Consider the following 288,358-nt stretch of genomic DNA (forward strand, 5'->3'; position numbering starts at 1 on the left):
ACAATCATGAATTTCCTTTGGGAACAAATCTTCTGGTTTTGATAGTTCCTGCTATTGGAAAGTTTTTGTTGATATTTGACCTATTTTTTTTTTCCTGCCTTACTCTTATCCCGCTTATCCTACTTATCCTGTTTAGATGAGGCCACATCATTTTCCCCAAGTGCTTATGCTTTTCATATATGTTATGACTCATTCAAATCATCGAGTCTGGCTCTCCACGTGCATTACTTTAGTATTTTTTATGAACCTTATTCTCTCTACTAGAATAAATCTTGTAATGAGCTACAATGTACCATATTTGTAGAGAAAGGGGCTGTCTTTGTGTCTTTGTTATTAAATGTAATATGTCAAATTTCACTTTTTAAAAAAAGTTGTTTTTTTTCCCCTTTCACACGTCTGTCAACGTTTAGCACACAAATTTCTGGGGCGTTTGTTTATTAGATACCAACTATCAATAGGGTTTCTTTTCAGATAGTATTTAACCAAATAAATATGTCGATGTATTTGTCAGTATTCCTATTTAATATCTTTTGTTGTTCTTAATTTTCTCATTTGTTAGTTGGAAATAATTCCTATCTTGTATGGTTATTGCGTACATAAAAAACAATACATGCTATACTTAGCATTATACTGTACACAAAGTAGGTGCTTAATTATTAGCTTCTCCCACTATCATTTCCATTTTTACTTCCCACTGGTGCCTTTTTCTGTCTTAAATAGTGCATGTGCTACCTAGTTCTTCCCTCAGGCATATTGTTGTTTGATGCTACAGCTCTTTCATTAGCATCTTCCCCCGGTCACGTCATTATTTCCTTTTGTCTATAGACTCTCAGCCCTCGTTTTTCAACCAAGTGCTGTTTCTCTGATCCTAACAGATTTAAACTCATTTTGTCAGTAAAATCTCGGGAGACCATATCATGTCCTTTACTAAAATTCCAGTATAACATCTGCTGAGTCTTACAATTCTAGCCAAAAAGAAGCTATTAATTTTGTATGATTTGATATGTTTTTTTTGTAAACTCTGGTTATACACAGCTAATAACTGGTGTCTAATAGGTGTTTGATTTACCATCATATAATCCATTTTTTTCTAGAACATAGATGTTATTTTAAAATAACATGATTTTTCTAATTATAAAAATAGTGCCATCTCACTAACCAAATTTCATGTGTACAAAATCTAGCAAAGTATAAAGAAAAAAGAAAAAAATGGCTGCAGTCATCTCACAGAGAGATCACTCTCTTGACATTTTGGTGGATTTTGTTCACATGTGTTTTATCAAAATTGAATAAATGAAACTATGTGCATATTCCTTTTCTTATAAAGCAATACAGTAAATTGTAATGAGTATTATTTTGTGTTTTCATTTTTCTATTTTTCCTTAACTTTGCACAATTAATTTTTTTCATAGAAGTTAACAAATTCTAACCTACTAAATGCAGCATAACTTTAAATCATAATTCAATGGCTAATGTAAGCACATATTGTAGCTCTGTGGACTTCAAAAGAATCACGGCATCATTATAGATTTTAAACAAATGTGATTTGGGGTTTTTTATTCTCTAAAATTTCTGCTTTTCATTAGGGCTGTCTTTGAAACACATCATTACATCCTAATGATTCTCAATTTCTCCATTGCCTCCCTCTTGTTATAAATCACCAAATATTAATAAAGAATAGCAAATTCAAAATTAGATAACAGAAGGGATGATTTTGTTTTCACTGTCTTTGCATGAACTACCTTGCACTGATTTTCTTTACCTCTAATACAAAGAGCCTCTTAATCTTGCAGCAACAACCCATCCATATCTCGGTTTCACTTTAACCTTCACCTCCTTTCCTTATCCCCATGCCCCCAATGCTTCGTTAATAAATTTTTATTATGCTGAAATGATTGTTCATCATTGGTAGAAATTTTTCTTAATATTTTCATACTTTCAGTAAATTCCATTTGGGCCGACTGAATACAGATGCTCTTTTTTATGACTCATCAAATCGGCCTATGAATAAATCTGAAACATTCTTGAAAAGCTGTATTTTAGCTCTGGAATGAATGCTCAGCAAGCTCATAAATGGGTACTTCTTATCTGCTGGCAATGCATACATTATTGCAAGACTTAGTATGCCTATTTGCAGGGAAAAGTCTGCTCTGTTGTAGTCCAGATGCCCATGTAAACACTCCATTGTTGTATATTTGAGTACTTCACTGCTGCAGCCCTTCCTGTCATGCATTGTTCCCTCTACACTCCTTGGTGTTCTCATCCCAGCTGAGAGGATCTTACCAGGCTGTGAGATTCATGAGCACAGCGACTGGATTTTGTTCTTTTCTGTACCCCCATCATCTGACCCAATGCCTGGCACCTAATCGACACTGGAGATGAACAGTCGGGTATAGTAAAATGTATTCCGTACCAATCTCCTTCATTCCTTACAAATCATTTCAAAGGACTACCCTAAACATCATTACACAAAGGTTAACAATACAGGGACAACTGGGTGGCTCAGTTGGTTAAGTGCCCAACTCCTGATTTCAGCTCAGCGTGGACCCTGCTTGGGATGCTCTCTCTCTGTCTCTCTCTGCCCCTCCTCTGCTCTCACTCTCTCTCTCTTTCCTCTCAAAATAATTGTTTTGTTTTGTTTTGTTTTTAAAAAGGTCAACATGCGGCGCCTGAGTGGCTTAGTCGGTTAAGGCTCTGACTTCGGCTCAGGTCACGATCTCACAGTTTGTGAGTTTGAGCTCTGCATCGGGCTCTGTGCGGACAGCTCAGAATCTGGAGCCCACTTCCAGTTCTGTGTCTCTCCCTCTCTCTGCCCCTCCCCTGCTCACATTCTCTCTCTCTCTGTCTCTCTCAAAAATAAATAAACATTAAAACTTTTTTTTAAAGAGGTCAAAACACAGTATTGCAATTAAACCAGTGAGCTTGAGAGGTAGTCTGCCTAGATTAGAACCCCAGCTCCAAGATTTAATTGCTTTGTGAACTTGGACAGGTAACTGAACTGCCTCAAATTTTCATCTACAAAATGAGAATGCTCCTAATACCTAAATGACAGGATTGTGATTAATTGCACATTTTTGAAGACAGTGCTTTGCATGTACTACATGCTAAATGAATATTAATATCAATTATTAGTATGGAAGGTCTGTAATGTAGCACAAGGGAGCCCTCATTTATAATGTAAATAAATATAGTCTAAATGTGCTGGAAACAAACAAACAAAAAAGAACACAAGCATCTCAAGATGCTTGTGTATATTCTGTGTATATAAGTTTAAAGTTTTGATATGAGAGGAAATGTTGAAGGAGTTCTTTTCTTGATAAGAAAGCACAGAGACATCACACTTATTAAATCTTTATCCCATCAGCACATGTTTGATTAAATCATTTTCCTGGATTCTTCTTTCACTATATCTCAAGTCTTTGTTCAGACTCCCCAACAAAAGTGTAGACTCCTTGGGTGCCTAGTCTGGGTTGTCAACTTCTGGGTGACACACAAGTGGTTGGGTTAACCAATAAAAAGTGAATAGACTTAGATTACTCTTATAACTATGTTGGATTGTTTCCATACATCAGTCCCATATTAATTTAAAAAATAAAAAGTAGATTGAAATATTGACTTTATCATCAAGGTAGTACCAGTATTTTCTTTCAACTTCAAATGAATTCACTGGCCATCCTCCTCCACAAGAAATGCACCAAGATTCCCAAATATAAAGACCCTTTGGTTTCGATTCCCTCTTTCTTGCCCTGGAAGGTAAAGAAACCAACAATAACTATTATATTTTCTAAGTGTTCAGAAACAGGAGCTACAGAATGGATGGTCTACTCTATAAACACAGAAATTTATGTTCAGGTGTCTCCTGGGGCTCTGTGATATCTGAGACCCATGAGTACCCTCCTTGAATGAATGTGCTTGGCTCAATAAATAGCTGTGGAAGAAACAAACAATTTTCCTAGTTTAAGGAAGCCATTGTCTCCTGCAATGTTATTGTTCCTATAAAAGGAGGCACTAAGACAATATTTTTTAGACAAATGTTTGATTTGGTGCCTCTGGGTAAGATATGTTGTCATTAAAACCTTGGTGAACCAGCAGTTCTGTCTTCATTGAGAATATCAAGAGAAAAAGCAGCAGAGGAGGTGAGTTTGGATATAATAAATACAATTTTTTAAAATAAATGTTATTTATTTTTGAGAGAGAGAGAGCACAAGTGGGGTAGGAGCAAAGGGAGAGAGAGAGAGAGAGAGAGAGAGAGAGAGAGAGAGAGAGAGAGAGAGAGAATCCCAAGCAGGCTCCACACTGTCAGCGCAGACCCCAATGTTCAAATCTACCAACCGTGAGATCATGACCTGAACCAAAGTCAGACACTTAACTGACTGAGCCACCCTGGTGCTCCTATAACAAATACAATTTAAACTGCAAGGTTTGAAGCAGCTTTCTAAGGTAGCTCTCCTCTGGGGAAATTTAGCGGGCTCAGCCTAGGGCTGAGGGAAGAGTACATGGTTCCAAATGATTTTCCTTTGATTCCATGAAGATTTTTGGTTGTTTGGGATAATAATTTGCTCCCCATCTCCTTTTTCCCCATTAATTTGTCTCTTGTCAAATAACCCTGTCTTTTTTTCATAGCTGGAATTTAGGAGGCATTGGTGTCTTTTGGGTTAAACTATTTTGTGGTCACTGCCCTGCTACCCAGCCTAAAGGCAGCCTACAGTCCTCTCTGATGTATAAATCTCCTTTGCAAATCTGTAAATTATTTGGCCACTTTCTGCTTATGGTGGATTCCCTCTGACTTGTAAACCTATGCTCTCCTCAGCACTCATTCATTAAATGGATCTATTTTTCTGCTCAGAAATCAGATTAATATTTCTCTTTTGTGAAAAGTAGTCACCCAGATTGAAAGGGCCACTGATTGTTAAGCAACGAAGTGGCTGCCAAAGGAAGGTATGGCCTCTGCTCCAGAGAAACTCCTCAAGTCCCAGAACCACACCTGGGGTGACTTACACAGAGCCCTGTCACAAGGCATAGCTGGGCTGGAGCCTTCCTGAGCAGCACTGTCCAAAGTCAGGTCTCAGAGATCACTCTGGAGATGAGGAAGCCCAGGGCCAGAAAAAGCCTATGAGTGCTAAGGCAGGACTTCATTTGTAATTCCACAAAGCTTTGCACTAGACAGCCCAAGAAAACTGGCTAAGACTGTCTCTAAACTGAATGAAACAAATTTACTCCATTGGATAATGGTGCTGAAACCCCATGCTTTCCTTATTCTACTCTGTCCCTGCCTCCTCCCTGGGGGGCCCCAGTGTGGATTGCTGGCTTTCAGTTAGGACACATTTTAAAAAATCTGAATTCTGATCTTTATAAGTTCTGCCTAAATGTATACACATGTTTTTGTTTTTTACTTTGCTAGCTCTAACATTTACATAGTGTACTTTTTGAAGAAGCAAAATAATTTCATCCATTCACTTTTGTTTCTCAATTTTCAGAAAGTATGCACTTCTTCCCTTCCCACTCCCTGTAAGTTTGGATTATGTTAACAGGTCATTCCAGAGGAAAGCACTCAGGCAGATGTTTTCTTCAGGGGCAGACTGTGTAGGAGGAAATCTCTTTTGATTCTTTTCTTTGTTTCTCTCTCTTACCCATGTCTGCTTCTTTCATTCTCCCCTCTATTTCTTCTTATCACTTTTTCTTCATAGCATGTAGGAAATGAGGATTTGGTAGTCATCCTTTAATGTAGTCAATATAAAGCCTAAACAAGATAACCCAGACCCTACAGAGGAGACAAAAGTGAGCTGGCTGCAACAGGAAGAAATTGAATTCACAACATAAACACTGGATGAACCCTGATTCTGCAGAAACTGGCCCTCTTTAGCCATTGGTGGTTAAGTCTTGCTTCCTGGAAGATGACCACTGTAAAGTGGATAAAAACACGCCTGTGAAAAAGGGATAATCAAATTATTTTTTGAGCCCAATCCTATTACTTTAATCTTTTTTTAAAGCTACTCATTATCATTAAGCCAGAAAACATTTTACCATCATTCACATTTTACCCAACTTTTTCTTTCTAAGAGGCCACACAGCAATAATTAAGAACATCCCAGTGTCAGATAGGACAGTAAAAGAGTCAGGAATCCCTTCTGCAGAACTGGGAAAACTGCATTTGATTTCCATAAGGACCCTCTCTTCCTCTTTATTCTTCATTTTGGTTTTGGGAAGCATTCCCCATGAAACTGCTTTTGCAGCTCTACAAGAAAAGTACAAGAATTAAATGCAGTTGGGTACTTCTTTTTCTTCTTCTTTCTCTTCTCCCCCTCTTCCTTACTACTTCTCCTCCTCCTCCTCCTCCTCCTCCTCCTCCTCCTCCTCCTTCTTCTTCTTCTTCTTCTTCTTCCTCTTCTCCTCCTCCTCCTTCTTCCTATTATTATTATTGTATTAAGTTCAATTCTTAGGAAACAGGACTTGATTATCAGAGCATTTTTCCAAAGGCCCTGATTTTGATGAGTGAATAATAAAGATTGCAAGCATCTTGTCTTCCTGTTTTTCATATAAATTGTTCCGTTGTAGCTGTTTATTAAGACTATGCAGAAATTATGAGCCCTTCTTACTTTCTCTAAAAGTAATTCAATTGTAGTGTAAGGCTTGTAAATGTTAGAACAATTAGTACATATTTCTTCCATATTTGCTTATATGTGTAAAAAATGTCCCTATAAACATTTAAGAGATTAACTTTGCCTCTCCTGTTGAGTTTAAGTCCTCTGAAATTAAAGATGAGCTATTTATTCTGATGGAATTAGGCATAAAATTAGTAAGCCTTTTCCTTTTATCACTCACAATTGTCTTTTTTTCTCTCTTAAATTTATGAGGTCTTTATATCCGCTCTGTTTTCTTTCCTTTTCCCTTAATGTTCCTCTTCCAACAGTGTTCGCTTTTTAGCAGTCCCTAAAGTACTTCTGTTGTCATCATTTAACATTTGATTGGCAATAATATTTTACAAAATGGTTTACAATTGCCTTTTACAAGTTATTCTCATGCCTTCAATAACTCTTAGGTTTTTATTTGTAGTCCAGCATAGAGTTGTGCCATTATTTGTAAGCACATAGACATTCCTCTTGACCCAACCTCTTCCAGCAGGTTTAGAAATCTTTCACTGGAAACCATGTTCATTTTTAAGCTGCACAGGTTTTGAATACATTAATTGTAGGAGCCTTAAAACTTTCTTGTGGTTTTTTGTTCTGATATAGGAAATGCCATTTTAGATCAAAAGGAAACTTTTATTTTGTCTCTTCAGACTCTCTGAAATATACAAGAATATGGAGTAATTTGATGCACACAGTATTGAACCTGGAAAATCCTCAAATAGCAGATGAGATAAAAAGTACAGTAGCCCTAAGAAATGTGAGTTATTGGAATACATATTTAAAACTTCCGACCTATTCCTGTATGGGTTTTAAAATAGGATATTTTAAAAAAGATTCTTTGTGTCTCTACAGTTACCAGAAATCCTGATATGTATCACCACTCAGTTGAGGAATTTACTATGAATGTTGATTTATTGATGCACGTTATTTTAAGAGTATATACATGCTTCTTCCCTTCCTGTTCCCAGATAGTCCCCACAAAGTGAGGCTTTGAAGCTATTTTCCCAAATATCAAAACTCTCTCAAGTTGTGTAAGATTTAGTCACTGACTACAGCTTCAGACAGTCTTTACGTGGTCGTTGTAAGAAACCACAACTAGCGCCCATACAGGCTTCTACATTAGTATGATAGGAGCCCATTTAGAGAAACTTGGAGGGGGATCGGTGCTTTGCCTTTTGGAATATCTTTATGCCCTAACATCTGAGGAGATGACATGCTTCCTCTCACAGCCTAAGTCTATAAATAAGTAAAACTGAGCTAAAGCCAACAGCTTTTTTCTCCTTGGTAATAGTTTTGACTTTTGGGGTATCTTGGACTTATTTTTCACTGCTTGACTGTGCTTTGCTTTGCAGTCAGTTAAATTTGTTTCTCAGAGGCAATTATTCCCAAACTTTTTCATATCAAGTCACATATAAAATGATTGTATTTGTTCAGCACACCAGACTAAACCGAAGAGGATTTTGGAGGTTTCGACACAGGGCTTCATGAAAACAAAATTATTATATTTTCTTTATATGGATATGTTAAGAAAAGCAAAACACAAACGTTAGGGAGGATTTTACATATTGAATTTGTATGCAACTTCCAAGTAAAATCATTTTAAATTCTGAAGTGAGAAAATGGGCCTTGCTTCAGTGTACACAACATTTTCTTATGTAGTATTATGACTTAACTGGCTGCACATTTATCCTAATCAAGATTTCTTCATTGATGAACTTGTCACATTCTTTTTTTAGTGTCTTAAAAATTTTTTTTTAATGTTTATTTATTTTTGAGAGAGAGAGAGACATATGGCGAGTGGGGGAAGGGCAGAGAGAGGGAGACACAGAATACACGGCAGCTCCAGGTTCTGAGCTGTCAGCACAGAGCACAGAGCCCAATGCGGGGCATGAACCCATGAGCTTGTCCATTCTTGATAGAAATCATCTATGAGAAAATTTGGTCACATGAGTAGTAAGTAATAAATAGTAAAAACGTATTTATCGTTTTTCCTCCATTTGGCCGATTCTTTCTTTTCCCTCAAACAGAATTCAAATAATTCAAACTCTTTAAATCAAACATCTATAGTACATTTGTGGTTAAGATCTAACTCTTTCTTTTCATTCACTAAAAAATATATTTGAATTTCTCGTTATACAACAACAAATTTCAATCCAAATGGTAGATTTTTTTTAAATCAGGTATTTCAAAATACTGAATAAGATTTTCCTCGACAATACAGATACTAGTTTTTTTTAAATATCCACATTTTTGTATTGATCACACATCCCCAACAAATTATTTTAATCTTAATTTTCTAAAGTTGAAAACTTTGTTTTGTCAATACATATTAATATATTTTCCCATAATTTTTGCAAATTTCATTAAGTAAGCCATTTTGAAGCCAAAAGCTATACTTCAACAAATCTGCAAAGTGAAAAACATCCTTTTTTGACCCAATTTTTCTTTTAGTTTGTAAACTGTTGACAAGGCTGTTCCTTTGGACAGCCAATGCAATTAAGTATGAAACAGGAGGAAATGATCTTCTTATGGTAATTTTTGCAAAAACATGAAAATAGATGGGACTATGGAAGTGTGGATTTTTTTTAGATTACCATTTTGATAATATGTGTAATTCAGATCTATAAACTGACATTTATATCTGAAAGCATCTTTTTGAGTAAAACAAGGTATCACTAAATCTCTACATGTTCAGAAGGAATCTTGATGTAAAACCTTCCTACAGTGCTACCACAGCATATTATTTCTAATGACAATTGCAACTCTAGAGTAAATACGGTTCTTCCAAGTATTTTTCTTCAGGGCCCAACAGGTGTTATTACTACAAGTATTATTCAGCAATTAGAAATTTTTGATTTATAACCTTGTGGGTTAATGTTACCTCTAAGTCATCTGACATGCTATCAATGAGTCTAGAAATATTATTATTCAAATATAGACCGTAAGTATTAAGTAGTGTTTGGTTTCATTGGCTCCATTGTCCCATTTGGTAATTTTTCTATGTAAATAAGATATTTAGACTGAGAAAGAGAAAATTTGCCAGTGTGTATGAATCTATATATAAAATAATAATTTTATTGTTGATTTAGTAACTTAAACTTTTACTTGGCCTACTGGGTTTGTCTTATGTATTTGATGGTTGTGATTTGATATGAAAATCAATATAGCTGTAAAAAGTAAATCTATTTAAATATAAAATTCTTGACTATAGGCCTTTATGATTCATTTTGATTTCACAAAACACAGTTTTAGATTTTCTACGTTTTTAGGAAATCTTTTTAAATATCACAGGAAAATTAAATAAATTTCAAGTAGTGAAACATTAATTTCCATTTAATTCAGTAATTAAAATTCTAAAAATTAAAAAATACAAGTATCACTTACTCTAATACAGGACAAAATATTTTTGAAAGTTTGATTTTCAGAAGCTACAAATTCTAGAGTCCCCTCAATAAGTTGATTTGACAGAACTACATTTAACAATTACTTTTTAAAGAAACAAACATGTTTTTAATTTCTAAAAGAAGAAAATAAATTATTGTGAAATCCTTTTAAAAATACATTCTAAGCCAATTGTTAACACCAAAAGCTAATAAAAAATTCAAGAAAAAGAACTGAGAAAATTAGCAAAATCACTTTATTCCTTCCTTGGCCTTCTCAGTTACCTCTGAGCTATAGAGAATTTATTGGTTCTATTTTTCATAAGTAGAAAATTCCAAAAACTTTTTTAAGAGCCATTATAGTATTAAAATAGTTGAAAATTATTTCTTATGTAATTGAGATCATTGATTTTCTCCTTATTTGTCTCTTTTGACCTCTCATCCTTCTCCATTCTTCCCATCACTATCACCCAGGGTCAAGCATCTAAAGGCTCCAATGTTGTTTCTGAACACCATCTTATTTATGGTTGCCCATTTGGTGTTACAGCTGATCACAGGGTAACACTACCCAGAAGGTCCAGTGGCCTCTCATTGTCCATATGATCAGTTCCACTTAGCCTGGACCCTCTATAGTGTGGGTCCAATTTACCTTTCTAGTCTGATTTCTTGTTGTTCCTCCACATCTGCACTTCACGTAGATGAGCTCAGTGGCTTTTGTTAGAATCCTTGTAGGAAAGGTGTAACCAACAGCAAGTGATACAGGGAGCAAGTTCTAAAGATAATAACATCAGGAAAACTTGGGCCAATTTCAGTGTTCCTAATATGTCCTTACCAGCCAGCCTTCAAACATTTGGAATACTTTGTCCCCATAGCAATCTCTGGAAGGATGTATTAACAGTTAATTTCGAATAACTTCTTCCGGGAAGCCCTACCTAATCAACCAGCCAGTTACTATACTTCTTTCTTTGATTGTGAGAACATTGTGTTTTGGCATTTATTGATTTCTGCCTGTGTTACACCTATTTTGGTATCTTTGGTTTCTCTCCAACTATGTATCTTTTTTTGCTCTGCCAAAGCAGAGCCCTTAATGTATTGCTTTTTGTGTGTCGCGTAGTCCCTGAAACAAAGCTTTTTTCATAGTAGGAGCCTTACTACATACTTATTAAATCAAATCAAATTTGCTTGTAAAACCTATTCAAACTTTGATGTATTTTATTAAAATAACCCAACACATTTTGGACAATTTATCTATTAAGAAAATGGTATTTAAAGCAACTGGGGCTTCTTAACAACCATAAGAGGGTAAAGTGTACTTCATTTTTTGGAGAAAATATCTGGTATTCCATAAGTTTAATAACAATAATGATAACATTTATAGAAAAGGCAGAAACTCTTTCATTCTCAAAATTAAAGTGGGAATATGTTTAATGACAATTAATATGTCTACTACAAAATTTTTGCAAATTTCAGAGAGATCATAGTTTGCATGCAAACCAATTTTACATCTATCAAGTTTGAGAAAATGTTTGTGAAGTTGTTGGTCATCAAAAGTATATTTGGAATCACAATCAAAATTCTCAACAATTTTCTATGAATAAGGTGAAATATGTACTCTAGATTTTATCAGGAATTAATAATCATTTTATTCTTGATATTTAATACTGATTTTGAATATGTATAAAAAAATGGTTGCAAATAACATATTTGACTCGCACAACTATATCTGATTAGTTGCTTATTCCAAGGGACAGGAAAGCCAAATAGATGGAGGAAGTTTGTATTGTTTTGTTGAAATGACACTGTATTTAGGATTTCAATTTCTATTTGATCCTCTTAGGAAGTCTGTAAATGAGTTTACTGCTTAGTACTTAGTTCTATAATATGAGCCCTCTGGAAAAATAAAATAAACACAGCCTTACCTTTGAAGAAATTTTGTTTTCCTTCCTGTGCAGGAGGCAGTCAAAAGTATTAGCATATAGGCTTTGCAAAGTAATTTTTAAGAATATTTTTATGAAGAGATTTAGTGACAAGTTTCATTGCAAATCACATTGATATCATTTACTGAAAAAAATGTCTTACTGAAGAAGGAAAATAAAAATATTTTTTTAAAGATCATTTTGTTGGGTGCCTGGGTGGCTTAGTTGGTTAAGCATCCAGCTTCGGCTCAGGTCATGATCTCACTGTTCGTGAGTTCGAGCCCCACGTTAGGCCCTGTGCTAACAACTCAGAGCCTGGAGCCTGCTTCAGGTTCAGTGTCTCCCTCTCTCTCAGCCCCTCCCCTGCTTGCATTCCCTCTCTCTCTCTCTCTCTCTCTCAAAAAAAAAAAACATAAAAAATTAAAAAAAATATAGTTTTGTGAACAGATTTAGATTCACAGACAGCTCACTCTGGAAAGATCATGGTTAGCACAGCTCTTATTTCTTTCAGAGAAGGAAATGGAGGCAGGAAGAAATGTCATTAAATGACCAGTTTAATGACAGTGCTCATGGATGAGAAGATACAAGAATGTAAGTGTCCTGATTCCTAGTATAGTGTTTTCCTCACCATTCTTCCTTTAATTTTGCTAAATGCATTCTAGTTTTATTTGTAATGCTTGGGAACATGAGTATGCCACACTGTCTTTTACAAAACTAGTAAAACTTCAGCCATATGAGCACCTCTCCATAGTTAGCTGCTCTTAAATCTTTAATGAGGAGGGGAAAGCAGCTGTGGAGGAGGAGCAAAGATAAATGCAAGGGAACTATCTGAAAAAGAAGCTGTGTGAGGGTCCCAGACAACTGTAGTTACAAGTCAGGCTACAGGGTAAAATCATTATAATATCCAGCCCTTAGAGCTAAACAGTTTGCTTCAGATTGTCACCAGAAGGAGTTTTGCTTGACTAATGAGGTTGGAAGAGGGGTCAAGTTGGTGACAAGGTTGGGATCAGGCTTTGGAATCACTTGATGTAGAGTCTAGTTTACAAAAGAGAATTCCCTCAGCAAAGGATCTTGTTTTATCACCACTGGGTTCCGTTTACTTGAATAAGCACAACTCTGGTTATTCTTCCTCGGTTCCTTCATTAAAAACCTCAGAGACTGTCCATGTTCTTGTTTTTAATCTATGGGAAACAAACAAAACCATTCTAACCATGGAAAAAAAATGTTCCTCTAACTTATAAATTAAACCTGAAGAAAACTTCCCCCATTCCCAAGAATGCTTATAAAGAGAAAAAGATCATTTTTCATGACTGAGAAAAGTTCTACTGTTGACTGGTTGATAAAGGACTTTGGCCCAAAGGTCTGATTCAACCTAAAGAAAATCTGTCACACTGAGACAGTCTGGGAAAGCCCTTCCATTTCCAGAGTAAGTATGAGTGAGAAGAAACTTTCACTCTTCCAGAAGAAATAATTTCTGCAAGTTAATCATATCCTTATGTTTTGAGTTAAAATTGGGAGCCAAACTGGCAAAGAAACATGGCACAACTTTTTTAAATCCATGATCTATCTTGTTTCTCCTCAGAATTATTGAAAATTCAAATCCACTTTCCTTAGATATCTAACATTTCTGTATGCCCCCAAAACTCATCCTATTTTCAATAGTCAAATTTCTAAGCAATGCGTAGCAATTATATTTGATATAATTGGCATATTTGTTGAAAATTATGTGTTACAAGGACAATAATAGACAGATTTTGATTATTTATTGCATGTGATCACCTCCACTATTTCTTCTGTTAATTAAGGCAGTCAAGAATGAGTTACATTCAAAGTCATAAAGCAAAGCTTGGTGAGATCTTGGAGTTTTTGTGCTGCTCTTAAATTCTTATGAGGTAAGTCATACAGGAAGAACATTCAGCAAATATCTTCTTGTTTCCAGTTTTCCAGAACCAAGAATGTTTTAGAAAAGGCCTCTTAAATCTGTCAATAAATAACTATAAAACTTTGTCCAATTAGACACATTAAATGTTTCACTTTTATATCTATTAATTGTGATTTAAAAAATTTAACTGCTGGCTGTCACTTTGATGAAACAAGCACAAATGCAGCATTTTAAAAAAGAAATTCCAAGAGATGAATTTAGAAGTAAATTAGCATTACCCTATAAAATTATTAAATGCTCCCTCTTGTTGAAACTACAATGAAAAGAAATGACATTATCATAAATCCCTGCTGGAAATGCATATTTAATAAATTCCAGAAAAATTTCTAAGCAATGCATAGCAAGCATCCATACTGTAGCCTCAGAAAACCATCTTCAATATGTACAAGTAGCTTTAGTCTCAAACTCTTCTTTGTAGCACTGTTTTGTGAATATATTTCCTTAAGTAACAAAAACAGTATATTTTTTGAATTAAAAAATAGACTCAGATAAAGTAACCTGTATTCCCACCACCCAGAGAATTATTATTACACTGGCTAAATAGTAATGTATTGTTTTCCAGGCTTTTTTCTGTTTTTTCTGAAATGTGTAATGTATTCCATATAATGTTTTATAATCCACACCGTATCTTGGTGTATAGGACATATTTCAATATCACTAAGTATTATTTCACAAGTTAATTTTAAACTTTAATTATCGTGAACAGTCCTCTGTTACGAGATTTTTGTGTTATTTCCAAATTTTTAAATCTTAAACAATGCTGTAATCGTCCTTATCTGTAAGCCTCTGAACACATCCATAACTATTCCCTAAAGAAAATGTCTCAAAGGTGCCTGGGTGGCTCAGCTGGTTAAGTGTCCGACTTTTGATTTCACCTCAGGTCATGATCTCATGATTGTGAGATCAAGCCCCATGTCGGGCCCCATGCTGGGCACAGAGCCTGCTTAAGATTCTCTCTCCCTCTCCCTGTGCCCTTCCCCTGCTCACACGCTCTCTCTCTCAAATAAAAAAAAAAAATTTAAAAAAAGGAAAATATCCCAGAAATGGAATTGCTGGGTCAAAGATTGTTACATATTTTAAGGCCTCTAATACAGACTGCCAAGTGCTTTCCAAAATTATTACATCAATATATCCTCTCATTGTCTGTGAACAAAATTGGCAAAAATTATATTCCTTTACAGTTTTAATTTGCATTGCTTTAATTATGAATGAAATTAAATATTTTGTCATGTTGTAACTGACACAGTGTACTTCTTCTGTTGATTGCCTACTTGTGGTCTTTTGCTCATATATTTTTCTGTTGGTGTATTTGCCTCACCTTCCTAACTGCTAATTGTTCTTAAGATATTAACCTCTTATCAGAGATGTGGCAAATCTTTTTCCCAGTTCACACTTTGCCTTTAATTTTACTTGTTTTCTAAACAAAATTAAAAGTAAAGTATCAAGTCAAAACCAGTAATCTGTTCAGAGGGAAAAGGCTATTGAAGCCAGGGTAGGGATGGGGGAGAGGAGCAAGCATCTGCAGCCATGAATGAGGCCAGCTCCTGCAGGGCTGGCCTCAACCACTCCTGTCTTTCTCCCCATCACAATACTGTCCTTCCAAACTCTGAACAGAGCCCACTTCCATGAAATAGATGTGTTACTTACACTATTTGGCATGGATCGACTTAGTGTCTTGTACTGCTCTTGGGATAATTCCTGTAATTGTTCATGAATTCTCAACCAGACTGCAAGCAATTTAAGGACAGGAACACTTTTTTATGCTTCTTTTCCATTCTTCGTGGTTCTAGCACCATGCTCAGCAGGTAATAAGCCTTGAACAATTACTTGTTCATTGAGTACAGATGTGCTCCTTTGGTGCCTTCCATGGCCAGATCAGTCTGTTGTTCCTTTCTCACAGATTTTATTGAGGCTACATCTATGTGTGAAAATTACTGAGCCATTTTAAATAAAGTGATTTCTGTTCTGACAAATTACTGGTCAAACCTGTATTCAGAGTAAGTGATTTCCTTAAGTGATGGGTAAATTCAGTCAAAATAGTTGATTTGAGCCTTTAAGTTGACCTTTTTCTCAGTCAATAAGAACACACTACAACACAGAGAAAGTTGAGTTTCCCTGCGATGCCAGCCACAGCTCACCCAGTGAATTATGAGGAAAAAGGGTGGGTGGTCTTTCCTAGAACAATACTGAAATACTCAAAGCTATATCCAAAGAATATATCCAAATATATTTCTTTTTTTTTTTTTTTATGTTTATTTATCTTTGAGAGAGAGATTGAGAGAGACAGAGTGTGAGAGGGGTAGGGGCAGAGAGAGAGGGAGACACAGAATCTGAAGCAGGCTTCAGGCTCCGAGCTGTCAGCACAGAGCCTGATGCTGGGCTCGAACTCACAAGCTGTGAGATCATGACCTGAGCCAAAGTCGGACGCTCAACCGACTAAGCCACCCAGGCACCCCTATCCAAATATATTTCTAAAATATCTTTTAAAAATACACGACATTACGATTTTAATAGATGATACACATTTTCTGAATTTATTTACAATTATATGTGACTTATACCAGTTTGATAATTTTAAAACAACAATATGAATTCAATGCAAAACTCAGTATTTTAAAAGTGAACATTGTAGGTGCACCAAAATCTTTGAGAGGTTCTGGTCCAAGCTTGCCCATCGAAATCTATGTATTACAAGGTAAAATTGGTATCTGTGTGTGTGGGTACTAAAACATATACGCATTAGAACACATATCACCACGTAAAACTCTTGAAGTAGTTGCCACTTTAGGAAAATAAACCACCACAACTTTTAAAATGTGATAGATGTGGCCTTAAAAGTAAATGTTAGTTTGTAAATATGCTAGTCATTGGACAAGGACCTTTTATCTGGTATGTCTTTTATGACCAATTAACATATTTAAGAAATACATATGAGACATAGAAAAAAAGAAGTTTCTAATATTTCATTCAAGAGAAGACTAACCTTTCCTAATCTGGAATTTGAAACTAACTCAGTGCACAAGTTAGAGCATAAGCAGTAGTAGGCCTTTGAAGCTTAAAGTTTAATCCTTTTTAGGTCATCAGGAACTTGTGTATGTTCGTGTCTGTTTCTCATAAATGCACATTATAAACACTATCTGTCATCATCCCATGAAGTGTGGTACAGTTGATAGTTTTAGTGAGCAAGAAATCACTTTGGGGTAAAAGTCATTCTTTAAGACTAGCTATGGGGTGTGCTAAATGGAAGTGCAATGGAGAAGTTTGCACCATAGGGCTTGTGAATTACGCAAACACTGGGCTGCATTCTTTGACGCCACCTATTACTAACTTATTATTTGGAGTTCCTTTTTTTTTTTTTTTAAAGGGTAGTTCCTACTACCACCCAGTAAAAAATGTACTCTGCAATCTTTTCTTGTTTTGCATATGATTGGTAGCATACCTTTTAACTGCTGTAAGTAATAAAAATATATATGTGCAAGTTGGCTATAAGAAATGCCAAAGTTTCACCTAATAAAATTTTGGTATGCCTCAGTTTTCAAAGTAAATTTGATTTATTTGAGCCACCAGCCGTCCGATGACAGCCCTGTGTTTTTTATATGAGTCATGTCCCAAGGGGTCTAGAATATGCCAATGGTGTACCTTGGATTGGATCCAGTGTCCGCAAACAGGTTTTCATTAGACTTTGATGCCAGTCGCATTTGGGAGCGGAGAGGCTGCTGAAAACCAGCTTTGCTTTGGGATCACTTCTTTCTTTTAGAAAAAACAACAAAGATCTTTTTTAGCAAAGCTTTGCGCCTCCACATTGTAGGTGTATGGTAATATTTTAGAGAGCAGTAATCTGTTATTGCAGGTGGTCGGGCTTCAAGCACTTCCGTATTTTGAGAATAGATCAGACGAAGTGCAACAACTTTTATTGAAAAATTGCCGAATTTGAAAATTAGAAACACATTTTCTGTGGCTAAGATTAAGTTAGCATGTATTACAGTCACTTGGACTTTTCTGTAGCACTAAGGGGAATATAATTACATAGATTATTCCACATGTCATGAGATTGGAACCTTAATCACAGTTAGAAACCTTTATCATGCTGACGTAGACCCTCCAGTTCAATCTCTTTAGTAATTAAAGGACTTCTCTATTTTTTGGTTAAAAATATGGAGTAGGCAAGTCAATGAAAAATGAAACAAACTCACCTTTTATTTTTATACATAAAAGCAAGTTTTATTTCTTATGTTTTAATTGTATTTATTCATGCTTTCAGAGAAAGCTGTATGTGAGGATGGAGTCCAAAATTATCCTTTAAAATCTACTTTTAGACACACACATATGTATCCATGAGAGTGCATTTGTGTGTGTGTGTGTGTGTGTGTGTGTGTGTAGCATTTGTATGGAACTTAATTTAAAAATGAGATTTGGAGTCTTACAGCTTAAATCAAAGAGAAAAAGTAGATATATATTGTTTACCTGGTAGTAAGAAATACTTTTATCCAATGAAAATTTATTACCACCAGAAATCACCAGATCAAAAGAAGAATGAAGGGAGAAAGAAAGAAAGAAAGAAAGAAAGAAAGAAAGAAAGAAAAGAAAAAGAAGGAAGAAAGAAAGAAAAAAAGAAAAGAAAAGAAAAGGAAAAGAAACAAAGAAAGAAAAGAAAAAGGAAGAAAGAAAGAAAGAAAGAAAGAAAGAAAGAAAGAAAGAAAGAAAGAAAGAAAGAAAGAAAGACATCCCAAGAGAATCGTGGGTGGAGACCTAAGTCAACAGAAATGTTGCCAAAGATCCAGAACATAAACTGACACTAGCTGTCATCCCAGCATATTTTTTTTGCCCTCTTTTTTTGTTGTTGTTATCCAGGGATTTTAATGACATTGTCTTGTAACTTGGTATATCTATCCTGTGTCATTCTAAATGCAGAAGAAGTATTTTATTGCTCTTCCTGTCATATACGCTAAGGTGTTGCATCTTTTTGAAAGAAAAACGCGTTTAGAACCCCCGTGTTGGGATCGAAGTCAAAACTACAATAAACGACTTCAATCAACCCAGCAAGGACAAAATTGATCAGAATGTGTCTATTTTATCAAATATAATATAAATCAAACACTACAGAGTAAACTACTACATAATTAATGGTCAGTGACATGGTATAGGCTATTGATCTTCACTCATTTTTGCTTGGATATCCCCCCAAATGTTTTTAGTATGACCCCCCATATCCTTATGTTATTTTCTAAAAATTCTTATTATTGTTTTACACAGATACACAGGATGCAATCTCCAATGTATTGTAAATATCAACATTTTCACTTTTTTAGATATATTTAATAAAATCTAAATATCATAGCTATTTGATAACATCATCATCTGGGCTCAAGAGTTCTTCTGGGATGATGGTAATAGTTTGAAATGGAATTGTGGGGATATTGAGCAATTGTATACATTTACAAAAATTGCAATTACATAGTTACAGTGGGCGAATTTTATGGTGTGTAAATTATATCTCAAAATAGCTGTTAAAATAGAAACAAGTTGGAAATTTTACATTCTTCCTTTTTCTCCTTTGACCTGTTTTTCCCCCATAGAAGCCCATCCTATTATAGTATATTTTTAGGATCAAAATCTTTTGTTGATGATCCCATACTTCTTTGCAATGAATATATGTATATAAATTTAGATTTAAATATTTTCTATATTCTATGACATAAGGCTCTAAATATTAAAATGTTTATCTGATGTTTATTATTATTATAAGTAGCACAAATTGATCACTAGCAATATTAATATGCAATACATTTTATAAATAATCAAACTTAAAAATTAACATTTATTAGACGCACCATTCAATGAAATAGAACTGTTTCTTTTTTCATTTGGTTAATTTTTTCCAATTACTCATTGCCAAATGAGACAAAATCGAACAGTTTTATTCCAATTGTTTGTTTTTACAGATTTAAGCACCAAGAAACTTTTTTTGTATAAATCATAAGATGAAATATAAGATATTTATATAAACAATATGGGTCAAAGTTTTCAAATTCCTTGAGTTATACATCATGCAGTGACCTATTACTAAAATGTTTTAGTGGCCTAAACTCAACAAGGTCCTCTCTCAATTTTACTGAAAGCAAAAAATTGAAAACAACTTGACTTGCAAAAGTCAGTCGTTAAAATCAATCACTGTCTTAGCATTTATATCACTATTTTGAATTCTTCCTATGCTTGGCACTGTGGGGGTTTTTACAGTTTTATAGGATTTTTGTTGGGTAAGAGGTGTGCCATTCTTCTGTAAACTGGGAGAACGCTGATTGCTAAGGGAATGCCTTTATCCTAGGTGAGGTCTCATGCAGATCAATGCTATAAAGGAGCAGACCCGGAAGCAAAGGATCTGGAAATTGATTACCTCAAAGCTATCCTCAACTTTATGTCCCTTGAAAAGTTTTGTCCATCTTGAAGGGTGTCCACACCCCAGTTTAAAGACTGGTACAGCCAGCAAGAAGTCAGAAGCAGGAGAAAGTATAGTTGGATGCCCCTTGGGGGTGGGGGGAAGGAAAGCAGATACACCGAGGCATCCAGAACTTAGCTGGACCTAAGAGAATGTGTAGGCTTTAGGTATTCAGAAAGAAGCAAGGAAAGGCATTTCAGATGGGGGACTCACTTAAACAAAAGCATGGAAACAGAATTGACATGTTCTCTGCAGGAGAAGAGAAAGGGACTGACTGAAACATACATGCTGTGTGGGGCCAAATGAAGATCCAATTGTAAATGCAATACAGTGAGAAGGGTCCTCAAGAAACATTTTTGTTCTATCCCTGAAATCTAACTCCATCAATTCCAAATGGCAATGGACATATATAGTTAAGAAGAGCTTTCTAAGATCAGATCAGCACTTGAATTTAACTTCATGTTCAGAAAACAGCTTTAGGGGAATCACTTTATTTTCTAGGTAAAGAGGTACATGGGTACCTGGAATCAATTCATCAATCACACATATTTACTGAGTCCATTATTATTAAGTCTATACCATGTGCCAAGCCTTGGGTGGCCTTATGGACATCCTTTAAGCCCATACTCCAAAATCTGGACTACTTGACATACTGAGCTACTCAGAACTCTCCTGCTGAAGTGATTATGGATATAGGATACTAAAATTGTGTGCAGGTGTAAAAGGCAGCCACAAAATCTCCTTGGTACTGTATCCTGTTTGTAGGGCCTTGTGCCTCTCCAAAGTCTACAGTTTCTATGCACATGTTCCCTAAGTTAAAGTGACCTGGATAGAATAAGAGACTGTCTTTCTTCATCTGACTGTTGACTGTAGTTGGTATCAGCAATGTAAAAAAGATTTTTTTAAACCTGAACATATATATACATAAACACACATATAGGAATGTCTGTGTCCAAGTTTATTCACCTGCAGTTGGCGAAATAAGCCACATCCAAAATACAGACTTTCTGTAAGAATTTCTTTTCAAATTCATTTCTGTCAGAAATAGTCCCCAAGTGGTTTGTGGTTACTGATCTTATTTTTAGGGTGAACCAGACTTAGATCAGCCCAAAGGCTTTTCAGTCCCTTTAGGAGGATAACATAAATGGGAGGGAAAGTTTATACCTAAAAGTCACCCCAACTTAGAGAAGGATTTTGAACCCATTTTCCCTCTCTATGCTGTACTCAACTTCAACCCTGCAAGACTGAGTCTCTTCTTCTCTAATTTCCCTTTTATGACTTGATACCTTCGTACACGGCCTTGCTGCATTTAGGATGATCCCTTTGGCTACTCTCCAGAAACCCCTCTAGCACTCAGCTCTAGTGCCACCCCATTTTCCCGATTCCTTCAGGCCAGGCTTCACTCTGTTCTTCCTGTGCTTTCTCTGAACTGAAAGTGCGTGTTCCCCACATGACATTATTATAGCTGTGTTACATTGTTATTCATCTTCAAATCCTTGGTACTTAGCAGGGTTCTTGGAACGTGGGTATTGCTCAATACATGTTTGTCGAATGAATGAACAAACTACTAAGGTCCTAGGACCCACCACGTAAATAAAAAAGAAAAATAGCTCAACAGCAACCATGGGTTACAGTTTTGCGCAGGTATATTCTTTAGGATTCATGATTCGTAGTGGGCCTCTGATGTGCAAAGTGAAGGGTTTTTGTTTGGTTTTGTTGGTTTTGTTTTGCCTTGCAGCAAGTGTGTGTGTATGTGTATAATGTGTATGTGGTATATGTGTATGGTGTATGGTCTATAAAGTGAGATAGCCTTCATTGTCACCTGGAAATCCTAGAGTTAGATCTTACTTTTCTACCTTTATTATACTCACTCACAATTTTCTGTTCTGTTACCATAAGCCACACGTGCACGCGTGCTCGTGCACACACACACACACACACACACACACACACACGCTTCCCCTAAGGTTAAGTGGTAAGAATGGGAGATAAAATACAGAAATGTGGGAACATCAAGATCTCCCCTCATGTTTCAGTGACTCATCTAGTCAACTCAAAGTGAGATTTACCATTTTAATTGCCTCACCAAAAACTCTCTTTTGGTTTCCTTGATCTTTTGGGGTAGTCTGTGGGTTGGGGTGTTAGACATTAAATGTAGCGATGTTGGAGGTAGAGACTAAGCTGGATAAACATGAAGGACCCTGAGGGTCCTTAGGCATGTGGAGCCCCTCTGGTGGAAAATGAACTGGCATCTGTAAGATGCCTGCTGATGTGGGGTAGGGCCTTAGTAATGACCCAGCTTGTGAAATCGGCCCTTTGGGGCTGGCATAGAGTCATAAACCAAGCCAATTAAATTCTTAGAGGAAAATAGAATTGTGTAAACTTCAAATGTTGAGTTGAACTGTTTAGCAGTGAGCTGTTCTTTTAACTGCCAACCGCGCCTGAGCCCGCCTCTTCCTGTTAGGTCAGCAACAAGCAGCAGCTCCAGGCTTGGACGTCTGGGTAATGGGAGTAACAAAGCTTTTTTGCCCAGAGTTTTAATATCCCAAAGGCAAAACTGAACTGATAGTGATAATACAAATAGGATGTTTGCCTTAGAGTTGATGCTAGAATTGGTTAAGACTTTTGGACTATTAGGATGGGGTGAATATATTTGTATGTGAAAACTGTGTGATTTTTGGTGAGCTAGAAGGTAGAGTGTTATGGGCTGAATTGTGTCCCCAAATTCCACATGCAGAAGTCCTAACGCCAGTACCCCAGAATGTGGCTGTATTGGGAGATAGGGCCTTTACAGAGGTGGGCCCTAATCCAATTTGACTGGTGTCCTTATAAGAAGAGGAGATGAGGACACAGACCTGTGCACACACAGAGGAAAGACCACATAAGGACACAGCATGAAGGTGTCATCCGCAAGCCAAGGAGAGAGGCCTCAGAAGAAACCCATCCTGCCAACACCTTGATCTTGAATTTCCAGCCTCCAGAACTGTGAGAAATAAATTTCTGTTGTTCAAGCCACCCAGTCTGTGGTATTTGTCATGGCAGCATTAGCAAACTAGCATCGTCACCTAGTCCAGGAAATATTATTTTCTAAGTCTTCTTATTTTTTCTAACTCACTGAGCTTTGTAAGAAATAAGCAGTATGATACTGGGGAAGGAGAAGACTCCAGTTTTGAAAGGCCTAAGGCTTATATAATTTTGGAGAGTCCTCCTCAACAAAAAAAATAAGTAGCAAAATGATTATTTTTAGAATAAGACAAAAAATCACAACAAATTTTAAAATTGTAAATAGGAGACAAATTCAAAAACACATATCATCTGATCACGTGAGCCAGGCCTCACTGGAGGGTTGGGCAGGTCGGGGCGCTGAGGCTTACACGAGGTTGGCTGTGTGTTAAAGTGCCTGTTTGAAATAATAGAGAAAGGCTGGACCCCTTTATGGTTAGATTTTCTGTCTTCCCATATTCTCAGGTACTCCACCACAGCACATCTGTAGACAGGATTTCATTCGCAGGAGCCTCCACCAGGCCGTTAAGTTACACTGTCAGTCTAGCCAAGTATATAGTGCCTTCTGGGAGAATCCTTGCAAATACCCTGCCCTGTGCAGTAATTAACAATGGTCAGTTACTCTTTTCAGTAGTATGTGATGTAGATCCCCAGAACTGGGTTTTGCTGGCTGTCTGCCACAGGTGACAGAGCAAAGAGTGGGGCTTGGTGCCCTGGGTGCAAAGATAATCCCCTCTGCATTTGCACAGAAAACTGGAGAATTTTGGTGAAATTTTTCAGTTTCAGAATTCATTGGATCTCAAATCAGGTTGCCAGTACTGAGGTCATTGGTATGACCCTTTTTCCATTTTCACAGGCAAAGCTTCCCTCCTTGCTCAAGACAAAATTCATAAAATGGTGCCAGAGAAATATGATTTTTTTTCACACTTCACAAAGCTGTCAAAAAGCCTGGGTTTGCCAGTTTTGCTTTTAATGTGCAAAACCTTTCACATGGCTCCAGGAACAACCCAAGATCTAGTGGCCAACAAGTTGCATTTCCTTCCAAAGGAAACAGTAGAAGCATTGTTGGAGAAGAGGATGGCATTGACTTCAGCTGGAGCTGGTAAGGGATGGTATTCACATTCAAAAGAGCAGAAGCATTGGCTTCTGCAACAACAAACTTTATTTTAGTGGTAGGTTTAAGACATACAGGCATAGTGTGTGTGTGTGTGTGTGTGTGTGTGTGTGTGTGTGTATAGGGTGTGTGTGTGTTTACTCACGCATGATAATCTTATCTCTCATATGGGCCAAACTTTTTGTGTCCATTTTGTAAATGGGACATCTGAGAAGCAGCCCTTTGCCAGGCCTAGGGACATAGGGTGATCGGTTTTATCGAATTTTCTTTGACTCTATTACACATGACTCTCAGTCCTAATAATAGCTTGTCCTGGACTTCTTCATGCTTTCCTTTTTTTTTTTTTTTTTTTACACTTTCCATGCCTACTCTGAGGATATTTAGATAACCAAAGTTCCATTATATTTGGCCATGTGTTTTCTTCCTCCTTTCTTCTGTTTTCTACACCAGTGATTCTCAAAGTGTGGTTCCTGGACCAGCAGTATCAGCATCACCTGGGAACTTGTTAGAAATGCAGGTTCTCAGACCTCATCCCAGACTGACAGTATATTAAATGGGGCTCAGTATTCTATATTTGAATGAGCCTTCTAGGAAAACCTGATACTCCCAGAAGTTTGAAAGGTACTGTCCTACATCACTTTTATCTGTCCTGAGAAGTAGATATCACAGCCTTCAAATGCTTACTCACAGTGGGCAATGTCCAAAGAGAGGGGACTCAATGGTAGTTGTGATAAGTGTTTCATACACATTAATCTGTGGAGACCTCACAGGCTCCCTGTAACTATCCAGCTTCTACAGTTGACACACTGACGCTCAGGGAGGCTGTGCAACATAACCATAGCCAAGATGGCTTCAGAGGGTATCTCAGAAGAATGTTCACGTGACCACCCACTGGGCCTCCTCTGTGCTTGCTCTGCAACATAAGACAAACTCCCAAATAGCTTTACTCCTTATGGACAAGTTCTTTATGATAAAACTTCTAGCAACATTAGCTCTAAGAGCACTCAGCTGGTAAGGGATGGAGCCAAGATTCAAAGACAGTGTATCCATATTTCATCCCTGTACTTTGGCCTGTATCTTGCAACTCTCTCAGAATTTATTGTTCATAAAGTGCAGGACTGGGCTCAGTGGAGGATACAAAGCTGAATGATAGAGTCATGACCCTTAAGAAGTTTAGGGTCTATCTGAAAACTTTGGTCTGTGGCTCTCCTCATGCATGGGTAGGCAGATCCAGACAACCCAGAATGGTGTTATGGAAAACACCGAGGCCTGAGTCAACAGCTCTGGATTTGAATCCTGGCTCTTCTAGACCACATGTTGTTACCACAGGAAAATTATTTAACCTCTCTGAACTTCAGTTCCAACATTACTGGTGCTTATTGTGAGCCTATATTGGGATTATATTTTTAGAAGTTTCAGTACAAAAAATAAATGAAATGGACTGAAAGAATGTTTTGAAATGTTTCAGTACAATGCTTGTTAATGAATGTCATTAACATTCTTGTATTATTTACTTACTAATAGGATTGTTGGCTGAGGAAGAGATAATGAAAGTAAAATTCCAGGCACAGCTTGGGTGCCTGAGAAATGGTAGTTACTTTTCTTTTTTTATTAGTAAATGCAATTACATTCAGTAGTACCAGCCACAATGTCATCTTTCCCTGCACAGAAGTTGGGCCAAGGCTGGCAGAGCTAGAAGCTGGGAATAAGGACTGTGGAACAATGAGGGAGTCCCACATTGGATTATACTAAAAGTGTTTCAGTGAGTGTTAAGGCGTGCTGTGGGTTGATCACTTGAATATTACCTCTTTCACTTTCTTTGAAATATTGAGTTTGGAGAAAAGAGCTGGTGAATGGTCATAAGATGTTGAAAATAGAAGACATTTCATAGATACCAAACGGTTCTTGCATATCGTGCTAAAAGGGATATAGCCAGGGGCGCCTGGGTGGTGCAGTCGGTTAAGCGTCCGACTTCAGCCAGGTCACGATCTCGCGGTCCAGGAGTTCGAGCCCCGCGTCAGGCTCTGGGCTGATGGCTCAGAGCCTGGAGCCTGTTTCCGATTCTGTGTCTCCCTCTCTCTCTGCCCCTCCCCCGTTCATGCTCTGTCTCTCTCTGTCCCATAAATAAATAAATAAATAAATAAATAAATAAATAAAAATCTGCCCCCCCCAAAAAAAATTTAAAAGGGATATAGCCAAAAAGTTGACAAGGTACAAACTGAATTTGTTGCCACTACACCGTTTTAATCACACTGGACGTAAGCAGTCCTTCACCATCTGCAGTGTGGGCTTCAACTGCAGACTCATTGCCCAGAGATAGTGCTCGAATGTGGGGTTTTTTTTTTTTTTTTTAGTTTTGGTAAATTTTACTAAAAATCAAAATCCAAGTCTTATAGATAGAATGCAGGACGTAGCTTTGGGGTGCAAATCTTCATAGATTTAGAATCTATGTATTGCAGAGCTAATTTGTTTCCCAGACTGTTTATTTTCCTTTAGGAAAAAAGTACATAAGACTAGAGTATTTCGAGTTTTGAAAAAAAATTTTTTTAAGGAAAGGATGGAACATGTGAAACACCCCATAATCTCTAGAGAGATGAAGCAGGAAATACCAGTTTGAAGCTAACAAAAATGGTAATGACCAAATTTCCCAAGAAAGTAATCTTATAACATTTTATGGTCATCAGTTCATTTTACACATGCGTAAACAGTGATAAAATGAGGTGATATATAAGCAAGTTTGTAACCAGCTGTGCCTTTTATAATTATATAGATGCCCTAACTCTTGATTGAACAGGGGTTAATTTTTACAGTGGAAAACAATTACCACATTCATTCATGTAATTCTTTGCAAAGAAACAATTCTGTTTAACTAAGGGGTTAACATGTGTGTTGTTTATGTTTTTTTTTTTTATTTTCTGTATATTGTGGTGTTTTGACATTTGAAAAACCTGTCTGGGGAGAGACTGCTCCTCTTGGGTTAGCCAATTCTTAGACATAGCATAAGGCCAGCTGGGAACATGCGTTTGATGTACAAACCACTCCAAAACCATACCTCCTTTATCTGGCGGCAATATTCCTTTGCCTTAATCACCCCAGAGCTAGATGCCAGGCAACTAAGGGCCACTCCTATAATTTAGAGCCCACAGAAATTATTCAGACTAGCCAATCCTAAGCTATTGTATGCTTCCCTGCCTTGCCTTTCCCACAGAAACTCCAACAAAGGCTGTGGCTTAGATTCTCCTCTCTCCCCTGCCACTCTTGCCTCCTGACTACCATTGATGCTTCCCCATGTGGTCCTGTGTGGCATGCCTCCTGTCTTTAGGACCCATGAGTATAGTAGGCTTTGTTTCCCTGACTCTCTCCTGTGTCTCCTCTTGTGCCCACACCCGACTGACCACCATGAAGAACACAGAACTACACGTGACAATACTGTTTACATCAGGTTCCTGCTACCAGGTGCCATACTACCTTTTCCGATTGACACAAGCAACTATAGAGCCAGGCCATTAAATTCAGAAAGCCTCTGGACAAAGCTGCACACAACTTTGTCCTAGTTGGCCCCTTCTGCTTCCCAGTGTCTTTCTCTTTGCCGATCCTTTAGACCTTGATTTCACCTTGATGATTTTTGTATACTCCCTGCTTAAATCTGGTACTCCCCTGCTGACACGTGGTTCTTGACACTGGAGCTCTTCCTCCTCTACCTGACCTCAAGGGCATTACTGCCCAGTTCCCCTCCAGCCACTCATCCCTCTCACCTCGCTGCTGACCTTAGTCTATACCATATTACATCTTACCTTGCTTACCTTACCCTTTACACTCCACTCGCACATACAGTAAAATGTGCCATTTGCCATAGCTATCTAAAATAGGCAGCTGAGTTTAGTTCAAAACACTAACTACATAGAAGTTTAATTAGAAAATACGCTAGCATTTTTCCTACTTTAGGATATTTAGGAGCTATCTACATTCAATATCATATTATGTATGTATGCAAGTATACTATCTTTATATAAGTTGTGGGACTATAATTACCATCTCACTAATTAACACATAACATAAAGCTGTTTTATATTACTGGAAAAAAATGTTTAATTTCTTCCTATTAACTGCTAACAGATATTTATTACTATACCTATTTTAATGAATAAAAACTTCATTTCCATATGTTATATTTATGGAAATAAAATTTTCCATATAATTGATGTGCTAAAACATAAAGCAAATCAGTAGCACTATGTTCTCTTAAAGCTAAACAAGCCTTTTGAAATCTTTCCCTACACTGTTACGTTGTTTGCTAAGTATTTATTTATAAAAGGTATAAGGATTAACTTAAATTTGGATTAAATAACCACAAATGGAATTAGTAAGCAAGCTTTGCAATTTTGTCTGCTATATCTTTACTTATACATAGTACAAAGATAAACTTGGATCAAATAAGCACAAAGAGAATTAATAAATAAATCTTACAATATATATTTTCATACACAGACCTACAAAGAGTTTTTAAAAACTCTACTTGGGTTACATTCACCATTGCCACTATTTACCCTCCAAAGGAAACAACTCACCTTCTCACACCACTAGTTTGAGTAACAACAGGCATGATGTCTCATATCTACAAAGAACCCACTATGTTGCAGATGCTGTTCTACATGTGATAAATGTGCCAATTACTCCTCCAATTGTAGGTACTATTGTTATCTCCATTTCACAGATGAAGGGACAGACAGGAGAAAAGGCACTCATCCCAAATCACACCCCCCTATAGGTGGTCAGGGAAAAATGAAGCCTGGTCTTCCTCTGGAGCCTGTGTTGGAGCCCCTTTGCTCTTAATGAGTTCAGAATCTCACCATGAGTAGGGCTGCAGAGGCCGCAGAAGGCAAAGGGAGAGATGTTTGGGCAAAGGCAGAATCAAGTAATCATCCATCTACCTTCACTTTCTCCCTCAACCCCAATAAAACACCTATAAAGGGATTTTTTTAAAAAGACAAATCCAGAAAGAGGAGGGGAAATGGGAGATTAAAGGCACCAACAAAATTTAGGAAACTGGAAAGCCAAAGGATGAATAGGAACTGAGTGGCTCATCCAGAAAACCAAATCCTAAGCTCACAGTGGGGAACCTAATGACAACTAATAAGCACCCCAGAATGGACCAAAGTCTTGGAATTCACCAGGAATCTCTGGATGGGGAGTAAGGGAGGGAGGAATGGGTGAATTCTATTGAGAAACAGATCCCCAGATCCTCAGATCCCCAGATCCCTGTTGTGCCCACCAGAGTTCTCTCACCCTCTATTTTCCTGAAGAGTTAAGAGTTCCTTGCATGTTTGATAGAGTGAACCAGTTAAGGAAGCTGAATTCAGAGTTTTCAAATTTTTAATTAATAAACACCATTTCATGCTCATGAAAATGGTTAAAACATAAAAGACTGGCAAAACCAAATATAAGTGAGGTTCTTGAACAACCAGAACTCTCATATGCTGCTGGTGGAAGTATAAAATAGTATCAGCACTTTGGGGAATGGGTGGGAAGGTAAATTTACATCTATCCCATCACCTACCAATTCCACTCCTAGGTATTGATCCAAGGAAAAACTAAGTGCATGTCTACAAAATGATTTACATAGTAATGTTCATAACTATCCTATGCAGATTTGCTAAAACCTGGAAACATCCTGAATTTCCATTAACAGGGGAATGAAGGCAAAACAAAACAAAAAACCCTGCCAAGTGGCCAAATAGTGGAATACTACTCAGTAATGGAAAAGAGTGAAAAGCTAGTATACTCAACATCATGGATGAATCTCAAAAAATTGTGTTCAGGGGCGCCTGGGTGGCTCAGTTGGTTAAGTGTCCGATTTAGGTTCAGGTCATGATCTCGTAGTCAGTGAGTTCGGGTCCCGCATCAGGCTCTGTGCTGACAGCTCAGAGCCTGAAGCCTGCTTCAGATTCTGTGTCTCCCTCTCTCTCTGCTCCTCCCCCACTCACGCTCTCTCTCTGTCTCTCAAAGATTAATAAATTAAAAAAAATTTTTTTAAATTGTGTTGAGCTACAGATCCTAAACACAAAAGATTTGTACAGTGTATATGATTCTTTTCATCTGGAGTCTAAGAATAAGGAAAGCCATTCTACAGTGATAGAGTCAGACAGTGGGATAGAAGTGAGGGAATGCCTGAAAAGGCACATGAGGGAACCTCCAGGGATGATGGAAATGTTCTGTATGTTGTTTGAGGAAGTATACACAAGAGTTCAAACTCCCCAATCTGAATACTTATAATATGTACATTTTGTTTAATGTAAAGTATACATAATAACTTTGTAATATTCATAAATAGCAAAATATATTAAAAAATGTGCACTTATAAATCTGATTTACAATAGCAACATTTTATGTTCAAGGCACTTTTTAGAGCTTTATACATACAAACTAATTCAGTCTTTGTGATATCTCAATGAGATATTATTACATCAATTTTACAGTTAAAGACACTGAAGCCTATAAAGTAAGAAACTTACCCAAAGTTATACAGTGAGCCAGTTGTAGGGCTGGGATTTGAAGCCAAGTAATATGACTCTAGAGCCTTTACACTATTTTATGGTACCATGCTGCCTTCCACTGACTAAAGAAAGAGGAGGGTGAAGAAAATACAGTTGAAAAAAGTGACATTGAAAAAAGTGACACCTAAGTCTTAAAAAAGAGTTCCTAGGTCCTTAGTTCAAGTTGGGACGGCCCAAGCTCCTGGGCTAGAACTGCCTAGACAATCGGGATTGAGGAGGTACAACTGGACCTGAGTCTTGTGTGATCTCATTGCTGAGGCATGGCATGATATAGTTATTCCAGAGCATTACCTTTAGCATCAGGTCCAAAGTCCAGTCTATGCCTAGGGTGTTATATTTGTATGGCCCTCAAAGCCTTTGTTTTCTTAACTGTAATCTCACGACGCTGATATCTATGCCAGAGGTAAGACATGTGTAGCAGATACAGCTAGGTGTCTGCCCAATGTTCACCTTCTCCTTCTCCCTCATTAACAGACACCCTAGTTTGTTAAGAGTCGTGATATGCCTGGGGTGCCTGAGTGGCTCAGTTGGTTAAGCCTCCAACTTCAGCTCAGGTCATGATCTCACGGTTCATGAGGGCCTGAGTTCAGGCCCTCATCAGGCTCTGTGCTGACAGCTCAGAGCATGGAGCCTGTTCAGATTCTGTGTCTCCCTCTTTCTCTGCCCCTTCCTTGCTCTCTCTCTCTCTCTCTCTCTCTCTCTCTCTCCCTCCCAAAAATAAATAAACATTAAAAAAAATTTTTTTAAGTGTTTAAAAAAAGAGTGGTGATATGCCTAGTGAAGGACCTTCCCAGATGCCCTCACAATGAAGGCTGTCATGTGACACAGCTCTGACTTAAAAGAAAAACACAATAAGCAGAATTCTGCCAGGGTGTTCGAGCAAGTTGTGGCTCTCCTCCTATTTGTACCTGTCTGTTCTCCCTCCTCTTGTCTGGAACTTCAGTGTGAGTCTAGATGTGAAGCCGTCATATTGCAACCATGAGGATGAAAGCTATATAAGAATGGGAGAGCAAAGATAAGAGGCCAAGGAGACTGCTGACCATTGGAGCCCCTACCTGCCCAGGATGGTGTATCTCCATACTTCTTGTTATGTGAGGAAAAGAAAAAAATCCCCCAGTGTACAAGTTACTATATTCTGGGTTTACGTTACATACAGCTGAATGTCATCCTTAACTTACCTTACATCCAGACGGTAAGAACCATTAATGGGTAGCAGTTAATTTCCCCCCAGATGAACAAAGAATATGTCTATGTTATTTCTACTTTTGGTATGGTGTTTCTAACAACAAAATATATCAGAGATATGGCTGTACATCACATCTCCATCCATACATGTTGCTGGTTTTCCCAGGCATAGGCATTAATGTAACCATTTTCAATCACGGTTTCAAGAGATTGTTTCTGTTAGTACTTTATTTCTGGCACAGTTAAGAATAATGCTTGATCATTTTTCAGTCCCATGCACTTGTCTTATAGACATTTGAAGGATTAAATTATCCTTGTCCTCCTTTCCTTCAAAGCCAATTTGTTTAATATGAAGTTATAATACAAATAAACTACACTTACTAGGCATTTTTCATACTGATCAATGTTTTGAATATTTAACAATTCAATTTATTTGATGTTCACAAATATTATTTGAAAGGACTATTATTATAAATATTCAACAAAATCAAGGCTCCATTATAAGTATATTTCAAAAATGAAGCATAGAGTGATTAGGTGGAAGGTGGAAGAACTAGGATTTGCGATCAGGTGTTCTGACCCAAAGCCTTCCTAACACAACTCATACACTGTTTCCTTAGCTGCTGTCTAAAGTGACTTGGAGTCAAAACGGGTCAACAAGATTGGAACTATTCAGTAGGTACACATGCAATTGTGTGTAGGCGGGTGTGCGTGGATGAGACAGAGAGAGAAAGAGAAAGGGAGAAAGGGAGGGAGAGAGAACGAGAAATGAGAATGGATGGTAAGAAGTTTTGTTCAGGGGGAGGGAGAAGATTGTAAATAAGGGGAATTTTTTTTAAATGACAATTATGACACGTAAAATGAAAATGTCATTTTTAAGCCTCTTGTTCATAGTCTCGGGATGTCAGAAATTTAAAACTGATGACCAAACACGGGCCGAGTTTTCAAAACTGAAAAGAAAGTTGAATAAAGTTATCATTTGATACAGTAAATTCCAGGCTGGAAATGTCTTCTGTCATTTAGGGAGCAAATTAGACTCACAATTCACAGAAAATGAGATTTTATGCAGAAATAATGGTACAAAAAACATACTTCTTATCTAAAAATAACGAATCTTTAAATGAATAGGAATTATCATGAGATAAATATTAGCAACTTACTAATTTATCTAACATAATGTGAGTACTCTTTCCTATAATTCAATTTATGATAGATATAAGAAGATTGTTACATGAAATGAGACTTAACTAAGAAGTACAAGCAGAGTATTATATATAACAAGCATTCTTACTTATTTATTATAATAATATATAAGATGCTGTACTATAGGACATAATGGAAAAACCTGCCTTTATATTTTATTTTATTTTATTTTTTTAATGGAGGTAAATGGTGAATTAACTGAACCAGATAGATTTAGCCCTTCAAACTGAAACAACGTTATAGAAATGATTTTTAAATCTCAGGTTTTGATCTCTCTTTGAGTTGTTTTGGACTATTGCATCATGTTATTTCTGGCTGAGGATTTTTGAAACTATGAATATGCAGGAGTAGTCCTAGACAACAGCAAATACAGTCAAGTAACCAAGAGGTAGAATTGGAAGAAGAGGGAATGGCTGCTGGCTAGCCAAGGTCAATATTGGAAAGTCATAAGGACATCTTAAGAGCTAAGCTAGAAAGTGGAGCATGCAAGCATTGTAACTAGTTTCCAATGTACTGATTGGAAATACACATATTTGCTTTTGCCATATGTTATCTTAAATATTCTCTCTTTAGGAGATTCACTGTAGAGTTGTTGAGACATTTAGTTCTCTGAAATTTACCAGTATCATTTATGTAGAAAAGGTAACTGAACATGTTCTGCACTCATTCCTAATTAGAAATCTAGGAATGGGCTAGATATAACAACACAATAAAAAGTATGTACATTAAACCTACAGCTAATACCATAATTAATGGTGAAGCAATGGCAGGGGGCCCAAGAATGTCCAGAACAAACAAGACCCTGCTCCCTGCTACTATTGGTAAACTTGGGTTTAAGTTTCTGGCTAACACGGTAAGATAATACTGAGAAATAAAAGGCATGCCTAAAGAGAAGAGAAAAATTATCATGTGCATGTCAATTCTTTTAGCTTTAGAACTAAAGTAACACAACTAAAAGTTCTTAAAATAAGGAAGACAATTCAGCACAGGGGTGAAGTAGGAGATAAATATCCAAAGTAAATTTTCTTTATGTGAGCAATAACCAGTTAGAACATTCTATTCACAATAGTAACCTGCAACCTCAAATAGCTAGAAAAAAAATAATAAAAACTAGCAAAAAGAGCGACTTTTATGAAGTAAACCAAAGAAGAGATTCAAAAGATACAAAAGAAGAGAAAGACATGCCATGTTTACGAATGAGACTACATATTCAAGAATAATCATTTATTCACCAAAATGTATGAATATTTCTAGCTTATCAAAACTGAGTCTAATATTAAACTAGGTCATAAAAATAGAGATATGAGAATGGGTTATAAAATCCTGAAAAAGGAAATATTGAAGGCACACTCACACTACCATATAATAAAATGTAATATAGAGTCCTGGTGATTAAAACCATATGATATTGGCAAAGAAGTGACAGATGAATGAAACAAAATGGATAACTTTAGAACAGACATAAGTATATAGAAGAGCATATTCCACAAGAGAGGGAATGTCACAAACCATTGAGGAAGTCTTTTTCATCTGACAAATAAGATGGAAAACATTAATAAACTTCAGAGAAAAGTAAGATCCTCAGAGAAGAAACAGAAATGGTAAATAAAAATATAAAAAGATGCTCCATCTTGCCAGTAATTCAGGAGACATAAATTGAGGCCACATTGATTTACCTTTCAATATTCACTAGATAGGCAAGAATTAGGAAAACATACTGAATGCTGGAGAAATGTGGATCAAGGAAAAATCATATATTTTGTTGGTGCAAATATAAATTGGTACAGTCACATTGAAATTTGCATTATCCTTTAAATTTAAAGCTTACATCCCCTACAACCTAGCATTTTCAATCCTCAATATACACTTCATAGAAATTGTTAAATGTGTGCATCCATAACTTTGTACAAAAATTTTGAGAAGCATTGTTCATATTAGCAATAAACAAACAAAACAAAATATTCATTGTCAATAGAATAAAAAATACATTGTGGCACATTTACATAAGGAAGTAATATATACCAGTAAAAATAGATGGGCAAAATATTAAAGGAAAACTAAAAACAGTTAAGAAGAAAAAAGCAAGTAATAGAATACTATATACAACTTGATACTATTTTTACAAGACCCCCAAAACAGCAAAATTAAATGTCAAACTCTTAAGATCGTATGTGTGACAAAACTATTGTTTTAAGCACAGTCGTGATAAATCCAGCACACAGAAGAGAACAGGGTTGTTCAACTTTAGCCCTCTTGACATTTGAAGCCAATAACTCTTGGTTGTCTGAGACCATCCTCTACATTACTGGATGGTTAGCAGCATCCTTGGCCTCCTCCCACTAGTTGCCAGTTGTAAACCCCGCCCCAGCTGTGACCGCCAAAATGTGTCCAAATATTGTGGAAAGTCTCTTGAGAGATAAAATTGCTCCCAAATGAGAATCCCTGGATAGAGGTTATCTCTGAGTTTGAGACTAGGGAGCAAAGCAGGCAGACAGTAGGGGAGGAACCCAGGGGAAAATGCCAAGTTAATCATAACTTTCTAGTCCCTGCTTTGAGTGGTAGGTTCAGCAGTGCCAGTTTATTATTATGCCTGACAGCTTATGGGTTTTTTATATGTCAGATAGTACCTACATGATTTTAAAATTAAATATATATGATAACACACAGTAAAAATACTAGAATAAAATACCCCCAAATTAGCAATATACATTCTTAGAGACAAAGGTTATTGGTTTCTAGTTTCTTCTCTATATGGTCTGTTTTCAAAAGAAAAAAAAAAAGAACATGCATTAGTTGTATAAAAAATGTTTTTAAAACCTCTACAAACGAGGTGACAACAACTCATCATTTGTTAATGAGTTACCAACAAATGAGTTGATAATCAATCAACACTTGATTATCATGGTGGACTATGACACAAAGAAAATCATTTCAGAACTCATGAAAAAGTTATTTATTTTGTTGCTTGTATTTATTACACACCTAATTTTAAAAAATAGCATTTGACCTGACAAGATAACATGTTCTTCTTCTGGGTGTTCTATATCTCAGAGAGTGCTTATTAATCTAGTGTGCATCCAGGTTTATTTTTATAAAAGATAATAAAAAAGGATTTGAAATTATTTACGAATTTGCTACATTTGAAACTGCGGCTTGGTGGGTCCCAGGCTGTGATGAAGCATGCCGTTTGTTTAATCTGTTCTCTACCAGCAGCTGACGCACAGCATGCTCTGCTCTTTGTATTTCTAATTTTTGTGAACGCTTTGATCAAAATCTGATGATGTAAAAAACAAAACAATAGGATCAGTGGCGGTGGCAGCTAAATGAATTCAAGAAGTTGCTTAAAGCATTGTCACAGTTGAGAACATGATTCCTTTCCTTCAAATTAGATCCAAATTCTAGATGTTAAGGGAGAGAGAATTAAACATTATTTTATTTATTCCTGGTGAGAACGTGCTGTCATAGCCCAACTGGTAAATATTCGATGTGAACTCCATGGAGTCCCAATCCAAGGGTCATCTTAGCCAACACGTACTGAAACTTCTTTATCACAAGGAAGGAGATGCTTCTCTTCCTCTATTCATGGGATACATAACTAGATAGATTTATAGCACAAACATATGCCACCTGTTTCCATTTAACCTTCATTTTTAAAAGGAGGCAGAACAATAGAAACCCTGGATTTGAAACAAACCCTTCCTGTATAATCTAGAAAAAAATCACCTAAACTCTCTGAAACTTAGTTTCCTCAGCTGTGAAAGAGAGTAACCAGAACACCTGCTCATCTTACTTTACAGGTAGTTGAGAGAATTGCTTGAGGTTGTGTTGAGGAACGTGCTTTGGGAACTATTTATATCTGCCTACCTATACCTTTATCTATATACCTATATCTCTATAGAGATGTAATGTGCAACAATTAAATAGATGGGCTTATTATTACCAGAATGTTCCTATTCGAGCACAAACCATTCATTTTATTGGGGTGGGGAGTCACAAAGTGTAAGTGAAACGGTTTGCTTATTTTGTGAGTGATCCCATTCTATATAGTTCACTGCCCGTCTTTTCCTAACAGTCAAGCATTCTGGCCACCATTCCTACACTTTGAAACACTGTTGCTTAAGTGAAAGGTCAATCAATCCCTGGCCTCTTATTTCAGGCTGCAGACACTGATATGCCTAATTCAGTATTTCTCAACCACAGCCAATTTTGTTCTTCTCTCAGGGACATGTGATAATATCTGGAGATATTTCTGATTGTCACAACTAGGGTGGAGGTACTACTTGCTGTCAGCTAGTGGGTAAAGGCCAGGGTGCTGCTAAACATCCTACAGTGCCCAGGACAGCTCTGCATCCCCGGCAACAAAGAATTATCTGGCCCCAATATCATCAATAGGGCCAAGACTGAGAAACCCCCATCCAAGTCAATATTGGGCAATTGTGAAATGACTCCATTTTTTTTGAAGTTTATTCTCCATCCCACTCATGTATCCAAGGTAACTGCTGATTAGAATGAAATTCAATGGTCCTACTTGCTTTGGCTCATTTACACCACTGTATCAAGAGGTTTGAATAGGTATATGTCTATCAGACAGTCTCCAGGAAACTGAGCCAACTGAACATTTTAATATTGGATTCAACTGCAGTCAAGTAGAATTCTTTTTGGTCTAATAAATACCTCTGATTTTCTTTCCATTGGCTCTCTCCAATTGGTTCCTTACCTTTTTGTCTGATTGTGGGTGACTCATTCTGAGTTTAGGTAGAAAAGCTCCTGTTTAGGGGTGAATCGCTCCACTCTGTCTTAAAGACATTCAGTCAGGCAGGCCCTCCATTACACTGGAAGGGACTCTAATGAGCCAAAAATCATGAAACTAAGCAGACAGCGAGGGGTGTCGGATGGTTTTCTAGGCAAATAAGGAGGCAGCTGCTAAGCTGTACCGCAAAAGCAAACAATCAAGAGGCTAGGGACACCCATATCACTTTAACACCACAGACAAGAACCTCAGAAGATTATCACTTTCTAGTACATTTAGAAGAAAATGTCTCCCTGTAATCACCAATACATGATAGAGAATAATAAAATAATTAGAAGAGTCAAAGTTATGTAGCAAATAAGACACCACCCAAAGTAGTCTTCATTTTATTCTTAGTTACCATTACATAGTAATGTCTTTATTAGGCTGGTGATATAATACCCCAAGATGACCTGCTACAGATGTCATTACATATTCTAAAAGAGCTCTCTTAAATTCCACTGGAATTTAGGAATCAATTTTGAAGAAATGCATCCACAGAAAAATCATTACTGATTCTTATAGGAAGATAATAGTTTCCCCTCCCCCCTTTTTCTTTTATATCTCCTTGACATTGACAGTGTGACTAATGTACTCAGTGGTATGAGAAATCTTCAAGGCAATGACATCACAACATGTAATTTTTCCCTTGTGCACTCAGGAAAGTCAAAGTTCTCTTGTACACTTAAAGAATCAAAAAGCCTAACTTGAAATGGGAATAGTATCCAAAATAAACAAGTTGTATTATTCTCTTTCCTCCTCAACCCAGCCTTTTCCCCTGTAGTTTTAAAGTTTGGAATTAGGTTGTCATAATAGCCTGACTTTCATTTTTAATTAGCCAATGATTTAGAAAAGAAAGAATGAAAGAAGAAACTCTTGCTATATATTAAAATCATTGATGTGTAGTTTTCTTTGGGTTCTGGTGTTTGATGAAGTGCCTTACATTGTTTTTTCTTGTTGCCAGCAACTGAAATACCTACTAATGCTTTCTGGCTTTAAAAGAACTGCACAGCATTGGCTACATATGTTTACCATTATCCACAGAACTGTCAGACCCTTTATTCCAGTGGAGGCATGCATGGAAATAGGCCAGAATGCGAAGGAACACAGTTCCGGTAGTGAAATTAGCAACTGGACAACATTCCCAGGGAAGTGGCTGAGTTCAGTTCTGGCAAAAATCCCATGGCTGCTGGTACAAAAAACAAACAAAAAAAAAAAAAAAGAAGAAGAAGAAAAGAAGAAGCAGCAGCAGAAGAAGGAAAAAAAAAGAAAAGAAAGAAAAAGAAAAGAAAAAGAAAAACTGTGGCTAAAATTTATCCCAGCGAACAAAAGGGAGGCGAAAATATATAATTTGCACAGCCTATCAAAAAATAATCCTGATAATTCTTTTCATTATTGTAAATCTTTGGTTATTGGGTGACTTCTGATTTTGAAATGGCAAGATGCTTTTCTGAATCCAGATTATGCATGAAGGTTTAATGCTTAAGACTGGCAGCCTTTTCACCTTTGAAGTGAATTTTAAGAGTTTAATCTCCTTCTTGTAGTCACAGGATTTAAAAGCCATAATTATGGATCAATTACATTGTGGCCATTGTTTTTATTTCCCCCAAATTGTATGCATTCGCCAAACCAACTATGGTGAAATAGAAAAAAAGCCAATTTTTCATTATAATTTGTAAAATGTTGGTAGGAGTAACTTAAAACCTGGATAATCAGTAAAAGATACACTACCAGTAATTTCTGGTATTTCTTTAATGGTCAATTAGGTTGTTAGGTAACATAGATGTATTTGTGAAATACTGCTGAATATTCAAAATATTAAGGAGGGAGTTTTGATATCACAAAGCTTTTGGGGACCAGACAAAATCCATAATTATACAAATCTGTATAACCATAAAACAAGAATGTATCTTGGCCTTTCAGATTTAAAAAAATACTATGTGTTAATCATTGTATATTTGTTATTCTATTTAAACTTAGCAACAATTGCTGAAATAGGTTTTTCTATCCCTTAAAAGTAAGGTAATAGAGGCATGAAGACTCACGTGAGAATTATTTGCAGAGCTAGAATTTGAACCCAGGTCTGAATCTGAACCTACACTGTAGACTCAATAAACCCATTTCTTCTTTCTGGACCCACAGCTAGACTTCATTCTTAACCTCCCTGGTAGTTAGATATGGCCATATGACTAAGTTCCAGGCACTGAAATGTAAATGGAAGCAATGTTTACCATTTCAAGACTGGCCTATAAAATCCTCCATGCAGAACCTTCCTTATGCTATTTCCCATTCCACTGCTTTGAGGCAAGTATGCATGGACACCTTGGATAGGTTGAATATGACAGAGGCACAGGAAAAAAGGTCCTGTGTTCCTGTATTTCCCCTTTGAGAAAAGTGCCATCTGCCAATCAGACACTTGTATTTTGGAATTTTTGTAAATAATAAATAAACTTCTATTGTATTTGAACCATTATACATTTGGGGCTTTGTTACAGCAACTAGCATTGCTTACCTGTTTATTATAATAACAGGTCTTTCTTCATATTGAAAAGACTTAGGGAAGTCCATACAAAAGGGCAAACCTGTAAATAACTTTTAAATAGGGATCTGAAGAGATGTGAAGGAACAAGGGGACACTTTATCAACTCTTTTAAAGAAACTTCCTTTCAGAAAAGACATCTCTTATTTTTTGTATGTAATCAACAAACATCTCAAGAACCTGGTTTAGAGTCATAAAATCAACTAATGGATATTTTAAAATTGTATATACTGTGTGAAGACCAGTACTATGTACACAGAGATGTTCAATAATTCTTTTTTTCAACAACCCCTCTTTAATAATTATTTTTATTTTATAGATTTTATTTGAAAAACTTAGAAGGGAGGGGAAAAGAAAGCAAGAAGCCCTATTATACCTCAATGGAATCATTTAATTTAGAGCAAACAGGAGTTGTTTATAATTAGTTAAAATCTTCAAACTCTTAGGGGTATTACACTTCACTTCTGTAAATTCTGGTGATCAGGAATGAAATGAGACTTCTCTAAAAATCAACATTAATGTGATGAGGTTTCAGGTTAGTTATGGTTGTATGAAGAAACATCCCTTAAAGCTTACATTTTTGTGCATCTATCTTTTCTCATAAGAGAAAAAATGTATTTTAAAATGTCTTTTTGATAATGCCAGAGCTTTGTAGAATTGTCATAAAAATATTATATGATCTAAAAGCTAAGTCTTAATGTCTTCAAGGAGAATAAGGTTGTTCTAGGTAGAGCTGGGACAGTGGAACAAAGACTGCTTCTTCCCCAGCTGTCCAAATCCAGGCCCATTCTGGTCTGGCATTGATCTCTGAGGATCCCATGTGCTGGCATCTCTGGAAGAGAAGACCCTTAAGCGTCAGTGAATTGTGTCAAAGTTCCAGAGAGGAGGCAGAGAAATAGAGTAGAAAGATCATAAATTCTAGAATGAAAGACACCTGTGTTTTCTACTTGTTAGCTATTTAGCTTTGGTTAAGTCATTAGGTAGCTCTAATTCTGAGTTGTGGTTTATCTGCTAAAGGGGACGATGCTCATATCTTGAATGGTTTTGGTGAGATTTACAAATAATATAAAAGGATCACTTTATAGATAATAAGGGGAAGTGGTTATTGTCATTGTTGAAGCACAGTCTAATCTTAGAGCACTGTTCTGTCTCCAGGGGAGGTAAGTTGACAAGGCTTGTCTGGAAGGCTCCAATCTATAGTCTAAGGGTCAGACTAAGGTTTTAGTTCAAGTAGGGAAAAACTGGTACAGAAACACATAGAAAACAGATGCTCAGTCATAAGGATAGAGAGAAGATTTCAGGGAGAATGTGAAGCCACTCCAGGATCACTAGGTACTAGGTTTATGACAGCGTGATTGCTCTAGACCTTAGCCACTGGGAATGGAGCTCCTAGTGTATGGACAGCTGTGGACAGGACTGTCTCAAGAACTGGCAAAAGATAAGCCTTCAGGTTATAGCTATATAATATCTGCATCTACATGAGTTTGAGGCAGGCAGGGACTGAAAGTTGTTATGAAAAGTAAGTCATATTTCTGAATTTTATTTTGCTTTATTTTTATATCATATTCAACTATAAGCCATTTTCAAATTCTTATTTGCAATCATGAGAATTTTTTTAATGTTTTGCTTTTTTTTAGAGAGAGAGAAAGAGTGCAAGTTGGGGAGGAACAGGGAGAGAGAGGGAGACACAGAATCTGAAATAGGCTCCAGGCTCTGAGCTGTCAGCACAGAGTCCAATGTGGGGGTCAAACTCATGAGCTATGAGATCATGACCTGGGTTGAAGTTGGACCTGTAACTGATTGAGCCACCCAGTTGCCCCGATAAAGAATTTTTCAATTCTTTCAAGTACAGCATTGTATTATGAAATTTGAAACTCTGTACCTTCTAATTTCTAAATTATTTATGATCCTCATTGCATTTCTCCTTAAACGATATTTATTTGTGTATTTAATTTCATTTGCGTACTCAAATAGCTTTTGAAGATAGAGAATGTGTCTTACTGTCTTCAGTCAGTGTCCCATAAGAAAACAAATGGCCTTCTCCAGAAAGACAATTGAGTCAAATGAAATGAAGGACTATTTACAAAGATATGAGCAAGGCTCAGGAAAGTCAATAAGGGACACTGCAGTTCTCTGGGACTAGTAATGTTGGGAAGCTGGTACCACCCATAGGGCTAAAGAGACAAGGGAAGGAGAGAGTAAGGGTCATATGATTGAGACTGTGGCCTTTAGTAGAGGTTCACAAGCAACTGAAGAGAAAGAAATACCCTGACCTCATGTCCCCCATGCCTTCTCAACTTGAACTTTCTCCCATTGCCTGTTATTGGCCAAATCCAACCAGAAAACAGAGGGCAAAGGTAAAAAAAAATCCATACTCTTCCTTTTAGAAATCTCTTACAGGGGGAGCTCAGCTGGCTCAGGGCATAAAACGTGTGACTCTGGATCTTAGGGTTGTGAGTTCAAGCCCCACCAATAGCATGGAACCTACTTAAAATCTTAAAAATAAAGAAATAAATGACAATAAAAATCTCTCATAGATACTGAACATATTATTGAATTTAACTTTATGCTTTATTGGTTTATAAAGGCAAAACAAAAAAAAATCTACTAAATTACACTGCCAACATTGTGTCTTCCTGAAGCCTCTTCATATGAATCCCTTACCCTCCCTTTCCTTCCTCCCCTTCTTCCTTTCATCCTACCTACCTTCCTTTCCTTCTTCCTTCCTCCAATGGAAACTCAGTCTCATGGGGGTCGCAGATGTAAACTGATGCTAGTCAATAGGATGAAGTCTTTAAATGGAGGTACCAAGATGTGTACAAAAGGCTATGAGAATAGGGAAGAGCAGTCCTGAGACTGCCACAGGGAATCAGAGAAGTTGATGCAGGACCTGCTCTTGAAAGAGTATTCCGGATATGTCAAAATGAGAAGCAGGAAGACTGCTAGGGTGCTGGCCAACCATGATGTTTCTCTTACCTCTGTGCTCAATCATGAGATGTGTCAGCAGAGCGCAGGGACAGCCCCAGAGACAATCACTTCTAAGGCCCCCTAACTCCAGTGAGAAGGAGAGAGGACACAGGGATGAGCGTCTCTAACTGAAGAAAACTTGACTCCAGAAGTCGGCTTTCACTACAGACCTCCTAAGGTTGGATATGGATATGATTAGGGTCTGCAATAAGTGACATCTGTTTGCTCTGACCTTTGGGTAATGTGGCGTTTCTTTCTCTGGGGCAGATGCTAGAAAGGTGTTTATTGTGAGTTGACAGGGGTCTTGGTGGGTGGTGAGGTGTGAGTCAAAATTCGACTATGCATTTTGGCATTTTGTCTACAGATGTTTCTCAGATGTTTGTGGGCGGGCATGTCTTTAAATAAAGAAATACTAAATGTATGTTTCTTTTGTAGAGGAAAGGAAAAAAACTCACACTTAAAAGCTTGGCCCTTTTATGACTTCAACGGCACTCTAGTTTCATGGCCAGATTAGAATTAGCTATTGCATGTATTTTCTGAAGAGAAAGTTTGATCATTTAAGGAAAAATCACCTACTAGTTTGAAATTAACATGCTGATGAAGAACGTGACATGGCCATGGGGAAAGTATGGGAAACTTCGTGAGGTACCAGATACTAGCTTTATGTAGGCTAGCTTTCCTTCATCCTTCTGGGGTACCCTTCCCCCTACTCATGCCAAAAAACTGGATTTGGTAAGGCTTATTCCTTACTCCAAATGTCCACTGCAGTTAGAATTATGGGGGGAGGGAGGTGTCTTCAGAATTCACAATCTATACCCATTTATTATACCATGGAAGTCGTATCTTCCATTGTAAGTGATGATTTTATAATATTAGAGAGAGACTTGACAGATATTTAACTTTTAATTTCCTCAGAATTATGTTGAAATGTAAAAATTGATTTACAAAGGTAAGGAAAGTCCAATCACACTTTTGAGATTATCTTTCTCTTTTTTCTACTTTAAGAAAGGTAAGTAAAAGAAAAATAAAATAGCCCATTTTGATTTTGTTTTCCAGAAATAAAAGTTTTAAAAGAGAGTTTCTCAAGTTTCTGAAGAAATTTTGTAACTTTTAGTTTGAAAAATCTACTTGAAAAACTTTACAAACAGATGACTAGAGTTGATTAATCTGCTTAGTGAATAAGTGAAAAAATAGTGACGATGGAATGAGCCTGGAAACCAAGAGCTTAAACATTATGTAGAGTTTCCTGCTTCATATCAAAACTTCTTGAAATAATGTTTTCGACAGACGCTTACTTTGACCTCGACTTGTTAGCAGTTATATGGAATTTACCACCCCCACCCAAAAAGTTTATTTTCAAAATAAGTTTGTTGTGTATGGTTAACTTTTTCAAGTTAGCTCACTTAAAATTTGTAAACCTTAATGACTATCTTAACAAGAAGGGAATATTTTATCTAATGCTGTGGCTTAAAAAAACAAACAAGAATATAGCTGATGAATGATTATAAGGATGATTGCAAAATTCTAAGACTTATTTGTTACTGGCTATGTTCTGATATGGATATAAAGACTGTTTCTTCAACTTAGCTATTATACAGACCTATACTGTAGGTCTTCCACAGAAATAAAACTGATAAATGTGAAATGTGAAAACCCTCATAAAAATTTGCTTACAGTCTTGATTTCCTTCCCCCCAATCAGGATAGCATGTTCCAGCAAACCTAGAGAATAGAGCCACCTTAAAATATTTAAGGTACATGATTTCTTCCTTTTAACTCATTGTTACACTAATGACTGACTTGTTTCAACGCCTTATGGAAAGTGGGCTGTCTTTACTAATATTTGAGGACCTCACAGAGTCTAATTGTGCCCAGTCAGTAACTGTTGCTCAGTCAGAAAGCTGCATTCTTTTTCGTTTTCCCTTTTTTCCTGGGTCTTATCCCACTCCTCCCATCTCTTTCCTCACCTCTCATCTACTTGGAGGTAAAAATTGTGGTAAATAAAGATTTATTTTTCTTTACCCAAAATATATTCAGCAAAAGGTCCTGAGAACAGATAACTTGGCTTTACTGCTAATGTAGCAGGATGGCAGTCAGTGTTTATGAGGTTCAGTATTACATGTTGGTCCGGTATTTTCAAGGCAAATGTGTCAGTCAGGATAGGGTAGGTTGTGTTGTGGAAGCAAACAACTCAGCAATCTCAGAGGCTAAAACGAACAAAGGTTTATGTCTTGCCCACGCTATATGCCCAAAGCAGATGGTGGGAAGTTCTGTTCCCCAGACCCAGGCCAATAGGTGCTCCTCATCATGGAACATGAGAACATGGGGAATTTGAAGCCATTGTCCTGGAAGAGACATATGTCAGTCCCCCTCCATTTTGTTTGGTCAGAATACGGGTCATAGTCATGCTTACCTTCAAGAGGACAGGGATTGAAATTCTCTACATTTCCACAAGTAAGGAGAAATATTAATATTACCACAGTAAGTCTGGGATTTGGGGGAGAAGGTTGTTTTTGTTTTTGTCTAAACCGGCCCTCTAGACAAAATAAAATTATCTGAAATAAAAGTTACTGTCTTGCATGTAATAAACATTCAATAAATATTTATGAGTGGTGGTTTATTAGTTTTCTATTGCTGTATAACAAATTAGCACAAATTTAGCAGCTTAAAACAGCACCCATTTATTATGTCACAGTTCTGTAGGCCCAAAGTTCAGCATGGTATGACTAGGTTCTCCGTTCATAGCATGTGAAGCTATAATCATGATGTTGGCCAACCTGGCTTCTCATCTAGTGGCTCTGGAGAATTCACTTCCAAGTTGATTTAGGCTATTGATGGAATTCAGTTCCTTCCAGTTGTAAACCTGAGGTCCCCATATTCTTGCTGGCTATAGGCAAGGTCTCTTAGCTCCTAGAAACTGCTGGAATTCCGTGTCATTAGGAAAGGTTCTACAAAGCCAGCAACAGAGAATATCCTGCACATCAAATCATTTTTGTGCTTCAAATCTCTCTGGCTTCCTCCATCTCTTGTCTCTAGACCCGTATTTTTTCTTTATGTTTATTGATTTTTTTTGAGAGACAGAGAGGGAGACACAGAACCCAAAGCAGGCGCCAGGCTCTGAGCTGTCAGCACAGAACTTGATGTGGAGCTCGAACCCATAAACCATGAGATCATGACCTGAGACGAAATCAGACGCTTAACCACCTGAGCCACCCAGGCGCCCCTAGACCCACACTTTAAGGCTGCTATGTTTAAGTCAGGCTTACCCAGACAATCTCTATATCTTAAAGTCAACTGATTTGAGATCTTAATTACAACTGCAAAATCTCTTTTGCATATATAGTAACATAATCACAGGAGCGATATATTATTATATTTACAGTTTCTGGGGACACTCCGGGAGAGGAGATTATATGAAGGTGAGGGGCATTAAGGGTCATTTTAATTTTTATAATTTTTTTAAAGTTTATTTATTTTGAGGGAGAGAGAGAGAGAGCATGAGTAGGGGAGGGGAAAGAGAGAGAGAGAGAGAGAGAGAGAGAGAAAGAGAGAGAGAATCCAAGCAGGCTCTGCGCTATGAATGAAGAGCCCAACGTGGGGCTTGTACTCACAAACTGTGAGATCATGACCTGACTCGAAACCAAGAGTCAGACACTTAACCAACTGATCCACCCAGATGCCCCATTAAGGGTCCTTTCAGAGTTCTGTCTAGCACAGCAGCCTGGCCAGAGTAGAAAAAGTATTATTAAATTAATTGTCCAGATGACTTGGGTTTAAGACCCAGCTCTGCTGGTTATTAACTGGATAATTTGAAGCAAGCCATGAGCCTTTCTTCTCTGTCTCAGTTTCCACAATTGTAAAATGGGAGTATTATTCCCTGCCCTGCAAACCCCAGAGAGTAGTTGTGAGACTCAAATGAGATTATATGAAAGCACTTTGTAAACGTTAAAGAGCAACACAAATGCAAGTTATTATTATTTTCTTTGAATTTAACTTTGCTTCTGAGGGCCTGTGAGACCAGACCTTTAAAAACAACGCTGGAAGAGGAGGCAGGCATAGGGGTGGAGGAAGGGCCTTGAGAGACACAGGCTTTTTGGCTTTCTATCCTCACAGAACACAAATTTGATGAGCTAATCGTAAAATAAGTGAAAGCATATGCTACACATTTCTTTTTTTAATGCATGAAATAGGTGTAAAATTTTAGAGGATCACTTTGGCAAGAGGTTTTTGGCCTCTGCTCTATATAATGATAATAATACATTACCATATATTTATGTGGTGTTTTCGACAGGAACTGAAACACTTTATGGATAGTACTGTTCCTCTTCTGAATATGACAGTGAGGTAGTAGCAGATGTAAAGCATTTATCCATGTATAATATTAGCATATAGACAAGGCTATTCCAGAACACAGGACCCCAAAGCCACACAAAACTACTTTCTTTTTTCCCTTTGATTTATGATATCTCCCTCGGTTAACGAATAGTTCAGCACTTTTACGAACCCCAAGCCCACCTTATTAGCACATGCCTACTCCATATTTTTTAATACTAAGGTTGAACATCAGAGTAATTGCTTGTTTCCAGTTAGACATTCTCATTTTGTTGTAGGATCAGATAAATAAAAGTTCACACTGATTGTTTCTATGAAGGTATCACTTAATACACAGCCTTTGAATTTGCCAGCTTAAACACAAATACACTGAGTGATTGTCAGACACCCATTTATGTCTTGAGACACAGGACTAAATCCTGTGGTCCAAATCCATTACCTTTGATCTGAATCAATTATGAAGGACAGTACCCAAACAGGTGTAGCCACTCTGGAAAACTGTATGGAGGGGCCTCAAAAAGTTAAAAATAGAACTGCCCTATGATGCAGCAATTGCACTACTAGGTATTTACCCAAAAAAATACAAAAACACAAATTTGAAGAGGCACATGCACCATAATGTTTATAGCAACATTATCAACAATAGCTAAACTATGGAAAGAGCCCAAATGTCCATCGACTAATGAATGGATAAAGACGTGGTGTGTATACATATATGTATACACACAGACACACACACACACACACGCACACACACACACACACACACACACACACACACACACTGGAATATTACTCATCCATCAAAAAGAATGAAATCTTGCCATTTGCAATGATGTGGATGGAGCTAGTGTGTATTATGCTAAGTGAAATAGAGAAATACAAATACCATATGATTTCACTCATATCTGGAATTTAACAAACAAAACAAATGGGAAGGGGGAAAAAGAAAGAGGGAAACAAACCATAAGAGACTCTCCATGACAGAGAACAAACTGAGGGTTGATGGAGGGATGTGTGTGGCGGATGGGCTAGATGGGGGATGGGTATTAAGGAGGGCACTTGTTATGATGAGCACTGGGTGTTGTATGTAAGTGATGAATCACTGAATTCTACTCCTGAAACCAATATTCACTGCATGGTAACTGACCAGAATGTAAATAAAAAATTAAAAAAAAAAAAGAACACTATAAGGGGCACCTGGGTGGCTCAGTTGGTTAAGCATCTGACTTTGGCTCATGTCATGACCTCACTGTTCATAAGTTCAAGTCCTGTGTCAGGCTTCAGGCGGTCAACTTACTTTGGATTCTGTGTCTCCCTCTCTCTCTGCCCCTCCCCCACTCATGCTCACTCTCTCTCTCTCTCTCTCTCTCTCTCTCTCTCCCTCTCTCAAAAATAAATGAACATTAAAAAAATTTTTTAATAAAAAAATAAAAAAGGACACTTACCAAGAATGTTTTGAATAAGCTCATCACTTATGGAAAAATACTCTCAACATCATTTAAACTTTGTTTCCTCTTTAGCACTTTCTCCTTATCCCATGGAAGTAGGAATCTGGATGATTTTATTTCCAATGAAAACTACACAAGAGAAAATGTTTTTTAACATGCACCATGAGAAAGGAGGTTAGCTATAAGGAAGAACTTTCTGGCAATAATAGTTGCTTTGTGATCTGCTACCCAGGACGATTTTAATGTCTGTGGTATTTGTCCCGGTGTGGGCCTAGAGATGAATTTCAGATTAATTTTTCATGGCTATTTTCTGTGATTCTCTTATTCTTTTTTTATTTTTTTTTCATTTTTCTTCTTCTTCTTCTTCTTCTTCTTCTTCTTCTTCTTCTTCTTCTTCTTCTTCTTCTTCTTCTTCTTCTTTTTAAGAAAGGCAGACTGCCACATGCAGCATCTCATTTGGATGTGTCTGGAGTCTTTAAAGCTTGACTACCCTACCTTCTCCTACAAATGGACCTAGAGAGCTTGTTTGGAGGTTCTAGAAGGGGAGCACAGTTAGTCATATACCCTTGACAGAAGAATGGTCCTCCTCTATCAGAGATGGACATCCTCTTCCACTGAGCACACGGCTTAGGGAGGGATGCACATGGAGTGATGAGGAAGGAAGGAGACACCCAGGTCGGCCAAATCAACCCTGGCCATCAATAGAGTGACAGATGTCACAGCCAGATTACCATCAGATCCTCTCTTATTCTTATTCCTTTCTTTAACTATGAATTTTTAGACTGAACTTAGAATGGCCACACATCTACTCTAAATTTTATATCTAAAATAATTTTAAGATTTTGTTTGTTATTTTAAAATCACAATTCTCCCCTCCCCAAACCATGGGCTCTAGGTTTGAGATTCCTAATTTGTTCCTCACCTTCTGGATTTGTTTTCTCCCAGTTCTAACATTTCTGACCTTTGACACCAGAAAGCCAGGTTGTACTAGATTTTGCAAGATTGTCACAAGGAGAAAACCACTCTGGGGGCATAGACTGATAATCTGCCTGCTCTTAGTTGTCATCTGGGTCCATATTCCTTAAAATAGAAATAGTAATACTTTTCTTATTGACTAAAAAATATACCTCAGCAGTTAGAAACACCCAAAATGTTAGATCATTTAATTTCTGAAGCTGTGACAAATTTTGTGGCATTTGTCTTATACCTCCTAGTTTTGTAAAATTTCAAATACCATTTAGATGCTTAACAATTAGAGGATCAATTTAAAGCTCTTTCTTTTTTATTGAAGTATAATTAACATATAATGTAATATTAGTTTCAGGAATACAACCTATTAATTCAACAATTGAATACATTACTCAGTGCTTGCTGAGATAAGTGTAGTCACTGTCACCATACAACATTGTTACAATATTATTGACTATATCCCCTATGCTGTACTTTTCATCTCCATGATTTCTTTATTTTATAACTGGAAGTTTGTACCTTTTAATCCCCTTTGTGTTTTCATTCTCCCCCAACCTGCCTCCTCTCTGGCAGTTTGTTCTCTACCAGCTTGTTCTCTGTATTTAAGAGTCTGTTTTTGTTTGTGTTTGTTTTGTTTTTAGATTTCACGTATAAGTGAAATCATATGGTATTTGCCTTTCTCTGCCTGACTTATTTCACTTAGCATAATACTCTCTAGGTCCATCTGTGCTGTCACAAATGGCAAGATTCCATTCTTTTTTATGGCTGAGTAATATTCCATTATATTTATATATATATATATATATATATATATATATATATATATATATATATATATATTTTATACATTCATCTATTGATGGACACTTAGACTGCTTCCATATCTTGGTTATATAAATAATGTTTCTATAAATATAGGGGTGCATATGTCTTTTCATATTAGTGTTTATATTTTCTTTGGACAAATACCCAGGTGTGGAATTACTGGATCATATGGTATTTCTATTTTTTAATTTTTTTGAGGAGTCACCCTATTGTTTTCCACAGTGGCTGCACCAGTTTACATTCCCACAAGTAGTGCATGAGAGTTCCTTTTTCTCCACATCCTCATCAACCTTTATTATTTTTTGTCTTTTTGATACTAGCCATTCTGACTGGTGTGAGATGATACCTCATTGTGGTTTTGATTTGAATTTCCCTGAGGATTAATGATGTTGAACATCTCTTCATGTGTCTCTTGGCCACCTGTATGTCTTCTTTGGAAAGCTCTCTCTTTTTAATAGCAAGTTTCTAATCTTGCACATTCATATGCAACTGTTTAGAAATGACAGCAGGACTTACAAGTTTCAGATATGAGTAGAGTTTGACTAGTAATGAATCCTAATAATGTGACATAATGTCAGATAGCAGGTTGTTTCTTTCCTTTTTTTTCCCCTATGCTAAGGCTAGATATACAGCAAGATTTTTTAAAGTGAATTATAGTCAACTAACTTTGGAAAAGAAAATATAATAAAAAGACCACCCAGTTGATAGCCCTTAAATAACCTGTTAAAAAATATTTATATACCAAAGTGAGATCCAGACACAGTTCTGGTTATTTTTTAAAGATTATTTGTTTACTTGTTGGTTCAAAAAAATCAACAGATAACAGTGATTTCCCAAAGTGCTCACATAGCTATACAATATTTAGTAACCTAAAGATATTGTACATAGGGCACAAATTAAGTTTTCTAGGCTGTAATTCCAAGATAACAGGACAATAGTGTAGAAAACATGGACTGCTTAAGCACTGAATAGGATACAAAGCAATGAATGATTAATTCCATCTTCCATCTTACTCTTTCTTAAATGAAATACACTATCAGCCTCCCCCTTCCCCCACCCACCCACACACTCCTTCTGGACACCCACAGATTCAGCTTCCCAACACATGAAGGTGTAGAGAGAGAAATTGAGAAGACTGGCATGGCCTGAAAAACCTGAAGTGTCCAGCTCCAAAATCCTCTCCTGCTTACCTGGACCTCTGTAGGGTTCTTCTCACATAAGAATGAATAAATCAGGGGCACCTGGGCGGCTCAGTCAGTTGAGCATCCACCTCTGATTTCAGCTCAGGTCATGATCTCAGGGTCCTGGGACTGAGCCCCACATTGGGCTCCACGCTAAGCATGGAGCCTACTTAAGATTCTCTCTGTCCTTCTCCCTACTTGCACTCTGTCTCTAAAATTAAAAAAATAAATACCAAATGAGTCACTTTGAACATATTGCTGGCTTCTAAGCTAAGCTATGCTTTTTTTTTTTTTAATCTCTTTGATGCCTCCATCTTAGTCCTCAGCAGATTTAAGAATCTTCTGGTTCCTGACTGTTTCCATATTTTATGAGCAGGCTTAAAAGTGATCTAAAGTTATTATTGCTTTGTCGTATTCCTTTAGCCAAGACTGGAGGAAGCAGAAGATAGCAGGACAAATTCTGAATCTATATGACTCCCAAGGGCAAGGCCATTGACACCAGCATGTTGACTCTGCTCACTAAGCAGCCTCACAGATGAGTTCTGATTGTAGAAGTGTCATTGCCTACTTTACAAGTGGGAAATGCTTTGAGGTCCCCAGACTTCTGCAGGGTGTGTTTCATATTTAATTCTATCAAGAACCATAGGTGGTGTATTAATACCTCCATTTTACATAAATGGAAGCTGAGACTCCAAGAAAATGAGAAACGTGCCCATAGGCAGCTGTGATTAAATGTTAGTCTGACTCTCTAGAAAGCTCACACCCTTTTTTTACTCTTTCCTTCAAGCTACTTGAAGAATCCATTGTAAAATTTCCCTTTTATCATCCAGTACTATTTGAATGCCTAGTTAAACATCCATCAGGGCATCCATATGCTTTGCTCAGATGTCTTTCTGGCAAGAACTAGAAAACTGTGGGGTGATAGACTTCCAGATGAAGGGTTAAGTGAACTAGCTATAACAACTTAGATTGTCATTTATCAATCTCTATCTAAGCCTTAATAACCTGGGAAAGGATGACTCACAGAGCCCAGAGGCTCTTGTTGGCTTAAAGGAGAGCTGCAGTGTGTCAGAGGCAGGTCTGCTTAGTGCAGCCTGTTCAAAGAAGCACCGGAATTCTGACTCACACGAGCTACATGACTAAAATGGCCCCTTCTAAAAAATCTGGAAGCAATGCTGCCCTCTTGGACTGCACTCTTCTGTGGCACCAACACAGGGTTATTGTCCTAATGTGTTTATAACAACCAGAGAGACATCAGAATGTGAAGTCTTCAGGACACATATTTCATAGTGGTTTTGGCACAGTGTATTCCACCGAGCCTTGTATGTTTATGGGAAATATTAAATAATCATTTGATTGGTGATTGGGGATAACAGACTGAGAGCTGGGGGACATAAAAGCGTGGGGTCAGAGAGATTTTCTTGACTACAAAAGATAAGGAGCTATAGGCTGTGGGAAGTTTTTATGAGAGAAAGCAGTCTCTATGTAGAGATTCTAGGCTGGCTGTGTGGGCATGAAGCAATTAGGTCTGCAGGTGAGGTGAATCAAAAAATATTTCTAAGAAATTTTAAAGGTGTGAAGAAGTTGAGAAGACAGATAGAAGAGGAGAGAGGGCAAACTGATCTGACAGACCTGCTGGCAGACTAACTGAAATTTCTTGACCAGTGCTAATGAATAGAGTCATGCATATTTACTCAAGAAAGAGAACACTGCAGAAATATCACAAAATTCCAGAAACACTAAAATCACCACTTTTTTTATGTGGAAAGGCAAGAAGCTACAGAGAAAAAAGGCCAGGTGACTTCATAACAATTCTGGCCCTGACTGAGGCAAGGATAGAGATATTCCAGTTACTTCACAGGTCTATAGGCAATATTGGGCCCAAAGCTATTGTGTTGCACCATTGAGTGACCTAATCAAATGAGCACTCTCAGATTTACAATGGAACTTTAGATCCAAGTGTGGAAGAATGGTGTGATTTTGCATAAAGATGAATTCTGAAGGCACTCCTGGGTGGCTCAGTTGGTCGAACGTCCATCTCTTGATTTCAGCTCAGGTCATGATCATTTGGTTGTTGAGATGGAGCCCCATGTTGGGCTCTGAGCTGACAATGCAGAACCTGCTTGGGATTCTCTCTCTCCCTCTCTCTCTCTGTCCCTCCCTTGCTGGTGTGTGCTCTCTCTTTCTCTCAATATAAATAAATAAACATTTTAAAAAAGATGAATTCAGAAGACACATGGGGGGAAAATGAAAAAGGACTCTTCATTTCATTTGTCAACACTGCTGAAGTATCTCATTAAACCTTATCTCACATCCATGTTAGTCATGTCCAGTCCAAGTCATCATCAGCACAGGAGAATCAAGTAAGATTATATAATGACTCCTTTAATTATTCTAGTCTAATTCTTACATTTCTTGCCTGGATCATTGGCAGAGCTTCCTAACTGGTTTTTCTTAACTGTGGTGACACACTGTAAGGTAGCTTCCATGCTCCCCAGCTTCCTGGGATTCACACCTTTGTGTAATCTCCTCTCTCAAGTGTAGGCAGGGCCTGGGATGTGCTCCTGACCAATGCATTTTGGCAAGGTAATGGGATGTCACTCCCATGATCATGTAATGCTGTATAAGACTCTGTACTACTAACAGACTTGCTCTGTCTGTCTCTATCTTTCTCACTCTCTCTTTTTCTTTCTCCATGGCTGGCTTTGAAGAAGACAGCTAAATGAATCCTACAGCTGCAAGAAAATGAATTCTGTCAACAACCAGAGGGAGCTTGAAAGCAGACCCTTCCACAGTCAAACCTCCAGATGAGAACCCAGCCCTGGCTGACATCTTGACTGCAGCCTAGAGAGGACCCAACTGAACTTACCCACTCCTGACTCACATAACCTGTAAGATAATACATACATGTTATTTTAAGCCACTAACTTTGTGGCAATTTGTTACACAGAATGGAAAATTAATATACTGATGTCACCCTCTATTCTCAATAATATGTATTCTCAACACAGCTGCCAGAGAATCCTGTTTATAAGTACTTTCTTTATTTAAACCCCTCCAGTGGCTTCTTCAACGCAGAGAAAAAGCCAAAGTTTATACCACAGTTCACAGAGACACATTGCCTCTCTCACTGATCTATTGCTCTCTCATTGCCCAGTTTATCCCTCTTGGCCATCCTGCCAACTCTCCAACATGCCAGGCACACTTTCTGGGCCTTCATACTTTGTGCCCTCTGATATCCACCTGTCTTATACCTTCAGCTCTTGCATGTCTTGGCTCAAGATTCACTCTCTCAATGAGGCCTTCCCTGATAACCTTATAAAAAGTTGCAATATTCCTCCCACCCCATCACTCTTCACTACTTTTCGCTGATTTTCTTTTCTCCATAGTACTGGATTGGCATCATTGGATATACTATGTGTTTTATTTATTTGCTTATTGTCTACCTTCCTGCAATAGGCCATAAGCTACATGAACATAGGAACTTTTATCAGTTTTGTGCACTGTTTTATCTCCAGCACCTAGGACACATAGTACATGCTCAATAAGTATTTGTTGAAATAAATTTCAAAACTGCATCATGAAATCTGCTTTTTAGGCTATATTTCCAAATTAAAGTAAAATTTTCTGTTTAAGCATGACAGAAGCATCATCAAAAATTCTCAAGTCTATTATCTAGATTATTTGCCATATGACCAAAGGCATGGACCATTTCAGAAAAACAAATTTGTGCTGTGGAAGAATACCAAGATCACCCTGACTCACTGAAACCCACCACATATTCAAGTTTTCCTTTGGTTTTACAGATCTGGCACCCAACTCTACTATCATAAGATCAGACTTCCCAATAGGGAACTGACATAAAACTAAAGCACCAAAATCAAGATACTTTCCATGTGACAAAGTTGGTCACAAACCAAAGTTCTATCAACTAACTTTTTCTGTATGGTTATAAAATGAGTAAACTTATTTCTTTAAGCAATCATAAGACTAATTTTGTCAACACCTACTTGTCACTAACTGGCACAACCAGATCTCTAAGACCTTAGATCTGTAATCTTATCCAATACCTGGGGAGCAGCAAGAGTCCAGGCTTGGTCCTGTGGCTCAGCCCCTAAGCTGGATAGGCCTTGTGGGGCTAGGAAGGGTCAGGATACTTCTACAGCTGCTGTCTTAGCAGCAGAAGTACAATGATTTTACACATTGGAGAATAATTGTTTGAAAAGAGAGAGCCTTGGGGTAGTGGAAAGAGAGTGGATCTTAGAGTCAGAAAGACTTGCTTAGTTTAAATACCAACTGTGGTCCTGACATCCTGACCTTAGGGAAATTATAACTTTTCAACTTTATTTTTTAATTTTTAAGATGTGAATATAGTTCCTGCATTTTGGAGTTGCTATAATAAATAAAGGTGATAGTAAGTATAAATTGCTCAGAATGGTGCTGACCTAAAGTAGGGGCTTGGTCAATGGCAGCTATTATTAATAATAAAGGCACATTAAAGGACAACTTCAAACATTGCATTATTGGTGTGGAATAAAAGCAAACACTAAAGAACAGCTCTAAGCAGTGTGTTATTGGCAATAAAAAGAGCATGGCTAGATTTGAATAAAAAGATGTAGATTCCCAGGTGAGAGCACAAAGCTGTCTTCATATACATACAATATACACATTTGCTCATGTATGTATTTGCCCTTTTTATGACCCATATGGATGATGACTGAATAGCAGAATTTTCTATACTATGTATTATACTGTTTGGTTGATGATTCATGTTTCTATGTAACTAGAGAACCAACGTTCTGCCTGGTTTTTAGTTCATTTATTTGTGGTTTAGTATAGATGTTCTTCTCTGTACTGGCAGGATGGAGTAGGTAGCTTCCAAATTCCCCTCAAGCCCCAACTCTAGGAAAAGCTTCATTTAGAATACTTTTACTTTATTAGAGTAAACTTCTGGAACATGCACAGACTAATTGAGACAACTTAACCTTTCATACTACATCACACCTGGCAAGAATACATTGCCCCTATATTAGGTGAGGGATGTAGCAGCATGAGAGACCCTACTTCCCAGAGTCTGTATTCTACGGCTACCATCACACAGAGCAAAGGAGTCCCACAGGGACCTTACAAGCTGATCCAAACAATAACCAGACTCTCCAGCTGGGGTGAGGGCTCTCAGCTGGGTGTGGTTTCTACAAACAGCTTCCTGGACCCTGGCCATATTTTGTCAGCATGTGCTGCTTCAGTAAGGTTTGCTTTCTTATGGTAATGGTGGTGTTCTTTGCAATGGGGGTTGGTGATAGCACCAAGTTAACAACACCACACCATGGTGTCATGAAAGCTACAAAGCCTCCCTCTTTGGTTCTTTTGGTGCTGTGGTCAGTGACTTTGTGGAAGGCTCTGTAGTGCTATCAGAATCTCACCTACCTTTACAATCCTTGACTGTGCTGACCCCTCAGGAAAGGCAGTGGTCCAGACAAGGCATCTCAAGCCCACCCACACTATCTCCTGCTATCAAGGCTATGTGCAATGCAGGAGCAGATACAGTGAATGGAGACGAGAGTCTATTAGTTTCTGTACTTTGGGATTTCAAGACAAGTTTTCCCAAATAAATGTGTTAACAAAAAGCAACTGCAATCTAATAACAGAAAACAGTACCATTTAGCCTTTATAGTCACACTATCTAGGTTGTATCCAAATTAGACACTTAATAGTTGTGGGACCTGGGAGAAGATGCTTAACTAGGCTATTCAGAATGGGGATGATAGCTGTACTCCCCTCATAGTCCTCTTCTAAAAATTACAGATGAATTATCTGCTACATGCAGCCAAAGCACTTAATACAGGGCCTGGCACCTATTGTTACACTCATTATTATAATTTTATAAAAGAAAGATTATTTGGGGGGGGGTGTCTGGGTGGTTCAGTCAGTTAAGTGTCTGACTTCAGCTCAGGTCATGATCTGACAGGTCAGTCCATGAGTTTGAGCCCCACAGTCAGGCTCTCTGCTGTCATCACAGAGCCTGCTATGGATCCTCTGTCCCCTTCTCTCTCTCTGCCCCTCCCCTGCTCTCCCTCTCTCTCAAAAATTAACAAAAATTTTTTAAAAAGGAAGATTATTTTAACACCAAAAAAGTAGAAACTATCTCAGAGTAAAGGACAATCCTTCCCAAAAAAACACAGCTGGCAAAGTAAATACATGTGTGTGTATATGTGTGTATGATCACTTGAAGTTTCATTTTATAAATTATAAAATACAGCGATTTTCTTAAAACCTCTTGGCTAGTTTGCAGATATAGTCAACAGTGTTATTTGAAGTGAAAGTCAAATTCAGTTCTGTCCTATAATCTTATTTAAATGCAGTGTTGAAAATATAGTTTCTCTTAGGCTTATTTTGAAAAATGGAAGTAATACAATGGCAATACACTCAATTCAAATGTTTGGAGCTGATTAAGAAACGTCAAATATAAATAGCCCCAAGGAGCCACGATAATATGCCAGTTTCAGCCTCAGGAAGGTATCAGGGAGAGGCCTACTGGACAATCCTAGTTCAGAGTCTCTATACCAGGGCCCAATCCATAGACTGGTTGTCCACCATTTACCAGTGACCACTTCTTTAAATACCTGGTTGGGAACTTCTAGCTCTAGAAAGCCTTGAATTACAATACTTTTGCTCCCCTCTCTTTGTCTATTACCCTTTCCTGTCCACCACTTGGAAGAAGAGTGACACAAGATTGGATTCATTACTCTATGTGCTGAATGATTTTCATACTGTTGACTTTTGGGCTTATGTTACTGTATTTTAATTCTCCCTACATGAAGAGGATGAAGGGCATAGCAGTGTAGATTCCTGTCTGTCCTTGAAACATATTTTATACCTTGAAGCAAGAGAATAAATTGGCCAACCTCTCAAGGTTTCTGCTAGCCTCAGTAACCAAGTACCAAAAGTCACAGTATTAGCTGACAGAATTATATTGGAAAGACACAGAAGCAGGACAATGGATAGTATACTGAAAAATAGAAATTCAAAGACCAAGATTTGGAAAAAAGTTTAGAAGTAGTTGATAATTATAACAATGACACAGTAATCACCATTATTAACATTATCCTCTTTGTCCCTAACCAAAAGGAGTGTTTTAGTCAGGGTGTCAGCTGAGATTCACCATAAGGTTCAACTAAAGACATTTTAGTGAAGGGGCACCTGAGTGGCTCAGTTGGTTAAACGTCTGACTTCAGCTCGGGTCATGATCTTGTGGTTTGTGGGTTCAAGCCCTGCATCAGGCTCTGTGCTGACAGCTCAGAGCTTGGAGCCTGCTTTGGATTCTGTGTCTCTCTCTCTCTCTGCCCTTCCCCTACTCATGTTCTGTCTCTCTCTGAAATAAACATTAAAATTTTTTTTAATAAAAAAATAAAGACACTTTAGTGAAGATACTTTTTGTCTAGATGTCGGAAATAATCAAAGGATGTGGAGGCATCCAGAGACTAGCAACAATGGGAAATCCTAAAGGTCAACGGAAGGAAATAGTGTTGCTGGAGCTCACTGAGAAAAAGCTGGGGCCATGGGAGCCATGGATAGAGAGAGACCCAGCCGCTGATGAGAAAGCAGTTCTAAAATAAGGAGGGAGAGGAAAAGAAATACCCCAAGCCCTCTCTTTCCTCCCTCCCTGGAAGTCTCTGGCCAGTACCTCCTGTTGGGCTACTGGGCAAACTCAACTGGGGGCCAGCGAGCAAGAGGTGTTGGGAGATGCCATCTGCAGGCACAGGACAGAGCAGTACTAAGAAAGGCCATGGGGGGCAAACAGAGAATAACCAGAACAAGCACTTACTATCTGCTAGGCCCTGGGCTGGGTGCTTTAGGTAGATTATCTTATCTAATTATCAGAATGCTTCTGTGAGGTAGGTACTACTGTTATTCTTGTTTTCACAGGCATGAAAATTGAAGCTTACAGAGTTTTTTTGGTACTATTTCTATTATAAGCCAGGCTTCAAGAAACATCCTTATAGATCAATGTTTGAGTACATCTGTGGTGATATGCTTGGATTAAATACATTCATAGAAGCAGAAATGCTAGAAGAATGGGAATAAACGTTTTTATTTAGATATAAGTCATCAGCTTATCCATAAATCAGCAAGATAAGCATGAATACCCATGTCCCTGAATCGCCAATCAAATTGGCCATTCATGATAATAATAATCATATTAAGCTAAAGAATAGCTGCTAGCTGTTACTAGAAATTAAAATTTTTATTACTATGAAATTTGAATTTTTCTCATATTGTTCAGTCATTTGAATTTAGTTTTGAGTGACCCATTTATTTTCTTTGGAAAGTAAACATTCTTTAATAACTCTCCATGTTACTGATATTGTTTAAGATTTAAGCTAAAGCAGATCCCTGTTTCTGAGCCTTGCAATTGAGTTTTATGAATTTCTTCCAACAAAGAGACAGAATCGTACACTGTAAATGCATGGGATTGTCAAGTTCCATTTCCCCGCAGAGACTTGTTTCAGCACACCGTCTAGGTTGGCTATTTGAGCTCCCAGTGAATCAGTCTCCTAGTTGGGTCAGCATACTTCAGCAGCATCTATGCAAATGTTTTCGGTGTCTCTCTTCCCATTGTCAATCTTGATAGCACCAGAGAGGTCAGTTGGTACCTTGCATGAAATCCCAGAAAGCCTTTATCTGTCCTTTTTTCAATTGCCTCAAGAGCAATTGGTAAAATGAAGTTTGTTTTAATAGTTGAGCCCTTGAAGCAACTCCTTCAGAAAGTATTGTTTCTGAGCATTTGCTTCTCCCCAGTTGATGTCATTAGAATCTGAGTTGGACTGGGATCCAGCTTTCTTGTGTGTACCTCAATGACTGTCTCTCCAAATCCCTTTCTTTTCAATATTTATGCATTCTCATTGGTCAAAGCTACCTGTCAATGTACATTTAATGTTCATTCCTCTGCTAATGGCATGCAGATTTACAATAAAATTGGGGCAAGACTCTTGTCTATATTCCTACCTGACTTTTATTAATGAAATTTTTGTATAAATTGTATGTTTGTGGGGTGCCTGGGTGGCTCAGCCCATTAAGCATCTGACTCTTGATTTCAGCTCAGGTCATGATCTCATCGTTCATGAGTTGGAGCCCCACTTCAGGCTCTGTGCTGACAGCGTGGAGCCTGCTTCAGATTCTCTGTCTTTCTCTCTCTCTCAAAAAATAAATAAACATTAAAAATATTTTTAATTGTATATTTGTGTGCAGGTATGTATCAAATGTATTTTGTTTTTTACTAGGGGGTTGCGTCCCCAAAATTTTGAAAACCAATGAATTAGCAGGCCAAGGAAGATTTATTACAAGAACTAAAACAGTAAGAATGGAGAACTACAGCCGGGTTTGGATGGCCAGGCCATTTCTACAAGTGTTCCAGCTAGTAAAACCACGTGAGCTGGCGCCTGAGCTCCCATTGGCTGCACAGGAGCAGTACTAGCTGCATCCGAACATAAGGAGCATGGAGAATTCCTGAAAACAGCAGCAGGCAGCTCTGTTGGGAACTCTTTCTCCCTGGCTGTACAGGTTCGACAGGGAAAGCCCTGCTTTCAACTGAGAGCAAATGACAGAACTTAGAAGCAGAGTGTGTTAAGCTTTAAAAGACTTTGAAAGCCACGGAACCCTCATTTTATATTCTGGCCAAGAAGGGTGTGTGAAAACCTCCTGGTGTCCAGGATGGCTTGTGAGCTTCTTTCCTTTTCCCCTACCGATACTCCTCTGCTAGATAATCCTGCCTGACATGAGGGATTTGATAGGATAGAAGTATGTTGGCATCCTCAAAATTGGGACCTCCCCATCTTAAAGCTCATCAACATGAAGTCTTTCCTAAGCTGAAACTTGCCCATGATTATCAAATGATATACGGTTGTTCGCGATACAGATAATGTTCCAATAGGGACCTCACTAAATATCCTCTAAAAACTCCTATTATACAAGACCTCTGGCTGAACTTCACCTCTCTGCTAAGGAGTGAAAAAGAATGGTGCTGTATCTTCTAACTTCTCTCCCCAGCTCTACTCTAAATGCTGGAATCATTAGGCAAATTATCCTATTTACCTTGTAAAAAGTTGGACAAAGTGAGGCATCAGCCTCTAGAAGAATGTAATTAATTAAAGATAACTCAGTTGGTTGAATTTAATATCCAACTCTGGAGTGCCTACAAAAGGACAAGGTGACCATCTATTATTAAGTTCTTAGTAGCTTTTGGCTTTCTTTATAACAGATGTTTTCCTGTGTTGGTCAATAGTGTCCTATGGGTTATAAAATAAAGAAAGAAGTCTGAACAATTGATTGGCAAATTTCCCAAACTTAGGTCAGCTTTAAGTATATGAGAAATGGTGCTACATTGAGGGCAAATACCAAAAAAAAAATCAATTTGATGTTATAAAATCTATTTTAGTTTGGCTGCATGCTGCCTGAACTCCCACTGCAGAGAATGGCAAGCAGTCAGTGTATAGTTCCAGACATCAATATAAAAAAAGTGTTTATCTGATAGTAGTGCACAATCTCCTTAGATTTGCTATGTAAATTGCTGTTAATACAAGAGAGTTGTTCTGTGTTTATCAGTGGTATTTTCCCTTGGAGTTCATACTCTAACTGCAAAATTATTTTCGTAATGAGAAGATTGAAAATCTACCCTGACCAACATTTTCCAAATATTAAGTGTGATTACAAAAGTATTGAGACTTTCTAAAAAACAGCCATGGAAGTTTGCAAATATCATCTAACTCTACTTTCCTTGTTCAGAATGTAACTGGAGCTCCTTTTTTTGTTTTTTCCTACCTAACAGTTGTATTATCTTGGGCAAGTATTTTAGACTCTCAGAGCTTCCATTTCCTCATCAGTGAAATGGAGATTTGTCCCACAGATATCTGCTAGGGAAACACAAATGCAGCATCTTTGCAAAAATATTTTTTAAGATTAACGAAGTAACATGCAAAGTTTCCAACATAGCAACTAGCTCATAGTAAGTCTTCAATACATGGAAGATGTCATTATGCCTGATTTATATATGGCTCCTTCTACAAGACATAAATCTTACTGTATCATCTACAATAAAATCTTCAGAAGTGAAACAAAAAATGAAAATACAAAGGACATCATTCTGCCCACCCATCAGCACTGTGCCCTTCTGTCTATTCCTTGCAGTACAAAAAGTTTTGGTGTGTGGGGCGGGGAGGATATCCACCTAATATCTCTGCTTAAGGACCTTTTCAACATGCTATGCATTTAGAATTCTTTTTTTTTTTTTAATTTCAATTCCAGAATACTCTCAGAAGCATAATATAAAGATTCAACAATTCCATACATCACCTAGTGCTCATCATGCAATTAAAATTCTTAATAATCTGGCCTCTACCTGCTCAGCCTAACTTCCATACTGAGAATCTAATCACTGCTGCACCATCTCATTCATGCCTTTTTGGGTTTGAACACAATGCCTCTCTGCTTGCAATGTCTGTCCCTGATTCTCCATTTGGCAACCCCCATGTAATAGCATTTCTTTTTCCCACCTCTACCTTGCACATTTATTCTCTCTTCTGTCCTGTGCTCCAGTATCACATTGTGTATTCTTGATGTATTAAAATTACTTGCTTGCACACTTATCCCCATCAATAGAGTACACAATAGTATCCCAGAGTAGAAACCATGGGAGACATGATTGTTTGGAGATTAAGAGCAGACACTCTAGGGTAGAATAAACTTGGGCTCTTGCCCTTTACCATCTTGGGTGGGCTACTTAACCACTCTAAACCTATTTGCTCATCTGGAAAAAAAGGATCCTACCAGTACCTCCTTTATAGGGTTATCATGAGGATGAAGCAAAATGATGGACAGTCAACACTTCACATCATATCATAACATCTATAACTGTTAAATGCTTTGCTTATTTGTTTGTTGGTTGTTGTTTATTTATTCCTTGAGTCTTTCTAGTAGCTAAGGCCTAGAACATAGCAGGTGTTTAGTTAAAGTGGAATAAATAAATGAATGGGGACTCAAAAAACGCCTCAGAGTTACATCTCCTTATGTATAAGAAGTTTTTTGTTTTTTTTTTAAAGTACTTCCATGATTCACCTGAATGACATACCGAAGTAGCTTACAATTCCTAAATTGAGAGATGTGACAGAAGAGATGCGATAGAATCATTTTTGGAAGAAAGATGGTTCATTTACAAAATGTATACTTGTTGGAATTTTCATGTTGTTATGATTTAGGTATGACTCAGCAAAAGAGCTACTTTTCTGAAAAGTTGCTCCTATGACTCCAATAGACTTCACAGAGAAAGGCCTTTCCATGGAAAAATCTGATTGCAAAAGTATACTAAATGGGGCAATAATCCCATCTTTGGGTCATCCTCAGACTAATTTGTCTTTTTGTTACCACAATGTCCTCTGGTGTTTTAAAGCTTGTGGGTACTGTTGGATACCTAAATGGGAAGCCAGGTACCAGCCTAATGAGTCCCTAACCTGGGATGGGACCTAAGGACCCTGGTCCAAGATTTGTACCAATGCTTCCCACAATGCCACATGAATGATAGGAAGACAGACAGGGAAAGAAACCCCTGATTCTTCTATCGCCTTGCATTATTCCAGGAGTTCTGTTAGAAATATGAGAATATGGATCCCTTTTATTTTATGCTTTGCTGTTTTACAATGGGACTTGGTTTAATGGGGCTTATCTGCATTATTATTATTATTATTATTATATTCATACTTTTTAAACAAAACCTCACCCTGTAAATTTTAATGCATTACATCTTGGATTTTTCTTTAAAATTTTTAAAGACTTTTTTAAAGAGCAATTTTAGGTTCAGTTAAGAGAAGACACAGAGATTTCCCATCTACTCCCTATCCCTACACATGGGCAGCTTCCCCCATTATCAATCTCCCCACCAGAGTGGTACATTTGTTAGAAGGGGTGAAGCCTATATTGACACATCATAATCACCAAAGGTCCACATTAGGATTCAGTCTTGGTATTGTACATTCTATGAGTTTGACAAATGTATAATGGCATGTATTCCATCATTGTAATATCATACAGCGTATTTTCACTGCCTTAAAAATCCTATGTTCTATCTATTCATCCCTCCCTCCACCCCCTGCCAAACCCTCACTTTAAACATTTTATTTTATTCCTGTGGCTCCTCCTATTCTACTATCTCCTAAATCCACACCCTTGTTTCTTCACTGACAGATAGTATATGGTGTAGACTTTGTTTTGTATATGCAGCAGGCAACATTTTCATTATGTTAAAGATTTGTGCTCTGTACTTTTCCTTAGCAATAAGTTCATTCTTTATGAGTCTGGCCCTAAAACTCCATGGATTTTAATTATTCCTAGAGTCTGGTTATACATCAAAAGATCTCTCTCGCTCTCTTTTTCAGAATATGGTGCTTAAATGAAAAGCTGCTAGGTTGTTCACACACTGCTTTGAGGAACAGCTTTTCACAGATGGAAGGGCATAAAAATGATGGGCTGTTATCTTGTAGCCTGAAACTCCACTCTCTGAACACATGAAATATTGATATTAAATCAAGCTGTACCTGGTTTCCTCCATATGAATCCTTCCAAGTTCTTGACCTCTGTTCTATTGCTGTTTCATTTTAATCAGAATTCCAGTGTCAAGGTGGAGATGGGGGCATATGTGGGCTCTGTGAAAGAAAAATTGAAGTTGGACTAGCTTCTTGTGTATTTTTGTAAATTCAGGGATGACATAGAACAGTAAAAATCAGTGTAGCGATGATGTGGTCAAATAGATAAACATTTATTCACTGTGAACTATTGCATGCATTTGCAATGACATCATTGAAAGCTGACAAGCAGCACTTCTAATGTTAATACATAATAAATTATGAAAGAAAATAAATTCTATACTAGATACTAATTAGAATACTAAAGTATTGTTTTCTACTATTTAAAAAAAAACAGCAAAGCTTATAATGGCTCCAACACTTATTTCTCACTCATTACCATCAAAATGAGTGTTCCTGATTAACTGGGGCTCGCCTCTGGGCACTGATTCAGGGTCCTAGGCTCCTTCCATATTGTGGCTCCACCAGCTTCAACATACAATTTCTAATGTTGCCATATCCCTCTGCATCAATTCATGTGAAGGAAAAGAGCATAGAGAGCCTATCATGGGAGATTTTTTATGCACCAAGCTCAGAAACGCTACATATCACCACTTTTCCTTCCATTGACGAGAACTCAGTCATCTGGCTGCACCTTGGTATAAGACGCTCTGGTATATAGTCATCTGGCTATATGCCCTGGAAAAGGAAGAAAATCTTGTGTTAATCATCTAGAAGCCTTTGAATAAGAGCACACTTTCAGTAAGAGCATCTTCAAAACTTGTTTTCACTACTCCTGAAGCCACGACCATCCTGTATGCTAACTAATTTGAATTTAAACTAAAAAAAAAATTGTCTTCTCAGATAATTTGACAAGATCATGAAACACGTGTTTTTTTTTTAATATAAAATGTCCCTTCCATTAAAAAAAAAAACAACTTATATTTTCAAGGTGCCTGGGTGGCTCAGTCGGTTAAGCGTCCGACTTTGGCTCAGGTCATGATCTCACAGTTCGTGAATTCGAGCCCCATGACGGGCTTTGTGCTGACAGCCTGGAGCCTGCTTCTGATTCTGTGTCTCCCTCTCTCTCTCTCTGCCCCTCCCTCACTCGTGCTCTCTCTCTCTCTTTCGCTCTCTCTCTCAAAAGTAAATATTAAAAAGAATTTTTTTTTAACTCGTATTTTGAATACATTCTGAAAGGCTGTCTGCCCTTTCATTCCCTGTAATTGTCTTACCATTCTGTTTAGAAGCAATATAGTAAAAGGAAGTCATATACACCTGGATTTTCCAACTTCACATAGACAGGAAAGCGGAAACTGTAACCAAACCCATATCTGTCAGTCTTCAAAGCCCAAACCATTAAACTCTAGAGGATTTTGCCTCTCATTGGCTACACTGTGTCTAGTCCAAACTCTGGTTCTTAATATCTGATAGAACAGCCACAGCATCATGAGGACATGAAACAAAATCAAGAGGAAAGATTTCTGAAGTATTAATCATAAAAACTTTCAGTGTCAGTTATTTCCTGTGACTCCTCTATTATTATTTCAAGTTCTTTTTAATGACACTTGTCCAATCACTTATGTCCATCCTGGGGATAAACTGTACACCTTTTGGAGGTTAACTATTTCAGAACCTGACATACAATTTTGACAAAGTCACTAATTGGCCCCACGGGGGGCCTAACCACCAACAGGAAGATTACTTTATTTTCCACCGTCACCTTTGTAACCAAATTCTATTTATACAAGTTTTATTTCTAGCTTTAAAAACTTGTACTTCAAAATCGATTTTGTACCTGTTCTTCGAGGTATGTTAGCAAAATAGAAGGCTGACATTTTTATGCTGAAATTCATGGAAAGCTTACTATCTATCCCTTATATTGGTTCTTGCAAGAAGCCTCTCCCTCTTCCATGTTCTGATGTGTTAATTTATCAGTTTTAAAAATCACTTGGAAAATCAGAAAAATTTTCAATGTCATTTACATATAATCAATAATTATTTCTTTCTAAACACAGGTTTCTGTGGTTCAAGAATTGAGATTAATTTTGCTGAAGAAGAAAAACACATGATGAATTAAATACATATCTTCAGCTTTCCATCTGATTATGAGAAGTTTTTTGAGCATCTATTAAGTGAATACATCATAACACATTGAGCATAAGAGGAAGAAAAGACATACTTTGCTTCTTATAAGGCAAAGGTGGAGTAGTAATAGATTCACTCAATATAAACCAAGAATATATACTAAGTAAAAAATAATAAATAATATAGGCACCTGGGTGGCTGAGTCAGTTGAGTGATTCTTGATTTTGGCTCAGATCATGATCCCAGGGTTGTAGGATCAAGCCCTGAGTTGGGCTCCATGCTGAATGTGGAGCCTGCTTAAGATTCTTCTCCTTCTCTCTCTCTCTCTCTCTCTCCCCCCTGCCCTTCTCCCCTACTCATATGCTCTCTTTCTCTAAAATAGAAAAAAATAAATAAATATATAAAAAATAAAATGTTTTTTTAAAAAATAAAAATAAATCCTCTCATAAGAAGCAGTAAGTCAACAAATGATAAGTCCTCTTACAGGAAGGCAGCTTAGAGAAGTATTTGCTTTTAGGTTAGATTATGAATCTCTAGAGGAATTATTTAATTGATATTCATAAGCCCTTGATGTGTTATTAAATAAAACAGTTAAGCAAGCTAAGGAGAAATCTAATAATCTGCTTTAATATTTAGAATCCATAAGACTGAGTAAATGAAGTAATAGAAGAATATAATAATTAATTCCATAAATAAGTAAGTTAAAAAAGAAAAAACGCCATTAACGAGAATTATTTTCTTTCTTAGAATTGCCCTATAAAAATGTTTCTAAAAATCCCTTTGATTTAGCAAAAGTAGATGAAAAACTCCTGATAACTTCAGTTTCTGTATGCTTATTTTTCTTGAGTGAGGAAAAAAAAGTTGGTTCCTGATTGGATAATCCTTCAGAGAAAAGGTGTTTTGTTTGTTTGTTTGTTTGTTTGTCTTTTAAATGTTTATTTTTGAGAGAGAGAGAGAGAGAGAGTGAGAACGAGACAGAGTGTGAGCAGGGTAGGGTCAGAGAGAGAGGGAGACAGAATCTGAAGCAGGCTCCAGGCTCCAAGCTGTCAGCACAGAGCCTGACACGGGGCTTGAACTCATGAACCAAGAGATCATGACCTGAGCCAAAGTCGGACGCTCAACTGACTGAACCACCTAGGTGCCCCAGAGAAAAGGTGCTTTTAAGAAATGATCCACAAAGGAAAACCACGGGAGAATGCACATCGATTCCCCAAAAGCAGAACCTTAATAAAATATTTTAGCAGGAAACTTTATTTAGTGATAGTATAGCATAGTGTTGATACCATCAGCCAGTGCTGATGAGTATTCCAACTATGGATATAAACTAAAATTAAAAATACAGATTACTCTTTAGGTAAAAGAATTATTTCACCAAATGAATGAGAGAAGCCTAGGCCTGAGTTACATAGCAATCAGAATATGGCTAAAAAAGAAAGTGGTGATCAAATAAAGTTGGAAAGCAGCTGCACTCTTGGTCTAAAATCCCTTTCAAAATGTAATGTCACCAAATTGACAGATTATCAGTTTGTTTTGATTCGAGCTGACTCAATTCTACAATTAATAATTTGTACTCCGAATGTAAAATGATCACAAGCAATGTGGTAAAGGTGACACACTTCTGGACCGAGTCCACATGCACCGTTGATTATTCCTCAGCCGTGTGACCTTGGGCAAATCCTTTTAACCCTCTGGGTCTTGCCCTGAAACAGTGTGTATTGGAGGGCTCTGCATCCTGCCTGCTGCCTCCTACTGTCCATCACTCTGTTCTCAGGGTTCTGACAGGCTCGTGACCCGAAGATGCTGGCTGACTGTGGTAGGGTGAGTCTGGAAGATGGGTGGTCACACAAGAGAGCTCTGGAGGGAAACTATACTAAGATGAGGTCTTTGAAAGTTTTTAGAAAAGACAGCTCATGCATTTCCAGAGTCATAAATTGTCACACAAAGCCAATGATCTCATTTTAGTGATATTTGCTATTGAAAGAAATATGGATAACAACTTGTCTTAAAATCATTTCATGATGTTGTGGTAAATAATATCAAACTAGCCTGGAGCACTGGCATTTTACACCGCCTTTAAATATTAACAAACAAACAAAAAAGAGACCTCTTGATCTTCCCTGAATAAAAACAGGTGGAAATGTAAAATCATCATATCTATTTGAAAATCAAGAGTATATCTCCATTTTTGTCATGAAGTACAGTGCCATGTTTGCAAAATTATTTTTATTTTGTATGTACCCTGTAGTGCTCAACATTTTAATTGCTACTTCCTCAATAAAATTATTGGAACTCTTCCATCTTGCCATTAGCACTTGCAAAATAACTGTTAACAATATGTTATCCAGACACAGAAACTTTATAATTAATGTTGGAATAGTCTTCAAAGTCTAGTGACTAAAATATATCCTATAAAAATTACTGGACTTCATTCAATGCTGTTCTGCCATTTTAAAGTTCAATAAATGTGTTGAGAGGGAGATATTTGGCAACCTAAGTTGGGCAGTCTGGCAGCGAGAACTGAGATGCTGGAAGTTTTGATTTCTGTTGTGTGGTAAATATACCAAAAGCCTCCAGGGTTTTAGTGCAACCCCTGAACGGCTAAAGGAGATCTGACCAAATGCAACTCCCAGTGGGAATCTGAACAGTCATTCGGGGCTATATTCCCACCTTGTCAGATGATGAGGCGCTGGGACAGGTTCCATTTAAGCAATAAAACACAACAGGCCATGTATATATCTGGGTGATTATAGCATAACTCAGATTGTGTTATAAGTCATGAGGCTGAAGGCCAAGTGTCTTAACTCCATGAGAAGTGCAATATTGGCCCTGAAACACACTGCCTGAAGTGTCTTATTGCTGTCAAGAAATGGAATTTCTACAGTACATTAAGAAAAGGAAAACACTTAGCACAGTGGATTTAAAATAACCATGGCTATGACATCACTGACAGCTAATCAAAACTCTAATTGCAACCAGAGTTCTGAGGCTATTGTATAAAAGGTCTTAACAGACACAGCCATGGATACAAGGAAGAACAATGCCTGTGCCATGAGAAGAACCCCAGTAGCACAGGATCTTGAACAAAGAATGGGATAGTTGGCAGTTTTCATTCTCATTAGCAGTGAATTGGTAACATTGCAGTTAACTAGCCTTGAACAATTAAGCCAAAAAAAAAAAAAAGCAAGCAACGCAAACACTTTTCAAATATTTTTCATCTTCATTCAATTCAGTTTCAATATTCATTTTCATACAGTTAAATATGTCTTTAAACAATTAAGGGATGAGACAGCATAAATGCGGGAAAAATCCAGTTCAGATGCCTTGGAAGAAATGAAAGATTATAATGAACTGAGAAGAGTTTGGGGGTCACATGTTGCTCATGATCCATGCAAGGAATTTCCAGTGATATTAAGTTGAAGTTATCCAAGAGGACTGAAGTCACTATGTGTTCATAAGGACCCAGTTCAGATTTTACATCTGAATCTGCCTAACACCACAAAGTGGAACGCACCATTTCAAGGTCCAGTTAACAGCCTCAATAAATTTAACTATGCCAAAGCACACACTGAGAGGTATGTTCAGAAGGTGCCACAGGGAGGCATATAACATCATAAATGAGAGTGAAAAAAGAACTTGTCTCAGGAGTCAAAGGATTTGGGCTTAATGATTTTCTGGGTCACCATGGATAAGTATTTAATTTTTGTGGGCTTTAGTTTCCCCCCCAGTGAGCTCCCCTTGGACTCTGGTTATAGGCATTCCTTCCTTAGGCTCAAAATGAAGCTACCTAGCCATTTCCTGCAAGTTCACTGACAAAGTCATAATGAGGTAAAATATATGGAAGAGATGCTGCCTTTGTTTTTTTTTTTAAGTTTATTTATTTATTTTGAGAGAGAAAGCAAGCATGAATGGGGGAGGGGCAGAGAGGGAGACAGAGAATCCCAAGCAGGCCATGCTATCAGCACAGAGCCTGATGCAGGGCTTGATCTCACTAACCACAAGATCATGCATGACCTGAGCTGAAATCAAGAGTCAGATGCTCAACCAATTGAGCCACCCAGGTGCCCAAAGAGATGCTGCTTTTGATACATCGTGGGACATACATGTATATTTGTAAGTAAAATTTACATAAGAACTTTGTCACCAGTTTCAGCAAAGATAACCTTACAGACAAGCAATTATCAATGCACTTTTACTAATGATATTAGAGCAGCAAATTTTTCATGTTCTTGTGGGTAAAAGCAAGTAGCAGTTTGTCCCATCAAATAGTACACTTAACTTCTGGAACAAAGGCCCCACAAAATCATGTTTCTCACTTTCTTCCCAATTTATGGAAAATTTTTCTCTATATCAAATCTGTCAGCCATGGCTATACTAATTTACAGGTAATAATTGTATGCTACCTGTAACAAAATATTTCTAATAGTTTTGTTTATATATATTTCTAATAATCTTTATATCAGTCTGGCTTTTTTTGTTAAATGAGTAACCAAATGACTAAACTTGGATATAAATAAAATTTCAATTCCTTAAAAATATCATCCTCTTATTTTTATGAAATAGAGCAAACACTTATTTTATTATGTCAAAGTTTTGTATATATTGAGATTTTTAAACTTAGCATTTGTTCAGCCAACCCATTTAAGATAGTTAAGAATCCTGCTGGTTTTAATGACTTTAATGGTTTAATATATATTTTAGTATAACTTGAAATGATCTGCATTTCTAAGTTCCAATTTAACCAATGATCCTATAATAGATCTTTCAAAAATAAAATTCTTCACAATTATAATAACCTTTGTTTTGATAATACAAAGAACTAGATTCCAATATATATTCAATTAATGACAGGATGTAAAATATTGTCACAATTTCCAAGCTTGTCACTGAATATGTTCAATAAAAAATGTTTAATTAAAACCATTATTAAAAGAGTGTTGTGTCCTGTAAAAATGAAGTATTATACAGACATAAGCATTAGGTTCTAATGACCAGCTAGTAACATATTAGTCAGAGCCACTAAAAATGATATTATCTTTTGTTGTGCATCAATGCAATAAATACGTGTAAAGCTGCTTTCAAAGTACATGCTGCATATCTCCAGTAACAATGTAACAGTTTCACCTTTGAAATGGCCTGCCTGGGATCAAACACGGGCTGCCAAAATTCCCAGTTATTTGAACGAATAAATGGCCTAGATACGTTAAGTCCACAAAGCAGCTCTCTTATTCTAGACATTGTTTATAACATACTTGTTAGAGAAGTGTTGCTGGGTTGTTCAGGATATTTGGCTAAAGGATCCAAAATATGCATATTCTTCACCCACAATCACCCTTCCTCAGAGGCTCCTGCTGAGACACAAGTGCTAACACACACACACGTAAAAGGGAAGCAAAGTGCAAAGCACTAGGAGTTTTGTTTCTCTTTTATTGGCTTAGCCCTGCCCAATCACATCCAGTGTGAAGTGAAGGTTAAAGTAGGTTGGATTGTGCATGCAGCATAGTCTAAACAGCTAAGTGGAACCTCTTCTTATCCCTAACCCCCAATCCATATTAGGCTGTTACCATCTTCTGACCAGTCATACGGTACAGAAATCAAAATGATGACTGACAAGTAGAGGCATGCTTTGATGGAGAAACCAGACGCATTTGGGCATCTCATTGCATAGTAGCCCAATGGAGGACCATGGAAGAGAGCCCATGAATGCGTGAGCATGAACACAATAACTCTGATCATCAGACCACCAATCAATCATCCCCAACTGAACAACTGGCTTGACAACCCTTCCTTACTTGGGGAAGGGTGGGGAAGAGGCTAAACAGAGAGGGACTGGAAATATAAGATTCTCTCTCTCTGCTTCCATGGCTCCTCTCCTTTCCAACAAACCGTCGACTCTACATGTTTAATACTGTTAATATACATATGCTGGGAAATGGGCAAGAATTGTGAGACTTTTTAAAAGTGATATATTAGGTGGGGCTAAAAGGAAGTCTGTTTGCCAAGGATATCCTCTGAGGAGTAGCTTCAAGGAAGAGAACACGAGGAAGGAGGAAGTTGTGGGGTGGGCAACAGAGAGCTGGGAATTACCTGGCTGGGTATCTCATCAAGGTCTCTGGACTATAACACACCATGTGGAGAAGCCTGCTGGCGGCTCATCATTCACTGAAATCTTCTTTCTCCAGCAACCCATATCTTCCATAGAGCAAAGAGATAGTGAAAACGTAAGTCTATACCACATGGGGTGGAGGTGGGGGTGACAAACCACTTGTCCCACAGACAAAGCCTGTCTGCAGTGTAATCGCCAAAACAGTGTAACTTAAATCTTTCTCCCCAGATGAGTAAATCAAATAAGGAAAAGAAAAGAGGCTAAAAAGAGAAATAAAATATTAAAGAAGAAAAGAAATAAAATCGCTTAAAAGAACCCCTAAGAGATGAACCAACCCTTGAGCAGTTAGGGTGACAGACATGATAATGGATTGAATAGTGTCCCCATAAAATTCATGTCCACTCAGAACTTTGTGAACATGACCTTATTTGGAAATAGGGTCTTTGTGGATAAGGTAAGATGAGGTCACGGCCTATATCCAGTATGACTGGTGTCCTTATAAAAAGAAGCAAATTTGGACACAGACACACAGGGAAGATGACCATGAGATGACAGAGGCAGAGATTGGATTTAGGCTGACACAAGCCAAGGAAAGACAAAGATTGCTGGCAACCCCCAGAAGCTAAGAAGAGGCAAAGAAGGATCCTCCCCTAGAGCCTTCAGGGAGAGCATAGCCTTGTTAACACCTTGATTTTGGACTTCTAGCCTCCAAAACTGTGAGATAATAAAATTGTGTTGTTTCAGCCTGTGATAATTTGTTATGGTAGCCCCAAGAAACTAATACAAACACTAAGTGTGTATTACTAGAATTTGTATGTTACATTGCTCTTTCTTCACATGACAATTTATTCCACTCACATTTTTAAAAATAGCCTTTTGCACAGGAAAATAATACTATTTACCTACTCAGAGAAAAACATGCACTTGGATTTTCTTATACTCATGAGAATTGATTGGTACAAAATATTCCCCCCACTTTCTGTTCATTGTTCTTGTGATCATCATCATTCATTTGCAAGTTGGAATATCAGGCTATGAGTACAGGTTTCAATCATGCAGAAGAATATCTCTTTGTGCTATGAGGCCTACGTGGAGATAAAACCTGTAACTCAGCCTCATGAAGACTATTATCTCCTAAATGACCAAATAAATTAACTATTAAGCCATAATGGGGCCATGAGAATCATTATACAGATAATGTGGACAAATTGCAGCATTTCTTTTAAGCATTGCTTTCTTTCCACTATAATATATTATATATTTGGGAATTATGACATATTGAGAATGAAATAAGCTATGCTTCTATAAGTTGTAGTAGTGTCTTTTTAAATCCTTAAAGAGTTTTTTTCCTCTACCTCATACTACTGATTAAGAATTCCTTCTCTAAATTAGCTTAATTTGCAGCAAGGGATTAATAAATGGGAATAGCATTAACCTTTGGCCTTACAAATACACTCAGAAATAATGATCAGAACTATCCTGCTGGGAGTTTTATCAATCACAAGAATTGGCAAAGGTGGATTTATCATGTAATGGGTCTAATGGGACCCAACCTTTGGTTGCACGTATGTTTTGCCAAGTATCCTGAGTTGAGTGGAGGTTTTGGTGGGAAAGTCGAACCCTCAACATTCTTATCTTGGTCCCAGTGTGACTGGCTCCTGAATAAAAATGATAATCACAATGATAATAGTAATGACAATGACAGTTAACATTCATTGAATACTTAATGCCTATGTTTTAGGAACTATACTAAAAATTTTACTTACATTACCTCTCTTAACTTCTATGATATAGGTGCTATTCTTATCACTGTTTCAAAAATGAGGAAGCAGATTTAGAGATAAAAAAAAAGGATGGTACCAGTAGAGATCCATCCCAGCAGGGAAAGATGGCACACTCAAAAGGGGCGAATAGAGTTTAATGAAGAGACTATTTACAAAGTTGTGGACAAAGTTAGGGGAAACCAACAAGCAATGGTGAGGGCCTAACCCTATCAGGAAGTTTTTACAATCCCCAGGTGAAATATTGCACGGCCAGCTAGCAGAAGCCAAAACCTTTGATAGAAAGACACAGCCACTGTCAAACTGTGACCTGGCAGGTAGGTGGCTGGGAGAATAAATACCCTGACCTCTTTCCTCCCTCTCTCTGATCTCCTAAAGCATTTTCCTTTGGCTGACTCAAATAGAAACCAGAGGGCAAGAGCACTTAGTGATGTAGTCCCTAGAGGCCAGCTTTCAGGATACAGAGCAGGGTGGAGTGGAGAATAGATTTGGAGGGGCAAATAGTGTTTATGCAGCACGGGAACTACTCAGAACATACAACTACTCCTCATTGGATGAAGGCAAAATGCAAATGTGGGCAGACTAGATGGAACTAGGCCCTCAGGCCCACCTTTGATGGCTCATCAACCACCACTAATTGCTACAGCTCATGACCTGACTCCAACTCTGTTGGGATAAATCAGGACACCATTAGTCCTGTGACCCTGCCAAGCCTCGTCCCTTCTCTATCATTCCTCCCACTTATGCTACTTCAACCTGAACAGCTGATATCTCTTCAAACTCTTATGCTCTGATTCATCAACCACCCCCTTTATGACTGCTGGAAAGTTTCCTTTGTGTTACAGACTCCCAGAGGCAGTAACAAAAATGTGCTGTTCAAATCTACTACTGTTGGGAACAGAACTGGCTAATGCTCCTCCTCTCACTGCTGCCTCTTTGGGCTGCAAATTAAGTTAATTTACACCAAGAGCACACTTCCCACGGGCTCCTCCCAGACAATGACTGAGCACTGTAGGGGCACTCAGGCCCCATCCGGCAAGAGGTGGGAATTTTCCAGGGCTGATGTTGCTTGAGGCCTCCTCATTAGCCTCATTAGTTCAAGACTCCTCCTTTCCAATCCAATTTCCTTCTCTCTTCTTTCTTTCATTCCATAGATGTCAGACCTACATGTAGTCTAAAGGCTCTCTCCACCTTTTCCAGCTTCTCCCAATAAATCTCTTACATGTCTAATTCCATCCTGGCATCTGCTTTCAATAGGCATGAAGTAATGCAAGAGGTACTAAGGGGGGTCTGAGAAAACAGATGGTAAGATGAGAACATGAGGCTGGCTTACTCATCACCTGAGGGCAAAGACAATGCCATCTTGAATAGTAAGTGAGGCATAGACAGTCCCTGGAACAAGTTAGCAGCTCAACTGCTAACGATTTCATTAGTGGTGATCTGGGAAAATGAGTGGAAGTAAACGCCTTGCAGATGAAACAATCCAGGCATTTGAAAGAGCTGAGGTAGCAATGACTACAAGAATAGTGAAGGTGGCCACTGCGAGGTTGTTTTGATGCCCTAAGAGGGATGATGAGAAACTGATCCATCAACAGACAGTTAAAAGCTAAGCATGAGAGCCAGAGCATCTCTCCGGTAGCTTACAAAGAGGCCCTTACTTCCTGGAGTGGAAGAGCAGACACAGCTGGGCAGCACACTGCAGCTCAGAGAGTTGCATATCAGAGTTCCAGAGATGGCTTGAATGCTCACCCAAGGCAGGTCCTTATGCTAAGGACCCTCTTGGGAAAAACTGAGACCCTCAAATATGGGATAGAGCCATCTGCATGGACACCACTGAGGATGGATACTGGCTCTGCAGAGCTCCCTTGAGACTGTTGGAACTATGTGTCTTCTCATTTTGTGGAGGGGTCAGAATTTCTTCACTAGTGAGCAAGAACTAGGGAGTGGTACTATTGAGACATGGGAGGTCTTATGTGTAAGAGTGTATCTAGAGCTGAACAGCTTCTGTTGGTGACCACCCCATTGCAGTCTTCCTGTTAACACTGGTATGCTTCAGGACTTGCCCTGGAAGTGGCACCCCAACTTTTCCTCTGTGCCTGCCCACCAGCCTCAGCTCGCCTAAACTCCTGCTGCCGGACAATGACAGACCACTCTGACCCAAGAAACCCAGTAAACATCCCAACCAGTATTGGCAACCACATCTACTCCAGTGATGTCTGAAGCCTAGCCATGCAGAAGGACTCTCCTTCCAAGCTGTTCTTTCCATGGGGATGCTTCCTCAGGCCAAGCGTTCTCTTTGGAGTCCTTTCTATGCCTGGGTGGGTCAGTCAGTTAAGCGTCTGACTCTTGGTTTTGGCTCAGGTCATGATCTCACAGTTTGTGGGATTAAGCCCCACCTCAGGCTCTGTGCTGACAGTGCAGAGCCTGCTTGGGATTCTCCCTGCCCTTCCCCCCTGCCTCTCTCCCTCTTTCTCAAAATGAATAAACTTAAAAAAAATTTAGAGTCCTTTCTATATCCTTATAGTTACTCCTCTATATAGTTTAATAATTCTTTATATTAAACTGTCCCTGTTCATATTACATTGTAGTTTCTGTTTCCTGATTAGACTCAGACTGATACAAGGTATCTAGAATGTATACCCAGGTATCAAGAATATAAAATTAAATGAGCAAAAATTTGTTGGCTTGGGGGTACTATCTCCAAGCTAACATATTTATATTTAAGTCCTTGGTAAGGACCCCAGATGATGCAGCAAACTCACTACTAGAGTAGCTCCTAGATGCTTAGAAAAAGTTGTGGCCAATGCTGAGAGGAATGGAAATGTGTGGGTTGCCTAGGCTGATGGTACAGGAAGAAATAAAGAGGCAAAGGGAAGTGGGCATGCTGGAATAAGATTACATTCCATAGTAAAGCCTACAGAACATATAATTTACTAAGGCCACTAAAAATGCAGTGGTAGAAGAGGCATGAGCATCACTAGGAGGAATTCATGGTAGCTCTCCTCTGTAGGCTGGGGCTGACTGAAGAAAAGGCAATCATGGAACTAAGCTCATTAATATTTATAGGAGATGATGGGGCTGTAAAGTACTAGAGGCTAGGTATATAACCACCAGAAACCAAGATGTTACAATTACCATAATAAAGAACCCAAATAGCCAAAGCAATCTTGAGAAAGAGCAAAGCTGGAGGTATCACAATCCCAGATTTCAAGATATACTACAAACGTGTAGTAATCAAAACAGTGTGATACGGACACAAAAATAGACACCTAGATCAAGAGAACAAAATAGAGAGCCCAGAAATAAACCAATCCATTATGACAAAAAAGGCAAGAACATACAATGTAGAAAAGACAGTCCCTTTAATAAACGATGCTGGGAAACTGGAAAGCTACACGCAGAAGAATGAAACTGTACCACTTTTTTACACCATATACAAAAATAATCTCAAAATGGATTCATTAAATCCATGAAATAAATGAGAGACCTGAAACCATAAAATATCTAGAAGAAAAGTAATCCTAGAAGACAGTAATCTCTTTGACATCAGCCTTAGCAACTTTTTTCCAAATAGGTCTCTTAAGGCCAGGGAAACAAAAGCAAAAATAAACTATTGGGACTACATCAAAATAAAAAGCTTTTGCATAGTGAAGGAAACCATCAAAACAAAAAGGCAACCTACTGAATTGGAGAAGATATTTCCAAATGATATATCTGATAAGAGATTAACATCCAAAATACACAATGAACTTCTACAATTCAACACCAAAAAACCCCAAGTTAATAGAATTAAAACTTTCCCCAAGGAAGACATATAGATAGCCAATAGACACTGATATTCAACAACACTAATCCTCAGGAAAACACAAATCAAAACCACAATGAGATATCACCTTACATCTATCAGAATGGTTAGAATCAGAAAGACAAGAAATAAATAGTATTGGCAAGAACAAGGAGGAAAAGGAACCCTTATGCACCACTGGTGGGAATGTAAATTGGTACAGCTACTGTGGAAAACATTATGGAGATTCCTCAAAAAATTAAAAATAGAAAAAAAAATTACTATACTATAGTAATTCTACTCCTGGGTCTTTACCCAAAGAAAAAAAAACACTAATTTGAAAAGAAATATGCACCCTAATGTTTACTGAAGCATTATTTACAATAGCCAAGATATGGAAGCAACCCAAGTGTTTACTGAAAGATTAATGGATAAAGAAGATATGGTATATGAATATATATATATATATATATATATATATATATATATATATAATGGAATATTACTCAACCACTAAAAAGAATGTGATCTTACCGTTGCAACAACATGGATGGACCTTGAGGGTACTTTGCTAAGTGAAATAGGACAGATAGACAAAGACCAATACTGTATGATTTCACTTATATGTGGAATCTAAAAAAAAAAAAAAACAAACAAAACAAAAAAAATGAACAAATAAAAAGAAACAGACCCATAAATAAAGAGAACAAACTGATGATTCCAGAGGGGAGGAGGTGTGGTGGGGGGGGGGATGAGCAGATTGGGTGAAGGGTAGTGGGAGATATAGGCTTCCAGTTATGAAATGAATAAGTCTGAGATAAAAGGTACAGCATAGGGAATATAGTCAGTGGTACTGTAATATCATTGTGTGGTGACAGATTGGTAGCTACACTTGTGGTGAGCATAGCATAACACATAGAGTTGTGCAATCACTACGTCATACCGCTGAAACTAATGTAACATTACATGTCAACTACACTTTGCAAAAGAAAAAAAAAGTGAAAAAAAAGTTACCATAACGATAATGACATGCAAGACCAAAGGAGTAGCCAAGGGGTCTTGATCTATAACGAGTTATGGAGATGGTTAATGGCACCTGCAGGGACAAAATGGACCAGTAGCCAACAAGAATGGTGCCTAACTTCTATAATCAGAGAAAAGTTACAAACCCTTAGTCACTTTTCAGATCCAGAGTTCCTTGACTTGAAAGGGTCTCTAGAAGGAAGAACACTGTAACATTGTAAAAAGTACAAATTGTAATGATTTCCTCCAGTTCTTCCCCAGTGGGATCTAGGGTCATATACTTGGGTGACTGCGTACACTGGGGGAAGGAAAATACCAACTTATTAAGGCTACTGGATTCAGAGTCTCAAATGACGTTGAATCCCAGAGACCCAAAGTATCATGGTCCCCCTGTTAGACTTACAAATGCCAGGTAATAAATGCTAAAGTCTGACTTCCAAGTTCTATGGACCCACCTAGTGGCCATTTCCACAGTTCTCTACCATATAGTTGGAACTGACATGTTAGGGAGTTTGAGTAACCCCCACATTGGATCGTTGGCTTGTGGAGTAAGAGCTATCATAGTGGGGAAAACCAAATGGAAACCTTTAAAATCGCTCTTGTTTCATGGACCAAGATAGTAAATCAAAAACCATGGAGGGATGGTGGAGATTAGTATCACCACCAAAACCTAAAAGATGCAGGGATGGGGGTCTCAATTATATCTCTCTTTAAATTCAGCAGTCTGGTCCCTGCAGAAACCAGATGAGGACTACCAAGCCTTAGGCATCTTTATCCAGAAACAGAACACAGTTATTTTGTGGTAACGATTATCGGACACTCAAATTTCATCATGTGAATTCTGATTTATTATTCAAGTTATGGATACCTGTAGATCATACCAAATTAGAACTTAACAGGGAGCGTTACGGCTATGAATTTAAACAAAGAAGATAATATGCCTTCTGGACTTATTATAGTCATCCTAACTGGGCTCCATCAACAATGATCTCCATGACAGTTTCAAAAAAAGCACATTACTACTTGGTGCTTTACTGCTCCAAGCTTCTCTACAGGGACTATTAATCTTTCTATATTTTGCCAGGTATACCACAGCATGAATTTTAAGACAACATGAGAACCACCTTTACCAAGAAGTCTCCCTGAAATCCCATCTGCACACCAGGCTGGTTTAGAGGTCCTTTCTTGGTGCTCCAATAATATCCTTTGCAGTTTTATACTTGCCAATAATATCCCACCTTGTTTTATAACTGCCTGGTAATATACATCTGTCCCCTCACTGGACTGTGAGCTACTGGAGGGCAGGGACTGTATATCATTCGTCTTTGAGCCTCAGTGGTTTAGAAGAGTGTCTGGTTGGCACATGGTTGGCATCCCATAAATCCTTCTTAATGAAAGAATAAATGATTAAGTACATTTAAATATGCCATGTTGATGTTTGGGTTTTGTACCAGTTTTTCAGAATGCAGCACTTTATGGCTGATTTCTGCCAGAACACATGAGACTTGTTTCATGAATGTGTATGCAGGCAAGTTTCCAATTTATTCTTTTGAACTGGAACAATACTGTTCCAGACCACCCAGCAAGGACCAGTCTCTGTGGTCAGTGCTCTGCAACAAGATTGAAACATTAGCCTCAGTCTACTCTGGGGAGAATTCTTGCACACATCATCTCCACAGAAGGTCAGAAAAGTTATCAGCAGCAGAATTCTTGATCTAGGGTGCTCCCAGATGGCTTGGGGTAATGAAAGAGCCCCACACCTGGCTCACTTGCACAGAAATGCCTAGTCTGCCAAAGTTCTCTTTAGGTGACATGGCTCTTCATTCTCAGCTTAAAGCATCACTTTACCAGGTTCCACAGAACTAGGTCTGCCATGTGTCTGAGAAAAGGAAGCTCTCACATAGCTCTCAGTTGTAGCTCAACCTAACTAAAAGCTATCACAGGTCAGATTTTGCATTACTTCTCAAGCCACACAAGCCTGATTTTACCATCTGGAAGAAAGACCTCTTCAATCAAAGCTACAACTGGGATTTGAGTACACCACTTACAGAAAGTCAAGTATTACAATATAATTAACATGAGTGAATGAACCTTCAAACATTTGTACACAGCAACTAATATGTTCGTTATTCTTTTGAACCTGTTTCCACTGTCTGATTTATCTTCCCAGATTTGAAGTGTAAAAATATGAGGCATCAATAAACCTAGATGTATGTCGTGACCAGTGCAGAAAGGATCCAACTATACATTAGGACCAAACAACATCACCATCACATAACTTGATCCTTTGTCATTCGGGAATATGAAGGAAGGGAGAGTACTTCATAGTACTCTCATAGTAATTCTCTTTTGAATTACACTAACCTGGATTATCATCCAGACTTCATCACTTAACAGCAGTATGACTGGACAAGTTACTTCATCTGATTAATTCTCAGTTTCACTGTCCATAAGATGGGACAATCTGTTTAACTGCAAAACTTCACCTCCTTCCATCATATCATGCTGCTTCTCATTATAAAACATGATCTTTGCCCTTGAATATATGGCTCTAAAAGGAAAAATAAGACAGAAAAACCAAATAATTAAAATACAATCTTAACACTTCCCAGTTGCTCACTGAAATCTCAGCCCAGGTTTCCACGAAAACATCACAGGTATAAGAATTAGAAACAGCATAAGCCAATGTCTATCCCAGGGTCTGATACAGAATAGATCCTATGGAATATCATGACCATTTAAGTTCAGTTGGATCAAAACTACGCACTTACCCTTCTGGCCCTGGGTGAGTGTTCACATGGGGCAGGCTCCTCCTTGTTAGTGATGTACTTTTTTATATGCAAATAAAGCCTCATCAAGTCAATTCCATATGCCCGTGTCACAGTACTCTGCCCTCCGGACTTCTGGGCAGAGTTGGTGTCAAATTGAATCTTTACTACTTACTAGCTACGTCAGCTTCTAGTCTATAAAATTGGGTTTATAATACATGTCTCGTAAAGGGTCAGTGTGAGGATCAAATGTAATAGCATATTCATTTAAAAACATTCCACAAATAATTACCAAGTTCTCACTTGTGTCCTCAGCTGTATGGCTGCAATGATAAGAAACAGTAACCATTCTAAAGGAGACTTAAATGAACATTTAAGGGTACCTGACATAATATATTCCTCTAAAAATAGTTGTTGATATAGTTAGAATTCTGATAGCCAGAATGATGTCCAAGTGTATGTAATCATAAGGGAGACACATTCCCTTGTCATCTCTTGAACCCCTTGTCTACAAAAAGATTCTGTGCCTGGGTCCCCATAGTCTTTATTACTCAATTTTGTGGGCATGAGGACACTCATAAAGATTACTGCAAAGCATTTTAGCTCCAGAAGACTCCAAAGATAATTTATACCAACCCACATTAAAAAGATATGTCATTATTTTCTTTTAATGCTACCTATGTATATATCATTTGTTCAAACTTCATAAAAAAAAAAAGAGCATTTGTTTCTAAAACATATTCCCCCAAGTGGGATGATACAACTCATTATCTATGCATAGTTTTAGGTACATCAACCTAAAGTGTATTTTATAGTATTTCTTCTGGCTGAGTTTCTGTTTTTCTCATTCCACCATAGAGTAAGTTATCAGATCTAATTTTGAAATATGAAAGCTGTTATCCAAAATGCACCAATATTTCCAGGTGCACTTTATGGAAGTGTAGAACTATTTCTCAGAAGCATAAAACAGTTGTTGAAAAATGCTTTAAAGTGCCAACAAGTTAGAAGTCTTATGAGTTGAGCAGGGTCAAGCTCAGGGGAGTGGAACCCTGAAGTCTATATGCCCTAGTCTTACACTCTTGATAGGCCTCATATTCAGACCCATGACAGTCTATACTAAAAAGGGAATATAATACATTTTATTTTGAGAGTCAAAAGCTTTATTTTATTCCATATAAACGTTTAAAATACATCACATCACATTATTTTTACTCTATTTGGCATTTCTTTATTGTTTAATATACTGCAAGTCTCAAAAATCGCCCAGGCTCTCTCAAACTTAGAGAAGACCGAGAGGAGAAGAAAGATCCTCAGGCAGCCAAATACATTTGAGCAGCAGAGCTCCAAGCAAAACATCAGTCATCAAACAACTTCTTTCATGATCAGACTTTTGGAAAACTCATTCACATGACTGAAAGTCATGAGACTTATCTGTGGCAACGTCCCAATTTAAAGATTTACAATTACTGTTAGAAGTACTGTATACACCTTATGCACAGGTGATTAGTGCATTCATACGAAGAAAAGGAAGGATGTTGGGAAAGCCCATCATGAGCAGACAGCAATTTGCTGATTTTTCTCTTTTTTTGTAAGCAGCACTTACTGAATACCTGAAATATTCTGGGTTATATACCTGGTGCTGTTCAGAAGGAAGGAAGGAAGGAAGGAAGAGGAAGGAAGGAAGGAAGGAAGGAAGGAAGGAAGGAAGAAAGAAGAAAGAAAGAGAAAACAATTGCTTCAATTTATGGGGACTTTGTATATATTTATGTCAAATATTTTGCAAAAATTATCTCATCATCTCATTTAATTATTACAAAAACATGAAAGATTATAAGGCCCACTGTAACAAATGAGAACATTGAGGCTCGAGAAATAAAGTGACTTGCATGATACACACTAGTAAGTAGAACCAGGAATCAAATCCAGATCTGTCTTTCTGTAAAACTCTAGCTCTTTCTATCACATGATGCTGCTTTTAATTTAATTTAATACAGGGTTCAGCAAACTAAGGCCTGGGTTCAAAATCTAGCCTAAAGCCTGTTTGTAAATAAAGTTTGATTAGAACACAGTCACGTCCATTCCTTTACTTATTATCTGTGACTGCTTTCTTGCGAGAGCCTCAAAGTTGAGCATTTGCAACCCAGACCTTATAGCCTACAAAATATTTGTTCTCTGGCCCTTTCACAGAATAAGATGGCTGAACCCTGATTGAAGACACGATCCCTGTTCTAGCATCAATTCCTCATTTACTATAAGCTGCTTCCATGCCCAGCTCAGCAAATTAAGACCAGGTATAGACATACTTGCCATACTGACATGACTGGATCCTGAAATCGTATGTGAGATCCCCATGATAATGAACTCTCTCTTATCCACTCACATACTGCACCTTCTCCTAGTTGGCCCTCTGATATCCTCCATGTCTTCTCATGCTCCTGCTGATACGTGTATATATCCTGGCTCTATAGTGCTTTTGCCATGTAACTGTTTCTTCCTGAAGCAGCCTTGTACTTCCCTCCTCAGGCTGTGCGGAGACCTGATCCAGGTTTTTATCTGAAGGCAATGAAATATGGTAGGTGACAGACCTTAATGACAACCAGCATCATCTTCTGAGGGATTATCCTTAAGGTTAGGTCATTGAATACTGTCCAGGGAAGAGGAGACTCCTGGCCTCTGGCGAGAAATAAGGACTTGCTTCGGATGGCCAGGGAATTCAGAGAAATTAGGAGTTAATGGTCCTCAGGCTCATTCACACAAATGTTCTCCTCCCAGTTATCAGGATCCCAACTCTTTCCCTATCAGACCTCAAGAACTATTGAGGCTGCACATTTAGTTTTCTTTGCAGACTTGCCATCTTTATACTCAGATCAAAGGCCCACATTTTAGCCTAGTCACTCCTGTGGCTGCAGAAGATGAAAGTTTCTCCAAAGCTGCCACAAGGTCCTCTGGCTATCACAGCATGACACAGGTTAAAAATTGTCTTTAACCTATAATTTTTCTTTTTGCAAGGCTTCTGGTGATGTCAAAAGCAGCCACCCGACACCACAATCCTTATAATTATCATTGTTTTCATAATATTAAAGTACAGTTGACACAATGTTCTAATGCTATGTCATCCACCTGCACCTCAACCCAATCAACAAGAAGTGAGAGCTTTAATGATTGTAATGCCACAGCATACCAGAGGTTGTTACCACAACATTTCTCATACCAGCTTTGTGACCCAAAATCTGGTCCATGGACGAGCAGCATTGGTATCACTTGGGAGCTTGTAAAAAATGCAAAATCTGAGGTCCAAACCCAAGAATATTGAATCAGAATATGCATTTTATTGAATTCCCCAGGTAATTATTATGAACACTAACATGTGAGGACCTTTGCTCTAAACAAAAGCAGATCCTGAAGCAAAGCTAATATGCTGCCACATTTTTGGAGAGTATAATCGCAATGAAAAAACAGAAAGGGGAGAAGGAAACAGGCAGAGAAAAAAGAAAGCAAATGCAAGAAGGTGCATTGCCAGTTCATCACAACTTCTCAAGAAAGCACAGGCTGCATAATTGGTCACATGGTATTTCTGCATGGAACCATAACAATTTGGAACAGTCTGCTGTTGAGAGGAAGGAGGGTGAAAAGTGAGCAATTTATTTGCTGGTTCATTTCTTCTTTTTTTTTCTTCCAAGTTTTAATTTAAATTCTAGTTGTTTAACATATATGATAAAATTGGATTCAGGTGTAGAATTTAGTGATTCATCACTTATATATATAACACCCAGGGTTCATCACAAGTGCCCTCCTTAATACCCATCACCCATCCCCCACCCAGCTCTCTCCATCAACCCTCAGTTTGTTCTTTATAGTTAAGAGTCACTTATGGTTTGCTTCTCTGTCTCTTTTTTTTTCCTTCCCCTATGTTCATTTGTTTTGTTTCCTAAATTCCACATATGAGTGAAATCATATGGTATTTGTCTTTCTCTGACTTATTTCACTTACAATAATACACTCTAGCTCCATCCACATTGTTGCAAATGGCAAGACTGCATTCTTTTTGATGAATGAGTGATACTCCATTGTATATTACATATATACAAATACCACATCTTCTTTATCCATTCATCAGCTGTTGGATATTTGGGTTCTTTCCATAGATTAGCTATTGTTGGTAATGCCACTGTAAACATTGGGGTGCATGTGCTCCTTGGAATATGAACTTTTAAAGGTTTATTTATTTTGAGACAGAGTGTATGTGCACGCAGGAGAGGGGCAAGAGAGAGAGAGGGAGGCAGAAGATCTGAAGCAGACTCTGTGTGCTGATGGCAGACAGTCCAATGTGGGGCTCAAATTCATGATAATGATCATAACCTGAGCTGAAATTTAACTGACTGAGTCACCCAGGTACCCCTCAAATTTGTATTTTTGTATCCTTTGGGTAAATACCTAATAGTGAAATTGCTGGGTTGTAGCGTAGTTCTAATTTTAGCTTTCTGAGAAACCTCCATACATCCAGAGTGACTGAACCACTCTGTGATGCATTCCAACCAACAGTGTAAGAGGGTTCTCCTTTCTCCATGTTCTTGCCAACATCTGTTGTTACCTGTGTTGTTAATTTTAGCCATCCTGACAGGTGTGAGGTGGTATCTCATTGTGATTTGGTTTGTATTTCCCTGATGATAAGTGATGTTGAGCATCTTTTCATGTGTCTGTTAGCCATCTGTATGTCTTCTTTGGAAAAGTGTGTATTCATGTCTTCTACCCATTTCTTCACTGGATTATTTACTTTCTGGGTGTTGAGTTTGACAAGTTGCTTATAGATTTTGGATACTAACCCTTTATCAGATATGTCATTTGAAAAAGAAATCAAGGAATTGATCCAAAAACAATATTCACCAAAAACAATAAGATACCCAGGAATAAACCTAACCAAAGAGATAAAAAGTCTGCACTCTGAAAACTATAGAACAGTTATGAAACAAATTGAAGAGGACAAAAAGAAATGGAAAAATATTCCATGCTCATGGATTAGAAGATCAAACATTATTAAAATGTCTATACTACCCAAAGCAATCTACACATTTAATGCTATCCCTACCAAAACACCACCAGCATTTTTCATAGAGCTAGAACAAACAATCCTAAAACTTGTCTAGAGCCACAAAAGGTCCCAAATAGCCAAAGCAGCCTTGAAAAAGAAAATCAAAGACGAAGGCATCACAATTCTGGACTTCAAGTTATATTACAAAGTAGTAGTGATCAAAACAGCATGGTACTGGCACAAAAATGCAATTGTAAATGGGATCAATTCCTTGACTTCTTTTTCAAGTGACATTTCCAAAGAAGACATACAGATGGCTAACAGACACATGAAAACCCAGAAAGGGACCCACAAGTATATGGTCAACTAATCTTTGACAAAGCAGGAAAGAATGATGAATGAAAGAAAGATGATTGATGTTGGACATCTTGTCATGTGTCTGGGTTTTCTATTCTGTTCTATTGATCTAGCCAACGTCCAGCTGTGTCCTCACATGGCAGAGAAAGAAAGTAAACTCTCTGATGTCTCTTATAAAAACATCAATCCTATTGGATTAGGGCCCCACCCTTTTGACCTCAGATAACCTTAATTATACCTAAAAGCCCTATCCCCAAATATCTCCACATTGGGGGTTAAGGCTTCAACCTATGAGTTTTAGGGGACATAATTCAGTCCACATCAGATGTAAGCCCAGAGGAAAAAGCATCTTAGAGGAAACAGTACAGTGAGATGAAAACCTGGGAAAATAGTCACAGAGAAGATAGCTATTACTTTACAATAAGATAAGAAACAGAAGATGGTGCATTCATAAACCAAAAGGACTTTTAAAAGAAACATTTCATGAAAAAAATAACTTTTGGTAATTAAAATATGATAGGAGAAATAAAAAGCGATATAGAAGAGATGGAGAATAAAATTGAGAAAGTTTCCAAAAAAGTAGAGCATAAGGACTAAGTAAAGTAAAATAGGTGAGAAAAAAATTTTAAAAAGTTAAAAGGTCAATTTAGGAAGTCCAGCAATCAAACAAAAAGAATTTTAGAAAATGACCAAAAAAAAGACACAAAGGTATATCCAATTGTATTAGCTGTTACATGGCAGTCAAACCACACTCTGAGACCAGTTTGTGTTGCCCAAGAAAAGATGGGAGACATAGTACATCTATGCCTCAGAACCCAATTTCTAAGCCTTAGTTTGATCTGCTGATTTACCTAGCTTTTTAACTTTGAAAAACCTAGGACATTGGTCTTAGCATTTTAAGTCCTGACTTTCTAGTTCTGAACTATAGCTGCTGAATGCTTGTTAATCCTTTCCTCCTCTGCCTGGATATCTGAACTGCTGCTCTGTCTGACCAAATGTAATTGCCTATCCTTGATCACTGACTGGTTCTTACTGTTCCATCCATACCAGGAATCCTTCAACCAACTGTTGTAGACCCCCTTGTTATAAAGGGTATGACTCTACCTTATTCAACCAATAGTTTTTAAAATATAAAAGAAGTAGTAATGAGGTCAGATAACAAAATTCTAACAAGCAAAGCAAAGGTTAGAATTTTCTATAATTAAAAAGAATCTAATTCTGTTATTGATTTTTAGTTTAATTCTGTATGGTCTGAATACATACTTTGTCTCATGCCAATTTTGTTAAATTTGCTTAAGCTTGATTTGTGGTTCAGAATATAGTCAATTTTGGTAAATATTCTAAGTATACTTGACTTTTTGGCTGATGTTGATGGAGTGTTTTTCTAAAAATCAATTGAGACAAATTAGTCTTCACTGTTGTTCAGATCTTCTATATCCTTACTGATTTTCTATCTACTTGTTTCATTACTTACTGAAAGAAAAGTGTTAAGTCTTTAGTTATTATTGTAAATCTGTTTATTTCTTCTTTCAGTTTTATCAGTTTTTGCTCTATGGATTTTGAAGCTTTGTTATTAAGTATATAAAAATTTATCATTATGATGTCCTCTTAATGAACTGACCTATAATTTATCATCAAGAAATATTTCTTCTTTATCCCTGATAATATTACTTGATCTGAAATCTACTTTGCTATTAATATAATTACTCCAGGGAGGGGCCAAGATGGCAGAACAGCATGGAAGTTCTCTGCTTCTCTCATCCCTGAATTGCAGCTAGATTAGCATTAAACCATTTTTCACACCTAGAAAATTGATGTGAGAATTAACACAACAATCTGCACAACTTGAGCCACAAAACATGGCAGGTATGCAGTGCAGAGAGGTGAAATGAGGGAGAGAGAAACCTCAGGGGGTAGGGAACGATATTTTCAGAGAGGACAGAGAAAGTGGGGAGAGTACAGGAGAGCATTCCCCCTGAAAGTACCTGGAGATAAACAAAAAGAGCAGAAGCACCCACACTTGCCTGAACCAGAGGGACACAGGCAAAGGACACTGGAGAATATGATTGCTGGTACTGGAACAAAAACGCCAGGGTGCAGTGAAACCTGATGTGGTTGTGTGTTGTGATTTACCATAATCCCTGAAACTCTGCTGCTACTTATTCTGGGGCAAGCCAGCATCCAGTCACAACCTCTGAGTCTCTCCAGCAGTGTGATCGCAGGACTGTTCCGGCACTGGCCATTGTTCAGGAAGATGCTTCCCCAGAGGGTCAGAGCAGGTCCAAGCCACAGGGCCCTCAGAAGTGAGGGCTTTGGAAACACAGTCCCATCCAAGATAAATGGAAAGGGGTGCTGCCTGGCAGGCTGACAGCTTGGATGCAGATAGTGTAGAAGCAAGGAGTGGAAGGAAGCCAGAGACAAAGGAGGGGTCCTTGATTGCCAGTTGGGTAGAGCACAGAGTTCTGATGCTAGAGACTGGGAAGCTGGGTGATGCCATTTTCACCTCTCCGGCGCATGCACACACATGTGCACACGTGCCACACCCATCTGCCCCATTAAGCTAAGGAGCGCCACCTAGTGGAGAATGGAGCCATTGCACCAAACCCCATCCAACTGCACCAACCAAGCCCTAGAAGAGACCACAAGTCTCTCTGCCTGATTAGTGTATGGACTATAAAGTGCTTCATAGTTTGACTTCTAGGGAAAACTGTATGTAATTTCATAAGGATTCTGTTCACTGGTTCATCTATTCGGGGGTTTTTTGTTGTTGTTGACTTTGTTTTTTTTCTTCCTTTTTTTCTTTCCTTATTCTTGGATACAGAAAGAGAAACAAATATTTTTTATTTTCCGTTTGTATATAAATTTTTTTTTAATTTTTACTACATATTTTTTGGAAATTTATTTTTTTATTCTATTTTACCTTATCCAATTCATTTTATTGTATTTTCTTGTATACATTTTCTTAATTTTAAATGCTTTCTTACTTTCTTTTTTTCTTTTTCTTTTCTTTTCTTTCCCTTTTTTCTCTATTCATCAAGCTACTTTTAACAACCAGACCAAAATGTATCCAGGATCTAGCTTCCTTAATTTGATTTCTTTTTGTTGTTTTGAATCTTTTTAATTTTCTTTTTTAATTTTATTAATTCTTTTTCTTCCTCCAAAATGACAAAATGAAGGAATTTACCCCAAAAGAAAGAACAGGAAGAAATGACAGGCAGGGACTTAATCGACACAGATATAAGCAAGATGTCTGAATTAGAATTTACAATCATGATAATAAGAATACTAGCTGGGGTTGAAAATCCCCACAGAATCCTTTTCTGTGGAGATAAAAGAAGTAAAATCTAGTCAGGACGAAATTAAAAACTCTACGACTGAGATGCAATCTTGAAATGATGCCGCAGAGGCAAGGATGGATGAAGCAGAGCAGCAAATCAGCGATACAGAAGACAAAATTATGGAGAATAATGAAGCAGAAAAAAAAGAGGGAAACTAAGGCAAAAGAGCATGATGTAAGAATTAGAGAACTCAGTGACTCACTAAAAAGGAATAACATCTGAATCACAGGAGCCCCAGAAGATGAAGACAGAGAAAGAGGGGAGATGTTTTATGTGAGCAAATCATAGCAGAAAACTTTCCTAACCTGGGGAAAGACACAGACATCAAAATCCAAGAAGCACAGAGAACTCCCATTAGATTCAACAAAAACTGGCCATCAACAAGACACATAATAGTCAAATTCACAAAATACACAGAGAAGGAAAGAATTATAAACACAGCAAGGGGGAAAAAAGTCCTTAACCTGTAAGGGAAGACAGATCAGCTTTGCAGCAAACCTATCCACAGAAACGTGGCAGGCCAGAAAGGAGTGGCAGGATATATTCAACATGCTGAATTCCAGCAAGGCTGTCATTCAAAATAGAAGGAGAAATAGTTTCCCAGACAAACAAAAATTAAAGGAGTTTGTGACCATTAAACCAGCCCCACAAGAAATTCTAAGGGGGACTCTCTGAGAGGAGAAAAGATGAAATAAAATAAAAAAGACCAAAAGCAAAAAAAGACTAGAAATGACCAGAGAACAGCACCAGAAACTCCAACTCTACAGGCAACACAATGGCAATAAATTCATATCTTTCAGTACTCACTTTCAATGTCAATGGTCTAAACCCTCCAATCGAAATACATAGGGTAACAGAAGGGATAAGAAAACAAGATATGACTATATGTGGTTTACAAGAGACCCATTTTAGACCTAAAGACACCTCCAGATTGAAAGAAGGGGATGGAAAACCATCTATCATGCGAATGATCGCCAAAAGAAAGCCAGAGTAACCATGCTTATATCAGACAATCTAGATTTTAAAACTAAGACTATAACAAGAGATGAAGAAGGGCATTATATCATAATTAAGGAGTCTATCCACCAAGAATATCTAATAATTGTAAACATTTAAGCTCCCAACATGGAAGTACCCAAATATATAAGTCAATTAATCACAAACATACAGACACTCATTGATAACAATACCATAATAGTAGGAGATTTCAACACCCCACTTACAACAGTGGACAGATCATCTAAACAGAAGATCAACAAGGAAACAATGGCTTTGAATGACACACTAGACTGGATGGACTTAACAGATTATTCAGAACATTTCATCCTAAAGCAGCAAAATACACATTCTTCTTGAGTACACATGGAATATTCTCCAGAATAGATCACATACTGGATCACAAATCAGCCCTCAACAAGTTCAAAAAGATCGAGTTGATACCTTGCATATTTTCAGACCACAATACTATGAAACTTGAAATCAACCACAAAAAAAGTTTTTTGTAAAGACAACGAATACTTGGAGATTAAAGAACATCCTACTAAAGAATGAATGGGCTAACCAAGAAATTAAAGAGAAAATTAAAAAGTACATGGTCGCCAGTGAAAATGATAACACAACAGCCCAAAACCTTTGGGATGCCACAAAGGCAGTCATAAGAGGGAAGTGTACAGCAACACAGGCCTTCCTTAAGAAGGAAGAAAGTTCTCAGATACACAACCTAACCTTACACCTTAAAAAGCTGAAAAAAGAACAGCAAATGAAAGGCAAAACTAGCAGAAGAGGGGAAATAATAAAGATCAGAGTGGAAATTAATGCTATCAAAATTAAAAAACAAAACAAAACCAAAAAAACCCCAGTAGAACAGATAAATGAAAAGACAAGATGGTTCTTTGAAAGAGTTAAAAAATAATTGATAACCCCCTAACCAGTTTGATCAAAAGGAAAGGACCCAAATAAATAAAATAAAAAATTAAAGAGGAGAGACCACAACCAACACAGCAGAAATAAAAACAATAATAAGAGAACATTATGAGCAATTATATGCCAATAAATTGGGCAATCTGGAAGAAATGGACAAATTCATAGAGACATACAAACCACCAAAACTGAAACAGGAAGAAATATAGAATTTAAACAGACAGATAACCAGTAAAGAACTTGAATTGGTAATCAAAAACCTTCCAAACACAAGAGACCAGGGCCAGAGGGCTTTCCAGGGGAAGTCTACCAAACATTTAGAGAAGAGTTAACTCCTATGCTTTTGAAGCTGTCCCAAAAAGTAGAAATGGAAGGAAACTTCGAAATTCATTCTGAGGCCAGCATTACCTTGATCCCAAAACCAGACAAAGACCCCACTAAAAAGAACTATAGACCAATTTCCCTCGTGAGCATGGATGCAAAAATTCTCAACAAGATACTAGCCAACTGGACGGAACAATGCAATAAAAGAATTATTCACCATGATTAAGTGGGATCTATACCTGGGATGCAGGGCTGGTTCAATATCTGCAAATCAATCAATGTGATACATCACATTAATAAAAGAAAGGTCAAGAACCACATGATCCCCTCAATAGATTCAGAGAAAACATCTGACAAAATATAGCATCCTTTCTTGATAAAAACCCTCAAGAAAGTAGGGACAGAAGGATCATACCTCAAGATCATAAAAGCCATATATGAAAGACCTACCACTATCATCTTCAATGAGGAAAAACTGAGAGCTTTCCCCCTAAGGTCAGGAACATGACAGGGATGTCCACTGTCACCACCGTTATTCAACATAGCATTGGAAGTCCTCACCTCAGCAATCAGACAACAAAAAGAAATAAAAAGCAACCAAATCAGCAAGGAGAAAGTCAAATTTTCACTCTTCACAGACGACATGATACTCTATATGGAAAACCCAAAAGATTCCACCAAAATACTGCTAGAACTGATTCGTGAATTCAGCAAAGTCGCAGGATATAAAATCAATGCACAGAAATCGGTTGCGTCTTTATACACTAATAATGAAGCTGCAGAAAGGGAAATCAAGGAATTGATCCCATTTACAATTGCACCAACAACCGTAAAATACCTAGGAATAAACCTAAGCAAAGAGGTGAAAAACCTATACACTGAAAACTATAAAAAGCTTAAGAAAGAAACTGAAGAACACACATACAAAAAAAAAAAAAAAAGGAAAAATATTCCATGCTCATAGATTGGAAGAACAAATATTGTTAAAATATCAATACTACCTAAAACAATCTACATATGCAATCCAATCCCTATCAAATTAATACCAGCATTCTTCACAGAGCTAGAACAAACAATCCATAAAATTTGTAATGAACCACAAAATAGTCAAACAATCCTGAAAAAGAAAACCAAAGCTGGAGGCATCACAATTCCAGACTTCAAGATGTATTACAAAGCTGTAATCATCAAGACAGTATATTCCTGGCACAAAAAACAGACACTCAGATCAATGGAACAGAATAGTGAACTCAGAAATGTACCACAAACATATGGGCAGCTAATCTTTGACAAAGCAGGAAAGAATAGCCAATGGAATAGAGTCTCTTGAGCAAATGGTGTTGGGAAAACGGGACAGCGACCTGCAGAAAAATGAACCTGGACCACTTTCTTACACCATACACAAAAATAAACTCAAAATGGATGAAAGACCTAAATGTAAGACAGGACGCCATCAAAATCCTAAAGGAGAAAGCAGGCAGCAACCTCTTTGACCTCAGCCGCATCAACTTCTGACTTGGCATGTCTCCAGAGGCAAGGGAAACAAAAGCAAAAATGAACTATTGAGACCTCATCAAGATAAAACGCTTCTGCACAGCAAAGGAAACAGTCAGCAAAACTAAAAGGCAACCTACAGAATGGGAGAAGATATTTGCACATGACATAACAGATAAAGGGCTAGTATCCAAAATCTATAAAGAACTTATCAAAGTCAACAGCCAAAAACCAAATAATTCAGTGAAGAAATGGGCAAAAGACATGAATAGACATTTCTCCAAAGAAGACATCCAGATGGCTAACATACACATGAAAAAATGCTCAACATCACTCATCATCAGAGAAATACAAATTAAAACCACAATGAGCTACCACCTCACACCAGTCAGAATGGCTAAAATTAACAACTCAGGCATACGCCAGATGCTGGTGAGGATGTGGAGAAAGAGGAACCATTTTGCATTGCTGGTGGGAATGCAAACCGGTATAGTCACTCTGGAAAACAGTATGAAGTTTCCTCAAAAAATTAAAAATAGAACTACCCTATGATCCAACAAGTGCACTACTAGGCATTTATCCAAAGGATACAGGTGTGTTGTTTTGAAGGGGCACATGCATCCCAATGTTTATAGCAGCACTTTCGACACTACCCAAAGTATGGAAACAGCCCAAATGTCCATTGACAGATGAATGCATAAAGAAGATGTGGTATATATACACAATAGAGTATTACTTGGCAATCAAAAACAATGAAATCTTGCCATTTGCAACAACATGGATGGAACTAGCATGTATTATGCTAAGCGAAATTAGCCAGTCAGAGAACGACCAGTATCATATGACTTCACCGATATATGGAATTTAAGATACAAAACAAATGAACATAAGGGAAAGGAAGCAGAAATAATATAAAAACAGGGAGAGGGAAAAAATATGAGACTCTTAAATATAGAAAACAAACTGAGGGCTGCTGGAGGGGTTGTGGGTGGAGGGATGGACTAAATGGGCAAGAGGCATTAAGGAGGAGCACTGGGTGTTAGATGTAGGGGATGAATCACTGGATTCTACCCCTGAAATCATTATTACCCTATATGCTAACTATATTTAAATTTACAGGTTTGTGGTTTCAAGCCCCAAGTTGGGAGTAGAGATTATTTTTTAAATATATATATATATACACACACACATATAGCTACTCCAGATAAACTCTACCCCCAATGTGGGGCTCAAACTCATGACCCAGAAATCAAGAATTGCATACTTTACCAACTAAGCCAGCCAGGTGCCCTTACTCTCTTTTGATTAGAGTTTGTGCAATATATCTTTTCTCATTCTTTCACTCTCAATCTGTTTTCTGTTTAAAGTAGGTTTCTTATAGGCTGCATAGAATTGAGTCTTGCTTTGATTTCAATCTGAAAATCCTGTATTTTTTAAAATATTATTTATTTATTTTGAAAGAGAGCGAGAGAGCATGTGCGTGAGCAGGGGAGGTGCAGAGAGAGAGAGGGAGAGAGAGAATCCCAAGCAGTCTCCATGATCAGAGTGAAGCTCAACACAGGGTTCTATCCCACTACCTTGAGATCATGACCTGAGCTGAAATCAAGAGTCTGACGTTTAACCAACTGAGGCACCCCCGAGAATCCTGTCTTTTAATTGGTATGATTAGATGACTTATATTTAATACAATCTTTGCTATGGTTGGATTAAAGTCTGCCATCTTACTAGCTGATTTTTATTTGTTCCATTTTTTTTTATTTTCTTTTTTTCTCTGTTCCTTTACATTAACTGAGCATTTTTTTGTGATTCCCTTTTTATCTCCACTATTGACTTATTCTTTTTACCTCTGTATAAAATGATTTAATGGTTTCCATAGGGTTTTAATTTTTAAGAAAAAAAATTTTTAATGTTTATTTATTTTTGAGAGACAGAGACAGAGTGTAAGTGGGGGAGGGGCAGACACACACACACACACACACACACACACACACACACACACACAGAATCTGAAGCAGGCTCCAGGCTATCAGCACAGAGCCCTACACAGGGCTCAAACTCACAGACTGTGCAATCATGACCTGAGCCAAAGTTGGACACTTAATTGACTGAGCCACCCAGGTGCCCTGGGTTTAATTTTTTCTTTAATGTTTATTTTTGAGAGAGATAGAGAGAGAGAGAAACAGAGCTTGAGTGGAGGAGGAGTGGAGAGAGAGGAAGACACAGAATCTGAAGCAGGCTCTGGGCTCTGAGTTGTTAGCACAGAGCCCGATGTGGGGCTCGAACTCATAAACCAAGAGATCATGATATGAGCTGAAGTCAGATGCTTAACTGACTGAGCCACCCAGGCACCTCCCTTAGGGTTTAAAATTTAGATAGTTAGCTAAGCAGAGTCCACTCTGTATTGTTTAGCTTTACATGTGCTTCCATATGTGGTGTTCTTCTGTCATACATTTTAATTTTATATAATACTTTTACATAATATATAACATAGTACATTGTCACCGTTCTTGCTTTAGACCATTTATCTTTTAAAGGAATTAAGAAAAGTGAATTATATTTTTCATCATTTATTTCATTTCCAGCACTCTTCTATATGTATATCCAAATTTCTGTCTGGCATCACATTCCTTCTGCCTGAACAGCATTCCTTAGGATTTATTTCAGCACGGACCTTCTGGCAACATATTTTCTCATTTTTGGTTTTCTGGAAAAGTCATTAATTTTTCATATTTGAAAGATATTTTTGTTTGTATAGACTTTTGACAGGTTTTTTTTCCTTCAGCATTTTAAAGATATGACTCTTTTTATCTTATGATTAGCAGTTTGTGATAAAAAAAATCTGCTGTTATTCTTAGATTTGTTCTTCTGTAGGTAATTTGTCTTTCATTTCTCTGCTTTCCTACAAGATTTTCTCTTTGTCCGTGGTTTCCCGTAATTTGAATACAATGTATTTGGGTATGAATACAATATGAATACAATATATTTGGGTATTTTGTGCGTTTGTTTTTATCCTGTTTGATATCCTCTGAGCTTCTTGGATCTATTGGTTGGAATCTTTTATTCATTTTGGAAAATTTGGGGCCGTTATTTCTTCTTAAGAACAAATATTTCGTGTGTCCTATTACTTTCTTCTCTTCTGGAATCCCAATTATACATATGTTAGGCTTTTGTTATTGTCCCATAGATCTTGAGTTCCCTGTTCTGTTTCCCCCTCTCTTCTTTCTCCTCCTTGTTCAGTTTGGGTGATTTTCATCAGTCTGTTTTCAAGTACACTGATTATTCCCATGGCTGTATTGATTTTACTGATGAATCAAGCAGGCACTGGGGGCAATCTTCATCTAAAGTGATTTTTTTCCTAGCATTTCCATTTAATTATTTCTTATAGCTTCCATCTCTCTCCTGATATTACCGATCTAATAATACATATTATATACCTTTTCCACTGGATCATTTGACATATTAATCATTTAAAATTCCCTGTCCACAGATTCCAACATCTGTTATATCTTGGTCTAGTCTGTCAATTGCTTTGTCTCTTGAAATTGTGTTGTATTTTTCTCTTCCTTCTTTGTATGCCTTGTAGTTTTTGTTGAAACCTAGATGTATTGTGCAGTACAATAGCGAGCAAAGGAAATACATTTTATACATGGAAATGGGCATAACTTTTCCTCTGCTAGGACTCTAGTATGGGGGCTGAGTCAATTTAATCAGAAATTTAAATGGGTGTGGAGGATGTTGTTGCTAAGGTTACACTCAGTGCACCATGTGTTTCAAATTCCCATAGAATACTTTGTATTTAGCGTGGTGGCTGGTTTGCCAGAGGCTTTTCCTCCTTGTCTGTCCCACCATCATGTTTAGGTCTTTCCTTCGTTCCTGTGCCTCAGACAGGTCTTTCTGCACAATTGTGCCCCTCTACAGGCAGTGGACCGCTATTAGCTGTTGATTCTCAGTCTGTGTTTTAGGGCTGATTAAGCCTCAGTTTTAGGCATGAACTGTGTCTCTGGGGTGCAAGGGTGAGGTCTTCTTGGTGATGAAGAAGACCTAACTTCCAGCTGTAGAAGACTTCTAATGGTCAAGGACTGGAAATGTTCCTGCACCTCCCTCAGAGAGATTTTTCTGTTTCCTTCCACCAACTGTAATGAGTCTTCACCAGTACCATAAAGTGCAACAAATGTTGCTGCACTCCTCCCAGCAGCTTAAGACTTTTGTTCCTTAGGGGGTAAAAAAATAGAAAAGAAGGAACCAGGCAAGTCTTTATCACCTTCCTACTGTGGCTGCTTTTCCCCTCCTGCAGACCCTAGGATGGCTTTTTTTAGGACTCTCACTTTGCTGTTTTGGTAGGCACTTTTTGAGGTCTATGGAGAAGAACCTGAAAGTGGTGCTATTTCCCCTGTTTTCTACTGTGTTCAGGCATTCTGTATTCTCACGCTATCCCACCCTTGGCCTTGAGCAATTTGTTGAAGATTTTAGCAAACATTTTCTTACCAGCTTGTGCAGTGTCCAGTAAGACCTGCACTAGGTAAGCCCTGCTCCTGTGCTGTCTCTCCTTAGAGGTACTTGTGCTTACTTAGAGTTTGGATTAATTGGTTACCCTATGATCTCAATTTCTGATGGCTTCATAAATACTGTGATTTTCCATGTTATCTGGGGTGTGTGTGTGTGTGTGTGTGTGTGTGTGTATGGTTGTTGTAGGTTGAGAGTGAATCTTTTTCCACTGTTCTGCAAACTAAGTAGCATGATGATTTTAAAAATCATTCCAGATGGGGGCGCCTGGATGTCTCGGCTGGTCAAGCATCGGACTCTTGAATTCGGGTCAGGTCAATGTCTCACAATTCGTGAGTTCAAGTCCTGTGTCAAGCTCTGCGCTGGCAATGCAGAGCCTGCTTGGGATTCTCTGTCTCTCTCCCTCTCTCTCTGTCCCTCCCCTGCTCTCTCCCTCTCTCTAAAAACACAAAAAACACTTTAAAAAAAGCATTCCAGATGATTATAAAGCAAGATGTTTGCTTCTGCCTTTCTTGCACTTCAGCATCTTTGGTTTTACAGCCCTCTGGTCCCATCTTGAGGCTTGCTGGGCTCAGCATGAGTTAATCTACTTCTTCAGTTTTTATGTACCATCTCTGACCTCACACAAGAGCTCCTCATTTCAGCACTCATTCTTATGAACCCACCACTGGGTTCCTACAGCAATTTATTTCCCAAACATGGAGTAAGGAGTTGAATATTAAGGTAAAACTTTCCTAAAATACCTTAAACATATTTTGCAAAATGTTTGTTTATTTTAACATTTTCATAAACCGTATTGGAAATCTCTAATTTTTTGCCTCATATCCTCAACTCCTGTTTTACTTCACCTATTGCTATAGCAACCAGCTTTGCTAAGTGTAACTGACAGCACATCATCTCAGCTATACTGCATATTTCTCACTTTCTGCCTATAATATTAATGAAAATTGAGATAAAATTTAAAATATTTATGTACAGCTCTTCTCTTCTAACAAATCAAATGTTTTTTTTCCTATGCTTCCTCCTAACTCTTGTCCATATGCATATACTAGTTTTAGGTAGTTGATATAAGTTTGTATTCTGGTGGGGTTTTTTTTTTTTTTTGAGGCTTTGCTTATCTGTTTTGCTTAACATACTATCATAATCATCTGTTCATGTTGCTAGTCATTATACTTCTGATTTAATGACTGCATACTATTCCATGAAGTTCACAGACCTTAATTTAATAAATACTTGTTGAATATTTAGTTTTTTTCCAGAAATTTCAATAATAAACATCAACATATATATAACTGTATTTTTTCCTTTGGGTTATCAAAGTAAATTTACATAAGTAATATTATCAAATCAGAGCATGTAAATATGGATATGGTTTTTGTATTGACTGACAATTTTTTTACCAAAAATATAATGATTTACAATGTCACCAAAGCAAAATTAGTGAGCTGGCTTTACTAAAATCTTATCAGCATTATCATCCATTTTAATGCATTTATTTAATAGATGTAAACATTTAAATCATTAGTGAATTTGTGTTTTATTGCTATTGAGCCAAATTCTTTTTATTACAGTTATTTGTTAATGGCATTTTATATTATGTAAATGGTCTCTTGCACATCTATTTATTGAGTACAATGTTATATACTCTATATGATTAAATATTAATATTTTGTCATATTTGTTTAAAATTATTGTTCTGTTGGTTGCTTCACTTTTTTATTTTAGGGAATTTATTTTATTTTTTCATTGCCAACTAAAAGTCTTTATTGATAAAATGCATATGTTTTCAAATTATAATACAATTTTCAATATGTAATATTTCAAATTATAATAGTTTACTTGTAATATATAATATTTACCAAAATTGGCTTGAGAAATATGTTTTTTAAGTGTTTATTTTAATTCCAGTTAGTTAACATACAGTGTTATATTAGTTTCAAGTCTATAATATAGTGATTCAACACTTCCATACATCACCCTGTGCTCATCATGACAAGTGTCCTCCTTACTCCCATCATCTATTTAACCATAACCATCAGTTTGCTCTCTTTAAATTTTTGTTAATGTTTATTCATTTTTGAGAGACAGAGAGAGACAGGGTGTGAGCAGGGGAGGGGCACAGAGAGAGGGAGACACAGAATGCAAAGCAGGATCCAGACTCTGAGCCGTCAGCACAGAGCCTGACGCAGGGCTCAAACTCATGAACCGTGAAAATCATGACCTGAGCTGAAGTCTGACTCTCAACCGACTGAGCCACCCAGGTGCCCCAGTTTGCTCTCTTTAACAAAGAGTCTGTTTCTTGATTTGTTTCTCTTTTTCATTTTTTCCCTTTGCTTGTTTTGTTTCTCAAGTTCCATATGAGTGAAATCATATGATATTTGCCTTTCTCTGGATTATTTTGCTTAGCATTACACTAGAGCTCATAACCTCACACCTGTCAGAATGGCTAAAATCAACAAGAAACAACAGGTGTTGGTGAGGATGTGGAGAAAAAGGAACCCTTGTGCACTGTTGGTGGGAATGAAGACTGGTACAACCACTGTGGAAAGCAGTATGGAGATTCCTCCAAAAGGTAAAAATAGAACTACCTTATGATCCAGCAATTGCACTACTGGGTATTTACCCAAAGAATACAAGAACACTGATTCAAAGGAATACACGCACCCCTGTGTTTATAGCAGTATTATTTACAATAGCCCAGATATGGAAGCAGCCAAAGTGTCCATCAATTTAAGAATGGATACAGAATATGTGGTATAAAAATATAATGGACTATTATTCAGCCATAAAAAAGAATGAATTTTATTTAAGGAAGTGTTTCATTTTATAGGATCAAATTTATTGTATTAAATTTTATTTATTCTATTGCTTTTAAATTCACTGAAATTCTATTGCTTTCAGTTTAGTAAGTTATTTTTATAAAAATCAGAGAAATATTCAATGCTTTTTACTGCTTATTTTTCTGCTTATAGTGTTGCTTTGAACCTGAAGTTTATTTTGTTTGAGTGTGGCTCTGAATTCTTTTAAATCTTAATTAATGTAATACTAGGTTTATTAAATATCTCAAGACCCACTATTTTGTAAGGTTTCATCATGTATTAAGTTTTATATGTAAAAATATCAGTTTCTGGATTTCTATTGTATCTTATTATTATAAAAAATTATTTGGCAGTATTTAGTGTTTTAATAATGTTGTGATCAAATCTTTGGCACTCTCTGGTCCTGTCCACCTACACCAATCATTTTTTAAATATACACACACAGGGACACATGGGTGGCTCAGTCAGTTAAGTATCAGACTCTTGATTTTGGCTCATGTCATGATCTTGGGGTTTGTGAATTCAAGTCCTGCACTGGGCTCCACACTGTCAGTGCAATGCCTGCTTTAGACTCTCTCTCTCTCTGCCTTTCCCCTGGTATCTCTCTCTCTCTCTCTCTCTCTCTCAATAAATAAATAAGTAAATAAATAAATACACACATACGTACACATGCACAAAAAGTGCTTCATATATTTTTAACAGCTTTACTGAGACATAGTTCACGTACTATACAATTCACCTACATAAAGTGTACAAATTCAATGATTTTTTAGCATATTCACAAATATGTGCAAACATCATTAGTCAATTTTAGAACATTTTAATCACCCCAAAAAGAAACCCCATACTCTTTAGCTGTCATCCCCCTACTCACTTACCACCACTCCTCAACCTCCCCAATCCTAGGTAACTACTGATCCGATTTCTGTCACTATATATATTCCCTTTATGGACTTTTCGTATGAACAGAAGCATGTAATATGTGGTCTTTTGTGACTGGGTTTCTTTTCTTTTTTTTCCAGCTTCATTGAGATATAATTGACATATAACATTGTATAAGTTCAAGGTGTACAACATGATGATTTATGTAAATACTGTGAAATGATTTCCACAATAAGGTTAGTTACATCCATCACCTCCTATGGTTACATTTGTGTGTGTGTGGCAGGGGTGTGAACATATTCTCCATGCAACTTTCAAGTATAAAAAATTGTTATGTATAGTCACAATTCTATACATTAAATCTCCAGTATGTATTCATCCTATACCTGAAGTTTGTGCCCTTTGACCAACATTTCCCCACTTCTCCCACCCCGTGAGTCTCTGGAAACCACCAATCAATTCTTTGTTCCTTTTTTAAGCTTTTTTAGATTCCATATACAAGTGAGATTACTAAGTACTTTTCTTTCTGGGTCTAACTTATGTCACTTAGCATAATGCCCTCCAGTTACATTCATGTTGTTGAAATTAGCAGGATTTTCTTCTTTTATGGCTGAATAATATTCGATTATATATATGGAATGCCATTGGAATCTTTATAGGGATTGCATTGAACCTATCATGGCTTTGGGTAGTACAGACATTTTAACAATATTAATTCTTCTAATCCATGAAAATGGGATATATTTCCATTTACTGATGCCTTCTTCACTTTCTTTTATCAATGTCTTATAGATTTCAACATACAGAAAATTCTTTGGTTAAATTCACTTATTTTTTTCACCTCCTTGGTTAAATTCCTAAGCATTTTATTGTTCTTGATGTTATTGTAAATGGAATTATTTTCTTTATTTCTCTTTCAGATAGCTCATTGTGAGTGCACAGAAACAGATTTTTGTGTGATTTTCTTTCATTTAGCATAATGTTTTCAAGTTTAATCTATGTTATGGCATATATCAGTATTTCATTCCTTTTTATGGCCAAATAACATTCCATGGTGTAGATCTACCCTTTTTACTCATTCATCAGTTGATGTATATTTGGGTCATTTCCATCTTTTGGCTATTAAAAATAATGCTTCTATAAATATTCCTATACAAGTTTCTGGGTGAACTATGGTTTTCATTTCTCTTTGGTACATATCTAGGAGTGGATTTGCTGGGACATACGTTAACCTGTGTGTAATCACTTAAGGAACTGCCAGATTGTTTTCCAAAGTGGCTATGTACTTTTTTACATTCTCACCAGCAGTGTATGAGAGTTCCAATTTTTTCTCACTATCCCTTGTTATTTTCTGACATTTTGATTCTAGCCATCCTAGTCTAGTATGTGTGAAATGGTATCTCATTGTGCTTTTGATTTACATTTCCCTGATGGCTGATGATATCAAGCATCTTTTCTTGTGCTTATTGGCCATTTATATACCTTATTTGGAAAAATGTCTATTCAGATTCTTTGCCCATTTTTTTTTATTACTGGGTTGTTAGAGTTCTTTATCTACTCTTGATATAAGACCTTGAGATATATGACTTGCAAAGTGTGTGTAGCATTTTATTTGGCATGTTTTGATAACTATCTACATGATTACCATCTACTTTTAGACACATCTTCTGTATTCAAGTTAACGTCAAGCATGCTTTGTAATTAAATACTTCAAATTAAGTACACTGGATACATATTTAGTATTACGCTTTCTCTTATTAACATTTCTATTAGATCCATGCATACTATACACACCAACACATGGGCGTCTTACATTGTATTGGCAGTGGGTGGGAGGGGATAGCCCTGGAGCTAGATGGTCTGGGTTCTAATACTGGTTCCACTACTTACTAGTTGTGCTACTTAGGATGTTACTTCACCTCACTAAATCTTAATTTCCCTTATCTGTAAAGTAGGGCTAAGCGTAATATCCACCTACTATATGGTGAAGTGATAGTGATTAAATTAGGTTAATGTAGTAAGAATGACTTAACCATAATTTCAGACAAAATTAGTAATAGCTATTGTGTTTATTATTGTTATTATCATCATGTTTCTTTGTTCCAAGTAATGTAAACATTTATATACATTATTTAATCTTCAGGAGAATTATATGGAGTTGATATATTATAGATATTTTCCTTCTCTTAATATGCAGACACAATTTTAAAATATCATTGTTATATAATTATAACAGGCACAATCAATAACTACTGTCTACCTAAATATAATTACTGGATTAGAATATTTGTGAGACATATTTAAATTTTATTTCTCAAAAACCTGGTTTGTTTACCTAGTCTTGTGGATTCATTACTTAATCACAGCATGACTTAAATGAATACTCCATTTTTTAAATAAATAATATTGACAGTGTTTGTTCTGGCTTCCTATTAAATTCTTCGGCAAACATTCACATTTTTTTTTATTTGAGTGGATTTTCATAGTCTTTCCTCAAACTCATTTTAGTGATTTACATTCACTCGTCACATTAGTGAAATAAATGTTAAGTGATTAACTTAAATGTTTATTTTAAAAAGTGACCAGATGAAAATATTTCAGGAGACAGAAATTTTGGCAGACCACATATTCAGAGAGAAAGAAGGAAAAAGTTTTGAGGTATGTAGTATTAAATTCCACTGTCCCTGAAAACAGTCACCAAACCTTTTATGTTTGCTCAATTTATAATTTATTGATAGCAATGGAGTACCAATTATAAAAACATATTTTGGAGGGCTGCTGGAAATTTGCATAGGCAATTTTTATTATCACCAGAAACATTAATTTATGTATAGGCTATTTTGCTTTTGAATAAATAATGTCTATGCTCTGATTCAACAATTGTTTACTTGAGCACCAAACAGTGAGATGAATGCTATCATATCACTACCATATTATTTCATTTATTCCCAAGAACAATGCACAGAGGTTGGTTTTATTATTACTTTTATTTTATACAGAACAGAAAACAGAAGTTTGTCATGTCTTGAGAAAAATTCTTCAGCTTCAAATATTTAAGAAGAATCTATTCTGTTGCTTCTCCACCAGGAGGTGACGAAGTCTTAATTGGTGAGTACAGTGTACCCCCTTCCCCTCTTTTTTTAATCTTTCTGGAAACTTTGAGTTTAGGAAAGTATTTCTCTTTCATCTTCAAATAATCCAGTTGTTTTCTCTCTGTGACGTTCTATAGCTGTGGTTCTCCAAGTATGGTCCTGGACTGGCAGCAGTAGTATTACCTGTGAACTTGCTAAAAATGCAAATATCCCCAAACTACTGAATCAGAAATGAGGGCGGATGTATGTGACCCAGAACTCTGTGTATAACAAGCCCTCCAGATGATTCTGATGAACACCGAAGTTTAAGAGTCATCACTCAAGAGAAGCTGATTTACAGAGATAGCTCTATTGAAGTTGATCTAAACGATCATTGTCACTTTTAATTCCAAATCTGTTGACTTTAGTCCTCATGAAACTTACCTCCTTGGTAGCATTTAGAACTCACCACCATCTCAGTCTTAAAATGGTCCTATTTGTTTTCAAGGACACATTTTTATCTGATCACCCCTTCTGAGATGTCCTCACTAGCTCTCCTCTTTGTTCCTTAATAAGATTTCCTAAGGTTCCTAAATTCTCTTTTCACCTCTGTTCATGCTTTTGATGGTTCATTTCATCAACTTCCACAGCTTCAAGCATCACACAGATGCTGCTGACTTCCACATCCCTATCTCCTCCTTAGATCTTCTTATTAGTTGAATTATTTCATCGTTAATTCAACATATATTTGTTACTGTGCAGCAGACACATTTGTTGAGGTCAGCAGAGGAGAAAACATTAAAATGTGATGTTCTTTAGGCATTATCCTAACATACCCTGTTGTACTAAAACCAACCTTCTGCATAAAATTTATTTTCCTTTTGAGTCTGATATCAGTATCATAACCCACATTGAAACTGACTCCTCCCTTTCCTTCATCCCACATATACAACCAACCCCCCAAATCTTCTTGCTTCTTTACATACATATCTCACAAGCATCTCTCTCCCTCATGGCCAACGTTTTGAGTCCTGTTCTCATCCATACTGTAGTAGATCACAGTATATACTCTACTGCAGTAGATTCCTATCATTTTTTCCCCATTCAATATATCTTTCACTGTGTTGTCTGACTTATTTCCCTAAGCTCAGAGATTGTGTCATATCTATGTCCTGCTTAGAATCACACAGATAAAACAAACAACACACTTCAATGCTCCCAACTTCCCACAAAGACCAAAATCTTAAATAAAATATTTAAAGTCCCTCTAAATGTGGCTTCAACTTTCCTGTCCAGCCACATGTCCCAGCCTCCCTGTGCTACTGCACTACTGCCATAACTCTCCTGAACTGTGTCCCTACAAGTGACTTGATCAGCACTTCTTTCTGTGGTAGTATCCCACATCAGGACCCAGTTCCAGTGATGTCACCTTTTCTGTGAAGCCTCTTCTAACAACCTTACTCCAGAACCAGACAAAATAATAGCTCCCTCTTTCATACTCCTAGAATATTTTGTTGATGTCACTAACACTGTCCCATTGGACTTTTAACAACCTGAGAGCAAGAATTATACTGATTCATCTACGTATGCCTGGCATCTGGCTCAGGGCTTGGCACATTAGTAAGTGTTTAGTAAACAGAGGCAGGATTGATCTACCCAGTTTTAATATGTTTGATTTCCATATTGCAGCCATCTAGAGGCAGAAACCTTTTTTTAAAAATATTGTTCTACTTTCTAGATGCAGACCACTGAAAGTAGAAACAGGTAGAGCTGACAAGGTAAGCAATCTTAAAACCCAGTCCGCACAAGCAGGTGGTCATGGTCTCCTAGACGTTGGCACATAGAATCATAGCTCTTAGTGGTGATTCTTGTTAATCATAAAAAGATTAAATCATATTTTAAATTCTCTGTTTAAGGATTGGGAAAATAAGGATGTTTTGTTAAAGACATCCTTTACTAAAAATATCAGGATTTTAAAATTGTACTTATATTGCTTAGGATTGCATCTAGCAAATAAGTGAAATACCAAAATAGCACAGTCTTTAAAAATACAGAAATCTTATTTCTTTCCCTCATGCCATTCTGATATTGCAGCCTAGTGTGGCACATTGAGTCCATGGTAAGGGATGGAGGTTCTATCTGTCTTGTTGCTCTGCTTTTCAGGGCTTCCACTCTCACGGCAGCTAAACATATCAAAGGTAGAGCCCTAGCAGTTATGTCCACATTCCAGTTCTTTCCCTTTTAGCCTTCCCAGAAGGTGTCATACCACTTCTGCTTACATTCTCTTGCCCAGAACTTAGCAAATGACCATTCCCAGTTGCAAGGAGGCTGGGAAATGCAGTTTCTATTCCATATCTAGAGATTGTGGTTCTAATACTAAAGGAGGAGGGAAAATGGAGGCTACAAGACAACCAATATCTTCTTAAACCAGCATTTTAAGCTTCTATTTTCTGAAGCACTCCTTAATGTGCAGTTTAAAAATCTCATCCTCTGGGGCACCTGGGTGGCTCAGTCGGTTGGGCAGCCGACTTCAGCTCAGGTCATGATCTCACCGTCCATGAGTTTGAGCCCCGCATGGGGCTCTGTGCTGACAGCTCAGAGCCTGGAGCCCGCTTCAGATTCTGTTTCCCTCTCTCTCTGCCCCCCTCCCCTCGTTCATGCTCTGTCTCAAAAATAAATAAAAACATTAAAAAAAAAATCTCATCCTCTGACAGTGACCTATAGAGGAAGCATCACAATATTTGAAAGATGAGTCAACCTCCCACATCTGCATTAGCAAACTGTCAAGTAGAAACCAACTTTGAAAACACCTATTCCAGATGGCCAATAGGCACATGAAAAGATGCTCAACATCACTCCTCATCAGGGAAATACAAATCAAAACCACACTGAGATATCACCTCATGCCAGTGAGAGTGGCTAAAATGAACAAATCAGCAGACTATAGATGCTGGAGAGGATGTGGAGAAATGGGAACCCTCTTGCACTGTTGGTGGGAATGCAAACTGGTGCAGCCACTCTGGAAAACAGTGTGGAGGTTCCTCAAAACATTAAAAATAGATCTACCCTATGACCCAGCAATAGCACTGCTAGAAATTTACCCAAGGGATATAGGAGTGTTGATGCATAGGGGCACTTGTACCCCAATGTTTATAGCAGCACTTTCAACAATAGCCAAATTATGGAAAGAGCCTAACTGTCCATCAACTGATAAATGGATAAAGAAATTGTGGTTTATATATACAATGGAATACTACTTGGCAATGAGAAAGAATGAAATATGGCCCTTTGTAGCAACATGGATGGAACTGGAGAGTATTATGCTAAGTGAAATAAGTCATACAGAGAGAGACAGATACCATATGTTTTCACTGTTATGTGGATCCTGAGAAACTTAACAGAAGACCATGGGAGAGGGGAAGGTAAAAAAAAAAAAAGAAAGAAAGAGAGGGAGTGATCCAAAGCATAAGAGACTCTTAAAAACTGAGAATAAACTGAGGGTTGATGGGAGTGGGAGGGAGGAGAAAGTGGGTGATGGGCATTGAGGAGGGCACCTGTTGGGATGAGCACTGGGTGCTGTACGGAAACCAATTTGACAATAAATTTCATATTTAAAAAAATAATAATTAGAGGTAGCAAAATATGCATTTACAGCATTTTAGGCCTTAAAAATAAACCAATAAATGTAGTTTTCAATGGTAAGTTTAATATTACCATTAAAAGTTTTATTTTAGGGGTGCCTGTGTGGCTCAGTTGATTAAGCGTCTGACTTTGGCTTAGGTCATGATCTCGCGGTTCGGGAGTTCGAACTGTCAGTGCAGAGCCTGCTTGGAATCAATCCTCTGTCTCCCTCTCTCTCTGCCCTTCCCCCACTCACATGCACTCTCTTCCCAAAATACACATTAAAAAAAAAAGAAAAAAGAAAACACCTTTTCCAGTGACAGTCCACAAACTGTTATTAGCTCAGAAAGAGAGAAGATCAAAAATTGAGAACACTTTAAAACACCCAATAACTTGACATTTCAGATACATGCACCATGATCAATATAGTCATCTCACTGAATTCAGTGTAGACTAGTTCAAGTATCATCTAAATTATTCGGTAAGTCACATGTGGCACAAATTGAGTGTATGTCACGGATACCGGGACCATGTGTTGGTCCTAAATGGATTAGAAATTTAAAAATAAAGTCCTTCATAGAGAATTTGAGAAGCACTGGTATACATCAGTTTAAGGGAAACAATGGGGCCAGAATATGGAGTTCCTGGCTTCTGATCCAGCATGAACCACCCTGGTCCTTCACTGCTCTCAGATGCTAGCACTGATGCCATCCAACCCACATTTCTGACCACCTGGGGAGCCCCAGAGCCATTTCTAACCAGAGCTGTAAACCTGGTATGGATGCTTCTGAAACCTGATTGATTTTTCTGTGCCTGGATTCCAGTATTCATGGGACAGGCCCTGTACACTTGGGTTCTGCTGGGCATTTCACACTGAGCATTTGCCTCCATTCCCCTCCTATCCTCAACACCATTTTAGATCCTGCTCCAAAGTGCATAAACTACAGAAAACTATGATCCTAACTCTCACCCAGTTTTGAAAACCCCCATTACCTAAAAGCCACCACTGCAGCACTCTTCCTCAACACACACACACACGCACACACACAGTGGCAAAAGCAATGTAGACCCAACCCATTTTCTTTTAAATCAGTTGTCACTCTCTACTAGTCTGACCAAGTTGTTGAATTCACTGAGTTGCTGCTGAATTTTTGTCAAAGTTTAGTTTTGGTGATTGATCACACCAGTAGTTTTCATAGATGATTTGACAGAGTAGCTCAGTTATCAGTTTTCCATGAGTCACATTTCAGTTGCTGAAGCAATTCTCCAGGACTCAACATGGAGATGTGAATGGATGAGCTTTCCTTAAAACGCACTTTACAGATTTTCTATTTCTGCAGGTGTATGCTCTGCCCGTCTCTACCTCTGCGGGTGAAAAAGGTTCTTTACAAACTCTCCTCTACCTGGTAAAAGATATATGCTTGCTGGGTTCCTGCCATTGGTAATTTGGCAAATTGATTTTCAGAGAACTGGTCTAGTGTCACCACCAAGTGCCACATCCTACTGGAGTTAAACTGTGTTTCCATTCACAGAGTAAATGATTTCAGCAGCTGGAAGCAAACTTTTAGGGAAGAAAAAGATCTTCACCAAAATCACTGTTTTCACATATACTTGTGGTGCCAAATAACATACCAAAAAACATTCACATTCACACCACCTCCACCCAGAAGTGTTTCTTGCACTGCAATAAAGAGTCCCAGCAGTTTGTGTGTGGATGAAGGGTGGGGGGCAGATGAAGGAGAGTAGAGAGTACAGAATTAAGGCCTCTCTTTGCCTCTACCTTGATGTAGCACTTCACCATTTTAAAGCACTTTCAAATATACTGTTTCATCTGATCCACACAATTAGTTAATGTGTTTGCCAGGATCCACACTGCTCTATTTTTCAGTGGAGGAAAAGGAAGCTTATAAAGGTTAAAGAACTCCCCCCACAGTCACACAGGCAATAAGGGAAGGGCTCTGCACCAGAAATAAAACTCTCAACTCTTACTCCTTCATTTGGTCCTGACTCCTACGTGAATAGTTTTTTATATTTCCACCTAAAAGGATATCAGCCAAATATTTCCTTCAGGTATGATTGGTTCCTTCAGGTATGATTGGTCTGCCTCTGACCATGCTTTTCCTGCTCTATTAATACAGTTAATTTATTTTTTTTATTTTTCACACAGTTCATGTGGCTATAAACTCTTGAAGGTGAAGGCCAGATCTTCTCCATGGTTAGCACTGTTCACAACATATGTCTCTGGCATTCAATGGATCTCCATTTAGTTTCTCTCTTTGGCCAGAGCTTCTTTGGGTACTTTAATGGCCAGTGGATACTAACCAATCAAGCAGTTTCTAAGGTTCTGGCAGGACTTCTAAGACCTACTCACATATAAGTTCAGGAATGAGAATAATATGTCAGGCTATTTTAAACAATAAATGCAACTGTTCTAAGGGCAGACAACACAAAGGGTTTTTTTTTTTTTTTCTAGTCTCTTTGAAGACTAGAAATACAGATCGATGTACAATGCCCATCATCTCTCCCAGAAACTGAAGATTTCAAGTTTTCTTCTATTAACGATCCATCTCATCTGGAAAATTTGAGCTGACTAGTGTTGAACCAAATATTCTAAAACGCTATTACAAAAACTGTTCAGTAAGAAGGTAAAATGCAAAAGCGTGTTGGGTAAAGAACTTAACAAGAAGGCTGCAACCACTTTAGAAGTGTAAAACTCCTTCCACAGGGGAGTTGGGACACTAAAACTTCCATCAAAGCACATGAAAATGACATCAGTGGTCTGTTAGCCCCTCATAAATGGACCAGACCTGGGCAAAGACGTTTGAGCAATGTCAGCCCTTGTCAAATCCATAACAAAATTTGACATCTGTTAAATCATTAAAGATACAAATAAAATGTTAACCAAGACCGAGAAGGAAGGCAGAGTGCTGACAGTATGTATTAGGACTAAAAGTAAAAGGCCAGAAAAGATGTGATTAATTCCTGGACTTTGGAATATCACTATAGCTTGTTGGCTAAACCTTCCCAAGTTTCAAGACACTGGAAATGACTCTGGTAATAAAAAGACTATGGAAATCTGGACTAGATGGATTTAGGGCTTTTCACACTGATATGGCTGTTTCTACAATAAGGGGATATCCTTTGGCTCCTCACATCTTCATCTTCCTCCAGATACCTGGTTTCAATTTCACAGAATGTAATTCCCCCTGACCTCAAAGAGAACTTTGTCCTTGAACTAGCTCCACAGAGCAAAACCCAACTACTGGCCTATAGTAATCATCTTAGCTTTTGTACCTGATTAAACAGTGTTTTCTATTTTCCTTGCCCTTTCAGTATGGGTCATACTAGCTTGGAGGTTCCCTTGTCCAGAAAAGAGAAGAGTTTCTCCTCAAAATTTGTGACAGAGAAAAAGCTACTCAGACATCAAATTGTTTTACTTCCATTTTCCTGGGAAAAAGGAAATACCACATTTCCCATATTCTTCTGTAGGCACATGGTGCTTTGGGAATGATTGCTGGCTAACAGAATGTGACCAGAAGTCACACGTGTCATTTCCAGGCTGAGGTAATTAAGAATGGGCATGCTTTCCCCACACATTCTCTCTTCCCTTTCCACATCAAACTTGGAAGTCAAGTTCTGAATGGTATAACTATAAGAAGAGGTCAGCCTAGGTCCCTGAGTCAACAATTGGAGAAAAGATGCCACCTGACCCACATGGGGATCTTAAGTAAATGAGAAGCAAACTAGTATTGGGTTATTCCACTGTTATTCAGAGATTGTCTGAGACTGCACTTAGTATTAATTTCCATGACTAATAAATAACTTCTAGGGGTACCTGGGTGCCTCAGTTGGTTAAGTGGTTAAGTTTCTGACTCTTGGTTTCAACTCAGGTCATGATCTCATGGTTCATGAGTTTGAGTCCCACATAGGGCTCTGTGCTGACAGCATGGAGCCTGCTCAGGATTCTCTATTTCCCTCTCTCTCTCTCTGCCCCTCCCCTTCTCTCTCTCACATGCTAAAGAAAGGGAAAAAAATAACTTCTAGAATGTTGAAATTTTCTAAAATAGGTAAGTCTGAGACTTACATAATAAATGCACCATAAATGGATGGGGATGAATATGCAGCCACTTGACCTCAAGGAAACCTAACTGGCCCAAAGGAGAACAGACTCCAGCCTTCATATGTGGGTACATGGCAACTTCTTGCACTACAAAGGTGCATAAGAGGAGAGGTACACAGGAAGTACTATTCCACACCCTTGGGATCTGCCAATCGGACCTTTTCAAGGAATAGCCAGAGTGCACTAACTCACTAACAGGGACCTTCACTGCTGTCTGGGGGTGGGGCTGGGAAAGGGAGAATGGAGAATCAGCAGGAGGAAAAGGCAAGTAATCTGGACCACCGCAGCCCAACTCGATACAGGTAAGAAGGCAACATGTCAGTAGGGCTTCCAACATGCAAGTCCCAAGTGTGAGCCCAGGCCTGGCAATGAGAAGCTGGGATGACTATGGAGATCATATCAGTATCTTGAGGGCAGTGAACAACAGCAGCAGAGGCTCCAGAAGCACCAGTCTTCAAAGTGGAAGTGTAAGACTGTCGAGCCAGCTGGGGCAGGTTGAGGCTCTGGGAGGGCCACAGCATGAAGGGCTGCTTGGAGGGGCTTCAGTTTAAGGTGAGCACCGAGGACTGAGGAAGGGGCAGGGTTGCAGGCCCAGTGACCTCAGTGGTGGAAGTAGCAAGGAAGTGCCTTTTTGTGAGAATTTACTAGATCCTTCTCCCACCAGGACTGGTCTAGAAAAGAGTTTACTGGTTCTGCCTACAGCCATATTCCAGAATCTATTGAAGACAGGAGAGGAATCAAGATGCACACCCATTAACAGAGTATGGCTGTCTTCTCACTCTTCCTTTCCACCTCCCTTTCCCTGCAAGAGCTTCAGGGAGTTGGCAAACATGGCCAAGAAAATCATGCCACAGTAACAGGTAGGCCTCGCTGAACTCCCTTCATGAGATGGATGGACCCCATTGCTGGCTGCATACCACATTGTTCAATGCCCACTATCTACACTCATGAGGAGAAAAAACTTGTTCCTCATGTGCCTCTCTCTTCTGCCATCATAAGGCCTATTCTCCTTCTATCACATTCTGTGCATTTGCTAAAGAAAGGAGCTGGATATTTGTTCTAGATCATTTGGCCTATACCCCGAAACAACAAACACAAGCCTGATTGTGCACCCTGGCTGACATGGATATAAGACAGCAGGACTCGGCACAGAATGAGGCCTAGGTGTGCCAGCCCTCCCAAAGTTTAGCCTTCCCTCTTTTTACACCAAACTAGTGGATGTTATGAATAAAGGGTAAGATTTTATTCACTCAAAAATATTTATTGAGTACAGTGGTACAAAACACTGGAATAGCTCTTTTGGAAACACTGATGCAGACACTGTTCCTGCACTCCTGGGGCTTATGGCATGATAGAGATAAGAAATAGTTTGCAATAATTTTGATGTAAGGAAGGATGTGTTATGTGCCTAAATGATGGAGAAATAAAATGCCACGAGAGCTAATTCAGAGAAAGAGGAGATTACTCTCAGCTGGATTCACTATCATAAAGTATTGGTGCTATGTGGCATCACTGAGTTCACCCCATGTAAATACTTTAGGTAGAAGCTAAGGATGTTAGATGATTACACAAGATCATGGAGCCAGTGATAGAGACAACGAAGCCTTGAGCCCCTTTCTTCTGAATCCAACTTTTTGCCCACCCTGCTATGCCATGCTGCTTCTTAGCAGCTTAGTCATGGGGCTGCCTGGAACAAATTACCTGCTAATCTATATTCAGCCAATCAATGCATAAGCAGCATGAAGTTCATGACTTTGGGAAGCTTACAATCTAGCAAAACAGGTCAAACACATACATATAAGTTTCCATACTTTTTTAAGATACAACTAACCTCGGCAAATATAGGGACTAGATTGATATATTTAACCCATTATCAACCTGCAAGATTTAGCAGGAGGAGAAGGGTGAGAGGTTAGTGGGTACTGAGCAGGTGAAAGAGAGAAAAAGGAAGAGGGACAGAAAGAGAAAATCTCAGAGGCCATTTGCCCGGAGAGTGCAAGAAAGGTGGTGGGTCCAGGACCGAGAATTGGTCTCCGTAAAACCCAGAACCACTGCTGGGTCCTCGGCAAGTACTCAGTTTAAAAGCTCTACACAGTAAGAGACAGAGTGAGTGGGGGAAAGGGGTCTATCACGTTGTATTTTGTTCCTGCCCCAAATCCCCATTATTTAATAGAATACTGACTTTCTGTAGTGACCTGTAAAACCTTAGTGCTTCCACCCCCATCCAACATAATACTCAGAGATCTATCAGCCTCCTCTTGGAACTCATTCATGCAGTGACCAATATCAAGGTGATCTAAACAGCTGCCATCCACTGGTGACTAGGAGTGGAGCTACTGTATAGAACACACCAGAGGACCTGCAGCCTCTGGACCCAGTCCTACCCTTGCTGGTTCAGCGCAAGGCCTATCTTACCAACACCCTCTTGTGTCTCCAGAGGTTTAACCACTATGGGCAAGAAAGGAGGGTAAGGGAACTCAGAAACCTTGTTCACTTAACTGTACTAAAAGATCTTCACATCCAAACTTTGGTATTCTCATTTGCTCTGAAACCCAGAAGTACAAGTACTCTTGAATATTACATTGCTGTGGAAAAATAGAAAGGAACCTAACGTTTGTATTATGTTAATGACAATAAAAAACAGCAGTAATAACCTAACATTTATAAAAAAAAAAAGTCTCTTAGTGCCCGGCTCTGGAATACCCTCTCTATAAACCTATGGGATAGATTGTCTCCATTTTACAAAGAAAACTGGGTCTCAGAGAGAGATTAAGAGCCTTGCCAAGGGTTACAGCAGAACCCTAAGTGCAGAAGCCAGCATTGAATTTAGGTCTAATTCCAAAGTTCTTTCCAGACATCAAACTGCCTCTATGTAGAGAAACAACTTTATTTATTTATTTATTTATTTACTTACTTACTTACTTATTTACTTATTTATTTATCCACATCCAGTTTGGAGTCCAACTCAGAGGCTTGAACTTATGACCCTGGTATCAACACCTGAGCTGAGATCAAAAGTCAGACACTTAACCAACCCACTTAACTAACGGAGCCACCCAAGTGGCTTGAAAAACAGGTTTATATCAACCATAACAAAGTAAAAATATCCCAAAAAGAGTATCACAATGGAAGCGGTGGGGGAGGGGAGCAGTTGGTCTCACAAATAGAGCAGCATGTAAAACATGCTATGGTGCCTGGAATGTCATGGTTAGCATTACCACCACCACCACCACCACAAGGAATACGCTGCTTACTGTAAGAAACTGATATGATTTCTCCTTCTGCTCATTGAGGATCATGTTTCACTTTTCACTCTTCCTGCTAGGAGGCTCAGAGACAAATTTAAAGTTCTTCTTTAATAACTGTCTAGTATTCCACATACATATCAGGGTTCTTATTTTCTTCTTATCTTGACCCCAGCATGTGATTTCTATTTTACCTTGTTCTACTCATTTACTCATCATTTTCATGTTTATTAGGTGCACTCTCATGACAGTCCTCAAAACTTCCGTGAAATAAGATAAGGTATGCATGATATTAATTAAAAAATAACTTACCTGGGTAGAGCTTTCATCTGTAGCATCACACAGATTCTTTTGTCCTTTGAATTCTATTGCTAACAAATCTGAAAAAAGAAAAAAAAATCAAGACACCATCTGGCTGTCTTTGGAAAGGCAGAGGTAATTCAGGTCTTTGATCTGCTCTGCACATGGACTGAGAGAGGCAGAGAGGACCAAATCTCCCTGACACAGACAATCACTTGCTTTATTAAACAAGTGTCTTATATTATACACAGAGAGTAATGCATTATGTGGATGCACAAGAAAAACTTATGATGAAAAGTAGATACTGAGCATACTGAGTACTCTGGGTTTTTAAACATTAACGTCACAGCTGTTTCTAATAATTTTTCTCTAACTGCAAGCTTATTTCCACAATATGTACTAATGTAACTGTAACTGCCCCAAAATGTTTTTCATTTTTTTAAAAAATGAAGTCTTCTTAGAAATAACTATGCATCTGAGAGCTCATGACCATCTTAGATCACTACTCCATACACAGGTTTTGTTGCACTCATTGTTTGGTCTGCTATGAAGGAAGGTGAGGCAGTTTGAAACAGCTGATCTTAAAGAACTTGTGAAATGTGTCTTTATAAACAACAATAATAAAGCAAAACAAACAAAAAAGAGAGCCTCACTAATGAGAGAAATCAAGGAAGTTATTAGGTGGTGCGCCCTGGGATTTTACATGGCAATGGCAATGGGGGAGAAGTTTATTCCTAACCCATATCTGGGGCAATGATAATGGTAACAGGTCGTGTGGGAAGCTGAGAAAAAACCGGCCGCCGGTTGGCCCAGGGCTTGGGGAGATTTAAGTCTTCTGTTTCAGGGTTGGTTGCATTACAGCATTAAAACTCTGGGGTTTTCCTGTATTCAAGAGCAAAGAAAACATGTATTACTAATCCTTTCAGGTTCCTCCTTCTAATTACCTTTTATTTTCAACTGTGTCTCTCCGTCCAGGTAGATGCTTCATTTTCCAGACGGTTTTATATTTTTGTGAAAGGTTGGGAGACTTCTGGGAGAAAAAGTTCATTTCTTCCTGGAGAGACTCTCCGCCTGGGTTTGGCAAAGTCAGAAACCAATGCCTTCTCTGAGGCTGGATCTCCTGCGCGGCTCTGGGTGGTCTCCATCGCGTCTGCGCTTCAGGACAACGCACACGGCTTCCCTTTCAGCCTAGGTTGCGGAGGCCGACGTTCGGCTCCTGCCGCGGGTTGCGGAGTCCCATGGCTGCTGCCCACCGCCGCGATGAGGTGGAGGGGTCAGCCCGGAGCCGAGTACGGGGCGCGGGGCCAAGCCTGAGTCTGCGGGACGTGCCGGGCCCGGCAGCTCTGCTTCGGGCCGGGATGGGGCAATGCGGCCAACGTTGCCAAGGGCGCCCTGTGTCCCAACACGGCGCTCCGGCCGCGCCCGCCCGCCTTCCGGAAGCGCTGCGGGCCCCAAGGAGCCTAAACCTCCACGAGGCCAGTTCCTCCCGGAGGCCGCAGGCCAGGGCCTGAATACCTCAACCTCCACCTCCAGATATCTGGGGCGGGCTGTGAACAGGCACACAGCGGAATAGTTGACAGTCTCTCTGCCTCCCCGCCGCAATCTATTACCCCACCACCCGGCGGGTGAGTCCGGCAAAGATTATCCCAGTGGTAACTTTGAGGAGGTTAAGGCGGGGACGTGATCAAGGTCACGAAACAAACCCGTGCGGAATCGCGTCGCAAGCGCAGCCTGTTCTGCCACCTCCACCCCGCCCCGCCCCGTCCCGGAGTGCTCTGGAAGGGCGGACCACTGGCCTGGGCGCAGGCCGAGGCCTGAGGTCAGGGTGGATTGGAGATTACGCCCCGGGGTGAGGAAGCGGTGGGAGGCGCGGCTGCCGAGGACGGCTAGGGCCCGGGACCGCGCGCGGGGCGGAGCGCGAGAGGGGGCGTGCGTCGCCGAGCCTCGGAGCCACAAGGAGGCCCCGGCTCCCCCGGCCGCGGCTGCGGGACCTCAGCTGCGAGCGCGGTGTGCACCCTACCCGCTGGCGCTGCCCGCTGAAAAGTGAGGCCCGTGCAGTTCCGGAACTAGAGCTCCCCGCGAGGGGGGGAGGGGGTCTTAAGTTTTCACTCACTTTGTTCTGTAACCTAGTTTTTAAAGGAAATTCTAAATTCAAATGGATACAACACACGAACCGTCTTCTCTACCCCACTCGTTTTCCCTCCTCGGCTCTACTGTGGTAACCGAGATAGGCAGACCAAGCCTCACACACGCGCACTCTCACGCACGCACTCTTTAAGCCTGGGGTCTTCATGGATTCCAAGGCTTCCGCCGGCAGGGTGGTGTGGCCTTAAGGGTGTGAGGAAGTTTCTGAGAGGCTTGATGGTCCTTATTGTCAGTCCCCTAGCAAGAGCCAGACGCCGCGCCAGGCGGTGACAGAGGCTTCGTACCCTCTCACAGGCGAGAGGGGGCGTGGGGGGAGGGCGCGGGCGCCCACACTAATCAATAACTCCCTACGGGCTCTGAACAGCAGGGGCCTTTTCAAGACAGATGCCCCGGGAAATGATCTATTTATTGTTCGCACTTACTGTGCACTTAGCACCGAGAGGGTTGTTCTTTACACTTATCAACGGAAACCCGCGGCTGGGATTCCCTTTGGCCGCTGAAGCGCGGGTCCGCCTGTAGCCGCGCGTCGCCGCCGCCACAGGCAGCGCAAGGTCTTGGGCTTTACCATTCCAACAGGTGGCGAGGGCCGGCGGCAGCCGGTCGGGGCGCCCCTTGCCCTATCCGACCTACAGGTCCCGGGGCGCCGTGGCCAGCCGCCACGCTCCCGGGAAAAACGCGAGGGCTTGGCGGGAGCCGGGGTTCCGGAATGGGGCGTGTGCATTGAAAAGCGAATGCGCAGGCGGGCGCCGGACAGCCAACAACTACGGCGCCGCCGCGGAGAACTTCCCCGGGAGCCACCCTTGATTTCCCGTAAGAAGAGTTAACTGTGAATAGCTAAGACGAATATCCCTTTCAAGTGACTTGAGCAGAGGACCTTCTCCGGGATCCAGACACTGTGGAGGTTGTTACTCCATGCTCATCACCGCCCCCCCACCCCACCCCGCGTCAAGTTTGCTTCCCTTAGTTCTCTTTGATTTTACACACACACACACACACACACACACACACACACACACACACACACACACTGGAGAATTCTCGATGGTGAATTGGGGGTGGGGGTGTCGCTAAGGCGGAGCCATGCCGTTCTCCCCCAACGTGTTGTGTTCCTTTCTAGGATAACTCTGAACTCGGGACCGAGTCGGCGGGTCGCTCGGATCGCCGCGACTAAGCCCCATTCACTTGGGCCAGGCGAGCCCAGCGGCTGCTGAAAATCGCTGCTGCTTGCTGCGGGCGCGCGGCTCGGAGCGCGCTGCTTCCCGAAGCCGCCCGCGACTCTGATTTATGCTCCAGCGGCTCGCGAAAACCCCAACGCTTTGGCTGGGTTAATTTTTGTCAATTGTTCTTCATCACACTGAGATAGTTTGCAGCTTGAGGCGGGTCTTATTTATCACCCTGCACATTTGAAATACAGTCAGACATAAAAATAACTGACTCTGGGACTCTGGCGCAATATTGGAGCCGTCGGGGAATAATTTGGCTAACTGACTTGGACGTTTCACCTTCTAAACAGAAATGCAACTCTCAGTCAAACTGTAAATCAGATTGTCTTCGGCAATGGGGGGGGGGGGGAAGGCATCAAATCCAGAAGGGAACACAAATAAAATGAAAGAAAACGCACATATTGACCAAAGGAAAAATGAACTTCAGAAATCCAGACTGGATTTTAATTTTAGACGTGGAACCTCATCGGGAATGTGAATTCCTAAATGTTTTACCAGCCAGATCCGTCCCAGAAATTTCTAGGGTGCTCCCCGGAAACTGAACTGATTGTTTCATTTCTTATTGTTACTGCTGTTTTTGTTATTGAATGAGAAATGCTTTGGGGGAACTCTCCTTGAAGAGCTCTAATTATAAATGTTAAGGAGAGGGTGCAGAATGGTTTGGGAAGGAAAGGATGGGAGCTCGAAAGTGACCTAAAACTTGGAAAAGAAGGAAATCAGAAATTGCCCTGGCACTCGCCTTGTTCACAAAGTTCTGTGAACAGATAGAAAAGAATTTGGTATTGTTTTCTGCGCCTCAGCGATTCCTGTCTCCGCCTAAGTGGAAGCCCCCAATAATGAAAGCTCAATTTCTTACCGCCCCACATAGACCAAGTGGTTAAAAGTCTGGCCAGGACTAGCCTTCGGTAAGGCAGGAACTGGAAAAAAAAGAGAGAAAGAGAGAAAATCCATGCAGGTGACCACTCAACAATGGATCACAAAGGGAAACTCAAAACACAACCAAATAAAACTTATGCCCAGAAAGGGCACATCTGCTATCATTCTGCATTATTTCTACCCCAGGTAAATTTCATTCTAGCACACCAAAGTGGGAGATCAGCCTCCGGCTTTCACGGAGCAAATCTGAGGACCGTTTTCTTGACTTGAACCCACAGCGACCTTACCTGTAGGCAGTTGCTCTGCTTTTAGGGTGTTTAAACAAGTATATATTTGTTTAAACTCCTTTTTGACCAAGTTCTTTCACATAACTTGCTTCTAACATTTCTCCAAATAAAGTTGAACAAGAGAGCTGTGACTCTTAAAATCCACAAATTAAATTTAAACTTAAAGATACCACAGGGGGCTTCAGGTAGAAAATTGGAGGGATTATTTTAAAATCACTTTGAAGGTTTAAGGAAAGATACCTTGGTAGTTGCTAGTACTTGGTATCCATCGATATACTGAATATATAATATTATGATTGCAATCAAAATATGTAGTTTCAAAGGTGTTAAATGAAATAAAATTAAATCTAATTTTTTGATGGAAAAAAGATCAGCGATTTGGTGGGCATTTTTTTTTCCTCAACAGTAAAGTGAACTGGTGGTGGGTTTTTGACATTTGTGGGATCCAGTTCTTAATCTGGTGGTTTTTCTATCGGCCCCAAGCTGGCTTTCCCCAACTTGACATCTCTGCTTCTTCGAAGAGGGATCTCTCTCAATAAATTCAGACCGCTATGCTGCCGGGCAATACCCCTGTTGTGAGTCATCCTTTGCCAATAGATGGTCTGATGTCCTTTTCAGTATAACCAGCTGGGAAATTAAAAGAAGGATGTTTGCTTCTCCACATGTTTATTTATTGGGGTTTTCCCCCCTTTATTCCTAACACATCAAGATGAGTTCTTTCTCATAGAATCCCAAACCACAAATATCTCCAAAAATGTATATTTCAAAAATTAAATCTACAGATGTAATACATACTGTGAACCCTATAAAATGCGTTTACAATGCTGACTTAAAGAAAGAAATTTATAACTTTCATATGTACCTTCCTTGTGCAATAGGCAACTGCCATATGTTTCCGACTTCCATAATTCAGTTTTTTCCTGGACATCTGTAGCAGGTAGTGAGTGCTTCTTAAAGTACATTTTATGTAATATGAGAAGGAACCCGCACCAAAGACTAAAGGTTAACATAAAAAAGCAGAAGTCTTTCTAGAAATGCTAGTTATTCTAAATTTACATCACCTATTACCAATGGCCTGAGATAGGTTTTTTTCCTCCCTCTTTCTTCATGAGGCTGGATTTGGAAATGCAGTATTGTATACTTTGAGGATTCTTTACAAGCAGCATTTCCCAAACATCGAAATGTTTTGCTAGAGTTCCTCTTGTTATTACCATTCTTTAGGCTTTTGTTTGAAGATTCTCATTTGGCTCTTCCTGAAAACCCAGGTTGGAAATGTATTCCAGTAAGCTTATTTTATTTAATGCAAAGTTTAATATTTTTGTATTTCCCCCTATATTTTTAAAGGAAAAAGAACTCTAACCTCTTCGTTTTTCATTTTTCTCGATTGTTCATGATACATTTCTTAAAGGATGAGAGAGTTCACACAATTAGAAGTGAAAAGAAAACAAAACCAAAAGTCATGCAGAAACGTCAGTTTGTTGTCAGACTTTTTGCCCACGTGTTCAAATTCAGGCTTCATTCCCAATGCTATTAATATTTTTCTATAGTTTACTTCTTTTTGTGCAATTCCTGTGCTAACTTTAAATTACTCTGGTAAAAATTTTTTCATTCAGCTGAAACTGAAATGTCTCATCTGTCAGTAGAAAAATATGAATAAATTCCAGTCACATTCTTCATTATTTATACTTTCAGCAGGTTATATAAATGCGCACAAAATTTCCACTGTTTAAGAACTTTGGTATCTGCAGTTGTGAAATATGAGAACAGGCCCCAATTTACAGCCAATTAGAGGATGTAATAATTTTTACAAAAAGCTAAAAACCATACCTAGTATTTCTTACATGGAGCCTAGACAGGGATACTTAGTTACATTTTCAATTCATTTTAGTAAGCAGCAGATTCAAGATAATCTTGGATTATAGGGAAATAATATTAAATATTTAATTGAAAGAATATGAAGGTATGTATTTTAAAAATCAATTTAAACATAGTATTATATAGCATAAGCTACTAAAATGCCCACTAACTACTTAGAGGATATTATTTAATTTCCCCACTCATTGTCTCAGTTTGATTTATATCCAAATCGACCTGTTGCAATATTGGTATCAGCAACATCCAACTACCCATCTTTAGTATTCATTTACATCTGGATGTTACCATTACTTCCTTCAAGCCATCTTATATTTGAATCAGGTTTTAGTGATAGAGAAAGTGTGGCCTTTCTCGGACATTTCTGTTACTAACCCCTAACTGTAGGGTTGTGGGAGGTGTGAGTCAATGAATGACCAAGTGAAGGCAGCGATTTTTCTCTAGCACAGGGTGAAAAATAATTGTAGTATCCTCTGTGGACAGAGAGCAGATACTGCTGGAAATTGGGCATGAATGGGGAAGCTCATTAGCCTAGCAGAGTGAGTTTTGTTATGGACACATCACAGGTCCAACCCCTCCACTTGGTAGGTCAGAGGCATCATTCTCTCCCTTCCTTCTCCTTCTGGATGCTGGAGTGCTTGGAGATGGAGAGGGATGGAGGAAGGAAGCTAAACCTCAGAACACACTCTCCTTTGGCTCTACCAAAACTCTGTACTCTTCTAAGCCCCACCGAGAAATGATCCTTGATTTAAAAACCAACACTGCAAGACAATCTCTCTGGGCCCTGAGGAGCCCTGAAGGGCTCTTTGGATAGGCTGCTGGAGTTCTTTTGTGGACGCATTGTGTCTCAGATGATTAGAATTGGGAAGAAACTTGTTGTGGAAGAGAAGAATGGTTAACAGTCGTCAACACACGCAGAGGTGCCTGTCTGTGTGTGCCATGAGGGAGCAGTGAGGAACTGAGGTTCTGGATCACTCTCTCCGCAGGGCCTGGGTTTGCAGTAGTAGCCAGAGACTCCACAGAGAAGCCGGCAAAGGAGCAGCCAGACAGACCCTGGCCACCTGAATTTATTTTTGTAGACTTTGGAAGCTGGCAGGTTGCAACTTATTATTTTTATTAACCCAAATAAGAGGAAGAGGCAAGAAGAAGAGTATGTACAAGGAGAAAGAAGAGAGTGGGGAAAGTAGGGGAAGGAATGGAGGAGAAAGGGAGCCCTTGCCCAAGTGTGTGGCACAGTCCCGTGATGCTGGGTGGCTTCTGGCATCTGTGGCCCCCAATTAGGATAGGGCTCCTTCCCAGATCAAGTTACAAAGTAAGGCAGCCAAATAAGAATCCCTCTTGGTAATTGGATTGGGCCTTCCCTCACGCCGACTCTCCCCTCTATTACTCTATTTCTTGCTAGGCTAGTCTTTTAGCGAATAATAAATGTCTTTCAATGAATGGGAAGGAAGTCCAGATCCTGCCTGTTTGGAAATTCGGAGACAACGTGCTGCGCCTCGAGTTCAGGGCAAAAAACAGACTCTTCTGTATGCCAGGGTAAATCTCCCTGTGTCAGATCTTGAGTCTGGGAAATCAAACATGAGGTTAGAAACTCTTACTTACATCGATTGTCAAATGTAAAAGAAAGACAAAAACAAAAACAAAAAAAGTCTATTTAGAGAATGAAATCCTGGCTCATAGGGTTTTAAAATTTGGAATTAAAAATAGTTGTTTATAAATAAAGTACAAAAATATAAAATACAGAACGAAATGCAAAAATATAAACAATAGTAGCTTAGGTGAGAAGCAGCAGCAAGCTATCTCCAAACATAGACAGGTATAGAGATAGATATACAGTGCAAGTCTTGGCTAAAAGCACAGCAGAAGCCTACAGAAAGAGTGAGCTAAAAAAAAAAATCTTTCTTAAGGATCCAATTTTAAACTGTGAAAGAAAAAAAAGGAAGGAAGGAAGGAAGGAAGGAAGGAAGGAAGGAAGGAAAGAAGGAAGGAAGAAAAGAAAAGGAAGAGAAAGAAAGAAACGGGACTAACCAGATATGCTTTTTAGCCTACCCCTGCCTTAGTTTTGCTCTCTGGCTGGATACAGATTCCACTAGGTACCATTCTTCCAAACCTGGACATTCAAGGCTCTTATGTCCTTTCCCCTCTCGCCGAGTCTCAGAGACAGACCCACGCTGATAATGTTCTTCCCTGGATGACTTTTATTACAAATAGAGCCTGGATAGTCTTCCCAGAGGCCTGACGGTTTAATTAAGTTTTAATCATTTCCTTAATATAGCACGACCTGGGAACAGGCATTTTCTCTCTTAAAGTGACAGGAGGCGCACGCTCCCTGTACATATGCTCTCACCCACGTTTACACGCGCGCAGGTGCACACACGCGCATCCGCATACAGGCACGTATAGACAAGTGCACACGGGCGTACTCACGTGCACACAAGCACATACAGACATGTGCACACGCGCACTCGTATTCCACCGAGCTTTTCTTCTGAGGATTCGCATCCTGTCCCCGTTTCTTTTGCTCCCTAGACTCGCGACGTGCAAGGCCCTGGCTCGGCCCTGGCACGCGCCAGCCACGCTTTTGAGAAAACGCCTTGTAAGGGCATTGGCTTCGCCATCCCTCGGAAGGCCGCGAACGCCCCCCCCCCCCCCAACCCCCTCGCGGACTCTGGCCTGCTTTCCTTCTCACGTCTGGGAGAAATTCGGTGTCCCTTCTCCCGGAGCAAAGGTCCGGGTGCGGTGGGGTCTGCGACTTGCTGCTTTGCAGGGTCGAGTACAGCTGGTCCTGCTAGTTCCGGAAGCCTGATCCACTTTCAGCGCGACTCCCAGGCTGCGAGCGGCAGCGCGGGCTCCACCGCTATGGTTCCCAAAGCCCAGTCTGGACCTAGACTAAAGGGACCAACGCTTCCTCCTGCCCTCGGCGCCCAGCGCACACCTGGATTATCTCTATCTGACATCCTGGGTGTCTGTGAGGTCCATCTTTCCAGCTGGTCGTCTATGTGGACGCAAGTTCTCCCATGTCTGTGGGTTCCGGGGTCTGTGTCCCTTTCTGCCCCAGGTAAAGGTGAAAGAAGGGGCAGAGAGATAGTGGAGGCCTTGGAGCTGCGTGATCCGGAGAGCGCCCTTGCAGGCGCTCTAGTCCCTCCTACATGAATTTGAGCTTCGGAGCATATAAATGGACAAGAACCCGTCTACAAAGCAAGCTTCGCGTCTGGAAATTGCGTTTGTGCTGCGGCCTCAGGTTTCTCAGGATGAGCCACTCTTTCTCGGGCCACTGGGCCGGAGTAGGCCTGAGAGCCCCGGCGACTCCACCCATGGGCCTCAAACACTCCTCCGAGGTCTCAAGGGCAGCTCAAAGGAGCCGTGGGTCGCTCCTTCGCGTCATCAAGATCCTGGGCCTGGAGCTGGGCGCTCGGACCTCGCACGCTGCCAATGCGGGCTTCAGACGCCCAGTGCGCGGAGCTCCCGGAGCAGCCTCCAGCCGCATTTGCGCACCCCCCTTCCGCCCTCACTCCCAGCCCAAGCCCTCCAGGTGAACCCTGTGCTCTCCCAGGCCCGCTTCCCCTTCCGCCAGGCTTCAGAAATCGGGTTAGCGCTTACATTTTAGGCTGTATTACCCGCCTGGGGCGCCCTCCGGGGTCTGCACTGCTCCAGACTGTGCAAAGACTTCTTTTACAAATGCAAAACATCTCCTTCCACTTGAATCGGTTTCTTAAGCATTTAAAAGAGCCCTCTTCCGCGAGGGTGTTGCCGAGTCGTTTTTGACTCAGGTTGCTGTGGCCCCGCAGGGCGGCGAGTTCGTGGATAACCGAGGGCACCGCCTGCTCAGGTTCCTTCTCTTCTAGAAGGTTACCTCAGAGGAACCGCATGTTCCCGGGAGCTGCGGTACAAAGATTTCAGTGTCGAAAGCTACTCCCTGTACTACTCTACTGAAAGCTTAGAGAGAAGTCGGAGATAATGAGGAACCCAGCAGTTGTAGAAGTTGAATTGAGCGAGTGAGCAAACAACAACCCTTTGTTGTGTCTTTTATACCAAAGATTTAAGAGTAATATGTATTAGGAATTTTATTCTACACGAAATTTGCTCTCTTTACACCAAACGCATTTGGGGTTTGACAAAAAAATCGAGTTGAAAGTACAAACAGTACAGATGCATGTTTGGTGTTATTCAATTAAAAAGCGTTTTTTTTTTTTTAATTTGTCTTGAAGAAACAAGTTGACTCTTAAAAAAACTGAGAAAAGAAGTGGCAAATTTTCTAAAGCAGGACAAATATGGAGTTAGGTTAAATTACAGAAACTTTTTTAAAAAGCTGCAATGGAAATTTTTATCGTGCCTTAAAACTGATTTCATCGTGCGAAGTATTGGGGTTTTGAAGCTAAGTCCTTATCATTGAAGCCACACAGAATTAAAATCCTAAGACTTACGTTTTGAAATTAATTATCATACTTTGAGAGGAAAGGGAGGCTTCAGAAAGGGCGTGCTTTTACAGACTAGTAAATATGAGAGACTAAGCGATAATGTAAAAAAAGTTCGCTCTCTTAAATATAAAGGACTTAAATATATCTTGAATTCCCACACGTTCCCCAAGAAAAATCCGCTAAGTAAAACACAAGTAAAGAAACATAAATAAGCAACCCTAGTGCCATTCGTGGCACAGAATGGGCGCTACTAAAGGCAGGAATGTTTAAATGAGGAATGTTAAATGAGAAAAGGCGGGCTTCGTGGCTGTGAATTGTCTCCACCCGAAAATGTTGCGAGTTGTAGCAAAATTAAGTGATAAGGGAGTCCGACTGGAGTTTTAAGATTTTTTGGAAGAGTCTTGATATTCTAACTTTGGTGATCAACTCGGTTTAAAGCCAGGAGCCTCACACTTTCCAGGTCTAGGTGAGGAAAACTAGAGACTCAGGGGCTGGAATGGGTTAAGGCAGCCAGAAAGACTGGGTTCAGCGCCCGCGGCTGGCACTTCCAAGCCAGACGGCGGCGCTTTTCACTCTTTTTTTTTTTTTTTTTTTCCTCCGGCAACCTTGTAAGGAAGTGGGCGCGGGCTGCGCGGAGTCGGCACCTCCTGATTGGCTGGGCTGCCAGATGATTGACATGGCCTCAGACTCCACCCCTGCCGCTTTATTGACACTAATGAGCAAGTTCTTCCCACCGCTCTCCTGCTTGGAAGTGCTGACAGATCAAGGCAACAAATTTCAATTACAATCCCTAATTTGTGTCCGCAGAGTGTTTTTTACCCATGGTAGTCCTCTCTGGCGCATCAGTCGAAGCAGATCTTGGAGCAGCAGGAGGAGGTGGAGGGGGTGGGAGCGAAGGAGTGCATCAGTGAGAGAGCGCGCGCGAGAGACCGAGGGAAGGAAACTTGGCGGGCGCGTCGCTGGTTCCTCGGATCCCAACCCAAGCGAGAAAGAGGAAACGCCAAATTTGTTTTTGCCCGCGGCGGGGAAGGGGGCAGATCGGCCTGCGGGAGGCCCCGAGAGCCGTTCAAATTTTGGTGGGGGAGTAGAGCGAGTGTGTGCGTGTGCCCGCTTGAGTGTATATGCGCGAGGGGCGGGCGGGCGCCAGGCGGCGGGGATGGCCGAGAAGCGGAGGGGCTCGCCGTGCAGCATGCTAAGCTTGAAGGCGCACGCCTTCTCGGTGGAGGCGCTGATAGGCGCCGAGAAGCAGCAACAGCTTCAGAAGAAGCGACGAAAGCTGGGCGCGGAAGAGGCTGCGGGGGCCGTAGATGACCGATGCTGTAGCCGCGGCGGTGGCGCCGGTGAAAAGGGATCCTCTGAGGGAGACGAAGGCGCTGCACTCCCGCCACCGGCCGGGGCGGTATCCGGGCCTGCCCGGAGCTGCGCAGATCTGGAACGGAGCTGCGGCTCCCGGGGAGCCGTGGGTGAGTCGGCCCTTTCCCGCCTAACTTCTTCCCTGCGCGTCCCTCCCGGTCCCGCGGGGAATCTGAACTTCGGCGAGTTGTAGGAGTGCGCGCGCGCGGTACCCGTCCGTGCCTGAGGCAATTCTGCCACCAGCGCGTTGGCTTTGGGTGTCCCGGCGCGAAGCTCACTGCCGCCCTGGCCGCTCTCGCCATTCAACTCTGGTCGCCCTCCAGAAGGTTAAAATGCCGCTCCTAGCCTCGCATTTCAGGCTGCCACAGCCCACTTGGCGACCCGCGCCCTCAGCCGCTGCTCTTTTCGGCTCTTGGCGGTGTAGGGCTTTGCCTTCCGCATTTGCCTCCCTTGGGGTTCCAGCCAATGGGTGCTCTTTTTTCTTTCCTAACTTTTAAAAACAAGGGGGTGGGGGGAGCGACGGCATAACCCCCCCCCGAAACCGGAACGAATGCCCTAAACAGTTTGGGCAAACCAGGAAGAGGGCGGTGTATTTGCAAACGTGGTTTCCCGAGGGGTAGCCGAACCCTTCCCTACCCCTCTGGATTCCCGATACCAAGGCCGACGGCCACCGTGGGCTGGCTTTTGGCTCCCTTCTCATCCCTTCGCTGCTTGGCTAAGGAGTTCAGGGCGGTCGGGGAGTTTGGCGGGAGTGGAGTCTGAAGAGCTTTCTAGAAGATGCCTCCGGCCGGGCCCAAAGCGAGCCGCCTCGGAAGCCTAACGGGAAGGGAGGCCCAGGCACTTCGGGCCAGGGATCCAGACGCCAGGCGGTTTTGCAGCGTGCGTTTCGGGTTTGCCGGGGTTTGCACTGGGGGTCTGGACTCCGGAACCCACTTCAGACTATTTTGGGCACTTATCTAGACCCTGGCAGCGGCGCGAAACTTATTTTGGGGCCTTGACCAGGCGGAGGCCCGGAGGGAGGAGTGGACGCGGCCCTCGTGCCTTGGGACACGGGGGTTCCGCTTGCACGTCGAGTCCCTTTGGTAGGCAGAGCGGTTGTCTACTCCTGGACCAGTTTGTTAGAAGAATCCGAAGGCACGAAAGCTCCCCCTTTTTCCCCTGGTCCTTTTGGTCTCCCCAGCCGCCCTCCAGGAGTCAGTCTCCCCTTTCGACTTCCCCTCTCAAAGCCCTCACCAGTTACCCCTCTTTGCCCTTTGCTGCCCAGGCGGCTGTGAGGACGGCTTCCTGCAGGGCGCTTCCCCGCTGGCGTCCCCCGGAGGATCCCCGAAGGGGTCCCCCGCGCCCGCCCTGGCACGGCCGGGGACCCCGATGCCCTCGCCGCAGGCCCCGCGGGTGGATCTGCAGGGAGCAGAGCTCTGGAAGCGCTTTCACGAGATCGGCACGGAGATGATCATCACCAAGGCGGGCAGGTAAAGGGCGATCTGTCGCTAACGCCCCGGCCCTGGCCTCACCCCACGATGGGTTAGGAAGAAGGAGGGCCTGCAGAGCTGTGGAGTCTCTGGTTAGCACTTTTGTACGGACAAGACAAGGCCCGGGTTGTGATTCACTTTTGAGACTGGCTTTGCCTGCCCACACCGCAGTGCAGTCGGTGAGGGGCACAGCCCCGCCGCCCTCTTGGATGTTAGGGAGAAAATCACCGTCCCCGCCGAAGCGGTGGCTGTTTCGGTTGATACTCCGTGTGCTGGGTAGTTCCAAATTCGTGGTTCTGTTTACGTCTGTCCACGTATTTATTTAGGCTCTAGTTATCGATTCCGGAACTACGGAACAGACGACTCTCCTTAACCCGTCCTTTTTTAAAAAGCGCAGTTTACTCTTTAGAAAACTATAATTTGCTTCTTTTTTAAAAAAGATTCCGGACTTCCAAGTTGGTTCTTTATCAAAAGATTTCCTAGCAATGTAAGAACGTCTTGTGCTATTTTGATATTTTATTAGAATGAAAAGTTACTGGAATTATCAGTAATACATGTACAATCGCTGCAAAAATAATTACCCGGTTTTTAAAAACCATTCTGTTGGTGGATCCAGTTACATGGTTCCATTTTTTTTCTAAACGAAATCTAACACATTCGCCTAAATTTGTTGAAGGATACCACACACGCAAAAATGTAAGAAGTTATATCTGTTTTTTGAAAATGTAAAATTTGCACACTCATTAGTAAAATAAATAGTTTTGTTGGACAGATACCATTAATTTGAGGGAAGCACGGACGTATTTGCATGTTAAAGTTTTCAGTTCATTTAGTGCAGTGAAATCTATGAATAATATCTTCTTAAAAAAGAACTTTAAAAAGCACAGCAACTCTTTCAGGGAATACACATGGCAAAAACCTGGATAGCATAAAAGTATCCAAACTTATTAGAAATTACAAAAACATATTTTATTGAATCCATATGCTACCTTCTACATTTTCACAGAGCTTTTATTAATGATCCAAATTCAGTCTTCAACAACACAAAGCAACAGTTGTCTTATAAAGGATGTAGTTAAAGACCTTTACTCTTTATCTTACAGGTGCACTGAAATAACACTAAAACAGCAGCATATTAAACTGTTCTCATGCCTAGTTAGGAATAATGGACTTTCTTTACTCTGGAAGTGGTCTTAAATGGCATTAGTGTTATAGAAAAGTTTTTAGTAAATAACAGTACTAAAATTTGTGTTACAAGGTTAAATTAGCAAAAATTAGATTAACTGGCAGGGTCTTAGACATAAATCTCTAGATGAAAGTTTAAAAAAAGAGAACTGCTCTATTTGTTTTTTAATATACAGTAATTTACTGTTCTACTCATGCTACTGTATCCTTTTTAAAGGATAGCTGGGTGTACTTTAGCATCTCTGATATGCATCTCTGATATGCATCTCTGGGAAGCCTAGAGAAATGCAGATTTTCATTTGTTTTAATTAGCAAAGTTTGAGTAAGTGCAGCTAAATAAGAAAGTATTTCCAGGGTATAGTGGGGGAAGGAATGATTTGGTAAATATACATTGTGTTTAGTTTCTGCTTTCAATAAAGAAGTTTTACTATACCTTTCAAATTTAGAGCAACTTTTGCACTTCACCTTTACCATGCTGCAGACAGGAAGTCCTGTCTCAATAAAGAACATATTGTTTGGTTATAGCATGGCACATTGGCTCCTTGTGGTTTTTTATAACCCTTTTAAAATTTCACATTATAATATATTTTATCACTTGTACAAATTCAGATTTTCTATTTCTACCATTTGGAACATTTTATTATTCGTATTATTAAAGTAAATACGCTTATTGATTTTTGTTTAAGACATAAGCTGCTTTTTTTTTAGTGCTGTTACTCCTTCAGTGTACAGTTCTTTTCCTTTTAAGCTGTACTGACATTTCAGTAAACACGGTGCATGACAGTGTACAACAAATTATATTTAAAAGCCTCAGTTTTGATGTGTCCTGTATTCTGATTCTTTGAATTACAGTACCAAAGTGAATGCTACAAATTTTTCCGTATGAAAAACAGAGAGGTTTCCCTAGGTTTCTTGGCTTATTCATTGTCCATGCCTAATCACAAACAAAAACAAAACACATAACCTCTTTCCTCCCCTCCGTATGCATAGGCGCATGTTTCCAGCAATGAGAGTGAAGATCTCAGGACTAGATCCTCACCAGCAATATTACATTGCCATGGACATTGTGCCAGTGGACAACAAAAGATACAGGTACAGTGATCAGATGGATACAAGAGGATAAGAAAATGCTAGGAGTTTACAGGCTATGCCTGTTTCATCTGTGATAACTATGATGTTTGTTTCCAGAAGCCTGTAGAATTTCTAGGTCTATAACCCAACTCCCGACAGTTCCAGTAGCCCAGATGGTGCCTTCTCTTACAGTAAATGTGGAAACTTAATTTTTGTTTTGCTTTTAACAGATATAGAAGAAGTGTTTTTTAAGTATTGATAACTTTAAATAAGGGCTAGTTTAGTGTTGCTAAACTGTGTCTTTTATAATGATTCACTTTTCAATTAGGATTTTGAGAGGAAATGTTAAATTTGTAGGTATACATAATATTCAATGAAATGTTTCATTTTCTTTGTGATTGTTTCGATCTTTAAAGAAATTCCCTTTACCTTGTTATGTTCAAAATCATAATTGTTGGTAGGCTTTTTTCCTTTAATATTATAAAATTATTGAGGATTTTTATAATTTAGGAAATAGAATCTCCTAATTCATTATGATATTAGGACATCTTTAAACTGGTAATGAATTTGTTAACCGTTGTTTTTTGGTTAGTAGTTAACACAGTAGATTTAAAAAGAATGTTGTAATATTTAGATTTTGAAAGAGTATATATTTATTTGGATATCAGGTAAAGTTGGAAAAGATACACATTCTTCAGTTTCAAACCTACCTCTGCAAATAAGCCAATCAGCAGTTTTCAATGACAATGCTTTTTACTTTCCTGAGGAGTTAAAAATGCTAACATTTAAAAAAGGAAATTTCGAGTAGAAGATCAGAAGATGCTGCTTTAAATTTTGTTCTTCTTTGTTTCTACGTATTTTTTAATTTTTATAAACAGCTAGAGCATTTAGTAAGTTTTTTAATGAAGTCAGATTTGGTTTTCATCACTTTTTAAAATTTAGGGAGTACTTTTTTGAAACAGGCTTATCATGTCAAAAGTATACAGATTCAATTAGTACAGGTGCACATGGAATGCTAAAAGAATGGGTAATAAAAAAGACAGTTTTATTATTTGTGTTTTGTATTGTTACTGATTTTAATTAAACAACTCATTAAGGAGTTTGCTAAAATTATCTACTACGTGGTAGAAGCTAGAAGGCATTTAGTCCCTTAAATATACTTGGTTTAAAAATCCATATTCTAATTTGGCTTTTGTGTTGAGAAAGATAATGTAATTCTTAATGAGCTTAGAAATTATTCCTTTCTCTTCCAAACTTCTCTCCTATTTCTCCAAATATCTTTCATTTGGGTGGTTTCTTTGACTTAATTGATTCTTATTATTCTCACATAAAGCAAGAAAATTTGCTAGTATAGTATTTGCAAGTATAGTATTAAGATGTCAAATTTTGAAAGATCAAATTGTAAATCATTAATTTGTTTTCACTTACAATGCTTACCAAGAAGTTTGGTTTTAGCAGTTGTATTAAGAATGTTTCACAAAGAATATGTAACATGTAATGTGTATTCTCTTGGTGGGTGTGGATTTTTTTGGAATAACTATAGTGCAGTTTTTTTCTTGAATTTCTAAGATTTGCATTTTATTTTCTAACTTTTTTAGGAGTAGTAGAAAAAATTTTTTGGTTATTTTCTGCTATCAAAGAGTGATATTTGATTGTTAAAAATCCTTGTGATTTATTGTAATGTAAAATTAATATTCACAAAAGCCTAATTCATTATACCAATTCAGGGAAATTTTTAAAAATTATTTTTAATTTTGTGATTATATATTTTTTCCCCAAGGAAAGGAATTAAAGAATAGAAGGCATATTGAGCTCAAAAGAGAATAAAATATATGACATTAGTTGAAACAGAGAGCCTTACCAGAGATGTTATGAAAATCTGTCATGCTATTTCTAAAAGAAATTTGCATATAACACCAGTAGAATTCTCTGAGACTATTCACAAATTATTGCTTTAAATTGTATGTCATATTTTAGAATACAAATGGAAGGAAAACACCTAAGTATGTAATTTCATTTTATACCCTTTTCTAAGTGAATCATCATATACTAGCTTCTAGTTTTTGAATTAGCGAATTTTAGATTAACATTAATAAATGATAATCTGAATATAGGATTGAATATTATGATCTTATTTATTACCTAAAACATTATTATTTAAATGTATTGTTCTTATGGAGTCAATATATTTGAAACACTTAAATGAACAGAAGAGGATGTTTGGTCTCTTTATTTGAAAAGTAGTATTAATTAGATATGCCCTTATTTTCAAAGTTTGATGTATGTTTTTATTAGTGGAATTTGAAAACTGAAGAATTTTCTTATAAGGGTTGAGAAAAAGAAATATAGGCTATAAAGACCTACATTTTTTCATTATACAAAATTTTTAAGTTAAACTTAATACATTATCTGCAATTTTTAGCTTAATTGAATTAGAAAAATGTTCTAAATGATAATAGCTAAACTTTTTTTCTAAGAAAATGAAAGTATAGAACTTTTGACAGTTTCCCCTTGCCTTTCTACCATTGACCTCATCAGCCTGTACATTCCTAAAATGGGAAGTGGTCTTAAAGGAAGTGGGGCACTTTAAAGGTATAGCTCTCAAGGTGTTTTGAGATTCACTTAAAGGTGAGCTTGACAACTTAATAGTTTCTTCATGTCAATTGAATATCCAGATGAAAAATGGAAAATATCAGTATGCAGATGGAATGTCTAGTGTGAATAAGTGTGAATCATAAGAATGAAGATACTTGAATTTATGGTGGTGATAATGTGCATAAACCCTTAACACATCACTTGCTCTGAAAGGTCTGTAAACCACGGCTGCCTCCGAGAGTTTTTGAAAAGTGCTTGAAATGTTATTTTATGTGTATTGGATGTAAAGAGCAAATTGTTTTTTAGACTTAAAAAAAATAAGATATTCAGTTTGTCTGATTCTACTGACTTGGAAATTCCAAGAAAGCAATATTCTATATACTGAGCCTGGTCATTGCCTTCTAGGTATGTTTACCACAGCTCTAAATGGATGGTGGCGGGTAATGCTGACTCCCCTGTGCCACCGCGGGTGTACATTCATCCGGACTCGCCTGCCTCTGGGGAGACTTGGATGAGACAAGTGATCAGCTTTGACAAGCTGAAGCTCACCAACAATGAACTGGATGACCAAGGCCATGTGAGTAGATGGCTTCCCTAAGGTGCCACCATTGGTGGTATAGACATATATGTACTGTGTCTGACTGAATGGCATGAACTTCTCTCAGATCATAATATTCCTCTCTTGGTTGGTCAGCATGTGCTTAATCTGTGCAAAATCAAGGTTATATTTGCATCAGAGACTACGCCTGTGGCCTGAAGCATATCCTATGAAACATTTAATAGGTTAAAACTAGATACTGCATTTGTATTAAAATGAAAGAATCTCAGGCAGACTTTTTTAGCCAAAACATATGTTTGAAACCCTATAAGGTGCTAATTATTATGGTCTGACTATGAATACTTAGGAGTTGGGTCAACAGGGATAATGGTTTATTGTGTCCTGCCTGCATCTAGCTCTTTTCCCTCTTGAAGCTTATTGCTTCTCAGTAATGGTCTAGGCTTACACTATTTTTTACACCATTTTTATAATCTCATCTAATGTGTCAAAATGTCACAGTAACAATTCTTTTTAGTCTTAAAATTGCTGAAACATATGTAAATCAAAGTCAGTCATTCCAATAATATAGTGATTTTTAACGCCTTATTGTTATGCAATATTATTCGTAGGCAATATTTCTACCTTATTATTTTAATAAATAAGTAACTCTGGATACATGCTGATTTCCATCAAAAGCTAGCATTTCTATTAGGTTTTTGTTATTTGAGAGGGTTTTGATTGAGGCAGGATTGAAATATCTTTTGAAGAACACATCATACATAAAAGGAATATCGGTATCAACTAGTTCATTTTTCAAAGTGTAACATAAAGATAGCATATTTATAAGCAAATCTTTTCAAACAAAAATGCAAACTGTCATAACTTAGTAATACACTTATGACGGGGTATGATTTGTAAACTGCTAGATAGTATCTTAAGCAATGACCTTAGAAACATTCAAGTATAAATTTCATTGTGGTACAAATTCAGTATCTAGATTTTTAAGACACATCTATTTTACATTGCTTTTGTTTGTTTGTTGCCTTTTATGATTGAAAACAAAATCAGAGGGCTTAATTGGTCTGACTCTTGATCTCAGCTAAGGTCTTGATCTCAGTGTTCTGAGTTCAGGCCCCACAGTGGTGGGTGTGAAGCCTACTTAAAAAAAAAAAAAATCAGAAAAGCAACATAGTAGATTTCATTTCTGAATCCAACTTCATGCTCTGTATTTTAGTGCAGTAGTTATTTCTGTTTTTATTCTTTATTTACACAGTCAAGTTGTAACAGTTTTCACTTGACTTCAGGGAAAGAACACTAGTTTCTTCTGTCTCATTGAGGGAGCGGACTGAAATATTGCCAGCCTGTTCATTGAGGGGTCTTTTGTTTTTGGAATAGAAAATTTAAAAATAGGGGCGCCTGGGTGGCTCAGTTGCTTGAGTGTCGGACTTCAGCTCAGGTAATGATCTCACTGTGAGTTCAAGCCCGCGTCAGGCTCTGTGCTGACAACTCAGAGCTTGGAGCCTGCTTCAGATTCTGGGTCTCCTCTCTCTGCCCCTCCCGTGCTCATGCTCTGTCTCTCTCTGTCTCTCAATAATAAATAAACGTTAAACAATATTTTTAATTTAAAAATAATACTGTTAAGTGTGACTTGTTTTCAAAAGCTTAAGTATCTTCTACTTTTCAGAGTCCTACAGTTTAAGAATATATCTTTTAAAGAGATAATTGGGTCTAAAAACTATACACTGTCATATATAAAGTACATACTTCTTTCCGTAATTTAAATCACTTTCTAATTCTAAATTTTTCACATCAGGTAACTGGCTTTATATCTAATACTTAATGTATCTGCAATATTTGATGTAGATATGATAATTTATGTATATAATTTAAAGTTTGTAATCTCATTAGACTTTCTGTCAAACAGTATTCTCCAGAGGAACAGAACCAGTAGAATGTGTATAAATATATACATAGAGAGAGATTTATTTAAGGAATTGGCTCACGTAATTGTGGGGGCTGGTAGGTCCCAGAACTACAGCAGCAGGCTGGAGACCCAGGGAAGAATTGATCCTGCATCTCAAGCATGAAGGCAGTCTCAAAGCAGGATTCCTTTTTCCTCAGGGGACCTCAGTCTGTTTCTTTTAAGGCCTTCAACTGATTGAATAAAGCCCACCCACATTATGGAGGGTAATCTGTTTTACTCAAAGTCTACTGACTTAAATATTAACCTTGTCTAAAAAATAACTTCACTGGGACACCTGGGTGGCTCAGTCAGTTGAATGTTTGACTCTCGATTTTGGCTTAGGTCTTGTCATGGTTTGTGAGTTTGAGTTCGATTCCCGCATTGGGCTCTGCACTGACGGCATGGAGCCTGCTTGGGATTCTCTGTCTCCCTGTCTCTCTGCCTCTCCCCTACTTGCTCTAATGCTCTCTCTCTCAAAAATAAATAAATAAACTTAAAAAATTTACAAATTCCTTCATAGCAACATCCAGACTGTGTTTGCCCAAATATCTAGGGAACATGGACCAGCCAAGTTGACACATAAAATTAATCATCACATAGCATTTGTTTAAACACAAAAGAATACATTGCAATTGAAATTCAATTGCTTATACCTGAATAATTATAATATTTCACTTTTACGAAAAACAAAAACATAGAAAACAGTAAAAATCTAGAGAAATGTGTCATCTATCAATGAAATTTTTCTTTTAAGGTTATGGCAGGATGTAATATTTTAATACAGGGTAGGTAATTAATGAGTGTGGGAAACAGGGAGATAAAGATATGTACCTATTTTGGAAGCAAGAAAATTGCCTTTGTACATGGTAAAAATGTATGAATCAGTTGATACTAGAGGGGAATGTAGGAGGGAAGATGCTCTTTTCAATTATTTATCTTTAAAAAATTATATGTTTTTAAATTTATTTTTATTAATTTTTTTTTTCAAGTTTATTTTAGAGAGAGAGAGAGACACACACACACACACACACACACACACACACACGGAATGGGTGGGGAGGGGCAGAGAGAGAAACACAGAATCTGAAGCAGGCCCCAGGCTCTGAGCTTTCAGCACTGAGCCCGATGCAGGGCTGGAACTCATGAACCATGAGATCATGACCTGACCTGAAGTCAGATGCTTAACCTACTGAGCCACCCAGGTGCCCCTTAAAAAAATATTTTTTAAGACTTTGTAAAATGTATTATAATGTAGAAAGCCATAGTCTCTGCCTTCAGTGATTTAACCTAGATGGGGAGAGAAGACATGCATACAGATGATCATGCTGTCTGCCCAGAGAAATACGATGCCACATTATTTCAGCCAGGAGAGATTGGGAAGGCTTCATGAAGAAGGTGTCTATTGTATTTTTTTATTCAGTTTGATGACCCCAAGTGAGGTTAGATTGGAGATTAGGAAATTGTTCCTCCTTCTATTGTTTATTTGTTTATTTTTAAGTAGGCTTCACGCCTAGTGCAGAGCCCCATGCAGGGCCTGAACTCAGGATCCTGAGATCAAGAGTCAGATGCTTAACCAACTAAGCCACACAGGTGCCCCTCTCACTCTATTGTTGATGTGATTCAGCATCTAGGAAGATAGTAGTGCCATTATGGTGGAACTTTCTAATTCAGTAGTCCTTTTCTTGACTCAGAGACCTCTTAGGAACTCACCCCTCTGTCATCAGATGGTGAAGGTCCCCCTAACTGCAAATTCTGAAGGAAGTGATAGTAATTTCTAATTAATCAAGCTGTAGACACAAATTAGAGGTGAATTTTGCTTTCTTACCTTTTTTGGCCTCTCACCTCCAGTTTTACTTTTCTAAAAGTATATGAGCATTCAACATAGTGACCTGAGAACTGCATGTAGACTTGGGACTTTTCTTAAACACAGTGTGTTTAACATAGGACTCAAATCTTCACAGGGCTGTGACTGAACCTAGAACTGCATGAGACAGTTGAGGTTATGTGCTACTAGGTTTTCCTCAATGTGACTTCATCTTTCCAAATACCAGGGATTATCTAGAGAGGAATATTGAAGAGAATCTAGGCTGGAATGTCCTACCCCTCCACAACTAATCCTTGAATGTTGTAAAGACTTTATAATCTCTACTTCATGGCCAATCTGTAGTCAGCTTTACGTTGGATTGTATGCAGCCAAGACCGGTCCTTGGGCTACCCATGTGTAGATGGTTAGCATGCTTGGGTAAGGTATTTCCTTCTCATCATGTGCATGGTTCCCTGTTCATCTGGAGTTTGTTGTCTGGAGGGACACATTTTACATGAACATCTCTGAAAAATTAGAAGACGTTTAACAGGTAATGGTGTCTTTAAACATTGGCAGGACTCCTACCCACAGTGCTGGGGTGCTTTGGAAGGAAGCATGGCCAGCTTGCCATAGTCAGGAGACCTGTGGAGGGTCTCTTTCTCAGCTGCCAAAGGGTTGGTGACATAGTCACCCTAGCTCTAAGTTTGTCCTCACCCTCTTTCATTTCTGCTTGAGATTCAGGTAGGGAAGCAAGGCATTACCAGGGAGATTGCCAAGATCTCCTTGAGAAAAACTTGTAACAGCTTGGAGATCCAACATGTTCATGTTCATGAGCATGTCACTTTCGTGCTCTGAGGCTTGTTTTTCTCATGTGTTTTAGTAGAACCAGAGGATTTTGAGTGAATCAGATGAGCTCATGAACTTGAAAGTACATATTTGTAAGGAGTGTTGTATATTCAGCATCACATCTGAGACAAAACCAAGGCCATCTTGCCATGGAGCTTGTGATCCGATGTTACTGTCTTGACCCCTACCTTTAAAATGAGTCAGTACCAGTCATCACCAATAATGCAGGGAGCTAAGTATCTGCTCTTCCTCGGCCCTTTGCTTGACTTGTTCCAACACTGGCATTTAGGTCATCTAGAAAATTTCCAGAGTCAGCAGGTAATGTTTCCTTATTGAGCTGTTTTATAAGGCACAGCTGGCCTGTCTGTCAAACTTCAGGCACTTTAGGCCCTTCATACTAGAGATAAGTAATATCATGCTTCTTTTGACTCAGAACTAGTGTCTTTAAAGTGGAAAAAATGTGTATCAAAGAAAACTGTGTTTATGAACATTAGTCCATGTAGCTATCTATGTTACTAGGTAATGCCAAAAAGAAAACAAAAAAATCCTCCATTTAAACAGAACAGAGAGCATGCATGGTACATGCAGATCCGATATAATTATTTAAGTTTCAGCATTATCATGGTGGGCTCCTTGTTTATAAGGCCAATAGTTCTCCTGGTTTTATTTCTTCTATTAAATAAGGAAAATGTTATTGACCACTCATCATTGTAAGTTTGATAGATCATTAAAAAGCAAATAATGCTATTTTATTCAGAAGAGCTAGGCTTGTTTAGCATTACCTGAAAACGTCCAGGAATATACTAAATCCGTATAGATAATATAGAAAACACGTTATTTTGCTTGAATGATCGATCTCCAGTTTACTATAGGCAGTTGCCATTTAATGTGCAAACATAGGCATACATCAGCTACTTCTATACCTTACTCCAGTATACCCCACATTAGGTCATCTTGGAAATTCTGTAAGGATATAAAGAAGGAAATAAAACTTAAGTATATATAGCAATATGGAGAAATCTGCTTGAGAGAACAAAGACTTCATAAAATCAGAACCTACATTCATTGACTAGTAAACAGAAACCCAAATCAGTTTTAGTTTCCTTTATTCCAAGTTAGTTTATTCTAGTCTTCCAAAATTAGCTATGTATTTATTTTTGTTTGTTTGATGTGAGGTAGCTTTCTCCATTTTTTCTTCTCTGGAATTTACTGATCATTAGAATCATTAGAATAAATCTTGCATTTGTGTTTTACCTGGCTCACACAACCACACGCACATGTTACATTATGACCTAGTGTAAGTAAACACACACAAAGTGAACAATGTTTTGCAAAACAGTACTTATCCTTACTATAAGGAGCACACTCGATGTTTCTACTTTATAATTTTATTTATTTAAAAAGTTTCTTGTTGAGACCTTTTAAATTGATTTTTTGTGAGCCACTAATGGGTTATTGAAGTTCTGTCCTTTTTTTAGATCTGGAAAGAGACTTTTCCAGAGGCTGCAGATTCATGTGTGTGTCCACACGTGACCATGAGAGCTATTGTATTCCTTTACCCTTTCCTTATACGACTAACCGCCTTCCCATCAAATGGGTCTGGTAGGCACTATCATTAGATCCGCCACCCAGGCATTTCCTCTCCTGAGAGGAAATTTTAGGGTGAAAAACAAAACAGAATTGACCACTGCGCTTGTTACTGCCTGGGAGTAGAGACATCCTCTTATGGTAACAAACATGCTTTCCAGGTATAGAGCTGTTTGTTTTAGGGCTGACCGAATATTCTGAATTTGGCTTCATTAAACTGTCTGCATCCTGAAAAACATGAGGCAGATCAATCACTGTGTTTTTCCAAGACTTTGTTTAAGTATTTCTTTTCTTAACTCCCAAACTCCCAAGTCTGAATTCAGATTGTGTAACTCAGGAAAGATATAGCTTTGTTAACTGAACTAATTAATGAATACCTGACTGTGGACTCTCAGCAGCAAATAAAAAATTTCACTGGACAAGGATATTTCTTTACTCTACCTCCTATGCCTTGAAAGCATAAAACGTATACAGAAGGAGAAAAAAATTCACCCACAATCCCATCATCTAAACATGACCACTGTTCATAGCTTTTGGTGGGTTCTTTTTATTGTCTATTTTCATATAATTGTGATAAGTTTATAAACTTGGAACATTTAACGTTTAAACCGAAGCATTTTATTTTGTGGTTAAAAATGTCCTAAACAGGCTTTAGTAATGGCTGAATAACACCTATCCCATTGTATAGACTTTCATTGACCTAACCAATCTGCTCATGTGGCTTATTGTTTTTCCACCATTATAAATGGTGCACTGCCTATTCTACATGAAGTGCTGTTTTGGATTTGAAATATTTCCTTAGGATAAATTCTCAGAAGTGAAATCGTTGGGTAGAAGGTAGCTGAACCATATTATCATATTTCCCTAGTAGAGTCTGAGTGCATTAGCTTTTCCATCCCCAGGTGCCTGGGTTTTGAAAGTTTCATTGTCATGAAGGTGTAGACACTGGGTTCTCTGGGCAAACCAGGGATATTGCAAGCCACACACAAGGCAGACCCTTGGGTGTTCTTAAAATTCCTTTTGCCCTTGAATAGGCACGTTGTCATCACCAATAGAGGAAAAATGCTCTCTTAAGAAAAACCTTGGTGTGCAAATACTTATTTTTAGGGGATGATTGTGGTGGAATTTAAATAATCATTTAAATCTCATTTTTAGTTTTACTGATTTGGATTTTGTGTTCCATTTGGCTCATTATAAATAAAAGTTGGGGCACCTGGGTGGCTCAGTTGGTTAAGTGTCCAACTTCACTCAGGTCATGATCTCACAGTATGTGAGTTTGAGCCCTGCGTTGGGCTCTGTGCTGACAGCTTGGAGCCTGGAGCCTACTTCAGATTCTCTCTTTCTCTGCCCCTCACCCGCTCACACTCTGTCTCTCTCTGTCTCTCAAACATAAATAAACATTTAAAAAAATAAAAAATAAAATGTTGATGAATTTATTCTTGTGTTTTCAGAAACAGAAAATTAGATGTTAAGTTCATGATTATTCACAGGGTTCCACCAAAATTATGACTCTCTTTTTCCTTTTGTAGTTTTATGCATATTTTACAAATAACTTCTTAGCCCTTCCTCTACAATTTTGATATATTTTATTTATTTTTTTGATATACTTTATTAAACTGGCACTTCTGCCAATTTTTCTTACACATTAAATATTTAGTCATGGTGATAAGACTGGGCAGAAGTTCTTGATATTTTTGGCCTTCTTTCCTTGATACAGATTATTCTTCATTCTATGCACAAATACCAACCACGAGTCCATGTCATCCGTAAAGACTGCGGGGATGATCTTTCTCCCATCAAGCCTGTTCCATCTGGGGAGGGAGTAAAGGCATTCTCCTTCCCAGAAACTGTCTTCACGACTGTCACTGCCTATCAGAATCAGCAGGTATTGTTCTCAGAATTTGTATCTTTCTAGACTTTTCGTTTCAGGGGTAAATTGAAAGCTAGCTATCCTTTTCACTGTATCTCAGTGTTACCAACTGTCATAAAGCATTTGCCATATAAGACATCCAGGGTGTGTGTGTGTGTGTGTGTGTGTGTGTGTGTGTATAAAAATAATTCTTTTTCTGTGATTCTCCAAGTAAGGCTACTATCGCAAGAATTTCTTTAGACAAGAATGTGTCTCATGACTGGCAATGTAGGTTTACTTTCCATTTTGAGATATTGAATCATAAAGTCATAATTAAAATTTAAAAGCATGTGGAAATAGACAAGAAGAATATGAAAGATTGCCTAGGAAATAAACAAGTAGAATTTGAAAGATAACACATTATTTTAAAACTATAATCCATGTATTATAGGAAATATTTCAGAGGCATTTATCTTATATAGTCATTTTGGTACATATACAAAAAGGGCTGTTTCTTTCAAGATAGGCTTTAATTGTGACAGAGGGTGATACATAGGCTTATAAGCTGAGAGATCAATTGTGGAGTAATCTTTTCATAAAATTAGTAATAATTTCAGAGGTGAAGTATTTCTTTTTGATATTGGTAAGTGTATGTGTTTCTTTAAGGCTGTGTCAAGTAAGTGGAAAATTGATTTGAGGCAATTTTTTAGTCCATGCAGTTACAGTGAGTTTTCGTAAAAAATTGTGATGTAGTTGAGGCTGATATGGTATGTGGTAGATTTTTTCTTCTTTAGTTTTAGTGATCAACAGAATTATTTTAGCTCTCCACTTATTACGTTTATTTACATCTCAGTTAGATGTTAAACTCTGTTGTGGTTTCTGTTGTTTTAAAGCTTATGAGGAGGTTTGGATTCTGTCCTCTGCATCTTACTTTAGGGCTGGGAGGCTCATCCCCTCTCATCCATGGGGAGATGCCAGCCCCACAGCTGAAGATGTCCTGTTCTCTCATTCACGTTGTCATGCTTTTATATAGACTTTTAGAAACAAGCATGAAATTAACCTTTAGAAGGACTGGAGATTATTAGGAAGATATTCTTAAAATATGTTAGGTGCAGATAATGAATTTTTTTTTTTGTTTTAGGAACAATGCATAGGGAGAAAAAGAGCTGAGATATTCACTACCTTTTAAGGAACCCCAGTTATCTTCTTTCTCTCTCTCTGCCTCTTTCCCTGTCTCAAGCACAAACAAATTAGCCATGTCAAATGTGTGTATTCTCCCAGCCTCTGTGATACAATAAACAAGATACAATAAGCTTTTGGTACATGTTGGTGACTAACACCAGTTGATAAACATTGACAAATCAATCAATTAATAGGGTAAGAAACTTAGAAAGGAAATTGATAATGACAAAATGCAATGATCATTTTTTATCTTCTTGGCTACTATTTTTAAGAACTCATGGAAAATTGGTAGGCAGCTTAGCCTGGTGGTTAGCATGGGTTCTGAAGCCTAGAGTCCCAGCCTAATTCTGTTGCCAAGTAACCTTATGAAACCATAGGAAACTTAAGCCTCAGTTTAAAAAAAAACATAAAATTGGGATAATAACTACGTATAAATTGCCATGAGAATTAAATGAAATATGTGTATAAAATTCTCACTACAGCATACATAGTATGCACTCAGGAATAAAAATAATGATAATAGTAGTATATCTCTATTCAGACAAGGCACCATTATATAAATCTGTACTCTTTTTTGAAATACTACTTTAAATGAACATTTAAGTTATTTAATGTTATTTAAATATTATTTAAATGAACAAAGAATTAAGCCATAATTAATTATAAAGAACTCCATCAATGACAGAATGGCAGTCATGCTGAATTAATTAGCAAACCTTTACATTATATCCTTTATAAGGTAGTTTTATCCACATACTAAGACAGTATCATGTGGAGCACATGTATCTCAGGTACTGCACAGAGCACACAGAGGACAATATAGGGGACTGCAGAAGACTTTTCAAAGATGCCCCCCCCCTTTTTTTTTTTTTGGTCTTAGTGTTATCCAATAGTTTTCATTTGTCCTTAGCCAAAATGGTACCATTGGAAGTATGTTCATTAACTTGGTAGATTCCACTAAACCAAAGAGCATAAAAAACAAAGCATGATGTGCTTCTTTGAAAATAGGCTGTAAATTCCTTTGGGCAAGGTGCAGATCTGTTAAGAAATAGATGAGATGTTGTTTATTAGTCTCAATTACAAGATGGTATAACTAAAAAATATGTTTAATGGAAATGATTAGGCCATCTGTAAAAATTCTACCCCCAAATTTTAGTTAAAATTAAAACATCATTTATTTCTACTACATGAATAGGATTTAATCTCATTAGAGTCTTCCAGTAGGGTTACCTCTGGTTAGACATTCACTATATTGCTCTGACCAGGTCAGGATTCAACAGAAAAAAAACAGGAAAGAATAAAACTTTAAGATGAGAGCCATAAAGATGATTCAAAGAGAGACAAAGAGGGGCGCCTGGGTGGCTCAGTCGGTTAAGCGTCCGACTTCAGCTCAGGTCATGATCTCACGGTCCGTGAGTTCGAGCCCCGCGTCAGGCTCTGGGCTGATGGCTCAGAGCCTGGAGCCTGTTTCAGATTCTGTGTCTCCCTGTCTCTCTGACCCTCCCCCATTCATGCTCTGTCTCTGTCTCAAAAATAAATAAACGTTAAAAAAAAATTTAAAAAAAAACACCAAAAAACAAAGAGAGACAAAGAAAAATACAAAGGCAGAAAAGTTAAAGAAGTGTATATTACCTTCAGAAGAAGAGAGGAATATGTTGAAGCTTAATAGCATTCAAGCATATAAATAACTTGAATAAATAGAAGTTGGATATTAGCTGTTATCCATTACCAATAAAAATAGGATTAAACCATGTCACAGAGTTAAAGGGAAGTGCTTTAGTTCAGAGGGATTGAAAACAAAGGACAAGTTATCAAGAGAAGATTCAGAATTTCCTTCTCTAGTGATATTAAAAGCAAAACAAATTTTATTTACAGAGTTTGAGTATGGATGGGGATTGTCTTTTTCTTAGATGAATGTCTAGGTGATTTCTGAAATTTTCTTTTGATTTGCAGCTAAAATAATAAAATACCTGAGAAATAGGGGAGAGTCAATTTTGGAATTACTTGTAGTTCTTCTACCATTTCTGTCTTTAATAAACTTCCTTGACATTTCTAATATTTGATACGACTTTTTTCCTGCTCTGCAGATTACTCGCCTGAAGATAGATAGGAATCCATTTGCCAAAGGCTTTCGAGACTCTGGGCGTAACCGGTAAGTCTTAGTGAAGAGCATTTTGGCTCTGATAAATATATTTGGCTTTTTATTGTGAATTTTCCATTACAAGGTAAAGAGTTAAATTTACTGACATGATTTTGAAATCATTTTCTGATGAGGATTAAAATTTGTTGCTAACACTGGGCCTTGGAGGTAACTTAGTTTTGGGTCTAGTGCTGGGGTCTGCCCATTCCTAAGGTGAACTCTGATGTGTGATGCTGGCTGAAAAATGGAAGTTCTCAGGGTGCACAGTGCAGGCCACCTCTGAAGGGGGCTTGAGGAGACCTGCCCTTTAGGCCCTGGGGCTTCAGTATTCTAAGTCAGTAGCCTCTGTGCATCTGCTCACGGTTTAGAATTTGCTTAGTGATATCACAACAATCTATTGATTCTGTCTTTCGAACATGATGGGGTTTCTCTTTCCCTCAGATTTCCAACTAGAATATGAAACTACTCCCCTTTGCCAAGAGAGCTGATGTTCTTTAGTTTCCAAATTTGTCTTGGCTCCGCTGACAGCCACACACTTGTTTATTTTTTCTGTGGCGTGTTTTATGGTGTTTGTACTAAGTGGGAGAGCTACAATAATGAATTCCACTCTATTACTTTTATCAAAAAAGCAGATCACCCTAGTCTGTGTGCCAAGGGTTTTTGAATTTATTGATATGACTCTATTCCAATACAGTTTCGTGCAACATTTTCTAAGATAAGTATTGATAGTAACAGTTATAATAGACTAACGTTCTCCAGAGGCCTTTTCAGGGTAAGGCTTTGCCTTAAATGTTTTTAAAAGCATTTTGCTTTTAGAAAGAAATATTTGATAAAGTTTTATAATTTTACTCCAGAAATTATTCTAATACTTCTTGAAAACTTGGTATTCATAGGCTGTGTCTATAGGAAGTCAAAAGCCCAATTATCTTGTTTTAGGAACTGTTTGATTTAAAATTGTTGAGAGGAAACGGTCAGGTAGTAGTCCAGATTTTTCATTCTTCCAGTTGATTAATCAGGCAAGGTTGGTGCAGACAGAGATTTTTTTCTCAGAATACACTCAAGTGCTTGAAGAGGTTTGATTTCATCTTCATATGCAATGGCATTGTTAAAACACCGTGCAATGGGAGGACTAAAATGCAGCTGAAATGCACTGAGAGTGGAGTAGCCTTTAACTTAGTGCAGGTAGATCAACAAGACTGACAAATAACAGGACTGGCCAATAATTCCCTCTGAAATTCTTCATTCTGTAAGAAGATTTGCAGGTATTCCTATAATACCTGTTGTCTGATATATTGAAATTATTCTGTCTTTTTTTAGATGTTTGTTTCAGTGTGGAGAAAACTTTGCTTGGCTTTTGCTGTTACATTAGCTCTTAGTTAACTTTGCTGTTCAGAGGAGTTTTTAAAAGCTGAATAATTTAGTAACCGAGGTGGTCACTGGTGAGGGACTGAAGGGAGCCTTTGGGGTGACTTCTTTTCTACCTTGACAAGCACTTAATGGAATCATCTTGTGGTTTTGGTTATAGCAGTATAGTATTTATTCATTTAAGAGTCTTACATTACTTCCAATTCATTATTTTTTTAAAGCAGAGAATACATTTATTAAAACTCGCTGAAACTCCAGGAAGGCAGCATTGAGGCGTAAAGAATATATAGCCAGGAACTGTGTCCAGCTTCTCCTATAGGACTAACCTACCAAACACATCACTGCTGTCAACACTGGGAGAATCACACTGCTTGTATACTGTCGGTTCATTTTTGAAGCAATACATTTAAAAATATTTTTAAAGGTGTATTTTGGATAGATAACAATAGTGAATGAGCCTACAAATAGAAGTGAGATGATAAGATGCATATGACAAGTTTTCACAAAGAATTCTAGAAACATCAGCATAATGAAAAACATAGGGTTTTTAAAATTTGGTCAGTGAAAAAATATCTGTGGGTTTGGTGAAAATAAACTAAGTCTTTGTTTGGTATCATGAAGTCAAAATACTAGGTTTGATACGAATTTTTTCCTTCCCTTTGTTTTACAAGTATAGAGTTGTTGCATCCATAGTGCTTGTTCCTATTTCTTTACTGACTCTTAAGTTTTTAGTTTTAAAAAAAATTTTTTTAAATTTACGTTATTTGTTTTTGAGAGAGAGAGAAACAGAGTGTGGGGTGGGGGGTGCAGAAAGAGAGGGAGACAAAGAATCCGAAGCAGGCTCCGGGCTCTGAACTGTCAACACAGAGCCTGAGGCAGGGATCGAACTCACCGACGCGATGAGAGATCATAACCTGAGCCGAAGTAGGATGCCCAACCAACTGAGCCACCCAGGTGCCCCTAAAATTTTTAGTTTTTAATGGACATACAGAACATAATGAATTATGTTTTAACACTTACTAAATTTTAAGTTTTAACACTTTGTTAAATTTTTTTTGTTTGCGCCAATTATTTAAGCAGTGTCGCAGTACAAGAAAAACATGTTGAGCCTATCTATAGCTTTTTGTTAGTGAAGTAAATAATTTTAATTTTTAGCTTATTAAAATTAGTTTTCCTGCTTATGATAGATAGCTCTTCAGTCCTTATTTTGGAATGCTAAATATTTATAAATCAATATCCTCTTTTTAAAAATTTAATTTTAACATTTTCTATTGATAAATGCAAAAACACATGTATAGAGGAGCGGATTTGGTCAGCTTTGAAGATTTCTAACTTACCTATTATTTTCCTTTAAAAAAGAGTAAGTTATATGTAAGACTTGGGGGGTGCCTTGGTGTTGAGGACTTAGGGAAGGAGTGATATTTTTTTCACAGAAATAGAGAAGAAAGCCCAAGAGAAAAAGTTAATTATATTTCTTTAATACCCCTGGTTGTGTTGTCTTGTTGATACTACTTTTTAACATAAATTCTGTTTTTATTTTTCCCCACACATGAAATAAACAAATTAAGCAGGACAAGAAATAAACATGGACTTGTGATTTTTTAAACTTTATAAAACAATTTGCTTTAATTAAAAATTATCCCTTCCTGGTTATTTATGGCTCCACAGCCTATTTTATAGGAATCAGTAGCTTCAACCCTTAAAAGCTCTCCTGCAAGACATTTGCTACGTGAAAGAGAATTTATGTGCTGAGAATAGTTTCATTCTTCAGTTAGGCCTTGGGTTTGACCCTATAAAATTTTTTACTCAGGAAGGTACAGAAATTTCTCTGCTTTAAATACTTCAGGAAAAACATAACCATTTTACTAAATAAACTTGGCCATTTGATAGCATAAATTAGGGTGGTGATAAAATGTGGAAATTGTTCAAAGGCATCTTGTATAAATTATCGCCTTGGCTACACTCCTGCAGGAGGTGCTTTTATCTTTTCTTTAACTAGATGGGAAAAGTCTCCATTACTGGAGAAAATGAAGGCCTTTTTTAAAAAGTCCAGATTCAGCTAATAAATATTTTATAACTGTTTCCTGCACAATATCTGAAATCCTTTCTGGAACTTGCAGTGTGAAACAGCAGCCTCGAGAAAAATATCGATAGCTCCAAGTCAGCTGACTTGTCGATATGTCACCTTCAGAGCATCCCTTTAAAGCTTGGGATTATACGTTTGTGATGATCAGTAACGTCTCCCCAAGAATTTGGTCTATGGATTTGTATTTGAAGCATAGTAAAGTTTACACGACTAAAACAGATAATGCAATAATGCACATCTCTGCAGTTAATACATGTCTAAGTCCAGTGGATGCTTATTAATTACCTCTTAGCAAACTCCCCTCGAGACCACTCCATGACCACTTTGGTATCCTTAGTACTTAGAACTGTGATTACTAGAACTCATCCATGTGGTAATAAAAATGCAGTTTTATACAAAACTGCATCCTAACATTCTTTAGGATTAAAAAAAAGCTTGTTTCTAGAAAGTCATAAAAACTGAGTACAAGCTAAATATAGATGAATCAGATAAGTAGTCCCCAGCATTCATTAGTTGAGTATTAAATGCAACCTGCAGGCTACATGGGTTTTGGGACTGACCAAGCTGCCAAACTGCCCCCAAATCAATACTTTCACGTATGTAAAATATTACTGAGTAGAGTGATCTTGCATTTGGCTTGTAGTCAGCCACAGATATGATGTCTGGTTTTGGAAAAATCACTTAGTAGCAAACAATTTTAGCGCTAGGAAATGAGGAAGAGCTTTTGTAAAGAATCCTCACTTTGTGAGAAACTGAAGTCCAGGGAGGTTAAAACATTTACCTAGGGTCACACAATGAATTTTAATGAGTTGCAGCCACAGCCCAATTCTCCTGACCCCCAATCCAGTGTTCTTACCATGAAATAATCCTCTCTCTGTGCAACACTGATTATATCCAAAGCCAGATTCTGCCCTTCACTCTCAGTGCAGCCCAGGTGTAAGGCATGTGCAGGGTCCACTCTGTTCCCCTTTGGCAGCCCAGTACTAGCACCTGTGTGGGGCTGGTGATGGCTCTTTGAAGTGCTTTAAGAGCAGCACCCCCTGAGCTTACGACTTGAGAGATGAGCCAGGTCCATGCTTGGGCTCATGTGAGGCTGGCTCATACACACAACTGGTGATGGATACTCACACCACGCATCCACACACATATCGCTGTCCCTTCTGTCACTAAGATGTGGTAGTGATGCTCCGTGGAGTCATGATAGATGCCAACAAATTAATAGATTCTATACTCTGAACACTCTAAGGAAGTAAATTCAGTGTGTAAAACCTTAGAACAGTAGGGCAAGTTGTATAAGATGGTTTTATCTGCATATAGCACTCACTATGAGTGTTTAGAGAGTTTTCCCCGTGTCATATAGGTGATATGACTCCAGGATGAGGGGGGTCCTGTAGTCTTTGTTCATAGTTCTTATTTGGGGATGCAAGGTGTCCAGAGGAAGTAGCAAGTTGAGCACAAGCTATTAGAGAAAGACCTGATCTTTAACATTTGCATTGAATATAGATTATCTGTGTTAAATAAAAGTGTGTCTGACAATCACAAGAGATGTCTGAGTATTGCTGGACACTCGGAAAGCAGGCATTTCCTACAAATCGCTTAGGGCTGTGGTAGTTGAGGGAAGACTGAGGTCTTGAGAATGGGTGAGTGAAGCGCCTCATTTCCAGAACATAGAGGACTTAGTTATCTGATATAAGGAGAAGATTCTGAATCACTTATGGTAGGAGATACATACATACCTTTATGTATGTATTTAGAGTAGTTACCCTTGTTTTCAAATATACATATTTCATGTAAATGGTTTACAACCAACTTGTCCTGTGTCTTTAAGTATCCATTCATTAAGTGTATGTAAAGGCCTGAAAAGAATGATGCTGATACTAGCCCCAGATACTACACCAGCCTGTGAGATCACCTTCCTGTGTTCCTTCTGCATGTTGGGCTGAGAGGTCAGTGCTGCCTCCTACCTTCCTGGACTCCCTGTTGCTGGAGGGGAGCCCATCCTGGCTCTACTGGGTGTGGTGGAGATTGCACCCCCCAGAGAGTAGTCAGTTTTCTTTGGATGAGTGCTCTTCTAAAGTTGGCTACCGAGGCACTGAATGATGGGCAGAAGTGCCTCTTCAGCAAAATTGGCTTTACAGGGTCATGCTTTTGTCGCAAAGCCTTGCTCATCAGAGGGAGAAGTAATGTTACAGGGAAAGAGGGTGGATTCCAGATCCCAGCAGGGCCTTGGACTCACATCAGCTAGGATGGACCTCTTTGCCTCAGTTCCTTAGCACAGAGGGACAGCTTTTTATTCTCCGAGGTCGGCTTAGTTTTCTGAGAACGTTAACAGGACATCTTGGGTGGTTTCCATCATCTTGTGCACCTGGTGACAGAATGTAGCCCACCTCTGAAGCATTTCTTCATGCCTGTGCCAAACTCCTACCCTACCAATGTGGGGGGGCCACCATCAACACCGGTGATGTTTTCTGAGCTGCTTATTACTGCCGAAAAGCTCCAACTGCTCCTAACTAGGCTTCTTTTGTCCGCCTCCATCCCGATCCTTCCATTTAGAATGGGTTTGGAAGCCCTTGTGGAGTCATACGCATTCTGGAGACCTTCACTGCGGACTCTCACCTTTGAAGATATCCCTGGAATTCCCAAGCAAGGTAAAACAAAGTCTCCTGGGTCATAGATACAGCCAGTTCTTGACTGGAAGCTCGGGCACTGAAAAATGAATGAGTCATTTGCATCTACAATGGTGACCTCATTACCAACATCCTCTTGTGACAGGATCCATCTCTTCTGTGTGGAATGAGGATGTGGACCAGAAAAATGGTCATAGGTGAAGTCTTGGATGTTTTAGGCTGTTTATATATTTCACGACCTTTATGTCACCCTTAAACATCTTGTTAAAATTAGCATCGGACTGTGAGCTCCTGTGCCAGGCGCACTGCGCAGGGAGTCGCCAGTGGTGGTCCCAGTTCACCCTTTCTTGCCAGCTTCTTTCTTCACTTCCTTCAGCAGCATTGCCTGTAGACACGGTTCTCCTGTTGGATTTATGCTGAGAAGGTCAGGCAGACTTCCTCTGGCTCACCTCTGAGTATTTCCCCCAAGCTCAGGCTAGTGTTTCCTCATGGAGAGCTGCATGCCAAGGAATGATGCTTCCTTCTCTGCTCAGTAGGTAGGAAGCTCAGCCCACTCCTGCACTGAGGTTTTTTATGCCTGATCCTGCCCAGAAACCCGGTGACAATTAACATGCTGGGTTTTAGATAATTATCATTGACCGGCTTGGGCTTTTAGATTATTTTGAGAAGCTATATAAAACACTGTTGCTGGAGGAATGAAGGCTTTACAACCTGTCCAGCCTGTTGGAATTCTCCTCTCCCCCTAACTTCTGTCAAGTTTGCAAACATCAATCTGCCAGCGAATCCAGAGAGGGGAAGAGGACCACCACCACCATTATTGATTGGACCCAGGGTTAACCACCCTCTCTGTTTCAAAGGACTGTTTATATGGTGGGCCTTTGCTCTCGTGTTAGCATGTGAGTCACCAACCTGTTTTCTGGTTGGAAATAAGATTTTTGAAGTTCTAGACTATTGTCTTCTTGCAATAGCCCTCTGGGGTACAGCCATTGATGCACACAAGCTTTTGGTGGGAAGCTGCAGATGTGTTTGAGGCAGGATGTGTCTTTGACCAGTTTGGCTCTTTCCTTTAAGTTACTTCTATTTTCTTGCAAGAAAACATATCGACCCAGAGCAAGGTCTGCTGAAAAAGTAAAATAAGGAAAGAAGACAGATGATGACTATACTTTCTGAAGACGATACAGAGTGAGATGAAATTTATAAAGTTGCCAGAAAAGTCAGTATTCATAATATTTATTAGAGAAAAATCCGAAGCCTTTGGGAAAGCTGATGGAGGGAGAAAATGTGAAAATTCTATGTGGCAGTGTCCTAATATCCTCTGCAGTAAAAAAAAAAAAAAAATTATTGCCTGGGGAGATCATTTGCCTTGGGAATATTGAGAGGATCTGTGTCTAACATGTTGCTGTCGGAATTCAGTTAAGTTATAATTCCTTGAGAGACAAAAGCATCTCCTTTTCGTTGTTCAGCATAGGCTTCCTTGTGACAAGCTGTGTCTCGCTCATGCTCACAAAATCGAAAGGCAGACATGGCTGTCGAGTCGTTGCTCTTTACATTTCAACTTCTTTTGTAGGAAGTACGAGTTCCTCCACATTGCTCCAAGGCTCTGGGAGTGGTGTCCCTGCCACCCACCCTCATCTTTTGTCTGGCTCCCCTTGCTCCTCTCCTGCCTTCCATCTGGGGCCCAACACCAGCCAGCTGTGTAGCCTGGCCCCAGCTGACTACTCTGCCTGTGCCCGCTCTGGCCTCACCCTCAACCGATACAGCACATCCTTGGCCGAGACTTACAACAGGCTCACCAACCAGACCGGCGAGACCTTCGCCGCGCCCAGGACTCCTTCCTATGTGGGCGTGAGCAGCAGCACCTCTGTGAACATGTCCATGGGCGGCGCTGATGGGGACACTTTCAGCTGCCCACAGACCAGCTTGTCCATGCAGATTTCGGGGATGTCCCCCCAGCTCCAGTACATCATGCCTTCACCTTCCAGCAACGCCTTTGCTGCTAACCAGACCCATCAGGGTTCCTATAACACTTTCAGGTTACACAGCCCCTGTGCCTTGTATGGATATAATTTCTCTACATCCCCCAAGCTGGCTGCCAGTCCTGAGAAAATTGTTTCTTCCCAAGGAAGTTTCTTGGGGTCCTCACCGAGTGGGACCATGACCGATCGGCAGATGTTGCCCCCTGTGGAAGGAGTGCACCTGCTTAGCAGTGGGGGTCAGCAGAGTTTCTTTGACTCTAGGACCCTAGGAAGCTTAACTCTGTCATCATCTCAAGTGTCTGCACATATGGTCTGATGAATCCTTGAAGTTTAAACCATATTCAGATTGGTCTAATGTATTTTCTTTTCTTGTTTTCTTTCTCTTTTTCTTTTTTTTTTGAAAGCAATATGAAAAGAAACTATCAGTAGCTTGTAAGATTTACATATAATAGGAAGTGAAGGCTCACTGAGTGTTTTGACTTTCTCATGGTGAGATTGTAATTATCTATGGTATATACATATACCGTATATAGCATGTGGAGTTTTGCAGCCTACAAAACCACATCCTCCCTCCCCCCCACCCATTTCGTCTAGTTGCACAGAGTATTGGCATAAGTAATAATGTTTAACCAAAATTCTCAGACTCTTTTAAAAACCAAACAGCAAACTTAAAACTTGGCAGTGATACTAACCAGACCAAGACTTATAACTTAATTTATCAGAAAAATGCTCTACACAGTTTCATACTTGAGTGTTGATAACTAACAGTAACCAGCACATGGAGTCTTGTGATTTCTGTTATTCTTGGGCACAATGTGAGAACCTAAAATGCAAAAGCCAGTTGAGGTCTTGGTATTAGTTCTGAGGTATTTGTAATCATGAAGGATTAGCTTTTGTGTTCTTGCTTGCTCTTGTTTGTCACAGATAGTAGATGACCTTGGTTCTGTAAAAATCCATGACCTATGATAATTTTTCACTTAAGTAAAGTGGAAGAGAGGCTTGTACTTTCTTTTCACTTTCCATTGGGTATATAAGAGGTACTTACTCATCTGCAGAGAATAAATTTCTAGTATTTTGGGTTTTTTGCTCATTTTATTTAGTTTAAGTAGACCGTTAAAGAATGTTCTAGTAAACATTTTTAAATTCCAGTTTTTGCCAGGGAAGGAACACATGATATGAGTGGAATGGTAAAAAGAAAATAAATCCACCTCAAATTCTTTGATTCCAATGAGAAGTGTCTGTCTTTTTAAATCAAGAGGAATAAAGTTGTCAGCTATCCCTTAGCTTTTATAGTGTGGTTTTTCATTCAGGATATTTTTTCCATTTTGCTTTGAGATTCCTGATCCATGATCTATAAGGAAAACGGCATTTATGCTACTTATTTACGTCTCCTAACTCCTACAAATTGAAACCTCCCTTCCTCCTTAACTTTGTTTCTCTGAGTCTTTCCTGAAACAGATAGATTCTAGGCTTTTATGGTATTAAATAACACTGTGAGGAATTTCAGGGGGTTATCTCCAGCAATCTGTCTTTTGGGGGTTGTAGTGCAAAGGCCAAAGCCCATTACTATAAAGACCCTCTTACAGGATGAAGGAGGAAGATACTAATTATGATAAAGGATCTATAAAACTTTTAACCTCAGCAGCATTTTCGACCTCAAAACTGGAAAAATGAAAACAGAATTAGTTTTTGAAAAATCCCTAAAATAATGTATACATGGTTGAAGATTTCAAAACAAGTAACTTCGATAGCACATTATGAGATGAATCAGAAAGGCTAAGAATGCATGGTGAGGAGCATTACCATCTGTCTGTTGAGAAACTAAAGTAATACGTCTGTTCCTTGACTCATTAACGACCTTTCATATATTTGTCAAGCTAAAGCAGTGTGATTTCCTTCCATTTGTAAACAGAATTGCTTTAACTCTTCCCTAGTTTAGATGGGGAAAGGGTGTAGTTCCTGATTTGCTTCTTTACTTTAAAACAACATGGCTGTTAAATATTTAGGCTGATAACTATTTGAAAAGTAGTTGCACAGGATATGACTCTGTTTATGGATGTTGATAAATTTCCCCATGGATTCTGTAACAATTCATCAAATTAGTATTGATTTTTAAATTGAAGATTAGCACGAAGGGACACAAACTATTTCCAGTAGGTAGATCTGTATAAGATGTTTGTGTGTGGTGTTGATTGCTTGACAGAGATTTAGGAAAAGTCCTCATGAGTACATCCCAGCCTTAATGCTTAGTACAGTTCAAGAACAAGAGTTTTCTATCTTAATAAGACATGGAAATTAATTAATGATCCATCCCCATATATACTAATAGGGAGAGCATTTTCCTTTTTGCTGTTGGTGATATGAAATGATACCACAATACGAGTAGAATTTTTTATTAATTTTTTTGATTTAGCAATATTGTACAAATTGCTGTTTCCTTTAGGCTTTACTGTAAATATTAATCACCATGTCACTTCAAAGACTAGCCTTTTATCATTATATTAAATGACATACATGCATTGATAATTATAATTATATATCTGTATTTTATTAAAAAAGTGCTTAAGAAATTATATATTAAAGTGTGTTACTAAACCCTTTTACGACTTTGGAGGGTAATCATTTAAAGTGTCTATAAATGTTGTTCCAGGAACAAGCACACATATGAACACCCCAAACACAAATTTTGTAGCTTTCGATTACAAGGCATGGCAAAATGGGTCTGGCATTCATTTTTCATGTGTTAAATATAATTTCTTGGTGCCCTGACCATGTCATTGAAGGTGAAGCCCTGACAAATGTTGAACACATGAAAATTCAAATGTAAGAAGAGAAGGACATGGTGGTATGTTTTGTTTCTGGTCCAGGGGAGAAGGGCAAGCATACAAGAATGAGGCGCTTTTACCACTGACCAGTGATGACAGATCACTTCTAGACCCCTTGACTGGAAAACATTCCAAGGGACATTGTGATGAGGTGATGTTGCTGCTATCACAGCCAGTCACATTTTGAAAATTAACACTTGCTTCTATACAAGCTCCTTCCCAGAGGTCAACAGCTTTTCACAAGCAGGGCACCCACTTGCTGACCCCTGATTTCTGGAATGTAGGGGGTCAGGAGACTTCCACAGTCCCCAGAAGAGATTGGAGCACAAGGTTGCTGATCTAGCAAAGGATCACCCTCACTCTTCACATTAATTAATGGAATTTTGAGCAAAAGAAACCTCACTTTAAAATGTGAATTCCTCTTGGGGTGCCTGGGTGGCTCAGTCGGTTGAGCACCCGACTTCGGTTCGGGTCATGATCTTGCACTTTGAGCTCCAGCCCTGCATTGGTCTCTGTGCTGACAGCTCAAAGCCTGAAGCCTGCTTCAGATTCTATGTTTCCTTCTCTCTCTGTCCCTCCCCCGCTCTCTTTCTCTCTCTCTCAAAAATAAATAAACATTTAAAAAAATGTGAATTCTTCTTGAGACATCACTCCCCAGATTTAAACCTAAATCAGCAACTTGCACCTCACTATGAATTAGATAAACATAAGCTTTGGAGGTAGCCAGAAGTTTGATTAGAAGAAAAGAGCAATTTTTGGAGTAGGGCAATTCTGGAAAGATTTGGAAGGGAAGAAGAAGGTGCAAGGAGAAGGCTCTCTAACCAAACTTGGTGTAAAGCCATTAAAAATAATCATTTCATGAGCTTCTTTCAGGAGTCATGGCAGAGCTGGTGGATGCTATGCTGATGCTGTCTCTAATTAGACAGGTTTGTAAAGAATCCTTTCAAAGTGCAACCATGCCGGGTTTCCTCATGGGGAGTTTATTGACTCATTTACATGGAGGTTTTCTAAAGCTTTCCATTGGAAATTAAATAATTTTATTAAGTTATTACCACATTATGTTTTAATATCCTTGATTGTCAGTCATTCTGTAAAATACGTGCTGAGGGATGCCTGGATGGCTCAGCTGGTTAAGTGTCTGACTTCAGCTCAGGTCATGATCTCATGGTTTGTGCGTTAGAGCCCCGCATTGGGCTCTGTGCTGACAGCACGGAGCCTACTTGGGATTCTCTCCCTCTCTCTCTGCCCCTCCCCCGTGTGCGCGCGCGCTCTCTCTCTCTCTCTCTCTCTCAAAATAAACTTAAAAAATACATGCTGAGTTGAGAGTAAGTTTGACTATGTGAACAGTTAGGTAGACATACATGAATGCAACCTTCTAAGAGCTCAAAGCTCAAAAACATTAGTGATGGAAATGAGCAAATAATAGATATTCAAGCATAAAAACATCCAAGACATATATAAACATAGTGTCCTTCTACATGCTGATAGACTTTCAAATAATAAATTTTCTTTTTTTTGGAATTTTGGTATGGTGAGAACATCATTCCTTGGGAATTAGGGAGCTTGGTTTCAAACCATGGACTTCCCAATCATGATTTTGGACAAAAACTTCATCACCTCAGATCTCAGTTTTTTTATGTGTGAAAGGGGTAGCCGAAATGAGGAACTTTACTGTTCCTTTCAGTTTTAAATTCATACGACAGTTTATAGAAAACATTCCGCTGTATAATAGGAAAATAGTTTTATAAAAATGTATCTTTATATAGGTCTTTTGGAAAAAAATACATATTTGTGTATATCTATTTTTACAAAGAACATACCATAACCAGGATTATTTTATTTTATTTTATTTTATTTATTTTATTTTTTTAACGTTTATTTATTTTTGAGACAGAGAGACAGAGCATGAATGGCGAAGGGTCAGAGAGAGAGGTTAGACACAGAATTCAAAACAGGCTCCAGGCTCTGAGCTGTCAGCACAGAGCCCGACGTGGGGCTTGAACTCAACAGACCACTAGATCATGACCTGAGCCAAAGTCGGACGCTCAGCCATCCAGGCGTCCCTGGCAGGATTACTTTAAATTTATTGGATTAGAGGGGCGCCTGGGTGGCGCAGTCAGTTAAGCGTCCGACTTCAGCCAGGTCACGATCTCACGGTCCTTGAGTTCGAGCCCCGCGTCAGGCGCTGGGCTGATGGCTCAGAGCCTGGAGCCTGTTTCTGATTCTGTGTCTCCCTCTCTCTCTGCCCCTCCCCCGTTCATGCTCTGTCTCTCTCTGTCCCAAAAATAAATAAACGTTGAAAAAAAAAATTAAAAAAAAATTTATTGGATTACTTAGAATTTACCTTTTAAATGGAACTATCCTTTGTTAGTTATAATATGTAGAGCATACTTTAATGTTTTAGTATTTGGAAGAATCTGAACTTAAGGTATTTGCTACTTTACAGTGAACAGAAAAAGATGTTAATAAAATTTCTTTTTCATGATGCTCTTATTGAATGGCATAAAATTATTTCAATTTGGAATAAGTAGTAAAATATCTAGAGATCATTTCAAGTACATTCAAAATAAATTTAAATCATCATCCAGAAAACACTTGAATGTGTCTTTTTGAAGGGTTTGATTCATGCTGAGACTCACATACAATAATATAAAACAGTTGATTATTCTCTAATTCATTGAATTTATACAAGGCTGGATCTTCATACACATCCTGTGTCCACATTTTACATTATAGTGATCAGGTCTTAGAATAACTTAATAAGGGCGAAATATTTTTCTGAATAACAGCTTTGTTGAGCCACAATTCACAAGCCATACAATTCACTTATTTAAAGTGAGAAATTCAATGGTTTTTAGTATATTCAGAGTTGTGCAACCATTGCCACAATCAATTTTAGAACATTTTCATCACCCTGCGAAAATCTCTGTGCCAATTAACAACCACCCCACCTTTCCCTCTACCCCTTCTTTACCCCAAAGTCCTAGGCAACCACTAAGCTATTTTTCTATCTATAGATTTGCTTGTTCTGGACATCTAATGTGAATGGATGGACCACATACAATATATGGTCCTTTGTGACAGACTTGTTTCACTTACAGTGTTTGCAAAGTTCATTTGTGTTGTAGCATGGATTAATATTTAAATATCTTAAATTGTTAAACGGTATTTCATTGTAGGTATTTTTCACATTGTATTTATCATTCATCTGATGGACATTGGCTTGTTTCCATTTTTTGGCTGTTATGAATAATGCTGCTAAAACATTTGTGTGCAAGTGTTTATGTGGGCATATGTTTTCCTTTCTTTTGGGTATATGCCTAAGAATGAAATTGCTAGGTCCTGCTGTAATGTTTCATAGAACTTCCAGACTGTTTTCCAAAGTGGTTGCACCATTTTACATTCTTACGAGCAATGTGTGTGGGTTCCAATTTCTCCATATCCTTACTAACAGTTGTTATTATCAGTCTTTTTGATTATAACCATCTGGGTGTGAAGTAGTATCTCATTGTGGTTTTGACTTGCATTTCCCCGATGACTGATGATGCTGAATATGTTTTCCTGTGCTTTATTGGCCATTTGTGTATCTTCTTTAGAGAAATGCCTATTTAGATCCTTTACTCATTTTTAATTGGGTTGTCTTTTAACTATTGAGGTATAGGAGTTCTTCATATATTCTAGACTTTAGAGTCATCAGATCTATTATTTACAAATATTTTTCTCCCATTCCATGGGCTGTCTTTTTGTCTTTTAGCTTTACATATGATGTCCTTTGCATTGCAAAAGGTTTTAATTTTGAAGAGATCCAATTTACCTATTTATTTCTTTTGTTGCATGTGCTTTTAGTGTGAGGGCCAAGACATTTTAATGAACTTTTAAAATTTTCCTTTTCACATTGTTAGTAGAAATAGTAGTAGTAGCATTTTAAAGTGATTTTTGGGTTTAGAAATTTAATAGTATTTGCTAAATTACACCTCCTCCCAACACACCTGGAATGTTCTTAGGTAGATAATGATATATCCTTCAGTGTCTTTTTTAAAAACTTACTTATTCAGAGAGAGGGAGAGAGAGAGATTATCCAAAGCAGGCTCCACACTGTCAGCACAGAGCCTGATGTGGGGCTTAAACTCAGAAACCATGAAATCATTACCTCAGCCGAAACCAAAAGTCTGATGCTTAGCCGACTGAGCCACCCAGGAACCCCTACATCCTCCAGGGTCTTAAGGGTAAGGTTAAAGGATCCCAAAGCATCATGAAATTTTTATTATCATAGAAAAAGTTTTGCACTCTCAATTTTTATTTAATCAATAAATATTTATTGAGCACCTTCTATTTGCTTGGCATTAAATATTTGGGGTATAGCAGTGAAAAAACTTTTGGTGTCTTCAAATGTCTTGTAAAAGTTGAAATGTTGGTTTCCTGGAAAAACCTTCATACTAGAATATATCACAGTTGGCAGGAAAAAAAGTGTTGCCTCTTGGCTTCTCTATGAGTTGGTGCCCTTGCCCTTATTATGATGTTACATATCCCAGATGGTCACTGCAAAATGCTTGCTCCTGTGCCAAGGTACAACAGGGATGCATTATCGCCTTAACTTGGAGTTTGTTTTGTGGTTTTCTTTGGAAACCCTAACATCATTTAAATGCAATTTTTTCAATTTGGCTCTGTTTATAGAACTGTAATAAGATATTTCTCTATTAATAGCAGGAAGGGAAAACCTTGCTTGTTTAGGGTTTTGGAAAACTCCTGCACATTTTTCTTGAAGGCATTTGATGAAATGGATTGCAGGAGATTTGCAGATTCTTTTTTATTAATTTGCCTAAATGAATTTCTAGAGAAAATTAGTTAAACTACATTTTTCAAACAAAATAGAATCTCTCACTCAGCAACAATAAAGAGAATCTTAAAGGAACATCTATCAAGGAATGTTACATGCTTCCAGTAGTGCCTTGCCTTAGGGAAGATTGGCTCAGAACGAACAAACATCATGGTGGGTCCCTTATAGCTTCTGCTCATTTTGTTTTTCCAAATGTGATAACCTTGGTGTGTGGGGAAGAAAGGAACTGGAAATGGTATATGTTTAAATGTCTGCTGTCTGCTCAGTTTTACCTTAAGGAAATATAACAATTTAGGGCCAGAAGATCTTAAGAGACCAAGTAGGATAGTTTTGGAGAAGCAAGTGACCTTCAGAGGTAACCCATGTTGACTCATCCACAAGCTTTGGACAAGATATTCAGCAAATTTGGTGGTAGTCTCCAATGACATCAGACATTTTCAAACTTCCTTGTCGTTCCTCATGTTTTTCCTTCAGTCCTGAATGTCCTTCAAACCTACATTCTCATTATTCAAAACTTACTCTAGTCTTTCTGCAATGAAACTTCAATAATTTACATTCCTCCCATTTTCCTTTCCCCAGTAGAAATAAACTTTCCCTCTAAAATACTGTCACAGTACTTTGCATTCTTCTTTTAAAGGAATATACCTCAACATATGCTTTTCATGTAGGTCAACTAGCTCAGCTACAATGGGAGATCCGTGAGGGAGGGAGCTGTATCTCATTTATTTTTGCCACAGCATATGGTAAAGATAAAAAATGATTAATGAAGGAGTGGATACATGAATAAATGTGTCAATAAATGAATAAAATAATGAATGCATTTTGTAAGCCTAGAATGGAACCTCAAATTTGGTAAGTCTGGAGGTTTTGCCTGGTGAGCTGCCATTTGCCATTATTAATGGAGACACAGAGGACTGTAGCTTCCTCATAAAAAGATAGGGTAAAGAATACTTCTCTCCCTCTTTCCTCTCTATTTCCTTTTTTCTTCCTTTCTCCCTCCCTTCCTTCTTTTCTTCCTCCCTCCCTTCCTGTCTTCTTTCTTTCCTTTCTTCCTCCTTTCCATTCTTCCTCTCTCTATTGTTCCTTTCCATTCCCTTCCCCTCCCCTCTCCTCCCCACCCCTTCTCTCTTCTTCCCTCCCTTCCTTCTTTCCTTCCTTCCTCCTTCCTTCCTTCCTTCCTTCTTCCTTCCTTCCTTCCTTCCTTCCTTCCTTCCTTCCTTCCTTCCTTCCCTTCCTTCCCCTCCTCCCTTTCACCCTCCCTTCATTCCTTCCTCTTCTTGAACTGAATTGTATGAAGAGAGAGTCATGGCCAACACCTAAATAAGATGCTCCTCCCCAAACTGTAGGTATTTTATTATGAATATCTCTGAAAGCTATTATGATGTTATGTGAATTCAAAGGGGAGACACTACTACAGGAATAATGTGTTACATGCAACTTGGAGATCATTTAGTGTATGGAGCTTCAGTGGGCTGAAGTTATGGTTTCAGGAACTGACTGTTTCTGTTGCAAGCACCTCCTAGAGTCTAGTCTAGACTAGACTAGTCACAGACGTGTTGTTGATTGTAGCGAGGTAGTCAGGGTGATAGAGCAGCCCAGGCTTCACAAGAGATGGGCATATTGTATCCTGGGAGTTATGGGCCCAGTGGCTTTAAAGGGATTGCTGTATTAGGTTTTACTAACATGTTGACTTCTAAGTTATTAGTTGTATGTCTGTGCAAGTGAGTTGATATTGTAATAAACATTATTTCATCTAGAAAAAGCACTTATTTTTTTAAATTTTTTTTAAGGTTTATTCATTTTTCAGAGACAGAGAGACAGAGCATGAGTGGGGGAGGGCAGAGAGAGAGGGAGACTCCGAATCCAAAACAGGCTCCAGGCTCTTAGCTGTCAGCATAGAGCCCGAAGTGGGGCCCGAACTCACAGATGGCAAGATCATGACCTGAGCTGAAGTCGGATGCTTAACCAACTGAGCCACCCAGGCGCCCCAGCACTTATTTTATAATATAGAAATGCAAAATTGTAGAAGAGGACCTAGAGATCTCTCCATCTACCATGGATTAGGGGTGATCTGTCAAGAAAAAAAATGTTTTCTTTCTTGGTGGAGACCCAGGACACTTTGGGGAGAATCTTTGCTATGAGAGAAACCATAACGATGGCTGTTGACCCAGCAGCTGGTGCCATCTTAGGGGCAAGCATCTTGGATGAGTGGGTCACTGTATATTGGGACACACATACTTCTTATTGCTATTTGTCCAATCCTTTATCTCTGGAATATAGGATAGTACTTTGGCTTGTTGGTTTGCTTGATTTCATAGTCTAGTGGTAAGATCCACCAAGAGCTTGGGGGTGAAATAGTAATATATAGGGGGAAAGAATATATATAAAGAAGGAGGCCCTACTGAGTTCACGAAGTATCTTTTACCATAGCTCTGCTTTGGGGCTACCAGATACGTGCCCAGATTGATAAAACTGTACTCTGTATTAATTGCCTGTTTTTTTTCTACTTTCCATGTGTGTGTGATGCATCTTTCAGAACCCCAGGGAGAAGGTTGTGCATGACATCCTGAGTTCTTAACCCATGTGTTTGATTATTTACATGAAGTTCAAGCATTCATTCATCTCTGGATTTAGAATTTGTTAAGCATTTGCCACATGACTGATTCTGCTGCTAGAAATGTGATGATGAGCAAGAAAAATTTATTCTTTTGGGGGTGCCTCATCATAGGGTCACATGTGCAAATACATAGTCAAGACACAATACAGTAAATGTTAAAATAGAGGTAGTATCAAGAGTACCAAGAGGTAATACCAAGTTCCAAGGGAATATTGGAAGATGTGATTAAGATTGTATGGTGGCAGGGGGAGGAGAGGGATCAAGGAAAGCTGTGAGGTGAGGCTCTGTTTGACAAAGGCCTGGAGGACTGGGAAAAATGGGGGATGAGTATTCTAGAACAGAATACTCAAATAGTCCAATGAACTTTCTGTAATAATGTAAATGTTACCTATCTGCATTGTCCCATACAGTAGTTACATGTGGCTACTGAGCACCTCAAGTGAGGCAAATATGATGAAGGACTGATTTTTAAATTTTCTTCCATATTAATTATTCCAAGTTTAAATAGCCGTATGTGGCTAGTGGCTACCATGTTGGACAGCAAAGCTCCAGGAAATTCTGCAAAGCAGAAAGTAGAGCATGTCCTCAAAGAAGTATGGATCGTGGGCAATGGACATAATAGCTTCTTCAGTATGTAGTTCACCTCTTGTGTGGATGATGCTTCTGGAGGGTTATTATGAGTAGGTCATGACTCTGTGGTCACTCTGGTCACTAAAAGCTGACTAATTCTGTGTGACTCTGTCAGGCAACTCATTAAGAACACCTTTGCAGTTCTTCTGTCCTCCAAGCAATTGGTCTTACTGTATAATCACTCAGCGATGACCCAGGCCTCAGGGTGTTTCCTTTCTATTAGGCAGACACAAACAGGGTATTTTCTGGGGAGTATCCACGTTGTAATTCATTTTGACAAGGTTTGCTTAGGGAAGAGCAGTTATTAAGTCTGAAACAGGGAAGGTGGTTTGCAGGATCGGTGGCAACTTTCCTGCCTGGGGTCACTCCGCCACCCTCGCTCCTTTCTTCTTGCTCTACTTCCCCGCCCTTGGTGCAGTACCCAGATAATCATTTTCTGGTGAATGTGATTGTTTCTCTTGCTTTACTTCCATTAGAGGGGTTAAGAAGACACTCTGGGGAAACTTAATGCAGAATTTTCTTCACGTGAGATATAAAAAGACAACTAGAGTTTGTGCAGCATACATACTGCATATTCACATACATGATTTCATTTAGTTTTTACAACAATCTTGTGAGATGCTTTGGTCCTCACGTTATATATAAGTGAGGAAACCAGGGCTCATAAAACTTTAGGAGCTGTCCACAGTCACCCCCATCAGGTGACAGGCTGGGGCTCAGCCTTAGTCTTCTGATGCTTAAATTGTGTCTGAGAACATGGAAGAAAGGAGATTAGGGCAGTAATAATGATTGAGGATAAATTCCCGACTGGGAGGGAAGGAAGAAAGAAGAGAAGGGAAGGAAGAAAAAAAAGAGGAAAGAAGGAGGTGCTCCTTGCTGATTTTAACTAAAACACAAAGCTCTTGTTAGAGAAAGCAGTCGGTTGACAGGAACAATCACCAAAACATATCCTTCAGTACAACTTCCTCCTGCCACCTGCTTCCCATGAACAGCCATCATGAATTGGTAGCTGAGGGATTCAGAGCTAGGGCAAAGTTAGTGGGAAAGTCTTGGTTATATTAAGAGCATTTGAAAGATGAAATGAGGCATATTAAATATTTTGAGTTTATCTGAGCAAAAATTGATTCTAACCGGGAAGTACCAAATCAGAAACGGTTGGGAGCATTCTGTGGATGGGAACTTAGGGACAGACTTTTATAGAGAAGAGGCAGAGGCAAAGTAAGGAAATTATTGATTGAATATAGTTTAAAGCCTTGTTGGCTGTTTGTGATTGGTTGTCCTTAGCATTTTGATTTCCTAATCTTAGAGCATACAGGCTCAGACTTTGGTTTACGTATATAGCTACAACAGCTTTCGAGCCGTATTAGTCCAGTGGCCTCTTTAGTTAGCAGAGTTTAGCAAAGAAGAGAAATGCATCTTCCAGCTGTCCCTCCAATGATCCCCCTGGAAACATGTATCCATGTTCTTCAAAATTCTGTGGGAAATAATATTAATGGTCAGGTCTTCATTTGAGAAAATTATTTTTTCTACGCCTCTTACAAGAGGGATCGTATATATTGAGATAGTGAAAATCAGAGAAGAATGGTATCAACTTGTTTCTTTTTCTTTCTTTTTTTTAAATGTTTATTCATTTTTGAGATAGAGTCCACGCGTGCACTTGAGCTGGGGAGAGGCAGAGAATCTGAAGCGGGCTCTATATTGACAGCAGAGGACCCAGTGGGGGGCTCACACTTACGAACCATAAAATTATGACGTGAGCTGAAGCCAGATGCTTAACCAACTGAGCCATCCAGGCACCCCAGTATCAACATGTTTCTTGAAGGAAAATACCTAGCGCCAAAGTTCTCCAATCTTGTAGCTGTATTAGCTGAAGGAAAATTCCACCAGCTTGAAATTTAAATCTTGAGATTGTTGATGTCATTGCCTGATCTTCTTTTAACATGAATTGTGGCCTCAGAACTCCATTATCAATTTTAATTTACAAATTAACAAATATTTATTGGATATCATTAGTGAATCAGGCATCATTCTAGGAACTAGGAATACTGTGGTGAATAGGGCACAGAATTGCCCTGAACACATAGCGTATGACCTTGCAGAGGAAAGAGACATTAATCAACTCAAATAAATATAAAAATCACCACAGTGTAAGTGTTCTCCATGAAAAGAGTGGTGCTCTGAGAGCATAACTAGGAAGAATGTAATTAAAGGAAGGAAGACAAGTGGCCTTGATTTTAAGTTTTAAGTTTAAAACTTAAACACACTCACTTGCATCCTGGGCACACTATACTGCTGCCCCTCACATAACGGGGATTGGACTGGTTTCCCAAGTGTCTCATTGCAAGCCAAGTACATTTGTGAAATTGCTTTACTAGGAAAGCATGGGGAATGTTTCTTGTGCGACTGCCAGAGCGTGGCATTAGAAACATAGCCTGATGGGGTGCCTGGGTGGCCCAGTCGGTTAAGTGTCCAACTTTGGCTCAGGTCATGATCTCGTGGTCTGTGAGTTTGAGCCCCGCATCGGGCTCTGTGCTGACAGCTCAAAGCCTGGAACTTGCTTCGGATTCTGTGTCTCTCTCTGCCTCTCCGCCCCTCCGCCACTCAAGCTCTGTCTCTCAAAAATTAATAAATGTTAGGGGTGCCTGGGTGGCTCAGTCGGTTAAGCGTCTGACTTCGGTTCAGGTCATGATCTCACGGTCCGTGAGTTCGAGCCCCACGTTGGGCTCTGTGCTGACAGCTCAGAGCCTGGAACATGCTTCGGATTCTGTGTCTCCCTCTCTCTCTGACCCTCCCCCGTTCATGCTCTGTCTCTCTCTGTCTTAAAAACAAATAAACATTAAAAAAATTAATAAATGTTAAAGAAATTTAAAACAAACAAGCAAACAAATATAGCTGGCTGAACAAATGAGCCTGACACACACATGCAACTGGTGTGTGTTTGATTCTTATCTGTCATCTACTAGCGAGCATCTGACTCTCCTGGCAATCATGACAGCTTATCAAGATTATTTAGTAAGTTTCTATGGTCTATTAGATCTTAAGTAAGGAAGAAAGACTATTTTATTTACTGGCAAGAGAGCATGGGATGTTTCATCATTTCTGTAACTGAGTGTTGCTCACCTATAAAAAACCCAAGTGATTCAGGGGTGCCTGGGTGGCTCAGTCAGTTAAGTGTCCAACTCTTGATTTCAGCTCAGGTCATGATCTCACAGATAGTGGGTTGGAGCCCTGTGTTGAGCCCTGAGCTGACAGTGCAAAGCCTGCTCGGGATTCTTTTTTTCCCCCTCTCTCTCCGCCCCTTCCTCACTTGCACGCACTCTCTGTCTCTCAAAAATAAATAAACTTAAAACCACATGATTAATATTTTAAAATAATTACTTAAATAAGGAAATACATAAATTTCATCCAAGCATCCTCTGTGTTAGAAGGAAGAGCAGGAGACAACTTATTATTTGCCAAAGACAAGAAGTCCTTTATGAGCATATCACTCGGGCCCAAACTGAGGGCACAAGCTCTTTACCATTGCCCCCATCTACCTCTATATCTATATCTATATCTATATCTATATCTATATCTATATCTATATCTATATCTTTCTATACCTATATCTAATCTATATCTAAATTTTCATAATCTAACATGTCAGCGTTTGAATGACTACGAACAAAAATATGATGCTAATGAAACTTGAGACAAGGCCTTATCCACAGTCTTGTACAACACAGGAATCAATCACACCAGTCTCTTGTTGCTTGGCAGTTTCTTCTGCTGTCCATTGCTTTGTTTGGTATGCAATAGGCTATTTTTTTTTAACATGTCTTCGACATACTATAAGGTGGCTTCTTCTACTTGTTCAGTCCCATAAAACACTTGGTTGTTGCTTTGTAAGGACAGGTGGAATTGATGTCATTCTTCCAGTGATGACTTTACTAATGTCAAATTTATGCCCCACCTTTCTGTCTGTGTGACTTTTTGTGTGCACAATAGCCTTTTGTTTCAATGTTGTATCCCTATGTAATCTTAAAGACATTTTAGTTTGTAGTTAAACTTGACCTTTGTTGTTCGAACAGTGCACAGAACTCAAAGAAAGTGATTGAAGTAGGAGCAGCATGGCTAAATGGGCACACAACATGCAGGCAGCAATGACTTTATTATAGCCACTCCCTGTAAGATGCCATCAACTCTAAGAAACATTTCTGTTTGAAAGATGTTAAAAATGTAACAAAAAAGTCACATATCCTCAAATCTTTGAAATATAGTATATTATAAATTATTAAAATATTTTTACAGAATCTTTATGGAAAGTCTTATATCTGATTGAAAGTTCAATGGAAATGAAATTAATGGTGATATCTGCTCTCAATTTACTTCCCCCCGACCCATGCTCTCTCAGTCTCTCCAAGACGTCTTCCCTTAGCTTCTAAGAAAACAGAGGCTTTACAGATATCTCGGAGGTGTTGTCATGAACTTAAACCTGGTGCCCAGATTTTTGACTAAGCTCGGAGAAAGAGGCACCTCCAGTAAATGCTGAGCAGCTTTCCTTCCTGCTCTGTGAACACTTGGCAGAAGTGTTGATGACAGTTGCAAGAATGTGATGCACAGCAGTATTCTTTACAGCAGTTTAATCTGTGTCATCAAATCCCCAGAAACCATGATTAATAGCAGCACTTGAGTTTGTTCTCAAGTTGTATATTTGGCAGTGGTGAACTTTGATCTACAGTTTCACTTTAAGGAATCATTATGACACAAACTTTTCTGTAATCCTTCCATCTAATTAAGCTCCACACAGATACCATGGAGGGGAACGTTTAATGACATTGCTGTAAGCTGCGTTTATTATACCGTTTTTAAGCACTTTCATACGGGGAGGGGGTGTGTGTCATGTCCAGCCACCGAGTAGCCAGGGTCTCACAGAGCAATCTCATCACTTGGAAGTAGCCCATGCAGGGTTTTAATTAGGAACACGGAGTGGAAAACTAAACCTATAGGAAATTGTAGGCCAGGGATTTAATCTCAAATAAAATTATTTTCTTTTCATATGGTTAGATGGGCTAAATTAGTAGTTTCTCATCTTTCCCTCCTCTATCCTTCTCTCCCTGCATTTCAGTGTAGAAACTACTCTCCATTCTCTTTATGATTATTTTCTAGAACATCACGGCCCAATAGAAATATAAAATGAACCACATATGTAAATTTAAATGTGGGGTGGTGGCCAATTAAAAAAAGAAACAGGTGAACTCAATTTTAATAAAATATTCTATTTAACCCAATATATCCTAAGTTGTATTATTTAAATTTTTGTAATGTTTTATTATTTATTTTTGAGAGAGACACAGAGTGCAAGCGGGGGAGGGGCAGGAGAGAGGGAGACACAGAATCCGAAGCAGGCTCCAGGCTGTGAGCTGTCAGCACATTCCCCGTGGGGCTCGAACTCATGAACCATGAGATCATGACCTGAGCCAAAGTCAGACATCCAACCCACTGAGCCACCCAGGCACCCCATAAGTATTATTATTTAAACATGTAATTAACATAACAATTAATTTTTAAATTAATTAATTTATTTTGGGGAGAGAGAGCACAGAGTGAGGGGCAGAAAGTGAGAGAGAGAATCCCATGAGGTACAGAGAGAGGGAGAGAGAGTGTGGAGCGTGGAGTGGGGCTTAAGCTCACCCAGAGCAGGGCTCGAGCTTCACCTGATGTGGGGCTCAAACTCAGACTGTGAGATCATGACCTGAGCCAAAGTCCGATGCTTAACCAACCACCCAGGAGCCCCATAATTAATATAGAAATTATTAATGGGAGATTTTACATTTTTTGACTAATTCTTTGAACTCCAGTGTTGATTTTACACTTAACAGCACATCTTGCCAAATTTTCAGCGTAGTCCTTCCAAAACAATAAAATTTTATTTAATGAAAAAATATTTTACATGGTTTCTGTTTTTAAATTTAAACTTTGGTTAAGTTTGAGCTTCTGCAATAACATCAGCCACATCTCAAGTGCTCGGCTGCAAGGGTCTAGTGGCTATCAACATTAGCGTGGTTCTCAATCCGTGAGAACCAGAGTCCCGTGATTTGGGGATTTAATTGAATTCTATTAAACACTTGAACATATGCAGTCTTACTCTAGAATTATCGGGAAGAGGAGAAGTATGAGCATGGAGATCCTTACAAGGACCTGTGTGGGACTTGGAGGTAAAAGGACATCCTCCCTTTAGGAAAGTAAGGACTGAAAAGAGCAACTCATAGAACCAGAACACGGGATCACTGTAATCTCTTAAAAAGTACTATTTATCTATAAATTAAAGACAAATTGGAATATTAGCAGAAAGTCTGCTGCCCTACTGGGAGTGTTTGCTGAGTAAGAGGGAACAGAATCTGTTGAACACATCAGCAGAATGGAGGGCAATGAACAGGAATAAAACAGCAAAAGTCCACCTACTGCAACTTACTTACTAATTGCTAGTACATCTTTAGCTTCTTGTTAAAAACTACTTCAGAGATCATTAAATATCATTTATCAGTTAAAAAAAGTAGCAGCCATTGTTATGAACTTGTTAGCCTTATATTGACGATATGAATTAAAGTTTTTGAAGTCACATAATGGGACTAACACATAACAGGTACTTAGTGTTAACATCTTTTACTTCTTTCCTCATATCCACTGTAGTAGCCATATAACAATCAGTTAAAGGATAAAAACAAGTCTATTTATCCTTAAGGGCAGCTAATGGTGTGACTCAAGATGAATTCCCGTAAAGACAATCATTGGATAATTGTTGGAGAAAAGAGGAATTTCTTTTATATATTATGAAAATTATTATTGGTTTATGATGAGCCTTAGGTAGACCTGGTGTGCTGGAGTTGCATGTATTTTGAAAACAAGACACAGTTGAAATTGGATTTTAGATTTATTTGTCACTGCAATAGAAGTGGAGGGGGTCAGGATGGGGCAAGCGGTGTGGAGGCAAATAAAATTGATCAGAGAAGTGGGGAGACCTGTGGGCTGGCCAGTGGAGCAGTTCTGAGTGTGGCTGGTCCCCTATTGCTTGGACAGTATAGCTTGCTTCCCAGCCTGAGTCTTCCCAGGACGGACATCTTTGGCTTCTCTCTCTGCCACATGGTTTTAGATGCAATCTAGGCTTTCAAGAGGGCACCTTGCCAAGGTTTCTAGGCTGGAAGGACAAGATAGCAACTTTTGATGGAAATGTGCCTGGCCTGTGTGATGCAGTGAGTTAATTAACGACGTTTAAAGTACTAAACTACCATCAGCTGTAATGGTTACAGAACCTGAGTCTCCATGAAGAACATTGAAGTAATGGAAATCCAATAAAAGGCAAAGTTGAGTTGGCATTGGATAAGGGGAAAAGGGAGCTATCAAAGAGGAAGCTGGACTTAGTGTCTGTTTAGCTGACCCACCATAACTTCAAGAAAAATCTGCTGGGCCCTGACACCATCTTTCCTACCAAAGTGAAAATAGGTTGGATAAGGAGGATTATCACTGTGGCTTCCAGAGAATAGGATCTCTTTCTGCTGTTACTGAATTTATAAGAAGAAAAGAAAATGTGCTGAAGAAAAAAAAAATGTGCTGTTTTGAAAGTGACTCATTTATGGGCTTCTACATTGAGATGATTCTGAAAGTTCCTGAAATATGTGAATGGAACTGTTCCACCAGGATGAATGCCACTTTTAGAGATCGGAACAAATGCACTAGCCCATGAAGATTATGGTCCTATTAAAGTTATTCTTTAATTCCTCCAGCTCTGTTGGTGTATTTGCCTTGTTTTTTTCAGGTACAGAGAACTGTGCTCATCGACCTTTAAAAAACGGCATCTTCTTCCTAAGTTCTTTGATATTTGGTCTTCGTGCTGATTCTATTATAGGTATGTCTCTTTTCCTGAGTAAACAGCCTCGGGTTTCTTGTTGGCATCCCCTTTTCTATTGAGCAGTGAGGAGTAGGCTTTGTCAGGCACTGTTAAGCATCTGTGACTTGGAAGGAAGAAAGGCAGAGAGCTGGGAGGTTTCTTCTCTTCCTTCTTCCGGTGCAAGCCATTCCTTCCCCACACTCCTCCCAAACTGGTGGGTGGCCAGTGGTAATAATCACAACTGCTCTTTGTTGTGCACTTACGATGTTGCAGATACTCTACTAAGTCCTTTACCTACTTTATATCATATTGTCTATGTAAATGTGCTAGGAAGGAAATAATATTATGACCCCCATTTTACATGAAACTATGTTTCAACCAGATTAAGTGATTTGCCAAAGTTACACAGCTAGTGAGTACTCATGGTAGGACTCATACCGGGTCTGATTTGCTCCAAAGCCCACTTTTTCAAGGGTTCTTGAATGTTCATTGGCACTAGTAAGTCAGAGTCTTAACTTCAGAATCCTTAGCCCCAGGCCTTCCTCTACCTAGTGACTTCTTTCCAGGCTCCCCTGCTAACTTTGCCTTTTCTATTTTATATGTACAACACGCCCTTTGGGCTCTGCTGCTGCTTGTGTTTTGGGAGTAGAAAGCTTCCAAACTTTATAATACATAAAAGGTTGGCAAAGGAAGCTTACGTTGATTAAAAGACATACACAGAAAGTTGGAAAAACAAGGGAATCAGGAAGTCCAGGACAGAGTTTGGCCAAGTGAGGGCTGAAAAGAGAAGCATGCAGAAATGAGAGTGGGAAGTTTTGGTTTTCACATTTGATGGCTTCAGTTCTGAAATAACACCTTTCATGTTTGTGTGTGTGTGAGCACTTGCGTGTCTTAAAGGAGCAATTACTTATCGTTTGTATGTGCCAAGTAAAATTCTAAATGCATCATGTTTATTTTAACACATTTGCTCTTAACAACAAACCTATTATTACTATTATTATCACCCCCATCTTATAGATGTGGACACTGAGTATCCAAGAGGGATTAAATAATGTACCCAAGGTAGCACAACTTGTGAGTGACAAAGTCAGGATTTGTACCCAAGAGTTCTGGCTCCAGAAACCATGCTCCTCGTCACCCTGCTACCCCGCCTCCTGCACTGTGCTAGAGAACTTCAGAGTTTCCAGAGCACCTCATAAATGCTTTCCAAACATGTGAGCAGTAAGCAAGGCTCACTTACTACAGTTCATTCTCAGACCTTTTCTCTGTCCAGTGCTCTGTCTATTCTATGTCACACATGATAGTTTCACAATAATATTTGTTGAATAAATGAATATTCTAGAAGAGGAACAGGGAAAAAGTTTTTTTGAACCTTGTGATACTGGAAATGGATATTCTTAATATTTAGCTATAGGATATAATCTCACTCCCTCACTACACATGCACGTGTGTACACACACACACACACACACTACGCTATTTAGTTTCCAACTGACATACTATCCAAAACCAACTGATAAGTGTCAAGTTCTTGCACAAATGCGTCCCTTGAGAGTTTCTTGCTGTGAAAGAATAAGTGTCATATTCATGGATTGGCAAGAGGTATTTCTTATTTTATCCTCTTTTTGGGGATCACCTGCCCAACCCCAGCACAAACCCTTAGAGCTAGTGGAGTAGAGAATGACTGTCCAACAATGTCCCTGAGATCCCCCAGCTGAGTGGGGCCCTCCACAGTGACCGAGGACAAAATGTGTGAGCCAAAACACATGAGCTTTTGAATGCAGCCTGTTTCTTTCCCCACAGCTCTGTAAAATCAAAGTTTGAGGCACCGCAGGAGCTCTTTTTAAATGTCCTGGCCAGCTTGCTGCAGCCCAGATGTTGTTCCAGTCACTGCACTGCAAGCTCCAATAATCGCATGACTTGTGCCCCCCGGCTGCAGACCCACTCGCCTTCACTGGCACTGCTCCATAGATGTTACAGATGCCACAACTCATTTCTTTGAAGTCAGTGTGTTTTTTAAAAAAACACCTCTTTCGACAGATTTGGCCCAACTTCTCATTATATAAGCTGATCTGTTGGAACATCTGTCACCATTGCGGCTCTGGCCCCCATCCTCCACTGAAGTATAATAACTTGACATTAATAAATAATGAGGCAGTGCTGAGTTTAACGCACATATTATGAGGCATTGAGGCTAAAATGGCAGCCTTTCATCTTTCAGGAAGACCGAAAGCCCAGATTAAGCAAACAAGGGAAACTCAGCTAGGGCCCAGATGAAAACGTCCAACTATTGCTTGCTTAAAAAAAAATTATAATGTACCTCGCCTAATTGACTGTCTCTTAATAATGCAGATTGACACAAGGTTAATGGGAAGGGCTGGAGCTTCATAGCTGGATGCATATTATACACAGTAACTTTCATTCTGCACCCTCTCGGTTACCACTTCTCTCAATGCTTTCTTCTCCTGGAGAAAGTGTTTTCTTAGCAGAAATAACCATTATAATTCAGTCTTGTGTTGACCTCTACCATAAAGAATAACGCCCTAGTGCTATGAGAATGCATGTAACACCAATGCATGAGAATCTCATTGGTGCTATGAATGTTTGCTCCTTGTTCTTCTGTGGGGGCTATCTTGTGTACCTGTTACGTGAATACCTTCTGGGCATGTGGTAGCAACTGCCCTTTGTGCAAATAGAAAAGGAGATATAATCTGGTTATGCTGTAGTGTGAAACCCAAAGGTTTTGAAATTCAAATATATTTCCAAATATTAATGGTTAAAGATAACCTAAAATCAAGGCAAATGCTTGAGGTTATAAAGATGACAAACAAGATGTGGTTCCAGCTTTTGCTCTTCAGTGCACGCGCGCACACACACACACACACACACACACACACACTCACTCACTCACTCACACAAATATTCACACTCCTGCCCTGGACTTATGTGCTGAGATTCTGCCTATCTTTTGCATCATGAGAGCTCTCTAAAGCCAGAGAGAGCGTCTGTCCGGTTTAGCCTATACAACTTTGTGTCATGCATGTGGATGCTTAATAAATATTTAATGACAAAGGAAACGGTGCTGTAAGTGAGGACGGCTACTATTATTCCCACTTCAGAGATGAATGAATGGAACGTGAGAGATGAATTGCCTTGAAACCCACATGGCAAGTCAGTCTCAACTTGGAAGGCTGAGCCCCTGAACTGTCCCTGAACTCTACTATTTCTTCAGGTTTGGGCACGGAACGCTTATCTTTGGGATTGGCTCAGAAGCATGCTAAAATTAAAACAAAAACCTCAGAACTCTGGGAGCTTATGTTTTAAAGAGAAGATAGTGCAGAAGTCAAAAGTAAAATGACCAAAAAGTGATGCCTGCCCAAATCGGTACTCAACTAGAGTGAAAGAAAGAAGGGAAACTTCTTTGATGGTGCCAAGCCCAGGAGAGATTTCTCCTTAGTTCCTTTAAGGAACTCTGCCACATAGTTCAATGTAGTTATGAAAAAACTCCATTTCCTTCACCTGGCAACAGTTCAGCGTCATTTACCAGAGTTCTTAGAGAATGTGACTCACTCGACTTGCCATTTGGATTGCAGACACAATTGTTCCTGCCCATCCTCATCCCTAGAGATGATCTATCTGAAAGCGATTAAGGATAATTTTTTTAAAATACTACGCTGCCTCAGTCAGTTAAGCATCTGATCCTTGATTTCAACTCAGGTCATGATCTCACGGTTCATGGGATCAAGTCCCACGTTGGGCTCTGCACTGACAGCATGGAGCCTGTTTGGAATTCTCTATCTCCTTCTCTCTTTGCCCCTTCCCTGCTCTCTCTCTCCTTCAAAATAAGTAAATAAACTTTAAATAAAATAGAAATACCACCCATGTGTTAATTTTCCACTTTAATGTAAATTCCCAAGTAGAAACTGATTTATACCAGTTCTGCTTCTTTCCCTTTGGACCGATGCTATGTAAATGTTTGTGTCATTTTTGGTTGACTCAACACAAAAATATCAGTCACTTTAATGTGCCAGGGCTCAAGCTGCTTGCTAAAGTGCTAGATAATTTTGATATTCAGTTTTACCCTTGGACTAAGTTTCCTTTTTTTTTAACGTTTATTTATTTTTGAGACAGAGAGAGACAGAGCATGAACGGGGGAGGGTCAGAGAGAGGGAGACACAGAATCTGAAACACTCTTCAGGCTCTGAGCTGTCAACACAGAGCCTGACGTGGGGCTCGAACTCACGGATCGCAAGATCATGACCTGAGCCAAAGTCGGCCGCTTAACCGACTGAGCCACCCAGGCGCCCTTAAGTTTCTTTTAATTAGAAAGAATAGTTGAGGAGTCAGTGTTCTGGTGACTTAACCCTTTTGATACATCACTTTCTATTTCTTAACAATTCATAATTTGGTCTCAGAACTCAGAAAGGAGAACAAAAAGATTATAAAAAAATTTACATGTAGATGTAGTAAATATAAAAATATTTATATCTGGATGTAATATCTAGGTGTAATATTTATACTTAGATATAACAATTTTATATCCCATCTGTCTAGAGTTGACTTGTTATAACAAAAGCCTATGTAACTTCATAAGCTACTATGGAGAGCTTGGCCCTGCACCACTTATGTATTTGTCTAATTTTTGTTACCAAAATACATTGTAACCTGTTTACACTATTGGCTTTGGGCTCTGCAGGTTGCCTACCCAATAACCATCCTTCCTTTCTCCCTTGCTATCAGAACTTCAGTTGTCTTTTGAGAATTATTTGCCTTCCTGAACTCCTTTGCAGCTGTTGGTGACATTGTGAACACTTCAGGCCAATAAGGTATAAATTGATGTAGTCTAGGGATTTCTTAAAAAGTTTTTATTTTCCTGGTACAGGAAAACTTTTTTCACTTCTTGTTCCCTTCTACTTTTCTTCTTCTTACTTAAAATACAGATAAAATCCGAGAGGTGGAAGAGCCATTTTGTGAGCACAAACATTGAGGCATAGTAAAGATAAGTTTGAAATTGAAGATTTGAGCCAGATGCGGAGGACCTTGTATGTCAGGCCATGAACTCTGAACTTTTTCCAGTGGTCCAGGCAGAGCCAGCCACTGGCAGGTTTTAATTGTAAGAGTGACAAAGTAGAGTTGAGTATGGGGTCAGTTGTAGAGAAGGAAGATTCTCTACAGAATTGCAAATTAAAGACAGGATCATGAGGAGGCTGGGCTTTAATCAAAAGACTGTAAAATGGTATCCTGAACCATATTACAGTGAACTACTGAGTCAGTAACTAAAACTGGGCTGGGGTCTGCTTGACATGAAATTGAATATTAATAGAAGCTGGTATCTGATTTTAGGTAGAGATGCAGGATTTAGCTAAATAGCCATTATGTATGAATGTCCTGTTTTTAATTCCTGCTTTCCTTCTTCCCCTTCTTCTACCCCCCTCCCTCTTCCCCTGTGTCTCTTCCTCTTTGTCTCCCTCCCTCCCTCCCTCATTCCTTTCACCTTCCCTATTTATAGCTTTATTCCAATCCAGGAATGGTTATCTTTGAGAAACATAGAGGTTTCATTTTGTGTGTGTTCACACATGCACTCATTTAGCCATTGAGCTATGGTAAAATCAATTGAGAGAGCAATTTAAGAGCTACTATCAGAGGGCAATAGTGGCTTATGTGAAGGAGTACATTAACTTTAGCCTACAGTCCCCAAATCCCTCTCCTTTGGCCACATGGTATTGCAAACCTCATTGTTAGAGGGCACCATAACCTCATGACCCCAACAGTGGCAAAAGCTTGGCAGGCTATGTGGTAAAACTTGTGTTCTGCTTTCTAATACTGCTGTCTGGTCTGGAGTGAGTTTTTAATGGGAAATAGCCTAGATGTGCATAAATTAAACTGACCACTACCTCCTGCCCTTACTCTTCACCTACCAGAGTAAGGGAAATCACTGTTTTTTGTTTGTTTGCTTGCTTTTTGCCTACTGCATATTTGGAAGGTATTTAGCTCCGTGTGGTACACATTCAGTTGATTGTTATTTGGGGGTGGGCTTGGAAAGTAAGAACATTGCTGTTGCTCTTTCTGGAGACAGCCAGAAACAAACAAACCAAGAAAATCTATAGGCTCCTAACAGATGGGTTTTAAAAAGTAGGTCATGTTTTGAGCCCACCAACTTTGATGACATCCCTGTAACAGAAACTGGATTCCTAAGTGTCAGGACAATACAAATGAGGTTCTAAAATGGTCTCTGGATCTGTTACAGCTTCCAACTACAGCTGGGAAAAAGTTGGGAGGGAGGTCTCTAAGGATTCAGGAAAGTAAAAACCATGCTGGGAAACCCTGAATTCATTGCTGTATCTCACTCCCTTGCCCCTTGGCCCCCTGGAAGAGATTGGGATTGACTTAGTCCTGAAGGAATTAAGATGATATGGAGATTTTAGAAAAAGTGTGTGTGTGTGTGTGTGTGTGTGTGTGTGAGAGTGTGTGTGTGTGTGTGTGTGCATGCGTGCACGCGCATGTGTGTGAATGTGTGTTAGATGGGGTGAGGACCATTTTTCTTCTTTTCAGTGAGAAACTTAAACAAGGCATGAAGGCTAAATAACTAGACAAAGAGATTGTTGCTGCTTTAAGATGGTCTGTTTCTGGCAACCGAAGAGCTAGATGGGTAAGGTGTATGGTCTATGAGGAGGGAAGAAATCCACTCATCTTCCTGGCCTGGGATGTATATACCAGGGAACCTCTTTTGATAATAGAATTATGTACAGATCAAGTTGATGAACTTGGAGCTCAGAGGAAGAGGATTATAGGTCTATGAGACCTTGTAAGACTAAGATAAAGTGCCATTGTGTATTTTCCACTCTTCAGCCCTGGAGAGGGGGAAATAAAATACCTTCTTAGATCCAAATATCTGTGGTTTCTCAGGCTTCATGCCTCATTGCTGAGTGAGAACAACAATTGGAAACCAGGAGGCGCATTTATACGTCAACACGGTTTTGTCTCCAACAGAATGAAGGACAAAATGGCCTCTCCTGATTACCTTTTCTTGATTGTTTGGCTGACTCAACTGCTAGTCCATCAGAAATCTGTTTCCTGAGCTCAACTCCCTCAAAACATTGTTGAGCTAGAAATGCTTTTCCATTACTTTCTGTCTTGTCTAAAGTATTTGCCCTTCCTCCCGCCCTCATGATCCATCTAAGGCTGAGATCCATAAAGATTTCTTCTTTTATTGCTTTGTCATCTTGAATATAAATTTTGTCCTATGCAGAAATCCAGCATTATAGGCTGTTTACCAGGAACTGCTCACACTTGTTGCTTATGTGTTGATTTTTGTACTAGTATCTTCTAACATTGATTCTGCAGTAGATTAGGTCCACCCTTATGAAAATGAGTGATTTGAACCTTCCTTTTCCAGACAACCTGACAGATGTTAAGCATTTCATGTTCATACTGGGTGAGAAAAGAAAAGGCAAGACAATATATAACATTAGCAATAATAATGACTGCATATAGTTTAAAATATATGTGCATACTGTATCTTGATGGCATTTGAATGCACTGGAATTGTTCCTGACCATACTCACTCTGCCTCTTTCATCTTACATGAAACTGCTGTGGGACAGAGCTTTATCTGGTATGTGGAAGCTATTGTCCACGTGACTGGAGATATCTGAAAATTTTAAAGTATAATTGTAATTGTGTCAATGGCTCATGAACTCTGAAAAACACAAATACTATTAATGCAATAAACATGCCAACAGAAGGAGGTCAGCATGAAAATCGCTGTCTAGCATCTGGGCAGGCTCAAACTGCCAACCTGGAGCATGTCTTGGACATTTTATGAAGAGAAAGAACCCAGACTGAGGGTGCAAGGATTGGATGCCCAATGATTATCCACTGGGAGAAACCATATGCTATTCACCATGCAGTCACTCAGGACCCATTCTGTAATAGTTCTGTGGGAAGAATAACAATGATTTAAGACACTTGATTCCACCCCAGGTTTTAACAGGAATGTGTATTTTGTTTTTAACTTCGTATGGATTCTTCCAGCTTTCCTATTCTTATAAATAGAGAATAGAAGCCCCCGAAGAGAAAGAAAATCAAGGCAAGTTGATAATCCACATAATTTAAATTCTCCTGGACTTTGACTTCTTTACCTGTCTTTAAAATCACCTGAATTATCATGTTTTTCATCTGACATTTTCAGATAGTTCTTTTGGTTCAATAGGTACAGAAGAAAACATTTGGTTTCTGTATCGTATTCTTACGAAAGGAGCTTTGTGCTAAATTTTCAACTGCACATCCAAGTCCTAACACTTTCTGGCCTTGAGACTTTGCATACTCTCCTTAACTCCTTTGAGCCTCAGTTTCTTTTTTCTTTTTTTTAATATGAAATTTATTGTCAAATTGGTTTCCATACAACACCCAGTGCTCATCCCAACAGGTACCCTCCTCAGTACCCATCACCCACCCTCCCCTCCCTCCCACCCCCATCAACCCTCAGTTTGTTCTCAGTTTTTAAGAGTCTCTTATGCTTTGAGCCTCAGTTTCTTAATCTGTAGGAGGAGGACAATAATAGTACCTACTCCATAGAGACGTTGTGAGGTTAAATAATCTCATCAATGGAAGCAGTTAGAATGGTGCCTGGTACGTAATCAGCACTATGTAAGCACAGCATCACTAACTTAAGTATATATACTGACCAGTGGGATTTCTGTAAAGGAGAAGTTTGGGTGCCATTAGACATGAAAAATGACTATCAAGTTTTCTAGGCTATCTGACTAACTAGAATTAGTCAGCAGAGAAAGCTGCCATTATACCAACTATACAGTATATAGTATGGATGCTATTATATCTGAGACCATTGTATCTTCTTTATAAAGGGTGTTCATTGGTGTGTCAGTTTTCATTTGGGCCATTGAAATATGGAGTGCACTTGAACATTACCTAAGATGGCTTAAATTCTAAACATAGGTAATTCTTAAGCATGGGAGGTGGAGAAACATACAATAGTAGCCATCTTTCTTACATGTCCCATGGTCATATTTTCTTGGGGTCTAGCAGGTATATTATGAAAAAACCTCCACAGATCAATCTGATAGGCTTCTTTCTCATCATCTCTCACACCTTCCCCCTGAGTCTAGCTGCGAGTCCCTGGGAAAGGTGGCATGCCCATTAGATCTTACCAGATCTGTGTTACTTCTATATTTATCAGTTCACTCACCACTATATAGCATAAAATGGAATTTGGTTTTAAAAATAGAAAATCACAGGGGCACCTGAGTGGCTCAGTCGGTTAAGTGTCCGACTTTGGCTCAGGTCATGATCTCACAGTTTTTGAGTTCGAGCCCCGTTTTGGGCTCTGTGCTGACAGCTCGGAGCCTGGAGCCTGCTTCGGATTCTGTGTCTTCCTCTTTCTCTGCTCCTCCCCTGCTCATGCTTGTGCTCTGTCTCTGTCTCTGTCTCTCTCAAAAATAAATAAATGTATTAAAAAAAAATAGAAAATCACAGAATCCAAAAAATGTTTGGCTGCTGCTTCCCAAATTGATTTGTATATGATTCTGTCATATTTGCTAACATTGGTACACAACCTAAGATTACTTCAGTTTCTACTTATTCAACCACCTTACTTATTTTTAGGAGTGAGATAAATAGTAATGATATTAAGTTACCTCAACTTAGTGAGTTGGACATTTCAGTATGGAAATGGTCACGTATGTTTAAAAGAAATATACCCAGACATAGTCATTAGCCATACTTAACAAGATGTTGACATCAAGTATAGAATCTGTGCAGAATTAGAAATCCAAATCCATCACTACTGAATGTGATAGACAATATTTGGAGGATCCTAACTATTAGGTTTGGCTTTTAATGGCTTTTAATAGAATGTATACATTAAATTGTTGCAAGCAGTACATCAACAGAATAAATATGAATGAAGATTGATATTCAATTCTGTAAATATTTATTGAGGTAAATTCTGGGCAAAACAACAAACTCCTCCATTTCCTCGGCTCCAAACAAGCATTCATTTAAGAAAACTGGCAAGAAATGAATTAAGGAGGATTTGGCAAAGCAGGTGAAATGTGATAATTTCTGGGCTAAAATTCATTTTGATACTTTTTGAAGTTCACTTAGGTTCATCTCACCAACTTCTAATAGTTGCTCAATATATTTTTGTAATAAATAATTAGGCAGATTGTGGTCCTTGAGGGGACAAATCTGGGTGAAGTGGAAACCGACTTTCTCTCCCTTGGTGCTCTTTTGTAAAAACTCTGAACTATGCAAGTGACCATGGTTTTAAATTTCATGATCATCATTTTCACAACAGTCCAAAGACCTTTTATACACAAGCAATTATCTAACATTAACACATGCATCCAGCTTTATAAATCATAAACAGTAGTGTACAAAGCCATTTGCCTACAGAGACGCAGTTAGCATACTTTGTTTAGACATAAAGGGATCATTCTGCATGTTATTCATTCATTAGTTTAATCATATTAAATGAATAATGAATACTAGGCTTTCTACTACGGGCTGGGAATAGAAGTAAATGGTTACTGCCTCTAAGAAATTAATAATTTAGTACTCTAGGGCACAACTACAGAAATAAAAGGTTGGAAATGCTATGGAAAAAATACATGTGCGATTTAGTAGGGTTCAAAGGAGTAAGTGATAATGTGGTCAAAAACAGTTTGGTTGAAAACAAATTAAGTATATATTTAGTAAAATAATGAATTGGTCAGAAATGAATATTCCCAATTACTTCTTTTTAATGTATTGGTAATTTTGTTGCACATGGGAACAGTTTTTCAAATTTGTTATTAGTTAAGCATAGTTGTCCATAATTTTTTGAGCATTTCCTCTCCTAAAACAAATTAAAAGTTAAAAAAAAAAAGAAAAAAGAAAGAAAAAAGAAAAGAAACCACCTCAGAGCAAGGAGATAGTCAGTCCTAAATCCCTCTGGGGTAGGGACACAAATAGGGTATGGTTATCAAAGCCTTCCTAGAAGTGATGTTTAAGCTAAGTTTTGAAAGATGATAGGTGCTTTTCAGGTAGATAAGAATTAGGAATGGCATGGTGGGGGAGGGCAGGAAACCATTTAGGCAGAGGGAGTTGCTCTTTGTCCAATTTAATGCATTTTTCCTTATATTCTATTTTGTTTGCCTCCCCTGAGACATATAACATGAGCATCCCTAATCTTGGTTCTGGGCAGCCAGAAGACTCGGTGAGGCTGCATCAAGCATGGGTGACTGAGATCAAGACTGCAGAGATGGGGACTGAGGCCAGAGCAATAGGGGAATTGGAGCAGCAGGGTGTCGAGGGAGTAGGGAAAGGGCCGGATTCTGCAGAGAGCCAGGAGAGATGCATTCCTATACCTTTAAGCCTGTGTTACTATAGCAACACTGTTGTGAGGATACTAAGCATTGGAATAGTAGTGAGGATAAATTGAATCTAGGTCTCTAGCTCTGAGTTAAACTCTTAGAAAGGCTGAGGTAGTTCTAGGTCATATGTACCCACTGATGACCAGTTGAGGCAGAACCGAACTTTTTCTGGAGGAACATTTCTCCAAGTTAGGACTATAGGAGTTTCAAAGAATAATATCAAGCTATGAGTTCACATGTAAACGCACTAGAAGGAAGTCCACTGTGAAGGAGAGTTGCTAGGAAGAACAAACAATAGATTTGGACCTCCATGGACTGCTAAGTTTTATATATTTAAAGACAAGAATAATGCAATTATGAAGACAAGCATGCAACAAAAGACAACCAAAGAAGAATAAATTTTAAACAATACATTAATTTCCAATATCCCAACAGATCAGTAAAATAGCAGATTAGACAAAATCGAAGAAAGAATTAGTGAACTGGAATTATGTGAAAAATCTACCTAGAATATAGCAGACATATAGTGATATAAAATATGTTAGCAAAATTGGGAAATGCAGAAGATAGAAACAGGAGGAGGTCTTACAGCAGAAGTTTAAAATAATATACTAGAGAGAATGGAGGAGATGGAATTTTTAAAAGGTAATAACTGTAAATTTTCCAGAATTAATAAAAAATTATGACTACATGCCTCCAAGGAACACAGTATAGCCCAAAGAGAATAAAGAAAAAGAAACCCACCTTAAACACATCATAGTAAAACTTCAGAACACCAAGACAAAGATAAAGTGTAGAAAGTAGCCAGAGAGAAAAGGTGGGTCACTTGTGTAGGAACAACGATTAGAATGACATCAGTCTTCTCAACAGCAACATTGGAAGCTAGAAGACGGTGGAATGTTGGTTTTTACAATGATGGTAGATAACAACTATCAACCTATAATTCTGCCCCCATCGCCTCAAGAAACTGCTTTTCAAAAATGAGGGTAAAATGAAATTTTTTACAGATAAACAAAAATTCAAGAGAATTTACTACCAAGTATTTTGCTCTAAAGGAACTCATAAAGGATATATTTCAAGAAAAAGGAGACTTATATCAGAAGGATGGGCTGAGATATAAGAAAGAATGATGGGAATTAAAATGATAAACAGGTAGGTAAATTAGACATTGTATAAAATAAAATAACTATAATTTATGGTGCTGCAAACAAAAGACAGGACTTAAATTTTGGAAAACAGTAGTTTATAAAGGCAGTGGGGGCATACTAGTTATTCTAAAGTTTTATGTTCAGAAAGAATTCAAGATACTTAATTTTATATTTTGTTAAATTTCTTATGCTTACCAAAATTTTGAGCATAACCACTAAAAGAAAGTAATAGTCATGGGCTCGTAAATGTGTAACAATTTTCTCTCTGAAAATAAGGTCTTGATTTGTGGCATTTGCTAATATCTGTGCTGTAAATACTCCCACCATGGCCAATTTTAAGCTACCAACATGAACATCACTGAACTTGCAGCTGGGAAGAGATGTGCACAATTGACTCATGAGTTACTACAAACCAGCTCCAGCTTATCACTGAATAAAGTATATAAATCCCAAAGCCATAGGGAGAGAAAAGTGAAACGTGGAGGGGAAAACTAAAAAATTTCAAGTTAAAACAGCCAAGCGAAGAATAAAGACATAGGAAAAAGTGGTACAAATTGAAACCAAAAAGTAAGATGATTAAAAACACATTTGAATATATCAATGATGACAATAAATGTAAAGGGGCTGAAAAACTGAGCTATTGGCTATCTATAAAAGACATACCCAGAGCAAGAATAATCACAAAGGATACCTAGAAGGACAGGCAAGTGAGATAACAGGAAAATCAAGAGAGTGTTGTGTCCTAGAAGTCAAATTAATGAAGTGTTTTAAGAAGGAAAGAGTGATCATTTTAACAGAGACCAAGAGTGCTCATTGAATACCCATGTTTATTTCAAGCTTCTCTATGTTAGGTAGGCTCTATGTGACTGGATTCTGGCCAGTGGGATGGATATCTTAGTTATTCCTGTTCTCCATTCATTACAAGAGACAAAGGGCCAAGCTACTGAGACAGAAGATTCCCACAGGCTAACAAAGTCACATAGAACCCCAACAAATATCTCCTGAGTATCTAGGATATCCTGGGCACAGTGAAGGCTACAAGGGAAGAAACATTGAATAAATTAGGCATGTTTAGTGCTTTTGTAGGCTTATACTCTTGTTTCAAATGTGTTTAAGTTACAAAACCATGTAACTTGCTTCTACAAACAACTACTTCCATGGTATAGTGGTGTTTTCCCCCAGAAGCATTCCTACTAGTTACTAGCCTATAGCAATGTATGTGTGGCCCCCACAGTTTTCTCCTGTGCGTCAGGCACATACAGCCCCAAGCATCCAGGATGCTCCTCTGGAAACTGATTCCTTCAGTGTTGAAGGCCATTGGTTTATATTACTTTCTTTTACCATAGTTAGTCACATTGTACTTTAGTGCTGGCTATGTGGAGAGGTCCTGTATTAGGTGAGATAAAAGCACAAGTACATGTGTACAAACACACATTTATTCGTTTATGTTCAATGCACATAAAATAGGTTCATACTGAATAGTACTAAATGTACTAAGATCTGGATGGACCCAGAATGTAGGCTGATCCAAATGGTGCCTGTATGTTTCACCAAACTCTAGAAGACTAGAGTTAGGGAAAACCTAGAAGATCACTTAACCCAGTACTTACTTATCAAAACTTTTTCAAAAACACAGTATGCATGGAGGACTTTATTTAACAACACACACACACACACACACATAATAGAATAACTGAAATAAAATTTCATGGAATAGTATGTGATGCAGTGTATTTTTTTTATCTTGTCCTATCCTATCATATCTTTATAAAAATTACCTGTTGAGGGCACTTGAGTGGTTCATTGGGTTGAGTGTCTGACTTTGGCTTAGGTCATGATCGTGCAGTTCATGAGTTCAAGCCCCTCATTGGGTTCACTGCTCTCAGCCTGTCAGCACAGAGCCCACTTCTGATCCTTTGTCCCCCTCTCTCTGCCCCTCCCCTGCTTGTGCTGTCTCAAAAATAAAAAAACATTAAAAAATTACCTGTTGTAGCTCACTAAATTGATTTTATGTATCACAGTTGACTATAACTCACAGTTTGAAGGCTACTGTTTTAGACCAACTCTCTTATTGACTAGAAGATAAAACTGAAGCTCAGAGACACAAAAGCAATGATCAAAGTCATGGGGATCAAAGTCATTGCAGAGCTGGGACCAGAGTTCAGGTCATCTGGTCCAGAGGGTTATGTTCTCTTTGGACCACTTGCACCTCTCTTTGACACCCTGGGATCAGGGACAAGTGTAAGCAGGACACATACACTTAGGGCTCTGCCTTGCCTTCTCCATTCTGCCTGTCCCTGGCAAAGATTGCCAGAGAACGAGGCCCGTCAGAGCCAATTGGGCTCTTTTGCTGAATGCTGAGTGGTTCATCCGCTCCTGTGTTCCAGGAATGCAGGGACTTGAAGACAGGCTGCATTTTTTCTAAGCTAGACAACTTGGTCTTGAGGCAAACCAAAGCGTAGCACTGAATGTGAGGTGAGTTTGCCCTGGCCCCTTCATTTATCTTCCTTTAATCAAACAGACGAAACGTTTTCATTGGAAAGAGGAGATTGTTATCCTTGGCTTTCTTGTGTCTCCAGCAGTATTTTTCTTAGGAATGTGTTAATAGCTGCAAAAATTTTAACACGTCTTCAAGTGCCTCTCACATTAGGAGATTCTTCTCAGTTGTGGAAAAAGTGGTTGTCAGTTTGCCTGGCATTTAAGCAAAATCAAAATGTTTCTGACAGGTAGATTATGCTCTTACTTCAAATGTTCTGTCTTTACTGAATGTGCAGCTGGAAGCTTCAGAGGGAGAGACATTTTTCTTGCCAACTCTGATTCCTTCACTCCCCATTCACTCCCAGGCAGTTGAGTCCCCAAAATGGTTAACTTCAGGGCTGGTGTAGGAAAAGATTTGGGAGTTTCTGATTTGAAGATCATGTGTTGTTTGGTCTTTTTGTAGAAAGCAACATTGACCCTGCTGAGCAAACTTTTTAACCTTTTTTTTTTTTAAGAAAGAAGAATACAATAAACAAATTATATGTGTGTGTGTGTGTGTGTGTGTGTGTGGCAGTTTTAGAGGAAGTTGAGAGCCAAATGTACAAAAAGACAGAGGAGATTCCTAAAAATGGCTATTAAAGTTTTTGTTACACCTTCAAAAAATATTTATTTAATGGAATCAAAAGATAGGGCAGAGTGGATCTGAATTCATCCAAGGTTACACATTCCTGCATACTCCATTAAAAGAGATTTCTTCTGTGGACATAATAATAATAACTAGCCTTCTGTGTTCCTACAGTACTTCCCTGCTCATATTGCCTCAGCAGTAAATGTTTTAGGAAAGATGTGTAAATGCTTCCGAATGAATTTTAAAAATTTTTCTGTGGGTCAGCTGGGAAGTTTTTCTGGCCTGAGTAGTTTAATCTCAGCTACACTCACTCCCGCTTCTGTTGTCAGCTAGATGATCTAGGATGGCCTCATGCCCACGTGTGACAGTTGGTTGCTTGTTGGTTGAGGTGATGCTGGTGACTGGATCTTGTTTTCCTAATCATCCATCAGGCTGGCTGAGGCTATTGTGTGTAACTTCTGAGAATGCCAAACCGTGCTATTTGTGCTGCCTTCCACCCAGCAGTCCTTTCCATGCTATCTTTCCTCTCTCTCCATCTTCCACCATTTCAGTGGTACTGGGTCAGGGTATTATGTTCAACCAGGACACAAAATTCTTATAAGCATCACTGAACTTTAAGGGTGATTCTTTGAGGCCTCCATCCTCCTCTCCCCTGGGGGGAGGGGAGTGATGTTTTCTCTTCATGAATATTTTCTTTTAAAGTATTTACTTTGAGAGAGCATGAATAGGGGAGGGGCAGAGAGATAGGGAGAAAGAGAATCCTAAGCAGGCTCTGCACCATCAGTGTCAGCCAGGTTCCCATCTCTTTATGAATATCCAACTTTTTACAGGTTCCCCTTAGATTCATTGGGTGGTGGTGGTGCTGGTAACCGTGTCTGTGTTTGGTCAGTTCTGGAGTCTCTCACTATGAGAGGTAGGTGGTGTCTGCCTCCCATCTTTAGTGACTCCCTGGATTGAGGATTTTTGGTACTGAGACCTTTCTCCCCCCCAACCCCAGGGATGTACTCTAGTTACAATAGGAGTACTGGAGCAATAGGAGAAATTCCATCTTATAGCAGATCGGAATTTAGTGCTATAAGAGGACAAGAGGGGTGCACCTGAGTGGCTCAGTCAGTTGAGCTTCTGACCTTTGATTTCGGTTCAGGTCACCATCCCAGGGTTGCAGGATCGAGCCCCGCATTGGGCTCTGTGCTGTGTGTGGAGTCTACTTGAGATTTTCTCTCTCTTCCCCTTTACCCCTCTCCCCTGCTCAAGTGCTCTTTCTCTCTCTCTCAAATTAAAAAAAAAGAGAGAGAGAGAGCACAAGGGGAATCATGCTTTAGCTTGGAGGTTGGGGAAGGCTTCTCAGAGGAGGTGATATTTCTATGGTGACTTTTGAAAGCCCAGGATATCTCATTTATGTTTAGACTATATCTCAACAATAGCAAATCAATACTACCAGAAGACTAAAGCCCAGGGCAATGATCTGAGTGTAGGTGTCCCAGCACTGCACCTAAGGTGGTCCATGTTAGTACGTCATCATTCTTTCACGTGTGAGCTCTCTCCTTTTTGTCCAAATGGCTGTTCTCTAATTGTCTTTTGTCTTGAGCTCTTTCTTGTTTTATCGACCCCTTCATCTCACTTCATTTCCTCTTTAACTTTGCTATATTCTGATTGCTTTCTCTTTTTATTTTTTCTCCTCCTTTCTCATCCATTGTCTGGAACTCACCATTTTTACTTGGGGACCTAGCTCAGCTCAAGGAGATATTTCACAGTGTTGGCTGAGTACTGAGGTAATTGGAGCATGGGTATTCTGGAGATTTGTCTCATGAAGTGGGATCACTTTGCCCTGAGAGGAGAATAGTTTCTCAATTCCATTCTTTCCCTTTATGCCCTCTTGAGGGGAATTGTCTCTATGCTATTTCCTGTTTTTTTCTAACACCTCCCCTCTATTTCTGTTCTATAAAGATGGGCAGTGAACAGGATGGAATGAATGCAATTCTTTCTTTATGCAAGATTCTCCCACTAATTGAAGGGCTTACTTTCCATATGCCCTTTGGAAGCCAAGCAAAGTATTACCCAGAAAGTGTGCTTCAGAGGGCAGTTCTGGAGGGGTCTGCAGACAGTGCTAAGAAGCTCAGTGAGAATAAAATCTAGGCTTTCAGTTACCAGACAGGAAGCTCCTTGAGTACAATTTTCATCTTCATTGTATCCCAAGAACTGACCAAGTGTCTGCTACTGGTATGTGCTCAGTAAATGTTTGAGTAAAAATTTTTTTAAATCCTGGATGAATGAATATGGATCTAAATCTTATTTGTATCTGTAGCTATGTTTTTACTGGATGAGTTTGCCTGAAACTTTTCAATAGACTGCTTGGAAAGTGGATTTCTGGTGTGGCCATTTTATCACCTTAGCCAGTTGGCTGATTACACATAGACCAGCACATCAGTGCCTCTTATTTCTATTTATTTATTTATTTTATTAATTAAATTTATTTATTTATTTATTCATTCATTCATTCATTCATTTATTCATTCATTCAGAGAGACAGAGCAAGTGGAGGAGGGGCAGAGAGAGAGGGAGAGAATTGCAGTCAGGCTCTGTGATCTCAGCACAGAGCCCAGTGTGGAGCTCGAACCCACGAACCATTGAGATCATGACTTGAGCTGAAATCAAGAGTCAATGGGGCACCTGGGTGGCTCAGTTGGTTAAGTGTCTGACTCTTGATTTCTGCTCAGGTCATGATCTCACAGTTCATGTGTTTGAGCCCCATATTAAGTTCTGTGCTGACAGCACAGAGCCTGCTTGGGATTCTTCCTCTCTCTCTTCCCTTCCCTAACTTGTGCTCTCTCTCTCAAAATAAATAAATAAAGCCTTTAAAAAATTGAGATATTAAAAAAAAAGAGTCAGACACTTAACCGACTGAGCTTCCCAGGTGCCCTGAGTGCCTCCTTTTTCAAGATGAGAGTTGGGTCGAAAGAGAAAAGCGTCTCTAAATCAAGTGTTTGCATCTTAACCAAGAGATGAAGTTCTGTGTATGGGTTCTTGGTTCATTCGTATTCCTGATACAGAAACAAACAGAAAGAAAATGTGCATTTTAAGAAAGCTTTCATGCATCCACTAGTCCCCTTGCAAACTGGCTCCAGAGCCTATTATAGCAACTTCTGTGGCCTTGGGCAGGCCAGGAAATAGTCTTAATTTGCTCAGGCCCTAAATTATAGACTATGCATTTGCAACTGTTTTGAACTAGTCAGCAAAATCACAGTTTTCAACAGGTTTTAAAAGAAGCATTGCAGTTCACAGGTTAGAGTGTTTTAGATTATGTTGTTGCAAAATAAAACAAATTTGGGTTTTTCCTCCCCTGAGGAATGGTGAAATTGAGCTGTATCCAAGAAAAATGAATAATGCTCATCCTGTATTAATTGCTCATCAGAACACAGGATCTTTCTCTCTCTCTCTCTCTCTCTCTTTCTCTATTTCTCTTTCTTTCTTTCTTTCTTTCTTTCTTTCTTTCTTTCTTTCTTTCTTTCTTTCTTTCTTTTGGCAACTATCTGTTGCAACAGGTACTCAAACTGGCCAAACACCATCAGGAGTAGACAAATGATCTTTGTGAGATGTGTATTGGGCTAAATTCATCTCACAAAAACTGGAATCCTATTTTAAGAAATAAGGCTTTAATTAATGTGCTGATAGATGTGCAACCAGAGCAAGCATTGCTAGAATGTAGTACTTTGGATTTAATAATTAAATGTGATAAGCTAGTCACTTCACAGTTGCATTTAAACCCTTTGCTACATCAGTATACAATGTAGTTTTAAACCTTTTACATCTTTGTTGCCACTGAAATTCATCTTTATGTTCTATCATCTCATTTTTTGTTTTTAGTACATCCTAATTGTTGAATACGTGAATGGACATCTGGGTTTCCTTTAGCTATGTGTTAAAAGGGGTTTGCGCCTCTGAAAACTATTCCTGCAATTCCAAGTGTTTCCACCAGGTGGACAAAGGAGCCACTGCACTGTGTTAACTGAGCCCTTAGGGTAAGGTTACTGAGAAGGGAAATAACACGAAAACATGAATGAGCCCAGTTATTCATTTTTGGAAAAATTAGATTCCTCAATAATGTGTTCCTACAAATTAGATATGTTGGTAAGAGATGATATAAACACAGAGAAGGTCGATAGTAAGATTTTTCCAAAAAACTCACGATAGGCATAATATGTTAACTTTTACTCAACTTGTATAGTGACCACTGGCTTTATTCTGGTTTCATCTTTATCCTTTCAAGATATTTACAAAACAAGTACTAGTTTTGGCTTATCTACAAAGAGGTTACTTTTAAGTTATTCACAAGCTGCTTTTTAGCTTTAAAACTAAAACTCCAGTAAATTTCCTCTGTTTGTTATGTGATCTGTTGCTTCCCAGTTACCTATTTAAGGACATATCTCTTCCCAGCCTACACTGTCACATTTGGCTACTTTCTTTGTATTCATTTCCTCTTCAGGGAAGCGTAAGGGTTTTTGTTTTGAGTAATACCCTAAGCTTTCAAAACACTGTTAAAAATGGATAGCCTTTGTTTGTTAAGCCTCGAAACTACGTCTTCTAAATATATATTACAGAGGAAAAAAAATCTCTCGATAGATATTCTTTTCTATGTATAATTCCCAAAGTGATTTCATTAAAAATATTAATAGGTCCTTTAGCATTATCTACTTGCCATTTGGTTGTAGATTATCGAAACCAGTTTCAGATGGAATAAATGAAGTGGTTTTACTTTCTAGTTCCTTATATAAGGCATCAAACGGTAACATTATTCTGTCCTATAAGAGCTCAAATAGAAAAGCTCTTCCTGTTGGTCCTAGGTTAAGCAAGTCACAATATCCCTGAGCCCTAATTTTTTAATTTTTTGTTATTCTAAGTGCCGACAATGTTTCAGGTAGTATATTAGGTTCTGGGGATACAGTGATACACAAGACAAAGTCCAGGCTCCCATGGAATTTAAAATCTAGTGGAAAATGAGTAATACAAAAATGGGAATAATAATATTAACCTCACAGTGAAGCTTTCAGGATCAAAACTAGATGGTTAAAAAAAAAAGTTAAAGAAGTAAAACTAGATAGTTAAGATGAAACTGCTTTGTAAACTCTATAAATTAGTTGAATACTAGATATTATGCTAATGGTACTTTTAAGAATCCAGTGAGAGATATATTCATACTTCTGTCACTGGATTCTTAAAAGTATACACACACCCACACACATATATAATCATATATATATGATTTATATATAAATAAGCAAATAAATATTTTTATTATATAAATATTTATACATGTAAATATATATATAAATAATAAATATATATATTACTCTTAGTTTAAAGATGAAACAGCCTTAGAGCAGAAATGTGACCTATCATAGGTTAGATCACAAGCCTTATAATTTAATTAAACATTATGTATTGCATCAAATTGCTTGATATTTGTGTGTGTTATATAGCTATTTTAAAGATGAAACTGAACTTTTGAGAGAGGATATGATCTACCCCAGCTCACACTGTTTGAAGTGGAACCACTGGGTTTGAGCCTAGGATTTTCAGCTCATAGATTCATGCTTTCTTACATTCTTTAGGCACTTAAGACTCTAGCCCATTCTACTGATGTTTACATGTTCATTATAATAGCTATTTCATTGCTATATATGTCTATATGCCTGTATAGTTTCTTTGTTGAGTTGACAAAACAGTCGTTCCAGAGGCCCCTTCTTCCAGAAGCAGGCCAGGTGCTGTCTATACACCCTGGGTCTTCAGTTTGCAGTTTGTCAAGCGGGTGCAATAGTGTTGTAGTCCAAATCAGATTCACGTGGTAAAAATCAATTGCTGTTCTTCATGTTTCAAAATGTTAAGAGCACTTTTGGAACACCAGCTGTGTGCAGAACTCTGGGTTAGGTGCCTTTGAGAGGATACAGAAGAAATGGTAAGACTGGGTCTCTGGTTCAAGGAGCACAGAAGCAGGGTCTTTTCTAGTGGTGACTCCTCATGCCAGAAATGCCCGAGGGAACAAACAACCTGTTACCATTTACTCTGGGTAGATCATGGCACCAAGTGCAGTGGGACTTGTATGATACCATTCATGTTAAGTTCTGGATTAAGCTCCTTTAGAGAAAATAAACAAATGCCAAAACAACAACAATAACAAACCAAAACAGGGCAGTGGAGCGTAGGGTGTGTGTGTGTGTGTGTGTACACGTATGCATGTGCATGGGGTATGATTAATCCCACATTGTCTGGTAAGGAGGCGTGTCAAGAAGAGTTTGACTCAAGCTGTCTCCTATTTTCTAAGTATTTCAGGAGACAGAAATGGGATTCAAACCCGTCCAGCTTCCAGGCAATCACTGATCTGTCTTCCATCCCCATCAGTTAGTGTCTTTTTAGAGTTTAAAAAAAATGGGAAAAAAATCCAGTATGTACTCTTCTTTTGCTGTGCTCAATCACTCAGCAAAATTATTTTGGAATTTCTCTCTGGTATGTGTATTAATAGCTCATTCCTTTGTATTGCTGGATAGTATTCATTTGTATAGATATACCACCAGCAGAAGAACAACCATCTATTGCAGTGCATCATCATTGTTTTAAGTTCTTGACTTTTACAAATAAAGTCTTTGAATGGACATATGTTTTCATTTCTTTTGGGTAAATAAATAGAGTGGAACGGCTAGGACCTATGGTGAATGTATGTGTATCTTTCTTACAAACTGCCAAACTAATGGAAAAAGAGTTGTAACGTTTTATATTCTCACTAGCGGTGTATAAGAATGACTTTGAATTTGCAACAAAATTTTATATTAATTCAGAAAAAGTTAACCTATCTGACTGTTAAATCAGCTCACATGTGAAAATCTTTTCTTTCCTTCTGGATTTCTTTTATGTCCTTGAACAGAGTTAAAATTTGTGGTACTATAAATAATTATTATTTTTTAATGTTTATTTATTTTTGAGAGATAGAGGCAGAGCATGAGTGGGGAAGGGGCAGACAGAGAGGGAGACACAGAATCTGAAGCAAGCTTTGGGCTCTGAGATATCAGCACAGAGCCCAATGTGAGGCTTGAACCCACGAGCCATGAGAGCATGACCTGAGCTGAAGTCAGACATTTAACCAACTGAGCCACACAGGAGCCCGTTTTACTATAAAAAAATTAAATTTCTTACCTGTTTTAGAAATTTTGTTGCACATTTTATATTTTCCTATTGGTTATTGGTGATATAAAGGTAAAGTTTTTATGAATTGACCTTATATCTGGCAACATTATTGAGCCCTAATGTTAATTTTAATGCCTGTTGGTTTATTTAGAGTCCTGTATAGAGTTAATATTTGCATCTCCAAATACCTACTATTTCTTTTTTTGTCTTACTGTATTTGTAAGGACTTCCTTTTTTTTTAATCTAAATAATAACAGGCATCCTTATTTTATTCTTGGCTTTCATGCAATATTCCTGAAATTTCCCTCTTGCTTTTGTAATTTGATCTACTTTATTGGGTAGATTGTCTTTGTTATGTTAAAAATATTCCCATCTATTTCCAGTTTTGAGAGTTTTCTTTAAAAACAAACTAAATATATGCTGAGCTTTATTGGATATTTTTCTTTATTTATTAAAATAATGATATGATTTCCTGTTTTTTCCCAGTAATATGCCAAATACCCTGATAGATTTTCTCATGCTAAACCTTGAATCCGTAGAATTATTTTTTTTAATGTTTATTCACTTATTTTTGCATGTGCGCACACATGTGATGGGGTAAGGGCAGAGAGAGAGGGAAAGAGAATCTCAAGCAGGTTCCATGCTCAGTGCAGAGCCCAGTGTGGGGCTTGATATCACAACCATGAGATCATGATCTGAGCTGAAAGCAAGAGTCAGACACCTAACCAATTGAGCTACCCTGGCATCCCAAATTATTTTTAATATTCTTTTGGATTTATTTACATAATATTTTATTTAGAATTCTCATATGTAAGTTCATAAGTAAAATGAGCCCATATTTTCTCTTTTTGATTTGATTTTATCTTATTTTGGAGTGAAGATTTACTTTTGAAATACATTTCATGCTAGTTTCATAAGGTAAATCACACAGTTTCTTTTTTTTTCCATAATAACTTGTATAAAATAGAGATTTTCTGTGTCTTAAAAATTTTATAAAATTCACCTTGTAAAATAACTAAGCCTGGTTCTATTGGAGGCGGCAAAGTAAACAAATTGTTTAAACTTTTATTTTTGTTGAGATTATTGGTCTATTCAATATTTAAAAATTTTTTGTGCTAATTATGACAATTTATATTTTTTCAGAAATGTATCCCATTTTGTCTGTGCTTTCATATTTATTAGCATATTTCATTCATAACATTCTTTTGTAGTTTTAAAAATCTCTATTTATTGTTACCTCCCTTTTATTTACAGCTTTTTCTCTATTGTAATTTGTTAGTCTTATCATAAGTTTATCACTTTGATCTTTGTAAGAGCCAGTTTTAGTTTTATTAATCTTTTGTTGTTGCTTATTTCATTAATTACTATTGTTTCCTTTTTGTGTTCTTCCTTCTTGTTTTTTCTGGGTGACAGAGATGGTTATTTGCAGGTGGTTTACTCTACTGTACTTATCCTAGCTTCTGTGTTGAAGCTTGAACTTACTGTTTTCAGTTTTACTTTATGATAAAAGCATTTGATCATTTAAACTTCCTGTTTCTCACAAATTTTGATATATAGTGCTTTCTTGTTTTTCAGTTCTCTATATTACATACTTTCCTTGAAATATCCTTTTTAACCTAAGATTTATGTTGTAGTTTTCTTTTTCTTTAAGTTTCTACATTATTTTGGTGATCCTTTGTTATTGATTTCTGATTTTGTTGCATTAGTGTCAATGAATGTAGCCTGTGTGAACTGTATGAAATTAATTCTGCATAATTGATTTTGGTTTTACATATTCCTAGTACAATTTTGTGGAATTTTTTTATTCTCAAAAAAGAGTATATTTCAATTTCTGGGGAAGATGGCAGAGCAGGAATACCCTAAGCTCACCTTGTCCCATAGGTACAACTAGTTAAGACTCACATTGGTATAAATAACACCAGAGACTGGTAGAACAAACTCCATGACTAAATGTAGAGAAGAAGCCACATGGAAGAGGGTAGGAAGGGCAGAGCATCCCCAAGAGGAAGCCACAGGTGGAGAGGGGAGAGAAATAGACCCTCACACTGGGGAGCACACACAGGGAAGACAAATAACCATAATATTTGGCTTTGAAAACCATGGGGCACCTGGGTGGCTCAGTCGGTTAAGTGTCTGACTTCAGCTCAGGTGATGATATCAGGGTTCATGGGCACATGGGGCTCTGTGCTCATAGCTCAGAGTCTGGAGCCTGCTTTGGATATTCTGTGTCTCCCTCTCTTTCTACACCCCTCCCCTGCTCACACTCTGTCTCTCTTACTCAAAAATAAATAAACATTAAAAAAATTTTTTTAATAAAAAAAATAAAAAAAGAAAACCAGAGGGGCCAAATTTTGTGAGTTCTCACAAGGAACAGGACTTAAAGCCTTGAACTTTGAAAATCAGAAGGCAACAGGAAACTGAGTCCACATACTTAAAGAGACAGCACACGAAACAGCCCCTGGAGATACAGCATAGAAGCAGCAGTCTTAAAAGTGCCTGGGGCATAGGAGAGGAAGAGTTATTTACTAATTAAAGAATGTGTCCCAGAGGGATAGATTTACCTGGGAGTCCCTCCAGGAGCAAAGGAACTGGCAGGTGCCATTTCCCTTACTCCCCTTCAGCATAAACATTTGGCCACTTGCAAGAACTAGCTACCTAACTTGCTTATACCATGCCTTGCCCCTTCCAGCCAGGCCCGTCTCAGTCCCAGGGGCTGCGGGTCTCCTCCCCCAGAACACCAGTGCAAACCTTGCCAACACTGCATCTGTCAACTGCTTGCTTTTGGGGGCCTCAGTCTCAAGGGCAGCAACTGCCTGTCACCTTTCATTAAGGGCACACCCAGCCCTGTCTGCCTTGGTCTTGGCAGCTGCATGTCCCTTGTGCAAGAGGACTGGCATGTACAACTTGCAGGCAACTGTGCACCCTACTTGTGCAGGTTTTGCACAGTGGCCCCCCACAGCCCTCATCTCAGTGGAGGAGGCACATCCCCTCTGGCAAAGGACCAGCACCACTTTGTTAAAAGTAGGGGCACCTGGGTGGTTCAGTTGGTTAAGTGTCTGACTCAGCTCGGGTCATAATCTCACGGCTCATGAGTTCAAGCCCCTCATTGGGCTCTGTGCATACAGCTCGGAGCCTGGAACCTGCTTCAGATTCTGTGTCTCCCTCTCTCTCTGCCACTCACCTGCTCATGCTCTGTCTCTCAAAAATAAATAAACATTAAAAACATTTTTTTTAAAGTGCATGGCCTGCCCACTACTTTTGAAAGGAAGAGATAGCTAACTTTCCTAACAGACAGAAACAGACACAGAGAGTTAGATAAGATGAGTAGACAGAGAAATATGTCTCAAATGAAAGAACATGACAAAATCAGCAAGAGACCTAAATGAAATGAATACAAGTAATATGCCTGAATGATCATAAAGATACTCACCAGATCTGAGAAAAGGGTGGAGGACATCAGTGAGACCCTTAACAAGAGGTAAAAAACATAAAAAAGAACCAATCAGAAATGAAGAACACAATAAATTAAATTAAAAATAATGGAATAAAGGGCAGGCTAGAAGAAGCAGAAGAATGAATTAGCATCCTGGAGGACAGAGTAATGGAAAGTAATCAAGCTGAGAAAGTGAGAGAAAAAAGAATATGCAAAATGAGAATAGACTTAGGGAACTCAGACTTCTTCAAGCATAATAACATTCACATTATAGGGATGTCAGAAGAAGAAGAGAGAGAAAAGTGGGCAGAAAATTTATTTGAAGAAATAACAGTTGAAATTTTCCTGATCTGGGGAACACAACAGATATCCAGATCCAGGGAAGCACAGAGATTCCCCCCAAATTCAACTCAAGGGGGTCCACACCAATACACATAGTAATTAAAATGTCAAAAAGTAGTGATAAAGAGAATTTTAAAAGCAGCAAAAGAAAAGAAGACAGTAACATACAAAGGAAACCCCTTAAGACTATCAGCAGATATTTCAGTGGAAACTTTACAGGCCTGAAGGGAGTGGCATGATATGTTCAAAGTGCTGAAAGGAAAAAAAAAAACAAAACAAAAACATATTTGCAGCCAAGGTTACTCTATCTAGCAAGGCTATCTTTCAGAATAGAAGGAGAGATAAAGAGTTCCCAGAGAAACTAAAGGTAAAGGAGTTCATGACCACTAAACTAGCCCTACAAGAAATGATAAAGGGGACTCTATGAGTGGACAGAAAAAAAAGGAGTAAAAAAAGTAGGAATCACAAAAGCAGTAAAAATAAGTATATCTGTAGAAATCAGTCAAAAGATTCACAAAATAAGAGGATGTAAAGTATGACACCATATGTCAAAAGCATCAGGGCAGGGAGAAGTGAAGAATGGGCTCAAACTTAAGTGACTATCAACTTGATATAGACTGCTATATGCAGAAGATGGTATATGCTAACCAAATGGTAACCACAAATCAAAAAACAGTAATAGATACGCAAAAAACAAGGAGAAAGTATATCACTAAAGAAAGCCAACTTATGGTGAGAGAAGAGAGCAAGGGAAGAAAGTAACAGAGAAAATCTATAAAAACAAGCAGAAATAAATAACAAAATGACAATACATACACACCTGTCAATAATTACTCTGAATGTAAATGGACTAAATACCCTAATCAAAAGACATAGGATGACAGAATGGATAAAAACACAAGACCCATTTATATACTGCTTACAAGAGACTAATTTCAGACCTAAAGACACACACAGATTGAAAATGAGGGGATGGAGAAAAATTTATCATGCAAATGGATACAGAAAGAAAGCTAGGGTAGACATACTTCTATCAGACAAAATATACTTTAAAACAAAGACTGTAACAAAGACAAAGAAAGACACTATATAATAATAAAGGACACAATCCAACAAGAAGACATAATAATTGTAAATATTTATGCACCCAACATGAAAACACCCAAATACAAAAACAGTTAAAAAATAACAAGTATAAAGCAACTAATTGACAGCACTACAGTAACAATAGGAGACTTCCAACACTCTACTTAAATCAATGGACAGATCATCTAAAGAGAAAATCAACAAGGAAACAATGGCTCTGGATGCATTGGACCAGATGTATTTAATAGGTACATTCAGAAGATTCCATCCTAAAAAAGCAGAATACACATTCTTTTCAAGTGCACATGAAAGATTCTCCAGAAGACATCACATATTAGGGCACAAAACAAGTCTCAACAAATTCACAAAGATCAAAGTTACACCATGCATCTTTTCTGACCACAGTGCAGTGAAACTAGAAATGAATCACAAGGAAAAATCTGGGAAGAGCACAAATACGTGGAGGTTAAATAACATGCTATTAAATAATGAATGGGTCAACCAAGAAATCAAAGAAGAAATCAAAACATACATGGAGACAAATGAAAATGAAAACACAATGGTCCAGAATCTTTTGGATGCAGCAAAAGCAGTTCTAAGAGGGAAATTTATAGCAATATAGGCCTACCTTGAGGAACAAGAAAAGTCTCAAATAAACAGCCTAACTTTACACCTAAAGGAGATAGACAAAGAAGAACAAATAAAACCCAAAACCAGAAAAGGAAGGAAACAATAAAGATTAGAGTAGAAATAAATGATACAGAAATTTAAAAAAACAATAGAACAGGTAAATAAAACCAGGTGCTGGTTCTTTGAAAAGATCAACAAGATTGATAAACCTCCATCTAGGCTTATCAAAAAAATATGACTCAAATAAAATCAGAAATAAGAGAAGAAATAACAACCAACACCACATACATACAAAGGATTATAAAAGAATATTATGAAAAATTATATGCCAAAAAATTGGACAACCTAGAAGAAAGGGCTAAATTCCTAGAAACATATAAACTAACAAAACTGAAGCAGGAAGAAATAAAAATTTGAACACACTAATTATCAGCAATGTAATTGAATCAGTAATCAAAAAACCCCAATGGGTTCATAGGTGAATTATACCAAACATTTAAGGAAGAGTTAATATCTATTCTTCTCAAACTTCCCCCCAAAAAACAGAAGAAGAAGGAAAACTTCCAAATTCATTCTATGAGGCCAGCATTAACCTGATTCCAAAATCACATAAAGACACCACAAAAAGAAGAGAACTACAGGACAATATCTCTGATGAGTGTAGATGCAAAAGTCCTCAAGTAAACATTAGCAAACTGAATCCAACAATATATTTAAAAAATCACTCACCACTATCAAGTGGGATTTATTCCTAGGATGTAAGGGTGGTTCAATATTCACAAATCAATCAACTTGTTATATCATATCAATAAGAGAAAGGATAAAAACCATGTAATTATTTCAATAGATGCCAAAACAGCATTTGACAAAGTACATCTATTCATTATTAAAACTCTCAACAAAGTAAGGTTTAGAGGGAACATACCTCAACATAGTAGATAAACATAATATGAAAACCCACAGTTAACATCATACACAATGGAGAAAAACTGAGAGCTTTTCCCCTAAAATCAGGAATAAGACAAGAATGACCATTCTCACCAGTTTTATGCAACATAGTACTGAAAGTCCTGGCCACAGCAATCAACAATGGAAAGGAATAAAAGTCGTTCAAATTGGTAAGGAAGAACTAAAACTTTTACTAAAACTTTTACTTGCAGATGACATGATACTATATATAGAAAACCTTAAAGACTCTACCGAAAAACTGCTAGAACTGATAAATGAATCCAGTAAAGTCAGAGGATTCAGAATCAATGCATAGAAATCCACTACATTTCCATACAATAATAATAAAGCAGTAGAAAGAAAAATCAGGAAAATCCCATTTACAATTGCACCAAAACCAATAAGATACCTAGGAATAAACTTAAAAGAAGTGAAAGAAGTGTACTCTGAAAACTATAAAACATTAATGAAAGAAATTGAAGATGACACAAAGAGATGGAAAGACATTCCATGCTCATGGATTGGAAGAACAAATATTGTTAAAATGTCTGTACTATTCAAAGAAATCTACAGATTTAATGCTATCTCTATCAAAATACCAACAGCATTTTACACAGAACTAGAGCAAAAATCCTAAAATTTTTATGGAACCACAAAAGATGCCATATATCTAAAGCAATCTTGAAAAAGAAAAGCACAGCTGGAGGTATCAGAATTCTAGACTTCAAGTTATACTACAAAGCAATAGTAATCAAAACAGTATGATACTGGTACAAAAATAAACATATAAATCAAGGGAACAGAATAGAAAACCCAGAAATAAACTGTGCTCTCTCTCTCTCTCTTTCTCTCTCTCTCTCTCTCTCTCTCTCTCAAAACAAAAACAAAAACAAAAACAAAACAAAAGACAGTCTCTTCAATAAATGGTGTTGGGAAAACTGGTCAGCTACATGTAAAAGAAGAAACTGGACCACTTCCTTACACCATACACAAAAATAAATTCAAAATGGTTTAAAGACCTAAATGAGATACCTGAATCCATAAAAATTCTAGAAGAGAGCACAGGCAATAATGTCTCTTGACTTAGGCTGTAGCAACGTTTTTCTAGATTTGTCACCTGAAGCAAGGAAAATAAAAGCAAATATAGACTATTGGGACTACATCTAAATGAAAAGCTTCTTCATAGTGAAGAAAACAAAACTGAAAGGCAACCTACTGGATGTGAGAAGATATTTGTCGATGACGTATCTGATAAAGGGTTAGAATCCAAAATATATAAACAACTTATACAACTCAACACCCACGAAAGAAATAATCTAATTTAAGGGGTGCCCAGGTGGCTCAGTCATTTGGGTGTCCAACTTCGGCTCAGGTCATGATCTCATGGCTTGTGGGTTCAGGCTCCGTGTTGGGCTCTGTGCTGACAGTGTATAGCCTGGAGCCTGCTTTGGATTTTGTGTCTCCCTCTCTCTGCCCGCCCCCTCTTACACTCTGTCTCTCTCTTTCTCTCTCTCAAAAATAAATAAACATTTAAAAATTAAAAAAAAATCTAATTTGGGACACCTGGGTGGCTCAGTCAGTTAAGTGTGTGACTTGATTTCCACTCAGGTCATGATCTCATGGTTCTTGGGATCAATCCCCACATCTTCTCTGTGCTGACAAGCACAGAGCCTGCTTGGGATTCTCTCTCTCTGCCCGTCCCTTACTCACATGTGCACACATGCTCTCTTTCTCAAAATAAATAAATAAACTTTAAAATTTTTAAAAAGAAATAACCCAATTAAAAAAGGCAGAAGACATAAACAGACATTTCTCCAAAGGTGGCCAACAGACACATGAAAAAATCATCATCACTCAGTATCACTCATCATCAGGGAAATGCAAATCAAAACTAGAGTGAGATATCACCTCACACCTTTCAGAATGGCTAAAATCAAAAACATAGGAAACAATGGGTGTTGGCAAAGATGTGGATAAGGGGAACCCTCTTGCACTGTTGATGGGAATGCAAACTGGTGCAGCCACTGTGGAAGACAGTATGGAGGTTCCTCAAAAAATTAAAAATAGAGCTACCCTATGGTCCAGTAATTACAGTACTGAATAATTATCCAAAGAATACAGAAATACTAATTTGAAGGGATAAATGCACCCCTTTGTTTATAGAAGCATTATTTACAATAGCCAAGTTATGGAAGCAGCCTAAATATCCATCAGTCATTGAATGGATAAGGAAGAAGTAGTATATATATATATATATATATATATATATATATATACACACACACACTATATACTATATACTATACTATTATATATATTATACAGTATATACTATTACTATTATATACTATATATAGTGTATATACTATTACTATTATATATTATATATATATATATATATATATATATATATATATATATATATACATACACATATAATGGAATACTATTCAGCCATAAAAAGAATGAAATCTTAACCATTTGCAACAACATGGATGGACCTAGAGGGTATAATGCTAAGTGAAATAAGCCAGTCAGAGAAAGACAAATACCATATGATCTCATTTATATGTGGAATTAAGAAACAAAGCAAATGAACAAAGGAAGAAAAAGAGAGAGAAGCCAAAAAACAGACTCTTTCCTATAGAGAACAGAGGGTTACCAGAGGGGTGGTGGATTGAGCAGATGGGGGAAATAGCTGAAGGGGATTAAAAGTACATTTATCTTGATGAGCACTGAGTAATACATAGAAATGTTGAATACCTATATTGTACACCTGAAATTAATATAACACTGTATGTTAACACTGGAATTAAAATACAATTAAATTTTAAAAAAGAATATGCTTCTCTCTTTACTAGTTGTTTAATCTATTAATAATGCTACTTGTGTTTCGTATTTTCTTTATTTCTTGAACTGTAACTTTGAGAGCGATGTGTTAAACCTCCAAATCTCTAGATTATTAATTAATTTCCATTGTTCTATATTAAATACATACATATTTGTACATGTATGCTCTCTTTTATATTTTATAGCAATATTTTATATTACTGTTTTTTCTACATAATACATAATATCCTTCTTTAGACTTTATGATGTTTATTATCTTAAATTCTGCTTTTTTTAATGTCTATTTTTGATAGAGAGAATGCAAGTTGGAGAGGGGCAGAGGGGGGGGACAAAGGATCCGAAGCGGGCTCCGTGTAAACAGCAGAGAGCCTGATATGGGACTCGAACTCATGAACCATGAGGTCATGCCCTGAGCTGAAGTTGGACCCTTAACCAACTGAGCCATCCAGGCACCCCTTAAATTCTACTTTTTTGTATTAAGATAACACAGCTATTTGGGGGACTGATATTGTCCATTAAATTTATTATGTTTGCTATGATATCAGGAATTTCTCTCATTTTTTTACATATCAAGTCTTCTTTTCTGTTTTATTTAAAGATTTTTCCATATTCTAATGTACATTTGATGAGTTTTGAAAAATGTATTTGCTTATGTTATGACAACCCCAATTGAAATTTAGAACATTTCTTTCACTTCAGAAAGTTCTCTTCCTACTCTTTCTCAATTATCCGTTTCCCACCCTATCTCCCCTACTGCACTGCCCTCAGCAAATCTGATATGATTTAAATCACTATGCATTAATTTTGTCTGTTCTTGAACTTCATACAAATGGAATCCTATCTCCATTCTTTTGTACTGTTTTTTTCTGCCCATTATATTTTTGAAATATAGCCTATGTGCATGTATTGTCCACTCTTTGAATGTAGCCTATAGAGGAAATTTGTTGTCCCATGAGGACACATTCAAATTTTTTGAAATAGCCAGGAGTCAATCAGTCAAATACACTACATAAAGTCGGTGACAAGCTGGTCAAATAAATACATATTTGGTGGACAGCACATTTTTAGATCAAACATTTTATAAATGGAACATGATATAGAAAGAGAACATAGATTTTAGAATAGACAGACCTGATTTCTGATCCTAGTTCAACTGTGTGATCTGAGTGACCCAGGTCAAGTTACTTACCCTTCATTAATCCTGGGATAATAATACATACTGGCAAGGGTATTACTAAGTTAAATGAAATGATATTGGAAAGAACTTGACACATAGTTGGTATTAAATGGTTTTATGCTGAATTAATATAATTATTTTAAATTATACTAATGCTTATACATTTGTTAAATTCTTAAAATCACATTTTATTACTTTTAAGATGCAGGCTTACTAAAACTAGATTGTAAAAATATTTCCAAATAATAAAGGTTGAGAAATTGTTTGGGATTAGCATATCAATTTCTTATGCATAAGTGTGTATGTCTAACCTACAGAAACTCAATTTATTCTAAAAAGTAATTAGATACACTTATCTCAATGAACACTGAGGAATGTATAGAATTGTTGAATCATTATTTCATATACCTAAAACCAATATAATACTATACGTTAATTATACTTGAATAAAAAAATAATTAGATATTTTAAAACTATTTTTCACACAATTAATTTGCTTAGCAAACCTTACCCCCATATATTTGCAGTGATAATTCTCAGCCTTGTTTTTGTCCAAATGATTACTGATGAGGGTATAGTAAATCACTGAGCTTTTACTACTTTGCTAACTTGAACTATCCACATGAGGCCAGCTTTTCATTTACTGTAGAAATTGACCGTTCTTCCTTGGAAAAAGGGTTATTTAAAAATATCTGAGAACATTGTTGGAGATCACAAGATTTCTACCTGATGCCAGAAATCCTGATTGTTTTTTTCTCCATCTCAGTACACTTCCTTCCCTTCAGGCCCCTACCCCTGTCAGTGGACTGGTTGCTTTGGTATAAATGGAATACGGGTAATGATAATAACAATGGCCGATATTTGTTGACCTCCTCCTATATGACAGGCATTATTCAAAGAATACTTTACATACATCACTTCATTTAATTGCTGAAAAACTCCATTCAGCAGGTACTACTAGGGTCCCTATTTTCCAGAAGAAACAACTGTGTCATAGGAAGATGCAATGATTTATCCAAAACCAGACCGTTTGCATCAGAGCCTAGATTTATAATAATAGTAACATTTATTGAGAGTTTACTACATGCTAGGTTTAAGTGCATTCAATATGTCAACATTTCTATCATCCCAACAGCCTTATGACATAAGTTCTGTCATTTACCAATGATGGGATTGCAGCAGAGGGGGGTTAAACAACTTGCCCACATTATACACCAGTAAGTGAAGGAGCTGGGGTCAGGCTGCGTCCAGAACCTGTGCTATATTGCCCCTTAATCTTATCTCTCAACCAGAAAAAAGTATTTACCAGGCACTTAGTGTGTGCACGGTATTCTGGGTCTGAGAGGAATCATAGCTATGTTTTCTTATTTGGTGAAGTTACTGACTTACTGAAGAAGTAAAACAGAGACTAATGAACCACTAGAGGAAAGGAGGAATGCTGAACTCTTGGTGGCAGAAACTAGAAGAAAGTGCTTAAAGAAGGAGAGGTGGATATGGATTAGATGATTCTGTGACATCTCAATGAACCAGGTATGGCTGAGGCTGGACCTTTAAGTACTATGAGTGATGAGGAGGAAGGAGGAGAGAGAACATTCTGCAATGTGGAATAACCTATGACTCTCTATAAACAATCTGTTTCTAATTTCAGGGCTAAAACTCATTTATCTTGGCATTTTTCCTCATTAGGGAAAAAAAACAACAACCAGCCTTTCAATATCTTACTCTATAGTCCTTTCTAGTAAGATTAAATGAACTCTGTACAGTTTTTCAAAAATCTTCCAATTCTTCATTCCATCAGATTGAAATGTTTCATGTCCTATGACATTAACTAGAAAAGCTAATTTCCTTTCCCTTTAATTTTGGCAATAGTTTCCTTTACATAAATAATGACAGGAAGAATAAAAATTCCTTATGACACTTCAAATGTAAATTTGATTAAAATGACATCTCTTCATGCACACAGTATATTTATATGTTTTGGATCAAAGACCTTTTTTTGGCAGAATGAAAGAGAATTAACAGGTTGCTTTAATGGAGAGTCATCTGTTTTTAAAAGCTTATAATAGAAGACAGTTTTTCCTTTAATAACAGTTAACCGGAAGATAGATTAATTTAATAATATATTCACTGAGCGTGTCCCAAACTGAACTAATGATCTTACTCCTCAAACCTGTTTCTTCTCCTGTGAACCCTGTATCAGGTAGTTGCATTTCCAGCTGCTCCCTCCTGCAGGTGAATCTGCCCCTCCTCCCTTATTCTCCACACCCAGCAACCACTTGGGTCTGTTAATTTTCTCAGATTATGTTAGATATTTCTGAAATGCCTGTAAGGGTCTGATGGATCAAGTGAAACAGGTCATAGGGGATGTGGCCAGGTGGAGAGGGCAGTGTCTACTGCCCAAAGAAAAGAACATGTGCTTCTTACTGCCTGGTAAGGTTGTGATCAGGAATGTGTTTTAGGACTGCAGGTCTAAGATTTCTAAAGAGAAGTTGGAAATTGAGATTTTGTGTGAAGTCTCTGGATTTTAAAATCTTGGCAATGAATTCAGGCAAAACAAAATTATGTTGCATAATTCAAACAAAATGTGTATAAGATTGGATTTGCAAGCTGCCAGTTTGTGATTTTTTTTTTCCTAATACTATTCTTATTCTTCAATTCTTACTTCTCCCATTACAATTTAGGTCTGTACCATCTTTTGTCTAAAATACTACAACAGCTTCCTAACTCTTCTTGATTCTGTGTCCTGTTCCCACTAAATCATCCTTCATCCTGGCTCCTGAGTAAAAATGTAAAATACAAAGCTGATCATATTACTCTACTTAAAAAAATAGAACAAAACAAACCACCTTTGATGATTGCTATTGCCCTCAGGTTAATTCTAGACTCTCTGGCCTATCTGTGTCTTCCAGGCCCAACATTATATGTACCCTCCCAACCTTCGTGTGTTCTGTCTCCAGCCATGTGGTTTCCCCAGCCATGGCCTTGATTCCAGCACACTGGACTACACAAGATTCTCAAAAGTACATGTAAATTGCTTTTGTATATTGCCATGTTTGTCCCTTGGCAGAGAATATTTCTCTCAAGTCCTGTTTATTCTGCTCAACTCAAATATAATTTTCTCTGTGAAACACAGTTCAGGGTATGGTGTGTGCTCAAAAAAATGAATGAAAGAACAACCAGTAATTTATCTAGGCCAGCTCTGTGTCAACCATTACCACTCTAGTAAAAATTAATTTCTTCAATTTTATTCATACTGTTAGTTTAGACCCTGCCATTCTGATTTTGGTTAGAGGTACAGTGTGCATGTCTATTTCCTGTATTGAATTGTGACCTTTTTCTGTTCACAGATAGTAGCACAGGCTTGACCTCTGTTAATCAGCAAAAAAATACTGAGGAGTACCAAGGTCTGGTTTATGCTCCAAGAGTTTACTAGCATATTTGTGAAGGGTAGACTATAGAAGGGAAATGTGGAGGCAACAAGACTGGGTACAAGGATGTTGTGGTGAGGTCTGGGACTAACTTCCGTAAAGGTGGTAGGAATGAGGAGGGGGAGCCATGGACAGAATCAAACTATATGTTAGAAGTAGAGCTAAGAAAACCGGTTGATGAAGTGGAAATGGGATGCGAGAGGAAAAGGGGGATTAAGGATCACTCCTGGCTTTTAGCCTGAGCAACTTGATGGATGATGGTGTCATTTATCAAGATGGAGAAGACTTGGGGACAGTGAATTAGGGGAGAAGGATGAGAATTGATAGTTCTGTTTGGTCCGTGTTAATTATGCAATGAAAATCAGACAACCAGACTTGTCAAGTAGCAATTAGATATATGAACCTAGAGCTTAAGAGATTAGTCAGGCTGGAAATAGGATTTCGAGAATCACCAGTGTAGAAGTACCATCGAAAGGCGTGGACCTGATAAGAACACCCAGGAAAAGAATTACAGAGACAAGGTGGTAGACAGAGGTCCTGAAGGGCATTTCCAGATTCAGTTATGAGAAAGGAGGAAAACCAAACCAGCAATTACAGTGTTATGGGCTATAGCACAAAATATTTTGGGTAGGAGTAATAAACTACATCCAGTACTGTCTAGAGGCTAAGGAGAGATAAACTGATGTTGACTTTGGCAAGTTTTAGTTTATTGGTGACTTTGATAAATGCAGTTCCACTGAAAAGTTAAGAAGAAAAGCCCAAATGGAGTGGGTTAAGGAAAGAATAAGGGATGAGGAAGATGGGCTCTGCTGAAAAAAGAAAAAAATACTGGATTGTTTTGAAAAATATTTAAGCTTAAAGATGTTCAGATACTCTGTCCCACCTTCTGTCAAAACATCTCACTATTCACAAAAATCTGTATGTAGGAATTTGTCATTATTTGTTTCAAACATTTACTCTATATTTTACTTCTCCTATAATACTTGGATGTGAGGGGACGGTACCTGAGTGGCTCAGACGGTTAAGTGTCTGACTCTTGATTTCGGCTCAGGTCATGATCTCATGGTTCGTGAGTTCCAGCCCCACATTGGGCTCCACACTGATAGTGCAGAGCCTGCTTGGGATTCTGTCTGCCCTTCACTCTCTGCCCCTCCCCTGCTTGCTCGCTCTCTTTCTCTCTCTCAACATAAATAAATAAACTTTTAAAATTTGGATGTTGGTAGACCCAGCCTTGTAGACTACACATCTTAGATCATTTCCAAAAGGACTGACACAAAAAGCTTAAGACACAAGCATAATTTTGAAACATTTGGAATTATTTTGCTCCTAATACATGAGAGACATCATTGATACATAAACTTTAGAAAGACAGTTTTATTAAATATCTTGCATAGTTAAACTTAAGCAATGAATGTTTTTGTCATTCTGGTGTTTTTTCCAGCTCGTCTTTATTCCTTTTTCTCTGTTCTTTTCTTGGCAGCATTGTTTATCATAAGATACAGACGCAGCATGACCTTTGACTCTCCAACCAGATAGTTGCCATTTTGATCTGTCAATCAAACTCAAGGGTCTGCCCTGAAAGTTGAGATGATCGATCACAGTTTGGACACTTGGGCAGTGTCAACTAATTTTAGTCTTCAAGGCTGGGCTGATTTGAGTGGTGACTGGCAAGGCGCTTGTCCAGGGCCCAGCAAGGGTTACGACTGTCCTTATGGTTAACAACTGCACAAATAGGAACAGGCTGAGTTTGTGAACTTAGTTTCAACAAATTATTTGAAGTATGAGGCTATCTCCTATCTGTATTTATTATTCCAGCTCTTGGCATAACGAAGATGAAAAACTCTGTTTACTTTAAGTTTTTCCCATTAAAGGATCAGCGATGCTTTCTTCCCCACTCTGTGTGTACGTAACCAACCATATGCCTTGTCTAGGACATTACCCAAACAGAACCCCCAAACAACCCTCCACCCCACCCCACCCCCAACATGAGGTGTATGTGAAGAACAAGTCTCCTTGGCTTTACCCTTTCTCCCTCACTAAATTTTGGGGGGATAGGGAAGGAATGAGTAAAACCCTACCTTGAAATTAGAATAAATACATTAAAAAACAAATATAGGAAGCAAACATTTTGGAGCCTTGGTAAATCTTTCTCCTCTCCTCTGAAATGCTTGTTTTGTGAAGGAGCCCACCCAGGACTTTGGATAATACAACAGGAGTGTGTGTCTAGGAATCTTTGCAAAGGTTCTGGTTGGGAACGAAAAAGCCCGTTGGCTGCCTTTTCGTTGCCTTATACATTGGACACTGGCAGCAGGGGACGACATGCAAAGAGACCTATCTATTCGGGTTTTATTGCCCTGTTGTTTGGCATGCTCCCGCCTGACTGCTATTGACTTGGAAGCCAGAGAAATGTCGACATGTCGGGATTTTATTGGGTTCATAGCTGCCAGCAAAACAGCTTCTCAGTTTTTTAGTTCTTGTACCTAGAGCTCAGTAGTTTAGTCATGACCCACAGTTTTTTTCAGGGTCTCTAAGTGAGTGATGTCCCTGATGATAATGATGTCCCTTATTCAGTCTATTCTCATCTGAAACTGGCCAACTTTCATACTTGGCTAAAGCAATATGTAAATAAACTCAAGGTATTAAGAGCACAACAGAAGATTTGGATGCTTAAAATTAAAAGTGTGTATATATATAATTGGTGGCAGTTTACCCATTGCAAAATTTTTGGAAATGCAGCAGGATGTAAAATAAAAAATTTTCTTCTTCCCAGTCCCGTTCTCCACTGATAGCATCTTAGAGTTCATCTTTGCAGAGATCTTATTTTACATATATCAACCTATATGTTCGTAATTATATACATACATACATGCAGAGTCTATTCTTTAAAATATAGAACTATAGCATCATGAGTATTTGCTATTTTTTACATAAATTTGTCATTAACATAAATCCATCACACACATAGCATGTCACAGGTAGATAAAACCTTTGTCATGTCTTTCTTTTCCCCCCATGTTTATTTTCTTTTAGTTTTTTTTTTTTTTATTCTCAAGTTAGCTAACGTACAGTGTAGTCTTGGCTTGTCATGTCTTTCAATTACACTGCCATGTAAATGTACATATGAAAGCAAGATAGAGATTTGGAACATTTTGTTTATTCATGAACATTTACTGAGTCCTTTGTATGGGTTAGGCAGAAATGAATCAGCTTGATTTTTCAGTTTGAGAGATATCTTTACTTTGCACTATGAAAGGTGAGAATTTGACTTTCTAGTTACTCCTAACACATACCCTTACACACACAAATACACACACTCACACTTCTCCACACAACTCAAAGTAGTTATATAGCTTTTGTTAAATCAGTGTTCAAGTTTCCCTTATGACCATGTGACCATTACTCACAGCTGAGGCACATAATATAATTTGATTGCATCTCATGTCTTTCCCCTGTGTTTCTGAGGAGACATGTATCAGGACAGTAACAGCAGCAACTCTGGACAAGGGCTGCTGGGATTCATAACCCATGTGCCCCATTTACTAACGGGGGTCACGATTGGACAAGAATTTCTACCTCTGTGTTTCTCAACCTCACATAAATCCTGTAAGGAGTGAGTGAGTTACTATATATAAAAAGCTTAGAACATTGCCTGGCAAACACTGGATATTATATAAGCATTTGTTATTCTCATTATAGTTTCCCAAGAAAGGACATGAAAGGACATAGTTTCCCAAGAAAGGACATTTTTTAACCTTATGCCTTTGTTCTACACCCTCACTTGATTGATAGTTTGGCTGTGTGTAGAAACTAGGTTAAAAGTAATTTTATTTCCCCTCAGAATTTGAAAGCATTTCTTACGTAATCAACGCAACGTATCATTCAACCTTGCCCTAGCCCTTGGTTGTCTGTGGAACCTTTGTGATTATCTAAACCACCTAATTAATTTTTGGTAGGTCCCAGTTGTTGATGGTATGCAAAGACTTGTCTGGGTTCCAAAAGGAGGAATCTCAGTCAGCACCTAGTTTCAGACTTGATTGGAAGCCAGATCCTCAGGTAGTACCTTTTAAAATATGCAAATCTTGTATGGTCCTGTGGGGATACAGTCGTAATCCCTAGTGGCCTCCAGACCAAGCTATCTGGAGGTGTCCCATGGGACACAGTTGCAAAAATCTGGGCTCCAGACAAGTGTAGAAGCGTCTTTCTCAGAGGTACCAGCAAGCTGTAGCAAGACCAAGGGAGTGTGCAAAGATGGAACCCCTGGCCTTCATTCCCTGAGAGCATCTGTGTATTCTACAGATGTGTGGCAAACCTGAGGCTGCTCCTCAGGCTGAAGCTTCAGGACAAGTAAATAGGTCTTACTCACAGGCAGCATGAAGTGTGTTTCAGTCCGCTGTCTGGGTGGTGCCCTAGCATAGTTGGCTGCCAAGAATTGTCTCTCTGATTGTTTCAGTCCTGTAGAGCCCAGGAACACAAGCCTCCTGGCCACCACAGCTAGGAGAGTAAGAAGCATCCTCTGTGGGCTGTGCATGAATGTCAGCTTCAGCGGAGCAGTGGGAGAGATCAGGGCCTGGGTGTGCCTGCGGATTTTAGCATGGAGATGGAAGAATGCAGGGGCAGAGCACGCCCTGGCTAAGGGACAGTGCAGTAACTGCACATGACCACCACTGATAGCAAGGTAGAAGGAGAGTGCAAAAAGGGCACCTACCAGTGGCTCGGTCCCTGGAGAGAGTCCTAACAGGCCCCTGCCCATTGGCAGACACTTTAAAATTAGCAAATGAATCTCCCTCACATAAAGTCTATGCACTTTTCAAACTGCTGCTTTTGTATTGGGTCCCAGGGTGAGTGAGTTTTTGCGGGAGCCCTATAATAGACAAACCTCAGTTCCCCACAGCCCTTTGGATGTCCTGGATACAAGCCCCCTTAGTTTGCAAAGCCAGATATTTTGGGGGCTCATCTCTCCTGTGCAGGTCCCAAGGGTTGGTGTGGCTGGTAGAGGGCCTGAACCTCTCTCTCCTCAGGGGGAAGCTCCATATTCATGAGATCCCTACCAATTGTGGGTCACCAAAGAGTCTGGGACTAGTTTATGGTAAGACCACATCTCTGCTTCTCCTACCCGTCTTGATGTGGCCCTTTTATCCTTTGTCATGGGGGGAACTATGCAGCTAGTTTTCAGGTCTTTACCAGAGGGAATTGTTCCATATGTAGCCATAGATTTGGTATGTCCTTGGGAGGAGGTGAGTTTGGGATCATCCTATGAAGTCTTTTTTTTTTTTTTAATGTTTATTTGTTTATTTTTGAGAAGGAGAGAGTGTGAGAGAGAGCACATGAGCAAGTGGAGGAGGAGCAGAGAGAGAGGGAGAGAGAATGCCAAGCAGGCTCTGGGCTGTCAGCACAGAACCTGACTTGGGGTTCTATCTTACAAATGGTGAGGTCATGACTTAAGCTGAAATCAAGAGTCAGATGTCTAAGCTAATGAGCCACCCAGGTGCCCCTCCTTTTATGAAGTCTGATGCTATTTCATGTCTTCTATTTTGTGTGTAAACTGATTTTCGTTTGTTTGTTTTTGTCTCTGTTTAGTTTTGCTTTGTTTCTTTGGTATTTTTTTAGTATCTTCTCCTAATACCTAGGTGATGCAGTATTTCATAGTGATTTGCTTCAATATAGCTCTTTCTCATATTTGCTCAGGACACTTGGTGGATCCTTTTAAATCTGGAGATCACATCCTTTACTTCCTTCTAGTTTTTATTTTTTCCCAATTCAGAATGTGATATTTATTTATTTATTTATTTATTTATTTACGACTTCCCTCTAGTTTTTGTTTGTTTATTCTTTCTGGAATTACTACTGGCTACATACTGACTGCCCTCTGAACAAAATGTGTATTTTTTTTACTCTTTTGCTCCCTGTTTTCCGTCTTTTTGTCTTAATTTGGGGATATTTCCTCAACTTTACTTTTCATCTCTTCCATTGAAATCTTTATTTTGATATGTTTTACATTTCAATGAGTTTATCTACTCTAAATGGCCCTCATTATTTTTCAGTAACATTCCATTGTTTCATGGATGCACGATTTTATCTTATTGACAAAAATGTTAGTATTTTACAATGGTCTCAGCTCTGTCCATTGTTCTGTTTCCTTCAGTTCTGTTTACTTTTGTTTGTTTAGATCTCTGTATTCCAAGTGAGAGGCTTCTCCAGAGAGTAAATTTCCACCTTGCTGGACCAGGGAAAGGACCTGGAGGGGTGTCAGTGTAGACTTTCAACCAATTATCCTGTTTTCATGTCTGCCTCTGACCTTAGCTTCTGTAGAAACCTTGGACCTCCAATTCCTGGTCCTGTCCCAGTTCAGTGGCATGGATTACTTATGTAATGGCTTCCTCCCCTGTAAGCATGTAAGTTTCTGAGTTCTCTACTCTGTGAAATCAATTTTCACTCTTCCTTCAGATTTTCTTCAAATTTTTTTGAGGTTTTTGCTTTCATTTTCTTTGATGTCTTCTTAGTCCCTGTGGCTTATACCTTATCTGTCTATCTATCTATCTATCTATCTATCATCTATCTATCATCTATCTACTTATTGTTTTATTACCATTTTATTAGAGTTTCAGAAGGGGATAAATATCAGCATATATGTTCAGTCTGTTACGTTTAACCTGAAGATTGCAATATTTTTCAATAGACATATTTTAAAAATTCAGGACATTTATTAGATACCTACTGTATGCAGAGTTCTTGGTTGGGAGCTGCTACTTAAATTTTTAGCACTTAGAATATGCTTTAGTCTTCATTAAAACAAATCCCTCAAGTATTTCTGCTAAGCAATAAATATATTAAATAAGTGGCTTTTTTGGCCTATTAAAGTCATTGAATGTTTGAATAAATTGAATGAATATTGAATGTTTGAAAAAAAATTAAATAGTACTATGTCACAAAATTTTCATTAGTGAGATTACTTCCAACTAGTGTAATACAGAGAGCTTTTTCCTTTTAGGTTTCATGCTTGTAACTGTATATGTCTGTGTGCAAGTGTGTGTATGTATGCAAGCGTGTGAATGTGTATGTGTGTGACCATGGGTATTTCTATGTGAGAGCGTGTGTGTCTGTGACCATATGTGTGTTTGGGTATGTATTTGTGTGACTGTGTGTGTATGTATGTATGCATGTGTGTGTGTTTATGGTACAGATAGAAAACAACTTTGCTGGTGATTCCAACAACAAGGTCCTTGTAGTCCCTCAGTGCTCCTGTTTCTCTGCTTATAAAACTGGAATTACCATTTGTCTTGTAGATACCAAAATGCATCATATTATAAAACACTTGGAAATGGCTCTGTTAGACATAAAGTAAACTGCTGCCTATAAAAGTGGGATTAATGAAACATTAGAAGCAAAGGTGTTTTCACTCGTGAGGCTTATGTTCCACTCAGGCAGGATTATTGGGTCTGGATTTGTTCTTGCTCCAGGAATTATACCACTTTTCCGTCTGAGAACCTACTCACCAGTTAAAGAATTATGCTGATGAGCTACCACAGCGTTGCCTTTGTTCTTTGCCCAGAGGTCTGGTCGCAAAAGGAAAAAGGAAGAAGTTGGAAAGCCGCTCATCCCTAGTACTAACGGCCCTCCAGGGAGAGCATTATAAAAATTAAGTATAGGCAGACAAACTTCCATTAAAATTTTGCTATGCAACATCAGGAATGTTCACAGAACTAACCAGCTATCTAGTCTGCATTCAGAGATATAAATAAAAGACTTCTTTCAACCTGATATCATAAGGTTTTAGATAGCAAATATGCCATCCTTCAGTCCTTCATCCTTCAAGTAAAGAAACACTTACTTCATTCAACAGTTAAGCGAGCTGCTATCTGGCCCTCATTATATCTGTGATTTACAAGGACTATGCAGGCCTGTGTTGCCCACGTCAGAAACCACCAATATAAAATGCAGCAAATGGGATTCTTATCTTTCAGCACGCCTCGGACTTGTTGCACGAGATACACTTCTCAGTGTGCATATAATCAATCTAACGCAAACCATTATCTCTGCACAAAAGACTAAGCTGGAAGCTCTGGTGCTCTGGATCATACTTCCACAGGCCCGACGTTCACAGCTGCCCGGATTCCTCACACAACGCTGGGCCGTGCAGTGTGCCTTGCGGAGACAAAGCTGCTCTGGATATGAGAACAAAAAGGGCACTATCTCACGAGGAGTTTGTTGACAGGCTGGGGAGTGAACATTTCACCAAAAATCAAAGCGTGATTTGTTCCCAAGCTTTCAAATTAACTGGTAAATGCTGGCGTATCAGGAGTGGGATGATCCTTAAAGTTCAAACCCAAGGTTGTTACTTTTTGTTTCTTGCAATTAAAAGGATATACATAGAGGCCTCACATTGTCTTTGTTTGCTAGCAGTATTATTTAGAGAGTCTGAATGATCGTTGAATCTAAGTGTCTTTTAGAAATAACAAGAATGGTATTTTTTTGGCAAAGGCAGAATAGTGGGCAACTTACACTACCATTTGGCTTTATATATTTTTACATATTATTTTTCTTTTTAAAGTCTTTATTAAAAAACTATCTTCAGGGTGAATATTCAACACATATTCTCACCTTTAATTCTTAGTGCTCTTTTGTCCTTTGAATCACTGAGCTCATTTCCCTTTGAGGTAAGGAGCTTTGATAATTATACCAGCAATGTCCATTGGGTCTGAAGGTTCTAGCCTTCACCAGCACTCACTTTGTAATGAATGAATAAACATGTTCATTTCAATAGTAAATGGCAAGTGAGGCCTGTGGTTCCAGAAGGCATCTTGGGAAGCCAGGCCACATCTCAGATGCCCCTCAGGCAATTAGCTTGTCCATAAACTGCTGGGACAGGGCCTCTAGTCTCACAAATCCACTCTCATAAACACCAGAGAATCCAGAAAGGTGTGCATGTGGATAAAACTTTAAAAATTAAGCCATTGAACTTTTTTTTGTGAACTCAATATGTGCCTTGTTTTGAGAGAAATTGACAACACACTATTTTTGAAATCAATTTAGTTCATGTAGAATTGAAAGGAAGAGACTATTATCATAGTTTCTCTGCTTTATATGTGGCATCTGGGTTAATGTTGATACTATAAGCATTAGGAAAAGGATTGTTTTAAAGAAAGAAAAGGGAGTAGATGAAATATATCAAGTTCGTACAGATACTCTGTATCCTACAGATACATTGAATTCTTTGGAATGTTAAACCAAAGAATTCAATGTAATTGAGGTAATCAAATGGTCCAAGTAAAACACTTAACACCTGTGAAGACATACTTTTCATTTTTCTAATAATCTGGAAAAAAAGTAAGTTTTCAAATAGCTTTTGGCAATTCTGTGTCAATTCCATTGTCTCTGGGGCGTAACTAAAAGAACAGACCCCACAGCCTGGGCAAGACCTCTTCGGCATTTGTTTTCTGTAGCCTTAAAGAGTCTTCACTGACCATTCTGGGTAAGTAAAAATGCCACAATATTTATTCCCAAATAGTTAAACTGGCTCTGGCCAGCTTCTATTTTGGGAAATTACATGTTGCCAACATAAAGAATTCCCCACATCATTTCAGTTATAAAGCTACTCTTCATTTCCTGCCCTGTGGTGGAACTGTGCTTGCTTTCTTTCTCTCTCTCTCTCTCTCTCTCTCTCTCTTTAACCCATAAAACTGGCTGTCTTGTAGTGAGGAACAGGAGGTAGTTATTTCATTATTTAGATGCCATTTTTCAGACATTAAGCTGCCAAATCCATCTGAGTATTTTCCAAGAACCAACATTCTTAAACGTACATTTTAACTGTCTAGGAGATATCCCAGAAACGTCATTTATTGGTTACAATAAAACTCATGGCTTCAACATAATTCTTTTCCTATAAAAATAAAGGTATGTGGTAAGGCAGGACACACTGGAAAAAGCAAATATGTAGATAAAAGACTCACAGAAACATCTCCTTCTCTTTCTACCCTGTTACAGGCATCAGCAATGCCAACTTTGGCTAGAAAACCATTATGGCAGGGATGCTCAGTGGGACCAACTTGACTGTTACAATTGCAACTCAGTTTTGGTTATTGAAGTCCCAGTATATATTGTGCTGATAGAAGAATAAAAAATACATTCTTCTCCAACCCAATGTGACCAGCCACTATGAAGCTGTGCACTCCTTTGACTGCTAAAACACAGTGGCCAGCCTGATGGGAAGTGAGTAGGGAACATCAAACTGAAGCAAAGGGCAGGTAACCTTTATTTTGGGATCAGCACTTGGAAACATGTCTGCAGTGCTAAGCCTGTTCCCAATATTTCTAAAGCTCCGTCAAGACTACAAATATAGGTCCATATACCATATGTCTAAATATTTTAGATATCTGATAAACCAGTATGTGGTATATTCTATCTTCCTACCTTAAGTATACCATCATGGTGACATGGATGTCTTACACTTTGTAGAATTAATTTATTCTATACTATCAAGGGCAGATTTGAGAAAGTGGCTTTTAATGGAAAGGGCTGGGGTTGTATCACAAACTCAGTGAAAGACACAGGCGAGGAGACATGGATATGCTGGGACAAATATAATATGTTGAAACTTTGTCGACTGCTAGTTTCGCTATGCTTCTTACAATAAAAATGGCAGTCATGGAAAGACTTCTGTAGATCTTTTTCCGGGGGTCTCTCATGATTTACACTAGGCCCACATATATGTTTTATTTTTGGCTGCCTCAGTCTTCGTCTTTCTTTCCATTCACCTCTCTTACTGTTTCCCCTCAGGGTAGTTGGCTCCAGGCAAATTAGTCAGCTCCCACTTCACCAAGCCCATGTCGTCTCCTTCAGTGCCTGGAGTTCTTCCCTACCCCATGCTGTCTACATCAAACCTTCCAACTTGTCCCCTGCCCATCCTCCCTTATATAGCTTAAAGAGAGAGAAGCTTTCTCTTCCTTCGAGCTTTTCTTAATCAGCCCAGAATTGACTTCTTTCTCTTTGGAACACCTAGCTACTTTTTGTTTCTTTATACTGCCTTATCCTGTTGGTCTTTGTGTACTTGTCTTAAATCCTTATTAGACTGAGTGCTCCCAGTAGCGGGTAACTTGCATACACCCTGCATCACCCTTTACTGTTCCAGAGACACATTAATGTGCACAGAACATGTTTTAAAATTAAAGATGAATAAATACTGAAAATTGGTGTTTGCCCTCAAGATCCTTCTCTTTCTAGTTGAGGAGAAAATGCTAAACCACAAGGCAGTATAGGATTATATCTTTGCTTCATCATCATTACTGTTGTCCTGTGTGATTAAAACTAAGTGCTTGGGATTTGGGAAGATCTGTGAAGGCTGCCTTAATGGGAAAGGCTTCATGGTGGAGTCAGTACACGAAGTTGACTTTGCAGGATAGAACATGGCATGTAGTAGAACTATTAACAGTGAACATTTATTGAAAACGTATTTTGTGCCAGGCAGTGTATCAAGTTCTTAACATGTCTGATTTAATTTAATTCTCATAATATTATTCTATGGCAACTATTTTTATCCCCTTTTAATTGCTGAGGAAATAGGGGTTTTAGTCATAGAGTCATTGACTATCCCAAGGTTGGAACAGAGATGGAATCTGAACCACTGCTCCATGTTGTTTTCAGGAGTAAGTGCTGAGAAAGAGGACAGCAAACTGGATGAGTGAATAAGTAGTCAAACAATAGCCAAAGAGAAGTGGAGGCAGGGGTAGAGCATTCTAGTCAAAAACAACACAAGGCTTCTGAGAAGACAGGCTTTCAAGTTGTAGAAGGTTTACAATGGGAAGGTTAAAGAGCGAAGCTTTCTTTCCAAAACTAGAAGAAACAAAATGTGTATTCTTACTTAACCCCACACACTGGGGACTCAGCCACTCTTCCTACCCCAAGGGTCAGTTGGATCTTCCTGTAAGTTCAGGAATCTTAAGTGTTCATTTCACTATAGGTAAATTCCAAAAATGGAGAGCATCATAAGTTCTTAAAGGACTCTAGTGGAGTGTTGTGTGGATAGCAGGCAACTCAGCTCCTACTACTAATTGCTGACCACCATCATGACCTCATTTTGCGAAAGAACTTTCACAAGCATTTCTAATCCAACAAATATTAATGATGGGGTAATTACTATTAAATCTCAAAAAGTATATTTGTAGCAACTTTGTCATTTTTAAGAGAAAAATTATTTTTTCATTTTGATTATTGTTAAATTTTATATTTGTCCTTGTGTGTTATAATTTCATCATGTTGGGTTCCTCTGGCCACTCTCCTCATTGCCCAACAGTATGTGTTAATATAAAGTTATGTATTGGAAAAATAATTTTTACCACAAACCCACCAGGCAATACCATATGCAAGAAAACATTACTGTTCACATGGCAACTAAGAACTATTCTTATTTCAAATATCTATTTTTGGACTTACCAAACAATCCTTTTTCCTTTCTTTTATAAGTGCCTTAAAAATAACTAGGATAGCATTAAGGTCTTTTGTGAACATTGAGAATATTATGCTTCCTAGGATTATTTAGGGTCTTTTGGGAAGTAATGGTCATATACAAATGCGAGTAAAACTTCAGATCACAAGCAGTATTTTATTACACCAGGAGAGAAAAGTGTTGTTATTTAATTTTTCCAAGTTTACCCAATGGCATCTTGTTACAGGGCATCTGGTTATTTCTGTCATTGTGTTCCCCATTTCTGATGGATGACTTAACACATGTCTACTTTGAACATTTCAAACTTGGAAAAGTAAACTCTATAGTGAGTTACCCACAACCTACCCATCCATCACTAGGTAGGCAGTTGTGATTCACAGTATCATCTCCTTTATTAGAGTACTGCCAGACTCTGGAATATGGTGTGGAATTGGAGGAAAAAAGACAACAAAGGTTTTGTATAAGGTGTCAGTTGACAATTCACCTTAAATAATCTTAACTTTAATATGTCCAAAAACTTTAAAAATGTACAAATTTAGAGGAGGAATGTGATGTGATTTTTAAGGAGGAGAAGAAGAACAACAACAAGAAGGGAAGAAGAGGAAGAAGGGAAGAAGAAAAAAAAGGGGAAGAGGAGGAGGGAGGAAAGGTAGTAATGGTGGAGGAGGGGGAGGAAGGAGAAACAGGATGTGGGGGAGGAGGAAGAGAAAGGAAGAAGGAGGAGGAGAAGGAAGAAAAAGGAAAAGGAGAAAAGAAAGACATATCGGCTCTGACTTGGATTTAAAAATTGTGATATAATCCATGATTTGTTTTGGTATGGATTAATATTTGTTTTTAATTTGGGACCAAGATTAATAGAGAAAAATCATGAGAGTCAAATATATGCATCCAGGATGTGAAGGTAAATGGGGAATCAGGGGATGATGATTATAGAGTAGAAAAACAACTTTGGGGAAATAAAAAGGAAAGTATTAGAAAGGAAAAATAGATATGCCTTGATTTCTTTATCAATATTAATGATAGGAAACATTTATTGAGGGTCAGGTACTGGTTTAAATGCTTTGTAGGCAACATTCTATTTAATACTCACAACAATTCTTTAATTGTTATCTTTATTTTATAAACAAGACCCCCAGGGAGGTTGAATGACTCATCTCAGTCACCACAGTTAGCAAGTGATGGGGATGGTGGATGAACTCACATGGTTGAGTGAAGGTGGCTCCACCCTCAACCACTACGTTACACCACCTTCTTCATGCTCCTTAGAGGAAAGTCAGCGTCCTTACAAGAAATGCTCTGCGAAAAATGCTGTCTTTACCTATTCAAGTAGGACCATTTACATCACATGGGATAAATGCAGAAGTCATTCTTCTGGAGCTGGACCTAGTGTCTCAGGTCTGGACAGACAAAGAATGGCTTCTACATGGACAGCCAGTCTCCCCTGCTGCTGAAAGTATGGCTGTGATGTGAAAGGGGATGTGATGGTTGTGGCTTGCAATCTCCAGAGCTTTCAAAAGAAAAATATGTGTCACTTCCAAAGGGCAGAGACCACTGGCATGGGGAAAAGACATAAGATCTCATGTGATGCAAAAAAAAATTTTTTTTTATAAAAACAGTACTTTAGCAATCTTGAAATCACAGATTTAAAACTTCTTATATAAACAGGGGGCAAATTCAGTTTTATCCTCCTTCTTAGCAGCACTTCCCCTCTTCCCTTGTTTAGATCATAATATAGCTGTGTAGTTTCCAGAGAGTGGGTCAAAAACTATTAAAGACTGTTTCCTCTAGATGCATTTCAGCCTTTTCCTGAAGGGTTTTTGCAGTTTGTGAGTGTGGAAACTATACACACACTCACAAACCCACATTTGACCTTTCTCTGTATTTTATAAAAGTCTCAGTCAGGACAAGCTTGTCAAGAAAATTAACATATTAAACTCCTGCCTCTCATCTTTCACTGCTCCTCTTACCCATTTCCATACACATTTTAAAGGTAAGGAAGTGAAGCAATAAAATAAACTTCCAAGAATTTCCCATTGACTTTGAAGTGAGGCAGACCTATGTTTGAATCTTAGCTCTGCCCTCCCTAGCTCTGACATCATGGGAACCTTTCCGAATATCAGTTTTCTTACTTGCTACATGGGGCTGTTATGAGGAATATTTAAGAAAATGTTTAGAAAGCTTGTACATTCATATGCCCTGCACAGAGAAGGTACTTAGTGAATGATGGCTCATCATTATAAGGAAGTTAGGGGCCAAATTGCATTTAGACCTCAACACTTCCACATATGCAGGCTGCAGCTAAACCCCACAAGGCTTGTTTTCCTACACAAAGCAAAATCTTGGGGGAAATGGGTTAATGACAAGTCTTCTAACAGTGCTGCAGCGTTAAAATTTCTTTCTTCCTATATCTTTTTCCATTTTGTCCTTGACAAGCGTCACCCCCCAAGTGATGAGTAGGTAACACATGATCTATGAAAGAGCAGACTCTCCATTTCTCTCACCACTACATTTCTCTGGAGGAGTTGAGAAAAAGTTGGTGTTTTCAGAAAGGGTAATTAATATTGAGACACAGCCACTGCTTCAGTCACCTGCATATCAATCAACTTCTGCAAGGCCAGAGTTCAATTAATTGATGACACTCCGGAGACACCCAAAGCAGTTAACAAGTCTCAAGAACTTAGTGAAAAAACAAGCTGCAAGATCCAGTCTCCCATAAATTCTCATTGCGGGGTTCCCTCTCCTAATTTATCCTTCTATGCCAAATACCCCTCTGTTAATAAATACTTTTCAAGAAGATAGCATAGATGCTAAGTATCGCAAGGTCACAGCATATCAAAATAAAACATGAGGACACAGTACTTTTTATCTATGACCATCAATGGATACCATTTTGTTTTAAATCCTATAACACAATCCACTTTTAAGAGAAAGCATATCTTAGCCGGGAAGTTTTATAAAGTCACACCCTTCTCATCAGCATGCATCTTAGCATGTCAGCAAGTTGGTGTTTATGTCCTCAAATGTGATTTGTTGGAAAGTTGTACTACAAAGAGCCCTGGCTCTGCATGATAGCCTCAGGCATTATGGAGAGAAGTTGTCCAGAGGAAATGTAGGATGCAAGAGTGATGCTGAGTAATTAAACAAGGAGGCCATTAGACTGCAGTGACACTGATGCCTTGGTAGCCTACATAAGCAAACTGAAACCAAAGCCAGAGTCAGTGCACAGAATCCAAGAAAATGAAACTTAAAAACAACCTATCACAAAATGCCAACTAAGCTTTCCCAAATAGGACAGCTGCTTAAGCTATAGTGAATCAAATGTCTGTGCCTTGCTTCTGGCATCTTCTCTACAAAAACCCTGCCCCAAGCTCCTGTAGGAGAAGAACTCTTAACAACTTCCAGTTTAGCACTGCCCTAGACGAATGGATTGTTTGCTCAAACTCTTCAAAATTTTAATGTGCCTCGGTTTCTCTTTCAGCAGTTCATTTATGCCCCTTGTTGAGGGGAGGAAAACTGGGTAAACCAATACTATTCTCTGGTCCTTGACTCAGAAGCTGAATCTAAACCACCTTCGCTGGGACCCCCTTTTCAACAGTCTCTCTGAGGATGTCTAAGGGGTCTAGAGGTTATACTCCTTTTAGGACAGAAAGGACAAAGATGATAGCCATACCTGCCAGGGAAAGAAACTGAAGGTGGAAATTATGGAGGAAGAGGAATTATGGTCCAGGGACAAGTTCAGATTTGCTTCTTTCTTTTTCTGTTATACAGTTGATCTATGAACAACGCGGAGGTTAGGGGCACTGACCTGCATGCAGAAATCCACGTATAACTTCTAATTCCCAACTCCCGAAAAACTTAACTGCTAATAGCCTACCATTAACAGGAAGCCTTACTGATAATATAAATGGTTGATTAACACTTACTTTGTATGTTATGTGTATTATATTCTGAATTCTTACTATAAAGTAAGCTAGGGAAAACAAAATGTCATTAAGAAAATCATAAGGAACAGAAAATACATTAAAAACACTGTACTGTATTTATTTTAAATTTTTTTAACGTTTATTTTTGAGACAGAGAGAGACAGAGCATGAATGGGGGAGGGACAGAGAGAGAGGGAGACACAGAATCGGAGGCAGGCTCCAGGCTCTGAGCCATCAGCCCAGAGCCCGACGCGGGGCTCGAACTCACGGACTGCGAGATCGTGACCTGAGCTGAAGTCGGACGCTTAACCGACTGAGCCACCCAGGCGCCCCTGTACTGTATTTATTTAAAAAAATCTGCATGTAAGTGGCTCCATGTAGTTCAAACCCATGTTGTTCAAGGGTCAGCTGTTCTGACCAGCATCTCCAAGTGGTAGCTTCCATGAGACCTACCACAGTAACCACATTCACTTGATGGGATCATCTCCATTTATGTTTCCAGGGGAAAACTGGGGAGCTTTCTTGTTCATCTCTCTCCTTTTTCAACCTACAGCATAGCTTTCAACCTACTGCTTTTCCAGTCTCATAAATATTTTGTTTATTGGCCCATGTGATGTTTTCCTGTCTGACCTTCATCCATGATGTAAGTCCCTTGAGGTTAGGGTTAATGTCTTTTCTATTCTGGATTTAACCAAGTGCTCAGAGCCATGAATAGTGGCTTACTATCAGTTTATCTGCAGCTCTTTCAGGGTTTCCTTATAGGTAGCATATTTTATTCTCCAACTTGCATTTTAATTCTGTGCCTAGTTTAGGAGAGAACACTCTCTGTGGAGTGATTTGGTCTGTCATCAGTTTTGGAGGCACACTGTCATGTAAACAAAATCAATTTTTCTAATCCCCAATAAAGTAAACTCAAGTACAAAAAAGTTCAACGTGCTTCAGCTTACACTGAAATATATAAATACTTCTGCGTCTCACAAGAAATAACACTAGGCATGTTGTAAGCCATTTGGATTTGGCATCATTTGTTTTAGTGTTAGTGTTTCATTTAGAGGCAGATTCCAGAAAAATAGAACCATGACAAGACACCTTTTATAAATCAAAGCCATGAAGTCACAAAACTATGGAGCTGTGAAATCCAGTAAGAGGTCAATGGGGAGGGGTGAGCCATATGCTGACTTTCGTAACATAATGAGAGTATTTCAGGGTTCCATTCCGTGTTCCTATCCTGGGTGTCTCCCAAAAAGTGCCTCAGGACCAAGGTGGAATCCATTAATTTCGTTTATCATGTTTAGAACATGTATTTTGTGAGTTTAACTAAAAATATATATATATTTATTCCATTTTTTTCTTTCTTAGAAATCATGAAAATGTTCAATATAACCAGACTCATCTCACAGAACACCTACCAGTTAACCTTTTATTAATACAATTTTTGAAAGGTTATACCACTTTTTATTTTTCAAATTTTTTCTCAGTATAACAACTCTTTCACTCCAAAGCCCACTAAATAAACATTGTTAGAAGTCATGTATTGACATTATTTCAGGCAAAGACACATTCACCAATCTACTTGACAACAGCAGTTTCTAATCAAAGGGTATATCATATGGAACAAATTTGAATTGTGCCTGAGTGGATGAACCCAAAATATTTTGCTTTGTGAACATACATCAAATGAGAGGGACACAAAGGTAGTATCTTCTATGATTCTCCCATCCATTGTGCATTTGAGCTATTTCCATGTTTTTCAAAGCCTTCTTGTGCTCAGTATTTATTTTGTTCCAAAGATGTGTTTCTGTTCTATAACTCCTTTTAGTGCAGTGTGGTAGTTTTTTGCAGCAGTGACATCCAACTTATTCAAACTTCCCTTTGCCCACACCTTTAGGTAGTCTCCTTCCACAGTGACAAAGCCTGGCTAAGTGACTTGTTTTGGACAATGGGACAATAGCAAATGAAACAAGAGCCTTGAAAAGCATCTGTACGTTGGGCCTTTTCTGCTGCTCTTTGGAACCCTGAAACTACCATGTGAAGAAGCTCAGGCTAGGGGCACCTGGGTGGTTCAGTCGGTTAAGTGTCCGACTCATGATCTCATGGTTGTGAGATCAAGCCCCGTGTTGGGCTCTGCGCTGAGCATGAAGCCTGCTTGGGATTCTCTCTCTCTCCCTCTCTGTCTTCCACTCCCCTGCTCCTGCGTGTTCTCTTTCTCTCTCAAAATAAAGAAAGAAACTTTTTTTTTTAAAGGAAGTTCAGGCTAGACTCCTGGAGAGGGAGAGACACATAGAACAGAGATGAGCCATGCTAGCTATGAAGTTCGAGAACAGTGGTCCCCAAAATGTAGTCCCCAGACTAACGCAACAGCATCACCCAACAACCTGTTATAAATGCAAATTCTGCAGCTTCACCCCAGGACTACTGAGTTGGAAACTGGACGTGAGGTTCAGCAATCTGTGCTTTAACATGCTCTCTAGGTTATCCTAATACATGCTCAAGTTTGAGAACCACCAAGAAGCCTGCCAACTGCCAAACACATGAGTGAGGCTACACTAGACCAGGGGTAAGCAAGGAACACAGCTTCACCCATTTGTTCACATGCTGTGTGTGGCTGCTATTACACTACAACAGTGGACTGAGTAGTTGTAAGAGGGAAAACATGGCTTTCAAAGCCTAAAAATATTCACATCTAGCCCTTTACAGAAAAAGTTTGCCTACCACTGTCTTAGACCAACAAGTTCCAGCTGAGTCTCTAGCTAACAACAGGGATCAGCTAAGCTGGCCCAGACCAAAAAAATAGCCCAATTAACCCACAGAATCATGAGAAATAATAAATGTTTGTTGTTTTAAGCCATTGAAGTTTGGCATGTTTTTGTCTGCCTAAAACTGTGCAAGATTTCAACGTGTACAAAAACCTTGCCTATCTGAAAGTCGATTGCTTACTCTCACCACCTTCCAGAAAATGACTGTCTTGCACTTTGCCTCCAGCCTCCCTACCTACGATCAAAACTTCTCTTTTTCCTTTGGCAAGTACAATAAATCTTCGTTACATTACATTTATGATCAAACAGTATTTATTTGCTTGTAAGTTATTGTTATTTCATCATTAATTTGATATATTTTACTATCCGCAAAAATCCTTTGGTATCTTGCACTGGGATGGAACATAGCGTTTTTCCCATTAAAATTAATGGAAATAGTTTTGTAATTTAGTGACTTTTCACTTAGCAGCAGGGTTTGCCGAAATGAATAAAGCTATTAAAAATATAAAATCTAGAAAGAAATATAAGATGTTAGTGGTTATGTTTGTACAGTGGGATCATGTGTGCTTTTATTTTTTGTATGTTTGTGCTTTTCTTTATTTTCCCATTTAAAAAATAATGAATACATATCATTTTAAAATCAAGACCACTCCCTGCCCTGCACAACAGATATTACTCACTTGTGTTATTATTATTTTTTTACTTAGACCAAGTTGTGTTGTGTGTTCCAAAATATTACATATACAATTTTATGTGATTAATGCCTCTGGGTTTTATATTTACTACTTTATTAGTTATCGGGCATGGGGTGAAGCCTCATTTGAGACATAAAATAGACAATCCCAAGCTAGTTTCACCAGAAAGGAGTGCCTCTTTGATTTGGCAATTATATATGGAAGCGAATGAGACCCTACCCTAGGGAGAAATTGAGAAGAAAATATATTCTCTGGTTGGTAGTGTTCTCCAGCTTCTATGAAAATGAAAAAGGAAGAAATGAGTTTTAATGAGGATAGGAGGCTCATAGCAAAGTATTTTTGGCAGGGGAGGGAAGGGCAAGATGCAAGAGCATTGCCAAAGTCGGGGTGAAAATTTGCCTTTTCTGCATCCTTTTAAGCCTAGATTAGATCACCATCCACCTGGTACCGTTTAGAGGAAGGGCCTGCCAGAAGCAGAGGGATGGACAAAATGACCTATTGAAACTTCCAACCTTGCAATTTTGTGAAAGTAAACCAGGAATATGAGCTTTCACAAGTAAATTTTCTACATTTATTTCAAGTTAAACGTACTGACTCCTGATTATTCAAGGAAGTGTGTGAGAATCTGGGTCTGGGTGGATTCCTCCTCATGGGCGGATTCCAGCAGAGTATTTAATAAGACAGCTTCTATGTGCAAGCATTACTGGATAGATTGCTGATTGCATCAGCCAGCCTGGCTCAAATGAGTCATGATTCTAATCAGATGGCACCAGCTTATTTCAGAAAGTCCAAGCTAAACCTTGTAAATTCAGGCAGCAGTAGATGTGGTGTATGAGGTTTAATGCTGGAAGCTATGTGAAAACACGTTCTCCACCACTTTTCAAAGGTGTGGAAGTGAAAAAAAAAACCTTAAATTTTCAAATAAGTTAGAAAAAATATGACTAAGTTGTTCATAGACCTTTAAGATAAAGCCAGCCCTCTGCTTTGGTAAGGTTATAAGGTTTTTATGAGGCAGAAGATCTCATCAGTTTGCTAGTACTCCAGATGGGGATGCTTGGGCCTGATTCAGAGAGTAATGCCTGGAATAGATCCAAATTCTGAGCTGGGGAAATAACAGGAATTGCTTTCTCCTGACTATGTTCAGTGTTTTTAGTATAAATCACTTATCAGCCAGAGGTCCTTGTAACTTATGTACTAAGGTATTTTTTGGTGTGTGGAAAAAAAAGTATCAGGGGATTGAGGGAAAATGAACTAGTATATTTCATAAAGCTCTGATATTCAAAGCTCTTTTAGACACAATTACTAATGATTTTCACCACCCAAGATGAGGTGAACAAGCAAGTCTATTAGGCCTAGTGGTCTTACATCCTCAGAGCTGAGATGACAGCTGTCAGTCACATACAAAATCTCATATTGCTACAATATCCCCTACCTTATCACTGTGTATGAAAACAAAATCAAAGTTGGAAAGGGTTGGCTTGATTAACAGTAATATTTGGGTGCTTCATAATAGTGTGAAATTACCTGGAACCATTCCCAAAACACCCTAGACACTCTCTTTCTCTTTTTGGAACTGATTTTTCTCAAGATTCCTTTTTGGCAGCCACTTAGGCTAAGATTACCCAGGGCTCTTGGGCCAGCAGGGGAAGCCAATCTCTTGGTCATTCTGATCTACAAACAAAGCTTCTCTCTGAAATGATTTCAACTCTTCTAAGAATTTAGGCCCACTAGTAGAGTATCTGGTGATGAACTTTACAAATCTCATCAAATATACTAGAGGGGTGAGTAAATCAGTGCTAGCAGGTATCCTGGAAACTCAGCCAGATGCCTCTCAGAAGCCAGTGGCTGTGGCTATCTGTCCCTAACTGAAGGCAGAATCAAATCTGCTGATTGGTTGAGAAAGAAGGCGGGAGGCAGATGAGCATCTGATCTCAGGCTTGGGGTCCAGGAAGTGCCTCCATGGTGGTGCTGCACTGCTCTGAAGGTCTCAGCTGATCACTTCTGGAAGGTTTTCATCAACTCAGGCTAAACAAACCTAGTTTCAGCTCTCTTTTGCATTGCATGCTGAAGAGGTTACTGTAGTAAACTTTGTAGGAGCACTCTGTTCTCTGAACTATAAAGAATATTAGGCATTATCTCAGAAGGAAGGAAAAACAGGCCCTGAGAAAGTGGAAGTTCATGAAAATAATAGGGTTAGTTCTACAAGTAGAACTCCAATTCCAATATATGCATATTGCCTTCATCATGGGTGGAAAGTAGAACTATGGCCCAGGTAGACATGAGATCCTTAGCATCATAGAAATTGTTTATTATGTCACTACTATGTGCAAGGCACTTTGTTAACAGAAAAGTTACAAGAAGCAGTCTGAGGTTTCAGGGAAAGGGACTAAGGTTGATGGCTAATAGCAGTGGAAGTTTGAGGGGAAGATAGAATTGGACAAGGCAGGAGATTCGGTGACCTCTTATATATGAGGACATGTTTCTCTCAAGTAGAGAGGTGGTGATTTGAGCTGGAGTTTCAAAGGCACCCATAAAAGCCTTATGGCTTTTGCTCTTTTAGTCTTGACTTTAATTTTAAGGAAAACCCCCTCTGTAGACTACAATGGCCAAGAGAGTGTTATTGATCTGTTTACTTGGTCACTCTTTGGAGTTTGCCAATTCACATTCAAGTGGATTTAGAATAGGAAAATAGAACAAAGGAGCCATAGAGGAGTCAAATCACATAACTTAATTTTCAGGAAATCTGTCATTAGAATATTCAAATGTAGTGGCTTGTGCAGTTAATTTCCTCTGCTTTTAATGACTTAATGATTCTTCAGATGCACTGTGTTTTCTATTTTTATTCCCAATGACCTAGTATACTAGACTGGACTACTCTAAATCTCATCTAGACTGAGTCAAGGGTGGTTCTATATGAATGGATTGGTTTCTTGTTGCAGATTAAAAATGGCTATTTTATGTAGAGAGGAACCATTTACAATACTACTCTCTTCCAGAGCTGCCATCTATAGCTGAGTAAGCTGCACACAGGACAACCGCACAGGAATCACTGGAGATGCACAATCCTTCAACCCTATGCACCATTCATAAAGTTGAAGTGGCTCTCTTGGCTCCTAATTAGCAAACATATCATGATAAATCATAGAGTGGTCTTTCCAGACGATGCCATGATTCTTCTCTTCTTTAACCTATATGTGTTATACAGAATGATTGGGATAGGACAAAGTGATACCCTGCACAGGTGTATGAGTTAAGATTCTATCAAGGAAGTAAGACAGCTCTTGAATAATATAGAATAGGGGATTTATTACAAAGATTATATCTCACACAATGATGACAGCTGGTGAAGAATTCTATGGAAGACAATGCCTCTGTATCTGGTGTGGGCCTGAAGTCACTGCAGGCACGCAGGGCCAGCCGTTGGAATGAATGAAAAACCTGATAGGAAGTGAATGAAGGAGAGCAGGGACAAACTGGAACCTGTGAGGACAAACTAGAAGCTACCTAGGCATATTAGAATCTGTACCTGTCTCTCACTATGTCCAGCCTCTATGTCTGGGAGGCTTGAAGAAGAAGCAGCCAGTACTTTTGCCATGAGCTGTATGCAGCAGGCCAAGGACTTGGAGAAGTTGGAGGAGGGGATCCAGCAGGAGGAGCTGCGGGCCTGGCTGATGCTTCATGATGATAAAGTGAGCAAGCACACGAGAGACCACAGGTATGAGCTACAGTGCCTGGTGCTCTCCACCTTAAGCCTCTAACACCTGCCTCACTTTTGTCTTCTAAATCGCACACAAAATTTCTCTTGTGGCTGTTCTTTAACTAGAGAGGAATTTGGGGAAATGTAGTTCCAGTTTAGCTAAGTTGACCCATTACAAAACCACCACAGCAGATCTGGAAAGTCTTGTAAAGAGACATTGAGTCACTTTATATTTTTGGGTAGAGAAGTTAAGGCTAGCTGATACACATATAAATATATAAACTTTCTGTTCTCACTAAATGAGTCCATATTGAAAGAATAACTGATTTAAGTCAACATGGGTAATGGTATATTTTATTTTTAGAAGTGCCATTTCATTCACCTCCAAAATGGATCAAAAGCTTATGCTCCTTAGATTCATAATTCTATCTTAAAATCAGATTATGAAAGAGAGTTCAGCAATTCATCTTGACCACTCCTTTGTCACCTGCCCTAAGCTGGATTACACTCCATTCATTAATTCAGCAAACACTTATTGACTGCCATTGTTCCACATTCCGCGATGATGAAAATACAGTCCCATTATCCCTGACACGAGAGCTAGTCAGTCCAATACTGTTTGAGATATGCTTGAGTTAAGTGCAGCACCAAGTACAATAGGAGTGTCTGGGAGAGCTGCTCTGGACAGATGTATCAGACCTGAAGTCAAGCATTGATAGAGAAACAGAATGTTTGAGAGGACTCTGAAAGGCAACTCAATGAAGCTCTAATGTGTGTGAATTTGAAACTCCAACTAATTTCAACCTCCTCTAACTGACTTCAGAATTACACCCCAAAAGGGGGAGACCTTCATCACCTCCATAATAATAATAGATAATAAAAGAAGGAACATTTGTACTTTCCTCATACACACTAATCAGTACAAAAGAAAGGAGGTTGATGCATTGCCCTGTAGGAAGTCAGAGTTGATGTTCTGAGTCGGACCATTCCTAAAAGTGATAATCATAAAAATTGCATAAAGGTTGTAATAAAAATAATATAGGTAAGACTAAGTGATTGGTTTAAGCCAGACTCACGTGATATTATTGCCTAATTCGAGGGCCATCTCAGATGTAGAATATGGCCCCCAGCTTTGCAATTTAAAGATCTACGTTTTGTTATTTCTGTGGTAGTGTTCAGGCTCTAAGGGACTGAATTATGTCCCAAAGACATAGAAGATTGATTCACACACCCAATATTAAGTTATAAAGCTAAAGGTTTCTTAATGATCTTCAAATGAGAGTAAATGGAGTTGGGTTTCTTTAGAGATATATGTATTAAGATGGATGAATTAGACTTTACTATAAAAGTATTTGTTTTTGTCTAAAAAGTTTGATGAACCATTTGGAAACAGAGTCCCCCCTCCTCCCAGGTTCCAATCTCCCTCCTCTTTTAGGAATCACAGAAGAGAATTGTGTTGTATGTGGTCCTGTTAATTCTGTCCAAGAATGGTGGTAGGGTTCTATCCTGCTTGCAGGCTCAAGTATATGACAATAAATTGGATATGAAGAAATTTTTATCAGATGGTTCAGAATGTGGGGGAAGTAGTGGGAGTTTGAAGAGAGTGAAGTTTTTAAGTTGGCATTATGAAGAACAATGAACTGACCAGAAATAATGATGGGAGGATGGCTGAGGAGGGCCAGTGGTCATGAACTTGTCTATCTTCCTTAAGAACTACTTCATGTCTTCCCACAGTTGTCCAGAGAAGGCAGTTGGTTGGACTCACTCAGGGTTGGGCTCTGCCAGGCAAGCAGATAGAAGGGGTTGAAGGATGTCCCAGATAAACTTTGTCTGCCCAGTTCTCAAGAGTTAATTATCAGCATCTCAACAAACATTGAATGTCAAAATGTAGCAACTTTTTTCTCTAACCTCTGGACATACTATATACATATACATATATATATATATATATATATATATATATATATATATACACATATATATATATATATACACACATATATATATATATATATATACACACACATATATATATATATATATATATATATATAAGGAGAGAGACAGAATCTCAAGCAGGCGCACGCTCAGTGCAGAGCCAAATGTGCGACTCAATCCCATGATGCTGGGATCATGATCTGAGACAAAATCAAAAGTTTAACGCTCACCATAATGAACCACCCAGGTGCCCAACCCCTGGGCATATTTTAAATGGTCTTTCCTAAAATACAAGCGAATGGAAACTAAAAGCAAAGATTTCCTGCTGAACTTTAAGATTACTTATTTCCAAGACACTTGAATTTTGGAGGAAAATGTTCTTTTTTTAAAAATATTTTTATTTATTGATATTTGAGAGAGAGAGAAAAAAATAATGAGTGGGGGAGGGGCAGAGAGCGAGGGAGACCAAGAATCCCACATAGGCTCTGAGCTGTCCTCATGCCCCAATGTGGGGCTCTACCTCATGAACCTTGAGATCATGACCTGAGCCGAAATCAAGAGTAGACACTCAGCCAGCTGAGCCACCAGGCGCCTCCTTCCCTGGCCAAGGAGAAAAATATTCTTGTATGCAATGCTGTGCAGTAATTCTAGCCTTTTTGTGACTTAGACTTTTTTTAAAAATCTGAAGATTTTACATCCATGTAAAAATTTACAAAAATTTACAAATGATTTCAGTGATGAGATCCAGATTAAGAACTCATCAGACACTTTAATGATATGAAGTGGTATTTTTGCCTCTAATATTATTGCCTTTTGAGCAGTATGCTGATTTTATTTGGGGGAATTCTCTCCCCTTTTGGGTACCTTTAGTGAAGAAGTAAAGTAAAGAAGTAAAGGAAACTAAGTCTATCCTCCTCTAACCCGGATGGAGTCACATGGTCCAAGCTAAACCAATAAGATTTTTTCTCCCTGGATGATCACTTATGAGCCAGTTTACAAAGATGACAGAAGAGGAAGCTGGTAGATGAAATGGCTGGAAAGCATTCATTTCTGATAATCAGTACAGGAAATTTATCCATATGAGATAGTTGAGTATTTCCTTTTGACTAAATCCCAGAGCCATCAGTACTTGCTCTAGTTCCTAGCTTTACTGAGTCTTATCATCTGGCCTTTCAAACTCTTTTGTGAACTGCCCACTATCTCTCCAACAAACTCTATTTTTTATGTTAATCAAATTTGCTTATTATTGCTTAACAACTTAAAAACCCTAAAAGAATCCAGCCTAGTTCAAAATTTTGTACCTCAGCAATGTAACTTTGACAGGGGACAGGGCCAAGATGATCAGTTTTCATTCAGAGGAATGATTTCTAATATAGTTGGTACATGTGGCAAGACCTTAGTCTTCTCCAGTTTGGCTTTTTTATAATAGCCATCTAGTATGTCTCAATCTGTGTATTCCTCTTATAAAGGTGCATGCACAGGGGTGCCAGCTGGTGAAGCATCCAACTCTTGATTTCGGCTCAGGTCATGATCTCAAGGTTCATGAGATCGAGACTTATGTCAGGGCATACTGACAGCTCAGAGCCTACTTGAGACTCTCTCTGTCCCTCTGTCTCTGCCCCTCACCCATTTGCACTCTCTCTCTCTCTCAAAATAAATAAATAAACTTAACAACAACAACAACAACGACAACAACAACAACAAAGATGCATGTACATTCCTTGGTGTTCTAGCCCCCAAACAACAGTTTTCTCCATTTTATTTCATATTGTGACCTGATATAAACATTTAAGGATTCAAATGCAAGATTTGGCAAGGATTCTGATAAGGTTCCAACTATGGAAAAAGTGGATTGGGACTTTATAGAAAAAGTGGACTTTTTTTTCCTACAAGCACAGGGTAAACTTTTGATACATTACCAGCCAATGATCAACTAAATAATTAATTGTTAGTGCTTCTTGAATTGGATTCTTCAAACTGGACTCAGAGTGGATATTAAACTTACTAGTTCTGAGTGTGATGGTACACAAGCCTGGAATGGCAAGATAGAAGATAAAGATGATGGAAGCATAGAAAAGATCTCTTTAATTTCATTAGTTGCCTTCTTTTATGCTTCCTGGCCTCACAGATGCTAAAGGATCATTAGAAGGTTGAAATGAGTTATGACTGTCTCATAAGTGAGCAACATATCTTGGGTTACCAGACTAGTAAGACTCTTGCAAACACAAAAAGAGACTAGAAAAGTAAGTAAAGAAGATCCTAGGCACATTCATATTTATAAAATATTTTTATCAAATTCGTTTGATCCTAATACCTAATTTGTCAGGTGTAACTCCTACAGGAAAAATTCAAAGTTAATATACCTTATATTAAAAAATGATTGCCCTTTGTCTTTTCCAAATTACAAAATCAAACATTTGCTGGATAACCCACTAACCTTTATGCCAAGCTTCCTATAAATAAACCACAGACCTGGTTGTCCCAATCTGTGCTATTGTGAAGACCAAGTAGACTTTTGATCTTTTAAATTTCCGAATGATACAGTTGAATATGTGACTTTTATCAGAAACCACCTTGATCTTTTTCCTTTTATAAGCACATGGGGCATAAATAATAAGAACTAATTCAAAAGACCCTACTTTTTAGATCTCCTGTTTCTAGATTTGGTTAAAATCATCTTATGTGTGCACTTCCTCTTTGCAATTTCCAAGTCTGCTCATTACCTTGCAAAAATTTTTATGTTGGTTGCTTTCTGAGGATGTGGAAGACTGTAGCTAAATTTCATCAGGAAACTCTCAATCTCGCCAAAAGATCAGTAACTTCTGAGAAATTCAGGACATGATGCATAGTTTCTTATATGTTTCTAGAATGGAAAGTAGCACCTTCTGATCTGTCCCTAATGTGTACTGAATGTTTCAATGATGCTTTTGGGGAGGATGGGAGAGAAGAGAAAGTTTGAAAAAAATGCCTGTTTTGAAATTCCTGGAATAAGAGAATTGGTGTTAAGTAGTAAAAATTATGAGTCAGAAAAAATCCTCCATTTCCTTATTTGACTAACAATTATTGAATACCTACCCTATACCCAGCAGTCCCTCTAGCAAGGAACTCAACAAGTAAGAAGTAAATGGACAATTAAAATACAATATAGTAAGTTGTGCTAGGGGAAAACGGTGCTCACTTATGGGCGCTCAGAGAAGAGACAGGACTCGGGTGATCATAGCTAGCGTATGAAAGATTCAATCAAGTAGTGCCCTTCTGAGTCCAACTTATGGGAAAATACAGGGAGCTGGCATTACAAAGCTAGAAATGTGGGGCTCAAGGGGAGCTCCCAGGGAGGGACCAATGGATGGACATTGAAGGCAAAGGAGCAGGTGAAGGCAGAGAGGATTAATAGCATTTCTCAAGTTTTACTATGCAGAAGAATCTGGGAAATTCATTGAAAAGGCAGTTTTTTGCCCCCCCCCATATATTCTGATGTAATAGATTTGGGGCAATGTCAGAAAAGCTGCATTTTTAAGAAATATCCCAAGTGATTCTCATTCAGGTGATGCCTTCTGACTTCACTTTGAAAAACATTTTGTGTTATCAGAAGTTCCCTGTCACAGCATGGTCCCCTCTGCTTGCCCACTTCCTCCAGATCTTCCCCATGGTCACATTTGCACATCTTCCCTAGCATGGAAGTGAACTGGCATTTCATAAATTTCTTCTGAAAAGATGCTTTCATTTAAAATAAATCCTCAGGGGCGCCTGGGTGGCTCAGTCGGTTAAGCGTCCAACTTCAGCTCAGGTCACGATCTCGCGGTCCGTGAGTTCGAGCCCCGCGTCAGGCTCTGGGCTGATGGCTCAGAGCCTGGAGCCTGCTTCCGATTCTGTGTCTCCCTCTCTCTCTGCCCCTCCCCTATTCATGCTCTGTCTCTCTCTGTCCCCAAAATAAATAAACGTTAAAAAAAATTTTTTTTTTAAAATAAAATAAATCCTGAAACATTTTGAAGACATGATGTGTTGGTGGACAAGGCTGCTCTGCCTTTGCCACCTTGTCCTGTCCTTGTGGAGCAGGCTGCATACATCAGTCTCTGTGGAGCCCAGATGTGAGCTACTCCCTGGGGAACATGGATGCTATCAGCAGGACAGCAGGAATGACCCTTGTTTCAGAGAGTCCATTTCTTAGCTCACATGTCCTTTTCCCCAAGTACCTTCTGTGACCCCTCCGGAGCATGTGGAAATCTCTGTGTAAGCAAAATAGGCTAGTGCCCTGGCTTTGATTGAAAATTGGACTAATGGAAGGCATAGTGTGAAGCGGTACCCCCTCCACAGCAAGGGGAGACCCTAAACTATGATTTATAGTAATGTCATTCTCTTCTGTAGTTTACAGACCTCTTTCCCTGAAAAGCAAGTTAAACATGTCCTATTAACACTGGCGATTTTAGCACTTCCTTCCTCATGCTGTAATAGTAACTTCTCTAAGGTTTCTTGTTAAGGAACAAGCAGAAGATCTTGACAGACTGCAGAATCTTGCTGCAGGCTTCCCAAAGACTGCCCACTAATTACTCTGGTTGAGTAAACTTGGTGAAGCCTAAGATTCAAACACATTTTAAAACATACTGCTTTTAAAATGTGTTTTGAATGAAACAGATCTGTATTTCAAGAGGCTTTATTTAAAAAAAAATTTTTTATGAGCCATTATAAACACACACATGTATGTAATGAGAATTATATAATAAACTCTTTTAGATCCGCTACCCAAATTCAAGACTACCAAGATTTTTCCATTTAGTTTGTTTCTTTTTTTTTTTTTTTTTTTTTTTGGTTTTTTTGCTGAAGTATTTGAAAACAAATTCCACATCCAGTGTTGTTTCATCCTGCCTTATGTTGAGCATATCTCTTTAAAAATGGACATTTTCATACCTAACTGCAGTGTCATTATCACCTTTAACAACAATAGTTCATTGATACCATCTAGAACATGGTCCATAATTAAGTTTTATGAAATGTCTCAAATGTCTTTTTCCAACTGGTTGGTTTAAATCAGGAGAATGAGATCCACTAATTAAGAGAACAATTCTAGAGTTGGGTTTATGAAAGTGGCCAATCTAATCATAAGATTTTATTTCTCTGAAATGAACAGAGATGTCATTGATTCATTTTTGTTACCCCCTTTCTCTTTCCTACACAAATTTTGGGATCAAGAAAGGCAATTTCTTTTTCTCATGTCATCTTGTATTTCATGTCTGCAAGGCTTGATTTTAAAGACAGGATTAATATAAAGTTAAGCTACCTTCACAAAGACCCTCTGATCCTCACTTGCAGTTTTTATGATGAAGACGGAGGGAGCTGGGCTGGAAGTACAGGTTTTGCATCCTGTGAGGGAGCTTAGCAGTGATTTCCCCATACCTTCTCCCTGAACTACATTTCTGCAAGGTAGGGCAATAGGAACCTGATGTTCTCTTTGTTAGGGCACACTCTAGAAAACCCAGGATCTGCCATCCAATTCAGAAATTTCTAGCTAAGGTCAATGTCAGAGTGACACAGTGCAAAGATTTTGGGGTCAGTTATCCCTGCTTCAAATAGTAACTCTGTCCTCACTAACTATACTAGCAAATTACTCAGTGTCTTTGAACTTCAATGTCCATATCTGTAAAGTGGGTATTACAATGCCTATATTAGAGGGTAATTCGTGAAGATCACATGAGATAACATATGACCCACCTTGATGAAAATTGCATTATGGGCACTTACATGCCACTTCCTTCCTCTGTACTCCTTCCCTTTTAAACTGCTAAAGAAATAGGAAGTCTTTGACAACTTCTTAGAAAATGTGTTTTCTGGTCTGTAACCTACTTTGGAGTACTTTCTTGGAGGCGTTTCTCTCCACTCGTTCTTTCCCCTGGTAAAGTTACCCTAACTTGGCAAAACTGACATTTAAATGGGACGGCTGTTCCTGGTTTGAGGAGATAATAAATGTAGACGTGTGGATGGTTTAGAGACAATTTACATGCTGGTTTAGCAGACAAGCCTCCAGAGGCCTCTTTGTATCCACACTGGCCAACTGCAGCTTAATCTGACAAGGATAATGTGCAGAATGTAAATATTACCATTTGTTCCATGTCATCTCAGATCAGACACTAATTTGCAAATGTAATTTATCATGTCTAAAGAAAACCAAAATGACAGCTCTTACCAGTATTTGGTATTTTTGTGTTAACAATAGTTCATTTATGATTGTTATTGTTTCAGGCAGAAAATATGTCTCAATATGTTCTGCTGACAATGTGGGCTTTTATATCACAAGCCTCTTCCAGCCTTTTCCATCCTCTCCCTTGTTGCATACTATTACCCAGGCCGGTCTTTTGATTGTGTGCTCTTCTTTACCATACTTTTCATGCAGCTGAAGGAAATATTCTGATAATATTCTAAGTTCTCGGATCTATTTTGGAAATAGGCTGGATGGTTAATGTGAAGACGGAGAGCTGCCCTTGATCTAAAGTGCATTTTGTCTGGTTTCACTGAGGGCCTCCATCACAACGGAAATATCTAAAGTAGAATTATTGGAAAAACTGTCCAAAGCCACGTGACAGATGAATTTGGGCTGTCCAATTTATGACACCCAACTTCAAGGGCTTTCCAACCAGTAGGTTGATCAAGAGGCCACAATATCCAAATCGTGTAGTTTTTGTGGGCCACAGAATACTAAGTCTGTCCCCAAAGCAAAACCATCTCTCTGTACAAAAGAAGAGAGTTCGTTATGATTTTTGTATTAAGTGGGTTCCCATTAGTTGCCAATTTGTTTTTCCTTCCTCCCCCCACCCCTTCATGACTTCTCTAGGGTTGGCAGAAGACTCTATTTTGGCAAGTTGATAATCCCTTTTATCTTTGCACTGCAGTTCATTGCCCAGCAAGCTGTAGAAAGATCAATACATTCTTGCGTGACTGCTGGTGAGTTAGTCAGATGCCAGGAAAGAGGGAGGCCAGTGAATTGCCACTGACCCTGGTGCTCTGTGTTTTGGCGAGGAGGGCTGCCAATCCCTGTAAAACGTTCATGACATTTCAGAAGAACTACAGGATTTTTCTGCCTCACTTCTCACATGGAAACATAGAGAGATTCAAGTATCCCCAGATGGGAGGAATGGGTTTTTGTTTATCTTTAATTGAAAACAATGTTCCACCGTAGAATTTACACCAGGTCCTGTAATTCTCCCAATGGCTGGCGAATGGCACAGGAGATAAGAATAGCAAATGTCTGGGAGGGGCCCATGCCTTACAGATAACACTTCTGTCATCTTGATTGGAAAAGCTTGTACAGCTGCTTTGATTCAGTAAAGCTAATTTCTAAGATTTCCTTGACCTTTACTTAAACTGTTTCTCAGACAGACTATTTTTGTTATCGCCTGATGAGAAAGAAGGAGCTTATAAATTAATCGCTGTGTGAATAAATCATTAAAAAGTGCAAGATAACTGATGAAGAGTTCTGAGCTGAGAATTATCACCTGGTTGATGGCAACAACGTAAACATTGTTCAAGGAGCCAGAAGTTGGGTTTTGTATATTTTGGGCCAGTTCTTTAACTGCTGTGGGCTATGGCTGCTTTAGACGTGCATTTGGAAGACTCACTAGTATTAACACAACAAGTGTAGCTCCTGGGAGTCGCTGCATGAAAAGGCTTTAGCTTTGGAGTGGGCTGAATTTTATTCCTGAACATCAGAGGCTTTCCTTAGGGCACTGCAGCGGTTTTTGAAATGAAGTAGACATCACCACCACCACCAATGAACAAATATAAAAAACCTCCACAGAATTCCACAGGGCAAAGGATTCAGGAACTGTGGTAAGATGCAGATTACAGTGAAATACAGAAAGATTACAACTTTACATTTCTGCCAAACACAACTGAAATTCAGTCTCTATTAGCCTTAGATGGGTAGCTTAGTGTAATGGATAGAATACGAAATCCATTCAAGAGTTTTTGGGATGTGTGCAACTGATTATGTATTCAACTTCACTTCATTGTTAAGAAAAGCATGTTACAGGGGCGCCTGGGTGGCTCAATCGGTTCAATGTCCGACTTTGGCTCAGGTCATGATTGCGGTCTGTAGGTTCAAGCCCAGTGTCAGGCTCTGTGCTGACAGCTCAGAGCCTGGAGCCTGCTTCAGATTCTGCTTCTTCTTCATTCTCTCTGTCCCTCCCCCACTCGCATTCTGGGTCTGTCTCTCTCTCTCTCTCTCAAAAGTAAATAAACATTAAAAAAAGTATGTTACATAGTATTTCTGACTTGCTGTTAGACATATCTGACCCTCCATTATGTAAAATAAAACAAAACTCAAGCCTCCCAAGTATGAATTTTCCCTTACAATAAACTATACTATATTCCAATCATCAATCATTTTATAGATTCCAATTATTTTACATTTTAGACACTTCTTCCATAGCTTCTTAATTTCTACAACAAGTCAATATTGAGTATCTGTGCCTCAGTTTCCTTATCTGTAAAATGGAGAGAAAAATAATGTCTACCTTACAGAATTGACTTTTAAATGAACTAAAATTTGTATAGCACTTAGAATGATGTCCACAACATAGTAAGCACTATATATGTGAGTAATTCATCATTATTATTTATTTTTTGCCCAGCACTATTGCCAGGGTGGGGGGTGGGCTGCAGATAGTAAAAATCATAAATTATGAATACTTTTCTCTGTAGTCTAGCTGGGGAGGGATATCAGCAGATGTGAAGTGAGTAAGGATCAAGACATGAAACCAGGTGATTATTACAAGATGAGGGGCAACACATGGGAGTGAGGAATTATTCTTAGCTGGTGTGTTTGGGAGAGGCCCGTTGGAGGAAAGATGCAAGCCTATCTGAGTGATAGGCTGGGTTGAAAAGGCAAGGAGAGTGACATGCAGACCCAGTAGCACAGGATCAAAAGCTTTTGTCAAGGCTGAAAGTGGCATTTTTAGGGCCAAAGAGCAGCCTTCATTGAGTGGAGAGTGCCTCAGGGGTGGGAGTGTGCATCAGGCTGGGAAGTAAATGGGAGAGAAGATTCTTTGGGTAGGCATGTTGTGAGACCTTGCATGCCAGATTGAGGAATTTGGATTTGAGCCTAAAGGTAGTGAAGAGCTATTAGAGAATTTTGAGCAAGACAGGAACCAGATAATAGCAGTCCTTAATGAAAGCTCTTGTGTGGAATGAGACCCTGGAGGAAAACTATAAAGATGGACACAGGGGCGCCTGGGTGGCTTGGTTGGTTAACCGTCCGACTTCAGCTCAGGTCATGATCTCACAGTCTGTGAGTTCGAGCCCCGCGTCGGGCTCTGTGCTGACAGCTCAGAGCCTGGATCCTGTTTCAGATTCTGTGTCTTCCTCTCTCTCTCTGCCCCTCCCTATTCATGCTCTGTCTCTCTCTGTCTCAAAAATAAATAAACGTTAAAAAAAATTTTAAAGATGGACACATAAGTCAAGGCACAAAGGATTAGGATTTAGATTTTAGAAATGTTTTGGTATTAATAATGACCTATTTTGGGGGCACCTGGCTGCTTCAGTCTGTAGAGCATGTGACTCTTGATCTCCAGGTAGTCAGTTCAAGCCCCATGGTGGGTATAGAGCTTACTTAGGGGGAAAATAAAGGAATTAAAAATAATTACCTATTTTCTAAAAATTGCTTAGGCAGATGTCTTTGAGGCCACCCTGTAAGTTTGATAAATTATCACCCACATCTTAAAGGTAAAGAACTTCTGGTAGAGGGAGTTTAAATGGCAAAATCATCCTTAGCCATATTCATTGAATATTTATCAAGTGCCTGCCGTGTTCCAGGTTATCTGTAATAGTCTGTGATGAAATAGAATCAAGAATATTTACAAACTCCAAACTCCCAAGAAAAATTATGATGTGAGTGTAGACACCAGATATTGGGGAAATACTTGCAGAAAGAATGAATATACCACATTACTTATAATGCTTTGGAGCATATACCTTTAGGCTTCTATTTCAATAAGTAAAGCACACTGGGGCACCTGGGTGGCTCAGTCAGTTAAGTATCTGATATCAGGTCAGGTCATGATCTTACAGTTCGTGAGTTCAAGCCCCGTGTTGGGCTCTGTGCTGATAGCTCAGAGCCCGGAGCCTGCTTCAGATTCTGTGTCTCTCTCTCTCTCTGTCCTTCACCTGCTCACACTGTCTCTCTGTGTCTCTCAAAAAATGAATAAATGTTAAAAAAAAATTTTTTTTTAAGTAATCACACACTATTAGTTGTAACCAATTCAAGCCAACATAGGTCAAGTATACCTGAATAGCCACTTGGAAAGTGTATTAGTTTTCTATTGCTGTTGTAACAAATTACCACAGATTTTGTGGCTTTAAAAAATACACATGTATTACCTCATAGTTTAACTGATCAGAAGTCTAGTATAGATTTCATGGGGCTAAAAACTAGCTATTACCAAGACTGCATTCCTTTCTGGAGGTTCCAGGGAAGAATCTGTTGCCTTGCTCATTCAGATCTTTGGCAGAATTGAGTTCCTCTTATTGTAGGACTGAGGATCTGTAACCTGGATGTCAGCTGAGGGCCACATCTGGTTTCTAGAGGCTGGGTATTCCTTAGCTTGTGGCCACTTTTCTTCTTTTTCAAAGCTAGTGATGGTGGATTGAGTCCTTCTCACTTTGAATCTTTCCTGCCTCTTTTTCCATCAGTTGACTGTCTGGCTGATTAATTTTTTGAAATTTAAGGATTCGTGTGATTATGTTAGGCCCACTCCAATAATCAGGATAATGTCCTTACTTTAAGGTCATCTGATTAGTAACCTTAATCACATCTGCTAAGTCCCTTTTGACTATCACCTAACATATTCACAGGTTTGGGGATTAGGGTTGGAGCACACTTTGAGGGCCATTATTCTTCCTTCTACAGAGCAGAATGAAACATGACATTTAATAGTTAAGATTAGGAGTTAGATACTTCTTTCATTAAGGATTGCTGAAGGGATATTTCTTAACTTCGTCTCCTTATCCCTTTCATACACTACATCTTCTTTGATGTAAAAAAGACAGAAGTTCATACTGCAAAAAAATGCTACTTTACTTAAATATTGAGGCTTTATGGGCCAGGCAGAATACCCTTTGTGTGTGAGGAGGTTTTCAGGTTCAAGTGATATATTCGTTTATCTCAAATAATATCTTCTGCTAAATCCATGGCCTTATACTGGCTACTGTGGGGATATAGAAAGAAGAGCCTTTACTCTCAAGTTGACAATGTGGTAGACGTGACTAATTGGGCAAATAAATTACTACAGTATGAAGAAGCCTCTCCTCCTATGTGCTACCATACTGGAAGTACAAAGTACTGTGAAAAATAGAGGGTGGGGAAATTGTCTTTCATCTGAGAAACAGGAATTCATTCATGGCATTTTGGCATTGAAGAGTAGGTAACATTTCAACAGCAGAGAAGGAAATAGGGTTTTTGTTGAAGTAAGTTTGGCTAAATAAAGCTCAGAGCTGGGAGTCCACTGTGTACCTTTAAGTACTTGGAATTCCTTCAAACTGAAAAAAGCATAGGTAAAAAGGTTTACTGGGATAAAAAATGAAGTGTTATACAGATTGGAAAAAATACCACAGATGGTTGGATTTGTCAGAAATAAGACTTTGGACATTTTTCCTACAGAGAATAGGGAGGCACCAAATGCATTTGAGCAGAGGAAGGACAAGATCAGTAGCAGGCATCAGGAAGAGAACTGTGTCCATAACAAGCATAATGGAGAGGAAAAGAGCCTGGCAGTGGGGAGAGCTGCCAGCAAGCACTTAAAATGGGATAGGAGGGAGTTAATGAATGACTTCCTAGCTAAAGTGGAGACAGTACGAATTTACATTAAAAAGAAATGAGAGGGGGGCGCCTGGGTGGCTCAGTCGGTTAAGCGGCAGACTTCGGCTCAGGCTATGATCTCGCGGTCTGTGAGTTCGAGCCCCGCGTCAGGCTCTGTGCTGACAGCTCAGAGCCTGGAGCCTGTTTCGGATTCTGTGTCTCCCTCTCTCTGACCCTCCCCCATTCATGCTCTGTCTCTCTCTGTCTCAAAAATAAATAAACGTTAAAAAAATTAAAAAAAAAAAGAAAAGAAATGAGAGGGACATGGAGGACAGAGAATAAAAAGCAATATGGCAGCAATAAGAGGTGAACCATAGTGAGAGAAAGGTTAAGTCCAAGATAATTCTAAGGTTTAGAGCCTTGACAGGAGGCCCTAGGAGAATAGAAGTGCCATGAACAGAAAGAGGGAAGTCAGGAGGGGAAGAAGGTTGGGTGGAAAGGTGAAGATGGTGAGACTGGTTTTGACTGACAAAGCCTGATAGGCTTTCCTGGTAAGAAATTCAAGTGAAGTGCTCAGCGTAAGGGAAAGTCCCAGCAGAGATGGGATGAGGGCCAAGGAGAAGAATGTCTATTGTGAAGGGGTGAGAACAAATGGATAATCAAGGAAGCTGGAGGAGATTTATGGTGAGCACAATGGCTTAGATGGATTTAAAAACAAATCTTACCTAAGATGCTGGGAAGGCACCAAAGAGAAAAGTAGATGTTGTGGGCTAATATCTACCTCCATTCTGTATAGCTCCCTTGTTGTCGGCAGGCACCTTTGAGAAGGAGAAAGTCAACACGCAAGACAAATTTAAAGGATGATTCTTTTTTTAATTGTTATTGGGAAAGCATTCTAAGACTAGAACGTAACTTAATAAGAGAGGAAGAGCCCATGTAGAATACTGACAGTGTTATGGCAAATTGTTTAAAGCCTATTTAGGTGCGATGGGAGATTTTAACTTCTTATTTACCTTTTAAAACATCATTTTAAACTTCCAAAAAGGATAAGAACATGTTTCATTTAGATGAGAAATTCTTCTAGCAGTAGGAATCATACGTATGTGAATCTGCAATATATATCCTATTGAGAAATAACTTGAATCATACATAAGGTTTTTCTTAAATAAAAAATGCCCAGCCTTGAATATCAACTGACAAGGCTATAGATTTGCCCTCAGCATCACAGCTGAAAGGACAGGAAGAATATTTCCCTAATTACTACCAGGAGACCTGAGGTATCGCCTGAGTGACTGGGCTTCAGGAGATGCACTGGAGTTCGGCCGCAGAGAGATCTCCTGGAATTAGTGCAAAAGGAATGTGCTGGAAGCCCCCATCTACTGTTTATCTGGGAGAGCTCCACAGATAGTGAGCTTGACAGTGAAATTCTAACCTGAAAACTGATGAGATGCCAGCATTTCCCTGCCTTGCTGGGACTGTCGGGTATCTCTTCTTACTTCATTGGGGAGTGACTGGTATTTAAGCACAGATAACAGCAATCTTGGTGGTGGGGCTGAGTCAGGGAGGACATTCCAGAAAAGTAAATGGCTAAGAAAATAGTGCAGGACCTCACCCTGCCATCAAGAAGGTGGGAGGACAAGGCACCAAGTGGGGACGGCGGCACCATTTTCTGGAGGAGGAGCAAAAGCTCATAACCTTACGTTAAATAGGAGCAGTGAAGAGAAGAAGGAAATCAGTTTGGTCTCCATTCTAGAATCCCACTAAACTTTACCAAAAATCCCACTAAATTTTTCCAGTCGTTGGTGGGCTGCGGGGGCAGAGAGCCTAAACTACAGAAATCCTGTCTGAAAACAGTTGCCTCTTGAAAATCATATCTATATTCAATAATCTCAACAGGATAACCAAAAGGAAAAGTGATATATTGCCCTAAGCTTTCTCTGAACACTATCTGTATGCTTCGTTCACTTTTCACATGTGGCTGTGTTTCACTACCGTCTAAAGAAATATTCTCCACACTGACCAGTATTTTCTAAAGAAAAATCCACACTGACCAATCCTTAATTAGACCAAAACAATTAAATGCAAAAACTGCTTACATTTTCCCCTTGGGTTAGATTGAGCCCAAATTTGTGTGTGAGGGAACACGAAGGCAGAAGACACTGCAGGCTGTACTAAAAAACAGCATGTGCAGTATTTGGCGAATGTATTTTTAAATTCAGCTTCACTGGTCACCTTGGGGAGAATTTTAAAGAACTTGTACACTTGCTAGATCAGCATCAAGGGATGCAGTAATGCTGTGACAAAAAGACTAGAGGTTGGGTAAGACATGGCACATGGGCTCAAGGCGTTTCAAATTGACCCTGTGGGACCGCAGCCCAGCTTTTCAGAGATGGCTCAGAGACTGAACAGGTTTTAACTTTGTGTCGTCATAAATACCTTAAGGATGGAAAATCAACTTTAACACTGTTACATGCTCCGGAGTTTCACATTTATTTTTTTAATGTTTATTTATTTTTGAGAGAGAGAGACAGACAGACAGAGCATGCACAGGGAGGAGCAGACAGAGAGGGGGACACAGAATCCGAAGTAGGCTTTAGGCTCTGAGCTATCAGCACAGAACCCCATGCTGGGCTCGAACTCACAAACTGCGAGATCATGACCTGAGCCCAAGTCAGATGCTCAACTGACTGAGCTACCCAGATGCCCCAGGGTTTCACATTTATTATCTTTCTATTATCTTCCTGAATAATACTAACACTTTCCCTCTGATGACAACATAGTGTTCTTCGACAAAATGTACAACTGGTTTGGGATTCCCCAGAGTCTGCAGATCCCCTACTTTCAAACATCCTTTCCCTCCAGTGGGCTTGTTATGTTCCAGTTCTAGTGACTTGGGCATTTAGTCATAACTGCTTTCCTTCATCACTTTCCAGAGTTTCTCACCTTCGTTTGTTCTTTGGCTGCAAATGTCTGAATTTCACTGGCAGAGGACTTGGCAAATGTCAAACACCCATGTGTTACATAAGCATTGGATGGGTTCATGGTGCTTCATTCTCCAAAATGTCTCACAGATGCTGAAGGCATTTGTCTTTAACATGCAAGCCCACTTAAATTTAGATGCAGTGTGGTTTTCATGGAAGATTTATAATAAAGACAAAGAAGTGGAGTCAAATTCCTTATTTATAGCCAAGCAATTACCTTTTTATTATACTTATCAATTTTCTTATGTCAAACATGTTCAAATCCATAGTTTGTGCTGAATTTCCTGCAGCCTGTACCCATTTCTCAGAAAGGCTTGGTAAACATTTCTTTGTTTTCTAGGAAGCTCAAACCCAAGGCCAGACATGGTTTATCTACCAATGAGGCTGAGCACCTTGTTAGTTCTTTATTTCTCCCCACGTCACTATAACCCACCATCAGAGACATTTCTTAGACAATTACTCTATTTCTAGGACTAGATTTGATTACGAATGCTTGCACTCAGGGAAACACTGAAGATGGAACTTCGGTTTGCCCAGGTAACAGAAAGGATGTTAGAGATATCTAGGTACATGCTTGCAATGTTCACGATATATTTACCCCTATGAATCCCTATGTATTTATAATGTTTTCTTCTCAAAAATATGCAAAACAGATTTACATATATTTTCCTGCTTTACCAAAGAAAAGGAGAATTTTATTTAAGTGAGAAGAAAGGAGTAAGAAAATTCAAATTGTTAAAAGGGGAAAGAAAGCATGTTTCATTGTGGATTGGTGTGGACTGATAAATCGATTTAAAAATAATTATAACAATAATTCCTACTGTATATTAAACATTTACCCTCTGCAAAGTATCATGCTTAGGGATTTTGTGTGCATGTCACCCCTGGATTGTATGTGTTTTATGTCATTTAATTCTTACAATGATCATAAACTAGTTAGCAGTATATTTTCATTCTACATAAGAGGACACTGGAGTTTGAGAGAAGACATGACCTAGTAAACAACAGAACTGCCTTGGAACCAGGACTCATCCAACCCTAGAGCCTGCCCTCTCACACCCTAGTTTGGCTGCTTTGGAAGCAAATTACCTAGAAGACACAAAGCAGTAAGTATGAATAATTAAGGGTATGTGCTTTTTGGCCAAAATGAGTTTAGAAACTTACTCCTAGGTAGAGAATCTTATTAAAGACATTGTCAGGCCATTTCTTTCCTTTGCAACTGGGAAGATGTTTGAGAAATAAACATTTCTTTTTTATCCCACACTTGGATTCTTTTCTTCCAGTTTCAAAAGTGTAATTTCCTGTTTCTCTGAACTGGAGAACGGAATGGTAGTTGGCAGATTGATAGCTACGTGACGAGTGGAATAGTCAGTGGGATGGAGTGGCTGCTGTGCTTCAGGTGGCCCCTGCAGAGCTGTGACAATAGAGAGGAACCCCTGGTAAACTTCCTTCCCCGTGTGCAGGGGAGGCAACCTCTCTATCTTCTTCTGTTTTGCCTGGGAACAGCTGAAACTCCTTCCAGAAATGCAGAATCAGAGTGGTACCTTCTCTCTGACTTTGGCTTCCATAGAAGGGTCTCACTTTGTTTGAAATAGGTGTATTTCTGAAATGTTGAAAATAATTTGGGTTTATTGATTCACATTTAAAATGTAGTGTAGTGATGCACTGTTTCCATTCAGCTTCTTAGCAATTTAAATAATAAAATTGTAAGGAACTGAGTATCCATACATATTAAGATATTTAAATTAATTCAAGACGCTAGAATCAAGGAATGCCATGGTAATTGCTTTTAGGTGAACATTTGTTAGGTGAATAACCTCTGATTTTTTTAAAGCTCATTTTTCATTTAGCATGTTTTCTTAAAGCAGAATGCATCTGTATTAGACCACCAGACAACATAATAACTAATAAATATTCACCTACCAACTGTAAAGTTGGACATTTATTCATTCTCTCCAGTTCTCAGTTTCCTCATTGTAAAGAAGTAAGATACACAAGTCACAAGATTGTTGAGGGATTCTATATATCACAATGTGGTCAATACTGCTCTATGATGCAGGCTTGATAAGTGATAGTTCTTAATAGCAATCAGTTAGAAATCCAGAAAGTTCTGGCCTGAGAGTACAGAGCTCTTTGATTTTGGTCTCAATTCCAGCACCTACTAACTGCGACCTCTGTTACTTCTCTAAAATGAGAGTGACAGTTTACTTGTCTAAAATTTAAAGGACTGGACCAAAATACCGTCATATGTTCGAAGTCTCAAACTAACATCTACACACACACAAAAGATTTAACTCAGTCAAATGGTTTAATTTAGAAACTAGCAAAAATCAGTTGCTTGACTAAATCCAGTGCTTGTTCCTTAGTTGGTTTATATTGCCCTGTAGTTACCACCACCATTACAGAGAAATGGGATGAGCTGGTTTCACGCATGCTCTTCTGGATTATCCTCTTCTGTTTTTTGTCAGTGGCATTTTCCCCACGGCCTTTTTTCCTTTCAAATTCATCATATTTCTTTCTCTCTTTCTTACCTTTTTGGTTTTCTTTTTCACCAAGAAGACTAACTTAAAAAATGAGTCCAACATCTCAGCAAATTTTGGAGGTGTGATTAATTCTGTGTCCTCGCTCATTTATTAGAAGCCCCAGTTTCTCTCTCATCATCTTTTCCCTCCTGATAGATTTGCCCTCCTAATACTCTTTAACCCTTTGGGCTTACCTTATCTCTCTTGGTTCTTTGCTTCTCTTATCTCCATCCTGTTAGCCTTAACTGATGTAATTTGTTTTCCTTGGGTTTCCTCCTCCTTTGTAAAGATGTGAGCACTCACTCTGAATATTTCTCACCTATTGCATTAGTCTTTGTCAGCTGGATCCCAACCTAAAACACTTTTCATGAACATTCATAGCCAAGTCCAGGCTTTTCTCATAGTTCTGGATTTTCATTCCTCTTTGCAGAGTGTCATATTTTACTCAACAAAACAGCCTCCAGTGAATTTGTTTTAGATGCCGCTTCTCATTTTGTGATATGAAATTGGTCTTGGTATAAGGTTTTGGCTGAGCAGTTCATTTCAGCTTTGAGAAATATTCTCCCCTGTGACTTGGTCTGTATCCTACTGAGCTAGCTACAATTGGGATCCATTGTGTATATAGCTCCTGGTCTACCATTCAGTCTAGTTTTTAGCAGGTCACTATGTCTCTGTGGCTTTCAGTAAAATGCCAGATAGATATGTCACTATTTTCCAGATCTAGACACCTAAACATTGTTGAATATAAGAGTCGGGTTCTAAGAGAAAATCTGAGTTTTATTTATAAGATTGCATACGTAATCTCATTTCCTTGTTTTGGGTTAGAAATCATTTCAAGTCATTGTGAAATGGAGACCTTGGATCAGAAACTCAGACTATATGTATTTGTATGTGTCTTACATGAACAACATTTGCAAATATGGTTAGTTATATTTAACATACCCAGTTTAGTTGAAAAAAATTTTCCAAACCCATGGTCCATGGCTGAGATGAGGGGGAGGAGATAAATGGAATCTTGGCCGCAGGAGCATTTGGGAACTGCTGGGATAGATGGTCCCAGAGGTCTCTGCTGGTTCTTTGGTTTCATGAGTACATGGCTCATTTGGGGCATGCTGGAATTTATCTGCAGAGGAAGCTGTCAACTCTCAGGATCTTGACTCTGTAAGTTGAGTGGTGGGATGGAAGGCAGGAGGTTTTGCTCTAAGAAAGGGTCAGTTGTCATCCTTTCCTTTCACAACAGTCTTGACTTCACATAGGCTAGTACAGTCTTTGGGAATTTATTTAATACTCTGGAGTTAAATGTGAAGCAAATGTTAGTTCAAGCACATCTTTGACCTTGTCTTTTCTTTCAGTTTTCAAGCTACCAGGAAAACAACCCAGGGAGAAAGTTTTCTCTCTGTAGGTTCTGTTGATTGGGGTGACAAGAATTTGATAAGTTACAAGGTAACCACATGAGTTATAAGCTTGGAATTCAGTGCCATGTGGTTTCTCAGGAAATTTCAAAATTGTTAGGTAAAAACCTTTGACTCATCCATAGAACAAGGTGTCATAGGTCTTACCAAACTGCCTGAATGAATCTTCTCATCTTGGATTCAGAAAAGAAGACAGAGCAAAGATGATCATATTTCCCATTTTTAATTGTTAGGAAACTAGAATAAGTGATCAGGTAATAACTAACTTGTGACTTGTTTATAACATATATTTGCAACGTAAAGTTGAGATTCTAAATAATAATTATATGATATAGAAAATTGTTGTGTTAACATGAAAATGATAGACATATTTTCTATGACGTAATTTCCAAATATATCCCTGGTAATTAAAGGAAGTATATGTCAATGTTATAGTGAATAGAAGCAGAAGTTAAAGGTAAAAAGGAATGTATTCATGTAAATACCTATTGCCATAACATAGAGGTTAGGAGTAAGGAAAGCCCTGTAGAGAGAATGACTGGGTACAAATGCTTCATGACTTACTGATTGTATGACTTTGGAAAAGTTACTTATCATTCTGTGCCTGAGTTTTCTCATATGGTAAAATGGGGAATATATTAGCAATAGTGCCCACTTCATAGATTTGGTAAATTAAAATATAAATACATATAAAGCACTTAGAATAGTACCTGGCACAGAGTACACACTCAATAAATATAGCTGTGCTAAACCCAGGTACATTTTTAAGCAATCAGAGAAACTACAGATCAACTGATGAGATAGATAAAATGTTCTTGGGAATAACAAAAAAAAATAAATAACTATTTCGGTGGGCAACACCAGCCTCCCCCAGGCAGTCATCTTTGAAAATTATTGGTTGAACAACCAATGTTTTGTTATATTAACCAACACATTTGAGTTAATATATGGAGCGATTTTAATATTGAACCAAATTTGTGTGGAATCATTTAGCTCTTTGCTACAGCAAGCAACATATGAAATACCAACATTGGACATTTGTGTATGAAATACCAATAATTAGAGTAAAAGTAGAACTTAATGCTATGAACCAAAAATAAACCAGCCTAAGAAAATATATAGATACCAGAATTTTCATGTGCAGATATAATTTCCCTACAATGATTTTGTAGGCTGTGAATATAACTGTTTTAATTTAATCACACTGTATGTGATTATAATCATCTTCCTAGTTATTCATATAAATGGACTTACTGGTTACTATGGCTTAGTGCCGATTTGTCCTGCATGTTTCTATTGCTGTTTTGGACCCCTAAAAACAATGTGCCTCAAATCATGATGATCTCCACTTAAGGTCTAGGTGGGGAAAGGCTTCACTGAGGAAGTGACTAAGTTGAGCCCTGAAGGAGAATGAGAAGGTAGTAAGGTGAAGGGTGCAGAACAGGGATAGGGTGGAGGAGAGAAAAGCATTTCAGGAAAGGGAACAGCCTGTGTGAAGGTGCTGAAGTGAGAAGGGACCATTTAAAGTGGGGCCTTGAGAGCTATGTTAAGAATTTTAAATGGTTCTAGAAGCAATGTAAGCTATGATGAGTTCTAAGTGGAGCTAGTCATTATCAGGTTAATGATTTATAGAGGTCTCCTTGGCTACTGAAGACAGATTAGAGGCCAAGGTAAGAGATGAAGTAGGGAGAAAAGAAAAGAGGCTATTTCTGAAGGCCAAGAACAAGACTTCGGGGATCGATTGGATATGGAAAAAGAGAAAGGGAAGTGTCTGGTTGACCCAGCTGTATTCACAAGAGTCTGAGGGGGTGCTGTTGGCATTTACTGAGATGGAGAACATTGTTGAAGAAGATTTGGAGGGCTCCATATAAACATGCTGATGAGAGGCCCACGTGGAGCTGGAGAGCGGGCAGCTGAGTGTGGGTCTAAATCTCCACAAAGGTTGATAAATGGCCAAAGAGGATAAGATCTGAAATGTTTGCTGGAATTAGTTACTTAGAAAAGGCCCTGACCAGAGAAGTTTTACTGGAAATGGTGGTTTGACAAAATTGACAAGGTATGATAATTGAAGTTAATTATGACTTTATTATTTGCAAAAAGATTCAGGGTGAGACATGACTTTTAAAGAGTAAGAAAGGAAAAATTCTCCTCCTATAATTGCCCATGTTCAAAGACTGGGGCAAATGCTCATATTTCTTATCTTTTTACAACACATTTTAATTCCAACCAATTTGTTTTGCAGGTAATTCTAAACTTTAAAGTGAGGCTCTACAATGATTTAAACTGCATTCTAATGTTTTATGCCCTGTTACATTGCTGTTTAATTGCTGCTTTGCTGCTTATGTGGAAGTTATACCTTCCAGATTTGAGGGCCAGGTTATTGGCTTCCATCTATTTACTGGGGTTTCAAACTCAAATACAGGGCCAGGCATGTACCTAAGTGGCTTAAGCGAGCATATTCAGGGAAGTCGTGGGAACTGTGATGGTAGCCAGCACTTGCACGCTCATCTAAAGGGTCAACCAGTTCTGAACCCCAGCTGTTGCTGACAGCATGCTGAAGTGTGGGCCTCCCCCATATTGCCAGATCTCCCCGTTTTAAAAGAGCCAGATATTTGTATTTTTGCGTGAACTCTCCTGATTTTTAAAGTTTTTGCAACTAAATATATGTTTTTAAACCCTCACAGCCAAGAAAAAAAAACAAAAAAAACAAAGAAGGAACAAAATCCATGCCTGGTGGAGTGATCTGGCTTATGGGCGGTCCATTTGCTCACCTTATGTTCGTTGCTTTCCTATGGCATTTCATCTGTTGCTCTAAAGAGAGGTTATGCGTCAGTACAATCATCCCACACTCTGCTGGTGGGTAACATTCAGCGCCCCATCTCTTAAAATGTTCAACGTTTTTGATAACTGTGTAAAACAAACCTCATCACATTCCTTCATAATCAGGACTTTTCCTCTGTTGAAAACACCTCGGTGATGATGAAATCTACATGCCCTTACAATCCATCGCTCTTGGGACTGACTATCAAAATGAGGCCCGCCTGACTGCTCCAGCTCGACAGCACTCAGCAGTGTGGGGGTTCAGCCCAGCCTCCCAGAGTCCCTGGTTCCGGGAGCAAGAGCCCTCCTATGCTCCTGGGTTGCAGAGTGTTGAGGCACTTTCTTCCGAAAGCCCATAAAACAAATGGTGGGGTTTTTTCATAATGTTTTCAGGCTGAAAAGAAATTGCACAGCCCAACTCTTGCCTTAGGCCAATTTGGAAAAATTGCTTTCACCTTTTCCCCTCCTGTCCTTCTCTTCCCACCCACATGCTCTGGTTTTGGTTCCCTTCACGTTAGGAAAGTGGTGATAAAACTGTGTATCTTACAACCCACCAGCACTTGACTGGTACTCCAGAGGGTCACAGAGTAAATAGGTGTTTGATTAAATGTGTGTCTGAAAACCTTGGAAGCCTTTGAAAGATAGTGTCAGAGGGCTGGCCTTGTGCTTCTAAGGAAGCTTGTTGTAACAGGCGGTGTACTTTCTCCTTTCATCAACTTATGTTAATGGCTTGATAGGATTTCTGGAAGTTCATTTAGGGGAAGGATAGGAGTGAGGTTTTGAACAAAATCAAGGCTATTTTTCCTCCCTTTCTGAAAGGGATGTCTTTAGAACTTGCTAATTAGAGAGCGGAGCAACAAAGAGATGCCTGAGTCATTGTCTCCAAAGCTAGTAAAACTAAACTCTGAGGAAAAAATATTTTTTTGGAAATGCTCACAACTTAGTCACTCTGTTAAAATACAATTGACATAACCTCTTTTCCTTTCAGGCCTCTCCTGAAACAACAGTTAAATACATGAGTCAAGCTGAAGGCTCATTCTCCTCGGTTTGTTGGGCATAATGGGGTAATTGCCCAGACTGTCATTAAACTGTTTCCATTCTGATGATTGATTCTAAAAATCTCAAGGTGGCTCCAGAACTTCTTTGGACAAGTCTTTGAATCATTTGTCCACCCAAAGCACAATTTTGCCAGCGACAATGATTTACTTTTAAAAAGGGAAGCAATGATTTTCCTATTGAACAAAAATCTCAGCTTGGAATCAAAAGATCTGGGCTGGAAATCTGGCCCTACTCCTTATTAGCTGTGGGTTCTTAGGCTCCTTATCTAACCTTTATGAGTCTGTTTTCTTACTTATGTGATTACTCATATAATTCCTAACTGACAGCATTGTTGGGAGCATTAAATGAGGTGATAATTGGGAAAGGACCTAGTATAGGGCTTGGCCAAAAGCAGGTGTTCAATAAATGCATCTTCATTGATTCATTCATTTATATGCCAAACAAACAATATTCCTCAGTGTAAGTCAGCACTCTTTGATCTTAATGAATAACATAAGCTACAAAAAGAAAAAAAAAATAGGTGATTTTTTGTACTTCACTTTATTCCACTTGAATAGATTTCCATCAGTCTTATAAGGAGTGTCCTTTTTTTTTTAATTTTTTAATGTTTATTTTTGAGAGACAGAGAGACAGAACATGAGCGGGGGAGGGGCAGAGAGAGAGAGAGACACAGAATCCAAAGCAGGCTCCAGGCTCTGAGCTGTCAGCACAGAGCCCGACGCGGGGCTCAAACTCACAAACCACAAGATCACACCTGAGCCGAAGTCGGATGCTTAACCAACTGAGCCACCCAGGCACCCCAGGAGTGTCCTTTCCTAAGAGTTATCTTCCCTTTCTCCATGCTCCATGCTCCTGCCTTCCATTTGCTCTGTTTATTTTGTTTTTTCATCATAAAATTGCTGGTAAATGTCAAATTCGTTTCTATATTCCCTGGAGCTATATTCTCTTCAAGCATATACTCTCTTCCATTTTTAGGGAAGTCATTGCTTCAGTATGCCTTTTGGAGGGTCTTCCCACTCCTCTGACCAAGCCTGTCTTGGGAATGAGTGGTCCCATCGTCCATGGACCTGGCAGGGTGGGCAGCTGTCCAAGCCATACTCACAGAGCCTGGCATATTTTCTCTGAAAGAGTTTCAGGGATACTGATGACAAACTCTTCTTCTAGAGTGTATTTAAATGTTTCGTTTTCTGGAATGGCACAAATGGTTTCTTTTGTAAGTTAGATGGTTTTTCTAAACCTCAGCTGGTTGCAGAGCATTCAGTTTAACCCCTCTTAATTGTTTTGGTCATACTTAGTTGAATTTAAATATTTAGGATTCCCAGACTTGCTACAGATATTTTCTATCTCAATCTATTCCTATTTGCTACTTTGTGTTTCGTGCTCTAATTGATTTAAAGTCACCCATCTATGGCCCGGTTTTCTTCTCTATTCCCATGTCCCTATCTAAGTGGGGACATAGGCCAGGGTGCCTCTATTACCCATCTCAAGTGGTGACAGTACAGGGTATACTCTACTGCTTCTCGTCGTCACTCTGCACAGAATCATTTTGCTGGAGTTGAACTCAGAAATCAGATCTAGGTGACAATAGTGAGCTTTAGCAATGCTTATGGGTTTTTTATTTGGTTTTGTTTGTTTTTTGATCTTCAGCAATCTCTTAATTAGCATCTTTTCCTTTTATTTTTGTTACTTTGAAAATTCTTGGAGCCATTCACCCATGGATCTCAATTCTATATAACTTTTGACTAAGGAAAAGGATCTGAAAAGTGAATACAAAACAGGGACTATTTTAAAGTTAGGTTTTTTTTTTTTCAAAAGCAGAGGGAAAGAAGAAATATTTCTGATGTAAGATGAAATGTTAAGGACACATCACATGTCCAAGCACCATTCATGGAAGAAGGGAAGGAAGAATTAAACTACATATTTTTACCTCTGTCTCTACCCTGTAGAGACATTCTACATTATTTAGAGGATATTTTTATGTTTACTTTTGGAACATGGCAGAAATAATACAGTGTTAAAAAAGAACTTTGCTATCAATAACTACCTAACCTTTTGGTAACCACAGAAGTATATGAACATTTATTGAGGACCAATTATTTACAAGGCACTGAATTGTGGAGAATACAAAGATAAGGGGATTCTGTCTTAAAGCAACTTATGGTGGTTTCAGGAAGATGTAAAATGCAGTATATTAAACTCCCTTCCAAGGCAGTGGGTAACACACACCATCTGAATTCTATGAAGGTTGTACTCAGAGGGATATGTTGCCCCTGGCTGGAGAGGTTATTACAGACTTCTGGGAGGAAAGACACCTAAGAATGGGTAAGACTTTGGTAGGCAGAGATAGATAGTCCAGATAAAGTAATAGAATTGTCTGGGTAGAAGTAAATGACTGAATGAATAACAAAATGAAAATTCTTTTAATAGCTAAGAAAATAAATTTTATGTAAATGCCACAAGAGAATTTAGTGTTGCTGCTATAATATAAATTTTTAAATTTCAATGGAGTTCATACTTAACCATGATGAAAAGAGATCATACTACAAAATGCACAAATACAAACAAATGTCAGATGATGCAATCCAGATGATCAATCCAGGCTTCAACTGCTTGTGGTCTTTGGACAAGAAGAGTTCAAAATCAATGCAAACAACTCTGAAATTCAGCCAAATTCCTCTGAAAATTCTTGCTATCTCTAGGTTTTGGAGTTGAAGGAATTTTTGATTCTGGACATTTTATCACAAGATAATTTAGCTCATATTCATGACCCTTATTGGGTCAAAGTTAACAAACCCTCAGGGAGATATATCTGGTGAGAGAAGATCTGTGTCAACCCTGAAAATTTTCTTTTAAATGAGAAAACTCCTCTGCCAAGGTAGTCAGGAAACAATTCCATGGAATAATGCTGCTGCCTTGTGCCTAAAGATTGACTGGCATTGCAAAGGATAACATTCATCAGAATCATCACAGCCATTCATTGAAAGCTACCCAAGTGCCAGGCACTGTGCTAGCACTTTGCATGTGCTGTTGTGTTTACTTTTCCTGGTGATGCTAGGAAGCTTACTGCTATGCTCATTTTACATATTTGAAAAGAAAGGATGAGAAAGGTTAAGAAATCTACCCAGGGTCTGAGCAGATTCATACTCAGACTGAAACTCGCAAAGGTTGTGGGTTTTGTTTTTGTTTTGTTTTGTTTTCATTTGGGATTGTGACAATTCTAAATTGTTCATCATTTTAGAGAGGTATTCACACCTGCTAAAGTAAGTTCTTGTTGTTAAGCAAACACACAATAAATAAATAGAGCCAATAAATAAATAGAAAGCGCAACAATTTCATTTTCTCTATGTAGTGTTTCCTGAAATTATTTCATCAGGAGTTTCTTTCTTTGAGTAGGATACGGAGAGATCTTGGCCATACTAACAAAAACGTACTTGTTGTCTGATTGCTGAGGTTAGGACTTTTAGTACCATATTAAATAATAATGGTGAGAGTGGACATCCCTGTCTCATTCCTGACCATAGAGGAAAAGCTTTCAGTATTTTCCCATTGAGTATGATATTAGCTGTGTGTCTTTTGTATATGGCCTTGATGATATTGTATATGTTCCCTTCATCCCTACTTTGTTGAGGGTTTTTATCAAGAATGATTACTGTACTTTGTCAAATGCTTTTTATGCATCTATTGAGAGGGTCGTATGGTTCTTTTCTTTTATTAATGTATTGTATCACATTAATTGATTTGTGGATATTGAACCACCCTTGCAACCTGGGAACAAGTCTCACCTGATCATGGTGAATGATTCTTTTAATGTACTGTTGGATTTGATTTGCTAGTATTTTGTTGAGAAGTTTTGCATCCATGTTCATCAGGGATCTTGGCCTGTAGTTCTCTTTTTTAGTGGGGTCTTTGCTTTTGGCATCGAGGTAATGCTGGCCCCATAGAATGAGTTTGGAAGTTTTCCTTCCATTTCTATTTTTTGAACAGTTTGAGAAGAAAAGGTATTAAGTCTTTAAATAGTTGGTAGAATTCCCTTGGGAAGCTAGCTGGCCCTAGACTTTGTTTCTTGGGAGACTTTTGATTAATTATTGAATTTCTTTGTTGGTTATAGTTCTGTTCGTTTTCTACTTTTTCATGTTTCAGTTTTGGTAGTTTATATGTTTCTAGGAATTTAGCCATTTCTTCCAGATAAAGAAATTTGGTGTATAGATACACAATGCAGTATTACTCAGCCATAAAAAAGAGTGAAATCTTGCCATTTGCAATGATGTGGATGATGGAGCTAGAGAGTATTATGCTAAGTGAAATAAGTCATTCAGAGAAAGACAAACACCATATGATTTCACTCTTGTGTGGAATTTAAGAAATGACAAATAAACATGGGCGTAGGGAGAGAGGCAAACCATAAAACAGATTCTTAACTATAGAGAACAAACTGAGGGTACCTGGAGGGGGAGTGGGGGTATGAGTTAAACAAGTGATGGGTATTAAGGAGAGCACTTGTGATGAGCACTGGGGTTGTATGAAAGTGATGAACCACTAAATTCTACACCTGAAACTAATATTTCACTGTATGGTAACTAACTGGAATTTAAATAAAAACTTGAAACTACAAAAAAGGAAGAGAAAAACCCATACTTGGGAAATACTATCATAAGACAAGAAGGGAGACAGTGCCTTAGGAGAGGAGTTAGCTTTCCTTCTCTGCTGGTGTTTTCAAGTAACACCTGAGAAAGCACACCTACCCCAGAGCTCTGCCAAATTCCTCAGGCAGGTTAGCAGACAGGCTAAATTTTATTGGCAGATATTTTAATTTGAGGAGATTTATTTTCTAAACACTTTCATTTACCATCCCAGAACTCTAAGATAAGGAAGAAGAAGAAAAAAGAGGGAGAAGGAGAAGGAGAGGAAGAGGAAAATGAGGAGGAGGAGGAAGAAAAATCATATTGGTTAGGGTTATCTGAGGATTTTTTAAATTCCTTGGTTTTGTCAATATATATTCTCATGAAGTTCTTTTCCACTTATAATGTCTCAGTTGTTAAGAAAGAAATTTGCAATAAAATGTTAATTTTCCTCTGATATTTCTCAACCCAAACTTGCCACCGGGGGGAAAAGCACAGTGTCCTACTTATATCATCATCAATCAAGTCACATACTGTTGATTGAGTGATCTGTTATTAAATTTAAACATAAGATGTTTAATGTAATTTATCAGACTGAAGAATCCTAGTTTCAGCTCAATGTTGATGATAGTATATAGGAGACAAATAAAGACAACATTGGCTTTTACTTGGCCGGAGCCTTAAAGCTTTTCTATAGTTAACAGTTTTTCTCTTCAGATTATGCATAATCATCTATAGCTGTTGATGTTTCCTTACATTTTAAGTAGTATGTATGCAAATACCATTCCTAAGTATTGGCTGCAGATGCAATGCATTTGATGCACTGGTGGGGAAAAGCAAACACTGCATGTGTCATTCTGCATTTCCCAGGAAGACAGCGTTGATACCCAGCAAATACCCTGCCTTCATTTTTGTGTTTGAACTTGTCATGACAGAAGTCATATTGCCACGTGAAATGCTTAAAAACTTCTCACTTTAACCAAATATTGAAATAAAACATATCTGCATTCAGAGGTCTCTAAATTAATAACAAAAATCATGTTTAAAAAAACATCTATAAGACTGGGAAGTCATTGGTAAATTAAATAGAAAATTACCCTAATAGCTGACAGAATTAGAGAAAAAGTACTACCTCTTCTAAGCCCTATAGAAATAGCACTTGGACATCCAAAGACAGAATTGAGGTATTCCTTGGTAAATGTATTTTTCTAAAAAAAAATCCAGAACAACAAGACATGCTTTCATGTCAATAATAAATTGTTTCATGTTTGTATGTGCATTGAACAGGTATGTTAGCTCGTTGGCCAAGATCAGGAAACTGGGTTATAAGTGAAGTATGTGTTGGATGAACAAACTAAAACCACCGAAAGGTATTTCCATGGACTTGAAAAATATTTTTGAGGGAAACATTAAAAAAATATAGCTCATTTGGACCAGATCTTTTTGATTTTCAGTTTCCTTTTTTTCCAAGTCCTGGAATAAATTCTTTGATGGAACATACCAGGTTTGCACAAGCTAATGAAAAAGCCACATATACTTTTCTTTCTTTCTTTCTTTTTTAATTTTGAGGCAAAACTCCTGGTTACGTTGTTCAAAGAAGACAAGAGCCTTGCAATTAGGCTCATTAATGTAAGTTAGGGTCTGGTTTCCTTTACTCCATGGCTTCTAGAGGAAGATCGAACTCTATCCTCATCTAGTAAAAATATCAGTTTATAATGAAAACATAACTCTTTGATGTATTTCTTTGTAGGATTTGCTTTCAGAAACTTTTGATGCTTTGCTCTATCTCTTCCTATTAGTGCTTTTATCTAACTCCAAAAAGTCACCCTCCAAAGCAGACACTCTGAAGTCCCACTGGGCTCCCATCAGTCCAGTAGAGAGGGCTGACATGACATATTAGTCTTAAATCCAAAACATATGTTTGGAAAATGCCTAGTTTCCTGGCAATAATTAAGAATGCTACTTGGCAGATTGGCAGCCACATAAAACAATCGTTAGTAAATCCTATATTTATTATGTTCCCATTTTATGGAAATGAAACCCATATTACAAATATGTATAGGAAACTGGACCCAAAATGATGCACAGGTAGAATCAATTATGATGAAGATGAAAAGAACATCGATGGTTTTTTCTAATTCAGTTTTCTTATACCAGAAAGATCTCTTCCAAAAGGAACCACATCAAAACATTTAAAATTTTCTTCCTATTAACTTTTAAAACCATCTTGGATAAATTGTCTCATCAGTACTCATTTGTCAGTGTGGCTCACTGAAGAGTTCTGGTGTACAATTAATTGAGATAAGATCTTATAGTCATGGGAGATTTTTCCTTTGTAAATGTTGGGGAAAAATTCCAGACACATAAAAATCCACTTCAACTTTTTTATGAATACATGCTTATATTATGTTATATTATATATATTATATTATATTTATTATATTATATTCATTATATTAATATACATATGTTATACACACACATAGACATACACATTTAGGGATGCTTTGCAGTAAGAACATACAAGTCTAACTACATTTTTTATTAAAATACTGAAGTAATTCTGAACCAAATGGAAAACATCCACTGCACCAAGCTTCCCACATGTAACTCTTACCTTTTCCCTCCGGACACACTGGACCTCCTTATAAATCTGGCAAATAAAGAGTTAATGGCTCAGGACTCTGTTTCATTGTTCTTTCTGTTCAGTGGGTATCTGTGTTATACTGGTTGCTATATGTCTTGAAAATAACTTCTGCATACAAGTATTGCCTCATGTGTGTGACCTATTCACACACAAAGTAAGGAGACTCTCTAATCTGAGGAGCAACACAGTCTTAGTGATGTGGAAACCACATGGTCAAGAAGGCTCTGAAACCAGCCAAGCAGCAGCGAGTGGACACACACCCAAATTATTTAGTTATTGATGAATACCCTACAAAATGCCTGAATGTTTCTCCAATTTTAGTATATATGCTGCCTAAGTGAGCACTGAACATTTCTCGCTTAAAGATTTAGATAAACGTATTATAGACTGTATCAAAAAGAAGCAGGTAGGTTCTATTTTAGAAGCTGTTGGAAAAGTGACTATGACCAGGAAGTGTATGTGGACCCAAAAATATAGTGGGCACACTTTTCCATGGTGCAACTTCCATCTATAAAAGTGAAAAGGCAAAAGTTTTCATTCTTCATTTGACTGGTTCCATGTGAAATAAGCCAGTCCATCTAAGCAATAACATTTACTTTGTTTTCTAAATTGCTGACTCTATGAAAGAAAATTCTCTTTGTTACAAAGTTTAAATTCCAAATAAAGCTCCAGGATGGGGAATTCAAAAGAGTCTCTAGAGAAAATGTTTTAAAATTAGAATCATCTTAGAAATATGTTAGGGACTAAATATGACATGAATTTTCTTCCTGTGATCTTTAACTTTCTGTATTTTTATCTTCTCATTTGGCAGTATTTTCAGTATAAAATTTAAAGCACTTTTAGCCATTTAAACACTAGTTTGTACGTTATTAAACAATACCAGTTTTACTTTTTCGTTCTACACATATTTATTGATTCTGCTTGGGGGTTTTACTTGACTTGGCAAGATATCCTTCCAACTCTAGACATAAGTGCACTTTGATAAGAAATGAATAATTAAATTTAACAATTAAATTGTGCTCAGAATTTTGTCACATCTTAAGTTTTCTTTAATTCAATTGAATTAAAGTGGTTTGGCATTTACTCGTGGTTTCTAAGCAACACTTTGTGAGTTCTAATCATGATTTAGAGGCTCAAAGGCACTTCATTGATAAGTATATTGATTATAGCAAATGATCATGGTGATGTAATCTTGCAGTTAAGCACAGAATCTCTGAAGGTAAAAGACAAACAAGCAAAACAAGTTAGGTTTACTCCTGACTTTGCCACTTACTAACACTATGATCATGTGCAAAGTATTTTAACCTCTCTATGCCTCAGTTTCCTTAGCTGTAAAATGGGTAATTAAAGGATTAAATAGAATGATGCATGTGTCTGACACAGATAAATAAATGGTAGTAGTGGTAATAGTAGGACATTATTATCATAAACCATGAAGACAGGTCTTCAGGAAGTTATGATAGCAAGTTTCTTATCAGATCAGATAGAAACTGAGTCTCATATCCAGAATACAGTCTCAACACTGGCAAGTTTTCATCAGCTCAAAAGAAATAATTAATTATGACTTTCTGTTTTAATCATCACCTCTTCACCCTGTTGGTGAGGGAGGGACTCCTGCCCTGGGATTATGGGGACAACCAGACACACAACACTTGGCACTGGACAGATGAGATCAACAGCAGTTTGTTACTCAGATGTACTCAGACCCCTGAGGAAGAGGACATCTTAGGTCAGGAAGGGTGGGCCCCATGAGGGATGCACTCGGGAACAGAGTGATAAGCCACGGGCTGTAGAAATTTCAAGAGGGTGAGGTACCATTTATTTTCCACTGGAGGAGGTGATTGACTTGTTTGAATAATGCCTCAAACTAGCAGAAATCTGCAGCCCACTACTCAGGTACTGTGCCTGGTCCCCTTGGTAAGGAGGGTGGTGTAGCTAGGAGACCTCATCCATAGGAACAGAGTGCAGAGGGGAACTGGCAATTAGGCCTGAGGATTGCACCAGATATTAAGGCAGCACATAATATTGGGCTTTAATATAGGCCTTATGTTACATGTCTTCTCCAGGATGTCTTTATTTGAAAAAAAAAAAAAAGCCTGAATGATACTCAATTTAATGCACTGAGTACTGCTAGGTACAGGAGTTTTAAGATCTGCTGAGATGATTCCTGTAGGCATTGCTAAATCTCACTTGTGGGAAGGAAGGTATCATCCATGGCTACATCACCATGCTTCAGAGTGAAATGGACACTTGGCTACTCTAGATATATTGGGACAGGGTAAGGTAGCCGGGTCAGATAATTCAGGTCTACAGATAAGCAAATACTCTACTTCTGCACTGATTAATTCAGATCACCCATCTACCAGGGTAATTATATGATGACATGACCAATATTGACATCATTTTGTGGTTTAGAGACCAGGCTGCCACGTAATACTGCTCTCCTATTAGTCCTTTTCTTTATCTAACCAGGATTCTGCTTCATGTGGCTACCCAACCAACTATTTCTAGATGGCAGAAGAACAAACAGCTAACTGCCTTGTCCATTTTGGTATCTCATTGTTCTAGAACGTGCTTTCCCATAGGGAATAGGCTCTGCTTCAGTGAGTCAAAGGTTAGGTGTCCTCATTATATTATTATTTAGGGATAAGTCCAAGAATAATCATAGGTTTCCTTGTGACCAGCACAGCATCAAAGCCACTTCTTTTATCAAAAATTTCCATTTTTAAAAGATGAAATGTTTTAAATTGCCAAGATGTCATTAGACATTGTTTTTCTTGTGTCATTATTGTTTCTCTTGGGTATATGAATATGGGGACATTTTGATTTTTGTCCCAGAACTCTTGAAAACACAGTGTTTAAATCTTAAGTACGGAAATTAAATTCTCCAGCCCTCAACAATTGGCCTTGAAACTTCTGTCAAGGGATGAACTCAGAGCAGCTTGATGGGTCTGGGCAAGTGTTTACAGTCAGCACCTCATAATTCAAAAGCCTAGATGTTATTCCCTATCTCTTCTTTTTTATTCCTCAGGAGATAGAGCTTTAGCGTTTTACATTTTCATTAGTATCTCCATCACAGATTTTGTAGGAGACATAAAAGAAGAAAAAAATTAAAACCATTACTTTCACTATCTTAGCAACTCTGATAAAATTTAAAAAGGGAAAATTTAAAATAAAGAATGACATCGGATTATTGTGAAACTCAGTTATACATACATTCTTGCCCTCCCTATACCATATATATCTGATAGAACTGGATTTATTAAATAGTGTCATTTATAAAGTGATGTGTGGCTATAGGAAGAGGGAAGAATGTATATAGCAATTTATTCAATTGGCTTATATCAACTGGTAGTAAAACAAATCAGAAGTGAAGTTTTAGCATTTACTATATACACAACATCACAATATTGGTGACAAGTTTAAATATGCATCATTTTACTTCACTTCAAAAATTTTAGGGGCATCTGTGTGGCTCTGTTGGTTAAGCATTTGACTCTTAATTTGGCTCAGGCCATGATCTCACAGTTTGTGAAATAGCACCCCACGTCATGCTATGCATGACACTGAGGAGATCTGCTTGGGATTCTCTCTCTCTCCCTCTTTCTCTGCCCCTCCCCTGCTCATGCACTGTCTTTCTCAAAAATAAATAAATAAACATTTAAAAAGTAGTTATTTGACTAGCTATCAACCTAATTAATTTCTTTGAATCTCAATTATAACCCAAATGACAGTCTGTGGGATACTATGAATTAATGAATAAACAACTCCAAAGAGCATATTTTAAGAGCTTAAATATTAAGAGCTAAACTAAATATTATTTTCCAGCCCATAAATGCAGTAAGATTTTTTTTAATATATGAAATTTATTGTCAAATTGTTTCCATACAACACCCAGTGCTCATCCCAAAAGATGCCCTCTTCAATACCCATCACCTACCTTCCCTTCCCTCCCAACCCCCATCAACCCTGTTTGTTCTCAGTTTTTAAGAGTCTCTTATGCTTTGGCTCTCTCCCACTCTAACCTCTTTTTTTTTTCCTTCCCCTCCCCCATGGGTTTCTGTTAAGTTTCTCGGGATCCACATAAGAGTGAAAACATATGGTATCTGTCTTTCTCTGTATGGCTTATTTCACTTAGCATCACACTCTCCAGTTCCATCCATGTTGCTACAAAGGGCCATATTTCATTATTTATCATTGCCATGTAGTACTCCATTATGTATATAAACCACAATTTCTTTATCCATTCATCAGTTGATGGACATTTTGGCTGTTTCCACAATTTGGCTATTGTTGAGAATGCTGCTATAGACATTGGGGTACAAGTGCCTCTATGCATCAGTACTCCTGTATCCCTTGGGTAAATTCCTAGCAGTGAATGCAGTAAGATTTTAGATAAATATTTAAGACAGGCCTCAACAAAAAATATTTTTAAATTCCAGAATTTACACACTGAAATGCAATCCTTCCTTCAATCTGAACTAACCAGAAAAAAAAGGAGTATTACAACAGAGGGGATTTAATGTAGAGCTTGCTTACATAGGTGATGGAGAATCTGATCATTTAAACAGGGAATGGTGAGGTAATCAAATTTTAGTAATAGCGGGAAGTCATTACCATTCACAGGCTGAAGACATATAGGAAGGAAGGGGTACTAATGAAGCTGATGGCAAGAGTCAGGAACTGGCATTATAGCCATTTCAGAGTCACCACCAGAGGCTGAAGAGAAGAGAAGAAAGATCCTGAATTATTCCTTCTGCTGTCTGATCTTGGGATATGCTTCTTATTGGCCAAATTCCTTTGAAAACCAGTTTATAAGCTGCTAGGAACATGGCTTGCAAGGACCACTAGTGCACCTCCCCTGCTCCATTCCCCCTTGCCTCTCAATCCTGAAATATAAAGCAGAGCAGGGGAAGCATAGCAAATGACATGACCAATATGATGGCATAAGAGCCTATGACTGCCATTGGCACAATTCCCATATTTTTCTATAGATTCTAAACAATCAAGAATGCTTTCATCAACATGTAAAAGTGCCTAAGCACGAGCTTCTTGTCATGAAAAGTATATGGGGCCAGCTATGCAAATCCTTCTGGAAATACTTGGAAAATGTTTTGGAAACCCAGATGTCTTAAAGAAGACACTGTGACAAAGTCATATCTTATGCTGGGTGTTTGATGCGGATGTATACATTATAATAATGTTATGCCATGCTGGTGGTTAGTAAAGAAAACTATTACATATATGCTGAGGAGCCTTTTGCTTTATAGAGTCAACTACTTTAATAAGAATAGTAAGTAAGATTTTTCTTTATTAAATATATATGTGTATTGACTCTGATCCATTGCTTCTGAAATGTAAGAAATTCACTGTTGTTGGTAATACTTATAGTTGTACTTTACAGATTATCTATTTATCATCTATCTATTGAGACTTTAGTATATTAAGATCCTTAAAAATCCTTTATCATTGGGCCTCAAATGATGGAAATGTTTCTTTAGGTTCATCATGCATCATTTGATGTCCTTCTACACAGCTTCTTCTCTTACCTGCAGAATGATATTGCTGTGATGTGGGAATTCCAAGCAAGTAATTTAAAATGTAAACTTGTGTGAAACTCATGACATATCTAGGACTTCAGGACAGGCTAGTCCACGGTATTCTGTGCTACTCCACAGTATTCTTTCCACCACTTAGGACACACTATACTGCTGCAAATCACACACACACACACACACACACACACACAGAAATGCTCTGCAATGAGAGAGAGTCATAAGATGCCACAAACAGAAGAATCATAACCCCAAAGGTTGTTTGGTTAATTTAAAAAGTTAGATAAAATTAGGAATCAAATTGGAGCCAAAGATTGTTTGGTTAATTTGAAAGATTAGATAAAATCAAGAATATAAATAGCTATGTGTTAAAAGTTTTATTTAACTTTAATATACACTCATTTGCTAATCTTTACATGGAGAGTTGGGGCCTTTGGGTTGAGCTGAATGGAGTTCCCATGGTTTTACTTGTAGATACTTTGCCAGCAATGCTTTATCTAGACTCCCAGTCTCCCAGTTTCAGCTTTTATTTATAGCTGAGTGAAATTTAAAGATAATTACAAATTGTCTAAGGGCAGAAGTATTCTAAATTTTTATAAGTTTTTCATTTCTTTAACAGTTATTTACACATATATAATTCAACAAGATTATTTTTGCAGTTTGCTTTTATTAGATCTTTCAAAGATTTAAATTAGCTTTCAGAGAATAAACATCTTTTCTATTTACATCCATGTTTCATTAACTTATTGATATTTAATTTACTTACAGACATGATAAAATATTAGGCATACTAATTTTAGTGATGAACACAGTAGACACTTGGTAAGCATACAGCTTAATTGGTGGGAAGGAACATGCATTAGCAAACTAGAGATTAGATAGAATTGGCCACAAATATTCAGTGAGCTCTATGGCTTGAGTAAGTATGGCTTAAAGAAAGAATGGAGAGTAGCAGTTAAACTAATGAGTTCCTTAAATAGAAATTATTAGTGATAGTTAATAAATAAAGCTTCTATATAGACATAAAAGAAGACATGGAAACCATAAGGCAAGAATGAATGCTATGAAAAATAATATTTCTAAAATATAAGCTTTATCATTTGAAATTAAAATTCACTGTAATTCAAGGCATTGGGAATTAGTGTATTAGAGCTATTAGAGATTAGACAAAACTAAAGAGAGAATTAGTGAATTGAGAAATAGACAATAGAAATTATTCAGAATGTAGGTAGAGTAAAAGAAATGCAAAATATGAAAAAGAAGATAAAAAGATTTGAGGGTACAATAGTAAGATCCAACATACACCTATTAAAGTTTCTGAAAGGAAAAAAATATATAAAAATAAGGAGTGAGAATATTCCAAGTTAGGAAAGAATGGATGTTTGCAAAATTGAGAGAAGGCAGGAGTCTTCAGTTTGATGTGGTATACCGAATCTTGAGCCAGATAAATACAAACACATTTACATCTATAATAATAAATCCAAATTTAAGGAATATGAAACATAAATATAAAAATATTAAAAACTTCCAAATTAAAAAATTAATTTGATACAAGGGAATACAGCTGGACTGACAGCTGTCTTCTCATGAGCAACACATAATGTGGAGGAAAACTAAGAGTCAGCCTAGGATTCTGTGACATGGTAAACCATTATTTAGGCAAAGAATGACGAAGATAACTTTAGACAGATTAAAAAGATGATTTATAGGACTTTGCTAAGATAATTAATAAAATATATACTTTTCTAAGAAGATAATTTTTAAGTCCCTTCCCCAACCTCCAAAAACTGTAAAGAGAGAAGAAGCAGCAATGAGCAAGGAACCTGAAAGGTATATGGGTAAATCTAAGTAAATAATAAGTATTATTAATAAGAAGGGTAAGAATAAAAAAAGGGGATTCAATGGGCAGAATAATGCCACCCCCCTCTTCACCATGTCCTAAACCTAGGAACCTATAAATCTATTATCTTACATAATAAAAGGGACTTTGCAGATACAATTAAAGTTAAAGTCCTTGAACTGAGGAGATTATCCTGCATTATTTAGGTAGACCTGACCTAATAATATGAGTCATTAAAAGCTGAGATCCTTTCCAAGGTGCCATGATGAAAAGAGATGCATCAGTGGTAGAAAATTACAGAGAGATGCAGTGTGAGAAGGACATAATTTGCCATAGCTGCTCTGATGACAGAGGAAGGAAGACAGGAGCCAAGGAATATGGGTGGCCTCTAGAAACTGGAAAATATAAGGAAGCATATTTACTCCTAGGGCCTCCAGAAAAGAATGAAGTCCTGCTAACACCTTTACTTTTGCCTACTGAGACTTGTGCTGAGCTTCTGATTTATAGAACTGGAAGGTAATAAAATTGCATCGTTTGAAGCTACTAAGTGTGTGATAATCAGTTACAGCAGCAATAGAAAATGAATCCAGGGGTAAACAGGTAAAACTAAAGGTGACAACAAGAGGAAACATAGGAAGGAACAGAAGATTTTGAATGTTCTAAATCCCTTATATTTGTGAAGATTATTAAGATACTGAGTTAGATTTTGTTGAGTGAAGTGGGCAAGTTAAAAATTTAAGTAACATACCTGATTAGATGCTCAGATTGGTCCTCCCATTGGGAGGAAAACCTAAAACTTTCATATTAAATAATTAAATATTGTTTTCTTAAAAGCATCAAAAAGCTGAAAGTATAATCAAGACTCATGAAGCCAAAAATCTAATCCCAGAGGTAAGGGGAATCTTGAAGCAGATTTTGCTTTGAGATGATCTCTCAAATATGGGTGACTTACACTTTTGTTTTTATTAATTCCTATGTGACATTTAATAGACATAGCCCAGGCCTTCTCAAGGTGGGGGCCTAGTAGGAGATCCTCTGCCCTTAAGGCTTGGACTTTAAAAGACTACCTTCATGGTAAAGTGGTGGACAAAAAATAAATCTCTCTGCCCTGCCACACTCAGGGAAAGTTGCTTCATTCCTGTACAAAGCAAGAGGTGGAAATAAAATTCACCTAGGATTTGTATTAATAATTTGTTCCTCATATGAATTTTCAACCCATATTCACATCACTTTGGTGATTAAAAAAACCCCAGCAACTTCTGGCTGTAAATTTAAGGTGGTCCCACACATTCAAGTAATAGTAATTGATGGAGCCATATAGAAGCAAAACAAAATCTTGCTCTGTAACATTGAATCTTAATCCTGGGTTTCAAAGATTGCTACAAATACTTCTGTAAACAAAATGAGAGGCTTCTGGTCAAAAATAATTAAGCAGAGAATTAGGTGAGGCATAATGGGCACAAATAGGCAGGAAAGATAGGCAATAGAAACAGAGCAGCAAAGATTTTAGATATTGGTATTTTCAGCCACAAATTACAAAATAACAAACCTTGAAATGAGGGAATAGAAAACTACCAAACATAACTAGGCAGCTTTGATGAATTGTAGCATAGTGAGGCCTAAAGAGCAACCAGAGAGCTTTCACTCAGAGGGTTCTGTAGCCAATACATGGAGGGTAGTATACATTCACTGGCTTATCCCAGAGTTTGTTAACTGCTATGAATCACAATGTAATCCACAAGGAGCTTGATTATCTTGATATTCCATAGAACTTCACACTGGTAACCAATATTGATGACATCAAAGTAATTGGATTTTCTAAGCAACAGGAACTATAAAGCATCTCACAATATATCTAACAAAGGATGTGCAAGATGTTTATTGAGAAAATAATAGAACATTATTGTAAGACTTAAGGACTTAAATAAACCGAGCTGTCTACCAGCAAGAATCTATATTACACATAACCTTTCCACATTATATCAATAGATTAATGCAATTCCTATCAAAATTGTAGAAGGGATTTTTGTGAAACTAAAAAGTTTACCTTAAAATTTATATGGAAGAATAAAAGACACAGAATAACCAATAAAAACTGAGAAAAAATTGGGTCAAGAATTACACTACCAGATAATAATTGAAACAGTGTGGTGTTGGCAAACAGGCCAATAGACTGAGAAAGAACTGAGAAACAGCCATACATTCATGGAATCTCATTTTGTAATCTATCTGGCATTACAAAGGAGTAAAAAAAAGATGGACTATTTAATAAACTATACAGGGACAACTAGCTATTGATAAAGGAAAATGTAAATTAGGTCTTAATTCCACAGCATATACAAATATTAATCTACATGGATAAAAGACATAAATGTGAAAAGCAAAACTTGAACATCTTTAGAGAAATACATGAGTACCTTTTATGACATTGAATCAGAAGACATTACTTAAATAAGACACAAAAAGTAGAAGAAAAAAAGAGATTGGTTTAAATGATTACATTAAAACAAAAATTCTATACACAAAACATACAATAAATGGAAAGATAAGTAATAGATTGGGAAAATATATTTTCAAGAACATAAAAGCAAAATATTAATGTCAAGGATATACAATTTTTAAGAGTCTCTCATGGTTTGGCTCCCTCCCTCTCTAACTTTTTTTTCCTTCCCCTCCCCCATGGTCTTCTGTTAAGTTTCTCAGGATCCACATAAGAGTGAAAACATATGGTATCTGTCTTTCCCTGTATGACTTATTTCACTTAGCATAACACTTTCCAGTTCCATACACGTTGCTACAAAAGGCCATATTTCATTCTTTCTCATTGCCAAGTAGTATTCCATTGTATATATAAACCACAATTTCTTTATCCGTTCATTGGTTGATGGACATTTAGGCTCTTTCCATAATTTGGCTATTGTTGAAAGTGCTGCTATAAACATTGGGGTACAAATGCCCCTATGCATCAGCACTTCTGTATCCCCTGGGTAAATTCCTAGCAGGGCTATTGCTGGGTCATAGGGTAGATCTATTTTTAATGTCTTGAGGAACCTCCACACTGTTTTCCAGAGTGGCTGCACCAGTTTGCATTCCCACTAACAGTGCAAGAGGGTTCCCGTTTCTCCATATCCTCGCCAGCATCTATAGTCTCCTGATTTGTTCATTTTAGCCATTCTGACTGGTGTGAGGTGATATCTCAGTGTGGTTTTGATTTGTATTTCCCTGATGAGGAGTGACATTGAGCATCTTTTCTTGTGCCTGTTGGCCATCTGGATGTCTTCTTTAGAGAAGTGTCTATTCATGTTTTCTGCCCATTTCTTCACTGTATTATTTGTTTTTCAGGTGTGGAGTTTGGTGAGTTCTTTATAGATTTTGGATACTAGCCCTTTGTCTGATATGTCATTTGCAAATGTCTTTTCCCATTCCATCGGTTGCCTTTTAGTTTCGTTGATTGTTTCCTTTGCAGTGCAGAAGCTTTATATCTTCATGAGGTCCCAATAGTTCATTTTTGCTTTTAATTCCCTTGCCTTTGGAGATGTGTCCAGTAAGAAATTGCTGTGGCTGAGGTCAGAAAGGTATTTTCCTGCTTTCTCCTCTAGGGTTTTGATGGTTTCATGTCTCACATTCAGGTCCTTTATCCATTTTGAGTTTGTTTTTGTGAATGGTGTAAGAAAGTGGTCTAGTTTCATCCTTCTGCAGGTTGCTGTCCAATTCTCCCAGCACCATTTGTTAAAGAGACTGTCTTTTTTTCCACTGGATGTTCTTTCCTGCTTTGTCAAAGATTAGTTGGCCATACATTTGTGGGTCCAATTCTGGAGTCTCTGTTCTATTCCATTTGTCTATGTGTCTGTTTTTGTGCCAATACCATGCTGTCTTGATGATGACAGCTTTGTAGTAGAGGCTAAAGTCTGGGATTGTGATGCCTCCTGCTTTGGTCTTCTTCTTCAATATTACTTTGGCTATTTGGGGTCTTTTGAGGTTCCATGCAAATTTTAGGATTGGTTGTTCTAGCTTCGAGAAGAATGCTGGTGCAATTTTGATTGGGATTGCATTGAATGTGTAGATTGCTTTGGGTAGTATTGACATTTTAATGGTATTTATTCTTCCAATCCATGAGCATGGGATGTTTTTCCATTTCTTTGTATCTGCTTCAATTTCCTTCATAAGCTTTCTATAGTTTTCAGTATACAGATCTTTTACATCTTTGGTTAGGTATGTTCCTAGGTATTTTATGCTTCTTGGTGCAATTGTGAATGGGATCAGTTTTTTTATTTGTCTTTCCGTTGCTTCATTAGTAGTGTATAAGAATGCAACTGATTTCTGTACATTAATTTTGTATCCTGAGACTTTGCTGAATTCATGTATCAGTTCTAGCAGACTTTTGGTGGAGTGTGTCGGGTTTTCCACGTATAATATCATGTCATCTGCAAAAAGTGAAAGCTTGACTTCATCTTTGCCAATTTTGATGCCTTTGATTTCCTTTTGTTGTCTGATTGCTGACGCTAGAACTTCCAGTACTATGTTAAACAATAGCAGTGAGAGTGAACATCCCTGTCGTGTTCCTGATCTCAGGGGAAAGCTCTCAGTTTTTCCCCATTGAGGATGATATTAGCTGTCCAGGACCAGATGGCTTCCCTGGGGAATTCTACCAGACATTTAAAGCAGAGATAATACCTATCCTTCTCAAGCTGTTCCAAAGAATATAAAGGGAAGGAAAACTTCCAGACTCATTCTATGAAGCCAGCATTACTTTGATTACCAAACCAGACAGAGACCCAGCAAAAAAAGAGAACTACAGGCCAATATTCCTGATGAACATGCATGCAAAAATTCTCAATAAGATACTAGCAAATTGAATTCAACAGCATATAAAAAGAATTATTCACCATGATCAAGTGGGATTCATTCCTGGGCTGCAGGGCTGGTTCAGCATTCATAAATCAATCAGTGTGATACATCACATTAATAAAAGAAAAGATAAGAACCATATGATCCTGTCAATCGATGCAGAAAAAGCATTTGATAAAATTCAACATTCTTTCTTAATGAAAACCCTCGAGAAAGTACGGATAGAAGGAATACACTTAAACATCATAAAAGCCATTTATGAAAAGCCTAATCAACTTTTTAAATAATAGCCAAACAAACCAATGGAAATTGGACAAATATATATTTCAGGACAATTCACACACACAAAAAATGCAAATGGCCAATAATGTAAGAATAGATGGTCATCTTCAGAAGTAATCAAGAAAATGCTAAATAAAATAAGGTATAACTTTATAGTTATAATATTGGCAAAAATTTTAAAGTCTGAGAACAAATGGTGAGGGAATAAAGAAATAAGAATTCTCCGGGTGATGTGTATATTGGCACAACTGTGAAGAATAATTTATGTCAGGAGGAATATGATATACACACCCTGAAGCCCAGCCATTTTTCTCCAAGGTATACATCGTAGGCAACTCCCTTTCTGTGTAAGGAGACACATTCAAGCCATTTACAATGTACATCTACTAGTATGAGTGTTCTTATGGACTCTTCAGAGATACTAATATAGAAGATTACCATCTTCATCATCATGATTATCATCCTAAATCTGGACTCTATTTGCAGAAATTCCCATAAGACTGAGTACAGTAAGTGAGACAAACATAACCTTTATCTAGGAGGGTATGAAAATTGGCAAGCGCTCACATGCGCGCGTACACACACACACACACACACACACACACACACACACACACAACCTATAAAAGGATTTGGCAAAGTCATAAACTTTTTATGTAATGAACTCTTAATTATCAGTGGTAATGGAATACAGACCTGGTACCATCCTGGAGAAGGCGATTGTTATAAGACCAATTTCAACCTTCTTGCCTTTCAATTTTTGTGAAGCTTTAATTTATTGAACACTCTATTGAGGTTATTACCCTAGCCAGTCTGAGGTGTAAGATTGGAAAAACCAAAAAGAGGTGAAGAATGTAAGATCATCATTTTCTTTGCCTAAGTTCTTAGCCACTTTAGGGTGACAGAGTAGGGAGGGAGCTATTGTTCCCACAATGTGGTCAGTTCACAATTCTGTAGTGAAAAAAACTACTCCAACTCACATTTGCTTTGCAGTGTCTATCAGGTTTTTCTTTCTGCAGACCTTCTGAGTGAAGAATTGGACTTTTTAGTAATAATATCACTGAATTGGGAGGGAAGGGGGATGTGCTGAACAATGATTACGAGGTCATGTGTATTAGTTATCAACCTATGAAATAAATAGTTCTTTCTAAGTGCTTTGCAGAGGGGGTTTATAGTCTCTGTAACATTGAATCAGGAAGGTTTCCCAAAAACTCCAAACTCAAACATTGGACACATTTGTACTGATGTGTAGTGTATCTGTGAACTATAGCTGTGTAAATGCAAATAGCCAGCAGCAGCATTATGCAGAGATTAAATCAGTGATTATCTTCAGCACATAATTTCAGGACTCCACAGAACTTCCATTCAGCCCCAAATTCTCCCATCACTGGATTGGCTGATTGCTGCGATTATACTAGTAAAGATTCATTTTTACGTGTAAGAGTTCCTTCACTGCCAAAATGTAAACATTCTCTAGGAAGTGAATGCATTAAACAGCAGTCATTTAAATCTTAATGAGAATGAGAATGCAAGGCCACCTCCGTATCTAGTTTTATAAATGATCAGTTTTAAGGTCTTTAAAACTCAAATATCATATGTATTCAATAATTTCATTATTTGAAAGAAATCTGGGAGAAAGTTCTTGTTAGGTTTTTATTTTGTGTATCCAGACCTCAGATAGTAATTTACATGTTTGAATCTGGTTTCCATACTGGAAATAACTAAATAAGAAATGAAAGTATACATTTATGTGGTTAATCCCAGGTTTGTGTGCACATTCTACATATGTTCATATGTTTAGAGCAATTAAAAATCATAGCAATTACACTTAGTAAAAAAATGTGACTTTTTTGCCTTTTAGTAAAAATTTAATTAAGTCGAATATATGACAGTCATCCTAGATAATCTTGTTTTCCCAATTAGTTTAAAATTAATCCCTTAAATTCTGAAAAGATGACATATTAAAAAGTCATTGTAAAAATATAATAAATGTTTACCTGAATTAATTTTAGTATTAAATTTAGTTTTCATCAAAATTCAATTTTATTTAAGCCTATATTGCCTGTTATTGAAATATTTTATAGGGAATAGAATACCTTAAACCTACTAAGTTTTGAAAACAGAAAGTAGTACAGGAAAAAAACCCAATCATGTATAATATCCTCATTTAAAACAATCATAGCTAATATTTTGCAGTGCTAATTCATGTTCTCTCAGTCTTTTCTCACAGGCATATGTGGTTTTAGCATAGTTGTAATCAAAATGTAAATTAAAACTCTATACTGATTTTGCACTGAACTTGATAAGAACAACTTTCCATGTTATGTGGGCTTTATATCTGTAATTTTAATTAACACTGAAATATTACAGTGAATTACTTAATTTCCCTGTGGTTGAATATATAATATTTAAATGCCAATTTTTGGTTTGTAAATGGTGCTGTTGTTAATCTTAATGAATGTAGCATTTCAAAAAAACCTCAGATAGATTCCAAGAAATAAAATTCTGAGTCAGAGAATGTAGCACTTTTTAAAATTCTTGATACAAACTGTCAATTTGCTTTATAGAAATTTATTTTTACCAATTTACCCAGATGCAATGATGCACTGGAATTATTGTTATCTTAACAGGGCTCACTAAATATAGTTTTATCTTTTTCTGGTCGCCATTATGATTATCAGTGATACATGTGGACACAAAGATTTAAAAGGTCATGAATCTCTGAAGAAAGTTTGGAACTTGATAAAGGTCTTGGTGATGGAAAGCGGCTTTTCTTTTTTTTTTCTTCCTTTCTTTTCCTTTTCTCAGGAAGGTTGAGTGAAGTCTTGCAGATGGATGACTTCTGGTCAATGTATTAAAGACATGTCTTGCTACAAAACTAATAAGTCAGAGCTGAAGCAAACTCCTTTTAGATTTTACTTTCATCTCTAGAAAGTCAAATTATTTCCTTCCTTGTTGCTATCAATGTGTTTTGATTTGCAGCATCATTAAACATATAACGTAGGTTTCTTAAGTAACTCTATTGGATGGCAGGCAGTGCTCTGACAGCTTGCACCCAGAAGCAGATCTGTTGATTGGCCTTGGTTTGGAGGTGGAGCCAGATCCTAACTGCATTTCTCAGTATGGTGCTATCGTTGTGTCATCACAGAACTTCTACTGCATGGTTCTGGTCTTTGGTAGGGCTAACACATGCCCTTAGGGGCATCTGATCACTAGTTGGGACTTTTCCGCCGGATCTTCAGACTTTCTGTAGTCTTTTGAACGCTGGATTCCTTTCTCTCTATTTTCTACCCTTTCCTGAAGAAATGCTTGCTGTGCCATTTTTGCTACTCCACAGCTGCCTTTAGCCACCTACTCCCCTGTCTTCCAGTCCCAGTCCCATCATCTATGAATGGCATACCCTTATACAAGTTACTTCACTTCTGGCTTAGGTTTCCCAATGTATAAAATAGAAATAGTATTATTTATAATATAGGGCTGTTTGTGAGTGCAGAAGGTGTGAACCTCAATCTCTAGGCTAATGAATGCAGAAAATCTAATTGTATTTGCTATAATGCACATTGTTTGTTGCCTCCAAGCCTCTTTGCATGGCCTGTGGTAAATTTTAACCCTGTTATCCTTGGACCCACTCACGTCAGCACTAGGAAAGCTTGCATGTTGCCTGGAAAATGAGGAAGGCAGTATGGACCACTAGTCTCCAAAGTCTCACGAGTATTACTGACATCTTCTATGTCAAAGACAACAATGTGCCTGCAGCACACTAGCATTCCACTCTTGTGACAACTTTAGGATGTGGTCATCTTTGGTGTGACCAGGGACCCAGTTCCTGTGGTCATCTTAGATGCAGTTCAGAGCTATTCCTCTGCTTCAGGAGCTTGTGCCCTAGAGAAGAGCCCTTGGTCTTTTTGCTTGGGAACCACAGATATCTCCCTCCTGCCCAATCTGAGACGTGTGTGTGTGTGTGTGTGTGTGTGTGTGTGTGTGTAGTACTTAATTGCTGTTTTGTCCGGAGGAAGGTTTTTACTCCTGACTCATTTTGAAATAACACCTAAAGGAATATTAAGAAAAGTGGGTTTCGCTTTTTAAAAACAAATCTATAGAATCCTGATGGCTGCCCCGGCTTTCTGCTCTTCCCTGAAGAAATGACACACAGAGCTTGCTAAATTTATGAGTGAGTGAAAGGAAACAGGGCAAATATAAAAAGAAAAAAATCCAATTGTCAATAATCTCAAAATATCATCTAGCCAAATGGGGATTTATTTATTTATTTTTATGTATTTATTTTTTTAAGAGTGCTCACGTGCTCACGTGCAGGGAAGGGGCAGAAGGAGAGGGAGAATCTTAAGTAGTCTCCATGCCCAGTACAGGGTGGAGGGGGATGTGGAACATGGGGCTCTATCTCAAGACTGTGAGATTATGACCTGAGCTGAAATCAAGAGTCCCACATTTAACCTACTGAGCCACCTGGTCCCCGTAGCTAAATGGGGATTTAATGAGATTCTTCCTTGTCTCCTGCCTTCTCTCTGTATTTTTAATTTTTTGCTTCTTTTATTTTCTGCTTATTAAAAGCAAAAACTGGTAGTGGGAGGGGCAGAGTGGTCTTTTATAACTCTCACAAGCCCATCATAATGCACCTTTTCTTATGACTAACGACCTGACAAATCATGATGTGACTGGACTTTGGCTCCTTATTGCTGTCACTTAATTAGTTACTGAAAATCCAGGACTGCTTCATAAGAAATACTTGCTCATTTTTCTGGCTACCTCTGGGTCTGGAATTGTTCTAGAAGCCTAAAGGTCCTGGGAATCTAGACACTGGGAAACTTGGCGTTTTCTGCGTTAAACCTCTACGTGTTTTCTCAGGATGAATTGACCAAAAGGTTCAATGTAGTACACCACTTTTACTCTGTGGGCACTTAACAAATACTTGTTGACTAATTGGCAACAATTCCTGGTCTACTTGTGGGAAAATGGGGAGGTAAAATAAATTAGTCAGGCCACCATGCTTCCTCAGTCACCCGAGGGAAGAGTTATTAGTGGCTACACACAGTAACTGAAAATAGACATCTGGTCAGGAAAACCTGAAGAAAGAGGGACTACTGGGGCCACTTTCAGTAAACACTTACACAAGATATTTCAGTAATATGTGAAGGGAGTGTTTGAGGTAAGTTTTCTTTGGAAATCATTAGAAAAAGCCCTTATTACCAACAGAGAGGTCATTGAAATGAGAATTACTAGTTTAAAATATGATGTCAGAGAACTTTTTCTTTTCCAACTCAGAACTCGTTCTGCACTAACAAATGGGAGGCTGCTCCATGAAGTAGCCAATATTGTTTTAAGGAATTCAAAGTAATAGTCAAAGAATAATAACCAATGCTTACTTGTTTTTTTGTTTGTTTTAATGCAGTTACACTTGAGTACAAATAAAACCAAAGCTCAATATAAGCTTACTATGAATTTCTCTTAGAGTCTAGACTTTCCATCACTTTGGAAGAATAAGAGAACATATGTTCCTTTATATGCATGCATACTTATGGTCTCTGGATAGAAGAAAGCCTTTTTCTAAGATGAGGATCTTGCCCTGATGCCTTTAGCCAATATTTGGGGTTCCAGCCAAAAATCTCAGGAAAGTTGACAGCCTGGTTTATCCCTGTAGGGTATTAGCCACCCTATAAAATTTTAGAAGTATTTATATCGGCTATACAAAAACACCTCTTCTATCTGAGGGAAAGGCAACCCTTTTCACTTAACTTAAAAAAAAATCAAAAGTCAAGCTGTAACACTATAAACCACCATGTATGAAAGATCACTTTAAAATCACCTATAAACGCTAGACCTTCTGATTTGCACGTGCATGTGTAGCTCATGAATAACATGCACTTTATTTCCATTTATTTTAGCTTGTACAACAACCAAAAGAGTTGTTCTGGGGTCACCAGCTGCCTTTTGCTCACTCCAGCTGATCAATAGTACTAAAAAAATGAGAAGGGACAGGAAGAATGGACAGGACGTCACTTGGAGGAGGAGAGAGCAGTGTGACTAAAATGTCTACATTTCTACAGTGCGAGGAAATGTTTTATGCCAATGCATGTTTTATGTCAATCAAGCATATAAAAGTTACTGTGGCTGCGTAAGGCCATAAAGATGCACTTTTAAACTCTTAAAAATAAGGTACCATAATTACATCTTATAGAACTGTGTGTCCCATGAGTCTCTTTGCTGTTTTTAAGATACCCATGGTGAATGAGGTAAAGGAAGGGGGAGGGAATGGGGAGAGAAACCCTTTGAGTTCTGTGTGCAGAAAAATGCACAAGCTGTCCAGATTTGCATGTAGGATCTCCCTCTCTTTCTTTCTGATTTATTAACTTTAATAACTGTGGGATCTCTCTCAACTTTGGTTTTGAGAACTGAAGTCATTACAGTTCAAGAATATTTTTTCCCCTAAAGTAATCTCTGGTGGTGTCAGTCATCTGGGAAAGTGAAACGGCTTTGTTTCTTTTTCTTTCTTTCTTTTAACCCTTAACTAACATCCTAGACATTTCTGCTTTGAAATTGAACTTTTGTGTATTCACCACAATGATACTTATTCAGCAGTAATACACTTAGACATCAGAAATGTTTGTAGCTGAAGTTACTAGTGTTATTGAATAGCTCTGAGGGTCTCATTTTGGATAAAGAGGCTCATGAGCAGGGGAGCTGAGCAGAGATGCTGCGAGGTGATGGGATCAGGCCGTCCTTCAGCTTCCATGCTTAAGGAGCCAGCTGATCTGGAGGTGGGACAGTGTCCTCTTTCTGACCCAGAAGCGATTCCATGCCTGCCTCTCTGTCTTGTAGTTCTTGACTCTCTGAACATCTTAAGTTTGTCCAAAGCTTTGCTGGGCAAGAACATGGAGCTAGACTCAGGAATGTATGAAGAAAGTATTGGCTTTACCTGTAACTAACTGTGTCTACTGGATACTTTCCCTGCATAGTTTCATTTTATCTTCCGTAAAACAAATTAGACTAAATGATTACAAAACAGCTCTGAATAAATCCTCAGGTTCCTATTGAAGACAAGTGTGTAAGAAGGCCCAGTGGTGGCTGGAGATGCAATTCTCTATGTGATTCCAAATGCATGTATCTCAGTGGAGCAGAGTTCTCACTCTGAGTATGTAGGAAATAGGCTTAACCAACACAATCCCCTATCCCATCAGAGAAGGTTTGCATATGGGACAAGGATGGTTTGATGCTATTGTCATCATTGAAAGGCCTTGGGAAGGGGGGGAGGCGCCTGGGTGGCTCAGTCGGTTAAGTGTCTGACTTTGGCTCAGGTCATGCTCTTGTGGTTCATGAATTCAAGCCGCATATAGGGCCATCTGGCTCTGCTGACAGCTCAGAGCCTGGAGCCTGCTTCAGATTCTGTGTCTCCTTCTCTCTCTGCCCCTTCCCAGCTCATGCTCTGTCTTTCTCTCTCTCAAAAATAAATGAACACTAAATAAAAATGAAAGGCCTTGGAAGTCATGATTCATCTAAGTCATGAGAAATTTCCACATGTCCATTGGATCTCACTTTTATAGTCCTATAGACAGAAAGTGAAACAAGAAGGGATTTAAAAAGTCCATTTAAATTTAAGAATTAAATAAACAACCTTCCCTGAGTTTATCATGGATGAAGACAACAAAGGTACAAGAACAACTTGAGTCACGTTGTGAAGTCCCTGCCATAAACCCATGGTGTAGCATTTCTGGTCATTCTACAACCTCAACTGGGTAAGAAGGGACTCCTCAAAATTTACTTGGTAAAACCTCATTGTTTTCTTAGTAGGCTGGAATCATTGAAGTTAAAGATGATTTGTAGTCAAGTATAAAAATGTTTAAAAGAATCAAATACACAGTATTAGCCTTTTTATGTTTAAAAGATGTGCATATTTAATAATTTATATACTTGAAATATGTAAGAGAATGTTACCTACCAGAGTAAACAGGTCGGTTTTAAAAATTTTCAATTTACAATGAATAATTGAGTAACTGCTTTGGAC

The 288,358-nt window shown here is 38.4% G+C and overlaps 1 protein-coding gene and 1 long non-coding RNA gene across 3 annotated transcripts; one reads left to right on the forward strand and one right to left on the reverse strand.

The window, feature by feature from the left end:
• Positions 1-12,390: 12,390 nt before the first annotated feature.
• LOC128315585 (uncharacterized) lies at positions 12,391-120,001 on the reverse strand. 2 transcript variants are annotated; one of them, XR_008298489.1, is made up of 6 exons: positions 119,539-120,001; positions 118,607-118,674; positions 83,168-83,354; positions 66,425-66,723; positions 65,998-66,105; positions 12,391-17,617 (listed from the first exon to the last, which is right to left on the reverse strand). It is a non-coding gene; the product is annotated as an uncharacterized LOC128315585 (long non-coding RNA). The 2 variants fall into 2 exon arrangements; XR_008298488.1 differs by lacking the exon at positions 83,168-83,354.
• A 10,136-nt stretch (positions 120,002-130,137) lies between these two features.
• Positions 130,138-159,651, forward strand: TBX18 (T-box transcription factor 18). The gene is made up of 8 exons (XM_015066726.3): positions 130,138-130,878; positions 132,033-132,237; positions 134,413-134,514; positions 137,494-137,665; positions 145,544-145,711; positions 148,945-149,009; positions 155,002-155,096; positions 156,643-159,651. Exons 1-8 carry the CDS (start codon positions 130,572-130,574, stop codon positions 157,365-157,367), a joined length of 1,839 nt encoding a protein of 612 aa, XP_014922212.3. The 5' UTR covers positions 130,138-130,571; the 3' UTR covers positions 157,368-159,651.
• The last annotated feature ends 128,707 nt before the right edge of the window (positions 159,652-288,358 follow it).

Source organism: Acinonyx jubatus, chromosome B2, assembly GCF_027475565.1.
Source record: "Acinonyx jubatus isolate Ajub_Pintada_27869175 chromosome B2, VMU_Ajub_asm_v1.0, whole genome shotgun sequence".
NCBI lineage: Eukaryota > Metazoa > Chordata > Mammalia > Carnivora > Felidae > Acinonyx > Acinonyx jubatus.

What these genes read in the sequence shown, in the direction of transcription:
- TBX18 (XM_015066726.3), top strand. Translation starts at nt 130,572, where the DNA reads ATGGCCGAGAAGCGGAGGGGCTCGCCGTGCAGCATGCTAAGCTTGAAG. An exon ending in GTGGACAACAAAAGATACAG is followed by an intron (nt 134,515 to 137,493) that starts GTACAGTGATCA and finishes ATTGCCTTCTAG; the next exon opens with GTATGTTTACCACAGCTCTA. An exon ending in AACTGGATGACCAAGGCCAT is followed by an intron (nt 137,666 to 145,543) that starts GTGAGTAGATGG and finishes TCCTTGATACAG; the next exon opens with ATTATTCTTCATTCTATGCA.